This window comes from Ranitomeya variabilis, chromosome 4 (genome assembly GCF_051348905.1).
Source record: "Ranitomeya variabilis isolate aRanVar5 chromosome 4, aRanVar5.hap1, whole genome shotgun sequence".
NCBI classification, from domain to species: domain Eukaryota; kingdom Metazoa; phylum Chordata; class Amphibia; order Anura; family Dendrobatidae; genus Ranitomeya; species Ranitomeya variabilis.
Window position 1 is genome coordinate 398,330,415 of NC_135235.1, and position 211,563 is coordinate 398,541,977.

The 211,563-nt window shown below is 46.0% G+C and overlaps 2 protein-coding genes and 1 pseudogene across 2 annotated transcripts; 1 reads left to right on the forward strand and 2 right to left on the reverse strand.

The window, feature by feature from the left end:
• Nucleotides 1-18,891: 18,891 nt before the first annotated feature.
• LOC143768959 (bone marrow proteoglycan-like) lies at nucleotides 18,892-116,386 on the forward strand. The gene is made up of 5 exons (XM_077257564.1): nucleotides 18,892-18,995; nucleotides 21,998-22,212; nucleotides 77,576-77,710; nucleotides 115,770-115,875; nucleotides 116,144-116,386. The coding sequence occupies exons 1-5, from the start codon at nucleotides 18,941-18,943 to the stop codon at nucleotides 116,212-116,214; spliced, it is 582 nt and encodes a 193-aa protein (XP_077113679.1). The 5' UTR covers nucleotides 18,892-18,940; the 3' UTR covers nucleotides 116,215-116,386.
• Nucleotides 108,895-111,452, reverse strand: LOC143768958 (uncharacterized). The gene is made up of 2 exons (XM_077257563.1): nucleotides 110,785-111,452; nucleotides 108,895-110,673 (listed from the first exon to the last, which is right to left on the reverse strand). The coding sequence occupies exons 1-2, from the start codon at nucleotides 110,877-110,879 to the stop codon at nucleotides 109,656-109,658; spliced, it is 1,113 nt and encodes a 370-aa protein (XP_077113678.1). The 5' UTR covers nucleotides 110,880-111,452; the 3' UTR covers nucleotides 108,895-109,655.
• A 34,567-nt stretch (nucleotides 116,387-150,953) lies between the features above and the next one.
• LOC143767892 (uncharacterized) lies at nucleotides 150,954-152,227 on the reverse strand (annotated as a pseudogene).
• Nucleotides 152,228-211,563: the final 59,336 nt, after the last annotated feature.

Sequence of the window (211,563 nt, forward strand, 5' to 3'; positions counted from 1 at the left end):
CGCTCCCGTAAACGCCGATCAATCTGGATAGCCAATTTCATGGCATCATTCAGACCTGTAGGCACAGGGAACCCCACCATGACATCCTTCACGGCATCAGAGAGACCTTCTCTGAAATTAGCTGCTAGAGCGCACTCATTCCATTTAGTAAGCACCGACCATTTACGAAATTCTTGGCAATATATCTCAGCTTCATCTTGCCCTTGGGAAAGAGCTATCAAGGCTTTCTCAGCCAAAATCTCTAAATTAGGTTCTTCATAAAGCAACCCCAAAGCCAGAAAAAACGCATCTACATTTAATAAAGCAGGATCCCCTGGCGACAATGCAAATGCCCAACTTTGTGGGTCACCCCGCAGTAGAGAAATAACAATTTTAACCTGTTGTGCAGGATCACCAGCAGAGTGAGATCTCAGAGACAAAAACAATTTACAATTCTCTCTGAAATTCAAAAAACGGGATCTGTCTCCGGTAAAAAATTCAGGCATAGGGATCTTAGGTTCAGACATTGGAGCACGTATAACAAAATCTTGTAAGTTCTGGACCTTTGTAGCCAGGTTATTCAGACCTGCAACCAAACTCTGTGGATCCATGATTCAAACAGGTGTAACCAAAGCCATTCAGAGATTAAGAGGAGAGGAAAAAAAAAAAAAAGGCTGAAGACTGCAGTTTAAGCAAGGAGTACAAATGAGCAAACTAGGGTACACTTTCCAAACACAGAGAAAAAAAAACCTTTTCACATCCTTTCCTGCTTTAGTGCATAGTTTTAACACATCTGGCCGGCCAAACTGTCATGATTACCCCAATGGCAGGGAAAATAAAAATAACAAAACGGACTAGCTCTCGGGTGATGGAAACTAAAGTTGACCGTGACCTGAACCTGACACAACACTGGAAGTAGCCAGGGGGTGTTCCTACGATGCCCTAGACACCACGCGCCAGCCGGAGATCTAACTACCCCTATCAGAGGAATATACAGGCCTGCCTTACCTCCAGATGACCCCCAAAAGGAGATAGCAGCCCCCCACAGATATTGATGGTGAGTTAAGAGGAAAAGACATACGTAGGATGAACAGCAGATTTAGCACAGTGAGGTCCGCTTTCTAGATAGCAGAAGGATAGGAAAGAGTTACTTCACGGTCAACTTCAAAACACTACTCAAAAACACCATCCTGAAATTACTTTAAAACTCCAGTGACAACTCATGCCACTGGAGTGGCAATTTCAGTCCCAAAGAGCTTCCAGCTACAGAGAGTCACATTGCAGCAAGCTGGACAAGAAATAGCATAAACTAGAAACAAAATTCAACTTAGCTGAACAGGAACTTGAGGCAGGAGAATGCAACAGAATGCTACTGATACATTGTTGGCCGGCATAGGACTAACAGCCAAGCAGCCTTAAATAGGAAACTCCCCTAATGGGTGGCGACAGGTGATCAGGGATAGAAGAAGGCACATAAGTGGCACTACCATAAAACACCACCGGGGGAGCCCACAAACAGAATTCACAACATGCCTCCCTCTGGGTATCCGAGTTCCACCAACGTCAGGTGGTCCTTGGTAGTGCTTTCAGGCACGGGTACCTCCTGCTTAGTAACCGGGTTCCAGTAACGTCAGCTGGTCCTCGGTAGTTCCATTGGCTCTTGGACCTTCGGCTACCCATCCGGGTTCCAGTACCGTCAGCTGGTTCTCGGCAGTGTCTTTTGCTCTTGTACCTTCTGCTCCCCATCCTGGTTCCAGTACCGTCAGCTGGTTCCGGGCAGAGCCTTTGGCTTAGGTGCCTCCCTCTGGGTATCCGAGTTCCACCAACGTCAGGTGGTCCTTGGTAGTGCTTTCAGGCACGGGTACCTCCTGCTTAGTAACCGGGTTCCAGTAACGTCAGCTGGTCCTGGTAGTTCCATTGGCTCTTGGACCTTCGGGTAGCCATCCGAGTTCCAGTTCCATCAGCTGTTTCTCGGCATTTTCTCAGCCTTCTTGTACCTTCTGCTACATTTCCAAGTTCAAGACCCTAAAGACGATGACCCGGAAGACCACCCCTAAGATGAAGACGACACCAGAGACGACAACCACTGAGATGACGACGACCCTGGAGACGATGACCCTGAAGACCACCCCGATGACGACGACCCCGGAGACGACGACCCTGGAGACGACGATGACCTGGAAGACCGAGAAGCAGAAGAACAAGAGGCTGCAGAACAAAGAGCAGAAGAACATTAAGCATAAGACTAAATATCAGAGCAAAAGATATTATCTAAATTATAAGCAGAAGAAGACTAAGCAGTGTATGGGGGTGAGTCCGTTCCTCCTCGTGGTGCCCCTGGATAAAGCCTGATGCTGCAGGCCAAACTGAACGCGGACAAATGTAACTCTTTTGTGACAGGCAGAACGGAAGGTGTAATCTTCAAACTTTTATAGATAACAACTACTGGAATGCCTGTCACAAATAAGAATATGATGAAGAAGTTGAATATGAAGAAGATAATAGTAAAATAAAAAGAATATGAACAATGTAACAAAAAAAATAATAGGTAGAAGATGAAGAAGAAGATGAATAAGGTGAAGAAGTTGATGTCAAAGAAGCTGATGATGAGGATAATGAAGAAGAAAGTGTGGGAGAAGTAAAAAAGAAGGTGAAGGGCGTGGAAGTAGTGAAACATCAATATCTGACAAAATAAAAAAAAAATTAACATAGTCAAAATCTTTCTAACTCCGAACGTCATAAAAAACAAAACAAAATCCTGCTATTCTATTAGATTGGGCTAAACCTCTGTGCCTTTAATGTCTCCGCCACCTCCCCCAATACATCCTACATTATTCTTAGTTGTTTTCCTTCATGTAGAATGAACCTACAAGTTAAGAAAGGGTTTATTTTAATTCCGATATTTTCGTCCCATTGACTTGCATTGGGATCGGGTATCGGTATCGGATTAGATCCGATACTTTGACGGTATTGGCCGATACTTTCCGATACCGATACTTTCCGATATCGGAAGGTATCGCTCAACACTAGTAAATAGTTAACTGTTCGTCTTTTTGTGTTTTTCTGCTGCTATAACCCGACCAGGGTTATCTCTTAAAGGGATCCCTTAGTTGACCCGGGATCCCTATTTTGCCTTTTTGTTTTGTTTACCACTGTTTTAAAGACTACCGAATCATGGACGGTGAATGGTTCACAAACTGCTCTGTAAATAGTTCGCACCCTCTTAAGGGCGCCCTCTACTGGTTTTACAAGGAAGAGAACTCTTTGCGAAGAAACTGTTCATGGAACAGCATCGGAGTTCCTGCCTTACACGGACTTGCAACATGAGTAGTTGCACTACCTCAAAGAGACTTGGTTCCCTCTTAAAGGGAATGTTCACCAGTTGCATTCAATGTATAAGGTTGCCTTAAAGAAGAGTAAATAGAAATAATGTTATATATTGAAAAGTTATATGTAGCCAGTTAGTTAATTATAGGAAATGTTTAATAATGTGCCAGAGAATGAGGACAGGAAAGTGAACCCGTAGGGGTTAGTGGGTGAGTCTTCCTAGGAGCCATAAAGAGATGGCTCATTGATCCTGTACTAAGAAAGAGGCAGTAGGCCTGGGCAGATAGACAGGCGGTCCTGCATAAGACAAATCAGAGAATAAAAAGGAAATATTGCACTTAGGAGAGAAAAATGAAGAAAAGATAATTTATATTTTAGGAGTTCTATCATAGGCCTTTAGTGGATTCAGCTTACACGTCCTTAGAGGCAAAGTTAAATTATTGTTCAGCATTTGCACTCAGTAGAATACCCGGTTGGGTAATAGAAGTTATGTATAGTGTGTTATTTAAGACATTTAACCATGTTTGTAACGTTCAAGAGTCCTCACCTCCCATAAAGGGAAGCACTGTTATTTCCATTTATTACTTGTTTATTGCATTTCAAAATTTGTATGTCTTTTACTGATATGTATTGTTGTTTTCTTCCCAGTCTGGGAGTACTGGATTTAACCGGGGGGGAGTGCAGCGCCCCAGAGTCCTGGTCGTTGCAGTACTGATGCTCCGCAGCTAAGGGGAGTGATGGTACGTCTGATGGCACTGAAGGAGTTCATCTGACCAGGTATCACAGACACCAATACACTTCATAGTCTGGCCTCCAGGGGGAGCAAAGGGCGCTATGTATTAGGCCACTCCTGTTATGATCTGGTGGCCTAGGAGCAGCATGGACGAGCTCTGGAGTAGGTGGCCTCTATACTGACCACAGACCCTGAACTTAACACCGCAACTATAAGTAGCCGTGGGATGTTCCTGTCACTCCCTCGACACCTCGTCACAGCCGGAGGACTAATTACCCCTAAAGAAAGAAACAGGAAAACTATCTTGCCTCAGATAAAATCCCCAAAGGAAAGACAGCCCCCCACAAATATTGACTGTGAGAGGAGAGGGAAATTACAAACGCAGACTGAAAACAGAATTTAGCAAAGGAGGCCACGCTACCTAGAAAGAAAAGACAGGACAGAGTACTGTGCGGTCAGTATTAAAATTCTACAAAAATCCACCACAGAGAATACAAAAATCTCCACACCTAACTAAAGGCATGGAAGGTAACTCTGCGACTCCAGAGCTTCCAGCTTGGCTGAATAAATCCTTACACAGACAAAGCTGGACAAGAAAAAACATAGCAATTCACTGAACTATAAAGTCCACCGCATGTGGACTGCAAAAACAAAGCCAGGACTTATTTTTGATGATTTGGACAATCCAGCAGGAGAAACCAAGCAGAGATGTGAATCCTCCAGAAAAACAATGGACAACTGGCACTCCCTAAAGGGTGAAGCCAGACTAAATAGCCCCGTCCAAAGTGGAAGCACCTGATGACTGCTGTGAAGGACAAACAGCAGCACTACAACTTATAACCACCGGAGGGAGCCCAAGAGCAGAACCCACAACAGAATTCACAACAACTCCTCACAATCTGGTAAAACTGGGGGTTAGATAGAAAGTGAGGGAGAAGCTGACTGGGTTGGAACCAGGCAACATCCTGTGGCAGAGGGTGTTGCAGGGGAAGATTCAGGGGGGTCCCTGTCAGGGGTGGGATCCTGACAGAGGCCTAGCGAACAGGAAAGAACGTTAAGGAACCGCGCCTGCACTACATCGCGGCGGTATCTCAAGAAAGGACAAGAAGAGAGGTTTATTGTGGAGAGTGAGAAACGAGATCAAAGCAAAAAGGAGATAACACCAGTAGGAGTCGTGCTGTAAGACCGAGGCAACATCCTACTGAGGCGCGTAGCCAGTGGCCGGAACGCCGAGGAAGTATTAGGCTCCAAGCAATACTTCAAACCAACGGCAGGACAGTTAATTATAGGTTGGCTGTCTCACCTAAATCACCTAAGCAGACATAGGGGGCAACAGTGGGAGAGGGGCGACACTAGGGTCCCGGAAGAACTCCAGGCCTACCCATCATACGGGTGCGTCCTATCCATATCATCTGGGGGACGGAGAAGAACATCAGAACAGACATAAGTTGTGGGAAGAACATCAGAGAAAGAACATCAGAAACAGACACAACAGTTGTGAGGACTATCCCATGGTGCTTAGCAGGGAAGTACTACAACACACAGGCGCTAGAAGGCAGGCACAGATTTCCACCTGCAAAGGGAACTCTGGAGGTGCCATCGGACCAGCCGGTCTCAGCCAGCCCTGTTAACCGTACTCTGGATTGCGGACCCTGAAGCCTTCAGTAAAGAGGTAAAGAGACTGCAACCCTGTGTCCTCGTTATTCACGAACTGCACCTCGCACCACCACCTACACCTTTCACTGGACGCCCCTTAGCAGGGTCACGGACCGGGTCTAGCCACCGTGACAACCCCAGAACTGAGACCGAGAGGCCCAGTACTGAGTACCCCGTGGCCCTGCGTCTGGGGGCGCTCCATATAGAATGATTGAATGTAGAGAGACAGAGTGTGGAATAAACATGGTTAGAGGGAATGATATAGAAAAAGTATGGAAGAAAGTGCGGTTGGATGGTATGACGAATAGGCAGAGTGAGATTGTGTGGCAGTCTTTGCATGGAGTGTTACCAGTTAGTGAATTTCAGAAGCATCGTGGGTTGGGGAGAAGTGATATGTGTCTGAGAGGTGGGTGTGGTGGAAGGGAAAGTGTAATACATGTGTTTTGGAATTGTCATTATGTTAAGGAGGTGATTGGAAGAATGGGACCGTTGTGTAAAGAATTGTGTGTTGTGAGCTTGTTATCGTTCGAGTTGTTCATGTTTGGCTTGGGAATGTGTGATTGAGTGAAGGAGAGAGTGTTGTGGTTAATGGTTGCATGTATAAAGGAAGTATTATGGGATGTGAGGAATGTGTATGTTTTTAAGAGGAAGGAAATTGTAGTAAAGAATAGTCTAAAAGTGATTTTGGGGAAGATGTATGTGTGTTTTCTATGGGATAAAAGGAGAAGAGGGAGGTGGATGCCGAAGAGATTTGGAAGGTGAAGAAGTGGAGATAACTTGTAAATATGTCTTGATTTGTTTTTTCTGATGTTGTATTAAACTGAAATTTTCCGACGATGATGGGAACAGCTTTTGTGTTTTGGTTTTGACGCAGCTGTTTGGGATTTTTCTTTGGTCTTGGATTTCTGGACCGTGGATTTTCCCATCTGAGGGAAGAAAAAAAAAAAAGAAACAGCTGTCTGTGGATGGATACCATGTTTTGGCATAGGTGGTTTTCCTTTATTGGATGCTGCCCTTCCCGTGGTTGTTCCTTCCCGGTGAAAGACCTGGCTATTCATTGCTTGCGTTGAGAAACACATGATGGTGTCTCCGCGGCTTTTCTACATGCATGACTTCGTTTCTCACCCGCTACAATACAATTCTCTTTGTGTCTTTCCTTAGGATGCTGCCACACGTGGGGCAGGCGCAGCTCCGTGACTTTCTGTCTAGGCCTCTGACAGGATCCCACCCCTGTCAGGGACCTCTCTGTCTGCAGATCTATGATGTTCCTCCTTCCCCTCTGTCTGCCTGACAGGATGCTGCCTGAGAGACGCCCAGTGAGCTTCTGTCTCGGTGTTGCTTGGGCGAAACCCAGCCAGCCTCTGACTAACTTTCTATCCAGCCCACCAGTTTTACCTAATTGTGAGGAGTGCCCTAGTAGATAGGAGCAAGGCTCCCCATGGTGGACTGGAGTGTGAAGTGTAGTGTATGGTTTGTGATACCTGGTAAGAAGATCGCCTTTATTACCCTCAGACGTAACATCACTCCCCCTGGTGGAAGAATAACATTACTGCAATGACCAGGAATCTGGGGCGCTGCATTGACAGTTGTCCCGGTAGCGAGGATCTAGGAGGGTGTACACCCAATAATCAGCCGTGTTGAGAATGTGGGCGATGCGGCGGTCGTTTCTCAGGCACTGCAGCATGAAATCAACTATGTGCTGCAGACTGCCAACTGGCCAAGAAACGTTGTCCCCTGCTTGAGGCGTGATCTCTGCCTGCTCTGCATCACCCCACCCTCGCTCTACATACTGACTACTGGAGATTTGTGTAACTCCTTCCTCTGGACAGATGTCTTCCTACTCCATTGACGACTCCTCATCCTCCTCACAAAGTTTCCTGTGCCTAGGCCTTTGTCAGGAAACACGTTGCGCAGACTGTCCAGAAGCAGATGGCGTTTGTGACTCCTCATCCTCCACCTCTTCCACAACCTCCTCCCTTAGCGCTTGCAGTGTTCTTTCAAGCAGGCAGATAAGGGGGATAGTCATGCTGACTAGTGCATCATCTGCACTCGCCATCCGCGTGGAATCATCGAAGGCACACAAAACCAGGCAGATGTCCTTCATAGTGGCCCACTCAGTGGTTGTGAAGTCTTAAAGGCGCGCAGTGCGACTTGTTTGCGCCTGATGCAGCTGGTACTCCATTACTGCTGGATGCTGTTCACACAACCGCTCCAACATATGTAACGTAGAATTCCACCTGGTGGGTAGGTCACATATGATGCGATGTTCCGAAAGGCGGAATCGGTGCTGCAGAGCTGCAATGCACGATCTTGCCATGCTGGAACGCCACAAGTGAGCAACACTCTAGGCAGACCTTGTGCAGCAGTGCTTCAAGATCCGGATAGTCCCTCAAAAAACTCTGCACGACCAAGTTGAGCACATGTGCCAGACATGGGATGTGAGTGAGGTTGCCTAGGGCCAGAGCTGCCACCAGATTTCGGCCATTGTCACACACTACCATGCCTGGCTGGAGATTCGCTGGCACAAACCACACGTCGCTCTCCTGCTTGATGGCATTCCAGAGCTCCTGCGCTGTGTGGCTTTGATTCCCCAAAGAAATTAATTTAAATATGGCCTGTTGATGTTTGGCCACAGCTGTGCTCATATCGGTCATAACAAGTAAGCGTTCACGGGTCCATGTGGAGGTGGACTGTGACGGCTCCTGCAGCGCTGATTCTGAGGAACTTGAGTATGAGGAGGAGTCAATGTGTACAGACTGGATTCCTGCAATCCTTGGAGTTGGCAGAACACGTACAGCGCCACTCGCACGATCTGTACCCAGCTCCACAACATTTACCCAATGGGCAGTGAGGGAAAGGTGTCATCCTTGTCCATGGTGACTGGTCCACGCATCTGTGGTGAGGTGGACCTTGCTACTGATGGCGTTCAGTAGCACGTGTTTTATGTTTCCCTCCACATGCTTTTGCAGGGCAGGGACGGCTTGCCTGCTGAAATAAAAGCGGCTGGGCACTTTGTATTGTGGGACTGCCAATGCCATCAAGTTACAGAAGGTGTCAGTCTCCACCAGCCTGAATGACAGCATTTCAAGGGACAGTAGTTTTGCAATGCCAGCATTCAGAACCTGTGCTCAGGGGTGGTTTGCCGAGAATGGCCGCCTTTTCTCCCATGCCTGTGCTACCAATGGCTGTAGACTGGGCTGGGAGTGTGAGGATGACTAGGAACGTGGTGCTGTGGGTGGAATTACACTGGGTCTCTGGACAACAGTGCCAGAGGTTCTTCCATGGCAATCCTGTGAGGAAGCCGAACCAGCTGTGTGTGAGCTGGAGGAAGAGGCTACAACACGAGCTGAAGAGGTGGTAGGTGCCCCTGGAGGTTGGCCTAGGTCTTCAGTGTGTTTTTGTAACTCCACCGCGTGCTTGGTCTGACTCCTCACATGTTTCCACATATTTGTGGTATTGAGGTTGCTGACACTTTTCCCTCTTTTGACTTTCTGATGACACACCTTGCATTTGAGTAAGCAAATGTCATCTGCAACTGCGTCAAAAAAGGACCAGGCACTGCAAGTCTTGGGAGCACCCGTTTTGGCTTTTGGAAGAGGCATGCTCCTAACGGGTGCCGAAGTGGAGGCTACAGGCAACGCAGTCTTCCCCCTCCCTCTCCCTCTTTGGGCCGTTCGGGGAATCTCTTCCTCAGAGCTGCTCCCACCACCTTCCTGTACCTCACGCCATGATGGGTCAAGGAACTCATCATCTACACTACCCTCTTCCGCCAACTGCTTCTACTGGGTAGTCTCGGCAGCACAGTACGCACCTGAAAGTGGCACCTGAGTCTCATCACCAGATGCGTACTGAGGTGTGCTGACCAGAGGCACTGGCCCACCCTTCTCTTCAGATTCAGAGAGACAAAGCTGTTGGGCGTCACTGCATACTGCCTCTTTTTCCATTTCTCCAATGCTGCTTGGCTAGCCCCCTCTTTCCAAGCCAAGAGATTCAGAGAACAGAAGAAGAGATGGCTCCTGTCCAGGGCTCTCTGACTGCCTGGGCAATTTGGCAGGTGGTGAAGAGACAGATGGGTGCTCTTCAGAGCTCTTTGCCTGAGAGGATGTGGCACTAATTGAAGTAGCTGTCATCCATCCGACAACGGCTTCAATTTGTTCGTACCGCAGCAGCGGGGTACGGCGAGCTCCAACAAAGCTGCGCATGAAGGACTGTTCCCTGATAAAACTGGGGGATGATGAGTCACCGGTGCCCGCAGCAGGCACAGAATCCCCACGTCCTCTCCCTGCTCCACCTCCACGCCCACGCCCACATGCCTTACTCCCTGTCTTCTTCATCTTGGTAGACTGATAAAGATAGGCAGAAAAGTACTAAGGGCTTAGTGTGCTTATTCCTGGACAGCTGCTAAGTGCTAACAGGTATAAGAAACACTAATTTTATCAAGTGTGGACTAGACTTTAATATGAGCTAATGTGGCCTCCACAACTGTAATGTGGAGTGTTTGGTGAACTTTATAAACTTTTTGTTTTTTTCCGCAGAACAGACTACAGAGTGAGCTGCACTCACACAGAGACCGTGCAGACAGCCGTGATCGGTGCTGCAAGGCCAAGAAAAGCTCCTCTATGTAATCCTATGTAGTGTTTTTCCACAATCTAGCAGGATAAGGATGGAAAGCGACTAATAGGATACATTTGAAAAAATGTGCAGCAGGCTGCACTATTTGAAAAACGGACAATGGAACGGTATGAGGCAGTGACGCACCCTGAGCTGACTACAACCAGCGGTGGCTGCAGACCAGGTTACAGAGTGAGCTGCACTCACACAGACACCTTGCAGACAACCGTGAACAGCACTGTAAGGCACAAAAAAGGTTCTCACACAACGGTTGCTATATTAGCCTGGGTAAAGCACAATGAAGCAAATCGCTATCTCAAAACTGGCCCTCAGTCAGAACACAGCGTCCTGTCCCTAACTGAATTCACAGCAGAGTGAACCCAAAATGGCGGCGGCGGCGACTTTTATACTGCATCATGACATCATTTCAGCAGCCAATCACAGCCATGCCAGTAGTTACATGCCTACCATGCAGAACAGGATGTGCCCACACTTCTAATGATTCCTCATTGGCTGAATTCTGGCTCTTTAAATTATGGGAACTTCCGATTCCGGTATCCGATATACTGAAAGTATCGGAACTTGGTATCGGAATTCCGATACCGCAAATATCGGCTGATACCCGATACTTGCGGTATCGGAATGCTCAACACTAGTTAGCAGGTAAAACATGCACATTTTCATCTTCAGCATCATCAGAATTACCCTTGGCATTTTCAGAAAAATGGTTATCAGGTAAATCATTAAACAGTAAAGCATTGTTGGGTAACACATGCAATTTCCCATCATTATCATCAGCATTAGATTGGGGAGGGGGGTCAGGGACATAATATGGAACCATCTTCCCCAAATCAGTCCCCAATAAAATGTCGGTGGGCAAGTTTTCGGTCAACCCCACTTTCTTCACCCCACTTCTGGCACCCCAAACTATAAACACCCGGGCCATCGGCAAGGGACAACGGATGCCCTCAATCCTGGTGACAGCCAGGGTTTTCCCCAGAATAATCTCTTCAGGGGCCATTAGTTCGGGTCGGATGAGGGTTCGTTCAGTTCAGTGTCCTTGAGGCCTGTAGCGACCTGGCCCTCCACGGTGACGTGCTGCATGTTGTCATAGACCCTCCCAACCGCCCCACCCATGAAAAGAACTGCTGCATTAGGCCGTGGGGCCTTGGCTGGGGGGTTCTTCTGCTTCTCTGGACAGTTGACGCTGATATGACCCGTCCTATTGCAGGCAAAACACTTGCGAAGGTCGGCGGCAGATCTGGTGCTGTTGGCAAAGGGGCAGGGCCTCCGGTGAGTCGTCTGGCAGGGGTACTGGCGCTCATTGCAAGCTTACCCCCTCTCCAGCTGGCGGTGACTGGCTTCCGCACTTCCGATCTATGGTTGGCCTCATAGGCGTCGGCAATCTGTGCTGCTTTATCCACGTCTTTGGGCTCTCTGTCCATCACAAGCTCTCACACCTCAGCTGAGCAAAGATGTAGGAACTGGTCTTTGATCATCAGGTCTCACAGCTGTGCAAAGGTGGTCACTGACAGTCCTTGGATCCACTGGTCAAAGTGGGTCCTGAGTCCATGCACCACATCACTATAACTGTGGGCCACGTTGCAGGTTCCGGAACTTTTTACGGTAAACCTCAGGAGTTAGTTGGTACTTCTTTATCGGACCTACTTGATGGCCTCATAGTCACCATCTTGCTCTTGAGGGAGAGCAGCAAACATCTCCAGGGCTTTGCCTTTGAGCCCTGGGGTTAGATATTGGGCACATTCGTCATCAGGCAGCCGATACTGTCTGCAGGCCTTCTCAAAGGCCCTCAGAAAAGTGTCCAAGTCCACGTTCCTTTTCCATCACAGGAAAGTGCTATGGCTGTGGTTTAGGGGACAAAGCGATGCTGGACTCACTGCTCCGCTTGGTAGATGTTACGGCTCTAAGTTCGGCCAGCCGCAGTTCATGGTTTCTCTGGGCCTCTCGCTCAGCTTGGGTCTTCTGCTGGTATTGCTGGATCAGCCTCAGACGTCCATCATGGTCATCGGCGGGGAGTTGTTCCAAGGCCACATGCAGGTGGGCGTCCTAACCGCCCCGGTTGAAATTAAGGCCAGCATTCAGCGGTTGGACCTTTGCTGCAGCACCATTTTCACTTGGGCTGGCTTCTGCACCCGCTGGGCTCTGAGCGATTTCCAGTTGCACCAGAGCCGTGACCAGTTGGCTTTTATTTTTGCCCATGGCATCAATCCGTCTCAACCCGCAAGGGGCAATAAGAGTGTCCTTGTTATGCTGCTTATACCAGTCTGCCAAATAAAAGATAGGATAGAAAAAGAAAAGAGAAAGGGAGGGGGTAATCGAAGTACACACGGTATCGTTTCAGGACTAGTAAACACTGAGCTCGTTCTCCTAAACTTTAAGTCCTCGCAAGAACTGTGCAAGGTTTTAAAGAGAGGAGTGATTGCTCAAAAAGATCACTAATGCTCTATTATCCCACCACTCTACAACCAATATGTCATGAACCGGGGTTGTTTGGCTGCCTCCGGTTCTTTTCTGAAGGGGATTTATTTATATCCCACTTCCCAGTTCTGGTCTGGAACTCCCAGCTCTCTGGTGCCCCCTTACCCTCAGGTCAGTCAGGGAAATGCACCTAGGATAATTAGTTGCCAGAAAGGCTGCCTGCTATATATTGGCTGTGGGGCACACACTGCAGTGAGGGGGATATAATTATTCGCAGCCGCAGCCGGGCAATACACTATAAAAACCCTGTTCTGTCACTCCCAGCTTTACCCACCAGCGCAGGACACTTCCGCTGTCACCAGCTCCTGTTCCTTAATTAATAATGGGTCAGGAGCCAACCCAATTAGTAGCGTAATTTACTTCAGAGGACGTGAAAATACGCTACAGAATAGAGAGAACTGAAACTAGCAATTTTATATATTTTACTCCAAAAGGTAGGCAGTGTTTACAAAAGTGTAAAAAGATATTATAAAATGAGACAATTATGTATATAAAGACAATTACAAAATAAATAGGGATTAAAGGAAAAAAATAGAGTTACAGTTCTCTCATATCATGGCTGTCCATGCGGCTGGGGGGAGGGGAGTGTGGCGCCCCAGGGTCCTGGTCGTCACAGTGGCATTGCTTTCCTCACGGGGAGAGTGATGTCACGCTTAGAGGCAAGGAAGGATAACTTTCACCAGGTAAACACAAACATGCAACATGTTCATACTCCAGGCCACAAGGGGGAGCTTTTGATTTTATTCCTATGTGACTCCCCTATATATATTGTGGTTTGGAGGGAAAGTTAGTTAGTTCCTGTCAGAGAGACAGAGGGAAGGAAGCAGAGGGGATGTGCAGCCACGAGAAAGTGCTGCTGCTCCTGGACAGAGATAACACTGAAAGCAGAACAGCTTGTAGCGAGCAGTGAGGAGAGAGAAGCACAGGCGAGGACACCAGGGGAGGACAGCAGCGAACAGACTGTCTCCCTGGCAAAGCGCAGACACCGGTAGCCGGAAGACTGAGGCTTTTGTGGGACTCTAAGACACATAGCAAAAACCGTCAGGACAGCCGGATTATATATCATGTGTTCGCCCTAACACCCAGGAGACACAGTGACACACAGAGCCCGGGTTGTGATAGAGACCCTGTAAAAAGGCTCGAGTCACCTGTCATATGGGTTTGTGTCCTAACTAGTGATGAGCGAATATACTCGTTACTCGAGATTTCCCGAGCACGCTCGGGTGACCTCCGAGTATTTTTTAGTGCTCGGAGATTTCGTTTTCATCGCCGCAGCTGAATGATTTACATCTGTTAGCCAGTATAAGTACATGTGGGGGTTGCCTGGTTGCTAGGGAATCCCCACATGTACTTATGCTGGGATGTAAATCATTCAGCTGCGGCAATGAAAACTAATTCTCCGAGCACTAAAAAATACTCGGACGTCACCCAAGCATGCTCGGGAAATCTCGAGTAACGAGTATATTTGCTCATCACTAGTCTTAACCTTTATGGGGGACAGAGAGAAGCCATTCTCCAGGACTACACAGCTGGGCGCGGGATGCGCCGCTATTCCACGGACGCTTCACAGAGCAGGTCAGCCCTACAGGCTGCTATTCACCCTACACAGGACCCCTCTATACATGACAGAGGAGCTGCTCACGGACCCATTTTAAGATCTCCCTACCTTGCTGCAGCTTACCCCTTACAGGACTCCCTGGCCTATTGTATAGGAGTGATTATTAGTCTCACAAGGTTAGACTTTAAAGGACCTTTGTCTTGCCTACCAACACTGCCACTCCTATGTATGAATAACAAAAGAGTGAAGTAACCCCATGAATAAGACCCGGGAGGGTCGAAACGTCGGGTTTCCTTACTACAAACCAATACAGTGGCAATTGTTGACCTTTTTTTTTTTTTGTGTTAATAAATCTGGCATTTACCTTTTTGCATCATATCAAATTTTGAGTGTGCGGTATTTTCTCTTCTACTATTGACTTGACCACACGGTCTGATCTACCAGCACCTCCTCAGCTTTCGACCAGAGTGCACACCATTCCTCTTTTTTATAGTGAATATCAGGGGTGGCGTCACAAACATAATCTTTATTCAATTTCCCTTTTACATGGGCGCCCAGGGCCATGGACCGGGTCGCCACCGTGACATTCCCCTGTGAACACCGGACTCGGTACCGGGTACTCCACGGCCCTGGTGGGTGACTCAGAAGAATATGTCCCAATGCATCACAGAGTGTCTCTCAGCTAGTTCCTTGGACAAAAGCTGCTGAAAAATGAGCTCCCACTCACTTATACCCACTGGTCGTGACATCACTGAGTGGGCTGAGTTATGGAATGCACGCATTCTTTCTCAGAGGGACTCAGAGTTACAGAACATTTATATCCGCCGTAGCTCCAGGATGCAACCTCGTATAGCGACGACGGAATTACTATTGATCTTGTTTTGAGATTAGCATTCTATTAAGACGAAACATGACCTGGCTATGCAACGCAGGTAAGCAGTAATTTGTTTCTCAGATGCCAATGGTACGGGAAATTTGAAAACGCACTGGGTGATGCCCTGGACGATGCAGAGGCCAAAAATGTATTTGTCCTGCTTCCAGACCTAAGCTGCGCGATTATATACCATAGTAACATAGTAACATAGTTAGTAAGGCCGAAAAAAGACATTTGTCCATCCAGTTCAGCCTATATTCCATCATAATAAATCCCCAGATCTACGTCCTTCTACAGAACCTAATAATTGTATGATACAATATTGTTCTTCTCCAGGAAGACATCCAGGCCTCTCTTGAACCCCTCGACTGAGTTCGCCATCACCACCTCCTCAGGCAAGCAATTCCAGATTCTCACTGCCCTAACAGTAAAGAATCCTCTTCTATGTTAGTGGAAAAACCTTCTCTCCTCCAGACAGAATGCCCCCTTGTGCCCGTCACCTTCCTTGGTATAAACAGATCCTCAGCGAGATATTTGTATTGTCCCCTTATATACTTATATATGGTTATTAGATCGCCCCTCAGTCGTCTTTTTTCTAGACTAAATAATCCTAATTTCGCTAATCAATCTGGGTATTGTAGTTCTCCCATCCCCTTTATTAATTTTGTTGCCCTCCTTTGTACTCTCTCTAGTTCCATTATATCCTTCCTGAGCACCGGTGCCCAAAACTGGACACAGTACTCCATGTGCGGTCTAACTAGGGATTTGTACAGAGGCAGTATAATGCTCTCATCATGTGTATCCAGACCTCTTTTAATGCACCCCATGATCCTGTTTGCCTTGGCAGCTGCTGCCTGGCACTGGCTGCTCCAGGTAAGTTTATCATTAACTAGGATCCCCAAGTCCTTCTCCCTGTCAGATTTACCCAGTGGTTTCCCGTTCAGTGTGTAATGGTGATATTGATTCCTTCTTCCCATGTGTATAACCTGACATTTATCATTGTTAAACCTCATCTGCCACCTTTCAGCCCAAGTTTCCAACTTATCCAGATCCATCTGTAGCAGAATACTATCTTCTCTTGTATTAACTGCTTTACATAGTTTTGTATCATCTGCAAATATCATTATTTTACTGTGTAAACCTTCTACCAGATCATTAATGAATATGTTGAAGAGAACAGGTCCCAATACTGACCCCTGCGGTACCCCACTGGTCACAGCGACCCAGTTAGAGACTATACCATTTATAACCACCCTCTGCTTTCTATCACTAAGCCAGTTACTAACCCATTTACACACATTTTCCCCCAGACCAAGCATTCTCATTTTGTGTACCAACCTCTTGTGCAGCACGGTATCAAACGCTTTGGAAAAATCGAGATATACCATGTCCAATGACTCACCGTGGTCCAGCCTATAGCTTACCTCTTCATAAAAACTGATTAGATTGGTTTGACAGGAGCGATTTCTCATAAACCCATGCTGATATGGAGTTAAACAGTTATTCTCATTGAAATAATCCAGAATAACATCCTTCAGAAACCCTTCAAATATTTTACCAACAGTAGAGGTTAGACTTACTGGCCTATAATTTCCAGGTTCACTTTTAGAGCCCTTTTTGAATATTGGCACCACATTTGCTATGCGCCAGTCCTGCGGAACAGACCCCGTCGCTATAGAGTCCCTAAAAATAAGAAATAATGGTTTATCTATTACATTACTTAGTTCTCTTAGTACTCGTGGGTGTATGCCATCCGGACCCGGAGATTTATCTATTTTAATCTTATTTAGCCGGTTTCGCACCTCTTCTTGGGTTAGATTGGTGACCCTTAATATAGGGTTTTCATTGTTTCTTGGGATTTCACCTAGCATTTCATTTTCCACCGTGAATACCGTGGAGAAGAAGGTGTTTAATATGTTAGCTTTTTTCTCGTCATCTACAACCATTCTTTCCTCACTATTTTTTAAGGGGCCTACATTTTCAGTTTTTATTCTTTTACTATTGATATAGTTGAAGAACAATTTGGGATTAGTTTTACTCTCCTTAGCAATGTGCTTCTCTGTTTCCTTTTTGGCAGCTTTAATTAGTTTTTTAGATAAAGTATTTTTCTCCCTATAGTTTTTTAGAGCTTCAATGGTGCCATCCTGCTTTAGTAGTGCAAATGCTTTCTTTTTACTGTTAATTGCCTGTCTTACTTCTTTGTTTAGCCACATTGGGTTTTTCCTATTTCTAGTCCTTTTATTCCCACAAGGTATAAACCTCTTACAGTGCCTATTTAGGATGTTCTTAAACATTTTCCATTTATTATCTGTATTCTTATTCCTGAGGATATTGTCCCAGTCTACCAGATTAAGGGCATCTCTAAGCTGGTCAAACTTTGCCTTCCTAAAGTTCAGTGTTTTTGTGACTCCCTGACAAGTCCCCCTAGTGAAAGACAGGTGAAACTGTACAATATTGTGGTCGCTATTTCCTAGATGCCCGACCAACTGCAGATTTGTTATTCTGTCAGGTCTATTAGATAGTATTAGGTCTCAAAGTGCTGCTCCTCTGGTTGGATTCTGCACCAATTTGGAAAGATAATTTTTCTTGGTTATTAGCAGAAACCTGTTGCCTTTATGGGTTTCACAGGTTTCTGTTTCCCAGTTAATATCCGGGTAGTTAAAGTCCCCCATAACCAGGACCTCATTATGGGTTGCAGCTTCATCTATCTGCTTTAGAAGTAGACTTTCCATGATTTCTGTTATATTTGGGGGTTTGTAACAGACCCCAATGAGAATTTTGTTACCATTTTCCCCTCCATGAATTTCGACCCATATGGACTCGACATCCTCATTCCCTTCGTTAATATCCTCCCTTAAAGTGGACTTTAGACAAGACTTTACATAGAGACAAACCCCTCCTCCTCTCCGATTTTTACGATCCTTTCTAAACAGACTGTAACCCTGTAAGTTAACTGCCCAGTCATAGCTTTCATCTAACCATGTCTTGGTTATTCCCACTATGTCAAAGTTACCTGTAGATATTTCTGCTTCTAGTTCTTCCATCTTGTTTGTCAGGCTTCCGGCGTTTGCGAGCATGCAGTTTAGAGGATTTTGTTTTGTTCCAATCTCCTCGCTGTGGATTGTTTTAGAAATGTCCTTACCTCCCTTCTTGAGTATGTTTTCCTGGTTCTTCTTTGTTCGAGTCTAATGTTTTTCTTCCCGTCCCCTCTTCTTCTAGTTTAACGCCCTCCAGTTTAAGAGAACAAAGGGAATGCCCCCCCAACCCCCCCCCCCCCCCCCCCCGTCCATGCTCTTCACATAAAGCTGAGTAGGCCTGCTCACAGCACACTGGTTTCACATTACAGCTGCATGCAGGGGGAGGGAGGAGGGAGCAGTGAAAAGAAGAGCTTTCTAGGCAGTGTGAAGAGGGGGGTTAGAAAGCCCACAACGTGTGTCTGAAAAGCCATGGAACCTTCTAGGTGTGTCCTCAAAATATGGCATATTTATATTATCGTGACACATAGCTGTTTAGAGAATTAAACTTAAGCAATCATTTCTGTCTCATTTTATCAGATTTTTACACCATTTTGCATTTTTCCTTATCAGCCTCATGGAGTAATGTATATTGGCTTTCAAGTTCCTCAATTCCAGTTATAAAAGAGAAGACCTAAAACATCAGAACAAACCTGCAGATCATCAGACTGTTGAGAAGATACGAAGACATGTGGAAGCTTTTACTGCTCCTTGTGGTGGGGACCACCTTAGCGCAAGAATCTGGTGAGTTATAGGGTGTCCACTCTGACAGAATATTGAAGGCTACAGCTGATCAGTGATCCCAAGATCAGGGTTCTGGAACACTGAGAATGAGGCTTTGTGTCCCCTCATGAATGGAGTGGAAATGCTCATGCTCAACCTCTCTCCATTCATTGTCTAGAGAAGTGCCTGAGAAACACAGAGGAGCCCAGAGGAGCATTGCGGCTTTAAGTCTCCTCATCTCAACATGCTTAGCATGTCAATCTCCGCAAGTAGAAACGATACTTCTTGGATATCAGTGGGACTCCTCTCACACAGCCAAACCAGATCTCCACTTTGCACTGACAAGGGGCAGTACTCTGAAACACAGTGTCTGCAAATTGAGATTCTGGTTTGGCTATTATCATGTGACAAGGCTCGTTAAAGGGTTGACATTGACTTGTAGGATTGCTACTTCCAATAGGTGGCACTAGAGTTCTAGTTCTCTTCCTCTCTGAAGAGACAATTTGCATAATGAGAAACACAAACAGGGTAATCTACTTTCTCTGGCAGCCCAATTAACAAGCAATGGAGCAGAGGTTGTGTATTCAGGATGGTGCTCCAAAGCCTGGCTCTCAGGGAGCCAGAGCTCCAATCTCGGGATCACTGAGGGTCCCAATGGTCGGTCCCCCAGCAATCAGCCAGTTATCTTCCATCCTATAAATAGAGGACAACTTGTATATTTTGGAGAATAACCCGTTAAAGGGAATATGTCATCAGGTTTTTACTACCCCATCTGAGTGCAGCATAATGTAGGGGCAGAGACCATGATTGCCTTCTGACATTTCGATAAAATCACTGTTTTATCTGCTCCAGATCTAGCAGTTCTCCAAATGCTTAGCTGTGTATAACCCACCCCCCACACTTACACCAATGATTGTCAGCTTTCTTCCCTATGTACAGTGTAAACAGAAAGCTGCCAATTCGTAGTGAGAGGGGCTATACAGAGCTCATGAATATGGAGGACGCTTACAGGTCCTCTAGTGATAATCTTCTGTTGATAAAACAGTTATTTTATCAAAACTACAGCACGCAGCTCAGTAAGTGACTTTACTGGAATCAGGGTCTCTGCCCCTACCAGGGACAGATTAAGAGTAGCCAGGTCCCTGGGAAGTTTAGAAGGTGTGGCCGCCCCCCAGGTACCCGATGTATCACGTGACATGTCACATGATCCCCTTTGATAGATCAAGTGATAGGTCATGTGAGTAACACACAGGTGATCTGGTGCGCATCTGCATTTGGAAAGTGACAGAGATAGCGGCATGTAACAGATTATACCCCATGAACAGGTGTGTACTTATCTTAATGGCAGCTTCATCCTACACGTTTCCCCCCTCTTTTTGTTATTCAGGGGTTCATCAGGGAATTCCTTCCATCAGGACAAGAAAAGGAGACCATAAGCCATACTGTACTGAGGATAACAGCTCACATGTCCAGGCAATATACACCCACGTAGCCCCCTACATACAATATGAACACCACACAGCCCATATATACAGTATGAGCCTACACACAGGTCCTACATATGGTATGAGTCAACACACACAGCCCCTACATACAATATGAACCCTCACACACAGTCCTAATATACAGTATGAGCCCCCACATAGCACCATAGATACAGTATGAGCCCCCATATAGCTGCCTATATACAGCATGAGCCTGCACATAGCCTTCTACATACAGTATGAGCCCCCACATAGCCTCCTATATACAGTATGAACACCACATAGCTCCCTATATACAGTTTGAACACCGACATAGCTGTTTATATACAGTATAAGCCCCCATATAGCTGCCTATATACAGTATGTGCAGCTATATAGATGCCTATATACAGTATGTGCAGCCATATATATGCCTATTTACAGTATAAGCCCCACATAGCTCGCTATATACAGTACGAAGCCCCATATAGCTGCCTATATATAGTATGAGTAGTATGGGCCTTCACATAGCTGCCTATATACCGTATGACCCCCACACAGCAACCTATATATAGTACAAGCCCTCACAGAGCGCATACATCCCATACACATATTGATTTAAAAAAACACCACCTTGCTCCCGTTCCCCTGGCACTCTGCTCCATTCCCTGAGGCTCCACTTGTACTTGTAGTGCGTACATGCTGGTGCACACCAGATGATGATGTTATTGCTCCGGCACGTCACAGCAGAGATGACGGGAGCTCCCCTGGAGCAGCGCTGCTATTCTGAATCGTCAGCAATGGAGGTCTACGAAAGCTGCCTACCGGGATATGTGCGCGCACAAGACATTACAATGAGGTCAATCTGGCCATGGGCCTCCCCGAGCCTGGTAGCCCAGATTGAACTCATTATAACCCGCCTATGATCATGCTGCCCTCAGATTAGGTAGCAAAAACCTGGTGACAGATTCCCTTTCAGAGTATAAATGCTGTTTTTCTCCATGCTAAATAAGGTGGAGGCTCCCCATGTAGCCATTCCTTTACCTCCAGCTCTATATACTTTTTAACATGGAGCTTAAAACTGTGCCTCACATTGAAGGAAAAAACATACACAGGACTTATGAAGGGGCAATATTATATTTATATCACATTTTTATTTCTTTTCATACACCATAAAATTCAATTTGCTTTTTCAGCATCTGATTGATATTGAGCACTGCTCCCAAGACGCCCCATCCTTGTTGTGTGGCTGTGGCCAGTTGTATTCTAATAATGATTACAAGAAGCACAATATTTTTACTATTGGTACAATTTCCAATGTATCTGGGATTTCTCATAAATTAAGTCAGATATGAGCGCCACCTTCTAAATTAACATATGACTTCTGAAAAATATATGTAGCCATTTTTATGCCATTCTAGACAGCATAGACCAACAGCAAACTTCTAGCAGAAGTGACTAGAGACTCCATCCAAACATGGACCTTAGGAGAGATAAAGCCTACAGAAGAAGATCAGCTCACGATATTTGTTTTTTGTTTTTTTGTCTTTTTTCTTTCAGGAGCTTATCCTCAGAAAGCCGATGATCAGCTACTTACAGTTGGAAACAATGAATTCCATGGTGAGAATGAGTTGGATGAAGAAGACTTGTCTCTAAATGAGGAAAGTGACCATATTAAGCCAGATTTTACTCGAAAAGCAGATGCTGCCTGTCCTAATACAGCAACATGCAGCTACCATGTTTTCTTCAATCCTAGGCGCTTCTACAGAGCCATGGTATGTTCATATAACTAATGACTTAACCCCTTCTCGCCAAGGCCAATTTCCATTTTTTGTTTAAGTTTATTCCTCCTTTTTATCCTAGAACTATGACTTTTTTGTGTGTTTCTGTCCACATAATTGTTTGCAGGAAGAGTTGTACCTTTGAGTGACACCATTCATTTTACCACATAACGTACTGCAAATAGGAAAAAAAAATCCGAGTGTGGAGAAACGGAAACAAAAACACAATTTTGACATTATTTTGGGACTTGTTTTTGCGGCGTTCATTGCGTGGTAAAAATAAACTGCCAGCATGATTCTCATCATCGGTATGATTACAGTGATAGCACATTTGTTTTCTTATTCTTTTAATGGTAAAAAAAAAAAAAAAAAAAAAATTTCTATTATGTCACCATTTTCCAAGACCCATACCATTTTCATGTTTCGGTCAGCGTAGCTGTGTGATAGCTTATTTTTTGCAAGGTGGGACAACAATTCATTGATACAATTTGGGATAGATGACGTTTTGATTGATTCTCAAAGCATAATTACAGCGACCCAAAAAAAACGTAATTTTGCCCTTTTTTAAATTTTTTTGCATTTATAGTGTTTACCAATGGGTTAATTATTTTTATATTTTCATAGATCAGACTTTTGTGGACACAGTGACAGCGGCATAGAGGAGCATCACGCAGGGAGGGGGCTCACTGCGCGCTTCCATCATGACAACGCGATGCGATCGCTTTGTCCTGATGATCTCCATGGAGACCTCAGGCTCCAAGATGGCCACGGGGTCCTTCCAGGTCCTGCATTTAAGGTGGCATGTGAGCGCCTGCTGAGAACAGGAACTGACATGCCTCCTTCCCTGCCTGTCAGATCCTGAGCTGATTCTCTGCGGTCCAGAGTGTCAGATCAGCAATCTGATGTAATATAGTAATTTAAAAAGTTAAAAATATATAAATATTAGAATGCGTAAAAATATTTTTTTAAATATCCCTAAATAAAGAAAAAAAATAAAATTATTATTTTACCAATAAATACTTTTATTTATGTAAATAAAAAACCAATAAAAGTACACATATTTGGTATTGCGGCGTCCGTAATGACCCGACATATAAAACTGTCCCACTAGTTAACCCCTTGAGTGAACACCGTAAAAAAAACGAGGCAAAAAACAATGCTTTATCATCATACCACCAAACAAAAAGTGCAATAAAATTCGATCAAAAAGACAGATGTGAATAAAAATGATACCGCTGAAAATGTCATCTTGTCCCGCAAAAACAAGCCACCATACAGCTCCATCAGCAGACAAATAACAAAGTTATAGCTCTCAGAATAAAGCAGTGCAAAAATAATTATTTTTTCTATTAAATAGTTTTTTTGTAAAAGCGCCAAAAAATTAAAAAACTATATAAATGAAGTATCGCTGTAACCGAAGAATAAAGCTGCTTTATCAATTTTACCACACACGGAATGGTATAAAAAAACAAACAAAAAGCAATTCCTGAATTGTAGGTTTTTGTTCATTCTGTCTCCCAAAAATCAGAATAGAAAGCGATCAAAAAATGCCATGTGCCCAAAAATGGTACCAATAAAAACATCAACTCGTCCTGCAAAAAACGAGACCTCACATGACTCTGTCGGCCAAAATATAAAAATATTATAGCTATCAAAATGTGGTGATGCAAAAACAAGTTTTCACAATAAAACGTGTCTTTTAGTGTGTGACAGCAGCCAACCATTGAAACCCAGTATTAATCTGGTATTGCTGCAATCGCACCGACCCGAAGAATAGAGTCGCCTAATCACTTATACCGCACAAGGAACAGAGTAAAAAATAAATAACACCAATTCTTCACATGCTGTTGATTTTTTCATTCTGCGTCCCAAAGATCACAGTAAGGCTCTGCACACATTTGTCCTACATTCTACACTGAGCGTTTACACCGGAGTTTCCATGTAAATCTCTGAAATACATGATTCCGACAGAACCCCCGGCGGAAGATTCCCTATAATGAGGGAGATAGCACTGTGGACGACATCTGACCTGTGATCCGGCGGTGTCCGTCTTTTTAGGACTGCATAAAAGTGCCATCGGCCAGTTTTGGGCACTTCTGAAAAGGACACCGCTGAACAGAGGACAGACGGAGTCCAGAGTAAATCTACTGCCTCGTTATAGTGAATGGATCCCTCAGGGGTTTCATTTGAATTACGTCACTCAGAGATTTAGATGGAAACCCCAAAGTAAGTGGTCAGCGTAGAGCACCGTATAAATGTGATGCCAAACGTCATGTAAAATGTTCCCAATAAAAGCTTCAACTCAATCCACAAAAAAGCAAGTCCCCACTCAGGTCTGTCATCTCTTAATGGAGATATAGGGGCTTCCACGTTATTGGTAGAACAAAGGCTCTGGAAAAGTTAAATGGCTCCTCGCTCCCCGAAAGAAATTCAGCAAATTCTCCGTTCCCAAATCCAAATGCCCTCCCTTCTGAGCCCCAATATGCCTAAACAACATTTAGCACCCACATGTTTGGCATTTCTGTAGTCATGAGAGCCAGCCCGCCTAATTTACAGGTGCGTGTCTCCAGAAGCACAGGCTGGGCATAATGTACTGGTGACTGCAACATACTGGTCACTATAGCATACTGCTCACTACAACGGCAGTTTGCAATTTTCTCTCAGCAACATCCACTGCTGCCTGTTTCTGGAAAACACCCATGGAGTCAAAATCATCACTGCATCTGTAGATAAATTCCCAAAGGGTTATAATTTCCAAAGTGTGGTCACTAGAGGGGGGATTCTGCTTTTCCAGCACTTAGGGGCTCTTTATATGGAATCTGCAAACTCTTCTAGGAAAATCTGTGCTCCAGGAGGCAAATAGCTCCCTCCCGGGTCTCTCTGTAAGGCAAAGTAGTACTGTACAGCCACATATGGGGTATTTCTACATTCAGCAGAAATTGTGGGGCAAATTCTGTTGCCCTGTTGCCATTTTTACCCATTTCCCAGTGTGAAAACGTAAAACTTGGGCCTAACACAAAATCTTGATGGTAAAAATGTTAATTATTTTTTCTTCACTGCCCAATGGTATAAAAGTCTGTGACACACCTGTGGTGTCTATATAATCACTGCACCCCTAGATGAACTCATTGAGAGGTTTAATTGGTAAAATGGGGTCACTTATGGGGGGTTCTGCTGTTCTGGGACCTCAGGGGCTCTGTCAATGTAACATGGCACCCTCAAACAAGTGCAGCAAAATCTGCAATGTAATATGGCGTTCCTTCCCTTCTGAGCTTTGCACTGTGGGAACACAGCTCTAGTAGGAATTAAAATTTAACCTTTAATCTATACAAGGTAAAAAAATATCATTAACAATAACAAATAATGTCACCCCAAAAAAAGAAGAACTATAATGGTATTAAATGATGTAACCTATAAGGTAAAGCATCACTTATGGGTGATACCAAGATCTAATATATAATTGCCTAGAATACTACTTCCTGCAATTTGTGCCAACTTCCTTGGCTTTGTCCGGAGCTAATGTCCGGAGCTAATGTCCGGAGCTAATGTCCGGAGATAAGTGACGTCACCAGTGTCCTACACCCAGGCAGAGCACAGGGGCCCCAGGCAGCATATGGGGCCCCAGGCAGAGCACAGTGGCCCCAGGCAGAGCACAGGGGCCCCAGGCAGCATATGGGGCCCCAGGCAGAGCACAGTGGTCCCAGGCAGAGCACAGGGGCCCCAGGCAGCCTATGGGGCCCCAGGCAGAGCACAGTGGCCCCAGGCAGAATATGGGGCCCCAGGCAGAGCACAGGGGCCCCAGGCAGCATATGGGGCCCCAGGCAGAGCACAGTGGCCCCAGGCAGAGCACAGGGGCCCCAGGCAGAACATGGGGCCCCAGGCAGAGCACAGGGGCCCCAGGCAGCATATGGGGCCCCAGGCAGAGCACAGGGGCCCCAGGCAGAGCACAGGGGCCCCAGGCAGCATATGGGGCCCCAGGCAGAGCACAGGGGCCCCAGGCAGAGCACAGTGGCCCCAGGCAGAGCACAGGGGCCCCAGGCAGAACATGGGGCCCCAGGCAGAGCACAGGGGCCCCAGGCAGAGCACAGGGGCCCCAGGCAGCATATGGGGCCCCAGGCAGAGCACAGGGGCCCCAGGCAGCATATGGGGCCCCAGGCAGAGCACAGTGGCCCCAGGCAGCATATGGGGCCCCAGGCAGAGCACAGTGGCCCCAGGCAGAGCACAGGGGCCCCAGGCAGCATATGAGGCCCCAGGCAGAGCACAGGGGCCCCAGGCAGAGCACAGGGGCCCCAGGCAGAGCACAGGGGCCCCAGGCAGCATATGGGGCCCCAGGCAGAGCACAGGGGCCCCAGGCAGAGCACAGGGGCCCCAGGCAGCATATGGGGCCCCAGGCAGAGCACAGGGGCCCCAGGCAGCATATGGGGCCCCAGGCAGAGCACAGTGGCCCCAGGCAGAGCACAGGGGCCCCAGGCAGAACATGGGGCCCCAGGCAGAGCACAGGGGCCCCAGGCAGAGCACAGGGGCCCCAGGCAGCATATGGGGCCCCAGGCAGAGCACAGGGGACCCAGGCAGCATATGGGGCCCCAGGCAGAGCACAGTGGCCCCAGGCAGCATATGGGGCCCCAGGCAGAGCACAGTGGCCCCAGGCAGAGCACAGGGGCCCCAGGCAGCATATGGGGCCCCAGGCAGAGCACAGTGGTCCCAGGCAGAGCACAGGGGCCCCAGGCAGCTTATGGGGCCCCAGGCAGAGCACAGTGGCCCCAGGCAGAACATGGGGCCCCAGGCAGAGCACAGGGGCCCCAGGCAGAACATGGGGCCCCAGGCAGAGCACAGGGGCCCCAGGCAGCATATGGGGCCCCAGGCAGAGCACAGGGGCCCCAGGCAGCATATGGGGCCCCAGGCAGAGCACAGTGGCCCCAGGCAGAGCACAGGGGCCCCAGGCAGCATATGGGGCCCCAGGCAGAGCACAGTGGTCCCAGGCAGAGTACAGGGGCCCCAGGCAGCCTATGGGGCCCCAGACAGAGCACAGTGGCCCCAGGCAGAACATGGGGCCCCAGGCAGAGCACAGGGGCCCCAGGCAGAGCACAGGGGCCCCAGGCAGCATATGGGGCCCCAGGCAGAGCACAGTGGTCCCAGGTAGAGCACAGGGGCCCCAGGCAGCCTATGGGGCCCCAGGCAGAGCACAGGGGCCCCAGGCAGCATATGGGGCCCCAGGCAGAGCACAGTGGCCCCAGGCAGAGCACAGGGGCCCCAGGCAGAACATGGGGCCCCAGGCAGAGCACAGGGGCCCCAGGCAGCATATGGGGCCCCAGGCAGGGCACAGGGGCCCCAGGCAGCATATGGGGCCCCAGGCAGAGCACAGCGATATTTTGGACCACTGTGCGGTGTTTCAGACCCCCTGTGTGATGTTTGGGGCCCTGTTCTTAAGTATATTAAAGATTAAAGTAACGTATATTAAAGTATATTATAGATCAAATTTGACACGTTTATGAGCACCATTGAGTGATATACTCAAGAATGACATAATTTTTCAACATTTTATGGTTTCAAACTGTAAACACTCAGAGTTTTTTTTACTTCAACCAGAAAACCTTAAAGGTTCATAAAAAACTTGACTGTTCAGGATATGATAAAAGTCATAGTATTCTGAATCTTTAACTTATAAAGATACCTTTACATGGGGTGATTATTGGTTCCAGAGAGGCTTTCGGCCGATAATCGTACACATGGCTGGTGACAGGACAATACAATATAAACGTTCAAAGGTAAACACTGATAACATTAAAATCTAATACATAATTGCCTAGAATACTACTTCCGGCAATTTGTGCCAACTTCCGTGGCTTTGTCCGGAGATAATGTCCGGAGATAAGTGACGTCACCAGCGTCCTACACCCGCTCAGGGTGGACAAAGATATATGCCTTCGTGGTGCGCGGCACTTTTCTGATTGGTTGCCGCCTGCCGCGAGCGACCAATCAGAAATGTGCCGTACTGTCAAGAATTGTCAAGAGCTGGTGAGTGCAGCCATTTTTTGTTCTTTCTTACTATTATTTATTAATTGTATTATTCTTACATTTGAATAAATAAAGTATATATGGATTCTAGACTCCCGATTCTTTAGAATCGGGCTGCCATCTAGTAGAGTATAAGTGAGAACAGTAGTAATGAATATACTGTCCCACATTCTCAAGATACCTCTGGTTAATAACACAAGCACATAGGTGCAAAATATGTTAAGTCAGGTAACCCTGTGTGTATGGGTATTGGCAGGTACCAGAAAAAACAATAATAAACGGGCAGGAGGGGGATAAGGCAATTGAGGTGAAAATCATATATAACGTAAATATTAAAACAAGAACGATCTCACCAAATGCTGTGGCTCAGGTAGGTGTAGCCCATAATTCGCAGAGTGGAAAAATCCATAAATCAGCGATGTAAGGAGACAATACCTAAGGAGCTCCTTAGTTTAATATGGAGGGTGGCAGGTTTCTTTGTCCTTCACTATAGCACTCATGCACTTTAGCTCCCAGGCAGGCAAGTCCCCTGATGATTCGGGACATTCTAATAGGGAGAGTGCAGGGCATGATATTGCTCAGGGGTAGCTGTGGACTGCCCTTGTAAGGGCGGGAGTTCGGGAACGCAGGTTTATGGTTAGTCCTCTCAGGGAGTGACAGGGTATTGTCTCCTTACATCGCTGATTTATGGATTTTTCCACTCTGCGAATTATGGGCTACACCTACCTGAGCCACGGCATTTGGTGAGATCGTTCTTGTTTTAATATTTACGTTATATATGATTTTCACCTCAATTGCCTTATCATCCTCCTGGCCGTTTATTATTGTTTTTTCTGGTACCTGCCAATACCCATACACACAGGGTTACCTGACTTAACATATTTTGCACCTATGTGCTTGTGTTATTAACCAGAGGTATCTTGAGAATGTGGGACAGTATATTCATTACTACTGTTCTCACTTATACTCTATCTTGGTATCACCCATAAGTGATGCTTTACCTTATAGGTTACATCATTTAATACCATTATAGTTCTTCTTTTTTTGGGGTGACATTATTTGTTATTGTTAATGATATTTTTTTACCTTGTATAGATTAAAGGTTAAGTTTTAATTCCTACTAGAGCTGTGTTCCCATTATATTGGTAGGATCTTGTTGGATATATCCAATTGGATTTATTTAGTATTGCTTTTTTCACAGAGCTTTGCACTGTGCCTCAAAAGTAGTTTTCGACCACATATGGGGTATCCGTGAACTCAGGAGAAATTTCACAACAAATTTTGCAGTTAATTTTCTCCTTTTGCCCTTATGAAAATGAAAAATATGGAGCGAGCTAAAAAAGATTTATTTGGGAAAAATGTGATTTTTTCATTTCCATGGCTCTACATTATAAACTTCTGTGTAGCACATGTGGGTTCAAGGTGCTCAATACACACTAGAAAAGGTTCCTAAGGGGTCTAGTTTCCAAAATGGTGTCACTTGATGGGGTTTCCACTGTTTAGACACATCAGTGGCTCTCCAAACATGACATTGCGTCCGCTAATTATGCCAGCATATTTTAGGTTCAAAAAGTGAAATGGCGCTCCTTCACTTCCGAGCTCTGCCGTGCACTCAAACAGTAGATTTCCCCCACATATGGGGTATCAGCATACTCAGGAGAAATTGTACAACAAAATACATTGTCCATTTTCTTCTGTTACCCTTGCAAAAGTTAAAAAAATAGGTCTAAAGGAAAAAAAATTTGATAGAAAAGTAAACTTATTGAATGTGGTTTTGAGTACCTTGAGGGGTGCAGTTTTTAGAATGGTGTCATTTTGGGGAATTTTCTGTCATTCTCATTACCGAGTGCCAGACAATTTTTCTCTACTGCTCACTGCCTTTTCAAGTCCTAATAGATGCGCCATTTTCCATTTGATGATTTTAAAAGGCAATGATTATTCACCCCAGGAATATGAATCAGAAGGAATTGAGTGTTTGTGTGGCTGAATTAACTCTCTGCATGAAAGGAGTTTGACAAAGGGGGTTCACTCCTTTTGTCGCTACATCGACTACTCTCAGTGTGATCGAGAGGATCCAATGGTTGCGCCAGCTGACTTACAGATTAATGATGACAAACTTGATAATGCTCTACACTATGAGTGGTGCGTGGTATTATCAATGTAAAAAAACCGACAGCATGTTCAAATCCACTTGTTGACTAATATTGAAAATAAAAATTTAAAGACACAGATCCTGTATCCTAGGACAATTTTACATATAGATATATATTGAAAAAAAAAAAGAAATCTTTTTTGGGTGAAAAAAAGAAAATTAACCGCTTAACCCCCAGGCCATTTTCTGCTTTTGCAGTTCAGTTTTTTGCTCCCCTTCTTCCCAGAGCCATAACTTTTTTTATTTTTCACTCAATAAAGCCATCCGAGGGCTTGTTTTTTGCGGGACAAGTTGTACTTTTGAACAACGCGATTGGTTTTAACATATTGTGTACTGGAAAACTGGAAAAAAATTCCAAGTGTGGTGAAAGTGCAATTCAACAGTTTTTTTTTGTTTTTTACCATGTTCACTAAATGCTAAGGTCATGTGCACACGTTGCGGTTTTTGCTGCGGATCCGCAGCGTTTTTGATGCTGCGGATCCGCAGCAGTTTTCCATGCGGTGTACAGTACCATGTTAACCTATGGAAAACAAAAACCGTTGTGCACATGCTGCGGAAAAAAACGCGCTGAAACGCTGCGGTTTATTTTCCGCAGCATGTCAATTCTTTGTGCGGAATCCGCAGCGGTTTGACACCTGCTCCATATTAAAAAAAACGCAGGTGTAAAACCGCAGTAGAATCCGCACAAAAACTGCGGTAAATCCGCAGGAAAATCGCGATAAATCCGCAGGAAAAACGCAGTGTTTTTGCCCTGCGGATTTATCAAAATCAGTGCGGAAAAATCCCCACACCAGTCCGCACATACCCTTAAACTGACCTGCCATTATGATTCTCCAGGTCATTACGAGTTCATAGATACCAAACATGTCTAGGTTCTTTTTTATTTAAGTGGTGAAAAAAAATCCAAACTTTGGTTAAATCAATGGTGCCATTTTTTGTGATTTGGGGCTGGGTGAGGGCTTATTTTTTGCATGTTGAGCCAAAGTTTTTTTTCATTATACAATTTTGGTGTAGTTTTTTTAATTTTTTTTTACTTTTTGCATGCTTCAATACTCTCCATGGGAGACTACACTATGTTCCAAATTATTATGCAAATGATATTTTTCTCGGATTTTCCTAAATGGTCAGTCCAAATGACAGTCAGTCTAATTAAAGTCATCACCTTTTAGAGTATACATCGAATTTTATTGAAAAAACCTCCCAATGATAACAGTATAAGCTCTAAAATGAATAAAACCTCAAAATGCACTGTTCCAAATTATTAGGCACAGTAGAATTTCTAGACATTTGATATGTTTTAAAGAACTGAAAATGCTCATTTGTGGAATTTGCAGCATTAAGAGGTCACATTCACTGAACAAAAAAGCTATTTAACTCCAAAACATCCTAACAGGCCAAGTTACATGTTAACATAGGAACCTTTCTTTGATATCACCTTCACAATTCTTGCATCCATTGAACTTGTGAGTTTTTGGAGAGTTTCTGCTTGTTTTTCTTTGCATGAAGTCAGAATAGCCTCCCAGAGCTGCTGTTTTGATGTGAACTGCCTCCCACCCTCATACATCTTTTGCTTGATGATACTCCAAAGGTTCTCTATAGGGTTGAGGTCAGGGGAAGATGGTGGCCACACCATGAGTTTATCTCCTTTTATGCCCATAGCAGCCAATGACTCAGAGGTATTCTTTGCAGCATGAGATGGTGCATTGTCAGCATGAAGATGATTTTGCTCCTCAAGGCACGTTTCTGGTTTTTATACCATGGAAGAAAGTTGTTAGTCAGAAACTCTATATACTTTGCAGAGATCATTTTCACATCTTCAGGAACTTTAAAGGGCCCTACCAGCTGTTTCCCCATGATTCCGTCCCAAAACATGATTCCTCCACATCCTTGCTGACGTTGCAGCCTTGTTGGGACATGGTGGCCATCCACCAATCATCCACTACTCCATCCATCTGGACCATCCAGGGTTGCTCGACACTCATTAGTAAACAAGACTGTTTGAAAATTAGTCTTCATGTATGTCTGGGCCCACTACAACCGTTTCTGCTTGTGAACACTGTTTAGGGGTGGCCGAATAGTAGGTTTATGAACCAAAGCAAGCCTTTGAAGGATCCTACACCTTGAGGTTCGAGGGACTCCAGAGGCATCAGCGGCTTCAAATATCTGTTTGCTGGTTTGTAATGGCTTTTTAGCAGCTGCTCTCTTTATACGATGAACTTGCCTGGCAGAAACCTTCCTCATTATGCCTTTATCAGCACGAACACGACTGTGCTCAGATTTAGCCACAAATCTCTTAACAGTACGATGATCAAGCTTAAATTTTCAAGAAATATCTAATGTTTTCATCCCTTGACCAAGGCATTGCACTATTTGATGCTTTTCGGCAGCAGAGAGATCCTTTTTCTTTCCCATGTTACTTGAAAGCTGTGGCCTGCTTAATAATGTGGAACATCATTTTTAAGTAGTTTTCCTTTAATTAGAATCACCTGGAAAACTAATTATCACATGTGTTTAGGATTGATTTCAGTGATCCATTGAGCCCTGAGACAGAATGCCATGCATGAGTTTATTTGAAAAACAAAACAATTAAATCGTTTTGACACTTAAAATTTGCATAATAACTTGGAACACAGTGTAGAAGCTGAAGTTGTTCAATCAGCTCTGCTACATACAGGTGATGATCAGATCTCCTGTATGTAGCAGAAATGCTCACTTGCTATGAGCGCCGATCACCGGGTGGTGCTCATAGCAATCCAGCTATGCCAACCATAGAGATTTGCTGAAGACTTCTGGTTGTCATGCCAACCCATAGGTGACCCGCAATCACGTGACGGGGTCACCCATTGGAGGGATTTCTGGCGTGCTTCCCGGAAGCGTGAGTTAAATGCTGCTGTCAAAGATTGACGGCAGCATTTAACAGGATAAAAGCCGTGGGTGGATCGCAATTCCACGTGTGGCTGTTAGAAGCACTTGTCAGCTGTTCAAAACGGGAAAGATGTGGGCTCGGCCCGGAGCCCAGATGAAAGGGAGGGATTCTGACATGGGCATACTATTAACCCCTTTCTGACATCGGACGTACTATCCCGTCGAGGTGGGGTGGGCCCGTATGACCACCGATCGGCTGCGCTCACGGGGGGAGCGCGGCCGATCGCGGCCGGGTGTCAGCTGACTATCGCAGCTGACATCTGGCACTATGTGCCAGGAGTGGTCACGGACCGCCCCCGGCACATTAACCCCCAGCACACTGCGATCAAACATGATCGCAGTGTTCCGGCGGTATAGGGAAGCATCGCGCAGGGAGGGGGCTCCCTGCATGCTTCCCTGAGACCCCCGGAGCAACGCGATGTGATCGCGTTGCTCCAAGGGTCTCTTACCTCCTCCTCCCTGCAGCAGGCCCAGATCCAAGATGGCCATGGCATCCGAGTCCTGCAGGGAGGTGGCTACACAGCGCCTCCTCAGAGCAAGCATCGGGAAGCCTGGAGGAGCTGAGCACGTCAGATCGCCGATCTGACAGAGTGCTGTGCAAACTGTCAGATCAGCGATCTTACACTATAACATGATGCCCCCCCCCCCCCCCCGGGGCAATGTTATAGTGTAAAAAAATATATATTCACATGTGTAAAAAACAATTTAAAAAAATCCCCCCCAAAATTAAAAAATATATATATATATGTATATTGTTCCTATAAATACATTTCTTTATCTAAATAAAAAAAAAACAATAAAAGTACACATATTTAGTATCGACGCGTCCGTAACGACCCGACCTATAAAACTATCCCACTAGTTAACCCCTTCAGTGAACACCGTAAAAAAAAAAAACCGAGGCAAAAAACAACGCTTTACTATCATACCACCAAACAAAAAGTGGAATAACACGCGATCAAGAAGACAGATATAAATAACCATGGTACCACCGAAAACGTCATCTTGTCCCGCAAAAAACGAGCCACCATACAGCATCATGAAAGAAAAAAGAAAAAAGTTATAGTCCTCAGAATAAAGCGATGCAAAAATAATTATTTTTTCTATAAAATCAGAATAAAAAGCGATCAAAAAATGTCACGTGCCCGAAAATGGTACCAATAAAAACGTCAACTTCTCCCACAAAAAACAAGACCTCACATGACTCTGTGGACCAAAATATGGAAAAATTATAGCTCTCAAAATGTGGTAACGCAAAAAATATCTTTTGCAATAAAAAGCGTCTTTCAGTGTGTGACGGCTGCCAATCATATAAATCTGCTAAAAAACCCAGCTATAAAAGTAAATTAAACCCCCCTTCATCACCCCCTTAGTTAGCGAAAAATTAAAAATTTAAAAAATGTATTTATTTCCATTTTCTCATTAGGGTTAAGGTTAGGGCTAGGGTTAGGGTTGGAGCTAGGTTTAAGGCTACAGTTAGGGTTGGGGCTAAAGTTAGGGTTGGGGCTAAAGTTAGGGTTTGGATTACATTTACGGTTGGGAATAGGGTTGGGATTAGGGTTAAGGGTGTGTCAGGGTTAGGGTTGTGTTTAGGGTTACCATTGGGATTAGGTTTAGGGATGTGTTTTGATTAGATTTTAAGTTATAATTGGGGGGTTTCCACTGCTTAGGCACATCAGGGGCTCTCCAAACGCGACATGGCGTCCGATCTCAATTCCAGCCAATTCAGCGTTGAAAAAGTAAAACAGTGCTCCTTCCCTTCCGAGCTCTCCCGTGCGCCCAAACAGGGGTTTACCCCAACATATCGGGTATCAGCATACTCAGGACACATTGAACAACAACTCTTGGAGTCCAATTTCTCCTATTACCCTTGGGAAAATACAAAACTGGGGGCTAAAAAATAACTTTCGTGTTTATTTTCACGGCTCTGCATTATAAACTGTAGTGAAACACTTGGGCGTTCAAAGTTCTCACAACACATCTAGATAAGTTCCTTAGAGGGTCTAGTTTCCAATATGGGGTCACTTGTGGGGGGTTTCTACTGTTTAGGTACATTAGGGGCTCTGCAAACGCAATGTGACCTCTGCAGACCAATCCATCTAAGTCTGCATTCCAAATGACGCTTCTTCCCTTCCGAGCTCTGCCATGCGCTCAAACGGTGGTTCCCCCCCACATATGGGGTATCAGCGTACTCAGGACAAATTGGACAACAACTTTTTGGGTCTAATTTCAACTGATACCCTTGAAAGAATACAAATCTGGGGGCTAAAATATAATTTTTGTGGAAAAAATAATAATTTTTATTTTCACGGCTCTGCGTTATAAACTGTAGTGAAACACTTGGGGGTTCAAAGGTCTCACAACACATCTAGATGAGTTCCTTAGGGGGTCTACTTTCCAAAATGGTGTCACTTGTGGGGGGTTTCAATGTTTAGGCACATCAGTGGCTCTCCAAACGCAACATGGCATCCCATCTCAATTCCTGTCAATTTTGCATTGAAAAGTCAAATGGCGCTCCTTCCCTTCCGAGCTCTCCCATGCGCCCAAACGGTGGTTAACCCCCACATATGGGGTATCAGCGTACTCAGGACAAATTGTACAACAACTTTTGTGGTCCAATTTCTTCTTTTACCTTTGGGAAAATAAAAAATTGGGGGCGAAAAGATCATTTTTGTGAAAAAATATGATTTTTTATTTTTACGGCTCTGCATTATAAACTTCTGTGAATAATTTAATGGTTCAAAGTGCTCACCACACATCCAGATAAGTTCCTTAGGGGGTCTACTTTCCAAAATGGTAAATCATATAGACCCCTCAAAATGACTTCAAATGAGATGTGGTCCCTAAAAAAAAATGGTGTTGTAAAAATGAGAAATTGCTGGTCAACTTTTAACCCTTATAACTCCCTAACAAAAAGAAATTTGGTTCCAAAATTGTGCTGATGTAAAGTAGACATGTGGGAAATGTTACATATTAAGTATTTTGTTTGACATATCTCTGTGATTTAATTGCATAAAAATTCAAATTTGGAAAATTTGCGAAATTTTCAAAATTTTCGCCAAATTTCTGTTTTTTTCACAAATAAACGCAGGAAAAAAATCAAAGAAATTTTACCAATATCATGAAGTACAATATGTCACGAGAAAACATTGCCAGAATCACCGGGATCCGTTGAAGTGTTCCAGAGTTATAACCTCATAAAGGGACAGTGGTCAGAATTGTAAAAATTGGCCTGGTCATTAACGTGCAAACCACCCTTGGGGGTAAAGGGGTTAAAAGGGGTTAAAAAACAAAATATTGTGTTTGAAAAAATATACATACCCTTAAATTAATACTTTGTAGAAGAACTCTTTGAATTTATGAAATCATTCACCTTCTTGGGTAGGAGTCTATCAGCATGGCAAATCTAGAATTAGCAATCTTTGCCCACTCTTCTTTTCAGTAGCTCCAAATCTGTTAGACTGCAAGGACATCTGCTGTGTACAGAGCCTTCTTCAGGTCTAACCAAATATTTTCAGTTAAATTCAGGTCTCAGTTCATTCTAATACTTTAATCTTCTTCTCACAACAAAACCATCCTTTTTTTAATTTGGAGGTATGCTTAAGGTCATTATTGTGCTGAAAGGTGAAGTTCCTCTTCATCTTCAGCTTTTTAGCAGAGGCCTGCCGGTTTTGTTCGAATATTGACTCACATTTGGAACTGTTCATAATACCCTCCATCATGACTAAAGCCTCAGTTCCAGCTGCTGAAAAACAGCTACAAAGTAAAATGCTGCCTCCACTATCCTTTATTGTGGGTATGACATTCTTTTGGTGATGGGCAGTGATGACATTTCACCAAACTTACCTTTTTGGAATTATGGCCAACAAGTTTAATATCAATCTCTTCAGATCATAACACATTTTCCCACATGCTTTTAGTAGACTTGAACTAGGATTTGGGAAAACATAGCCAAGCTTGGATGTTTTCCTTTGCAAGAAAAGTGTTTCAACATGTCATTCTACCCCACAGGCCAGACATGAAGAATACTGGAGATTGTGGTCACATGCAGTACACAACCAGTACTTTTATTTGAGCCTATGTGCTAAAAACTAAACCCAAATCAGTGAAAGAAGTAAACAGAATGGTATAATAAACTCATATATAGTGATGAGCGAGTATACTTGTTGCTCGGGTTTTCCCGAGCACGCTCGGGTGATCTCCGAGCAGTGGCGTAACTACAAAGTTATGGGCCCCGGTGCGAACTTCCAAATGGGGCCCCCCCGCCATCAAATTCAATGTAACCCCCATAGAATACAATGCAGCCCCCCTCATAGTATAATGCAGCCCCTCCATACAGAGGCAGTGAGAAAGACACGAGCAAATGGTGACGAGGGGGCAGGGGAGAGGGCACAAGGGGGCAAGGAAGACAGGCACAAGGGGACACATGGGGGCTAGGAGGCAGGGGAGAAGGTTACAAGGGGACTAGTGGGCAAGGGAGACTGACACAAGGGGACAATGGAGACTGACACAAGGGGCACACGGGGACAAGTGGGCAAGGGAGACTGACACAAAGGGCACACGGGGACTAGTGGACAAGGGAGACTGGCACACGGGGACACAGGGACTAGTGGGCAAGGGAGACTGACACACGGGGAATAGTGGGCAAGGGAGACTGATACAAGGGGACACATGGGGACAAGCACAAGGGGACAAGGGAGACAGGCACAAGGGGACACACAGGGACTAGTGGGCAAGAGACTGACACAAGGGGACAAGGGATACAAGCACAAGGGGACACACAGGGACAAGTGGGAAAGGGAGACTGACACACAGGGACTAGTGGGCAAAGGAGACTGACAAGCACAAGGGGACATAAGAGACAGGCACATGGGGACACACAGGGACTAATGGGCAAGGGAGACTGGCACATGGGGACACAAGCATAAGGGAGACAGGCTCAAGGGGACACACGGCCCCCTAACCTGCCAGAGCCGCTTGCAGCTGCGACCGTAGTAGTTACGCCGCTGCCTCACACACACACATACTACAGATATCACACACACATCATACTACAGATATCACACACACACACACATCAGTTATCACACACACACACACACTACAGATATCACACACACACACACACTACAGATATCACACACACACACACACACACTACAGATATCACACACACACATTACAGATATCACACACATACTAGTTATCACACACACAATACAGATATCACACACACACACACATACTACAGATATCACACACACACTACAGATAATCACACACACACACACACATCATATTACAGATATCACACACATACTAGTTATCACACACACACTACAGATATCACACACACACACATCATACTACAGATATCACACACACACATACTACAGTTATCACACACACACACACACACACACACACACACACACACTACAGATATCTCACACACACACACACACACACACACACCAGAGATACCAGCTCATATACACAACTCACAATCTCCTCTCTGGTACAGATGTAAGCCGGCTGCAGCTCCTCAGCTTCTCCTGACTAAAGCGGCTCTGTCCCGCACCTCCCCCCTGCTCTTGCCTTCTGTCCCGGGGGTTATTTTGGCTTTCTCTTAAATACGATCTCATTCAGACGTACATGAGATGTATGAGGGGGGAAAAATACAGACTGAGAAGCTGTCTCATCGTGATGACTGGAGCTGCTTCCTGTATCTCACGTGCCACGGCTGCCCCCTTCCCCTAGATACGCCTCGGACTGTTGCCGTGCAGGAGGAATCTCCTGCACTGCAACATGGTGTTGGGTGCCAGCACAGCCCGCACAGTGGTCTATCCAGCACAGCCCGCACAGTGGTCTATCCAGCACAGCCCGCACAGTGGTCTATCCAGCACAGCCCGCACAGTGGTCTATCCAGCACAGCCCGCACAGTGGTCTATCCAGCATAGCCCGCACAGTGGTCTATCCAGCACAGCCCGCACAGTGGTCTATCCAGCACAGCCCGCACAGTGGTCTATCCAGCACAGCCCGCACAGTGCTCTATCCAGCACAGCCCGCACAGTGGTCTATCCAGCACAGCCCGCACAGTGGTCTATCCAGCACAGCCCGCACAGTGGTCTATCCAGCACAGCACGCACAGTGGTATATCCAGCACAGCCCGCATCTCTCGCCCCCCCCCCCCCCCCCGAGAATGCCCCCACAGTCCAGGAAAAAAAAAAAAAACACTCTCCTTACCTTTCCTCTTGACAGCGTTGCTTCCTGCTCCGGTCTCAGGCTCGGCTGCAGTCTGCCCGGGACACAGCAGGTGCGCGATGATATGACGTCATCGCGCACCCGCAGTGTCAGAGGCAGAGCGGGGAATGATGGGAGAGGGAGCGTCTGTAGACGCTCTCTCCTCCGTCATTCCATTCAACTGTACCGGCGTCATAGACGCCGGTATAGTTGAATGCGACGGCAGGGGAGGTGAGTCGGCGGCGGCGGGGGGAGGCGGATCGAGCGGCCCATGACTGGCACCGGCTCTTCTGGCATTTGCCAGAAGTGCCCGATGGCCAGTCCGGCCCTGCTCTGACCTGCCGGCCCCCTGACCGCTGCAACCGCGGTAGTTACGCCCCTGTCCATACTGTACAATGGCCACACATAGTAGTGGTCCATACTGTACAATGGCCACACATAGTGGTCCATACTGTACAATGGCCACACATAGTGCTCCATACTGTACAATGGCCACACATGATATTGCCTACAGTATAATGGCCACACATAGTTACTCCTACACACGCGGCTGAGCTCCGTACACATTGCACATGCGGCTCCCCTCCGTACACCTCGTACACACCCGGCTCCGCTCCGTACACCTCGTACACACACGGCTACGCTCCGTACACCTCGTACACACACGGCTACGCTCCGTACACCTTGCACACACGGCTCCGCTCTGTACACCTCATACACACGCGGCTCCACTCCGTACACCTCGAACACACCCAGCTCCGCTCCGTACACCTCATACACACCCAGCTCCGCCTTGTACACCTCATACACACACGGCTCCGCTCCGTACACCTCATACACACACGGCTCCGCTCCGTACACCTCATACACACCTAGCTCCGCTCCGTACACCTCATACACACCCGGCTCCGCTCCATACACCTCATACACACACGGCTCCGCTCCGTACACCTCATACACACACGGCTCCGCTCCGTACACCTCATACACACCTAGCTCCGCTCCGTACACCTCATACACACCCGGCTCCGCTCCGTACACCTCGTACACACCCGGCTCCGCTCCGTACACCTCGTACACACCCGGCTCCGCTCCGTACGCCTCGTACACACCCGGCTCCGCTCCGTACGCCTCGTACACACCCGGCTCCGCTCCGTACGCCTCGTACACACACGGCTCCGCTCCGTACACCTCATACACACACGGCTCCGCTCTGTACACCTCATACACTTACTGCTCTGCTACATCCACACAAACCCCTCCTGACCTCACACAAAAGCTCTTACCCTCCTCCAGCACGATGACAACCAGCACTGCACTACTGTCCTGCACTACCCGGAAGCCCTTGATCATGTGACTCCGACTCCTCCCCTCCTGTGACCTCATCACAGGTCCTGTGCGCACAGAGCAGCTGCAGCCATAGTTGTGGTGTGCGGCTCTCTGCGGTGGAGGGGCTCTGCTGCGGGACAAGTGCAGTCCCACCCGTGATCGCGCATGCACTGAGAGAGTGCACGCGCACCAGGGCCTGTAAAGAAGATTTATTTAAAGGGCCGGCTGCCCATTTTGTAGCTCAGAGTTCTTAGGGGCCCGCCCAGTCTGCTGGACTGGGTGGGCCCCTAAGCACTGTGGGCCCCGTCGCAATTGCGACCCCTGCGACCGCGGTAGTTACGCCCCTGTCTCCGAGTATTTGTTAGGGTTAGAGATTACGTTTTTATCGCCGCAGCTGAATGAGTTACAGCTATTAGCCAGCCTGAGTGCATGTGGTGGTTGCCTGGTTGGGAATCGGAAAACCTGAGCAACGAGTATACTCGCTCATCACTACTCATATAGAATTTACTCCAATAAATTAAACAAAAAAACATAAATATATAATTTATTAATCATTTATTTATGATAATTAGAAAAGACATATAACAAAAATTAGATAAAAAACATTCTATAAAACCAGAAGGGAGGAGGTTGATGCAGACAGTGCCATACAATTAAAGGGGTTGTCCACTACTTTCAGTTAAACCCCCAATGTATCCCGCCGGGGCCCCTAATGAATTGTGTAAATACCTTCTGTTGCCGTTTTCGCCTGTGAGCGGCACTATGGCAGCGGCTGAGTCCGGGTCACGTGACCCCCAGGCTGCAGCCACCGCTAATATCCGACGACGTCACGTCAATTTCCAGACTCTGGAAATTGACGTGACGTCAGCAACAGGCGTGACCAAGGCTCCACAGGCAGCAGTCACTCAAGAGTGACTGGGCTGTGGGCGTGGCTGTGTGCTGCCTGTGGGGCTGTGCTGGGGACGGGCGGGGCTGTGCTGGGGGCGGGCGGGACTGTGCTTTGGTGGGCGGGGCTGTGCTGTTGTCTGTGCTGGGATCTGCTGGGTCATGTGCCGAGATGTGCGGCAGCGGTGGCCAGTGCTGTGGCGGCGGCCGGTGCGGCGGCCGGTGCTACGTGGGCGGCGGCCGGTGCCGTGGCAGCGACCGGTGCAACGGCGGGGGTCTGAGCGGTGAAGGTCTGTGCTGAAGGTGCTAGAGTGTGCGGTGGTCTGCGGGGCTGTGCGGTGGTGGTGGCGGCGGCTCTGTGTGCAGGCATCGTCCGATGGGACTACAAGTCCCATCGGGCTCTGCCTGCTACAGTGACAGTGAGTGACACATTAGCCAATGATGGGACAGTAGTAGTCCCATCATCCGGCTAATGTGTTGAATGTAAAAAAAAAAAACACATATACAATACATACATAGAAAACACATACAGAACATGCACCATGAGACATGCAACATGCAACGACATGTGACAACATGCAAGATGTGACGACATGCACCATGCAGCATGCGATGAGATGCAACATGTGACAGCATGCAGCATGCGACATGTACCATGCGACGACATGCAGCATGCGACATGTGACAACATGCACCATGCGACATGTGACAACATGCAACATGCACCATGCGACGACATGCGCTATGCAATGACAAGCACCATGCGACATGTGACATGCAGCATGCGACATGTGATGACATGCACCATGCAACATGCACCATGTGACAACATGCGACATGCGACGACATGCAGCATGCGACATGCGAAGACATGCGCCATGCAACGACATGCAACATGTGACATCATGCGACATGCACTATGTGACATGTGACAACATGCTACATGCACCATGCGACGACATGCCAAGCGGCGACATGCACCATGCAACATGTGCCATGCAGCATGCGACATGTGACAACATGCACCATGTGGCATGCGACAACATACACCATGCGACGACATGCACCATGCGGCATGCGCCATGCGACTGCATGCAACATGTGACATCATGCGACATGCACCATGCGACATGTGACAACATGCAACATGCACCATGCGACGACATGTGACATCCGCCATGCGACGACATGCAACATGTGACATCATGCGACATGCAACATGCGACGACATGCTGCATGCGCCATGAGACGACATGCGCCATGCGACAACATGCAACATGTGACATCATGCGACATGCAACATGCGACGACATGCAGCATGCGACATGTGATGACATGCACCATGCGATTACATGCAGCATGCGACATGCAACATGTGACATCATGTGAAATGCCACATACAGTACATACAAACAGAACATACATACAACATACATACAGAGAACAGTACATGTAACATAGATTACATACTCACCATCACTTGTCACTTTGTTCCCCGAAGCCAGTGTCACCTGTAAAAAATATAAAAATAATAAACAAACAATATACTCCCTGATCCGCAGAAATCCAATTAAAACGAGTGTCCCACGAGGATCTCCCGTGGAGAGCAGGAGCATCAGCTGATGCGACTGCTCTCCAGGGGCTCCAGGACTACAATGATGGAAGGTATCCTTCCACAATGTATTCCTCACAATGTATTCCTATGCCCCTGTGAAAAAATAGTCCCTAGTCTCACTTTTGGCATTGCTGTGTGAGAAGGTTCCCACGCAGCTTTTTGTCATAAAGTGAGACCAGTGAACTATAGTAACCTCTCAGTGATGCACTGCAGGAGCCATTGCCTCCTGTCAGTGTGTCACTGAAGGTCCTATAGAGCAGTGACATCACCCGATGTCACTGTTCTATAGGGGAGATGGTCGTGGGACACTCGTTATTAATTGGACTACGGCGGACAGGTAGTATACGGTTTATTATTTTACGTTTTTTGCAGGCGCTGAAGTATGGTAAGTATGGTTAAATGAAGAATATTAAAATACTTTTTTTCCTAATGTGTTTGTGTTTTATTAACCCTTTATTACTATTGGATTAATAACGGATAGGTGTCTTATTGACGCCTCTCCGTTATTAACCCGGCTTAATGTCACCTTACAATAGCAAGGTGACATTAACCCCTTATTACTCCATATCCCACCGCTACACGGGAGTGGGAAGAGAGAGGCTAAGTGCCGGAATTGAAACATATTGTTCATTAACCCCTTTCTGCCAGCTGACGGAATAGTACGTCAGCTGGCAGTATCCCCACGTTTTGAGGTGGGCGTCGGCGGTGAGCCCACTTCAAAGCCGCAACATGTCAGCTGTTTTCAATACAACAAAAAAAATATGTACATGATCGCTAAACGGCATAGCGAGAAAAAAAAATCAAAAGCCAAAATTATGTTTTTTTGCTCGCCGTGACATTGCATTAAAATGCAATAATGGGCGATCAAAAGAACGTATCTGCACAAAAGTGGTATCATTAAAAACGTCAGCTTGGCACACAAAAAATTAGCCCTCACCCGACCCGATATCTCAGGACATATAGACGCTACGGGTATCGGAAAATGGCGCAATTATTTTATTTCTTTTTAGCAAAGTTTTGAATTTTTTTTTACCACTTAGATAAAAAATAATCTAGACGTGTTTAGTGTCTATGAACTCATAATGACCTGGAGAATCATAATGGTAGGTCGGTTTTATGCTGTATACACACGTTGCAGATTTGGGTACAGAATTGTCTGCACAAAATCTTCATCTCCTTGCAGAAAACGCAGCTGCGTTTTGGATGCATTTTTTTCACGGTGTTTTCATGTTTTTGCGCAGGTTTTTTGTGTGGTTTTGATGCTGTTCTTGGTGCGGTTTTTGGTGTGGTTTTTGCGCGGTTTTGATTCAGTTTTTGCTGCGGTTTTTTGCGTGGTTTTGATTCAGGTTTTTGATGCTTTTTTATGCAGTTTTTGGTGAAGTTTTGATGCAGTATTTGGTGCGGTTTTAATGCAGTTTTTGGTGCGGTTATGATGCAGTTTTTGGTGCAGTTTTTGCGTGCTTTTGATGCATTTTTTAATTTTTTTGGTGCGGTTTTTGCGTGTTTTTTGTGCGTTTTTGAAAGCTAAATAAAGATGTATTATTGAACAAAAAAAAAAGATTTGTGATGTCATTTCTGTCCAACCTCTTTTACATTTTTCCAACCCACACTCAATTACATACAGATAGATAGACATATAGATGATAGATGAAATGGATAGACAGAGCTACATATAGATAGATCTATAGATGCATACATCTATCTATTCCTATATCTATCTATAGATATATCTGGATAGATATATCTATTGATAGATGAATGGATAGTGTAGGGTGTGTGTCCACTGTCCGGATTACATCCGAATTAGCTGCAGATTGGATGCTGCGTGCTTGTAGTCCCATTGGATGATCCCCGCACACACCCGAACAGTCCCACACACACCCGAACAGTCCCGCACACACCCGAACAGTCCCGCACACACCCGAACAGTCCCGCACACACCCAAACAGTCCCGCACAGCACTGCACACACCTGAACAGTCCCGCACACACCTGAACAGTCCCGCACACACCCAAACAGTCCCACACACACCCGAACAGTCCCGCACAGCGCCGCACACATCCAAACAGTCCCGCACACATCCGAACAGCCCGCAGACCCCGCACACACCTGAACAGTCCCGCACAGCGCCACACACATTCGAACAGCCCGCAGACCCCGCACACATCTGAACAGTCCCGCACAGCGCCGCACACATCCGAACAGCCCGCAGACCCCATCCGCACACACATGCAAGCACACCGTCACCGCCCACACACTTCCCTCCTCCTGAACTGCAGCGTTTCCCGGACCCACATCCACATCTAAACTGCAGATCTTTTTTACATCTGCAGTTTTGCTGCGGATGTGCCCAACTCAATGAAAGTCTATGGGTGCAGAAATGCTGCAGTTCCGCACAAAAGAAGTGACATGCTGCGGGAAAAAAATGCTGTGTTTCGGTGCGGCTTTTTCCGCAGCATGTGCACAACAAGTCTGCGGCTCCCATAGACTTAAATTGGTTGTGCACTACACTGCGGATTTGATACAATTCTGTGCAGCAAAAAACCCTGCGGATCTGCAATCAAATCCGCAACGTGTGCACACAGCCTTAGCATTTAGTGAACCTAGCAAAAAAGCCAAGCAAAAAACAAGTGTCGGATTGCACTTTTTTTGCAATTTCATCGCACTTTGACTTTTTTTCACATTTTCTGTTACACGACATGGTAGAACCAATGGTGTCGTTCAAAAGTAGAACTTGTCCCGCAGAAGATAAGCCCCCACATGGCCATATTGATGGAAAAATTATGGCTCTGGAAAGAAGGGGAGCGATAAACGAAAAAAGCTCCTGGGGTGAAGGGGTTTAGAAACATGGATATGGACATATCTATGGAAATAGACATAGATATATAGATATATCTGTATGTATCTATCTATCCATCTATCTATCTATCTATCTATCTATCCCATACAGTATCTATCTATCTATCTATCCAATATCTATCTGTCTATCGATCTATCTATCCATCAATCTGTGTGTAATGGAGTGTGGGTTGGACAAATATAAAAGAGGAGGTTGAACAGAAATGACATCACAAATCTTTTTGAAGCGAGAGGAGGGAGAGGAGGGAGGGGTTAGGGTGTGTTTTGGAGTGGGTGTGGTAGGTTCGTGCTTATGTAAGGAGGTTGCTTTCCCTGCTCCTTATCTGGAACCACTTAGTCAGACAGCTGGGTTGTCGGGGGAAGACTTTCTGCCCTGGACAGAAGGGACCATGTGACTGCAGGGGGAGAGAGGAAGAGAGGGGGGCGTGGTGAGAAAAGTGCGGGAGAGCAGAGCGCACCAGACAGAGGGGACAGAGAGAAAGCAGGCTGCAGCGCGGCGCTCCCCATGACAGAGTGCTCCCCGTGAGGGCACTAAGGCTGGAGTGAGAGTGGGGACTTGGAAGCCTCCATAATCAGAGACGACGTATCCCCTTACAGTGACCTGAGCGTGCAGCCCCAGTTACCGCACTGACAAGGCAGGACCCCTGAGTGTGACTAAGGAAACTTCTCAGTGTGTGTGTGTTCTTGCTGCAGAGAGAGAGAGACTGTCAGCCTGGTGTACAGGGACTCGCAGCAGAGTAACTGTGACACTTCCTGCTTGCAGCTTCACTGGGAGAAAAGTCTTAACCCCGGAGTTTCCAGTTCCTAGGAAACAGAGAAGAGACTTCGATCCCCTGGTCCCCGCAGTATCAGTACAGAGACTGTGATTCTTGGTGAGAGACTTAACAGTGCAGAGCCCCTGATTCCTGGCTGTGCTGTAAAAGCTAAAGACTGCATCTTGTGAGTACATGAAAGCGGACTCTGCTGGTGACTGTACCCACGCTGGAATTAGGACCCTCCAGTCAGGACCTCCCTAGACTGATAAGTTACAAGAACACTCGTTAACCCTTTTGTTTTCGCTTAACTGTTTACTGTTTGATTTACCTCTATTAACCCCCTGTTTACTCCCTGCGAGGAGAATCTTACTCCTGTTAATAAATTCCCCTCAACAGTTGGTCTGTCTGTTCCGTGGTGACATACTCAATCCTGCACCTTATTACACTTGGCGTAGTCGGCAGGATGTCACACGGTAGCACGGAAAGGGCAGACCAAGAAGTTGGGGGAGGCCCCAGGTCTAGCATCTCCCTGGGAGCCATGTTGGTTAACCTGCCAAAATTCTCGGGGAGCGATGTCATGTTGTGGAGTTGGACGGAGCGCATCCGAGGGATGATGCGGATGCATCCTATGACTCCAGCTCTGCAGGCGGAAATAGCTGTGATGGCCCTAGAGGGGGATGCACGGGACTCTGTTATGCTCAGACCCCCCCAGGCGAGAGATTCCCTTGACAAAGTATTATGTATACTTGTGGAGATGCATGGGGACCCCACTGATGTAGGGGAGCTGCGCATGCGACTGTTCCGCCAGGTGCAAAGAGACGGGGAGACCGTGATGCAATATATGAATGCACTGCAGGAGCTTCATACTGCCATTATGTGGAAGGACGGCATAGGTGTGGTGTCAATTGACGTTGTGCTGCGAGACCAACTGGTGACAGGCTTTCGAGATGTGTTGGTGAAACAGGCCCTGCGAGAGCGCATGCGCGTTAAGCAAGATATGACTTTCTGTGAGGTCGGGAGTGAGGCACGCACGCGCGAGCAAGAGCAAGGGGTTGTAGTGCCAGTGGGAAAGGTATGGAGCAGGGAGGTAACAGCCCCTCAATGGGTAGAAGACTTGAAGAAGGAGGTTAAGCGAGTCCGTGAGGAAGTAGCTGAATATAAGAAGACCCCTGCTGCAGAGTACAGCCCTCTGGTGCGAGAAAAAGAGACCGGCCCCCAAAGTAAGACTAGTGCCGCTCGGCGAAGAAGACTGCCTAGATGCTACAACTGCGGAGCACCCAGTCAAAATGAAGAGGAGGCGATGTGGACCCGAGATTCCCAGCTGAAGCTAAGAAGAATCTGGGAGGAGATTGAGAGTCTGGGGAAAGCCCTTACTGCCGTTTTGGGGACCAGCGGCATACCCCGAGGTAACGTGCGGAAGCCGCCAGAAAGAGATAGAGGAGAGGTGCGCAGCATGAAGAAGGCTTCGGTGGTGGCCCCAGAGTGTAACTCCGTATCCTGAGGTGAAGAGCAACCGCAGATGAGAGATGTCCCCCACCGAGGTCGACGATCCAGACTGAAGCGCCCTCCAGACAGACGCAGACGTGAGTGCTGGTCGTGCAGAAAGGTGGGACACATGTCCAGAAATTGCCCTACCCGAGAAGAGCGGTGGCAGAGATCCGCTCACCCCTCTGAGGTTCCTGCTAACTGGAGGGAACATCGCCCCTGGAGAGAATGGTACGGCAGGAAGAGAAGAGTTCCACCTAAGGCAAGACAGTACCACAATGTCGGACGCCAAGGAGAGGTGGAGAAAGTGTCAAGCATCTCTGGTGGAAAGACTGCGCTGTCCCGATGCGTAAAGGCGAGCCTGGTGGATCTCCAGCCTGGGTCTGAAGGTTTTGTTGGTGAGATTCAGCCCGGAGGAAAGAAAGGGACGTTCACTCGAGACCACCAAAGTGCTTTACTACCTTGCCCAGCACGAGTTCCCGAAGAAGGAGAGAAAGTGGCAAGTGTTCCTGCTACACTTGTTTTCAAGGTCCGAGCCGATGAGGAGGAACCACTGATGTCGTCCCCCTGAGGTGAAGAATGTGCTGGCTGTCAGCTCACCAGTTCCTGATCGGACAGGGGAAATGGAACAGCTGTGTGAGACAGGGCGTGTGGCTGAGAAGCCCTGGGAAGTGATGCCCACAGAGCCCGGCGCAGATGACAAAGAGTCCAGCCTGCATGGTCCTAATTCATCTGACTCAAGCTTCGACGAGAATGCTCCTGTCAAAGAGAGGGGGAGCTATGGAGAAGAACTGCTTGTACTAAGCCCCCAAACTGAGGAGCCCGAGCAAGAAGTTCCTAAAGCTTCCGATAACGACAAGGAAGAGGAAGAATCATCTACGCAGACATCTGCTAGCGGCAAAGCTAAGAAGAAGAAGAAAAAGAAGAAGAGGTCAGGAGTTGTCGATGAAGCGGAAAAGGCATATCTCAACCTGACCGATGAACAACTCCTAGACCATTTAGTTTGGCAGCATGTGAAAGAAGAAAGGCAGAAGGAGATGTGAGAATGGCAGTTATTGGACTCCCCTCAAAAGAACAAAAAAAGCACGAAGAGTCCTCGCCCGTGGAATGGCGAGATTCAAGAGAGGGGGAATGTAAGGAGGTTGCTTTCCTTGCTCCTTACCTGGAACCACTTAGTCAGACAGCTGGGTTGTTGGGGGAAGACTTTCTGCCCTGGACAGAAGGAACCATGTGACTGCAGGGGGAGAGAGGAAGAGAGGGGGGCGTGGTGAGAAAAGTGCGGGAGAGCAGAGCGCGCCAGACAGAGGGGACAGCATGTCAGAGAAAAAGCAGGCTGCAGCGCCGAGCTCCCCATGACGGAGTGCTCCCCGTGAGGGCACTAAGGCTGGAGTGAGAGTGGGGACTTGGAAGCCTCCATAATCAGAGACGACATATCCCCTTACAGTGACCTGAGCGCGCAGCCCCTGTGGCCGCACTGACAAGCCAGGACCCCTGAGTGTGACTAAGGAAACTGCTCAGTGTGTGTGTGTTCTTGCTGCAGAGAGAGAGAGACTGTCAGCCTGGTGTACAGAGACTCGCAGCCGAGTAGCTGTGAGACTTCCTGCTTGCAGCTTCACTGGGAGAAAAGTCTTAACCCCGGAGTTTCCAGTTCCTAGGAAACAGAGAAGAGACTTCGATCCCCTGGTCCCCGCAGTATCAGTACAGAGACTGTGATTCTTGGTGAGAGACTTAACAGTGTAGAGCCCCTGATTCCTGGCTGTGCTGTAAAAGCTAAAGACTGCATCTTGTGAGTACATGAAAGCGGATTCTGCTGGTGACTGTACCCACGCTGGAATTAGGACCCTCCAGTCAGGACCTCCCTGGACTGATAAGTTACAAGAACACTCATTATCCCTTTTGTTTTCACTTAACTGTTTACTGATTTACCTCTATTAACCCCCTGTTTACTCCCTGCGAGGAGAATCTTACTCCTGTTAATAAATTCCCCTCAACAGTTGGTCTGTCTGTTCCGTGGTGACATACTCAACCCTGCACCTTATTACACTTAGTGGCAGTGCAATGCATCATAGAACTTGTAGTATTAGAGCACAATAACTCAGGAGAAAGGAAGTTGTCGATTAACCCCATGAGAGCTGGATCCAGCACTGAAGATGTGCTGCTACAGCATGATAAAAGGTAATATTGCTAAAATAAAGACAGTGGATGTTTTCAGTGACACATAATAGCAAGATTTATGAAAAAAAAAAATTTTATTGTAGTGGACAACTTCCTTAAATAAAGTATTTTACCAATTGTAGTCACTAGATGGCAGAATGCATTCAAAGTAGTGGAATATTGGGTATGAGAGAAATAAGAAAAAATGATAGAGTAGTGCAATGAAATATACAAACTAAAATAAGTTAAGGAAATCTATTCAAACTTATAAATAAAGATAAATATATAGTACTAACCACTCATGATGAACAAAGAAATCACTATTTATCAAGTCCCACCTCAGACCCTGACATGTGTTTCGAGCTTACTTCTTCAACTGGGGGGTTACTACAGCTTGCCACCCCCCCCCCAAAAAAAAACAAATCTATGTTTAATAAAATAAATTATGGTTTCTTAAATGAGACAATGAATGGAAAAAAGAAAAATATATGGACTGAAGTTGTGATCAGCGGGTACAAGTGAATTGTGGAGGTTTCAACTGAAGCTTCAGTCGCTTCTCCGTCATCGCTAATGAAACAGGACTAGTGTTGAGCGATACCTTCCGATATCGGAAAGTATCGGTATCGGAAAGTATCGGCCGATACCGTCAAAGTATCGGATCTAATCCGATACCGATACCCGATCCCAATGCAAGTCAATGGGACGAAAATATCGGAATTAAAATAAACCCTTTCTTTCCTTGTAGGTTAATTCTACATGAAGGAAAACAACTAAGAATAATGTAGGATGTATTGGGGGAGGTGGCGGAGACATTAAAGGCACAGAGGTTTAGCCCAAACAAATAGAATAGCAGTTTTTTTTGGTTTTTTTTAGGACGTTCGGCGTTAGAAAGATTTTGACTATGTTTTTTTTTTTTTTTCAGATATTGATGTTTCACTACTTCCACGTCCTTCACCTTCTTTTTTACTTCTCCCACTTTCTTCTTCATTATCCTCATCATCAGCTTCTTTGACATCAACTATCTTCACCTTATTCATCTTCTTCTTCTTCTACCTATATATTTTTTTTTTTACATTGTTCATATTCTTTTTATTTAACTATCATCTTTTTCATATTCAACTTCTTCATCATATTCTTATTTGTGACAGGCATTCCCGTAGTTGTTATCTATAAAAGTTTGAAGATTACACCTTCCGTTCTGCCTGTCACAAAAGAGTTACATTTGTCCGCGTTCAGTTTGGCCTGCAGCATCAGGCTTTATCCAGGGGCACCACGAGGAGGAACGGACTCACCCCCATACACTGCTTAGTCTTCTTCTGCTTATAATTTAGATAATATCTTTTGCTCTGATATTTAGTCTTATGCTTAATGTTCTTCTGCTCTTTGTTCTGCAGCCTCTTGTTCTTCTGCTTCTCGGTCTTCCAGGTCATCGTCGTCTCCAGGGTCGTCGTCTCCGGGGTCGTCGTCATCGGGGTGGTCTTCAGGGTCATCGTCTCCAGGGTCGTCGTCATCTCAGTGGTCATCGTCTCTGGTGTCGTCGTCATCTTAGGGGTGGTCTTCCGGGTCGTCGTCTTTAAGGTCTTGAACTTGGAAATGTAGCAGAAGGTACAAGAAGGCTGAGAAAATGCCGAGAAACAGCTGATGGAACTGGAACTCGGATGGCTACCCGAAGGTCCAAGAGCCAATGGAACTACCGAGGACCAGCTGACGTTACTGGAACCCGGTTACTAAGCAGGAGGTACCCGTGCCTGAAAGCACTACCAAGGACCACCTGACGTTGGTGGAACTCGGATACCCAGAGGGAGGCACCTAAGCCAAAGGCTCTGCCCGGAACCAGCTGACGGTACTGGAACCAGGATGGGGAGCAGAAGGTACAAGAGCAAAAGACACTGCCGAGAACCAGCTGACGGTACTGGAACCCGGATGGGTAGCCGAAGGTCCAAGAGCCAATGGAACTACCGAGGACCAGCTGACGTTACTGGAACCCGGTTACTAAGCAGGAGGTACCCGTGCTGAAAGCACTACCAAGGACCACCTGACGTTGGTGGAACTCGGATACCCAGAAGGAGGCACCTAAGCCAAAGGCTCTGCCCGGAACCAGCTGACGGTGCTGGAACCAGGATGGGGACCTATTCAAGCTTGTCTTCCTAGAGCCCCAACTGGCGGTGTTAGAGCCCAGAGTCAGCAGGAGGAGGAGGGGGAGCAGAGTGTAGGCCGAAGCCTGCACTGGCGGCAGCTTTGGGTCTGTTGTGCCTGCGTGGCTGTTGCAGGACACGTTGCCGGCTACACAGCAGGGGAACAGCTGGCGGTGCTGAACCCCACTGACACATTGGCTGGTGTTTTTCTCTGTGCAGCTAGCAGTCCCGGGCCCCAACTGGCGGTGTTGGAGCCCGGGCTCTGCAGGGGGAGCAGAGTGTAGGCCGAAGCCTAATTGAACCAATTTCAAAGGTAACCTTTAACCCCCCCTCAGGTGTTACAAAGTAGAAGAGCCACAGCTTATGCAGCAGTAGTGCTGCACAAGTCAAAGGTTGCTCTTTTAATTTTTCTCCTTGCACACGCTGAATGAAACACGTATAACATTTAGCCCTTTATACAGTCAAACTGTGTTGGAGGCGCGAGTTCCCTTCGTAATGAGACGCAGCACAGATGTCAAGAATCCCACCTTGGTGCTGGGTGCAGCCTCCTGAGCGTTGTTATTTGCTGTACAGGAGTCTGCGCTGTCGTGTTATCCCCTGGCCTAGCGCTGTTAGCGCTGCCCATCTTCTGACATCATTTAATGTCGGCCGGTGCGGTTCGCGATGACCATGAATCCCAGCCCCGCAGTGTCTTAACATTGTTAAAACACTGCGGGGCTGTGATTCATTGCCTGGCGCAGCACATATGTTCGCCTCTCACACTCGGGTCCTTACACCCGCTTCAGACTGTGCGGCGTCAGCTGATCCCTTATTGCATGCCGCGGCCATGAAGCCGCACAGTCTGAGGAAGGCGGAAGGAGATGAGGGACAGGCGAACATATGCACTGCTCATGCCCATCAATCACACCCTCGCAGTCAAAATAAATAAGACACCGAGGGGCGTTGTGTCGGGCAGGGTGGCCGCAGAGGCGCAGGCAGCCAAACAATGATGCCAGAAGACGGGCAGCGCTACCAAGGGGGTTGCAGCGTGTCATTACAAAGGAAAGTCACACCTCCGGGACGGTTAAATGGTCACACAGAGGACACATTTTAGACGTGTTTTTAGTTCCACATGTGCGAGGAGAATACGTTTATGAGCCACCTTGCACACATGCAGCATTACCGCTGTACAAGGTGGCTTTAAAACGTACAAACGCCTGGGGGAGGGGGGACAGGTTCCCTTCAATTTCAGTTCTTGTGTCTGCGTGGCTTTTGCAGGACACGATGCCGGCTACACAGCAGGGGAACAGCTGGCGGTGCTGAACCCCACTGACACATTGGCTGGTGTTTTTCTCTGTGCAGCTAGCAGTACCGGGCCCCAACTGGTGGTGTTAGAGCCCAGTCAGCAGGAGGAGGAGAGGGAGCAGAGTGTAGGCCGAAGCCTGCACTGGCGGCAGCTTTGGGTCTGTTGTGCCTGCGTGGCTGTTGCAGGACACGTTGCCGGCTACACAGCAGGGGAACAGCTGGCGGTGCTGAACCCCACTGACACATTTGCTGGTGTTTTTCTCTGTGCAGCTAGCAGTCCCGGGCCCCAACTGGCGGTGTTGGAGCCCGGGCTCTGCAGGGGGAGCAGAGTGTAGACCGAAGCCTAATTGAACCAATTTCAAAGGTAACCTTTAACCCCCCCTCAGGTGTTACAAAGTAGAAGAGCCACAGCTTATGCAGCAGTAGTGCTGCACAAGTCAAAGGTTGCTCTTTTAATTTTTCTCCTTGCACACGCTGAATGAAACACGTATAACATTTAGCCCTTTATACAGTCAAACTGTGTTGGAGGCGCGAGTTCCCTTCGTAATGAGACGCAGCACAGATGTCAAGAATCCCACCTTGGTGCTGGGTGCAGCCTCCTGAGCGTTGTTATTTGCTGTACAGGAGTCTGCGCTGTCGTGTTATCCCCTGGCCTAGCGCTGTTAGCGCTGCCCATCTTCTGACATCATTTAATGTCGGCCGGTGCGGTTCACGATGACCATGAATCCCAGCCCCGCAGTGTCTTAACATTGTTAAAACACTGCGGGGCTGGGATTCATGGCCTGGCGCAGCACATATGTTCGCCTCTCACACTCGGGTCCTTACACCCGCTTCAGACTGTGCGGCGTCAGCTGATCCCTTATTGCATGCCGCGGCCATGAAGCCGCACAGTCTGAGGAAGGCAGAAGGAGATGAGGGACAGGCGAACATATGCACTGCTCATGCCCATCAATCACACCCTCGCAGTCAAAGTAAATAAGACACCGAGGGGCGTTGTGTCGGGCAGGGCAGCCGCAGAGGCGCAGGCAGCCAAACAATGATGCCAGAAGACGGGCAGCGCTACCAAGGGGGTTGCAGCGTGTCATTACAAAGGAAAGTCACACCTCCGGGACGGTTAAATGGTCACACAGAGGACACATTTTAGACGTGTTTTCAGTTCCACATGTGCGAGGAGAATACGTTTATGAGCCACCTTGCACACATGCAGCATTACCGCTGTACAAGGTGGCTTTAAAACGTACAAACGCCTGGGGGAGGGGGGACAGGTTCCCTTCAATTTCAGTTCTTGTGTCTGCGTGGCTTTTGCAGGACACGATGCCGGCTACACAGCAGGGGAACAGCTGGCGGTGCTGAACCCCACTGACACATTGGCTGGTGTTTTTCTCTGTGCAGCTAGCAGTAACGGGCCCCAACTGGCGGTGTTAGAGCCCAGAGTCAGCAGGAGGAGGAGAGGGAGCAGAGTGTAGGCCGAAGCCTGCACTGGCGGCAGCTTTGGGTCTGTTGTGCCTGCGTGGCTGTTGCAGGACACGTTGCCGGCTACACAGCAGGGGAACAGCTGGCGGTGCTGAACCCCACTGACACATTGGCTGGTGTTTTTCTCTGTGCAGCTAGCAGTCCCGGGCCCCAACTGGCGGTGTTGGAGCCCGGGCTCTGCAGGGGGAGCAGAGTGTAGGCCGAAGCCTAATTGAACCAATTTCAAAGGTAACCTTTAACCCCCCCTCAGGTGTTACAAAGTAGAAGAGCCACAGCTTATGCAGCAGTAGTGCTGCACAAGTCAAAGGTTGCTCTTTTAATTTTTCTCCTTGCACACGCTGAATGAAACACGTATAACATTTAGCCCTTTATACAGTCAAACTGTGTTGGAGGCGTGAGTTCCCTTCGTAAAGAGACGCAGTGCAGCTGGCAAAAATGCCACCTTGGTGCTTTGCGCAGCCTCCTGAGCATCGTTATTTGTTGCACAGGAGTCTGCGCTTTTGTGTTATCCCTTGGCCTTGCGCTGTTAGCGCTGGCCATCCTCTGACATTATGTAATGTCGGCCGTTGCGGTTTGCGATGACCATGAATCTAAGCCCCGCAGTGTCTTAACATTGTTAAAACACTGCGGGGCTGGGATTCATGGCCTGGTGCAGTACATATGTTCGCCTCTCGCTTGGGTTCTTACACCCGCTTCAGACTATGCGGCGTCAGCTGATCCCTTATCGCATGCCACGGCCATGAAGCCGCACACTCTGAAGAAGGCGGAAGGAGATGAGGGACAGGCGAACATATGCACTGCTCATGCCCATCAATCACACCCTCGCAGTCAAAATAAATAAGACACCGAGGGGCGTTGTGTGGGTCAGGGCGGCCGCAGAGGCGCAGGCAGCCAAACACTGATGCCAGAAGACGGGCAGCGCTACCAAGGAGCTTGTTGCGTGTCAATACAAAGGAAAATCACACCTGAGGGACGTTTTAATGGTCGCAGAGGACTCATTTTAGACGTGTTCAGTTCAACCTGGGCAAGGAGAATAAGTTTCTGAGCCACCTTGCACACATGCAGCATTACTGTCGTACAAGGTGGCTGTAAAACGCAGAAACGCCTGGGGGAGGGGGGACAGGTTTCCTTCAATTTCAGTTCTTGTGCCTGCGAGGCTTTTGCAGGACACGTTGCCGGCTACACAGCAGGGGAACAGCTGGCGGTGCTGAACCCCACTGACACATTGGCTGGTGTTTGGCTCTGTGCAGCCAGCACATCTGGGCCCCAACTGGCGGTGTTAGAGCCCAGGGTCAGCAGGAGGAGGAGAGGGATTACAGTGTAGGCCGCAGCCTGCACTGGAGCAAGTTGAAAGGGAAACTTTAACCCCCCCCCCAAGCGTTTGTAGCTGAAAGAGCCATCGTGTACAGCACTAATGCTGGAAAAGGTAAACTTAGCTCTTTTAATTATGGTCCTTGCACATGCTGCACCTAACACTTATGAAAAGTGTCCCCTCCTACTGTGATACCATCCGGTTGGTGGAACTGTCCTTTGTGATGTGACGCAGCACAGCCGTCATTCTTACCCCATTGGCGCCGTGCGCCGCCTCCTCAGCGTTGTTTGAATCAGTCCCGGAGCCTGCGCTGTTAGGTTAGCCCTTGGCCATGCACACATTTTGCGCTGCCCGTCTTCTGACATCATTTGGTGTCAGGCTGGCTGCGCCTGTGCGGCCGCGCTGGCCGAGAGCCCGCCTCGCAGTGTCGTCTAATGTAATCCCACCGCGGGCCTGGGATCCATGGCCATGCGCAGTTCATATCCTCGCCTCTCACTCCCCTCCCTACGGCTTCTTAAGACTGTGCGGTGTCACGGCCGTGGCATGCTATTAGGGACCATCTGACACCGCACAGTCTGAAGAAGCCGTAGGGAGATGAGTGAGAGGTGGAGGTTCAGATATGCACTGCGCATGTCCATGGATCTCAGGCCCCCAGTGGGATTAAATCAGAAGACACTGCGAAGCGGGCTCTCGGCCAGCGCGGCCGCACAGGCGCAGCCAGCCTGACACCAAATGATGTCAGAAGACGGGCAGCGCAAAATGTGTGCATGGCCAAGGGCTAACCTAACAGCGCAGGCTCCGGGACTGATTCAAACAACGCTGAGGAGGCGGCGCACGGCGCCAAGGGGGTAAGAATGACGGCTGTGCTGCGTCACATCACAAAGGACAGTTCCACCAACCGGACGGTATCACGGTAGGAGGGGACACTTTTCATAAGTGTTAGGTTCAGCATGTGCAAGGAGCACCACGAAAAGAGGCACTTTTTCCCTTTGCATCATTACTGCTGCACAAGGTGGCTCCTTCAGTAACAAACGCCTGGGGGGGGGGGGACAGGTTCCCTTACATTTAACTTGTTGTGCCTGCGTGGCGGTCGCAGTACATGTTGCCGTACACACAGCAGGGGAACAGCTGACGTTACTGAACCCCAATAACAGAGGAGGGACTGTTGGGACTGTGCGGACAGCACTTCTGGACAGCAACTAGCGGTGTTGGAGCCCAGGGACAGGTGGAGGAGGAGGAGGTAGGAGGAGGTAGGAGGAGGTAGGAGGGATTGCCACACACACAGCAGGGGAACAGCTGACGTTACTGAACCCCAATAACAGAGGAGGGACTGTTGGGACTGTGCGGACAGCACTTCTGGACGGCAACTAGCGGTGTTGGAGCCCAGGGTCAGGTGGAGGTGGAGGAGGTAGGAGGAGGTAGGAGGGATTGCCACACACACAGCAGGGGAACAGCTGACGTTACTGAACCCCAATAACAGAGGAGGGACTGTTGGGACTGTGCAGACAGCACTTCTGGACAGCAACTAGCGGTGTTGGAGCCCAGGGACAGGTGGAGGAGGAGGAGGTGGAGGAGGTAGGAGGAGGTAGGAGGGATTGCCACACACACAGCAGGGGAACAGCTGACGTTACTGAACCCCAATAACAGAGGAGGGACTGTTGGGACTGTGCGGACAGCACTTCTGGACGGCAACTAGCGGTGTTGGAGCCCAGGGACAGGTGGAGGTGGAGGAGGTAGGAGGAGGTAGGAGTGATTGCCACACACACAGCAGGGGAACAGCTGACGTTACTGAACCCCAATAACAGAGGAGGGACTGTTGGGACTGTGCGGACAGCACTTCTGGACGGCAACTAGCGGTGTTGGAGCCCAGGGACAGGTGGAGGAGGAGGAGGTGGAGGAGGTAGGAGGAGGTAGGAGGGATTGCCACACACACAGCAGGGGAACAGCTGACGTTACTGAACCCCAATAACAGAGGAGGGACTGTTGGGACTGTGCGGACAGCACTTCTGGACGGCAACTAGCGGTGTTGGAGCCCAGGGACAGGTGGAGGAGGAGGAGGTGGAGGAGGTAGGAGGAGGTAGGAGGGATTGCCACACACACAGCAGGGGAACAGCTGACGTTACTGAACCCCAATAACAGAGGAGGGACTGTTGGGACTGTGCGGACAGCACTTCTGGACGGCAACTAGCGGTGTTGGAGCCCAGGGACAGGTGGAGGAGGAGGAGGTAGGAGGAGGTAGGAGGGATTGCACACACACAGCAGGGGAACAGCTGACGTTACTGAACCCCAATAACAGAGGAGGGACTGTTGGGACTGTGCGGACAGCACTTCTGGATGGCAACTAGCGGTGTTGGAGCCCAGGGACAGGTGGAGGTGGAGGAGGTAGGAGGAGGTAGGAGGGATTGCCACACACACAGCAGGGGAACAGCTGACGTTACTGAACCCCAATAACAGAGGAGGGACTGTTGGGACTGTGCGGACAGCACTTCTGGACGGCAACTAGCGGTGTTGGAGCCCAGGGACAGGTGGAGGAGGAGGAGGTGGAGGAGGTAGGAGGAGGTAGGAGGGATTGCCACACACACAGCAGGGGAACAGCTGACGTTACTGAACCCCAATAACAGAGGAGCGACTGTTGGGACTGTGCGGACAGCACTTCTGGACGGCAACTAGCGGTGTTGGAGCCCAGGGACAGGTGGAAAAGCAGAGGAACACAATGTAGGCCGAAGCCTGATTGGAGAAAGTCGAAAGGGAACCTTTAACCCCCCCCCCAAGGCGTTTGTAGCTGAAAGAGCCAGCTTGTGCAGCACAAAAGATGCAAAAGGAAAAGGTGGCTCCTTGCAAACACAGAACTAAACACTTATAAAATGTGTCCCCTGAAACCGTGAGACCGTCCCGGAGGTGGGACTTTCCTTCGTAATATGACGCAGCACAGCCATCATTCCTACCCCCTTGGCGCCGTGCCCCGGCTCCTCAGCGTTGTTTGATTCCGTCCCGGAGCCTGCGCTGTTATGTTATCCCTTGGCCAGGCACACTTAGCGCTGCCCATCTTCTGACATCATTTGGTGTCAGGCTGGCTGCGCCTGTGCGGACGCGCTGGCCGAGAGCCCGCCTCGCAGTGTCGTCTAATGTAATCCCACCGCGGGCCTGGGATCCATGGCCATGCGCAGTGCATATCCTCGCCTCTCACTCCCCTCCCTACGGCTTCTTAAGACTGTGCGGTGTCACGGCCGTGGCATGCTATTAGGGACCAGCTGACACCGCACAGAAGAAGCCGTAGGGAGATGAGTGAGAGGTGGAGGTTCAGATATGAACTGCGCATGTCCATGGATCTCAGGCCCCCAGTGGGATTAAATCAGAAGACACTGCGAGGCGGGCTCTCGGCCAGCGCAGCCGCACAGGCGCAGCCATCCTGACACCAAATGATGTCAGAAGACGGGCAGCGCTAAGTGTGCCTGGCCACGGGATAACATAACAGCGCAGGCTCCGGGACGGAATCAAACAACGCTGAGGAGCCGGGGCACGGCGCCAAGGGGGTAGGAATGACGGCTGTGCTGCGTCATATTACGAAGGAAAGTCCCACCTCTGGGACGGTTTTACGGTATCAGTGGACACATTTTATAAGTGTTAAGTTCTGCGTGTGCAAGGAGCTAAACAAAAATAGCTACCTTTTCCTTGTGCAGCATTACTGCTGCACAAGGTGGCTCTTTCAGTAACAAACGCCTTGGGGGGGGGGGACAGATTCCCTTACATTTCAGTTGTTGTGTCAGCGTGGCGGTCGCAGGACACATTGCCGGCTACACAGCTGGGGATCAGCTGACGTTACTGAAACCCAATAACACTGGGTCGTATGTTTTGACTGTGCAGACGGCACTTCTGAGCCTCAACTGGCGGTGTTGGAGCCCAGGAATTTAAGCTCAGGTGGTAGAAAGATGAACACAACAGGAGACCTGGATAACGTAGACAGTGACCTAATTATTAATCAGGAAGAGTAGTGGCAAATTCCTGCGAGATCCAGGCCTTGTTCATTTTCAGGAAAGTAAGCCGGTCAATGTTATCGGAGGATAGTCGCATGCGACGGTCAGTTAGTACACCACCTGCAGCACTAAAGACACGTTCCGATAATACACTGGCCGCAGGGCAAGACAGCACCTCCAATGCATACTGGCTTAGCTCTGGCCATGTGACCAGCTTTGAGACCCAAAACTTGAAAGGTGAAGAGCCGTCTGGGAGTACAGCAAGAGGGCAAGACATGTAGTCTGTCACCATCTGACGGAACCGTTGCCTCCTGCTGACTGGAGCCGTCTGTGATGGTGTAGACTTTTGTGGCGGGCACAGAAAACTGTGCCACAGTTGGGCCATACTGGTCTTGCCTTGGGCAGAGGCACTGCTTCTGCTCCCTCTTTGTGCAGAGCCTCCACCACTGCCTGGACGCACTGAGCTGCTTTGGAATGCACTAGCAGCACTTCTCTCAGTTGGAATGGAGAAGATGATGGAATTCACCAGTGTGTCTTGGTACTCCCGCATTTTTCGCTCCCGGTTCAACGGTGTGATGAGGCTTTCTACGTTGTCCCGGTAGCGAGGATCGAGGAGGGTGAATGTTATGGTTACCCCAATGACCAGGGGAATAAAAATACAAAACGGACTAGCTCTCGGGTGATGGAAACTAAGGTCGACCGTGACCTGAACCTGACCCAACACTTACAGTAGCCGGGGGATGTACCTACGATGCCCTAGACACCACGCGCCAGCCGGAGATCTAACTACCCCTATAAGAGGAATATACAGGCCTGCCTTACCTCCAGATGAACCCCAAAAGGTGATAGTAGCCCCCCACAGATATTGACGGTGAGTTCAGAGGAAATGACATACGTAGGATGAACAGCAGATTTAGCACAGTGAGGTCCGCTTACTAGATAGCAGAAGGACAGGAAAGTGTTACTTCACGGTCAACCTAAAAACACTATTCAAAAACACCATCCAGAAACTACTTTAAACTCCAGTGACAACTCATGCCACTGGAGTAGTAATTTTCTGTCCACAAGAGCTTCCAGCACTGAAAGGTCACATTGCAGATAGCTGGACAAAAATAGCAAAACAAGAAACAAAATTCAACTTAGCTGAACTGGGACTTGAAGCAGGTGAATGCAACAGAATGCTACTAGCACATTGTTGGCCGGCATCTGACTAACAGCCAAGCAGCCTTAAATAGGAAACTCCCCAAGAGGGTGGCGACAGGTAATCAGAGATGGAAGAAGGCACATAAGAGACACTACCATAACAAACCACCGGGGGAGCCCACAAACCAATTCACAACAGTACCCCCCCCTTAAGGAGGGGGCACCGAACCCTCACCAGAACCACCAGGGCGATCTGGATGAGCACTATGAAATGCACGAACCAAATCGGGAGCATGAACATCGGATGCTGTCACCCAAGAATTATCCTCCTGGCCATAACCTTTCCACTTAACCAGATACTGAAGTTTCCGTCTGGAAACACGGGAGTCCAAGATCTTTTCCACCACATACTCCAATTCACCCTCAACCAACACAGGAGCAGGTGGATCAGCAGAAGGAACAACCGGTACCTCATACCTCCGCAATAATGACCGATGGAAAACATTATGGATATTAAAAGATGCTGGGAGGTCCAAACGAAAGGACACAGGATTAAGAACCTCCAGAATCCCATAAGGGCCGATAAACCGAGGCTTAAACTTAGGAGACGAGACCTTCATAGGAACAAATCGAGAAGACAGCCACACCAGGTCCCCAACACAAAGACGAGGACCAATACGCCGATGACGATTAGTGAACTGTTGAGTCTTCTCCTGGGACAACTTCAGATTGTCCACAACCTGTCCCCAAATCCGATGCATCCTATCAACCACAGCATCCACTCCAGGACAATCCGAAGACTCCAATTGACCGGACGAAAACCGAGGGTGAAACCCTGAATTACAAAAAAATGGAGAAACCAAAGTGGCAGAACTGGCCCGATTGTTAAGGGCAAACTCTGCCAACGGCAAAAAGTCAAGCCAATCATCCTGATCAGCGGACACAAAACACCTCAAGTAAGTCTCCAAGGTCTGATTAGTACGCTCAGTCTGGCCATTAGTCTGAGGATGGAATGCAGACGAAAAAGACAAATCGATACCCATCCTGGCACAGAACGTCCGCCAAAATCTAGACACAAACTGAGTACCCCTGTCAGACACTATATTCTCAGGAATACCATGCAAACGCACCACATTCTGAAAAAATAGAGGAACCAACTCAGAGGAGGAGGGCCAATTTGGGTAAAGGTACCAAATGAACCATCTTAGAAAAACGGTCACAAATCACCCAGATGACAGACATCCTACGAGAAACCGGAAGGTCAGAAATAAAGTCCATAGAGATGTGCGTCCAAGGCCTCTTAGGAATAGGCAAGGGCAACAACAACCCACTGGCCCTAGAACAGCAGGGCTTGGCCCGAGCACAAACATCACAAGACTGCACAAACATGCGCACATCTCGAGACAAAGAAGGCCACCAGAAGGACCTAGACACCAAATCCCTGGTGCCAAAAATTCCAGGATGACCTGTCAACGCGGAAGAATGAACCTCCGAGATAACTCTACTGGTCCAATCATCAGGGACAAACAGTCTACCAGGCGGACAGCGATCAGGCCTATCCACCTGAAACTCCTGCAAAGAACGCCGCAGGTCTGGGGAGACAGCTGACAATATCACCCCATCCTTCAGGATGCCGGTAGGTTCGGAATCACCAGGCGAGTCAGGCTCAAAACTCCTAGAGAGGGCATCCGCCTTCACATTCTTGGACCCAGGCAGATATGACACCACAAAGTTAAATCGGGAGAAAAACAACGACCAGCGCGCCTGTCTAGGATTCAGACGCCTGGCCGACTCAAGATAAATTAGATTCTTGTGGTCAGTGAGGACCACCACCTGGTGTCTAGCACCCTCAAGCCAATGACGCCACTCCTCAAACGCCCACTTCATGGCCAGAAGTTCCCGATTTCCCACATCATAATTTCGCTCAGCGGGCGAAAACTTTCGGGAGAAAAACGCACATGGTCTCATTACTGAGCAGTCAGGATCTTTCTGCGACAAAACTGCACCTGCTCCGATCTCCGAAGCATCCACCTCAACCTGGAACGGAAGTAACACATCAGGTTGGCGCAACACAGGAGCGGAAGAAAAGTGGCGCTTAAGCTCTTGAAAGGCCTCCACAGCCGCAGAGGACCAATTAGCAACATCAGCACCCTTTTTGGTCAAATCAGTCAAAGGTTTAGCAATGGCAGAAAAACCCGCTATAAATCGGCGATAGAAATTAGCAAAACCCAAGAACTTTTGCAGACTCTTCAAAGAAGTAGGTTGCATCCAATCACAAATAGCCTGGACCTTGACAGGGTCCATCTCCATAGATGAAGGGGAAAAAATATATCCCAAAAAGGAAATTCTCTGAACTCCAAAACTACACTTTGAGCCCTTTACAAAAAGAGAATTAGCTCGCAAAACCTGAAAAACTCTCCTGACCTGTTGAACGTGAGATTCCCAGTCCTCCGAAAAAACAAGAATATCATCCAAATACACAATCATAAACTTATCCAGATATTCACGGAAAATATCGTGCATAAAGGACTGAAAAACGGAAGGGGCATTTGCGAGACCGAAAGGCATTACCAAATACTCAAAATGGCCTTCAGGCGTATTAAATGCGGTCTTCCACTCATCCCCCTGCTTAATCCGCACCAAATTATACGCACCACGTAGATCGATCTTAGTGAACCACTTAGCCCCCTTTATGCGAGCAAACAGATCAGTCAGTAAAGGTAACGGGTACTGGTATTTAACTGTAATCTTATTCAAAAGTCGATAGTCGATACAAGGTCTCAATGAACCATCCTTTTTACCTACAAAGAAAAATCCTGCCCCTAGTGGAGACAACGAGGGGCGAATATGACCCTTTTCCAAGGATTCTCTGATATACTCCCGCATAGCAGTATGTTCGGGCACAGACAAATTAAACAAGCGACCCTTAGGAAACTTACTACCGGGGATCAATTCAATAGCGCAGTCACACTCTCTGTGGGGAGGGAGAGAATCAACTTTAGGCTCTTGAAAGACATCATAAAAATCTGACAGAAATGCTGGGATCTCAGAGGGAGTAGATGAAGAAATAGGAACCAAAGGTGCATCCCCATGAATACCCCGACATCCCCAGCTCAACACAGACATAGATTTCCAGTCCAAGACGGGATTATGAATCTGTAACCATGGTAATCCAAGCACTAAGACATCATGTAGGTTATATAATACAAGGAAACGAATAATCTCCTGATGGTCTGGGGTAAGACGCATAGTCACTTGTGTCCAATATTGTGGTTTATTGCTAGCCAAAGGTGTAGAATCAATACCCTTCAGGGGAATAGAAACTTCCAACGGCTCCAAATCAAACCCACAACGCTTGGCAAAGGACCAATCCATGAGACTCAGAGCGGCGCCAGAATCCACATAAGCATTCACAGTAACAGATGATAAGGTACAAATCAATGTCACGGACAAAAGAAATTTTGACTGCAAGGTACCTGTAGAAAAAGATTTATCAACCTTTTTATCAACCTTATTTATACGTTTAGAGCATGCTGATATAACATGAGCTGGATCACCACAGTAGAAGCACAATCCATTTTTGCGCCTGTAATTTTGACGTTCGCCTCTAGACAAAACACGATCGCATTGCATATGCTCTAATGCCTTTTCAGAGGTCACCGCCAAATGGTGCACAGGTCTTTGCTCAGAAGACACCGCCATATGGTGCACAGGTTTTTGCTCAGAAGATACCGCCATATGGTGCACAGATTTTTCTTCAGAAGACCCCGCCATATGGTGCACAGATTTGCGCTCCCGCAAACGCCGATCAATCTGGATAGCCAATTTCATGGCATCATTCAGACCTGTAGGCACAGGGAACCCCACCATGACATCCTTCACGGCATCAGAGAGACCTTCTCTGAAATTAGCTGCTAAAGCGCACTCATTCCATCTAGTAAGCACCGACCATTTACGGAATTTCTGGCAGTATATCTCAGCTTCATCTTGCCCTTGGGAAAGAGCTATCAAGGCTTTCTCAGCCAAAATCTCCAAATTAGGCTCTTCATAAAGCAACCCCAAAGCCTGAAAAAACGCATCTACATTTAACAACGCAGGTTCCCCTGGCGATAATGCAAATGCCCAACTTTGTGGGTCGCCGCGCAGTAGAGAGATAACAATTTTAACTTGTTGAGTATGATCACCAGCAGAGTGAGATCTCAGAGACAAAAACAATTTGCAATTTTCCCTGAAACTCAAAAACCGGGATCTGTCTCCGGTAAAGTATTCAGGCAGAGGAATCTTAGGTTCAGACCTTGGAGCACGTATAACAAAATCTTGTAGGTTCTGTACTTTTGTCGCAAGGTTATTCAAACCTGCAACTAAACTCTGTGAATCCATGATTCAAATGGGTGTAACCCAAGCATTCAGAGGTTAAGAGGAGAGGAGAAAAAAAAGGCTGAAGACTGCAGTTTAAGCAAGGAATACAAATGAGCAAACTAAGGTGCACTTTCAAACACAGAAAAAAAAAAAAAAAAAAAAAAAAAACCTTTTCTCCTCCTTCCTGCTTTAGTGCATATTTTAACACATAGATTTTTTACTGGCCGGCCAAACTGTTATGGTTACCCCAATGACCAGGGGAATAAAAATACAAAACGGACTAGCTCTCGGGTGATGGAAACTAAGGTCGACCGTGACCTGAACCTGACCCAACACTTACAGTAGCCGGGGGATGTACCTACGATGCCCTAGACACCACGCGCCAGCCGGAGATCTAACTACCCCTATAAGAGGAATATACAGGCCTGCCTTACCTCCAGATGAACCCCAAAAGGTGATAGTAGCCCCCCACAGATATTGACGGTGAGTTCAGAGGAAATGACATACGTAGGATGAACAGCAGATTTAGCACAGTGAGGTCCGCTTACTAGATAGCAGAAGGACAGGAAAGTGTTACTTCACGGTCAACCTAAAAACACTATTCAAAAACACCATCCAGAAACTACTTTAAACTCCAGTGACAACTCATGCCACTGGAGTAGTAATTTTCTGTCCACAAGAGCTTCCAGCACTGAAAGGTCACATTGCAGATAGCTGGACAAAAATAGCAAAACAAGAAACAAAATTCAACTTAGCTGAACTGGGACTTGAAGCAGGTGAATGCAACAGAATGCTACTAGCACATTGTTGGCCGGCATCTGACTAACAGCCAAGCAGCCTTAAATAGGAAACTCCCCAAGAGGGTGGCGACAGGTAATCAGAGATGGAAGAAGGCACATAAGAGACACTACCATAACAAACCACCGGGGGAGCCCACAAACCAATTCACAACAGGTGAACACCCAATAATCAGACATGTTGAGAATGTGGGCGATGCGGCGGTCGTTTCTCAGGCACTGCAGCATGTAATCCACCATGTGCTGCAGACTGCCAACTGCCCAAGAAACGCTGTCCCCTGCTGGAGGCGTGATCTCTGCCCGCTCGTCATCACCCCACCCTCGCTGTACACACTGAGTACTGGACAATTGTGTAACTCCCTCCTCTGGACGGATGTCTTCCTCCTCCATTGACTCCTCCTCATCCTCCTCACAAACTGTCCCCTGCCTACGCGTTTGTGAGGAACCACGTGGCGCTGACTGTCCAGAAGATGATGGAAATGCTGAATCCTCATCCTCCACCTCTTCCACAACATCATCCCTTAGCGCTTGCAGTGATTTTTCAAGCAGGCAGATAAGGGGGACAGTCATGCTGACTAGTGCATCATCTGCACTCGCCATCCGCGTGGAATAATCAAAGGGACGCAAAACCTGGCAGACGTCATTCATAGTGGCCCACTCTGTGGTTGTGAAGTCTGTACGGCGCTAAGTGCGACTTCTTTGCGCCTGAAGCAGCTGGTACTCCATTACAGCTTGCTGCTGCTCACACAACCGCTCCAACATATGTAACGTGGAATTCCACCTGGTAGGTAGGTCACATATGATGCGATGTTCCGGCAGGCGGTGTCGGCGCTGCAGAGCCGCAATGCGCGCTTTTGCCGTGCTGGAACGCCGCAAGTGAGCACACTCTAGGCGGACCTTGTGCAGCAGTGCATCAAGATCCGGATAGTCCCTCAAGAAACTCTGCACGACCAAATTGAGCACATGTGCCAGACATGGGATGTGAGTGAGGTTGCCGAGGCCCAGAGCTGCCACCAGATTTCGGCCATTATCACACACTACCATGCCTGGCTGGAGATTCGCTGGCACAAACCACACATCGCTCTCCTGCTTGATGGCATTCCAGAGCTCCTGCGCTGTGTGGCTTCGATTCCCCAAATAAATTAATTTCAAGACGGCCTGTTGACGTTTGGCCACGGCTGTGCTCATGTCGGTCGTAACAGGTAAACGTTCATCACGGGTCCATGTGGAGGTGGACTGTGACGGCTCCTGCAGCGATGATTCTGAGGAACTGGTGTAAGAGGAGGAGTCAATGCGTACAGAATGGATTCCTGCAATCCTTGGAGTGGGCAGGACACGTCCTGCGCCACTCGCACGATCTGTACCCGGCTCAACGACATTAACCCAATGGGCAGTGAGGGAAAGGTATCGCCCCTGTCCATGTTGACTGGTCCACGCATCGGTGGTGAGGTGGACCTTGCTACTGACGGCGTTCAGTAGCACGTGTTTTATGTGTCCCTCCACATGCTTGTGCAGGGCAGGGACGGCTTGCCTGCTGAAGTAAAAGCGGCTGGGCACATTGTACTGTGAGACTGCCAATGACATCAAGTCATGGAAGTTGTCAGTCTCCACCAGCCTGAATGACAGCATTTCCAGTGACAGAAGTTTGGCAATGCCTGCAGTCAGAGCCTGTGCTCGTGGGTGGTTTGACGAGAAAGGCCGCCTTTTCTCCCATGCCTGTACTACCGATGGCTGTAGACTGGGCTGGGAGTGTGTGGATGACTGGGAAAGTGGTGCTGCGGGTGGAATTACAGCGGGTCTCTGGACAACAGGGCCAGAGGTTCTTCCACGGCGATCCTGGGAGGAAGCCGAACCAGCTGCGTGTGAGCTGGAGGAAGAGGCAACACGAGCTGAAGAGGTGGTAGCTGCCGCTGTTGGTTGGCCTAGCTCTTCAGTGTGTTTTTCTAACTCCGCCGGGTGCCTGGTGCGCACATGTTTCCACATGTTGGAGGTATTGAGGTTGCTGACATTTTTCCCACTTTTGACTTTGTGATGACACACCTTGCATTTGACATAGCAAATGTCATCTGCAACTGTGTCAAAAAAGGACCAGGCACTGCAAGTCTTTGGAGCGCCCTTTTTGGCTTTTGGAAGAGACATGCTCCTAACGGCTGCCAAAGCGGAGGCTGCAGGATCCGCAGTCTTCCCCCTCCCTCTCCTTCTTTGGGCCGTACGGGGAATCTCTTCCTCAGAGCTGCTCCCACCACCTTCCTGTCCCTCACGCCAAGATGGGTCAAGGACCTCATCATCTACACTACCCTCTGCCCCCAACTGCTCCTCCTGGGTAGTCTCAGCAGCAGAGCACGCACCAGTAAGTGGCACCTGAGTGTCATCATCAGCTGATGCGGCCTGCGATGTGGTAAACGGAGCCACTGGCCCACCTGCCTCTTCAGAGGAAGAGAGAAAAAGCTGTTGGGCATCACTGCACCCTGCCTCTTCTTCCATTTCTCCAATGCTGCTTGGCTGGCCCCCTGTTTCCAAGCCAAGAGATTCAGAGAACAGAAGTACAGACGGCTCCTGTCCTGGGCTCTCTGTCTGCCTGGGCAATTTGGCAGGTGGTGAAGAGACAGATGGCTGCTCTCCAGTGCTCTGTGTCTGAGAGGATGTGGCACTAATTGAAGTTGATGCATTAGCTGCCATCCATCCGACAACGGCTTCAATTTGTTCTTCACGCAGCAGCGGTGTACGGCGCTCTGCGACAAAGCTGCGCATGAATGACTGTTCCCTTGTGAAAGTGGGTGCTGATGAGTCACCGGTGCCCGCAGCAGGCACAGAATCCCCACGTCCCCTCCCTGCACGCCCACATGCCTTACTCACTGCCTTCTTCATCTTGGTTGACTGATAAAGATAAGCAGAAAAGTACTAACGGCTTTGTGTGCTTATTCCTGAACAACTCCTCCTAACAGGTATAAGAAACACTAATTTTCTAAAGTGTGGACTAGACTTTAATATGAGCTAATGTGGCCTACACAAATGTAAAGTGGTGTCACTGGTGTGTTTGGTGAACTTTATTATTTATTTATTTTTTGGGGGGCTGAACTGACAACAGATAGAGCTGCAGTCACACGGAGACCGTGCAGACAGCCGTAAACGGCGCTGCAAGGCCCAAAAACCCTCCTCTACGTTATCCTATGTAGTGTTTTTCCACAAATTAGCTGGAGACGGGTGGAAAGACACTAATAGGAATTTTTTGAAAAAATGTGCAGCAGCCTGCACTACTTAAAACAAAATGAAAATTGATTTTGCGGTATGACGCAGTGAAGAACCCTGAGCTGGAGACAAGCAGGCTATGGCTGCTCACAGACTACAGGGCGAGCTGCAGTCACACGGAGACCGTGCAGACAGCTGTAAACGGCGCTGCAAGGCCCAAAAACCCTCCTCTACGTTATCCTATGTAGTGTTTTTCCACAAATTAGCTGGAGACGGGTGGAAAGACACTAATAGGAATTTTTTGAAAAAATGTGCAGCAGCCTGCACTACTTAAAACAAAATGAAAATTGATTTTGCGGTATGACGCAGTGAAGAACCCTGAGCTGGAGACAACCAGGCTATGGCTGTTCACAGACTACAGGGCGAGCTGCAGTCACACGGAGACCGTGCAGACAGCCGTAAACGGCGCTGCAAGGCCCAAAGACCCTCCTCTACGTTATCCTATGTAGTGTTTTTCCACAAATTAGCTGGAGACGAGTGGAAAGACACTAATAGGAATTTTTAAAAAAAATTAGCAGCAGACTACACTACTTGGAAAAAAAAAAAAAAAAGAACAGTATGAGGCAATGAACCACCCTCCCTGAACTGAATACAACCAGCTATGGATGGCCTATGTGTCTGCACTCAGACTAGAGAGTGGGCTGCACTCACACACACACACACACAGACCTTGCAGATCGCTGTGAAAACAGCGCTACAAGGCAAAAGCAAGGTGAATAGTAGGTGAACACAGCGGTTGCTAAATTAGCCTTTGGAAAGCACAAAGAAGCAAATCGCTATCTCTAAACTGTCCCTCAGTCAGCAAACAGCGTCCTGTCACTAACTGAATTCACAGCAGAGTGAGCGCAAAATGGCGCCAGCGACTTTTAAACTGCATCATGACATCATTTCAGCAGCCAATCACAGCCATGCCAGTAGTTTCATGCCCTCCATGCTGAACAGGATGTGCCCACACTTGGAATCATTCTCATTGGATGAATTTGTGCAGTTTGAATCTGTGAACTTCCGATTCCGGTATCCGATACGCGGCAAGTATCGGAATCCCGGTATCGGAATTCCGATACCGCAAGTATCGGCCGATACCCGATACTTGCGGTATCGGAATGCTCAACACTAAACAGGACATCTTCAGGATATAGCAGTGACAAAGCTGTTGTAAATGATCTCAGTGTTGGTCCCTGATGATGTCCTGTTCAGGCAGAGTGATAGAAGCCACGGGAAAGTGATTGCAGAGCTTTCCTCCTCTGATGTCCCGTTTCAGATTCCACCCAAATGAAGTTTCACAGGCAGAAAAGTAAAAGGGATTAGCTGTATAGTGAGAATGGTAGGGAGTCTTATAATGAAGCAAATTACAAAGGTGGTTAGGGGTTAAAGATAGATATTTATAAAGGGCATTATAGGTACTGGACCACCCATTTAAAGGGAATCTGTCAGCAGGTTTTTGAAATGTAATCTGAAGACAGCATGTGGGAGGGGATAAAACACAGATTTCAGCAATGGATCTTTTATCAATCTCTGTGGTTTTGTTTACTTGCAATGAAAGTTTTTGCATCAGGAGCTTATTATTGATGTGACACTGCCTCTAGGTCTGACTCCGCCCCCTCCTGTGATCAGCAGCTCATTGTCTATAGACATTGTATATACAGAGCCTGGTGTGGGCGGGGTTAGCATACTTAGCTCAGCTTCATTCTAAATCTAAAAGCTCTGATTGTGTCAGATGTTGTGAATTAGACTTTTTGGCTCCCTCTTGTGGTCACTAGTGATATGACTCTGGGATTGTCTTTCTTCAGTTTGGCACTCACCTGGGTCGTTAGTCCAGGGTTGTCGCTATATAAACTTCCTGGATCCTTAGTCCAGTGCCTGGCATCGTTGTAATCAGATCCTTCTGTTGCTCCTGTCTGCTGGTCCTGGTTCCTGCAAAATTAAGCTAAGTCTTGCTTCTTCGTTTTTTGGCTTATTTGCTTGCTTCTATTTTTGTCCAGCTTGTACTAAATGTGAGTTCTGACCTTGCTGGAAGCTCTAGGGGGCTGGTGTTCTCCCCCCGGCCATTAGTCGGTTCGGGGGTTCTTGAATATCCAGCGTGGATATTTTAATAGGGTTTTTGCTGACCATATAAGTCATCTTACTATATTCTGCTATTAGCTAGTGGGCCTCTCTTTGCTAAATACCTAGCTCATTCTTATGTTTGTCTTTTCCTCTTACCTCACCGTTATTATTTGTTGGGGGCTTGTATCCAACTTTTGGGGTCTTTTCTCTGGAGGCAAGAAAGGTCTTTCTTTTCCCTTCTAGGGTTAGTTAGTTCTCCGGCTGGCGCGAGACGTCTAGAACCAACGTAGGCACGTTCCCCGGCTACTGCTATTTGTGGTGCTAGGATTAGATATATGGTCAGCCCAGTTACCACTGCCATATGAGCTGGTTTTTTGTGTTTGCAGACTTGGTATTTATTCCTGAGACCCTCTGCCATTGGGGTCATAACAGTCAGAACAGCTACACCCACTAATCTAAGTGATACAGGGTTTGATTCAGGGTCTATCTTCCTACATTATGCTGCAGATAAGGCAGCAATAATCTGCTGACAGATTCTCTTTAAAGAGGATGGGTCACTTGCCATAAATATGTAATTTATTTTTTATCATACTGTAACTGTGGCTTTTCTCCATAATCTGGCATTGTTCTACTTTTGTTTTCATACCTCTCCATTAGTAAAATATGGGCACCTCTCCCCTGTATGTAAATCTGGTATTTATACTCAAGTGGGCGTGGTCATCAACTCTTCTTTATGGGCATCTTCATGACAATGATTCCAACCTGAATAAATAGAATTAGAATTCAATAAAAGGATGCATGGACCATATCTCAGGTTTGGAGAGGCACAGGAACAAAAGAAAAACAACACCAGGTTCAGGATGAGAATAGTGACATGTATACAAAAAAAGTACATGTCTATGTCAAGTGAAGGGTCCTCTTTAACCCCTTCACAACATCCGCCGTACATGTACAGCACAAGTCGGAAGCAGGTGTATGGAGCAGGCTCACAGAGTGAGCCCGCACCATACCAGGCAGATCACAGCTGTGTGTTACAGCCAGCACCTGCCTCTAACAATTGCAGCTATAGTCTCTGACAGCAGCATTTAACACGCACCTTATATTAAGCTTAATGTCTCCAGTAAAAGTGTTGCAAAATTTTAGAATATGTTTTTAAAAACAGTTATAGTGAGATAAAAAAATATATATATATATTTACAGTATATATATATATTTTAACAGGACCTGTCATCAGATTTATGCTGTCTAAACCATGGGCAACAAGAATCTGTCACTGGTTGTGTGATAGCAGCCAGGTACGATTTACTCTGAAACACTGTCTGTGACCAAATGTATACTTCCCGACTTAAGGTCAACATAAATTAGGCAGAAAGACTGTAACTGCAGTTGTATGACACTTACTTGGCTCCTTGCTGTAGTTTTGATAAAATATGTTCTGCAGCTCTGCTAGTCTTCTCAGTGAAATGCTCTGTCTAACACCACCAATGACATTGACTAACAGCTTTCTGAGTATACAGTGCATTAGCAGAAAGCTGTCAATCAGTGGTGGGAGGAGATGATAAATACCGAGGACTACAGAGCAGAAGGTCATCATTGAGAGGACTAGCTGCAGATATAACAGGGACTTTCTCAAAACTACAGTAAGAAGCCTAGTAGGAGACCCAATTTTAGAATCTGGGTTTCTGCTTCTACATTATTCTGCTCTCAGATGGGGAAGCAAAAACCCAGGTGACACTCTTCAAACTGTTAAAAACTCTTCAAAAACTTATTTTTTGATGACACATTCCCATCAAGTGTCTATACAAGTAGCAGAAGAGCTCTCGCCACCTCCTGTCGCCTCCAGCTCAAAAATATTTCCAGGATCCGTCCTTTCCTCAACCCTCACTCTGCCACAATGCTTGTGCATGCCCTAATCATCTCCCGCCTAGACTATGGCAACATCCTCCTCTGTGACCTACCTTCTAACACTCTCGCACCCCTCCAGTCCGTCCTTAAGGGTGCTTTCACACTAGCGTCGGTACGGGGCCATCGCGCTGCGTCGGCCCGACATACCGACACATACTGTGAAAAAAAAGCCCGATGTTGGCAGCGGAAGCAGTCTTAAGACGCTTCCGCTGCTTCATTGTAAGGAGGGGGCGGAGTTTCGGCTTCTCATGCGCACCAAGGACAACATCTGTGGCCTCCCTGCTAACACCCAGTCCATCCTTAACTCTGCTGCCCGACTAATTCATCTCTCTCCTCGCTACTCCTTCGCTTCCCCCTCTGCAAATCTCTTCACTGGCTCCCATTCCCTCAGCGTATCCAGTTCAAATTACTAATACTGACCTACAAAGCCATCCATAACCTGTCTCCTCCATATATCTCTGAACTAATCTCCCGATACCTTCCCTCACGTAATCTCCGGTCCTCCCAAGACCTCCGTCTTTCCTCCACGCTTATTCGCTCCTCACCCAATCGCTTCCAAGATTTCTCCTGAATATCCCCCATTCTCTGAAATTCTGTGCCCCAACACATCCGGTCAGCCACCACAGTTGGATCCTTAAGACGGAACCTGAAAACCCATCTCTTCAAAACAGCTTACAACCTGCAATGACAGCGCAGCCAACTCAACACCATCGGAGCTACTGCAACCCCAACCTACTGTCTCCTTCCCCATAATCCTGTAGAATGTAAGGGTAGGGTCCTCTTCCCTCTGTACCAGTCTGTCATTGTTAGTTTATTTTACTGTAAGTGATATTTGTATTTTGATGTAACCCCTTCTTCATGGAATCAATGGTGCTATATAAATAAATAATAATAATAATTCTTACACTCCATGTCATACACACACGTACACCATTAATAATTTGTAGCAGATCGTACTACCAATCAAAATAAGTAGGGACTAGCGTATCAAAATACAAAATAAAACTAATAAACTTTATTTGAATTATATAAAAAATATGACCAATAAAGTGCAAGTGCAAAGCCAAACAGAAATACTGGTGGTACTATACACCAATCTAAATAGCCTCCTAGAAACCCATAGGACAGTCAGTCCTTGTTGACATGATCGGGTACCTGTGCTATATAGCAAACCATTCTCAAATTAAGTTACTGTCCGCATGCTCTAACCAGACAATTGTATTGTAAGAGTATTGTGTATAGTCCACACAGACACCAAAGCATGAACCCAAACCACTGTGTAACTCCTGTCTGGTTTTAATTATCTGTCTAAATCATTTACAGTGTGTCATGTATTAGTGCCTTCAGAAGCCTTATGCAATATTTTCATAAGTGGTTAATCTACCACAGTCAACATTGCATGCCTTTAAATAGACTTAGTGATTATGCTGCCTGTCTCCAGCAGGTCCCTATTTGGTATCGCAGCCCCAATATTACCTGGTCATTATGCAGCTCATGGCAAAAACAATAGAGAGGAGAGTCATGGGACAGTGGTCAGTTATCAATAATATCTTATAGCAATTAAATGCCTTAATTTCTGCCAATCTACAGACCCTCTTTCCACTCTCTCATCAAAACCTTATAAGACCAATGCGACACTTTGAATATAAGGAACGGTCTCACCCGATTCTAATTACTCCTAACGAACAATGGTGGACTCCATTCTCTTGTAGTGTCCCCTCTCCTGATGCATTTCGTCATCACTCATCAGGGGAGTGTCCAGGGATATATGCGACCATGTCGCTGAGTCAAATTGCCATTGCTAGGAATGGTCGCATATATCCCTGGACACTCCTCTGATGAGTGGTGACGAAACACGTGGGGAGAGGGGAGACTACAAGAGAATGGAGTCCACAATCGTTCTTTAGAAGGGAATTAGCGGGTGCCCCTCAGAATCGGGTGAGACCATTCCTTATATTCAAAGTGTCGCATTAGTCTTATAAGGTTTTGATGACAGTGGAAAGAGGGTCTGTAGATTGGCAGAAATTAAGGCATTAAATTCCTATAAGATATTATTGATAACTGACCACTGTCCCAAGGCTCTCCTCTCTATTGTTTTTGCCATGAGCTGCATAATGACCAGGTAAAATTGGGGCTGCGATACCAAATAGGGACCTGCCGGAGACAGGCAGCCTAATCACTAAGGCTACGTTCACATTAGCGGCGGGCGCCGCAGCGTCGGGCGCCGCAGCGGCGCCGCATGCGTCATGCGCCCCTATATTTAACATGGGGGCGCATGGACATGCGTCGCACTTGCGTTTTGCGCCGCATGCGTCGCTGCGGCGCCCGCGTCCGGGCGCAGAGGACGCAGCAAGTTGCATTTTTGCTGCGTCCAAAATCCATTTAAAAAAGGACGCATGCGGCGCAAAACGCAGCGTTGTGCATGCGTTTTGCTGCGTTTTTGTTTGCGTTGTGCGCTGCGGCGCCGACGCTGCGGCGCACAACGCAAATGTGAACGTAGCCTTAGTCTATTTAAAAGTATGCAATGTTGACTGGGGTAGATTAACCATTTATGATAATATTGCATAAGGCTTTTGAAGGCACTAATACATGACACACTGTAAATGGTTTATTTAGACAAATAGTTAAAACCAGACAGGAGTTACGCAGTAGTTTGAGTTCATACTTTGGTGTCTGTGTGGACTATACACATTACTCTTACAATGCAAATGTCTGGTCAGAGCATAAGGACAGTAACTGTTAATTTGAGAATGGTTTGCTATATAGCACAGGTACCCAATCATGTCACCAAGGACTGAGTGTACTATGGGTTCCTAATAGGCTATTTAGATTGGTGTATAGTACCACCGGTATTTCTATTTGTCTTTGCACTTACACTTTATTGGTCATATTTTTAATGTAATTCAAATAAAGTTTATTAGTTTTATTTTGTATTCCAATACGCTAGTCCCCACACGTACACCATAATATAACTACAGGGTGGGCCATTTATATGGATATACCTGGGTGGGTCATGTATATGGATATACCTAAATAAAATGTGAATTGGTTGGTGATATCAACTTCCTGTTTGTGGCACATTAGTATAAGGGAGAGGGAAAACTTTTCAAGATGGGTGGTGACCGTGGTGGCCATTTTGAAGTCGGACATTTTTTAATGCAACTTTATAAATGGCCCACCCAGGTGTATCCATATAAATGCACACCCTATATATCAGTATGATAATACAAGATTAACCTTTTCTATTCATTTTTCTTTCATAGCGTGTCTGTCGTAACTGGAGAGGTGATCTGACCTCCATCCATTGCAGTGAAGTAAATTGTTATCTGAAAACATCCATCAAAGAAATTGTAAAAAAATTCTACTATGTTTGGATTGGTGTTTGGAAATCAGAAAGAGTAAGTACAGCAAATTTCTACACTTATGGCAATGAGTCGTGTTATTTCCTTGGGTTGCATAAAAATATTTAATATGGAACATCAATGGCCAAACTATAATAGGTGCAGGGGTTGCAGTCTCAATCAGGCATTGGGTTTAAGGGCCCAAATGGTCTCTTCAGGCAATAATAATAATAATAATAATAATAATCTCTATTTCTATATAGCGCTAACATATTCCGCAGCGCTTTACAGTTTGCACACATTATCATCGCTGTCCCTGATGGGGCTCACAATCTAGAATCCCTATCAGTATGTTTTTGAAATGTTGGAGGACACCAGAGAACCCGGAGGAAACCTACGCAAACACGAGGAGAACATACAAGCTCCTTGCAGATTATTATTATTTATTTATATAGCACCATTTATTCCATGGTGCTGTACATGAGAAGGAATTACATGCAAATTACAGATATAGCTTACAGTAAGTGTTGGGGCAAAGAATTCCAGAGGATGGGGGATATTCGGGAGAAGTCTTGGAGGCGATTGGATGAGGAGCGAATAAGTTGTGGAGGAGAGAAGGAGGTCTTAGGAGGACCGGAGATTACGTGAGGGAAGGTATCGGGAGATTAGTTCTGAGATATATGGAGGAGACAGGTTATGGATGGCTTTGTAGGTCAGTATTAGTCATTTGAACTGGATACGCTGAGGGAATGGGAGCCAGTGAAGAGATTTGCAGAGGGGGAAACGAAGGAGTAGCGAGGAGAGAGATGAATTAGTCGGGCAGCAGAGTTAAGGATGGACTGGGTGTTAGCAGGGAGGCCACAGATGTTGTCCTTGGTGGGATTTGAACCCAGGACGACCCCAGCGCTGCGAGGCTGCAGTGCTATCCACTGAGCCACTGTGCTGCCCCTGGTCAATATGAAAAAAACACTACTATTAAAGACCTGTGATAGTTGGGGCCACAAGCTTTGAAAGACACCACTGTGGGACATTATACTGGAGCTTTATAATGCCATCACATCCTACCAACATTTCCTATACTTATGGGACCTTCCAATGAATGCTCAGCAATATTGTGAAAATCGGATCACAACAGCGATGCTCTCAGGGTCACAGAATGAGTATAGCTAGGACAGTATCCCTTAAATAAAACGTAACTTTTACTATAATATTAAAATCAGGACAAAAACAAGACACAAATAAACCTGTGTATAAAGCGCTCGTGCATACCAATGTAAAAAAGTGGGAGAAGCCAGCGCTGCTTGTGGTCAGAAAGCAAAACATAAAGTGCACATGCACATATTGATTTCTAACTGAGTTTCAAAAATGAGACATTTAGCAAACAATTGATCAATTCTTTGAGCCACCCCACCACTTCACAACATTCTCATAATGGGGCAGTCCTACTCTACGTTTTTTATATTCGCTGTGCCATGACGGCCTCTAAAAAGCAAGACCACATTAAATGCAAGCTGTACCTGAAGCATTACTGAATCACTCCCATGGCACCAGAGAGGACAGCACAGATAAAGGTTGACCAGGTCTGGACATAGACATTTCAGGTCCAACCTCCACACTGCCTAACCAGCACCACAGATAAAAGGGTGAGACAGGCTTGGACACAGGTGCACAATCAAACAAAGCCTAGGGCAGGGCAGGGCTGCTGTGTGTGTGTACAGCAGCCTAGGTCAATCACGAAAACCCCCCAGAAAGAATGGCGTACATAACCCATAACCCTGCCCTAGGCTTTGTTTGTCAGTATTGGGCCCTCTTCTTTTTAACATATTTATTAATGACCTTGTAGTTGGCATATAGGGTAGAATTTCAATTTTTGCAGATGACACTAAACTGCAGAGTAATCAATACAGAGGAGGACAATTTAATATTACAGGAGGATTTATGTAAACTAGAAGCTAGGGCTGATGAATGGCAAATGAGCATTAATGGGGACAAATGTAAGGTCATGTACTTGGGCAGAAGAAATAAGATTTATAACTATGTGCTTAATTGCAAAATACTGGGCAAAACCGTCACTGAAAAAGACCTGGGGGTATGGGTGGACTCACATTTAGTGGCCAGTGTCAGGCCACTGTTGCAAAGGCAAATAAAATGGGATGCATTAAAAGGGGCGTAGACGCTCATGAGGAGAACATAATTTTACCTTTATACAACCCCTGTCAAAAATTATGGAATCACAGGCCTTGGAGGATGTTCATTCAGTTGTTTAATTTTGTAGAAAAAAAGCAGATCACAGACATGGCACAAAACGAAAGTCATTTCAAATGGCAACTTTCTGGCTTTAAGAAACACTAAAAGAAATCAAGAACAAAAAATGTGGTAGTCAGTAACGGTTACTTTTTTAGAACAAGCAGAGGGAAAAAATTATGGACTCACTCAATTATGTGGGGAAAAAATTATGGAATCATGAAAAACAAACAAACAAAAAAAAACACTTCAACACATCGCTAGTATTTTGTTGCACCATCTCTGGCTTTTATTACAGCTTGCAGTCTCTGAGACATGGACTTAATGAGTGTCAAACAGTACTCTTCATCAATCTGGTTCCAACTTTCTCTGATTGCTGTTGCCAGATCAGCTTTGCAGGTTGGAGCCTTGTAATGGACCATTTTCTCCAACTTTCACCAAAGATTTTCAATTGCATTGAGATAAGGACTATTTGCAGGCCATGACATTGACCTTATGTGTCTTTTTTTCAAGGAATGATTGCACAGTTTTTGCTCTATGGCAGGATGCATTATCATCTTGAAAAATTATTTCATCATCCCCAAACATCCTTTCAATTGATGGGATAACAAATGTGTCCAAAATATCAACATAAACTTGTGCATTTATTGAAGATGTAATGACAGCCATCTCCCCAGTGCCTTTACCTGACATGCATGTTCTCTTCAGGCAGTCATCTTAATAAATCTCATTGGAACGGCACCAAACAAAAGTTCCAGCATCATCACCTTGCCCAATGCAGATTTGTGATTCATCACGATTGCTTTTCCTTAGCCCATTGTAACCTTGTTTTTTTTCTGTTTAGGAGTTAATGATGGCTTTCGTTTAGCTTTTCTGTATGTAAATCCCATTTCCTTTAGGCGGCTTCTTACAGTTTGATCACAGACGTTGACTCCAGTTTCCACCCATTCGTTTCTCATTTGTTTTGTTGTGCATTTCCTGTTTTGGAGACATATTTCTTTAAGTTTCTGGTCTTGACACTTTGATGTCTTTCTTGGTCTACCAGTATGTTTGCCTTTAACAACCTTCCCATGTTGTTTGTATTTGGTCCAGATTTTAGACACAGCTGACTGTGAAGAACCAACATCTTTTGCAACATTGCATGATGAGTTACCCTCTTTTAAGAGTTTGATAATCCTCTCATTTGTTTCAATTGACATCTCTCGTGTTGGGGTCATGATTCATGTCAGTCCACTTGGTGCAACATCTCTCCAAGGTGTGATCACTCCTTTTTAGATGTAGATTAACGAGCAGATCTAATTTGATGCAGGTGTTAGTTTTGGGCATTGAAATTTAGAGGGTGATTCCATATTTTTTTCCCACATAATTGAGTGAGTCCATAATTTTTTCCCTCTGCTTGTTCTAAAAAAGTAACCGTTGCTGACTACCACATTTTTTGTTCTTGATTTCTTTTAGTGTTTATTAAAGCCAGAAAGTTGCCATTTGAAATGACTTTAGTTTTGTGCCATGTCTGTGATCTGCTTTTTTTCTACAAAATTAAACAACTGAATGAACATCCTCCAAGGCCGGTGATTACATAATTTTTGCCAGGGGTTGTACAAGTCCCTAGTGTGACCACACTTAGAATACTGTGTACAGTTCTGGTCTCTGGTGTATAAGAAAGACATAGCTGAACTAGAGCGGGTGCAGAGAAGAGCGACCAAGGTTATTAGAGGACTGGGGGGTCTGCAATGCCAAGATAGGTTATTACACTTAAATTTAAGAGGGGACTGGATGCCTTTCTTGAAAAGTATAATGTTACAGGTTATATATACTAGATTCCTTGATAGGGTGTTGATCCAGGGAACTAGTCTGATTGCCGTATGTGGAGTCGGGAAGGAATTTTAGGCTATGTGTTAGGCTATGGGTTGAACTAGATGGACTTAAAGTCTTCCTTCAACCTTAATAACTATGTTACTATGTTACACTTGGGGCTATTTAGATTGGAAAAACGAAGGCTAAGGGGTGATCTTATTTTAATGTATAAATATATGAGGGGACAGTACAAAGACCTTTCGGATGATCTTTTTAATCATAGACCTGAGACAGGGACAAGGGGGCATCCTCTACGTCTGGAGGAAAAAAGGTTTAAGCATAATAACAGATGCGGATTCTTTACTGTAAGAGCAGTGAGACTATGGAACTCTCTGCCGTATGATGTTGTAATGAGTGATTCATTACTTAAATTTAAGAGGGGACTGGATGCCTTTCATGAAAAGTATAATGTTACAGGGTATATACACTAGATTCCTTGATAGGGCATTGATCCAGGGAACTAGTCTGATTGCCATATGTGGAGTCGGGAAGGAATTTTTTCCCCAATATGGAGCTTACTGTTTGCCACATGAGGTTTTTTGCCTTCCTCTGGATCAACATGTAAGGGCATGTTAAGTTAGGATATGGGTTCAACTACTGTACATGGACATAAAGTCTTCCTTCAACCGTAAAAACTATGTTAACATGTTACTATGTTATTGAAGCAATTAAAAAGTATTAAAAATATTTAAAAAATATAACAGTGCAAATCACCCCTTTTGCCCAATTCAAAATAAAACCATAAAAAAAGTTCAAAAATACACACATTTGGTATAACTAAGTTCAGAAACACCTGATCTATGGAAATATAAAAATAATTAATCCAATCGGTAAACAGCATAGTGAGAAAATACTGACCCCTGTGGTATCCCACTGCTAACAGCGACCCAGTCCGAGTGTGCTCCATTAACAACCACCCTTTTTTTTTCCTATCCCTGAGCCAGCTCTTAACCCACTTACACATATTTTCCCCATTCCCATTGTTCTCATTTTATGTATGAACCTTTTGTGTGACACCGTATTAAAAGCTTTTGAAATGTCCATATACACTACGTCCACTGGGTTCCCTTGGTCAAGTCCGGAACTTACCTCTTCATAGAAATTGAACAGATTAGTCTGACAGGAACGGTCCCTAGTAAACCCATGTTGATATTGGGTCATGAGGTTATTCCTCTTCAGATGCCCCAGTATAGCATCCCTTAGAATGCCCTCCAGGATTTTACCCACAGTAGAGGTTAAGCTTACTGGCCTATAATTTCCAAGTTCAGTTTTTATCCCCTTTTTGAATAGTGGCACCACATTTGCTATACGCCAGTCCCGTGGTACAGACCCTGTTATTATGGAATCTTTAAAAATTAAAAATAATGGTCTATCAATGACTGTACTTAATTCCTGCAGTACTCGGGGGTGTATCCCATCCGGGCCCGGGGATTTGTCAATTTTAGTGATTTTTAGACGCCGCTGTACTTCCTGCTGGGTTAAGCAAGTGACATTTAATGGGGAATTTTTGCTATCACTAATCATGTTGTCTGCCATGGGATTTTCATGTGTAAATACTGTTGAAAAAAAGTCAGCATATTCGCTTTTTCCTTATCCTCATCCACCGTTTCACCAAGACTACTTTTAAGGGGGGCCAACACTTTCATTTTTTAGTTTCTTACTATTTATGTAGTTAAAGAATATTTTGGGATTATTTTTACTCTCTCTGGCAATGAGTCTCTCTGTCTCAATCTTTGCTGCCTTGATTTGCTTTTTACAGAATTTATTTAATTTTCTGTATTTATTTAATGCCTCATCACTGCCTACTTCCTTTAATTCTCTAAATGCTTTCTTTTTGTCCCTTATTGCGCCCCTTACAGCTCTATTTAGCCATATTGGTTTCCTCCTATTTCTAGTATGTTTATTCCCATACGGTATATACTGTGCACAGGTCCTATCCAGGATGCTAATAAACATCTCCCATTTTCTTTGTGTATTTTTATGTCTCAGGATATCGTCCCAGTTAATTGCACCAAGATCCTCTCTCATCCGTTGGAAATTTGCCCTCCTGAAGTTTAGTGACCGTGTAACCCCTCTATTACACATCTAATTGAAGGATACATGAAAACTTATCATTTTGTGATCACTATTCCCCAAGTGACCCCCAACCCTTATATTTGATATGCGGTCTGGCCTGTTGTTAATATTAGGTCTAGCAGTGCCCCCCTTGTTGTTGGGTCCTGAACCAGTTGTGAAAGGTAGTTGTCAAAAACCAATTACCTTTGCTGGAACTGCAGGTTTCTGTTCCCCAATCTATTTCAGGGTAGTTGAAGTCCCCCATAATAAGGACTTCTCCTTGAGTCGCAGCTTCATCTATTTGCTTTACCAGGATATTCTCTGTTGCTTCCATTATTTTTGGGGACTTATAACAAACCCCTATCAGTAATTTAGTATTTTTTCCCCTTCCCCTTATCTCCAACCACAGGGACTCTACATTTTCATTAGATTCACCTATATTATCACGCATGATGGGTTTTAAGGATGATTTTACATATAGACACACACCTCCCCCTCGCTTATTTATACGGTCATTTCTGAATAGACTATAGCCCTGTAAATTAACAGCCCAGTCATGGCTCTCATCCAGTCATGTTTCAGATATCCCCACCATGTCATAATAATCTTCCAACCAAATTAATTCTAATTCCTCCATTTTGTTGGCGAGGTTTCAGGCATTAGTATATATACACTTTATGTATCTCTCTGTACCTCTTTTCTTTCTTAAATTATTAACTGTTCTAACCCCACCTTCCATGCCACCCCCAATTTCTTTATTTGTGCCCAGGTCTCTATCTGCACTATCTTCCCCTCCTATAAATGAATACCCTCGCCCCATCCCTAGTTTAAACACTCCTCCAACTTTCTAGCCATTTTCTCCTCCAGCACAGCTGCACCCTCCCCATTGAGGTGCAGCCCATCTCTAGCGCAGAACCTGTAGCCAACTTAGAAGTCAGCCCAGTTCTCCAGGAACCCAAACCCCTCCTTCCTATACCAATTCCTGAGCCACTTATTAACCTCCCTAATCTTCCATTGCCTCTCTGGCGTGGCACATGGTACAGGCAGTATTTCGGAAAATACCACCTTGGAGGTCCTTGCTTTAAGATTTCAGCCTAATTCCCTGAAATCATTTTTAAGGACCTTCCACCTACCTCTAACTTTGTGATTTGTGCCAATGTGCACCATGACCGCTGGGTCCTCACCAGCCGCTCCCAGTAATCTGTCAATCCGATCAGCAATGTGTCAGACTCGAGCGCCAGGTAGGCAGCACACCGTTCTACCCCTGCACTGACATACCCTCATCTGCCAACTTAGCAAACTTATTGGGGTGAGCCAGATCAGGACTAGCCTCCCTGGTACTCTTCCTTCTACCCCACCTTCTAACTGTCACCCAGCTAGCTGCCTCACTTTCCTGCAGCTCCATACTACCATCCTCCCCCTCATCTATCCCATTGAGCATCTGCTCAGTGAGCCGCAAACTCCTTTCTATATTGTCTATGGATCTCAGTGTTGCCAGCTGCACATTTAGATCCAGAACCTGGGCTTCCAAATGCACAATGTGCTCACATGTCGCACAGCAGTATGCACCCTCGACCGGCTGATCAAGGACTGCATACATGTGGCAAGATGTACACTGGATGGCATTGTCATATATGGAGCTCATTTCCTAATGGGGATTGCACCAGACAGAAAAGTTAAGTAAATATAAATATAAAGTATTAATAAAATGCAAACAGCAATTCAATGATTCCTCCCTTGCAAATTCCCTGAATTCAAATTCACTGAATCACAAGTCACACACTTACTTCCGTTTGCACTTACGCTCCAGACACACTCGCTAAGAAAAAAGATTTAAAGAGATTTTTTTTTCTTCCCTTTAGCACTAACCCAACCAACAGCTCAATGCACTTCCAAATAGTCTCCTTAGTAGACCAGAAGCTGCGATCTACTGATCACTTCTGCTACATAGAGCAGGGCTGCATCCCTGCGATGTGCAGCAGAATTGATCATCTGTTAACCCTGCTGTAAGTAAACAGATAGTCAAAGTACATGTAATAAACCTAGGTTACTTAAACTTCCTTGACATAATTTTGATAAAAACAGTGTAAAAGCCATCCCACCATGACAAGATGTACCCAATTGGAATGGACCCTAACTCTTGTAGTTCACCTCACTATGTGTCAGCAGACGTCAAAATAGATGTGGGCAGAGCAGGACCCAGATCTGAATGTGTGACGCCCCAGGGTCCTGGTCGTCATAGTGGCAATGCTTTCCTCACGGGGAGAGTGATGTCATGCTTGGAAGCAAGGAAGGATATCTCTCACCAGGTAACCACAAAGCATACAACACATTCACACTCCAAGCCAGAAGGGGGAGCTCTGAACCCAGATTAAGGGGAGTTTCTCTATAAATACATTCTAGTTTGGAGGGAAAGTAGTTAGTTGGTGAGAGGAGACAGATGGTGCCAGACAGCAGACTGGAGCAGTCTGAGGCAGAGAACAGAGAATAGAGTTGGAGAAGGCCAGAGAAGAGCTAGTAGCTGAACATCAGCTAAGGCGGAGCTGGTACGACAGGAGAATAGCTGAGCAGATGTGGGGGTCTGCAGCTGCTGGCAGAAAGAGGAAAGGAGGAAGAGAGCAGTCCAGAGGACTGAAGGGGTCATGCAGCCAGAGATGTTGCAGCTCCTGGATAGAGATATAAAGAAAGAAGAACAGTGTTGAATGAGCGTGCAGGAGGACGAAGTGCAGGAGAGTGATATCAGGGGAGCACAGCAGCGTTTGGACTGTCTCCCCAGATTCCGGTGGCCGGAAGTCCATGGCTGTGTCTGACTCTTGGAGGCCCAGCTGAAACAGGCAGGACAGCTGGATTATACATCACCTGTCCGCCCTTATACCCAGGAGACATAGTGGCATATAGAGCCCGGGTCTTGATAGAGACCCTATAAAAAGGCTCGAGCCACCTGTCATACGGGTTTGTGTCCTAACCTTCATGGAGGACAGAGAGAACTGTGAGGACCTTATCAGAAGCCATAGGCAGTGAGGGACTACAATATCACCATGCTAAGAGGAAGGCTTATAACTCCACCTGGTAAAGGAGACTCCCAACTTGCTTCCAAGCTGGCCGGACCCGCCTGTACCCATGATCTGGTGCCCTGGACTGTGGTTGCCTGAAGCTACAGTAAACCAAGTAAAGAGACTTCACACCTGTGTCCTCCGTTTCTTTTTTTTTTTTTTAACATAATTTTTATTGGGTTTTTTTGTTTTTTAAAACAAATCAGCAAAATACATACTGCAAATGTTGTTTTAGATTGTTACACAACAAAACAATCATTACTCTTTGTAACACAAATACAATTAAGATATCCCCTAACTTCCACATCTATCCAGCTTCAATGATTGTAATCCGACAATCAACTCCAGAACATACATCTGATGCAATTATCATGTGACAAATAGTGTTGAGCATTCCGATACCGCAAGTATCGGGTATCGGCCGATACTTGCGGGTATCGGAATTCCGATACCGAGATCCGATACTTTTGTGGTATCGGGAATCGGTATTGGGATTAATATCAATGTGTAAAAGAAAGAATTAAAATAAAAAATAGGGATATACTCACCTCTCCGACGCAGCCTGGACTTTACCGCCGTAACCGGGAGCCGTTGTACCTAAAAATGCGTGCTTGAAGGGCCTTAGATGACGTCACGGCGCTCTGATTGGTCCGTAGCGGTCGCGTGACCACTACGCGACCAATCACAAAGCAGTGACTTCACCTAAGGTCTTTCAAGCGCTTGAAAGACCTTAGGTGACATCACTGCTTTGTGATTGGTCGCGTAGCGGTCACGCGACCGCTACGGACCAATCAGAGTGCCGTGACGTCATCTAAGGCCCTTCAAGCGCGCATTCTTAGGTACAACGGCTCCCGGTTACGGCGGTAAAGTCCAGGCTGCGTCGGAGGGTGAGTATATCCCTATTTTTTATTTTAATTCTTTCTTTTACACATTGATATGGATCCCAGGGCCTGAAGGAGAGTTTCCTCTCCTTCAGACCCTGGGAACCATACAGGATACCGTCCGATACTTGGTGTCCCATTGACTTGTATTGGTATCGGGTATCGGTATCGGATTAGATCCGATACTTTGCCGGTATCGGCCGATACTTTCCGATACCGATACTTTCAAGTATTGGACGGTATCGCTCAACACTAGTGACAAATTTTAATTTACCCAAACTACCACTTAAGTCTTCTAACAAATACCAATCTGAGTTAACAAAAGACCTCATTATCGCTTGAATTTCCCCAGTAGACAATAACGATTCCATGAACACTCTCCATTTTAAAAAAAAATCTTTTCGTCATCTGTCCTTCGTTTCTTATCGCACCATTCACCATCTTCACCTACATACCAGGAGCCCTGGGGACCTACTTCACCTGTGGGAAGTTATACCATCCAGCTGCCATACCATCACCCCAGAGGATCCCTTTAAGCAACGTCGGTCCCTACTGACCGAATACCACAGGTGGCGTTACAAACAAACTTTATTCCAAAAACCCCTTTAAAGACCTTTCCCTTTACTTGGGCGCCCTTGGCCATGGACCGGGTCACAGCCACCGTGACATCCCCTTTAAGTACCAGACCCAGTACCGAGTACCTCACGGCCCTGGCAGGCGACTCAAGTTGGCGTCACGAACAGGATGGACCGACCCAGTGAACTGGGTCTTGTGCACCTCAGAGACTGTGATTCATTGAGAGACAGTGCATTGTGAATTGCCGCCAAAACTGCCGCCATTATTGCACCACGAGGTGGATGAGGAACGAGGAGGATGTGTTGCCATGGGTGGAGTTCAAGAACCGGTGCGAAAGCTGGATCCACCCCCTACAGAGACTTTAATGCCACCAGAACAAGTCCGTCACCAGGACGGATCCGACCCCGGAGATGGCCTGCGGGAAAGAGAGACCGCCCACGAAATGGAGAAAAGAAGGAAGAAGACGCGGGAAAGCATGATCGCAGCATAGCTGCAAGCTACCCGGTAAATGTGATGGCGGCCAGCAGTGGAGAGCCGCCGGAACCTGCCGACACCACAGAGGATGTCCCTGGTCAGCAGCTGCAAGAAACCCCAGACCTGATGACCACCTTGGATCTGGAGCTCCTCGGCGCAGAGATGGAGGAGCTGGTCCAACGACTCCTGCAGACCCGGATGACAGCGGTGGCCGCATGGAAGGAGTCCCTGATCAAAAGGATGATGACCGCACAGCAACGGAACTTATCACCAGCGCTCACAACTCCAGCAGAGCCGGAAAGAGCGGCACAGCTGAAAAAGATGGCGGCGCCGATGAGAGACCTGGAAAACCCCATCAGAGTCGGAAAGTGAGACGCCGCTGAAAAAGACGACGAAACTGCAGCACCAGGCCCTGCAACCAGCATGTTAGGGCTGGAGGAACGCACCAAATAATTACAAGGATGGTATAAGGTGCTTTCGCAGCCCGGGGTCCACAGTGCAGAGATGATACCTGCTGCTCGGTAATGGCGGACAGTATATGGCAGTATAATGTGAACACACACGGGTTAGCTTCACCTGGTATGTAGGAAGAGAACACTGTTGCGTCACAGGGCCTCATTACCGCAGAGAGAATGCTAGTATTGGTTCACAGGACTCTGCTCCAAGGACACGGGGTTGTCCCCTCTAGACCACTAGTGCTCGGCACCGCAACTTTGGTTCCAGGGAAAACCTAAATAATGATTTACCGCACTGAGTGCGTACAGCGCCGCTCTGGTGGACCCCACTAACCATCCTAACTAGGGATAGGAAAGCGCACTATTTGCGCAAGGCACCGCCCTGGCGGACTCTGCTAATTGACGCTGTGTAGTCGTGCCTAGTGCTGGATGGCACAGTCTGGCGCTAAGTAGCTCAATCACCAAAGTACTTTCAACAACACTAGGGATGGGAATGATTTAGGAGCTTTCACCAGATTCAGTCATACATCCACACACATACGATTTCTGATTTATACTAGCGCATGTCCTTTTATAGTTGTAGCTCTCCGGGACCTTCCTAGTGGTCCAATCAGAGCCGCTACAGGACCTGGGTATGTGACCCCCAACCTCCAAGGAGAGGTCGTACCGTGGGCATGTTCAGTAGAAGAAAAGTAGGACTTAGTCCCTGGAACATCTGCGCGCCGCTGATCAGTGCTGGTTACAAAGGCTGAACCTGAAAAAGCAGCAGTAACCAAGCGCACAGTGTCTGCTTGAGCCAGACGCTGGGATCGACGTCTCTGCTGAGCAGGCTCCACTGCGGCTGGAGGAGAATGGGAGATCACAGCGGACATGGTTCGAGATTCCCCCTGTGAAGTGGTGGGAACTCAACACTTAACGTTACCCCCCCTCCTTGGGCCTCGCTACGCTCGAGAATTTAGCCGCTGGGCAGTCTGTAAATAACACCATATTCTTGTGGTCAGTGTAAACTTGGAAGGGAAAACGAGCCCCCTCCAGGAGGTGTATCCACTCTGAAAAGGCCAACTTCATTGCTAGCAACTCCCTGTCCCCGGTGGAATATAATTCCTCTCCGCCGGTGTGAAGGTCTTAGAGAAAAAGAAGCAAGGATGCTTCCGACCTTGAGCATCCTTTTGGAAAAGGACTGCTCCAGCACCAACGAACAAGGCATCCACCTCCATTATAAAAGGTTTATCTACATCGGGTCAATGAAGAATAGGAGCGCTAGCTAAGGCTACTTTCACACTAGCGACGTGCCGACACAACGACGCTAGCGTTGAAAGCGCCGCACAACGGGGGCAGCGGATGCATTTTTTCTACGCATCCGCTGCCCCATTGTGAGGTGCGGGGAGGAGGTGGCGGAGTTCCGGCCGCGCATGCGCGGTCGGAAATAGCGGACCGTCGGCACAAAAAAACGTTACATGTAGCGTTTTTTTGTGCCGACGGCCCACCAAAACACGACGCATCCGCCGCACGACAGATGCGATGTGTGGCAATCCGTCGCAATGCTTCGCTAATGTAAGTCAATGGAGAAAAAACGCATCCTGCAAGCACTTTTGCAGGATGCGTTTTTTCACCAAAACGACGCATTGCGACGGAGGCCAAACGACGCTAGTGTGAAAGTAGCCTAAGTGGGACTTGATAGAAAGGAAGGCCTTGGAGACCTCCTCCGACCACAATTTGGGATTTGCTCCCTTCTTGGTGAGGGCTACCAAGGGAGCTACTAAAGTTGAGATGTGGGGAATGAACTGGCGATAATAGTTAATGAACCCCATAAAGCGCTGCACCGCTTTGAGAGAATGGGGTTCCTGCCAGTCCATCACAACCTGTAGCCAGGGGTGAACCTAGCCTCTGTGCAGCCTGAGGCGAAGTGCAGAACGGCGCCCCCCCATAGTAAATTTGTTTAAATCGGTAGGAATAAATCTGGTTCATACAGATTTATATCTATATTGTAAATATGAGGACAATAGTGGACATTTTAATTTAGAGAAATAGAAAAAAGATGTCCAAACAGATCACGCCTCCTTCTCCCGAAACGCTTAGCCAATCACAAGCGCCGCACACGGGGCTGTCCGGAGCTAATAGCAGGGGCCTTCCTATTGGGTTGAGTAAGGGATGTGAGAGTGGGAAGGGTAGCGAGCACAACCAATGCTCAAGAAAAATATGGCTGAATGCCTGTATGTACCGAGGGGCAGCATTGGACATGGTGTGTAAGTTATGGGCCATCAGTCCTCCAGCAGAGACGTATGTGAAAGGGACAATGCATCCTGCACCAGGGCATACAAAAAGATCATGGGCCCCAAACCACAAGCTCTTATTGCTCCCCCATCCCCCCCCCCCCTCCAAAAAAAATAATTTGTCTGGATCACATAGGTACATATCTCACAACTTTGCTGCCATTACAAAGTAATTTTCCTCCTATTGAAGCCCCCAGATTCCTCTTTCATTGCCCCATAAAGTATGATGCCAACAAAGGTGCCCCGCAAACACTATGATCCCCCACAATGATTCCTCCACACACACAGTATGATGGCCTTACTGTACCCCCTCAACTATCCCACCACAGTATGATCCCCAGCTGTGACCCCCATGCAGCCCTCCATAATGTATAAAAGAACTACATACAGTATAATGGCCCTCCATAAAGTATAAAGGCTTCCTCATAGCCCTTCAAGTATTATCATGCCCCCCACAGAGCCCTCCAAATATTATAATTACTTCCATATGGTATAATTGGCTTCATATAGTCCTCCATATAGTATATTGCCAGTGTGTGAGATTGTATCAAAGGCAAGGATACAACCTTTGACGTATATGAACGTCAAAGGTGGTGAAGGGGTTAAATTTCATTATATACAGCACACATGTACTGGACAACACATGTTCATTACATACACATCATACAGTCACAGACACACACATCATACATGTCCTTAGTACACACATGCTATATAACAGATGCACAGCAGCCAGTACACATCATATTCACAGAACATGCATGCAGGACAAGTGTATATACATACACACCTCAGTATTCTCACAAGATATCTAAACACACAAACATACCCCCCCCACACACACACACACAGATACAACACACACGCAGACACAACCCACAGTCAACACAGAGACACAACCCACACTGATACCCAACAGACACACCACATAGACAGACACAACCCACACACCATAGAGAGACACAATCAACACACATAACCCACAAACAGAAACAACCCACACACCAGAGAGATACAAACTACACACACACAGACACACACAACCCACACACACGCAGACACAACCCACACACCACACAGAAAGTCAGAGACAACCCACACAGACACGCAGCCCACACACAGACACGCAACCTACACACCACACAGAAAGACACAACCTACACACAAACAACCCACACAGACACGCAACCCACACAAGCAGACACACAACGACGCAACCCATAAACAGACAAGCAACCCACAGATAAGCAAGCCACACAGACCACACACATAGACACGACCTACACACAGACATGCAACCCACACAGACACACGCAGACACGCAACCCACACACAGACACATAGAGACTCACAAGCAGACACACAGACACGCAACCCACAGACAAACCATACACAGACACACACATAGACACAACCCACACAGAAAGACACAACCCACACACAGACACGCAACCCACACAGACATACACACAAGCAGACACACACACAACCCACACAGACACACACAAGCAGACACACACACAGACAGACACGCAACCCACACACAAGCAGACACGCAACCCACACACAGACACATACACAGAGACACACAAGCAGACACAGACACGCAACCCACAGACAGACCATACACAGACACACACATAGACACAACCCACAGAAAGACACAACCCACACACAGACACGCAACCTACACAGACATACACACAAGCAGACACACACAACCCACACAGACACACACAAGCAGACACACACACAGACACGCAACCCACACACAAGCAGACAGACACGCAACCCACACACAAGCAGACAGACACGTAACCCACACACAGACACGCAACCCACACACAGACACGCAACCCACACACAGACACGCAACCCGCACACAGACACGCAACCCGGAGAGAGACCATACAGACACACACAGACACAAGTCAAATATAAAAGAGGGACAGCACCCCAGCAGTTGTGAAAAAGAGAAAATCACGTTTTATTCCACCTCCTGCAACACACAGACACAACTCACACACCACACAGAAAGACACAATGACAGAGAGACAACCCACACACAACACCCCCCACACACACAAATACACACACTCACTTCTGTGCTAAGGGGTGGGGGCTGGTGTACATGTGCAGCTTCCCCTGAAAACAGCAGCTGAGCCCCACACCCACTCTCTGTGGGGGGATTGACCAGCAGGGGATCTGTCACCTTGTGGATTGGAGCTGCTTCTCCTGCATCTTCCAGTACAGTTGGCTCCTCTCTGATCTTATTTTCTGGCTCTTGCTTCTTCCCTTCAAAGAGGCGCAATGCAGGAGGACAGGAGCACCGGCCAATCAGCTCTTCTGTCAGTGATGTGAGAGCGTTCATTGGCCAGTGTCCTTCTCCTGCAGGACATCTCCCCTCTCTGAGTTGCTGAACCTGGAGAGGAAAAGCCACCGCACACCAGTAATCAGAGTGCATATTTTACAGTATGTGCGGCGGCACAGCAGGAGATAACAGGATGTCAGGGAGACAAGAGCGGCCAAACACAGGCACAAGTCGGCAACTGAAAGAACGCTCCCCGCAGATGCCGCCCCCTTTTTATCAGCAGGTGACGCCGCCTGAAGCAGCTGACTCAAGTGGCCTCATGATAGCGACGCCCCTGCCTGTAGCTTGGCAGGATCCATGGCCAATCCCCGGGCAGAGATGATGTAGCCCTGGAAAGGCAATGACTCCTGCTCAAACACACACTTCTCCAACTTGTCATAGAGGGAGTTTGCCCGTAGGAGGTCGAAGACTTTGCAAACATCTCTCCGGTGGGAATCTATATCTGGAGAGTAGATGAGAACATTATCCAGATAGACTACAACCAAGGTGGAGAGCATATCCCGGAAGATATCATTCACAAAGTCTTGGAAAATGGCTGTGGCATTACAGAGCCCGAAGGGCATCACCAGGTATTCATAGTGCCTGTCCCTGGTGTTGAAAGCTGTCTTCCATTCGTCCCCCTCATGGATGCGAATCAGGTTGTAACCACCCCGCAGATCAAGCTTAGTAAATACCCTCGCTCCCCGTAACCTATCGAAGAGCTCAGATGTCAGGGGCAGAGGGTACTTGTTCTTAACGGTGATGGCTTTAAAACCCCTGTAATCTATGCATGGACAAAGTTCTCCGTTCTTCTTCTGCATGAAGAAGAACCCCACCCCTGCAGATAACATTGACTTCCTAATGAATCCTCTTGCCAAATTCTCATGGAAGTATTGGGTCATTGCCTCCATCTCCGGTAGGGACAGGAGAAAGACTCAACCCCGGGGAGGCTCTCCACCAGGCAAGAGGTCAATAGGACAGTCATAGGGGCGGTGAGGTGGAAGAGTCTCCACAGCCCTCTTGGAGAACACATCCGCATAGGGCCAATAGTGCTTGGGGAGAGAGGAAACATCTGTGGGTACCTCTGTAGAGGCAACCTGAATGGACTCCCTCAAACATCTATCCTCACAAGATTCACTCCATCCCCAAATTCTCCCTGAGGACCACTCTATATGTGGGGAGTGGTAACGTAACCAGGGTATCCCTAACAGGATCTCGTCTATTCCCTCGGGAATGACAAGTAGTAAGATAATCTCCTGATGAGATGGAGACATGGATAAAGTAAATGGGATGGTCTGGTGTGTTACCTGTGAGGGCAGTGTCGACCCATTCACCACTTGTACAGTCACAGGTTTGGCGAGCAACACCATGGGTATTGCGTGCCGTTGGGCAAAGGTAGAAGACATAAAATTTCCCTCCGCCCCAGAATCCACACAAAGCTCTACCGTAAGAATGGAAGTGCCTAAGGTAATTGTCCCCTTGAAGGACAGTTTGTAGGAAAACGCCACTGTGTCTAGTGAACCTCCTCCTACGGTTACTAGACGCGGTCATTTCCCGACCGCTGAGGACATTTCTTGGAATAATGTCCTGACTGCTGGCAGACATTACAGACCATGGGTATTCGAGAGGCCTGGGACTTAGGTCCCGCTTGAGAAACCTCCATGGCCACATGTGGCTTGGATGCCTGAACAGGAGATTCCAGAGGCCTGGCAAAGGTGGGAGCCAGCCGGAACCTCTGCTTACTGTGGGCTCGCTCCAACCTTCGTTCGTTAAAACGAAGATCGATGTGGGTAGATATTGCTGTTAGCAATGTGGCGGGAATCTTACTAGTGGCCAAGGCGTCCTTCACATGGTCATCCAGTCCCTTCCAAAATACTGGGATAAGGACTTTATCCGACCACTCCAGCTCAGATGCCAAAGCCCGGAAGTGGACAGCAAAATGACTGACCATGGACGAACCCTGTTTCAATGCCAGCAGTTGGAGCGCCGTATCATGGGTGACACAAGGTCCCAAAAAGACCTGTTTCAGAGTGTCCAAGACCCCCGGGGATCACTCTGCACCACATGATCATCGCGCTCCCACAGCGGCATTGCCCACTCCAACGCCAACGCCCTGCCCGACAGAAGGGATATAATAAATCCGACCTTAGCCTGCTCCATGGGAAAACGTGCAGCCAGAAGCTCAAGATGTATAGCACACTGGCTCACGAATCCCTGACACAGGTTACTGTCACCAGCAAACTTATCTGGCAACGGCAGACGGGATAATGTCAGAGCAGGGGTGGCAGTGGACAAACTGGCTGCAGCTACGCTAGCAGCCTGAACAGCAACTGTGGTAACATACACAGCTGAGGTTGTGCGCTAAAGAGCCGCCAACCTACCCTCCAGCTGCGGGATGTACCGCTGTAGTTGCTGATTGTCCGCCATTACTAGCCAGACCCTGGCGCTAGTATAATGTTTGGGCTGGTGGAACGCACCAAATAATTACAAGGATGGTACAAGGTTTGTTCGCAGCCTGGGGTCCACCGAGCAGAGATGACACCTGCTGCTCAGTAATGGCAGACAGTATATGGCAGTATAATGTGAATACACACAGGTTAGCTTCACCCAGTATGTAGGCAGCGAACCCTGTTGCATCACAGAGCCGCAATACTGCAGAGAAAACGCTAGTGTTGGGTCACAGGACTCTGCCCCAAGGACACCGTGTATGAGTCCCTCTAGACCACTAGTGCTTGGCGCCCCAACTGCGGTGCCAGGGAAAACCTAAATAATGATTTACCGCACTGAGTGCATACAGCACCGCTCTGGAAGATGCCACTAACCACCCTAACTAGGGCCATGAAAGCGCACTAGTTGTGCAAGGCGCCGCACTGGCGGTCGCTGCTAATTGATGCTGTGTAGTTGTGCCTAGTGTTGGATGGCACAGTCTGGCGCTAAGTAGCTCAATCACCAAAGTACTTTCAACAAGACTAGGGATGGGAATGATTTAGGAGCTTTCACCAGATTCAGTCATACATCCACACACATACGATTTCTGATTTATACTAGCGCTTGGCCGAGCGGCCATGCAAACCTTTTACTGTTGTAGCTCTCCAGGACCTTCCTAGTGGTCCATTCGGAGCTGCTACAGGACCTGGGCATGTGACCCCTGACCTCCAATGAGAGGTCGTTCCGTGAGCATGCTCAGTAGAAGAAAAGCAGGACTTAGTCCCTGGAACGTCTGCTCACCGCTGACCAGTGCTGGTTACAAAAGCTAAGCCTAGAAAGACAGCAGTAACCAAGTGCACAGTATCTCCTTGAGCCAGATGCTGGGATCGATGTCTCTGCTGAACAGGCTCCACTGCGGCTGGAGGAGAATGGGAGACCGCAGCGGACATGGTTCGAGATTCCCCCTGTGCAGCAGCGGGAACTCGACACCTAACACAGCGCACCTGACCCCAGTGGAGGCAGAGAAGAATACCAGCACCGGAGAGACAGATACTCAAACTGTCTCGGTAGCTGAAGAGACCCTGGTGGGACCCCTAGCAACCCCGCCAACCTTAACACCTGGCCAGGTAGTTTCCACTACAGTAACGGGATCGCATGACAGACCAAGGGGATAAGTTTACTGACCCAATAGTACCTGAATCCTCCCCCCTGAAGGCGTGCAGGCCAAAAGAAGCCATACTCTGGAAGCACCCTAAAACTGACCTAATGGGATTCCCAGTAGAGGCCCACACAGCAGCTAACTGTGTAAAAATAATAGCAAAAGAGGAATACTTCAGACAGCAAATATTAAAACTGGTAGCAGAGGACAATGTGTGCAGAGCTAAATGGGAGCAAATGGAGCAGCGCAATATGTCAGCTAAAGCCCAATCCTACAAAGCTGAACCTGCAAATTGAGGGCAAATGAGATCAGTAACTGATGTGTCATTTAACCTGGACAGAGGATGGGGCTTCATAAAGGAACATGGTAAAACTACAGAACTGTTTGTGGACCGCAGAGATGTAGAGTTACTCCTCTTAAAGGGACACCCTGACCTTTACCCAGGAGATAAAGTGACTTTTACCAGGCATCATGGTGAAAGGGCATATTATTCCCTACATGTTAAAAGGTGCCCAGGACAATGTGCTAATACCGGTGTAGCCACTAAGAGTGGAGTGCATACCCAGGCTACACAAACCACTGTTGAAGGACTGTTTCCTATTGAGTCACTAGTTGTGACATCTGCCAAAGAGCTTCCCAAGTCAGGAAGCAGTGGACATCAGGAACTACCCTGGAAAAGGGAATAAAGACACAGTTATCTACTTTGAAAATGTTATGATTGTGTTTTGATATTTTGTGCAGTTTAAAGAGACAGTAGGGTAATGAACAGTGAAGCCCTGAGAACTTTCTTGTAAATAGTTAGCACCTCTTTAGGTGCCCCTTACTGGTTTTACCTCACGCTGGCAGCGTGAGTGGAACCCTGTTTACCTTGTTCACAGACCAGAAGAACAAAACCGTCTGGCACAGCTGAAGATCAGGTCTGATTATGCATTGTAGCCTGCCCAAACCTACGTTGGGGGTTCATGACGGGTCCCCCGCTTCATTGCTGGTGTTGGTGCATAAGGACACCTCATATTAAACTGTGTCACGCTCACGCCCTGACTGGTGGGCATGAGCCAGGGGGTTTGTGGCCCCACTGTGCCACAAACCAGACTACCCTGGAAGGGGCGTGACTAGGACAGTGGCCTTGGTCTTCTCTGGAGCCTCTGATGGTGAGGTCAGACTTGTGCGGCAGGCAGCTGCCAGGTGCTACTCCAGGGTGGTGTCTGGCTGTGGCTGCTGATCCCACTTAGAGAACAGGAACACTAGGAAAGGTGTGGGCATCAGGCAGGACTGTTCACACAGGAGGCGCAGGTACAGATACAAGCAGAAAGGCATGAGGTGTGAAGGAACAAGTTGGGACCTGTTCACACAGGTGATGCAAGTACGGAAACAAACAGGAAGGAATGAAGTGTGAAGGAACAGGTTGGGACCGGTTCACACAGGAAAAGAACCGCAAGGCTGCAGATAAGAGCGGTAGAGCAGCAAGAGTTATTGCAGCAACAGAAGCTAAGCAGAATGGAACCGCAAGTAATGCTGAGAGGAGCTGCAGCAAGAGATTTATGCAGCAGCAGGAGCAGAGCAGAGCAGAGAAGAACGGAGCAGAACCGCAGGAGTGTGGAGCAGAGGTAAAGCTGCAAGAGAGCGGAGCACAGGCAAAGTCACAAGGGTACTGAGCAGGCAGAGCCGCAAGAGAGCGGAGCATAAGCAAATGGAGAGGACACAAGGAAAGACAGAGCAGGGAACAAAGCCACAGAAAGGAGACAGGGAGACAGAGGTAGGACAAAGTTCAGACAAGGTAATGGAACGAGATAAGGTACAAGAACAAAGACACAGGGACAAGGATATTCTGCCTCCTGAAGGGCGGACAAACAAGATCAAGGCAAGGCTAGACTAAAGACACTAAAGGTACCGTCACACTCAGCAACTTTGCAACGAGAACGACAACGATCCGTGACGTTGCAGCATCCTGGATAGCAATCTCGTTGTGTTTGACATGCAGCAGCGATCTGGATCCTGCTGTGATATCGCTGGTCGGAGCTAGAAGCCCAGAACTTTATTTCGTCGTCAGGTCGGTGTGTATCGTCATGTTTGACATCAAAAGCAATGATGTCAGCAATGTTTTACAGGGAGCTAACAACCAGCGAGAACGATAAGTGAGTCGCCGTTACGTCACTGGATCGCTCCTGCATCGTTCTGGAGCTGCTGTGTTTGACGTCTCTACAGCGACCTAAACAGCGACGCTCCAGCGATTGGCTCGTTGTCTATATCGCTGCAGCGTCACTGAGTGTGACGGTACCTTAAGAGCAGGATATACAGCCTCCTGGAGGGCAGACAAACAAGATCAAGGCAAGGCAAAGAGAAAAGCCTCCAGAGAAGGCAAAACACAGAGCAAGGCCTGGCAGCTCAGAAGCAAAACACTGAGTTTAGACATTGCACAGGCAAGTTCCACAGGGTGGTGCTGCCCTAAATACTAGAGGCCTCTTGATAATTGGCCAGGGACACATTAGACAGGTGCATCCTGATTGCATAAGAACCAGAGAGATCTGGCTTCGCCCCTATGCACACTGCCATGAACCATGCAGAGAGCAGGCAGAAAGCAAGAGACACAGATCATGGAGCCGGCAGCAGATAGAGACCTCAACATGACCTGGAGCAGTGGGTAAGATGGTGTGTGAGGGATGGGAGGCCATGCAGTGATGCTGGCAGAGTTGTTACAAACTGCACTTTTCACCTGTGTGCACTTATGTAAATATGTTCATGCAACGTTCAAGAAACAGCACCTCCCATAATGGGAAGCCTAGTTAACCTGTTTAATCTGTTGTATGCATACCAAAAATGTTTTTGTATGTCTTTGTATAACCTGTGTCAACTGTTGTTTTCTTTTCCCAGTCCGGGAGTATTGGATTTAAAGGGGGGAGTGTGACGTCCCAGGGTCCTGGTCGTCACAGTGGCATTGCTTTCCTCACAGGAAGAGTGATGTCACGCTTGGAAGCAAGGAAGGATATCTTTCACCAGGTAACCACAAAGCACACAACACATTCACACTTCAGGCCAGAAGGCAGAGCTCTGAACCTAGATTAAGAGGAGTTTCCCTATAAATACATTCTGGTTTGGAGGGAAAGTAGTTAGTTGGTGAGAGGAGACAGATGGTGCCAGACAGCAGACTGGAGCAGTCTGAGACAGCGAACAGAGAATAGAGTTGGAGAAAGCCAGAGAGGAGCTAGGCGCGGTACTTCAGCAGATGCGGAGCTGGTACGACAGGAGAATAGCTGAGCAGACGTGGCGGTCTGCAGCTCCTGACAGAAAGAGATAAGAAGGAAGAGAGCAGTCGGAGGACTGAAGGGGCTATGCAGCCAGACAGAAGACAGAATAACAGTGTTGAGTGAGCGTGCAGGAGGACAAAATGCAGGAGAGTGATACCAGGGGAGCACAGCAGCGTTTGGACTGTCTCCCTGGCTGAGTTCAGATTCCAGTGGCCGGAAGACCAAGGCTTCTCTGACCCTTGGAGGCACAGAAGAAACCAGCAGGACAACTGGATTATACATCACCTGTCCACCCTAATACCCAGGAGACACAGTGGCATATAGAGCCCGGGTCATGATAGAGACCCTATAAAAAGGCTCGAGCCATCTGTCATACGGGATTGTGTCCTAACCTTTATGGAGGACAGAGAGAACTGTGAGGACTTTTCCAGAAGCCATAGGCAGTGAGAAACTACAACATCTCCATGCTAAGAGGAAGGCTTCTCACTCCACCTGGTAAAGGAGACTCCCAACTTGCTTCCAAGCTGGCCGGACCCTGCCTGTACCCGTGATCTGGTGCACTGGACTACGGATGCCTGAAGCTACAGTAAACCAGGTAAAGAGACTGCACACCTGTGTCCTCCATTTCTTATCCCACCATTCACCATCTTCACCTACATTCCGGGAGCCCTGGGGACCTACTTCACCTGTGGGAAGTTATACCATCCAGCTGCCATACATCACCCCAGAGGACCCCTTTAAGCAGCGTCGGTCCCTACTGACCGAATACCACAGGTGACGTCATGAACAAACTTTATTCCCAAAACCCCTTTAAAGACCTTCCCTTTACTTGGGCACCCAGGGGCATGGACCTGGTCACAGCCACCGTGACATCCCCTTTAACCCCCAAGGGTGGTTTGTACGTTAATGACCGGGCCAATTTTTACAATTCTGACCACTGTCCATTTATGAGGTTATAACTCTGAAACGCTTCAAAGTATCCTGATGATTCTGAGACTGTTTTTTCGAGACATATTGGACTTCATGACAGTGGTTAAATTTCTTTGATATTACCTGCGATTATTTATGAAAAAATTGAAAATTTAGAAAATTTCGCAATTTTCCAACTTTGAATTTTTATTCCCTTAAATCACAGAGATAAGTCGCACAAAATACTTAATAAGTAACATTTCCCACATGTCTACTTTACATCAGCACAATTTTGGAGCCAAATTTTTTTTTGTTAGGGAGTTATAAGGGTTAAAAATTGACCAGAAATTTCTCATTTTTACAACACCATATTTTTTAGGGACTACATCACATTTGAAGCCACTTTGAGGGGTCTATATGATAGAAAATACCCAAGTGTGACACCATTCTAAAAACTGCACCCCTCAAGGTGCTCAAAACCACATTCAAGAAGTTTATAAAACCCTTCAGGTATTTCACAGGAATTTTTGGAATGTTTAAAAAAAATAAACATTTAACCTTTTTTCACAAAAAATTTATTTCAGCTCCAATTTGTTTTATTTTACCAAGGGTAACAGAAGAAATTGGACCCCAAAAGTTGTTGTGCAATTTGTCCTCAGTATGCTGATACCCCATATGTGGGGGTAAACCACTGTTTGGGCGCATGGCAGAGCTCGGAAGGGAAGGAGCGCCGTTTGACTGTTCAAAGTAAAATTGGATGGAATTGAGATGGGACGCCATGTCGCGTTTTGAGAGCCCCCGATGTGCCTAAACATTGAAACCCCCCACAAGTGACACCATCTGGGAAAATAGACCCCCCAAGGAACTTGTCTAGATGTGTTGTGAGAACTTTGAACCCCCAAGTGTTTCACTACAGTTTATAACGCAGAGCCGTGAAAATAAAAAAAATCATTTTTTTCCCCACAAAAATGATTTTTTAGCCTCCCAAATTTTTATTTTCCCAAGGGTAACCAGAGAAATTGGACCCCAAAAGTGGCTGTAAAATTTCTCCTGAGTACGCTGATACCCCATATGTTGGGGTAAACCCATGTTTTGGTGCACGGGAGAGCTCGGAAGGGAAGGAACACTGATTTACTTTTTCAATGCAGAATTGGCTGGAATTGAGATCGGAAACCATGTTGCATTTGGAGAGCCCCTGATGTGCCTAAACAGTGGAAACCCCCCAATTCTAAATGAAACCCTAACTCAAACACACCCCTAACCCTAATCCCAACCCTAACCATAACCCTAACCACACCCCTAACCCAAACATGCCCCTAACCCTAATCCCAACCACCTAACTTTAGCCCCAACCCTAACTTTAGCCCCAACCCTAACCCTAACTTTAGCACCAACCCTAACTCTAGCTTTAGCCCCAAACCTAACCCTAACTGTAGCCCCAACCCTAACTGTAGCCCCAACCCTAGTTGTAGCCCTAACCCTAACTTTAGCACCAACCCTAATCCTAACTTTAGCCCCAACCCTAACCTTAACTTTAGCCCCAATCCTAACCCTAACTTTAGCCCCAACCCTAACCCTAATGGGAAAATGGAAATAAATACATTTTTTTAATTTTATTATTTTTCCTTAACTAAGGGGGTGATGAAGGGGGGTTTGATTTACTTTTATAGTGGTGTTTTTAGCGGATTTTTATGATTGGCAGCTGTCACACACTTAAAGATGCTTTTTATTGAAAAAATAGTTTTTGCGTCTCCACATTTTGAGAGATATAATTTTTCCATATTTTGGTCCACAGAGTCATGTGAGGTATTTTTTTTTGCGGGACGAGTTGACGCTTTTATTGGTACCATTGTTGGGCACGTGACATTTTTTGATCGCTTTTTATTCCGATTTTTATGAGGCAGAATTACTTAAAACCAGCTATTCATGAATTTCTTTTGGGGGGGGGCGTTTATTCCATTCCACGTTTGATAAAATTGATAAAGCAGTTTTATTCTTCGGGTCAGTACAATTACAGCGATACCTCATTTATATCATTTTTTTATGTTTTGACGTTTTTATACGATAAAAACTATTTTATATAAAAAATAATTATTTTTGCATCGCTTTATTCTGAGGACTATAACTTTTTTATTTTTTTGCTGATGATGCTGTATGGCAGCTCGTTTTTTGCAGGACAAGATGACATTTTCAGCAGTACCATGGTTATTTATATCCATCTTTTTGATCACGTGTTATTCCACTTTTTGTTCGGTGGTATGATAATAAAGCGTTGTTTTTTGCCTCTTTTTATTTTTATGGTGTTCACTGAAGGGGTTAACTAGTGGGACAGTTTTATAGGTTGGGTCATTACGGACGCGGCGATACTAAATATGTGTACTTTTATTGTTTTTTTTATTTAGATAAAGAAATGTATTTACAGTTATATGAAAAAGTTTGGGCACCCCTATTAATCTTAAGCTTAATGTTTTATAAAAATTGTTTTTTTTGCAACAGCTATTTCAGTTTCATATATCTAATAACTGTTGGATACAGTAATGTTTCTGCCTTGAAATGAGGTTTATTGTACTAACGGAAAATGTGCAATCTGCATTCAAACAAAATTTGACAGGTGCATAAGTATGGGCACCCTTATCATTTTCTTGTTTTAAATACTCCTACCTACTTTTTACTGACTTACTAAAGCACTCTCTTTGGTTTTGTAACCTCATTGAGCTTTGAACTTCATAGCCAAATGTATGCAATCATGAGAAAAGCTACTTAAAGTGGCCACTTGCAAGTTGTTCTCCTGTTTGAATCTCCTCTGAAGAGTGGCATCATGGGCTCCTCAAAACAACTGTCAAATGATCTGAAAACAAAGATTATTCAACATAGTTGTTCAGGGGAAGGATACAAAAAGCTGTCTCAGAGATTTAACCTGTCAATTTCCACTGTGAGGAACATAGTAAGGAAATGGAAGAACACAGGTACAGTTCTTGTTAAGGCCAGAAGTGGCAGGCCAAGAAAAACATCAGAAAGGCAGAGAAGAAGAATGGTGAGATCAGTCAAGGACAATCCTCAGACCACCTCCAGCGAGCTGCAGCATCAACTTGCTGCAGATGGTGTCACTGTGCATCGGTCAACTATTGTCATGCCCTCAGCCGCAGGTCCAGTCTCCGCTGTGCAGGGAGACCGGCGCCTATCACACAGCCTTACTCACTCTGTCCGTGGCTCCAGACGATCAGCGGCTTCTTTCTCTGCTAAGAACCAGCATCCTCTTGGCAGGTCTCCTGGAAATGCTCTTAGTAGCCGCGCCCTGCTTCCTGCACATACTTGAAACAGCAGGACACCTGTTTGCTATTAGGGCTGTCTGTGTTGTGATGCTCTGTGCATAAAAAGCACCCTCCCCTTAAGGGAGGTGCCTGGGCAATGTGTTCATTCCATTGTTCGTGGCCTTCTGCTCTGGCCACACTCTGCTGTGCTCTGCTCTGCAAAGTGTAGTTTATTACTTTTGGTTTACTAATCCCTCTGTCTCCTCAGTATCCTCCGCTGGCAGTTCTCTATTCTGGATCCTCTTGGACTCTCCGGTTTCCACTCCAGGCTGGCTAAGCTGCTCCTCACTGAACCATCCAGATTTGGCCGCCGGCTGGATCAGCCTTTCCGAAACTTCACAGAGCTTCCAGGATTCTCTTCATTGATAGAGCCTGAGTTCCACCATCTTGTTTATACGGTCTGCACGGGTCGTCCCTCTGGTCCGGGTACTGCGGTATTTAGGCCATCTGGTGTTGTGACGGGGGAATCCCTGTATAGGGGTACACCTTGCCCGGTGCTCCACTACATGGTTCAGTGTTGTGGTCCGAAGGGTTCTTCTCTCAGGCACCTCTTTCTGTTTGTTTTTCATTTAAATAAATACCTTTGCTTTTTGGAAGCACATTCTCCTGTCTCTTGTGTACCGGGTATACAGCTACCACTGCTCCATCAGTGGTCTAGTGAGTCCACTATATTTCCTCACGCCCTGTGGGCATTACAACTATACAACGCACTTTGCACAAGGAGAAGCTGTACGGGAGAGTGATGCAAAAGAAGCCGTTTCTTCAAGCACGCCACAAACAGTGTCGGCTGAGGTATGCAAAAGCACATTTGGAGAAGCCAATTTCTTTTTGGAAGAAGGTCCTGTGGACTGATGAAACCAAGATTGAGTTGTTTGGTCATACAAAAAGGCGTTATGCATGGCGGCAAAAAAACACAGCATTCCAAGAAAAACACTTGCTACCCACAGTAAAATTTGTTGGAGGTTCCATCATGCTTTGGGGCTGTGTGGCCAATGCCGGCACCGGGAATCTTGTTAAAGTTGAGGGACGCATGGATTCCTCTCAGTATCAGCAGATTTTTTACAATAATGTTCATGAATCAGTGACAAAGTTGAAGTTACGCAGGGGATGGATCTTTCAGCAAGACCATGATCCAAAACACCGCTCCAAATCTACTCAGGCATTCATGCAGAGGAACAATTACACTGTTCTGGAATTGCCATCCCAGTCCCCAGACCTGAATATCATTGAACATCTGTGGGATCATTTGAAGAGGGCTGTCCATGCTCGGTGACCATCAAACTTAACTGGAATTGTTTTGTAAAGAGCAATGGTCAAAAATACCTTCATCTAGGATCCAGGAACTCATTAAAAGCTACAGGAAGCGACTAGAGGCTGTTATTTTTGCAAAAGGAGGATCTACAAAATATTAATGTCACTTTTCTGTTGAGGTGCCCATACTTATGCACCTGTCAAATTTTGTTTGAATGCAGATTGCACATTTTCTGTTAGAACAATAAACCTCATTTCAAGGCAGAAACATTACTGTGTCCAACAGTTATTAGATATATGAAACTGAAATAGCTGTTGCAAAAAAAACAATTTTTATAAAACATTAAGCTTAAGATTAATAGGGGTGCCCAAACTTTTTCATATAACTGTATTGGAACAATATTTTTTTTTCATTATTTAGGTTTTTTTATTTATTTTACACTTGTAAATTTATTTTTTTTACTTTGTCCCAGTGTGGGATATCACAGTATAGTGTCAGATTGCTGATCTGACACTTTGCAAAGCACTGTGTTAGATGAGAGATCTGACAGGCAGTGCTCCAGGCTTGCCGGCACCTGCAGATGCTTGCAAGCCACCTCCCTGCAGGACCCAGAACGACCCCCGCGGCCATTTTGGATCCGGGGCCTGCAGGGGGAGGACGAAGGAGACCCTCTGAACAACGTGATCACATTGCGTTGTTCCGAGGTTCTCAGGGAAGCACGCAGGGAGACCCCTCCCTGAACGATGCTTCCCTATGCCGCCGGAACGCTACGATCATGTTTGATCGCAGTGTTCCATGGGTTAATGTGCCAGGAGCGGTCTGTGACCGCTCCTGGCACATAGTGTCAGATGTCAACTGTAATAATCAGCTGACACCCGGCGGTGATCGGCCGCGATCCCCCCGTGAGCATGACCGATCGCCTATGACGTACTATCCCTTCCCTGGGAGTTAAGTCCCAGGTCACCTCGACTGGATAGTACATCATATGGGATTATGGGGTTGAGTACCGGACCCGATACCGAGTACCCCATGGCCCTGGCGGGCGACTCAACTGTTTTGCACCTGCCCATGAAAAGCAGGATACACTTAGGCTAGTTTCACACTAGCGTTAACTGCATTACGTCGCAAATCCGTTTTTTTGCCGAAAAAACGGATGCGTCAAAAAAGTGAAAAACGGTGACAAACGTATGCCACGCATCCAGCATTTCGACGGATCCGTCGCAAATCCGCTAAACGTTTCCGTCGAAAATACTGGATGCGTTGCATACGTTGCATACGTTTTACCATCCGTTGTATCCGTTTTTCCGACGGATCCGTTTTTAAAAGGGGAGGCTCCCAAAATTTGATTGGCTACTGGAAAATTTGAAAAACTATATAGTACTGTATTTACAGCCCATCTTTGTGGGTTTTAGTTTTGTGGCAGCGATGGAAGGTGTTCTTGTGAGGATTGCTAGTTTGGTTACCGACGTTATCTTTGAGACAAATCGCCTGGATATCATAGTGCGGGAGAAGGAGGCGGCAGCGGAAAGGCGTAGGATGCTTCTGCAGCAACGGAGACGGAGACGACTGTGGATTCATCCGATTAATCAACTACGGATGACCCGGGGTGTCCAGTCCACTCTGTACCTGGAGTTGCGGCACAATCCACACAAATTCCACAACTACGTGCGGATGAGGATTGAACATTTCGATTTTTTGCTTGCAAAACTGGAGGATGTCATCCGAAGACAGGATACAAGCGGCTGATGGTGACCCTGCGGTAAGCCTCTTTTTTTTATTTCATTGCTGATATTGGATGTTATATTACACGCTGCAGACAATACTGCGCTGCCATATTGCGCACTATTTTCTGCAGCATGTAGTTTTGGTTTTCTTGGCGGACATTCCACTGCTTTATTTAAATGTCATTGCTGATATTGAATGTTAGATAACAGACTGCAGAAAATACTGCGCTGAAATATTGCGTTGCATTTTCTGCATTTTTTTTGTTTTTTGGGTTTGATGACTTGCAACTGCTTTTTTTCTCTCATTGCTGATATTGGATGTTATATTACACGCTGCAGACAATACTGCGCTGCCATATTGCGCACTATTTTCTGCAGCATGTAATTTGGGTTTTCTTTGCGGACATTCCACTGTTTTTTTACACCGGTTTCATGCTGGTTTTATTAGGTGTCCCGTCCTTTAAAAAAAAATAACAGTGCCATATTAAAACTTGTTGGTCTGTGCAATTTTTTCTAACTTTTTTTTTTTTTTTTTTTAAAGTTTCCTAGCTACGGGTGAATCTATGACTTCGCTCCATTATCAGTTCAGGCTGGGCATTTCAACTATCTCTGGAATAGTGAAGGACACGTCGGGCTGTTTGGACCACTTTGCAACCAGAGTATATCCCCCAACCATCCATGGAAATCTGGTTGCGAAGTGCTGAAGAGTTTCTGCAAATTTGCAATTTCCCTAATTGTGTAGGTGCAGTTGACGGGAAACATATAAGGATTGCGAAACCGGCAGGAACAGGATCGGAGTATTATAATTATAAGAAGTATTTCTCCATCGTCCTTATGGCTATTGCAGACGCCAACTGCAGGTTCCTTGCCGTGGACATCGGAGCATATGGACGGTCCAACGATTCGCAAGTTCTTAAAAACTCTCCGATGGGTCGTTGCCTTTATGGAGAGAGCTACGATTTACCGTCAGCCAGACCACTGCCAGGAACAAATGACCCAGCCCTGGAATATGTTTTTGTAGGTGATGAAGCCTTTCAACTGTCGCCGCACCTACTGAAACCGTACAGTAGCCGGAACTTAAACCATACCAAGCGGGTCTTTAATTACCGGCTTACTAGAGCACGAAGAGTAGTGGAGTGTTCCTTTGGCATATTGACGGCGAAGTGGCGAGTTCTGCTGACGGCTATCAAACTGAAAACCACAACTATAGATGAGGTAGTTAAAGCCTGTGTGGTGCGCCACAACTTTGTCCTGTCAAAGGAGCCCGTTTCTTTGGATGATGAAGAGTTGGAGACCACCTTGTGGGACTACCGCAGCATCTCGGTTCGCTCTACAAGTTCAGTTACAAGGATGAGGGACCAGTTTGCCGATTATTTTGTCTCACCTGTCGGGCGGATCCCGTGGCAAGACATGATTGTGTAACCTGTTTCCCATGTGTAACCTGTTTCCCATGTGTTTTGTTTATGTAAAAAAAAGTGTTTCAGCCCCCCCCAAAAAAAGGCCCAAAAGCGTGGTTTTCTTGCTAGTAAAACCATTATGTTATACCTTTTACATGTCTGGTGTTTGTTTTTATTAAACCTTTTTTTATTATATTACCTTATTAAATCCACACACACACACAAAGAGTAGAATTGTAATCAGAAATTTATTTTATCTCTTTTTTTTTTTTTTGTTTTGCAAAAAAATTATATTTTTATTTTCCAACTTTTTTTTTGAAAAATTTGAACATTTTTTATAATATTATTTACATTAATAACACTTTACAAATTTTCAAAGTGTTGGGTGGAGATATGAGAGGAGGAGGGGCAGGAAGGTTGGACCACGTCGATAGGTGGGGAAACCCTACTTGTTTGGGGTGCAGTGGAAGGGGGGGTTAAACCAAGAGGCTGACCAGAGGGGGGTGGTGTTGGGGTAGGGGGAAGAGAAAAGTTGAGTAAGGAAAACATTGGGGAAGTAATTTGGTCTGGGGGCCGGGATTGTTGTGGGGACTGGGTCGGGTATTGTGACTGGGTAGGGTAGTGGGACTGGCGTGGGGTTTGGTAATGGTGCTGGTGTGGGGATTGGAGCTGGGTTTGGTAATGGTGCTGGTGTGGGTATTGGGGCTGGGTTTGGTAATGGGGGGTATGGTGTGGAAATGGGGCCTGGGGTGGAATTGGAGTGGAGGTGTGGGGAGGTGTGTGGGTCGATTCATTAATGGCCTGCAGTGCAGCATTATGGCAGGTATTCATTACCCGCATCTGTTGCTCAAAAGAAAGCTTCTCCATGCTCATGAGCATGGATTGGAAAAAAAGATTGGCCGGATCGGGACTTACAGCTGAATGCAGCCTATCCAAGCGACTGCTGGTTTCACGGCTTGTTTCACTGATGCGTGACTGCACCATGTTGAAACCAGCAGTCACTTGCTCTCCCAAAATTTTGAAAGAGCCTTGGAAGGATGCATTCAGGTGTAAGAACTCAGGAGCATAGCTCCTTTCCTGACCCCTCTGTCGCTGCCGCCACGAACCTAATGGTGGTGTCGAGGTGGCAGGATCAGAGGGGTGGGGTAAAGGGAACGCTAACTGTTCAGCATCAGATGCGAGCAATGAAGCCTGCAATAATGCTCCACTGCTTGGGGCGGATGAAGTGGAGGGGACAGAGGGGTCAGAGGAGGGGACAGAGGGGTCAGAGGAGGGGACAGAGGTGTGGGGCCTACCGACGTGGCCCTCAGTGGCGGACTCAGGAGGGATCGCTCCAGAGGGCGCAGAGGAAGATGCAGGCGCCCGGTGGCTGGAGAAGGTGCTGTGAAAGACAAAACAAAAGAAATTAATACATTGGAATGAAAAAGCCCTGACTGAAAGCAAACTAAGTAGACAGGTTAACATGGTTATTAGTGGGCTGTAGAATACTTACACTCTGCTTAGCATGGTTCGCCTCAGGAAGGAGAGGGCCTGGCCATATTTATATTTGCTCCTCTTCCTTCCTGCAGAGCCACTCGGGGCCTTCATCTCATCGTTGAATTCCCTCTTAAAGCGATCCCTCAGTGACCGTCACCGCTTCCTAATCTTTCCAACTGTGAAGACAAGAATCAAAAGAAAAAACAAAAAAAAAAATCGGTAAATGCAATACATTACAGTCAGCTCAAAAAATCACTGGAAAGTGAATACTTACCTAGTTTGCTCTGCTGCTGAGGATGAAGGCTCTCCCGCCTTGGAAACAGGTTGCGACACACTTCGTCCCAGAGCCGACGGGTGACACCAGTATCAGCATGCCTGCGGTCAGCCATGTTCCACAGCGGCTCCCGCTCGCGAACCTCCTCAATTAGATCATCAATGTCGATGTCATCGTCTTCATCGTCATCTACTGCGGGAGCACGCTGTGAAGCCTGTGCCAAAAAAAAGGAAGAAGAAAAACAAACAAATTAGTACACTGAAACACTAAGTACCAATAGAATCCCCCTCCCAAAAAAAAAACAAAAAAAAAACTCACTGATGGCCGACCACGGCGACGAGTCCGCCGACTCTGGGATTGTCTGGGAGAACCTTCAGCGGCAGCAGCAGGAGCAGCAGCAGCAGCAGCCTGAAATAAAGGAAACAAATTCTCAGTAATGTAGGCATATATTTTCTGTGTTTAGTTATGTATGAAAATCTGTTTTGTGTATGGTGCAGTGTGATGTGCGAAACAACTGTTTCACCACTACTTACACTTGGTTCCTCCTCCACTAGCATCTCTCCACCCGTCTCGCCCCCTTCTGACAGCTCCTCATCTGATTCAGCTTCCTGTTGAAACATAATTTATGCATGTGGTTAGACATCAAAATGTAATTTTAAAAAACCCCAAAAAAATACACCCATTTTTTGCGTTAACTTACCGATACACGCTGTTGCTGTGGAGGAGGGCTGTCAGAAGAGGACATTGTTTTGTGGTCCTGGTGGGCAGCGGCTGTGGTCCTGGTGGGCAGCGGCTGTGGTCCTGGTGGGCAGCGGCTGTGGTTCTGGTGGGCAGCGGCTGTGGTCCTGGTGTTTCTGTAAGTTAAAGAGACACTTGCAATCTGCTCGACACATTGAAGTAGCAGATTGTGGGTCTTCAAAACTTACTTCTAAACACTTAGCTGTGGTCCTGGTGGGCAGCGGCTGCGGTCCTGGTGGGCAGCGGCTGCGGTCCTGGTGGGCAGCGGCTGTGGTCCTGGTGTTTCTGTAAGTTAAAGAGACACTTGCAATCTGCTCGACACATTGAAGTAGCAGATTGTGGGTCTTCAAAACTTACTTCTAAACACTTAGCTGTGGTCCTGGTGGGCAGCGGCTGTGGTCCTGGTGGGCTGGTCAGTGGCTGCGGTCCTGGTTTATCTGTTAATATGTATAATGGATCTATAGTTAGACCACCCCCTGAACTAGGTAATGTTCAATGATAAACACCCTACTGAAATGATGTCAGAAATGTTCATACAGGTGAACAACAAAAACCCCCAAAAAGTTGCACGTTATACCATTCATTTCCATGTCCCAAAAAATAAAATTTTAAAATGTTAACACTATGAAAAAATATATTTGACACATTTTATTTTAAAAAAATAACATCCCCCCCCCCCCTCCTCCTCCTCTCAAAAAAAAAAAAAAAAACTTTACAGGTTAACCTTTATTTAAAAAATGAGCCCTCAACCAACCCTGTATTGCATGTGTAACCATTGGTACATACACCAGTTTTAAATTTACCTTTATGAAATAATACTACGGACAATTTTTTAATAAACATTTTATTATTTATTTTTTTTTCTATCTTTTTTTAAAAATCACAATTAGGAGCTGACATGCTCTTTATTTTAAATACAAGTACTTCAACTGCTAATGGTTATAACAGTAATTAAAATAAAATCAACACTTTTATTAAATAGAAAAACCCCACACTCACACATTCAAACCACAAGCTGCAGACCGCTAGACTTTTTTAAAAAACACATCAGATTTAAAAAAAAAAAAAAAAAAAAAAAAAACACATTTAAACCACATGCTGCACAGACCACTATACAGTCAATACATCAGAAAAAGGCAAATAACCAATTACAGCATGGACAAATGCACATGCAATCAACAAGACGTACACAAAAAAACATGCATGGTATGTTTCCACATTCCGGATTGCATCAGAATTTGGTCAGGATTTCCCATCAGTATTTGTAAGCCAAAACCAGGAGTGTAAAAATTAGGTAAAGTATAATAGGAAAACAGGCACACTTTTGATTTTATCACCCACTCCTGGTTTTGGCGTACAAATACTGATGGAAAATCCTGACCACATCCTGATGCAATCCTGCACATGGACACATACCCTCCCACATGAACAGGCATAAAATTGGCAAAGGCATAATATGGTGCAGGCACATGATACAAAAGCACACAGCCGTACAAAAATACACACATACACATGCACGCACATAGCTTTATGCAAATACACATATGTACAACAAAGGCAGAAAGGTGAACCCAATCAGAAGATGCATACACACACACACACATACAAAAGGCTGACAATCCTTTGGCTGAAGCAGCAGGTCTTCACAGTGGCTGGAATCAGGCTGCATCTGGACTCTAGCATGGCACTGGCTGGTGCAGGACGATGGCAGGCCTCAGGTTCTCTTCAGGTTTTAAGCTCTTGCTGTAGTCAGTACCTCATATACACACACAAATGCACAGGCACACAGATGCACACAAAAATTGCAATACTCACACTGGCTCTATGGTGGCTGGCTCCTGTGGCTGGAGTCCTGTGGCTGGCTCGGGTCTTGTGGCTGGCTGGGGTCCTGTGTCTGTCTCCTGTGGCTGGCTCTATGGTGGCTGGCTCCTGTGGCTGGCTGGGGTCTTGTGGCTGGCTGGGGTCCTGTTGCTGGCTGGGCTCTTGCTGGCAGTCTTCTCTCTGGCTCTTGCTGGCAGTCTTCTCTCTGGATCTTGCTGGCATATGTGGGGTTGAAGGCCCAGGCCAGGTTTATATAGATTTGGGGGTGTCTGACCAATTGGCAACAAAATACTTCTTCTGAGCATGCTCAGTGTAAAAAAAACGTATTGCAGCGCTGTATTGCGTCGTACGACGCGTCCCGACGCATCCGTCGCTCATAGGCTTCCATTGCAGCCAACGACGTATGCCGCAGGATGCGTCGCGACACGTTTTTTAGGCGGAGACAAAAAACGTTACAATCTACGTTTTTTTGAGACGACGTGTCGCCAAATTTCGACACATCCGTCGTAAAACGTACACGACGTATGCCAATCCGTCGCCATACGTCGCCAATACAAGTCTATGGGAAAAAAACGCATCCAGCAAAAAGTTTTGCTGGATGCGTTTTTTCAGAAAAAAGACGTTTTGAAACGTAATGCAGTTAACGCTAGTGTGAAAGTAGCCTTAGACTTTAAGGCTTAGAGGTAGACTTGCAGCTTTGGGCTTTGGCAGTATGGCATCGCTTACATCATTATGGCGCCCACAGTGGAAGCATATCATATTTCTCTGTGGGGCCTGTGGTTCCATTTTATTTATACAGAGTTTTATAGTCTTACCTGCCTGCAGTCACCACTTAGAGATGGGTAATATGTATGTGGAGCGCCCCCAGTAGGGCTATGGGGTACTCGGTACCAGGTCCTTTGGTTCTCGGTGGGGATGTCATGGTGACTGACCCGGTCTGTGGCCCTAGGGACGTCCGTTGTAAATGGGGGAAAGGTCTTTAAAGTTATAATATTCGTGATGCCACCTGTGGTATTCTGTCAGGGTGACCAACGCTGCTTAGGAGTCTGCTGGGGTGATGTAATGGCAGCTAGATGGTATACCTTCCCACAGGTGAAGTATATCCCCAGGGCTTCCCAGAGTGTAGATGGTGAATGGTGTGGGGCGCAGGGAAGAACGAGGACACAAGGTTGCAGTCTCTTTACCTTTACTGAAGGCTTCAGCATCTACAGTCCAGGGTACCGACCACAGGGTAGGCAGAGTCTGGCCGGTGTGAAGGCAAATCCAGAGTCCCCTTATCCAGGTGGAAATCAGTAGCCTTCCTCTAGCGCCTGGGTGCTGTAGTACCTCCCTGCTGAGCTTCTCAGTAAGTTCCTCACAACTGATGTTGGTGTTCTAGATGTTATTTCTCTTTCTCTCTGTCCCCCTGATGGTATGGATAGGACAAACCCATATAACTGGTGGCCTGAGGCTTTTTACAGGGACTCTATCACGCCCCAGCCCCCACAAGTTGCCACCGTGCCTCCTGGGTATAGGTCGGGCAGGTAACGTGGAATTATCTGTCCTGCCAGTCTCTGAAGTAAAGCGTAGAGATCCTTACTCCCTCGGTATGCTGGCTATCGGATTCTGCGCCTCAGAGGGAAGCAGCTTGCTCCTGGCTGATCTCCCTCTGATATTCCTCTCCTGTGCTCTGCTTTCCTGCACACTCTCTGCAATATGTTCACTTTAGTGTCTTCTTCCAGGAGCTGCAGCGCTTCAGGCTCCAGGACTCCTTCCTCTCCCTCTGTCTTCCTGACAGGAACTGAACTCTGAACTCCTTTTCCCTCCAGATCAGGATGTTTTATAGGGAAGCTCACCTAAAACAGGCTTAGAGCTCCCTCTTCTGGTCTGGAGTGTGAACATGTTGCATGCATTGTTACCTGACAAAGAGATCTCCTTTATTGTCTTCAGAGGTAACATCACTCCCCCCTAGAGGAGAATAACATTACTGCAACAACCAGGACTCTGGGGCGCTGCACTTTTAGATTCCTTCAGCTTCCATTAATTTCAAAACTGATTAGGAAATAAGAAAGTTTCATTCTATCTGGTAAGAAGCCCCTGACCCCCTGGGCCCAGATGATTGTGAATGAGTCTCTAACTCCCAGATACATTGGAAGCATTTGGAAGTAATAACATCACTTTGTTTCTAGTATGACGCATACCAGAATATTGATGAAACCATATTGAGTTATACCAACTTCGACGATAACCAACGCAAATCCAGCGGACAATGGTGTGTGGCCATGAATATAAACTGTAAGTACAGTAAAAAAATTACTGTGACCATACTTTATCATTAGATTTATTTCTCTATGGTTATTCTATACCTTTCTGTTTTGAGTATGGGAAGTTCTACTCGGTCACTGTGCTTTGACTACATTAGATATTGAATGCAATGTTAGATGATGTACAGGGAGGCTAATTTCTCTTAATTTGGGGAATGCAGACTTTCATGGAAAAACCTAGACAATCCCTTTAACAAGATGAGACAATCACTTTCATCTAATTTTTTTTTATCTTTCAGCTGGCAAGTGGTACTCTCTAAACTGCGAAACCGAATTGCCATTTGTCTGTGCTATTGGAAAACTTAAGTAATCTTCGGAAGCATCTGAATATGTGCTGAAAAATGGTTTACCATGCTTAGGTGTTGGATTAGTCGCAGAGTCTTGGGACACAAAAGTCCCGAGTTTTCCCCAATTATTCCATATGTGCTTCCTCCTCTTTTGCTACGTAGCTTCTAATAAAAGTAGAATACATTTTGGTGCAATTTGATGTCCTGTGATTTTCTTTATTATTGTCTACTATATAATTGTCTAAGGGTCACTTCCGTCTTTCTGTCTGTCCTTCTTTCTGTTCTTCTTTCTGTCACAGATATTCATTCGCTGATTGGTCTCGCCAGCTGCCTGTCATGGCTGCCGCGACCAATCAGCGACGGCCACTGTCCGATTAGTCCCTCCCTACTCCCCTGCAGTCAGTGCCTGCTCCATACTCACCGCTCACACAGGGTTAATGCCAGCGGTAACGGACCACGTTATGCCGTGGGTAACTCACTCCGTTACCGCCGCTATTAACCCTGTGTGACCAAGTTTTTACTATTGACGCTGCCTATGCAGCATCAATAGTAAAAGGATCTAATGTTAAAAATAATGAAAAAAGATAAAAAATCATTATATACTCACCTTTCCCGCTCCTCGCGACCCTCCGGTAACCGCTCCGTGCAAGCGGCAGGTTCCGGTATCAAGGATCGTATGGGAGAAGGACCTGCCGTGACGTCACGGTCATGTAACCGCGACGTCATCACAGGCCCTGCGCACCTGCGCGAGAAGGACCTGCCGTGACGTCACGGTCATGTGACCGCGACGTCATCACACCCTGGGACCGGAAGCTGCCGCCTGTACCGCACACAGGCGACAGAACTACAAGTATGGTGAGTATGTTAGAACTACAAGGGGCCCTCGGATCAGAAGGTGAGTATATGTTTATTTTTTTATTTTTTAACCTGTGACATACGTGGCTGGGCAATATACTACGTAGCTGGGCAATATAATACATGGCTCTGTGCTGTATACTACGTCACTGGGCAATATAGTACATCACTGGGCAATATACTACGTGGCTGGGCAATATACTACGTGGCTCTGTGCTGTATACTACTTCCCTGGGCAATATACTACGTCACTGGGCAATATACTATGTGGCTGGGCAATATACTACGTCGCTGTGCAATATACTATGTGGCTCTGTGCTGTATACTATGTCACTGGGCAATATACTACGTCACTGGGCAATATACTACGTCGCTGGGCAATATACTACGTGGCTGGGCAATATGCTACGTGGCTGGGCAATATACTATGTCGCTGGGCAATATACTTCGTGTCTGGCCAATATACTACGTGGCTGGGCAATATACTACGTGTCTGGCCAATATACTACGTGGCTGGGCAATATACTACGTGGGCTGTGCAATATACTACGTGGACATGCATATTCTAGAATACCCGATGCGTTAGAATCGGGCCACCATCTAGTATAACATAAATGGCCGACATTAAAGACAATTTTTCTTGGTTTGAAGACACCATGAACAAGAATGGCAGCCATAATTTATCTTCATCGGTTATCTTGACTGACTTTTGAGATGAACCAACTGTCTAAAACCATCAATTACTCCATACAGATTAAGAAATTAGTATCTTCAACAAATTTTAGTCTGGTGGGTGCTGTAAGAGACCTCCAGCTCCTAGGGATGATTTTACTGGTCGCCATTAATAATATTCCAAATAAGCTTTTTTTAATAGATTAAATTGAATTTGGGAATATAGAGAGCAAATCTGCTCCAGGCATGTGATAGAAAGAAGAACAATAGAGCATGAAATATGGCTCCCCATAACTTGGTAATTCAAGGAAAAGACCACCAAATATGAATCATGGTATCCTCACACCTCTAACATTTGTCCGATGTTTCCAAAAACGTGATGGATTCGGTCAGGGGTTTTATAGCACCTAGATAGGGTGACTTCGTGGCCATTACATAAACGTTCAAATTCAATTAGGGGTCTCATCCAAACCTCCAGAGAGGGGGTCAAACTCATCCAGGCTTGTCCATATGTATGAGAAATAAGGCTCTCAATAGGTCTCAAGCTTGAGGTAATTGTGTAACGAGTCTGGTCTATTAGACTGGGGCATCTAGGGATCCCAGGAACTGAAATTAGTAGAGTCATGTGGATTTAGCTAAAAAGGGAACACGGGATCCTGGAATTGAAGATAAACAATATTTAGTCATTGACGAGTCCCAGATGGATAGTATGGTGTGGAACAAGGAGATGGAAGAGATACCCTAGACCGTACCACATGTCAAGATCAGAGGTGGATAATAGGAGAAGTAGGGTTGATGGATTCCTCAACTTCAGTCTATATCTTGCTAGAAGGGTCTTGAATAATGTTTACAATACAGCTAAGGATTTACAAAACATCAAAACGTCAAGTACACCTGAACCGCCAATATGATTTGGACCATGTTGGGATTGAATGGGACAGTCTAGGTCTTGATATGCCCCAGATAAATTTTCAGGATAGGGATTTTAGTTTATGAAAAAATGATTTGGGGAGGTTATAAGCTAAGGTGTCCATCTTCAGATTATTAATGTCATCAAACCTAGAAACTGATAATGTGGTCAAATCCAGTAAATTCTTTTCGCTATTCCGAACCAAAGGTTGAAAGTTGAGAGAGTATATCTGGGCTGTATCTGGTGGGATATTCTCTTTTTCACTTAAAGGGGAATGAAGATCTGAGATGTAAAGCCTATGCTCCGGAATATTTACATTAAGCATCTTTGATTTTTATAGGTTTACTTTAAAATTAGAGAAAAAGGAAAAACGCTGGAACTCTGCTAGCATAACCAAAAGGGATATTGTACTGGATGTAACATATAGTAATAAATTATCAGTAAAGATGGACGTCTTGCATAGTTTATCACCTATTCATAAGTATGATATGGAATGAATAGCTCTATTAGCATTAACCAGAGCTTCCATCTATCTATATAATCGTCTAAGGGTCACTTCCGTCTGTTTGTCTGTCACGGAAATCAAGCGTTGCTGATTGGTCGCGGCCAGCCGACCGCGATCAAGCAGCGACGGGCACAGTCGCCCCTCCCTACTTCCCTCCAGTCAGTACCCCCTCCCTACTCCCCTCCAGTCAGTGCCCCATAGCGTTTTAGCAGTCCGTTAAACTGACTGCGTTACACGGTGGCATAATGCGGTGTAACGCAGTCCGTTAACGCTGCTATTAACCCTGTGTGACCAACTTTTTACTATTGATGCTGCCTATGTGGCTGTGTTATATAGTACGTGGGCTGTGTTATATGCTACGAGACTGTGCTATATGACACGTGGGCTGTGCTATATGCTACGTGGGCTGTGTTATATACTGCGTGGCCTGTGTTATATGCTACGTGGCTATGCTATTGCAGCGCCCCAGAGTCCTGGTCGTTGCAGTAGTGTCGCTCTTCCACCAGGGGGAGTGATGTTACGTCTGATGGCACTAAAGGAGTTCACCTGACCAGGTATCACAGTCACACACTACACTTCACACTCCAGTCCACCAGGGGGAGCAAAGGTGCTATTTACTAGGCCACTCCTCACACATGGGTAAAACTGGTGGGTTGGATGGGAAGTCAGGCAGAACGCTACTGGGTTTGACCCAGGGAAGACCTGTCAGGCAGACGGGGGAGAAAGGAGGAACATCTGAGCTGCAGACTGAGGTCCCTGTCAGGGGTGGGATCCTGACAGAGACAGAGCGAGAGTTAGAACGTTACGGAGCTGCGCCTGCACTACATTGCGGCAGCATCCTAAGAAAGGACAAGAAGTGAAGTATATTGTGGAGAGTGAGAAACGAGATCACAGCACAAGGAGATAACACTAGGAGGAGGGTCTGCCCCTAGATCGGCGGCCTCCTTCTGAGGCGCGTAGCAAGTGGCCGGAACACCGAGGGAGTAATTGGCTCTACGCATTACTTTGAACTACGGCAGGACAGTTAATTCCAAGTTGGCTGCCCAACCTTTAAACCTAATGAAGACAACGGAGGCAAATTGTGGGAGAGGGGCATCACTAGGGTCCCTATAAAATAGCTCCAGGCCTACCCCGTCATACGGGTCATCCTATCCATACCATCTGGGGGACGGAGAGAGAATATCAGAAACATACACGACAGTTGTGAGGACTATCCCGTGGTGCTCAGCAGGGAAGTACTACAACACACAGGCGCTAGTAGGAAGGCTACTGATTTCCACCTGCAAAGGGAACTCTGGATGTGCCTTCGGACCGGCCGGATTCAGCCAGCCCTGTGAACAGTGCTCTGGACTGTGGACGCTGAAGTCTACAGTGAAAGGTAAAGAGACTGCAACCTTGTGTCCTCGTTATTTACTGTGACCTACACCATCACCATCTACCTTACTGGGAAGCCCTGGGGACATACTTCACCTGTGGGAAGGTATACGATCTAGCTGCGATTCCATCATCCCAGCGGACCCCTAAGCAGCATCGGTCATCCTGACCGAATATCACAGGTGGCGTCACAAACACCGTACAAACTTCTACAACAACAACACTACACCTTTAATTAGACGCCCCTCAGAAGGGCCACGGACCGGGTCGGGCCACGGTGACATCCCCCGAACCGAGAGAGATAGACCCGGTACCAAGTACCCCATTGCCCTTACGCGTGGGGGCTCACCACTATATGCTACGGGGGCTGTGATATATGCTACGTGGCTGTGCTATATTTCTCTGTTGTATCTGTGCATCATGAATCGTGGTATATGTTAAAGAGGGGGGCCCACTGAGACTCTTTCGCCCGGGGCCCACAAAAACCTGGAGCAGGCCCTGGCTTCACTGATTGGTCATGCCCAGCCGGCCGCAAACAATTAGCGACAGACGCAGTCCGGCCGCGAATTGGTGCGGAATTTGAACCACGCTTCGCTAATTGGTCGCACCCGGCTGGCCGAATCCTGTGTATTCATTGCATTATTCTGAAAGCTTCATAAATAAACTACATACATATTCTAGAATACCCGATGCAATAGAATTGGGCCAGCATCTAGTTATTAATATTTAGCAAAGAGCTTTTATAAAGGACAGTGAGTGCAGATGATGTGTGCTGACACTTGGTCTCTGACTCTGTGATGCAGACACTCCTGACAAAAGGCGCCGCCACACATCACATTATAGTCAGGTTCAGGAGGTTTAAAAAAATGGGCCAATCACATCCACAAAGTGCGTACATCATGGGCCAAGGGTTTGTTTAGAATATGCGTTTTCATTCAATTTTTCCAGCACTCCAGTCACATACGAAACACCAATCTTAATGAATCAGGATTCAGGACCTATGTCAAGCAAACTTTAGCTATTTTGGGGTACATAAAAGTAGAAAACAGAAAGATAAACATCCAAAATGTTCTCAGAAATCAGAAGACTTCATTCATCTTATGTGGAGATATCCCAAATGCCACATCTATCTTCAAGACATAGTGGATGGCCTTACTGTAGCGTATTAGAGATACGATATTGGGGCCTTACATATGCCTTGTGGGAATATATGGGGTTAAAAATAAAATCTGTTAGAGGGGCAGTAGAAGAACACTGCTGGAGGAAATAATCTAATACTTAGTATATGGCTTTCAGATAAAGTTCCTACTTATCTGATTTGTAGTCAAAATATGACTAGCAGCTTTACCCTTCTGGGAATCGATTTGTCAGATTTTGCTAAAGGAACGGAGGAACATTAGCTCCTATGATCAAAAGCGAATTTCACATATACAGTTCAGATACCAAAAGGCAGCGGCAGCAGTTAATCATAAATTACATTACTAAAAGATACTGAAGTGAGTCGTGCTTGTTATTGCACATCTCAATAAGGTGAACTGATTATCCCATGAAATTCATGATCTTCATTTATATTTTAAGGTAAGGATATCTTTATATAATTAGCTGCTCTAATATCTCCCATACACAGCCCAGAGAAAAAGGAGACACTACACTTCTATCCTCTGTAGCACACCTTTTGAATAGCAGTAAGGCTGGAAATTATAATCCAGTAATGAGCAGTGTAGCTGTGAATCCAGCAATGGTGTGAAATAGAAAACAGCACCGTCTCTGCATTTCTCTCTGCCTCTGTCTTCCTCTAGCACTTCCTCCCTCCTTCTCCCCTCGCCATAATCTCCTATGGGCTGCTGTCAACCTATCTGTTTATGCAAATATTGATTGTAATAGATATTTAAAGTGAGTGTTCAGTGTACATGGTTGGCTGGGATGGAAACAAGTAACTGCAAAGTGCAGAAAAGTCTTTTTTTTCTAACAAGTTTTGACAAATTTCCTTTTCTTTGCTATTAATTTATGAAAAATGTAGTTACTCTTCCAGCATCGCAGTGGAAATTGCAGAAAGTGTTAGAAATGTTCTTGTTTAATGTTTCTGAAAACAGTTAATATTTATAACTGACAACTAGTGTTGAGCGATACCTTCCGATATCGGGAAATATCGGATCGGATTGGATCGGACCGATACCCAAAAAATATCGGATATCGCCGATTCCGATACCGGAAACCAATGCAAGTCAATGGGACACAAATATCAGAATGAAAATAATCCCTTTCTTTCCTTGTAGGTCTGTGCGGGCCTGCCAGGGGTCTGTGCGGGCCTAATGGGGGTCTGTGCGAGCTGCCGGGGGTCTGTGTGGGCCTGCTGGGGGTCTGTGCGGGCCTGCCGGGGGTCTGTGCAGGCCTGCCGGGGGTCTGTGTGGGCTGCCGGGGGTCTGTGCAGGCCTGCCGGGGGTCTGTGCGGGCTGCCGGGGGTCTGTGCGGGCCTGTCGGGGGTCTGTACGGGCCTTTCTGGGGTCTTTGTGTGTGTGTGCTGGCATCGTCCGATGGGACTACAAGTCCCATTGGGCTATGCCTGCTACAATGACAGTGATTGACACATTAGCCAATGATGGGACAGTAGTAGTCCCATCATCCAGCTAATGTGTTGAATGTAAAAAAAAAAAAAACACAAACATACATACTACATACTACATACAACATACTACATACATACAACATACATACTACATACAACATACTATATACTACAAACATACTACATTCATACATACAACATACTATATACATACTACATACATACAGTTGGAACACCCCCAGACGCAGGGCCGTGGGGTATTCGTTACCGGGCCTCTCTGTCTCGGTTTTGGGATTGTCACGGTGGCTAGACCCGGTCCGTAACCCTGCTAAGGGGCGTCCAATGAAGGGGGTGATGATGGTGCGTGGTGCAAGGCGCGATGAATAATGAGGACACAGGGTTGCAGTCTCTTTACCTCTTTACTGAAGGCTTCGGGATCTGCAATCCAGAGCACTGCTAACAGGGCTGGCTGAGACCGGCCGGTCCGAAGGCACATCCAGAGTTCCCTTTGCAGGTGGAAATCAGTGCCTATCTGCTAGCGCCTGTGTGTTGTAGTACTTCCCTGCTAAGCACCACGGGATAGTCCTCACAACTGTTGTGTCTGTGTCTGATGTTCTTTCTCTCTCCGTCCCCCAGATGATATGGCTAGGATGCACCCGTATGACGGGGTAGGCCTGGAGTTATTTTATAGGGACCCTAGAGACGCCCCTCTCCCACAATTGCCTCCGTTGTCTGCTTAGGTGAATTAGGTGAAAAGAAAAAAACACAAGGCGCCCCCAATGTGTCACACTGTATATAAATAAATACAGACTTGGTAGGGAATATGCTCACCTATTGCAGTTGTGAAAATGGGTCACAACTCCCATGCGGGTGTAACCGTAGCAGCAGGTCTCCACAGAAATCCAGGAGGATGTTGGGAGTAGTAGTCTTAGGCAGAATGAAGACCGCGCTCACGGGATATATTTAAAATGGTTTATTTAGCCTACGCGTTTCAAGAGCGTTCCTGCTCTCTTCCTCAGGGCATGTAATACATAACACAATATGGAGTATATTTATAGAAAAGAAAGGAAGGGGAGGGGCGACCATGCCCCTATATTATAGTACTTGAACAGGTTAAAAACATATATATATGGTAATACAAAGGCAATACACATTAATATCAATAACCTAAAACGAAAATTTATTAAAAAAAAAAACAAACAAACAGAAACATGAAAAAATGAAAAAAATTATTAAAATGAATAAAAAATAAACTGGGAGCTGAGTATAAAAAGGCAGGGATCTCAGGTAGCACAACAAGTATTCGAACCGGGGACCCTTGTATGGTAATTCTATTATTTAAGCTCCTCAAGTCATTGTGCCACCGGTTCCTGATAGGTTCTTCAGTTCAAGATTTTGTTAGGTTAGAGGATATCTGCTATTACTTTTAGCCCTTCAGGTTCAAGGGAATTCAAGGTATATATCCAAAAAATTTCTTTCCTATTAAGTGACTGTGTACGATTAGAAACATGTGCAGGAACGTGATCAATGGGGTAAACACGAAATAATAAAGGATTACAATTATGTGACATTTCAATATCGCACATAATTGTAATCCTTTATTATTTCGTGTTCACCCCATTGATCACGTTCCTGCACATGTTTCTAATCGTACACAGTCACTTAATAGGAAATAAATTTTTTGGATATATACCTTGAATTCCCTTGAACCTGAAGGGCTAAATGTAATAGCAGATATCCTCTAACCTAACAAAATCTTGAACTGAGGAACCTATCAGGAACCGGTGGCACAATGACTTGAGGAGCTTAAATAATAGAATTACCATACAAGGGTCCCCGGTTCGAATACTTGTTGTGCTACCTGAGATCCCTGCCTTTTTATACTCAGCTCCCAGTTTATTTTTTATTCATTTTAATAATTTTTTTCATTTTTTCATGTTTCTGTTTGTTTGTTTTTTTTTTTTAATAAATTTTCGTTTTAGGTTATTGATATTAATGTGTATTGCCTTTGTATTACCATATATATATGTTTTTAACCTGTTCAAGTACTATAATATAGGGGCATGGTCGCCCCTCCCCTTCCTTTCTTTTCTATAAATATACTCCATATTGTGTTATGTATTACATGCCCTGAGGAAGAGAGCAGGAACGCTCTTGAAACGCGTAGGCTAAATAAACCATTTTAAATATATCCCGTGAGCGCGGTCTTCATTCTGCCTAAGACTACTAGGTGAATTAGGTGAGACAGCCAACCTATAATTAACTGTCCTGCCGCTGTTTGAAGTAATGCTTGGAGCCCAATACTTCCTCGGTGTTCCGGCAACCGGCTTCGCGTGTTGTGAACTGTGTTTCTGGGCTCCCTCTGGTGGTCACTAACGGTATTGTGTTAGGTATGTCTTGTTGCAGGCCTGAGCTCCAGCTGTGTCGTTAAGCAGCGGGTGTTTCCTATTTGAGCCTCCTCTGGACTCAGTCTCTTGCCTGGCATCGTTGTATCCAGACCTATTTGGTCTCCTCCGGATTCCTTTCAGTCTGCCTCATGCAAGAAAAGCTAAGTCTGTTTTGTACAATTTGGATTGTTTGCATTATTCAGTGTTTTTGTCCAGCTTGCTTTACATTTGATTTTTGACTCGCTGGAAGCTCTAGGGGGCTGATATTCTCCCTCCACACCGTCAGTCGGTGTGGGGCTTCTTGAATGTTCAGCGTGGATGTTTTGTAGGGTTTTCTGCTAACCGCATAGTCCACTATCTATTTTCTGCTATCTAGACTATTGGGCCTCACTTTGCTGAATCTAGTTCATCTCTACGTTTGTGTTTTCCTCTTGCCTCACCGTTATTATTTGTTGGGGGCTTTCTATATCTTTGGGGTTCAATTTCTCTGGAGGCAAGCGAGGTCTTATTTTTTCCCTTTAGGGGTAGTCAGTTCTCTGGCTGGCTCGAGACGTCTAGAACCAACGTAGGCACGTTCACCGGCTACTTTTAGTTGTTTGTGTCAGGATCAGGTATGCGATTAGCCCAGTTTCCACCTCCCTAGAGCAGTATTTATATTTTTGCTATCTTGCCGGAATATCAGAGATCCTCTGCCATTGGGATCATAACAGAATGCCAGGCCAAAAGAAAATGTTTAATGCATCGCAGAAGCGGGATTAAAAAGAAGTTCTGGGTTTTTTTTTTGCTGCAGTTTTGCTAGCTTCTTCCATCCCCTTTTTCTCTGAGTGGCTGAAACTCTGCTGCAGATATGAATGTCCAGACTCTGACTTCTAGTGTGGATCAGCTTGCTGCTAGGGTGCAAAGCATTCAGGATTTTGTTATCCATAGCCCTATGTCTGAACCAAAAATACCTATTCCTGAGCCGTTTTTTGGAGATAGATCTAAATTCCTGAATTTTAGGAATAATTGTAAATTGTTTCTGTCTCTGAAACCTCGTTCCTCTGGTGATTCCGCTCAGCAAGTTAAGATTGTTATTTCCTTCTTGCGCAGCGACCCTCAGGATTGGGCCTTCTCTCTGGCGCCAGGAGATCCTGCATTGGTGAATGTTGATGCGTTTTTTCTGGCACTTGGTTTGCTTTATGAGGAGCCTAATCTTGAAAATCAGGCTGAAAAAATGTTGCTGGTTATCTCTCAGGGTCAGGACGAAGCTGAGGTATATTGCCAAAAATTTCGGAAATGGTCCGTGCTTACTCAATGGAATGAGTGTGCACTGGCCGCAAATTTCAGAAATGGTCTTTCTGAAGCCATTAAAGATGTGATGGTGGGGTTTCCTATCCCTACAGGTCTAAATGATTCAATGGCTCTAGCCATTCAAATTGATCGACGTTTGCGGGAGCGCAAATCTGATAATCCTTTGGCGGTGCTGTCTGAACGGTCACCTGATTCTATGCAATGTGACAGAATTCTGACCAGAGCCGAGCGACAAAATCATAGACGTCAAAATGGGTTGTGTTTCTACTGTGGTGATTCAACACATGTTATCTCAGCATGCTCTAAACGTTTAAAGAAAAAAGTTAATCCTGTCGCCATTGGTACTTTTCAGCCTAAGTTTATTTTGTCTGTGACTTTAATTTGTTCATTATCTTCTTACTCAGTTATGGCTTTTGTGGATTCTGGTGCTGCTTTAAGTCTGATGGATTTGTCGTTTGCCAAGCGCTGCGGTTTTGTCCTGGAGCCTTTGGAAAATCCTATTCCTCTTAGAGGAATTGATTCTACGCCATTGGCAGAGAATAAACCTCAGTATTGGACGCAGGTGACCATGTGCATGACTCCTGTACATCAGGAGGTGATTCGTTTTTTGGTACTGCATAAAATGCATGATGTTGTCGTTTTGGGTCTGCCATGGTTACAGGCCCATAATCCAGTTTTAGATTGGAAAGCTATGACTGTGTCTAGTTGGGGGTGTCAGGGGATTCATGGCGATTCTCCATTGGTGTCTATTGCTTCTTCTACTCCTTCTGAGATCCCTGAGTTTTTGTCAGACTTTCAGGATGTATTTAATGAGGCCAGGTCCAGTGCCCTTCCTCCTCATAGGGACTGTGATTGTGCTATAGATTTGATTCCTGGTAGTAAGTTTCCTAAGGGACGACTCTTTAATTTATCTGTGCCAGAGCATGCCGCGATGCGGAGTTATATAAAGGAGTCTTTGGAGAAGGGACATATTCGCCCATCCTCGTCCCCTCTTGGTGCAGGATTCTTTTTTGTGGGCAAGAAAGACGGGTCTCTGAGACCTTGTATTGATTATCGTCTTCTGAATAAGATCACTGTTAAATTTCAGTATCCTTTGCCATTGTTGTCTGATTTGTTTGCTCAGATTAAGGGATCCAGTTGGTTCACCAAGATAGATCTTTGTGGTGCGTATAACCTTGTGCGCATAAAGCAGGGAGATGAATGGAAAACGGCATTTAATACGCCTGAGGGTCATTTTGAGTACCTGGTGATGCCTTTCGGATTATCTAATGCTCCTTCTGTGTTTCAGTCCTTCATGCATGACATATTCCGGAAATATCTGGATAAATTTATGATTATTTATCTGGACGATATTTTGTTTTTTTCTGATGATTGGGAGTCCCATGTGAACCAGGTCAGGATGGTGTTTCAGGTTTTGCGGGAGAATGCTCTATTTGTGAAGGGCTCAAAATGTATCTTTGGGGTACAGAAGGTTTCTTTTTTGGGCTTTATTTTTTCCCCTTCTACTGTGGAGATGGACCCAGTTAAGGTCCGTGCCATTCATGACTGGACTCAGCCCATGTCTGTTAAGAGCCTGCAGAAGTTCTTGGGCTTTGCTAATTTTTACCGTCGTTTTATCGCTAATTTCTCCAGCGTGGTTAAACCTTTGACGGATATGACCAAGAAGGGTTCTGATGTTGCGAATTGGTCTCCTGCGGCCGTGGAGGCCTTTCGGGAGCTGAAGCGTCGGTTTACTTCAGCGCCAGTCTTGTGCCAGCCGGATGTCTCTCTTCCCTTCCAGGTTGAAGTTGATGCTTCTGAAATTGGTGCAGTCGCAAAAAAGTTCTGATGGCTCCGTGATGAAGCCATGCGCCTTCTTTTCAAGGAAATTTTCGCCTGCTGAGCGGAACTACGATGTTGGTAATCGGGAGTTGTTGGCCATGAAGTGGGCATTTGAGGAGTGGCGACATTGGCTCGAGGGAGCTAGACATCGTGTGGTGGTCTTGACTGATCATAAAAATCTGATTTACCTCGAGTCTGCCAAGCGCCTGAATCCTAGACAGGCCCGTTGGTCGTTGTTTTTCTCCCGTTTTGACTTTGTGGTCTCGTACCTGCCTGGTTCGAAGAACGTGAAGGCTGATGCACTTTCTAGGAGTTTTGTGCCTGATTCTCCGGGAGTCTCTGAGCCGGCTGGTATTCTCAGAGAGGGAGTAATTTTGTCTGCCATTTCCCCAGATTTGCGACAAGGGCTGCAAAAATTTCAGGCTGATAGGCCTGATCGTTGTCCACCGGAGAGATTGTTTGTCCCTGATGGATGGACCAACAGAGTTATTTCTGAGGTTCATTCTTCGGTGTTGGCGGGACATCCTGGGATTTTCGGTACCAGAGATTTGGTGGCCAGGTCCTTTTGGTGGCCTTCCTTGTCGCGGGATGTGCGTTCTTTTGTGCAGTCCTGTGGGATTTGTGCTCGGGCTAAGCCTTGCTGTTCTCGTGCCAGCGGGTTGCTTTTGCCCTTGCCTATCCCAAAGAGGCCTTGGACGCACATTTCCATGGATTTCATTTCGGATCTTCCGGTGTCTCGGAAGATGTCTGTCATCTGGGTGGTGTGCGATCGTTTTTCTAAAATGGTCCATTTGGTGCCCTTGCCTAAGTTGCCTTCCTCCTCTGATTTGGTTCCTTTGTTCTTTCAGAATGTGGTTCGTTTGCATGGCATCCCTGAGAATATTGTATCTGACAGAGGATCCCAGTTTGTGTCCAGATTCTGGCGATCCTTTTGTGCTAAGATGGGTATTGATTTGTCTTTTTCGTCGGCTTTTCATCCTCAGACTAATGGCCAGACCGAGCGAACTAATCAGATGTTAGAGACTTATTTGAGATGTTTTGTTTCTGCTGATCAGGACGACTGGGTTACCTTTTTGCCACTGGCCGAGTTTGCCCTTAATAATCGGGCTAGTTCTGCCACCTTGGTTTCACCCTTTTTCTGCGACTCTGGTTTTCATCCTCGTTTCTCCTCAGGTCAGGTTGAACCTTCTGACTGTCCTGGGGTTGATTCTGTGGTGGATAGGTTGCAGCGGATTTGGAACCATGTGGTGGACAATTTGAAATTGTCACAAGACAGGGCCCAGCGGTTTGCCAACCGCCGCCGCGGTGTGGGTCCCCGACTTCGTGTTGGGGATTTGGTTTGGTTGTCTTCTCGGCATGTTCCTTTGAAAGTCTCCTCTCCTAAGTTCAAGCCTCGCTTTATCGGTCCTTATAAGATTTTGGAAATCCTTAACCCGGTGTCTTTTCGCTTGGACCTTCCAGCGTCTTTTGCTATTCATAATGTGTTCCATAGGTCCTTGTTGCGGCGGTACGTGGTGCCTATGGTTCCTGCTGTTGAGCCTCCTGCCCCGGTTTTGGTTGAGGGCCAGTTGGAGTACGTGGTGGAGAAGATTCTGGATTCTCGTATCTCTAGACGGAAACTCCAGTATTTAGTTAAGTGGAAAGGCTATGGTCAGGAGGATAATTCCTGGGTTGTCGCCTCTGATGTTCATGCGGCTGATTTGGTTCATGCCTTTCACGCTGCTCATCCTAATCGCCCTGGGGGTCTTGGTGAGGGTTCGGTGACCCCTCCTCAAGGGGGGGTACTGTTGTGAACTGTGTTTCTGGGCTCCCTCTGGTGGTCACTAACGGTATTGTGTTAGGTATGTCTTGTTGCAGGCCTGAGCTCCAGCTGTGTCGTTAAGCAGCGGGTGTTTCCTATTTGAGCCTCCTCTGGACTCAGTCTCTTGCCTGGCATCGTTGTATCCAGACCTATTTGGTCTCCTCCGGATTCCTTTCAGTCTGCCTCATGCAAGAAAAGCTAAGTCTGTTTTGTACAATTTGGATTGTTTGCATTATTCAGTGTTTTTGTCCAGCTTGCTTTACATTTGATTTTTGACTCGCTGGAAGCTCGGTGTGGGGGTTCTTGAATGTTCAGCGTGGATGTTTTGTAGGGTTTTCTGCTAACCGCATAGTCCACTATCTATTTTCTGCTATCTAGACTATTGGGCCTCACTTTGCTGAATCTAGTTCATCTCTACGTTTGTGTTTTCCTCTTGCCTCACCGTTATTATTTGTTGGGGGCTTTCTACATCTTTGGGGTTCAATTTCTCTGGAGGCAAGCGAGGTCTTATTTTTTCCCTTTAGGGGTAGTCAGTTCTCCGGCTGGCTCGAGACGTCTAGAACCAACGTAGGCACGTTCACCGGCTACTTTTAGTTGTTTGTGTCAGGATCAGGTATGCGGTTAGCCCAGTTTCCACCTCCCTAGAGCAGTATTTATATTTTTGCTATCTTGCCGGAATATCAGAGATCCTCTGCCATTGGGATCATAACATTCGCGCCTCAGTAGGATGTTGCCACGATCTTAAGGCACGACTCCTACTGGTTCTATTCTCCTTTGTGCTTTGATCTCGTTTCTCACTTCTCCACAATAAACCTCGCTTCGTGTCCTTTCTTAAGATGCCGCCGCAACGGGTGCAGGCGCGGCTCCGTAACAATCTGTCCTTTTCGCTAGGCCACTGTCAGGATCCCACCCCTGACAGAGACCCCCCTGGATCTTCCCAGTAACTCCCTCTCTCACAGGATGTTGCCTGGGCAAAACCCAGTCAACTTCTCCCTGACTTCCTATCTAACCCCCATTTTTACAAGAGTGTGAGGAGAGGCCTAATACATAGAAACCTTTGCTCCCCCTGGTGGCCAGAGTGTGAAGTGTAATGTGTGACTGTGATACCTGGTCAGGTGAACTCCTTTAGTGCAATCAGACGTAACATCACTCCCCTTAGTGGCAGAGCAACATTACTGCAATGACCAGGACTCTGGGGCGCTGCACATACAGACATACAACATACATACAACATACTGCATACATACAACATACATACAACATAAATACTACATACATACTACATACATACATACAACATACAGTACAGACCAAAAGTTTGGACACACCTTATTTAAAGATTTCTGTATTTTCATGACTATGAAAATTGTACATTCACACTGAAGGCAACAAAACTATGAATTAACACGTGGAATTATATACTTAACAAAAAAGAATGAAACAACTAAAATTATGTCTTATATTCTAGGTTCTTCAAAGTAGCCACCTTTTGCTTTGATGAATGCTTTGTACACTCTTGGCATTCTCTTGATGAGCTTCAAGAAGTAGTCACCGGGAATGGTCTTCCAACAATCTTAAAGGAGTTCCCAGAGATGCTTAGCACTTGTTGGCCCTTTTGCCTTCACTCTACGGTCCAGCTCAGCCCAAACCATCTAGATTGGGTTCAGGTCTGGTGACTGTGGAGGCCAGGTCATCTGGCTTAGCACCCCATCACTCTCCTTCTTGGTCAAATAGCCCTTACACAGCCTGGAGGTGTGTTTGGGGTCATTGTCCTGTTGAAAAATAAATGATGGTCCAACTAAACGCAAAGTGGATGGAATAGCATGCCGCTGCAAGATGCTGTGGTAGCCATGCTGGTTCAGTATGCCTTCAATTTTGAATAAATCCCCAACAGTGTCACCAGCAAAGCACCCCCACACCATCAAACCTCCTCCTCCATGCTTCACGGTGGGAACCAGGCATGTAGAGTCCATCCAATCACCTTTTCTGCGTCTTACAAAGACACGGTGGTTGGAACCAAAGATCTCAAATTTGGACTCATCAGACCAAAGCACAGATTTCCACTGGTCTAATGTCCATTCCTTGTGTTCTTTAGCCCAAACAAGTCTCTTCTGCTTGTTGCCTGTCCTTAGCAGTGGTTTCCTAGCAGCTATTTTGCCATGAAGGCCTGCTGCACAAAGTCTCCGCTTAACAGTTGTTGTAGAGATGTGTCTGCTGCTAGAACTCTATGTGGCATTGACCTGGTCTCTAATCTGAGCTGCTGTTAACCTGCGATTCCTGAGGCTGGTGACTCGGATAAACTTATCCTCAGAAGCAGAGGTGACTCTTGGTCTTCCTTTCCTGGTGGGGTCCTGAAGTGAGCCAGTTTCTTGGTAGCGCTTGATGGTTTTTGCCACTGCACTTGGGGACAGTTTCAAAGTTTTCCCAATTTTTTGGACTGACTGACCTTAATTTCTTAAAGAAATGATGGCCACTCGTTTTTCTTTACTTAGCTGCTTTTTTCTTGCCATAATACAAATTCTAACAGTCTATTCAGTAGGACTACCAGCTGTGTATCCACCAGACTTCTGCACAACACAACTGATGGTCCCAACCCCATTTGTAAGGCAAGAAATCCCACTTATTAAATCTGACAGGGCACACCTGTGAAGTGAAAACCATTTCCAGTGACTACTTCTTGAAGCTCATCAAGAGAATGCCAAGAGTGTGCAAAGCAGTCATCAAAGCAAAAGGTGGCTACTTTGAAGAGCCTAAAATATAAGACATATTTTCAGTTGTTTCACACTTTTTTGTTTAGTATATAATTCCACATATGTTAATTCATAGTTTTGATGCCTCCAGTGTGAATGTACAATTTTCATAGTCATGAAAATGTAGAAAAATCTTTAAATGAGAAGCTGTGTCCAAACTTTTGGTCTGTACTGTACATACTACATACATACATACATACAACATCCTACATACATACTACATACATACATACAACATACATTCAACATACTACATACATACTACATACATACAACATACATACTACATACATACAAGATACATACTACATACAGCATACTACATACATACTACATACATACAACATACTACATACATATTACATACATACTACATACAATACATTCAAACATTACATACAATACATACATATAGACATACAGTACATATAACATAGAGTACATACTCACCATCACTTGTCACTTTGTCACCCGAAGCCAGTGTCACCTGTAAAAAATATTAAAATAACAAACAAACAATATTCTCCCTGATCCGCAGAAATCAACGAGTGTCCCACGACGATCTCCCGTGGAGAGCAGCAGCATCAGCTGATGTGACTGCTCTCTAGGGGCTCCAGGAATACAATGACAGGAGGGAGGTATCCTTCCGCACTGTATTCCTCCGCCACTGTAAAAAATAGTCCCTAGTCTCACTTTTGGCACTGCTGCGTGAGAAAGTTCCCACGCAGCAATTGCCATAAAGTGAGAACAGTGAACTACAGTAACCTCTCAGTGATGCACTGCAGGAGCCATTGTCTCCTGTCAGTGTGTCACTGGAGGTCCTATAGATCAGTGACATCACCCGATGTCACTGTTCTATAGGGGAGATCGTTGTGGGACACTCGTTATTAATTGGACTGCGTCAGACAGGGAGTATACGGTTTATTATTTTACATTTTTTGCAGGCACTGAAGTATGGTAAGTATGGTTAAATTAAGAATATTAAAATACTTTTTTCTGGCTGTGTCTTTATTTTGTTTTTAACTCTTTCACTACTCTAGGATTAATAATGGATAGGCGTCTTATTGACGCCTCTCCATTATTAACCCGGCTTAATGTCACCTTACAATAGCAAGGTGACATTAACCCCTTATTACCCCAGATGCTTACAGATGCGCCATTTCTGGGGCAGCTGTGGACTGGTATTTGTAGCCAGGGGGGGCCAATATGCATGGCCCCTCTCTAGGCTATGAATATCAGCCCAACGCTGTCTGCGTAGCCTTTCTGGCTATAAAATATAGGGGACCCCAGGTCATTTTTTGGGGGGTCCCCCTATTTTAATAGCCAGTAAAGGCTATGCAGACAGCTGCGGGCTGATATTCATAGCCTGGAAGGGGCCATGGTAATTACCCCCTTCCCAGGCTACAAATATTGGCCCCCGGCAGTCGGCTTCCCCCTCTGGTGCAGAAAATTGCACGGGAGCCCACACCATTTTTTTTCCCATTTTTTTCTTTGTGTTCATCATTACTCAACATCGGCCTATCTATGGATATATCTTATCTATAGATATATCTATAGATACATAGATGTTTCTATCCATATATCTATCTGGCTAATTTCACACATCAGGTTTTTGCCGTCAGGCACAATCCGGCGAGTTTTGAAAAAAAGATCCATTTTTTTCTACTGGATCAATTTTTTCTCATAGAGTTGTATTAGCACCGGATTGCGCCTGATGGCCACATGTTTCATCCATTTTTTGCCGGATCTGTCAAAAAAGCTGTTACTGCCGGACGGAAAACACATACAAAGGAACGGTTTTTCTGTCCGGCGAAAAATACGCACAAGGATCCGGGGAAAAATGTATGAAACTGAGATGAGAAATGATGAATCCGGCCTACGAATCCATTTTTTCATGCATGTTTCCATTCAAATCATGCCCATTTTCCGCTTATTTATTTATTTCCAAAAACTGCATCAAAACCGCGCAAAATCCACACCACAAACTGCAGCAAAACTGCAGCAAAACTGCAGCAAAACTGCACCAAAAACTTCATCAAAGCTGCACCAAAACCTGCATCATAACTGCACCAAAACTGCATCAAAAATGGCACCAAAAACTGTATCAAAAACTGCACCAAAAACTGCATCAAAGCTGCACCAAAAACTGCATCAAAACTGCACCAAAAGCCACACCAAAACTGCATCAAAAACTGCACCAAAACTGCATAAAAACTGCTTCAAAAACTGCATCATAACTGGACCAAAAACTGCAACAAAAACTGCATCAAAAACCGCACCAAAAACTGCATCAAAGCTGCACCAAAACCTGCACCAAAACTGCACCAAAAAGTGCATCATAACTGCTCCAAAACTGCATCAAAAATGGCACCAAAAACTGTATCAAAAACTGCACCAAAAACTGCATCAAAGCTGCACCAAAAACTGCATCAAAACTGCACCAAAAGCCACACCAAAACTGCATCAAAAACTGCACCAAAACTGCATAAAAACTGCTTCAAAAACTGCATCATAACTGGACCAAAAACTGCAACAAAAACTGCATCAAAAACCGCACCAAAAACTGCATCAAAGCTGCACCAAAACCTGCACCAAAACTGCATAAAAAAAGCATCAAAATGGCACCAAAAACTGCATCAAAATCTGCATCAAAAACTGGTGAAGTTTTAATGCGGTTTTTATGCAGTTTTTGATGCATTTTTGGTGCTGTTTTTGATGCAGTTTTTGGTGCAGTTATGATGCAGTTTTGATGCAGTTTTGATGTGGGTTTTGGTGCAGTTTTTGGTGTGGTTTTTTATGCAGTTTTGGTGCAGTTTTGATGCAGACTTTGTTGCAGTTATGATGCAGTTTTTGGTGCGGTTTTGGTGCAGTTTTTCATGCGGTTTTTGATGCATTTTTGGTGCGGTTTTGGTGAAGTTTTTGATGTGGTTTTGGTGCAGTTCTGACGCAGTTTTTTGTTTTTTAATGCGGGTTTTGATGCAGGTTTTGGTGCAGTTTTTAGGTGCCTTTTTTATGTGTTTTTGATTCAGTCTTTGGTGCCTTTTTGATGCGTTTAGGCCTGTCCCACACATCCAGATAATTCCGGTACCGGAAAAATCGGTACCGGAGTTGTCCGTGAGCTCACGTGGCACATCAGTGTGGCACACGTGCGGCAGCCGTGTGCCGCCCGTGTGCCGACTGGGTACCACACGGACCGTGCAGGAGACAGCGCTACAGTAAGCGCTGTCCCCTGCTTTGGGTGCTGAAGCCGCCATTCATTTCTTCTCTCCAGCAGCGTTCGCTGGAGAGAAGAAATGAAAAATCATTGTTTTTTTTGTTTTTTTGCGGTTGAAATAAAGATCTTTGTCACCAAACCCCCTTCCAACCCCCTGTGCGCCCGCCCGCTGGAAATAAAATACTCACCCAGCTCCACCTCCCTATGGGAGGTGGAGCCGCATATTCATCACTGTAATGGGCGGCACCACGTGACCGCTCATACAGGAGAAGCTGCGGTGCGGAGAGGACGCATCGAGGGAGCTGGGTGAGTATTTCATTTCAAGCGGGCGGGCGCACAGGGGGTGGAAGGGGGGTGGTGACAAAAATCTTTATTTCAAAACAAAACAATGATTTTTCATTTCTGCTCTCCAGCGAACGCTGCTGAAGAGAAGAAATGAATGGCGGATTCAGCACAAGCTGGGGGGACAGCGCTTACTGTAGCGCTGTCTCCTGCACGGCACATGGACGGCACACGGACGGCACACGAACAGCATCCGTGTGCGGTACGTGTTTTAAAGTCATTGACATTAAAGTCAATGGGTCCGTGTGATCCGTGCGCTCCCACGAACACTGACATGTCTCTGTTTTTCAAACGGACACACGGTCCGTGAAAACACGCTGACATGTGCAGAGACGCATTGATTTTTAATGTGTCTACGTGTGTCAGTGTCTCCGGTACGTGAGAAAACTGACACCACACATACCGGAGCCACTGACGTGTGAAACCTGCCTTAGGTGCAGTTTTTGATTCGTTTTTGGTGCGGTTTTTTATGCAGTTTTTGGTGCAGTTTCGATGCAGTTTTTGGTGCAGTTATGATGCAGTTTTTGATGCAGTTTTGGTGCGGTTTTGATGCAGGTTTTGGTGCAGATTTTGGTGCAGTTTTGGTGCGTTTTTGATGCAGTTTGTGGTGCGTTTTTGATGCAGTTTTTGATGCGGTTTTGGTGCAGTTTTTGGTGTGATTTTGGTGCAGATTTTAGTGCAGTCTTGATGCAGTTTTTGGTGCAGTTTTGATGCGTTTTTGATGCAGTTTTGTTGCAGTTTTGATGCAGTTTTGGTGCAGTTTTTGAACAATTTTGATGCAGTTTTTGGAAATAAATAAATAAACAGAAAATGTGCATGATTTGAATGGAAACATGCATGAAAAAACAGATTTGGAGGCCGGATTCATCATTTCACATCTCAGTTTCATACTTTTTTTGCCGGATCCGTCGCTGTGAGTTTTTTCGCCATACAGAAAAAACGTTCCTCTGTATGTGTTTTCCGTCCGGCGGAAACAGCTTTTTTAACGGATCCGGATAAAACGTATGAAATGTGTGGCCATCAGGTGCAATCCAGCGCTAATACAACTCTAGGAGAAAAACGGATCCAGCAGAAAAAAAAACTGATCTTTTTTTTCAAAACTCGCCGGATTGTGCCTGACGGCAAAAACCTGATGTGTGAAATTAGAGAGATAGAAACATCTATGTATCTATAGATATATCTATAGATAGATATATCCATAGATAGGCCAATTTTGATCAACCCCTTTCTGCCATTGGATGTACTATTCTGTCCATGTGGGGTTGGCCCTACTTCCCAAGGACGGAATAGTACGTCCGTCCAGCGCGATCAGCCGCGCTCATGGGGGGAGCACGTCCGATTGCGGCCGGGTGTCAGCTGACTATCGCAGCTGACATCCGGCACTATGTGCCAGGAGCGGTCACGGACCGCCCCCGGCACATTAACCCCGGCACACTGCGATCAAACATGATCGCAGTGTTCTGGCGGTACAGGGAAGCATCGCGCAGGGAGGGGGCTCCCTGCATGCTTCCCTGAGACCCGAGGGTTGCTCCGAGGGTCTCCTACCTTCCTCCCTGCAGCAGGCCCAGATCCAAAATGGCCGCGGGGCTGCATCCGGGTTCTACAGGGAGGTGGCTGCTAACAAGCGCCTGCTCAGAGCAGGTGCCTGTAAGCCTGGAGCTGTGCACGTCAGATCGCTGATCTGACACAGTGCACAGCAAAGTGTCAGATCAGCTATCTGTCACTTTACTGTTATGTCCCCCCTGGAGCAAAGTAAAAAGTAAAAAAATTACATGTGTAAAAAAAAATAACAAAATTCCAAAATGGCCGTGGGGCTACTTCCGGGTCCTGCAGGGAGGTGGCTTGCAAGCGCCTGCTCAGAGCAGGCGCCGGCAAGCCTCCTACAATGCCTGTCAGATCGCTGATCTGACTCAGTGCGTTGCAAAGTGTCAGATCAGCGATCTGATTATATATAATGATGTCCCACCCTGGGACAAAGTAAAAAAGTAAAAAAAAAATATTTACATTGTGTAAAAAAACAAAACAAAATCCTAAATAAATAAAAATATATATATATTGTTCCAATAAATACATTCCTTTATCTAAATAAAAAAAAACAATAAAAGTACACATATTTATTATCGCTGTGTCCGTAACGACCCAACCTATAAAACTGTCCCACTATTTAACCCCTTCAGTGAACACCGTAAAAAAAAAAAAAAAAAAGCGAGGAAAAAAACAACGCTTTATTATCATACCGCCAAACGAAAAGTGGAATAACACGTGATCAAAAAGACGGATATAAATAACCATGGTACCGCTGAAAAAGTCATCTTGTCCTGCAAAAAACGAGCCGCCAAACAGCATCATCAGCGAAAAAATAAAAAAGTTATAGTCCTCAGAATAAAGGGATGTAAAAACAATTATTTTTTCTATAAAATAGTTTTTATCGTATAAAAGCGCCAAAACATAAAAAATGATATAAATGAGGTATCACTGTAATCGTACTGACCCGAAGACGCCCCCACCCCCAAAAGAAATTCATGAATAGCTGGTTTTTGGTCATTCTGCCTCACAAAAATCGGAATAAAAAGCGATCAAAAAATGTCACGTGCCTGAAAATGATAGCAATAAAAACGTCAACTCGTCCCGCAAAAAACAAGACCTCACACAACTCTGTGGACCAAAATATGGAAAAATTATAGCTCTCAAAATGTGGTAACGCAAAAAATATTTTTTTGCAATAGAAAGCATCTTTTAGTGTGTGACAGCTGCCAATCATAAAAATCCGCTAGAAAACCCGCTATAAATAGGAAATCAAACCCCCCTTCATCACCCCCTTAGTTAGGGAAAAATTAAAAATTAAAAAAATGTATTTATTTCCATTTTCCCGTTAGGGCTAGGGTTAGAGTTAGGGTCAGGGTTAGGCTTAGGGTTAGGGCTAGGGTTAGGGCTAGGGTTAGTGTTAGGGTTGGGGCTAGGGTTAGGGCTACAGTTAGGGTTGGGGCTAAAGTTAGGGTTAGGGTTGGGGCTAACGTTAGGGTTGGGGCTAAAGGTACGGTTAGGGTTTGGATTACATCTACGGTTGGGAATAGGGTTCGGATTAGGTTTAGGGGTGTGTCAGGGTTAGGGGTATGGTTATGGTTACCATTGATATTAGGGTTAGGGTTGTGTTTGGATTAGTTTTTTAGTTATAATTGAGGGGTTTCCACTGTTTAGGCACATCAGGGGCTCTCCAAATGCGACATGGCGTCCGATCTCAATTCCAGCCAATTCTGCGTTGAAAAGTGCTCCTTCCCTTCTGAGCTCTCCCGTGAGCCCAAACAAGGGGTTTACCCCAACATATGGGGTATCAGCGTACTCAGGAAACATTGGACAACTACTTTTGGGGTCCAATTTCTCCTGTTACCCTTGGGAAAATACAAAACTGGGGGCTAAAAAATAATTTTTGTGGGAAAAAAGATTTTTTATTTTCACGGCTCTGCGTTATAAACTGTAGTGAAACACTTGGGGGTTCAAAGTTCTTACAACACATCTACATAAGTTCCTTGGGCGGTCTAGTTTCCAATATGGGGTCACTTGTGGGGGGTTTCTACTGTTTAGTTACATCAGGGGCTCTGAAAATGCAACGTGACGCCTGCAGACCAATCCATCTAAGTCTGCATTCCAAATGGCGCTCCTTCCCTTCCGAGCTCTGCCATGTGCCCAAACAGTGGTTCCCCCCCACATATTGGGTATCAGCGTACTCAGGACAAATTGGAAAACAACTTTTGGGGTTCAATTTCAACTGTTACCCTTGGAAAAATACAAAACTGCAAAACTGGGGGCTAAAAAATAATTTTTGTGGAAAAAAAAGGATTTTTTATTTTCATGGCTCTGCGTTATAAACTGTAGTGAAACACTTGGGGGTTCAAAGTTCTCACAACACATCTAGATAAGTTCCTTGGGGGGTCTAGTTTCCAATATGGGGGTCACTTATGGGGGGTTTCTACTATTTAGGTACATTAGGGGCTCTGCAAATGCAATGTGATGCCTGCAGACCATTCCATCTAAGTCTGCATTCCAAATAGCGCTCCTTCCCTTCCGAGCTCTCACATGCGCCCAAACGGTGGTTTCCCCCCACATTTGGGGTATCAGCATACTCGGGACAAATTGGACAACAACTTTTGGGGTCCAATTTCTCCTGTTACCCTTGGGAAAATACAAAACTGGGGGCTTAAAAATAATTTTTGTGGTAATCCGGGACTTTACAAAACACAAAAAATGTATCTAAGCACTAAAAGGCAGGTAATTGCAGCTTACCTGCCTGTTGTGTCCGATGCCATTTTTCTCCAGCACAGAGTTGTTACATACCCTCCCGCTGGAGATTCAGAAGCCTCTGCTGACATGACATCCACAGAGCGGAGGATTCTTTTCCAGTCCACACTGTCAACAGAGCAGGCCTTCTGAGGTCTTTCTGATTGACAGCCGATCCCTGATGCCTAACTGGGGAAGCTGGCTGTCAATCAGAATATCCACGGAAGTCCCGCCCTGTCGCATCAGCAGATACAGCGGAATCTCTGACAGGAGCGTACTGTAACCGCTCTAAACCGTGGAAGAACGGCGCCATGCACAACAGGCAGGGAAGTTGCAATTATCTACCTGTTAGTGCTTAGATATATTTTTTGTATAAAGTCCCGGATATCCCCTTTAAGATCATACAAGGTTTTTGAGGAGGTTTTTCATAGAAATTTGATATAGTTTTTTAAACATTTTTTCTAAAAAAACATTTTACACCTTTTGCCATCAAATGTCGAGTATGGTGCGGATTCTTTTTTTTCTCCATCGGGAAAAACTCCTTCCATGAAAAAGTGTGGATTTCATAATTAAAATGAACAGGAAGTGTATGGAATAAATATTTTAAAGCAGTGTTTGCTGTGGATTTTGAAGTGTTTTAAAATCCTTGTTAGAAAAAAAAAAAACAATCTGTAATGTATGTGCAAAAATGGATTTGATACTAAATTACTGTTATTGTGATTTGTCCAGACATTTTAAGTTACTGGGCTGCTTGCTGTAGTTTTTATGAAATCAGTTCTATCAGCAGGAGATTTTCACTAGAGTACTAGTAAACCTGCTGCCAGGTAGTCCCTCCATATTTATAAGCTCTATATAACCCCACACCCAGTATTGATTGGCAGCTTTCTGCGTAGGCACAGTGTACACAGAAAGCTGACAATTAGAGATCTGGGCGCAGTTACATACACACGTGGTCAAAATTGTTGGTACCCCTCATTTAATGACAGAAAAGCCCACAATGGTCACAGAAATAACTAGAATCTGACAAAAGTAATAATAAATAAAAGATCTATGAAAATGAACAAATGAAAGTCAGACATTGCTTTTCAACCATGCTTCCACAGAAGTGTAAAAAAAAAAATAAAACTCATGAAATAGGCCTGGACAGAAATAATGGTACCCCTGAAAATAATGTGACAAAAGGGACATGTTAAATCGCGGTGTGTCCACTAACTAGCATCACAGGTGTCTACGATCTTGGAATCAGTGAGTGGGCCTGTATATAGGGCTACAGATACTCACTGTGCTGTTTGGTGACATGGTGTGTATCACACTCAACATGGACCAGAGGAAGTGTAGGAAAGAGTTGTCTCAGGAGATTAGAAAGAAAATGATAGACAAACATGTTAAAGGCAAAAGTTATAACACCATCTCCAAGCAGCTTGATGTTCCTGGAACCATTGTTGCATATATTCAGAAATGTAAGATCCATGAGACTGTAGCCAACCTCCCTGGACTTGGCCGCAGGAGGAAAATTGATGACAAATCAAAGAGACGGATAATACAAATGGTAACAAAAGACCTCAGAAAAACTTCTAAACAGATTAAAGGTGAACTTCAAGTTCAAGGAACATCAGTGTCAGATCGCACCATCTGTTGTTGTATGAGCTAAAGTTGACTTCATGGGAGACGACCAAGGAGGACACCATTGTTGAAAAAAATCATAAAAAAGCCAGACTGAAATTTGCCAAACTACATGTTGACAAGCCACAAAGCTTCTGGGAGAATGTCCTATGAACAGATGAGACAAAAATGGAACGTTTTGGCAAGGCACATCAGCTCTATGTTCACAGACGGAAAAATGAAGCATATCAAGAAACGAACACTGTCCCTACTGTGAAACATGGAGGAGGTTCTGTTATGTTCTGGGGCTGCTTTGCTGCATCTGGCACACGGTGTATAGAATCTGTCCAAGGTACAATGAAATCTCAAGACTATCAACGGATTCTAGAGAGAAATGTGCTGCCCAGTGTCAGAAAGCTTGGTCTCCGTTGCAGGTCATGGGTCTTGCAACAGGATAATGACCCAAAACACACAGCTAAAAACACTCAAGAATGGCTAAGAGGAAAACATTGGACTATTCTGAAGTGGCCTTCTATGAGCCCTGACCTAAATCCTATTGAGCATCTTTAGAAAGAGCTGAAACATGCCGTCTGGAAAAGGTAACCTTCAAACACAAAACAACTGGAGCAGTTTCCTCTTGAGGAGTGGGCCAAAATACATGTCGAGAGGTGCAGAAGTCTCATTGACATTTCCAGGAATCATTTGATTGCCTAAAAAGGTTGTGCAACAAAATATTAAGGGTAACATTCATTTCTGTCCTGGCCTATTTAACCCCTTCCTGACATCGGACGTACTATCCCGTCGAGGTGGGGTGGGCCCGTATGACCACCGATGGGATAGTACGTCATCACCGATCAGCGGCGCTCACGGGGGGAGCGCGGCCGATCGCGGCCGGGTGTCAGCTGCATATCGCAGCTGACATCCGGCACTATGTGCCAGGAGCGGTCACGGACCGCCCCCGGCACATTAACCCCCGGCACACCGCGATCAAACATGATCGCAGTGTACCGGCGGTATAGGGAAGCATCGCGCAGGGAGGGGGCTCCCTGCGGGCTTCCCTGAGACCCCCGGAGCAACGCGATGTGATCGCGTTGCTGCGAGGGTCTCCTACCTCCTTCCTGGCTGCAGGTCCCGGATCCAAGATGGCCGCGGCATCCGGGTCCTGCAGGGAAGGAGGTGGCTTACGAGTGTCTGCTCAGAGCAGACACTTGGTAAGCCTGCAGCCCTGCACAGCAGATCGCAGATCTGGCAGAGTGCTGTGCACACTGCCAGATCAATGATCTGTGATGTCCCCCCCTGGGACAAAGTAAAAAAGTAAAAAAAAATTTTTTCCACATGTGTAAAAAAAATAAAAAAAAATTCCTAAATAAATAATAAAAAAAAATATATATATTATTCCCATAAATACATTTCTTTATCTAAATAAAAAAAACAAAACAATAAAAGTACACATATTTAGTATCGCCGCATCCGTAACGACCCAACCTATAAAACTGTCCCACTAGTTAACCCCTTCAGTAAACACCGTAAGAAAAAAAAAAAACGAGGCAAAAAACAACGCTTTATTACCATACCGCTGAACAAAAAGTGGAATAACACGCGATCAAAAAGATTGATATAAATATCCATGGTACCGCTGAAAACGTCATCTTGTCCCGCAAAAAACAAGCCGCAACACAGCATCATCAGCAAAAAAATAAAAAAGTTATAGTCCTGAGAATAAAGCGATACCAAAATAATTATTTTTTCTATAAAATAGTTTTTATCGTATAAAAGCGCCAAAACATTAAAAAATGATATAAATGAGATATCGTAATATATGTAATCGTACTGACCCGTCAAATAAAACTGCTTTATCAATTTTACCAAACGCGGAACGGTATAAACGCCTCTCCCAAAAGAAATTCATGAATAGCAGGTTTTTGGTCATTCTGCCTCACAAAAATCGGAATAAAAAGTGATCAAAAACAGTCACGTGTCCGAAAATGTTACCAATAAAAACGTCAACTCGTCCCGCAAAAAACAAGACCTCACATGACTCTGTAGACCAAAATGTGGAAAAATTCTAGGTCTCAAAATGTGGAGACGCAAAAACTTTTTTGCTATAAAAAGCGTCGCTGGTTTCACACTTGCGTTTTTGTCTGCAGCGTTTTTTGCACAAAAAACCGCATGCGTTTTTTCCCTATATTTAACATTGAAAACGCATGCGTTTTTTTGTACGGGTTTGGTCGCGTTTTCAAACGCATGCGTTTTTTTTCTGCATGCGTTCATTTTCAGAAATACAACCTGCAGTATTTTCTTGCGTTTTTAAGCACATGCGTTTGCGTTAAAAACGCATGCGTTTGCGTTAAAAACGCATGCGTTTTTATCGAAAAAAAACAGAAAACACACTGAAAAGCCACCCACCACCATCAAGGTGATAAAGAGATCCAAACCCTAACCCTAACTCTACCCCTAACCTCACCCCTAACCGTTTAATGAACATTTTCTGACAGTCATAGTGCCACGTATTTCAGTGCCACGTATTTCAGTGCCACGTATTTCAGTGCCACGTATCACGTATTTCAGTGCCAAGTGTTTCAGTGCCACGTATTTAAGTGCCACGTATCACGTATTTCAGTGCCACATATTTTAGTGCCACGTATTTAAGTACCACGTATTTCAGTTGCACGTATTTCAGTTGCACGTATTTCAGTTGCACGTATTTCAGTTGCACATATTTCAGTTGCACGTATTTCAGTGCCACGTATTTCAGTGCCACGTATTTCAGTGCCACGTATCACGTATTTCAGTGCCACGTATTTCAGTGCCACGTATTTAAGTGCCACGTATCACGTATTTCAGTGCCACGTGTTTCAGTGCCACGTGTTTAAGTGCCACGTATCACGTATTTCAGTGCCACGTATCACGTATTTCAGTACCACGTATCACGTATTTCAGTGCCACATATTTAAGTGCCACGTATTTCAGTGCCACGTATTTCAGTGCCACGTATCACGTATTTCAGTGCCACGTGTTTCAGTGCCACGTACTTAAGTGCCACGTATCACGTATTTCAGTGCCACGTATTTCAGTGCCACGTATTTCAGTGCCACGTATTTCAGTGCCACGTATTTAAGTGCCACGTATTTCAGTCACGTTTAGGGGTAGGGGTAGGGTTAAGGCTAGGGTTGGAGGTAAAGTTAGGGTTAGGGTTGGGGCTAAAGTTATGGTTGGGGCTAAAGTTAGGGTTTGGATTACATTTACGGTTTGGATTAGGGTTGGGATTAGAATTATGGGTGTGTCAGGGCTAGGGGTGTGGTTAGGGTTACCGTTGGGATTAGGGTTAGGGGTGTGTTTGGGTTAGGGTTTCAGGTAGAATTGGGGAGTTTCCACTGTCCAGGCACATCAGGGGCTCTCCAAGCGCGACATGGCGTCCAATCTCAATTCCAGCCAATTCTGCGTTGAAAAAGTAAAACAGTGCTCCTTCCCTTCCGAGCTCTCCCGTGCGCCCAAAAAGGGGTTTACCCCAACATATGTGTTATCAGCGTACTCGGGACAAATTGAACAACAACTTCGGGGGTCCAAGTTCTCTTGTTATCCTTAGGAAAATAAAAATTTGGGGGGCTAAAAATCATTTTTGTGGGAAAAAAAAGATGTTTTATTTTCACGGCTCTGCGTTATAAACTGTAGTGAAACACTTGGGGGTTCAAAGTTCTCACAACACATCTAGATAAGTACCTTGGGAGGTCTAGTTTCCAATATGGGGTCACTTGTGGGGGGTTTGTACTGTTTGGGTACATCAGGGGCTCTGCAAATGCAACGTGACGCCTGCAGACCAATCCATTTAAGGCTGCATTCCAAATGGCGCTCCTTCCCTTCCGAGCTCTGTCATGCACCCAAACAGAGGTTCCCCCCACATATGGGGTATCAGCGTACTCAGGACAAATTGGACAACAACTTTTGGGGTCTAATTTATCCTGTTACCCTTGTGAAAATACAAAACTGGGGGCTAAAAAATAATTTTTGTGAAAAAAAAAAAGAATTTTTATTTTCACGGCTTTGCGCTATAAACTTTAGTGAAACACTTGGGGGTTCAAAGTTCTCAAAACACATCTAGATAAGTTCCTTGGGAGGTCTAGTTTCCAATATGGGGTCACTTGTGGGGGGTTTGTACTGTTTGGGTACATCAGGGGCTCTGCAAATGCAACGTGACGCCTGCAGACCAATCCATTTAAGGCTGCATTCCAAATGGCGCTCCTTCCCTTCCGAGCTCTGTCATGCACCCAAACAGTGGTTCCCCCCACATATGGGGTATCAGCGTACTCAGGACAAATTGGACAACAACTTTTGGGGTCTAATTTATCCTGTTACCCTTGTGAAAATACAAAACTGGGGGCTAAAAAATCATTTTTGTGAAAAAAAAAAGAATTTTTATTTTCACGGCTTTGCGCTATAAACTTTAGTGAAACACTTGGGGGTTCAAAGTTCTCAAAACACATCTAGATAAGTTCCTTGGGAGGTCTAGTTTCCAATATGGGGTCACTTGTGGGGGGTTTGTACTGTTTGGGTACATCAGGGGCTCTGCAAATGCAACGTGACGGCTGCTGACCAATCCATTTAAGTCTGCATTCCAAATGGCGCTCCTTCCATTCCGAGCTCTGTCATGCGCCCAAACAGTGGTTCCCCCCCACATATGGGGTATCAGCGTACTCAGGACAAATTGGAAAACAAATTTTGGGGTCCAATTTATTCTGTTACTGTTGTAAAAATACAAAGCTGGGGGCTAAAAAATCATTTTTGAGAAAAAAAAAAAAATTATTTTCACGGCTCTGCGTTATAATCTGTAGTGAAACACTTGGGGGTTCAAAGCTCTCAAAACACATCTAGATAAGTTCCTTAGGGGGTCTACTTTCCAAAATGGTGTCACTTGTGGGGGGTTTCAATGTTTAGGCACATCAGGGGCTCTCCAAACGCAACATGGCGTCCCATCTCAATTCCAGTCAATTTTGCATTGAAAAGTCAAATGGCGCTCCTTCCCTTCCAAGCTCTGCCATGCGCCCAAACAATGGTTTACACCCACATATGGGGTATCAGCGTACTCAGGACAAATTGCACAACATTTTTTGGGGTCCAATTTCTTCTCTTACCCTTGGGAAAATAAAAAATTGGGGGCGAAAAGATCATTTTTGTGAAAAAATATGATTTTTTATTTTTACGGCTCTGCATTATAAACTTCTGTGAAGCACTTGGTGGGTCAAAGTGCTCACCACACATCTAGATAAGTTCCTTAGGGGGTCTACTTTCCAAAATGGTGTCACTTGTAGGGAGTTTCAATGTTTAGGCATATCAGGGGCTCTCCAAACGCAACATGGTGTCCCATCTCAATTCCAGTCAATTTTGCATTGAAAAGTCAAATGGCGCTCCTTCCCTTCCAAGCTCTGCCATGCGCCCAAACAATGGTTTACACCCACATATGGGGTATCAGCGTACTCAGGACAAATTGCACAACATTTTTTGGGGTCCAATTTCTTCTCTTACCCTTGGGAAAATAAAAAATTGGGGGTGAAAAGATCATTTTTGTGAAAAAATATGATTTTTTATTTTTACGGCTCTGCATTATAAACTTCTGTGAAGCACTTGGTGGGTCAAAGTGCTCACCACACATCTAGATAAGTTCCTTAGGGGGTCTACTTTCCAAAATGGTGTCACTTGTAGGGGGTTTCAATGTTTAGGCACATCAGGGGCTCTCCAAACGCAACATGGCGTCCCATCTCAATTCCAGTCAATTTTGCATTGAAAAGTCAAATGGCGCTCCTTCCCTTCCAAGCTCTGCCATGCGCCCAAACAATGGTTTACACCCACATATGGGGTATCAGCGTACTCAGGACAAATTGCACAACATTTTTTGGGGTCCAATTTCTTCTCTTACCCTTGGGAAAATAAAAAATTGGGGGCAAAAAGATCATTTTTGTGAAAAAATATGATTTTTTTTTTTTACGGCTCTGCATTATAAACTTCTGTGAAGCACTTGGTGGGTCAAAGTGCTCACCACACATCAAGATAAGTTCCTTAGGGGGTCTACTTTCCAAAATGGTGTCACTTGTAGGGGGTTTCAGTGTTTAGGCACATCAGGGGCTCTCCAAACGCAACATGGCGTCCCATCTCAATTCCAGTCAATTTTGCATTGAAAAGTCAAATGGCGCTCCTTTCCTTCCGAGCTCTGCCATGCGCCCAAACAGTGGTTTACCCCCACATATGGGGTATCAGCGTACTCAGGACAAATTGTACAACAACTTTGGTGGTCCATTTTCTCCTTTTACCCTTGGTAAAATAAAACAAATTGGAGCTGAAATAAATTTTGTGTGAAAAAAAGTTAAATGTTCATTTTTATTTAAACATTCCAAAAATTCCTGTGAAACACCTGAAGGGTTAATAAACTTCTTGAATGTGGTTTTGAGCACCTTGAGGGGTGCAGTTTTTAGAATGGTGTCACACTTGGGTATTTTCTATCATATAGACCCCTCAAAATGACTTCAAATGAGATGTGGTCCCTAAAAAAAAATGGTGTTGTAAAAATGAGAAATTGCTGGTCAACTTTTAACCCTTATAACTCCGTCACAAAAAAAAATTTTGTTTCCAAAATTGTACTCATGTAAAGTAGACATGTGGGAAATGTTACTTATTAAGTATTTTGCGTGACATATGTCTGTGATTTAAGGGCATAAAAATTCAAAGTTGGAAAATTGCGAAATTTTCAAAATTTTCGCCAAATTTCCATTTTTTTCACAAATAAATGCAAGTTATATCGAATAAATTTTACCACTAACATGAAGTACAATATGTCACGAGAAAACAATGTCAGAATCGCCAAGATCCGTCAAAGCGTTCCAGAGTTATAGCCTCATAAAGGGACAGTGGTCAGAATTGTAAAAATTGGCCCGGTCATTAACGTGCAAACCACCCTTGGGGGTGAAGGGGTTAATGAGTTTTATTTTTTTCTTAAATTCTGTGGAAGCATGGTTGAAAAGCAATGTCTGACTTTCATTTGTTCATTTTCATAGATCTTTTATTTATTGTTACTTTTGTCATATTCAAGTTATTTCTGTGACCATTGTGGGTTTTTCTGTCATTAAACGAGGGGTACCAACAATTTGTGTAGGTCTCAACTGAGCACGCCTAGATCTGCAGCAGAGAAAAGTTATTGTATGAAAATAACAGCAAGCAATCCGCTAAGTGACATATCACTGGAATCAGAGTCTCTGTCCTTACATCATGATGCTCTCAAATAGAGTAGCAAAAAACAGGTGACAGATGCCCTTTAAAGTTGTTTTCCATGTTACACTAAATGGCTGCATAGCTGCCTGAAATAATAACATAACCTAAATATTCATATACCATGTCTTAGATGGAGAATGTCCTATTTTTTTTTTTATTCCACTCTATGGAACATATTTTTTTTTTTGTTCCTTTAATTTTGTAGACTATTCTTTTTTTTTTTTAAATGTCACCGGAGCAGTCATATGGGGGACACACATTTTCTTTATGTACCATCTGTCTACAGATTGACATGTGTACATTATGAGAGCTGAAATAAATAGGAGATGATTGACAGAGAAAAGTCAATAGATTATTACAGTTTCAAGAAAATGGAGTACATCACTATTTCTTCAAAATTCAGTAAGGAATCCCCTATCCAATGCATAGGAGACAACTTAAAAATGTGATACAAACTATTTAAATGCTGTCTTCTGCTGAGTCTGCCCCAGGCTACACAGCAAAGCCAAAAAAAGCTGCAGAAAACATTAAATTATCAGCTTGCATGTGCCTAAGATTTTCTTATATCCCCTTTAATATTTGCCATGTCCCCTGCCCCTTCATGGTCTCATGTGGCACTCTGGACAGAAGATGCAGCATTGTTGCATGGTACAAGTAAAAATGTGGAACTGGGTGAGAACAGACGGCGGCTGTAAGGGAATAACGGATCTTTGAAAAGGCAAGCTTGTTACTGTTTTAGACAGCTTTTTAGCAATTTAGGAGATGAATTGATAAATTATCCATTTAGATTAGTTTGTGACCAGAAATACTGTTTAGTGAAGGTCATATGAAGGCAGGACAAATGGACCTATTTACGAAATCTGGTCCAATAAATACTAAAAATCTTGTCCAGCTATCATGTTTGCTGCCATCACTATCATTAGGAAAGCGGAGCTCAAACGTCATGCTTTGCTAAATGCCGAGTTAAATAGTGCTTCAACACAAACGTTTCCCACACTTCGGCCACTTATAAGCTTTATTGCCTATATTATTATTATTATTATTTATTATTATAGCGCCATTTATTCCATGGCGCTTTACATGTGAGGAGGGGTATACATAATAAAAACAAGTACAATAATCTTGAACAATACAAGTCACAACTGGTACAGGAGGAGAGAGGACCCTGCCCGCGAGGGCTCACAATCTACAAGGGATGGGTGAGGATACTGTAGGTAAGGATAGAGCTGGTCGTGCAGTGGTTTGGTCGATCGGTGATTACTGTAGGTTGTAGGCTTGCCGGAAGAGGTAGGTCTTCAGGTTCTTTTATATGAAGTTTCTTATATGAAGTTTCCGATGTGTAACAAAGCCTGAATGGTCTGCAAAACATTTTTCACATTCTGAACATGAAAATGGCTTCTCCCCTGTATGCATCCTCTGGTGGGCAATAACAGCTGATCGTCCCCTAAAACATTTTCCACACACTTTACAGGAAAATAGTTTTTCCCCTGTGTGGATTCTATGATGTGCTACCAAGACTGTTTTGGAATTAAAACATTTTCCACATTCTGAGCAAGAGAATGGTTTCTCCCCGTGTGAATTTTTTCATGTCGTATCAGATGAGACCGACTAGGGAAAAACTTCCCACACCATGCACAAGTATTAGGCTGGATACCAGTGTGTATCCTCTTATGAACAGAAAAACAGGAGCGGTCAGAAAAACATTTCCCACAATCCATGCAGCAATTTGGCTTCTCTCCAATGTGAATTCTCTGGTGTGTCAGAAGGTTTGCATTGCAAGCAAAACTTTTCCCACATTCCGTACATGCAAAATGTTTTTCTTGAGAGTGTGTTTTCAGATGTGTGGACAACATAGAGCTGCTAATAAAACTCTTCTTGCATTCAGAACAAGGGAACGGAGTTTCTCCTGTATGAAACCTTTGATGTGTGATGAGATGTGATCGAGTAGGGAAGTCCTTGCCACAGTCAGAACACAAAAATGGCTTTTCATGAGTGTGGACTCTTTTATGGGTGTAAAAGTCCTGAACTATCGGTATAACACTTCCCACTGTCTGGACAAGCAAAGGGTTTCTATCCTGTGTGGATTCTCTCATGAGAGTTAAGATTTGAGCAGCTGCCAAACCTTTTCCAACAGACAGAGCAAGAAAATGGTTTCTCTCCTGTGTAAATTCGGAGATGGGCAGTTAATTCAGATTTTTGGATAAAGCATTTTCCACACTCATTACATGAGAAAGGTCTCTCTCCTGTGTGAATCCTAAGATGTACTTTAAAATGAGTTATACGGCTATAAGATTTGCCACAGTAGGAGCATATGAAAAGTTTCATGGATTTAGAGTGGTTCTCAAAGCTTTTTAAACCAATAGGGGTCTGTAAACTCTTTGAATGAGTTACATTTTCATCACTATGAATTTCCATGTGTTTAAAGGGAACCTGTTACCCCCAAAATCGAAGGTAAGCTAAGCCCACCGGCATCAGGGGCTTATCTACAGCATTCTGTAATGCTGTAGATAAGCCCCTGATGTATCCTGAAAGATGAGAAAAAGAGGTTAGATTATACTCACCTGGGGGGGCGGTCCGATCTGATGGGCGTCACCGTCCGGTCCGGGGCCTCCCATCTTCATAGGATGACGTCCTCTTCTTGTCTTCACGCTGCGATTCCGGTGCAGGCGTACTTTGTCTGCTTTGTTGAGGGCAGAGCAAAGTACTGCAGTGCGCAGGCGCCGGGCCTCTCTGACCAGAGCCGCAGCGTGAAGACAAGAAGAGGACGTCATCGTAAGAAGATGGAAGGCACTGGACCGCGACGCCCATCGGACCGGACCGCAGCGGGACCGCCCCTGGGTGAGTATAATCTAACCTCTTTTTCTCATCTTTCAGGTAACATCAGGGGCTTTTCTACAGCATTACAGAATGCTGTAGATAAGCCCCTGATGCCGGTGGGCTTAGCTCACCTTCGATTTTGGGGGTGACAGGTTCCCTTTAAGAAAATCCTCTCGACATGAAAGTTCATTGTGACATAACGAGCAGACAAGGTCTCTCTCTCTGTGTGTTGGTTGCAGTTTGATCAGACTTCATAGCATTGTCTTTGGAGATTTGAATAGCAGTAATGGATTCAGAGAGGTGATCATTTTGTATAGTAAAAGTTTCAATGTCTTCATCAGATGCCTCCTCCTCTCCAACCTGTAGAGTCTTACATATAATATGAAAATGAGGGTCTCTTATTTGCTCTCCATCACCCAAATCCTGTTCCTTCTTTACAAATACAGATGCCTCCATGATATTCTCTTTTTTAAGTATTCCTCCTTAGCACAAGCAGAAATATTACAGAGATTGCCAGTAAGTGTACCTACTGGAAAGCATGGACATTGCTCCTCCTGTTCCATGGATTCACTACTTTGCAAGATGCTTTGTATTTTACATAAACCAGCATCTATGCTTCTCTGTTCCTTGGACCACTGTCTTGGTCATCATCATAAAAGTAAACAATGTCATCTGTATATTCGGTTTCGTCTTCTGTAGGAGTGTGACATCCAGCAAGCACCTTACTGTTTTCAGCAATACCTAGTTAAAATAATAAGAAAGCACACTGAAAATGTTGAAATAATCAAGTAAATAAAAAAACTACAAAAGACTTTTCTCAACAATTAAATATTGTAAAGTTCCATCAGTCTGCTAAAGAAACAAACATTATACTGGACGTCATAGGCTATATGCACACGTTGCAGATTTAGATGCAGATCACCAGCATTTTTGGCCGCACGGATTCACATCAAATCCGCAGTGTAGTGCACAGCCAATGTTACTCTATGGGAAATGGAGATTTGTTGTGCACATGCTGCGGAAATATCAGCGCAGAAACACAGAATTTTTTTTCATAGCATGTTAATTCTTTTTGCGGATCTGCAGCGTTTCTGCACCCAATGACTTCTTTTGAGTCATGCACATCCGCAGCAAAACTGCAGATGTAAAAATGATATGCGGATTTGCTGCGGATGTGGGTACCAGAAATGCTGCAGATCGGGAGGAGGGAAGTGTGTGGGCAGTGTGTGGGTGGAGACTGTGTGTATGTGTGTGCGGGGATCTGTGGGTATGTGTGTGTACCGGTGTCTGTGTGAATCTGGATCTGTGTGCGGGTCTGTATGTGTGTGCGTGTCTGTGTGTAGGCAGGCATCGTCCGATGGGACTACTAATCCCATCCGGCTATGCCTGCTACAGTGACACCATTAGCCAATGATGGGAAAGTAGTCCCAGTATGCGGCTAATGTGTTGAATGTTAAAAAAAAAACACATACAGTACACATATAGTGCATACTTACCATATACACCTAATCCCGGAAGCCATCGATCATCTGCAAATAAAATTAAAATAATGAACAAACAATATTCTCCCTGTGTCCGCCGTAATCCAATTAATAACGATTGTCCCTTGACGATCTCCCGTGGAGAGCTGTCATGTCAGCAGATGTGACCGCTCTCCAGGGGTTCCGGTGATACAATGACTGAGATAATCCTCCGCACTGTATCACTCCGCTGCCGACAGGCCACCTGAGTTCACCTGTCACTTGTGGCACTACAGCGTGAGAATGTTCTCACGGCTGTAGTGCCATAAAGTGAACTCTGATGATACATTGCGGGAGGTGTTGTGAATTCAGTTTGTGGGCTCCCCCGGTGGTCAGTTATGGTAGTGCCTCTTTTTGCCTTCCTCTATCCCTGATCACCTGTCGCCACCCATCAGGGGAGTTTCCTATTTAAGGCTGCTTGGCTGTTAGTCATATGCCGGTCAACAATGTATCAGTAGCATTCTGTTGCATTCTCCTGCCTCAAGTTCCAGTTCAGCTAAGTTGAATTTTGTTTTCTAGTTTATGCTATTTTGTCCAGCTATCTGCAATGTGACTCTTCAGAGCTGGAATGCTCTTGTGGGCGGAAATTACCACTCCAGTGGCATGAGTTGTCACTGGAGTTTAAAGTAATTTCTGGATGGTGTTTTTTGAGTAGTGTTTTTGAAGTTGACCGTGAAGTAACTCTTTCCTGTCCTTCTGCTATTTAGTAAGCGGACCTCACTGTGCTAAATCTGCTGTTCATCCTACGTATGTCATTTCCTCTTAACTCACCGTCAATATCTGTGGGGGGCCTGCTATCTACTTTGGGGTTCATCTCTGGAGGTAAGGCAGGCCTGTATATTTCTCTTATAGGGGTAGTTAGATCTCCGGCTGGCGCGTGGTGTCTAGGGCATCGTAGGTACACCCCCTGGCTACTTCCAGTGTTGTGTCAGGTTCAGGTCACGGTCAACTTTAGTTTCCATCACCCGAGAGCTAGTCCGTTTGTTGTTTTTGTCCCCCTGCCATTGGGGTGATCATTACAGTTTGACCGGCCAACAAAAATCTATGTGTTAAACCATGCACTAAAGCAGGAAGGAGGAGAAAAGGTTTTTTTTTTTTTTCTGTGTTTGAAAGTGCATCCTGATTGCTCATTTGTATTCCTTGCTTAAACTGCAGTCTTCAGCCTTTTTTTTTTTTTCTCCTTCCTCTTTACCTCTGAATGGCTTGGGTTACACCCATTTGAATCATGGATCCGCAGAGTTTAGTTGCAGGTTTGAATAACCTTGCGACAAAGGTACAGAATTTACAAGATTTTGTTATACGTGCTCCAATGTCTGAACCTAAGATTCCTCTGCCTGAATACTTTACCGGAGACAGATCACGGTTTTTGAGTTTCAGAGAAAATTGTAAATTGTTTTTGTCTCTGAGATCTCACTCTGTTGGTGATCAGGCTCAACAGGTTAAAATTGTTATTTCTCTGTTGCGCGGTGACCCACAAAGTTGGGCATTTGCATTACCGCCAGGGGATCCTGCGTTGTTAAATGTAGATGCGTTTTTTCAGGCTTTGGGGTTGCTTTATGAAGAACCTAATTTAGAGATTCTGGCTGAGAAAGCCTTGATAGCTCTTTCCCAAGGGCAAGATGAAGCCGAGATATACTGTCAGAAATTCCGTAAATGGTCGGTGCTTACTAAATGGAATGAGTGCGCTCTGGCAGCTAATTTCAGAGAAGGTCTCTCTGATGCCGTGAAGGATGTCATGGTGGGGTTCCCTGTGCCTACAGGTCTGAATGATGCCATGAAATTGGCTATCCAGATTGATCGGCGTTTACGGGAGCGCAAATCTGTGCACCATATGGCGGTATCCTCTGAGAAAAAAACTGTGCACCATTTGGCGGTATCTTCTGAGCAAAAGCCTGTGCACCATATGGCGGTGTCTTCTGAGCAAAGACCTGTGCACCATTTGGCGGTGACCTCTGAAGAGGCACTAGAGCATATGCAATGCGATCGTGTTTTGTCTAGAGGCGAACGTCAGAATTACAGGCGCAAAAATGGGTTGTGCTTCTACTGTGGAGATCCAGCTCATGTTATATCAGCATGCTCTAAACGCATAAATAAGGTTGATAAAAAGGTTGATAAATCTTTTTCTACAGGTACCTTGCAGTCCAAATTTCTTCTGTCCGTGACATTAATTTGTACTTTATCATCTGTTACTGTGGATGCTTATGTGGATTCTGGCGCCGCTCTGAGTCTCATGGATTGGTCCTTTGCCAAGCGTTGTGGGTTTGATTTGGAGCCGTTGGAAGTTTCTATTCCCCTAAAGGGTATTGACTCTACACCTTTGGCTAGCAATAAACCACAATATTGGACACAAGTGACTATGCGTCTTACTCCAGACCATCAGGAGATTATTCGTTTTCTTGTGTTACACAATCTACATGATGTCTTACTGCTTGGATTACCATGGTTACAGATTCATAATCCCGTCTTGGACTGGAGATCTATGTCTGTGTTGAGTTGGGGATGTCGGGGTATTCATGAGGATGCTCCTTTGGTCCCTATTTCTTCATCTACTCCCTCTGAGATTCCAGCATTTCTGTCAGATTTTTATGATGTCTTTCAAGAGCCTAAAATTGATTCTCTCCCTCCTCACAGAGAGTGTGACTGCGCTATTGAATTGATCCCCGGTAGTAAATATCCTAAGGGTCGCTTGTTTAATTTGTCTGTACCTGAACATACTGCTATGCGGGAGTATATCAGAGAATCTTTGGAAAAGGGTCATATTCGCCCCTCGTTGTCTCCACTAGGGGCAGGGTTTTTCTTTGTAGGTAAAAAGGATGGTTCATTGAGACCTTGTATTGACTATCGACTTCTGAATAAGATTACAGTTAAATACCAGTACCCGTTACCTTTGCTGACTGATCTGTTTGCTCGCATAAAGGGAGCTAAGTGGTTCACTAAGATCGATCTACGTGGTGCGTATAATTTGGTGCGGATTAAGCAGGGGGATGAGTGGAAGACCGCATTTAATACGCCTGAAGGCCATTTCGAGTATTTGGTAATGCCTTTCGGTCTCGCGAATGCCCCTTCCGTTTTTCAGTCCTTTATGCACGATATTTTCCGTGAATATCTGGATAAGTTTATGATTGTGTATTTGGATGATATTCTTATTTTTTCGGAGGACTGGGAATCTCATGTTCAACAGGTCAGGAGAGTTTTTCAGGTTTTGCGAGCTAATTCTCTTTTTGTAAAGGGCTCAAAGTGTAGCTTTGGAGTTCAGAGAATTTCCTTTTTGGGATATATTTTTTCCCCTTCATCTATGGAGATGGACCCTGTCAAGGTTCAGGCTATTTGTGATTGGATACAGCCTACTTCTTTGAAGAGTCTGCAGAAGTTCTTGGGATTTGCTTATTTCTATCGCCGATTTATAGCGGGTTTTTCTGCCATTGCTAAACCTTTGACTGATTTGACCAAGAAGGGTGCTGATGTTGCTAATTGGTCCTCTGCGGCTGTGGAGGCCTTTCAGGAGCTTAAGCGCCGCTTTTCTTCCGCTCCTGTGTTGCGCCAGCCTGATGTTTTGCTTCCGTTCCAGGTTGAGGTAGATGCTTCGGAGATCGGAGCAGGTGCAGTTTTGTCGCAGAAAGATCCTGACAACTCAGTGATGAGACCATGTGCGTTTTTCTCTCGAAAGTTTTCGCCCGCTGAGCGAAATTATGATGTGGGAAATCGGGAACTTCTGGCCATGAAGTGGGCGTTTGAGGAGTGGCGTCATTGGCTTGAGGGTGCTAGACACCAGGTGGTGGTCCTGACTGATCACAAGAATCTAATTTATCTTGAGTCAGCCAGGCGTCTGAATCCTAGACAGGCGCGCTGGTCGTTGTTTTTCTCCCGATTTAACTTTGTGGTTTCATATCTGCCTGGGTCTAAGAATGTGAGGGCGGATGCCCTCTCTAGGAGTTTTGAGCCTGAATCGCCTGGTGATTCCGAACCTACCAGCATCCTGAAGGATGGGGTGATATTGTCAGCTGTCTCCCCAGACCTGCGGCGTTCTTTGCAGGAGTTTCAGGTGGACAGGCCTGATCGCTGCCCGCCTGGTAGACTGTTTGTCCCTGATGACTGGACTAGTAGAGTTATCTCGGAGGTTCATTCTTCCGCGTTGACAGGTCATCCTGGAATTTTTGGCACCAGGGATTTGGTGTCTAGGTCCTTCTGGTGGCCTTCTTTGTCTCGAGATGTGCGCATGTTTGTGCAGTCTTGTGATGTTTGTGCTCGGGCCAAGTCCTGCTGTTCTCGGGCCAGTGGGTTGTTGTTGCCCTTGCCTATTCCTAAGAGGCCTTGGACGCACATCTCTATGGACTTTATTTCTGACCTTCCGGTTTCTCATAGGATGTCTGTCATCTGGGTGATTTGTGACCGTTTTTCCAAGATGGTTCATCTGGTACCTTTGCCCAAATTGCCCTCCTCCTCTGAGCTGGTCCCTCTATTTTTTCAGAATGTGGTGCGTTTGCATGGTATTCCTGAGAATATAGTGTCTGACAGGGGTACTCAGTTTGTGTCTAGATTTTGGCGAACGTTCTGTGCCAGGTTGGGCATCGACTTGTCTTTTTCGTCTGCATTCCATCCTCAGACTAATGGCCAGACTGAGCGTACTAATCAGACCTTGGAGACTTACTTGAGGTGTTTTGTGTCCGCTGATCAGGATGATTGGCTTGACTTTCTGCCATTGGCAGAGTTTGCCCTTAACAATCGGGCCAGTTCTGCCACTTTGGTTTCTCCATTTTTTTGTAATTCAGGGTTTCACCCTCGGTTCTCGTCCGGTCAATTGGAGTCTTCGGATTGTCCTGGAGTGGATGCTGTGGTTGATAGGATGCATCGGATTTGGGGACAGGTTGTGGACAATCTGAGGTTGTCCCAGGAGAAAACTCAACAGTTCACTAATCGTCATCGGCGTATTGGTCCTCGTCTTTGTGTTGGGGACCTGGTGTGGCTGTCTTCTCGATTTGTTCCTATGAAGGTCTCGTCCCCTAAGTTTAAACCTCGGTTTATCGGCCCTTATAGGATTCTGGAGGTTCTTAATCCTGTGTCCTTTCGTTTGGACCTCCCAGCATCTTTTACTATCCATAATGTTTTCCATCGGTCATTGTTGCGGAGGTATGAGGTACCGGTTGTTCCTTCTGCTGATCCACCTGCTCCTGTGTTGGTTGAGGGTGAATTGGAGTATGTGGTGGAAAAGATCTTGGACTCCCGTGTTTCCAGACGGAAACTTCAGTATCTGGTTAAGTGGAAAGGTTATGGCCAGGAGGATAATTCTTGGGTGACAGCATCCGATGTTCATGCTCCCGATTTGGTTCGTGCATTTCATAGTGCTCATCCAGATCGTCCTGGTGGTTCTGGTGAGGGTTCGGTGCCCCCTCCTTAAGGGGGGGGTACTGTTGTGAATTCAGTTTGTGGGCTCCCCCGGTGGTCAGTTATGGTAGTGCCTCTTTTTGCCTTCCTCTATCCCTGATCACCTGTCGCCACCCATCAGGGGAGTTTCCTATTTAAGGCTGCTTGGCTGTTAGTCATATGCCGGTCAACAATGTATCAGTAGCATTCTGTTGCATTCTCCTGCCTCAAGTTCCAGTTCAGCTAAGTTGAATTTTGTTTTCTAGTTTATGCTATTTTGTCCAGCTATCTGCAATGTGACTCTTCAGAGCTGGAATGCTCTTGTGGGCGGAAATTACCACTCCAGTGGCATGAGTTGTCACTGGAGTTTAAAGTAATTTCTGGATGGTGTTTTTTGAGTAGTGTTTTTGAAGTTGACCGTGAAGTAACTCTTTCCTGTCCTTCTGCTATTTAGTAAGCGGACCTCACTGTGCTAAATCTGCTGTTCATCCTACGTATGTCATTTCCTCTTAACTCACCGTCAATATCTGTGGGGGGCCTGCTATCTACTTTGGGGTTCATCTCTGGAGGTAAGGCAGGCCTGTATATTTCTCTTATAGGGGTAGTTAGATCTCCGGCTGGCGCGTGGTGTCTAGGGCATCGTAGGTACACCCCCTGGCTACTTCCAGTGTTGTGTCAGGTTCAGGTCACGGTCAACTTTAGTTTCCATCACCCGAGAGCTAGTCCGTTTGTTGTTTTTATCCCCCTGCCATTGGGGTGATCATTACAGGGAGGGTTATCTCCGGTCAGTGTGTCATCGGAGGCCCTATAGAGTGGATGCTGATGCTACCACTCTATAGGGGAGATCGTCGTGGGACACGCGTTATTAAAGAGAGACTACGTTGGAACAGGGAGTATTTGTGTTTGTTTTTTAAAACTTTTGCAGGTGATCGATGGCTTAGATTGGATTAGGCGTGGAATAAAAATTATGAAAAAATGTATAGTGCTTTATTTCATTAAAACACTTTTTTTTCTGGCTGTGTCTTTTTTTAGCCCATTAATAACTATAGGATTAATAATGGATAGGCGTCTTATTGACATCTCTCCCTTATTAACCAGGCTTAATGTCACTTTACAATCAACGGTGACATTAACCCCTTATTACCCCATATGCCACCGCTACACGGCAGTGGTAAGAGAGAGGTTAAGTGCCAGAATTGGCGCATCGTACAGATGCGCCAATTCTGGGGTGGCTGGGTGATGTTATTTTTAGCCAGGGAGGTGGGCAATATCCATGGCCCCTTTCTAGGCTATGAATATCAGCCCGCCTTTCTGGCTATAAATTATAGGGGGACCCCACTTCATTTTTTTGGGGGTCCCCCTATTTTAATAGTCAGTAAACGCTAATTACACAGCTGCGGGCTGAGATTTATAGCCTGGGAAGCTCCATGGGTATTAACCTCTTCCCAGGCTAGAAATATTGGCCCCCAGCCATCGGTTTTCCCTCTCTGGTACAGAAAGTTGCGTGGGAGCCCACACCATTTTTTTATTTAAATTAAAGAAATTGCGTGCTGATTTTGTGTGTGTGTGTCCTTAACTATTTCTGCACCATTTTTTCTATCTGTCTATCTATTTATCTATCTATGTCTATCTATATCTGTCTATCTATCTGTCTGTGTGTGTGTGTAAACACTATTCTTCCATGGAGTATGTAAAATAAGAGGTTGGACAAAGAAATGATATCACATTTTTTTTTTTTTTAAATAATAGATCTTTATTTAGGTTACAAAAACGCATACAAATCCGCATGAAAAAACACAACAAACCCACATCAAAAATGTGCAGATTTTTACCCGTGTTTTCTGCCAAGAGGTGCACATTCTGTGCAGAAATTTCTGCAGGAAAATCTGCAACATGTGCACATACCCATACAATTACATATATGACTATGGAAACTAATTGTACTCTACATTTAATTCTCCATAAAAGTCAATAAACGTATCATAAAAACTTCTTTATTAGACTTTGTCCGGTAAGTATCAAGTTCATCTCGAGGAATGACAATCTCAATATCGGGTTTTTCACTGTGTAAAGGCTGGCTTTACTCTTGGCTTCTTTCCCTCCAGTGTGGCGGTGAAACGGTAGAATAAAACTGATCCTAAATGGATTCTATCATTTGCTACAGAATCGCTCACATTTGCCCAGTGCATCAGTTGTTTGTGCCAAACCCTTCATGGAGTAACTTCAGAAAAAGCTACATGTTGCATTTTTCAATCATGCTCACCAATTTCCACTTCAAAATGCCTTATTACAACAGATGCCATCGATATCACCTAAAGCCAATTAAATTGAACCGGATGATCACACGAAAATGAAGCGTGCGTGAAATAAAAGTTGGAGTTATGAATGAGCTAACATTTTTCAGAGTTGTCCCATGAAAAAAAACATGGGACAACAAGAAAACAGATTTTTCCATTCCTAATTGTATTTTTCTTTAGAATTGCTCTACCTATAACTTTATTACAGTGATTGATAAAAACCTACCGGTCTCTTGGAGAATGTTGCCTTAGCCATTACTACCTGGCAGAGAGAAGACACTATTCAAGGTACAATTTAAGGTGAAAGAGTCCTACTACATATAATGATTAAAGCGCCACTCAAACGCTTATTTTACAGCTGGAGTGGTGTCACTAATCTAAGTTAGGCCCCTTTCATACATCAGTTTTATGTCGTCAGTCACAATCCGTTAGCTCGACGGATCGATGGATCCATCGCAGATTGTGAAAACCTGATGTGACGGATCCGTTTTTCGGACGGATCCGACTAGCGGATCTGGCTAATTCGATCGTAGCATGCTCAGTTAAAAAAACAGAATCCGTCGCCGGATTCCATCATTTGACAGATCCGGCAGCATAGGCTTCCACTCCACCAAAGAATGGACGGCAACGGATCCATCGCTGTCTGTTTTTTCGATGTACACAAAAAAACTTTACTTTGTCCATTATCTTCGGCCGCCGTACAATTTACGACGGATCCGGCGAACGACAGATAAAATGTGAGGCAATCAGTCGCTAATACAAGTCTATAAGAAAAAAACGGATCCGGCGGCATCAGTTGCCGGATCCGTTTTTTTCAAAATTCGATGGATTGCGACTGATGGCAAAAAACTGATGTGTGAAAGGGGCCTTACCTGCTCTTAGTATTAAACTTACCAGACGCCGTCTCCAACTTTTATCAGCACTGCTCCAGCCGGTCTTTTACAGGTTGTGACCTGCCACATCACTACACTGTTTCCTGAGCCCTGTGTGTGCGCTTACAAAGTGTACGGAGTGGAGCCCTGTGTGTGTGTGCTTACAAAGTGTACGGAGCGGAGCCCTGTGTGCTTACAAAGTGCATGGAGTGGAGCCCTGTGTGTGCACTTACAAAGTGTACAGAGCGGAGCCCTGTGTGTGCGCTTACAAAGTGTACAGAGCGGAGCCCTGTGTGTGTGCTTTCAAAGTGTACGGAGTGGACCTATCCATTAAAGTAAATGTCTACTCACTCTCCCCAGTCCCACAACCTCACTGCCTCGGGGTAATCCTTGACTCTGATCTCTCCATCAAACCACATATCCAAGCCCTTTCCACTTCCTGCCGACTTCAACTCAAAAATATTTCACGGATCCGTACATTCCTAAACCGAGAATCTGCAAATACCCTAGTCCATGCATTCATCATCTCCTGCCTTGACTACTTCAACCTCCTGCTCTGTGGCCTCCCCTTTAACACTCTCGCACCCCTCCAATCTATTCTAAACTCTGCTGCCTGACCAGAGGCATAGCTAGGGTTTTGGTTCAGGGGGCGAAACTTCTGAGTGGGCCCCTAACCAGGTAACCTTGATTACAACTGGGTGACGCACCCTAATAGTGAAGGAAATCCTCAGCAGATGACGGCACTGTTGCTGAAAATAATCTCTATATAAAGACCAATATTTATATTACCGCCATATGGTCAGTGGTAGATACCAGTCCTACAGAACATATAAGAGATCACAGCACAGTTACAGATAATGACTTACCGCTAACGTTCTTTCTGATGGAATCGTTCACTTTTCCCATCTGACCCAGACCGACATGGCAACTTCTTCCAGCCAGGACTCGGCTGCAGAGAATACAACAGACACATTTCACTTCTCACATTTTCAGCACTGCCCCCAGTGGGACTATTCCCAACCTGCACAAACTCCTCAACCTGCCGATACCCCAATGCTGAGCCCTTGCTGCCGTATGTATCCCTATTACTGCACCTGCTGTGTGGTTCACTGTGCCCTCTAAATTCTAAAGCAACTCTCTATAATATAGTAATGCTGGGCTCAAGTGCACTAGAAAACAGTGCCCACATTTTGTCCCCTAAAAAGTAATATTGCCCTGTGTGTGCCCCTTTGATAGTCAAAGTAACCTGAGTTCCCCTATAACAATAAGTGCCCACTTTACATTTAATAATGTCCAAGTCTCCCCCATTTAAAGCTCCCCTATACACAGTATGATGCTCTCATACAGTCTAATGCCCCTCACTACATATATACTGTATACTGACCCCTTAGTATCCCCCAAACTGTATCACAGCTCTAACACTAATCTTCACACTGTACAGTATGATGGCCCCCTAGATAGCCTCTGTATAGCATAGCGCACCAGACAATCCTCAATATACAGTAGTATAATGCACTCCCCATAGGCCTCCATATAGTATAATTCACTCCCCATAGGCAGACTCTATAGTATAATGCACTTCCAATAGACAAACTTTATAGTATAATGCAGCCCTAATATAATGAACCCTCATAGGCAGGCTCTATAGTATAATGTACTTCCCATAAGCAGTCTCTATAGTGTAATGCAGCCCCTAATATAGTGCACCCCCATAGGCAGCCTCTATAGTGTAATACAGCCTCTAATATAATGCACCCCCATAGGAAGCCTCTATAGTATAATGTAGCCCCTAATATAATGCACCCCCATAGGCAGCCTCTATAGTGTAATGCACCCCATAGGCAGCCTTTATAGTATAATGCACCCCCATAGGTAGCCTGTATAGTATAATGCACCCCCATATGCAACCTGCATAGTTTATTGCACCCCCATATGCAGCCTGTATATTATATTGCATCCCCATAGGCAACCTCTACAGTATAATACACCCCCATAGGCAGACTCTATAACATGATGCACCCCCCCAAAAAATATAACCAATACTCCCCTCTTCTTCCTGCTTCCTCCGCTGCTCCGAGCTACCGCTCATCTCCTGACAGCGGGCGCCGGGTAGTGATGTCATTGCGCCCTCTGTCAGTGTCTGAGTCAGTGACATCAGACGCCGACAGAAGGATGATGGGAGGAGCGTAACGCTCCCTCTCTCATCAATGCAGTCAGCTGTATCGGCTAGATGCTGGTACAGTTGAACCTGCGATGACAGGCAGGGGGCCACTGCTGGCACCGCCCTCCCGCCTGCTCAGGGGCCCATAGCGGCCAGGCGGCAGTGCAGGGAGATCTATTCTCCCTGCCCTGCTGGAGAATGTAACTGTATCGGCGCTCTGCGAGCGCCAATGCAGTTACAATAGCGTAGCTCCGGGTGGGCCCCCTTTGAGCACTGGGCCCTGGGGCCACAGCCCTCTCTGCCTTCCCTGGTAGCTACACTACTGCGCCTGACTAATCCACCTGTCCCCCCGCTATTCCCGGCCTCTGCCCTCTGTCAATCCCTTCACTGGCTCCCCATTACCCAAAGACTCCAGTTCAAAACCCTAACCATGGCATACAAAGCCATCCACAACCTGTCTCCTCGATACATCTGTGACCTCATTTCTTGGTACTTACCTGCACGCAACCTTCGATCCTCACAAGATCTCCTTCTATACTCCCCTCTTATCTCCTCTTTCCACGATGGCATACAAGATTTCTCCCGCGCATCACCCCTACTCTGGAACTCTCTACCACAACATATCAGACTCTCACCTACCATGGAAACCTTCAAAAAGAACCTGAAGACGTACCTCTTTCGGCAAGCCTACAACCTGGCAGTAACCACCTGTGACGGGGTGTACGGCAGAGCAGGAAGGGACAACAGGCCGAGGGACGATCCAACGAGATTTATTAAAGCAGGGAGCATACAATATCAAATATCCATAATGTCCTTCAAGTCCACGAGAAGTCCACAATAAGTCCAAGTAAAGAAACAGATCTGGAGGTGCTTTCCAGTAATCCCGCACCCGATAAACGAAACAATAGTCCTTCCACGAGTCCCACAGAACAGATACGGGGGCACCTCCAATTAATCCTCGATAATCCATCAGAAGATTGTAGACTGGGCGGCTCCGTAGTATGTACATTTGACTAGCCACGTGCTGTGAGGAAGAATGGCTATTCCTTCACTAGTGATGATGACAAAGCTTAATTACATTATAGCTTAGGGCTGCAAGTATTGGGGGAAGGAGACATTGTTACAGGTGAACTCCCAGCACAATAAAATACATAAATTACAGCTAATAGAAACCAGAGAACAGTTACATACATCAAATGGCATATTATTAGGGTTGAGCGACTTTTATTTTTATAGGATTGGGTCGGGTTTCACGAAACCCGACTTTCTCAAAAGTCGAGTCGAGTGAAATCGGCCGATCCTATAAAAAAGTCGGGGTCGGCCGAAACACGAAACCCAATGCAGTGCAATGGGATACTATGGTTCCCAGGGTCTGAAGGAGAGGAAACTCTCCTTCAGGCCCTGGGATCCATATTAATGTGTAAAATAAAGAGTTAAAATAAAAAATATTGATATACTCACCTCTCCGACGCAGCCTGGACCTTACCGCTGGTAACCGGCAGCCTTCTTTGCTTAAAATGAGCGCGTTCAGGGCCTTCCATGACGTCACGGCTTCTGATTGGTCGCGGCCGCCCATGTGACCGCCACGCGACCAATCACAAGCCGTGACGTAATTCTCAGGTCCTAAATTCCTAATTCTAGGAATTTAGGACCTGAGAATTACGTCACGGCTTGTGATTGGTCGCGTGGCGGTCACATGGGCGGCCGCGACCAATCACAAGCCGTGACGTCATCTAAGGCCCTGAACGCGCTCATTCTTAGGAAGGAAGGCTGCCGGAAAGAAGCCGAGGGTGAGTATATTCCTATTAGGTATATACTCACCCTCGGACGCGCCCTGCTTCTTTCCGGCAGCCTTCCTTCTTAAGAATGAGCGCATTCAGGGCCTTAGATGACGTCACGGCTTGTGATTGGTTGCGGCCGCCCATGTGACTGCCACGCGACCAATCACAAGCCGTGACGTAATTCTCAGGTCCTAAATTCCTAGAATTAGGAATTTAGGACCTGAGAATTACGTCACGGCTTGTGATTGGTCGCGTGGCGGTCACATGGGCGGCCGCGACCAATCAGAAGCCGTGACGTCATGGAAGGCCCTGAACGCGCTCATTTTAAGCAAGGAAGGCTGCCGGTTACCAGCGGTAAGGTCCAGGCTGCGTCGGAGAGGTGAGTATATCAATATTTTTTATTTTAATTCTTTATTTTACACTTAAATGTGGATTCCGATACCGATTTCCGATATCGCAAACATATCGGAACTCGGTATCGGAATTCCGATACCAGATTCAGAAGATCGCCGACCTCATGGCCGACCCCACACAGGGGTCGGGTCGGGTTTCATGAAACCCGACTTTGCCAAAAGTCGGCGACTTCTGAAAATGACCGACCCGTTTCGCTCAACCCTACATATTATTCAAATACAGGACAGGGCAAAAGTACATATCATGACAATCCCTTCCCCTCCCAATTTGTGTACGTACTAGGGACCTCTGCAGGTCACTGGTTAAGTACATACAGGCATGGCTGACCAGACTCAGGGCTCCTCTTGCCTGGACAGTCCATCTGCATTTTGGTGTTGGCTGCCTCTTCTATACTGTATGGTAAAGTTATAGGGCTGCAGAGCCAGGCTCCATCGTAGTAAGCGTCCATTGTCCCCAGAGACTCTGTTCAGCCAGATGAGGGGATTGTGATCAGTAACCACAGTGGATTCTCGTCCATACAGATACGGTCTTAGTTTCCTGAGGGCCCACACTACAGCCAGACATTCTTTTTCAACAGTTGCATAGGCCACTTCTCGGTCCAGCAATTTCCGGCTGAGGTAGGCAATGGGGTGCTCATCCCCAGCTGCATTCACCTGGCTGAGTACAGCTCCCAGTCCATAAGCAGAGGCATCCGTCTGCACAATGAATCTCCTCTTGTAGTCTGGAGCAGCCAGAACAGGGTCGCAGACCAGAGTGTCCTTCAGCCGGTTAAAAGCCTCATCACAGGCTGGAGTCCAGACCACCAGCCGGGGCATCGTTTTCTTGGTCAGGTCGGTAAGAGGCTTGGCCACCGTGCTGAAATGAGAAACAAATTTTCGGTAATAACTGGCAGTGCCCAAAAAAGCCATAACTTGTTTCTTAGTTTGGGGTACAGGCCAGTCTCTAATAGCTTGGATTTTGGCGGTTCAGGACGGAGCTTCCCTCCTCCCATTCTATGCCCTAGGTACTGAACTTCACCCATCCCCAATTGGCATTTATCTGGTCGAATGGTTAGGCCTGCTGCAAGAAGCAGGTCAAGAATAATGGCTACTTGGTTCAGATGTTCCTCCCACGTCTGGCTGAAGATTGCGATATCATCCAAGTAGGCGCAAGCAAAGTCACCACATCCCCGGAGGATCTGGTCCACCATTCTCTGGAAGGTTGCAGGGGCATTCTTCATTCCAAAGGGCATGTTTAGAAATTCATACAGACCAAAGGGGGTTATAAAAGCGGACCGTTCTCTCCCTTCCTCCGTCAGAGGGATTTGCCAGTATCCCTTACTGAGATCCAAGGTAGTGACATATCGGGACCCAGCCAGGCGGTCTAGAAGTTCGTCAATATGGGGCATTGGGTACGGATCACTGACAATATGGTCGTTTAGTCGTCGATAGTCCACACAAAACCGAGTACTCCCATCCTTCTTGGGTACTAACACCACAGGAGAGGCCCAAGGGCTATGGGAGGCCTGGATTACCCCAAGCTGTAACATCTCCTCCAGTTCATGCTGCATGGTGTGTCGAACTGATTCAGGTACCCGGTAAGGAGCCTGTTGTATGGGACGGATACCCTGAGTGTCCACATGATGTTGGGTGATGGTGGTTCGACCTGGTTGGGATGAGAAAGCAGCCCGTCTCTGTTGAAGCACTCCCAGCATCTGTTTTTTCTGTAAGGAATCCAGGTGATCTCCCAGTGGAACCTGTTCCACAGTGGATGGGGCTCTCGCTGCTTCCACAAGATCAGGTAGGGAGTCCTCATCCTCTTGACCGTGTTCTGAAGCCAGCCGGCAGCTTGCTATCATTGGAATGTTCCGGTCATGGTACTCCTTAATCATATTCACATGGACAGTCTTTTGTCTTAGCCCCTGATCATCTAAAGCAAGAAGATAATTGGTGTCATTTAGTTTTCTGAGAACACGGAAGGGACCCTCCCATGTGGTCTGCAGTTTATTCTGCCGATGGGGAACAATCATTAAGACCTGTTGTCCTTCTACAAACTCCCGATAGTGTGCTTTACGGTCATACCATGTCTTCTGTCTGGTTTGAGCCATCCGCACATGACTCTGGGCAAAACTAGCAAGTTGAGCCAGGGTTTCTCGCAGCTTTAGGACATAAGGGACAACAGGGGCTCCTGTATCCTCAACTTGCCCCTCCCAGTATTTCTTGAGTAGGGTTAAGGGTCCCCGGACCTTTCTTCCATAAAGTAGTTCAAAGGGGGAAAACCCAGTGGACTCCTGGGGAACTTCCCGATAGGCAAACAAGAGATGGGGTAGGTACTTCTCCCAGTCTGAATCTCTGTGAGTGAAGGCCCTTAGCATATTCTTCAGAGTGCCATTGAATCGTTCACAAAGTCCATTTGTTTGGGGATGATACGGGGTCGTTCGGATCGCTTGTACTCCACAAGTGCGCCACAGGCACTGGACCAGCTCTGACATGAACTGGGAGCCTTGGTCTGACAAGATCTCACTGGGGAATCCTACTCGGGTAAAAATGGTAACCAAGGCCTCGGCCACCTTGGCTGCAGAAATACTTGACAAGGCCACAGCTTCTGGATATCGGGTGGCATAGTCCACGACAGTGAGAATGTACTGCTTTCCAGATTTACTTGGTTTAGCCAGAGGTCCAATGATATCGACAGCTACTCTTTGAAAGGGTTCTTCTATTATAGGGAGTGGTTGCAGGGGTGCCTTTGGGTGATCTCCGGGCCGTCCTCTACGCTGACATATGTCACAAGTTCGGCAGAAATGCGCTACGGCTTGGGAAATCCCCGGCCAATAGAAAGTTTGAGTCAATCGTCTCACCGTGTGAGTTTTGCCTTGATGGCCAGCCGTAGGAATGTCATGAGCAAGGTGTAATAGGGGAATTCTGTACTTCTGAGGAACAATCAGCTGTTTGCTATAAGTTCAGGGCTTATCTAGGGAGTCGGCATTGGTAACCCGATATAGAAGTCCATTTTCTCTGATAATTCTTTCCCCGTTCTCCCCTAGCTGCCCTATCTCAGCTCGAGCTCTAAAACTAGCAAGGGTGGGGTCAGTCTCTACCTCTTGTCTAAACTGAACTTTATCCCAAGTAACATTCATATTATCCCCACAAGAAGAATCACTCACCGGCTGTGATGGCAGATCTGGTGGCCTCATTTCCATGGATGGGTTGTACACGTCCACATCCGCTGCTCTCTTGGCTTGACTTCTGGTTACCGCACCGACAAAGTGGCAATGAAGATTTCCCACATCATTTCCTAGAAGAACATCTGCAGGGAGGCCGCTCATCACACCGACCATGCATTGTTTGGCCCCAAAGCCATAATCCAGGGTCACACTCGCTCTTGGAATATATCTCTGGGTGCCTCCAGCCAATTTAATGGCAATTCCTGGTCCCTTTTGAATTGCTTCTGGTTGAATTACTCGGGGATCGGCTATGGTGAGGAAAGCCCCAGTGTCACGGAAGCCAACAACTTTTTGGCCATCCAGCACGACCTCCTGTAGATGTTTGTGCTGAAGCTCAGAAGAACAGGTGGCTGGGGCTCGCACCCCATAGACTCCTGGTAGGGGAGCCAGGGTATCAGAGTCACTTGGCAAGTCATCAGGGACTATATCCAGCTCTTCTCCTGGTGAGGGGGTCTGTAGATAATGAACAGGCAAAGGCGGTCTGTAGCTGTTCTGCCTCCGAACACCTGGACATTGGAATTGCAGATGCCCAGGCTGCCCACATCCATAACATCTGCGCTCTGGGATTCCTCCTCCATGTCGTATTCCCAAAGGTGGAGCAGGAGTAGTGCGAGGCACAGTCACACAAAGGTCACCATGAGTTGGTGGTCTAGTGGGATGGTAAATATTGGAGGCAGAAGGACCAGGGGCCGCCAGCATTGGGGGGCTGGTAGGTTTTTTTTCACTGAGTAGTAGTTTTTTCCACTGAGGCTTGATGGTGAGAACCTCATCAGCTAGAGAGGCAGCTTCCTCCACAGTGGCTGGTCTCTCTCACGCACCCATTCCCGGATCTCAGCAGGGCACTTGAAGTAAAACTGCTCTTTTAGGATAACCTGGAGGAAGGTCTCCCAGGTTAAGGCCTCCTCTGCCTCCAGCCAGCGATGACATATTTGTTTGAGTCTGTGGGCATACATCTTGAAAGACACTTCCTCATCGCAGGCTAAAGTACGGAACTGAGTCCTGTAAGTGTCTGGGGTAACAGCATAATGTTCTAGAATAGTCAGTTTAATCTCCGCATACTCACAGTTCTCCCGAGGGTCCATAGCTCTATAGGCTGCGGCAGCTCCACCCTCTAAGAGCCCCACCAGATGTCGGACTCGCTCCCTTTCCGGGACTTCCATTAATCGACACTGATGCTCAAAGTCCTGGAAGAAGCCCTCAATGTCGCCTGCAGCCTCATTAAACGGCTTGAAGTCTTTGCGGGACACTCTGGGGAGTTCCCTCATGGTGGGTGCTGGGGTTACAGTCTGTCTGGAGCTTCTAGCTGCTTCCAAAGTGATCTGCCTCTCCAGCAATGCCATCTCCTGAGCTCTGTCCTCGGCTCTGTGAATGGCCTCCCTCTCCCTCTCCTGAGCTCTGTGAATGGCCTTCCTCTCCTCGGCTCTGTGAATAGCCTCCCTCTCCTGAGCTCTGTGAATGGCCTCCCTCTTATCGTCTACGGTGGCCTCCTCTCCCAGCAATGCCAACTCCTCCTCGTACCACACAACCCATTGCCTTTTTTGTGTATTTACCTCCGGCTGCCGTCTTTCCTCCGTTTGCTGTGGGGATCCTTCCTCAGCGTAATCTTGCAGGCGAACTCCTTCCAAAGCCTCAATTAGCTGCTCCTTGGAGAGCCCCTTGTAGCTGACTCCCAGTTCACGGGCCTTTGTTTGTAAGTTCACCACAGTCCAGTTCTTGTACTCTGCGGTGCTGGTTCCCGATGTTGGGCCGTTGTTCTCCATTCCTTCTGCTCTGATCCCACTGCTTGCCACCAGTTTGTGATGGGGTGTACGGCAGAGCAGGAAGGGACAACAGGCCGAGGGACGATCCAACGAGATTTATTAAAGCAGGGAGCATACAACATCAAATATCCATAATGTCCTTCAAGTCCACGAGAAGTCCACAATAAGTCCAAGTAAAGAAACAGATCTGGAGGTGCTTTCCAGTAATCCCGCACCCGATAAACGAAACAATAGTCCTTCCACGAGTCCCACAGAACAGATACGGGGGCACCTCCCGATAATCCTTGTGCCAGCTAACAAAGCAATAGTCCACACGAGTCCAAGGGATCCCAAAACAATCTCACGAATGACGAGATATGTCCTCAGCTCAAGTCTCGCCTCGTTCGCTTCCGCAGTCACAGATGGACGTGGGGTCTTGCCTCAGCTAAGAATCCCCACTCCTTCTCCTTTTAGGATCAACTCACATCTGATCTCAAAATAAGAATGGATTGTCTGAGCTCCTGGGATCCGCCCATGAAGGGGGGTAGGGGTCACACCTTCTATTCAATGGTTGGGTCCATCAGAAGATTGTAGACTGGGCGGCTCCGTAGTATGTACATTTGACTAGCCACCTGCTGTGAGGAAGAATGGCTATTCTTTCACTAGTGATGATGACAAAGCTTAATTACATTATAGCTTAGGGCTGCAAGTATTGGGGGAAGGAGACATTGTTACGGGTGAACTCCCAGCACAAGAAAATACATAAATTACAGCTAATAGAAACCAGAGAACAGTTACATACATCAAATGGCATATTATTCAAATACAGGACAGGGCAGGGCAAAAGTACATATCATGACAATCCCTTCCCCTCCCAATTTGTGTACGTACTAGGGACCTCTGCAGGTCACTGGTTAAGTACACACAGGCATGGCTGACCGGACTCAGGGCTCCTCTTGCCTGGACAGTCCATCTGCATTTTGGTGTTGGCTGCCTCTTCTATACTGTATGGGGTCAACAGTGGACGGCGTGGTGACTGCGTGCACAATCGGGTATGTGTTTTTACTACCGGTTTATGAAATAATAATTTTTTGCCTCATCTTGATGGTCACCGGGGTATCTAACCATGGCTATTCATTTGTTAATGGCTGTGCGGTGCACTAGCCGTGATATAACTACTTTTGAGAGAACGTTTCTGTATATTTGATGAACGCTTTGTCCACTGTTTTCATTGGGCACTTTTTGTGTCGCATTGTTCTATGTTTCCCCTTGTTTCCCTTGTACCTGTTGAATAATTTTATGATAATAAAGTATTTTTTGTTATTTTGGATACAAAGACTGTTGTTTGTGCTTTTGGTTTTTTCTTAGTGAATTTTGCAGTTTGTCCTGCTACAGTCCATATGTATGGTGGGGATCACTTTTTGGCTCTATTTTTGGGCCTGTATTTTTGCTATCTATTACCCGTACGTACATGATGTCATTTATTGTGTATCTACTATAAATTACAGCTAATAGAAACCAGAGAACAGTTACATACATCAAATGGCATATTATTCAAATACAGGACAGGGCAAAAGTACATATCATGACACCACCGATCGACCAAACCGCTGCATGACCAACTCTACCCTCGCCTACTATATCCACACCCATCCCTTGTAGATTGTGAGCCTTCGAGGGCAGGGTCCTCTCTCCTCCTGTACCAGTCGTGACTTGTTTAAGATTACTGTACTTGTTTTTATTATGTATACCCCTCCTCACATGTAAAGCACCATGGAATAAATGGCGCTATAATAATAAATAATAATAATGGCAGCTCAGCGATACACTGCGGGAGCGATTACCTCCTGTCAGTGTACCGCAGGTGGCCGGGTAGAGCGGTCACATCTCCCGATGTGACTATTCTACATGTGAGATTTCTGTGGGACACTCGGGATTACGTTATCAGTGACAGCAGACGAAGCCCAATGGGAGCAGTAGTCTCATTAGCCCACGTGGGTTACAGTCACACCTGCGGGGTCACGCTGACATCTGCCAGAGTCACCCGGCAGCGCTCTGACTGACAGTCTGCTATAGCGTTACCACGGGTGACAGTCACAATTGCGGGGTCACGCTTACATCTGACAGTGTGACCCCGCAGCATTCTGACGGTCTTGGTCTTATCAGCGGTTGCGTTACCGCCGATATGAACCTCGCGCCGGTGTTTCCCACGCTGTCACACAGATGACAGCACGGGACACTGTTATGATCTGGTGGCCTAAGAGCAGCATGAGACGTACTCTGGAGAAGGTGGTGCCTGTACTGACCGCAGACCCTGAACCTAACACCGCAACTAGAAGTAGCCGTGGAATGTACCTAGCGCTCCCTAGACATCTCGACACAGCCGGAGGACTAATTACCCCTAGAGATAGAAAAGGGAAAACTATCTTGCCTCAGAGAAAATCCCCAAAGGATAGGCAGCCCCCCACAAATATTGACTGTGAGAGGAGAGGGAAAAAACATACACAGACTGAAATGAGAATTTAGCAAAGGAGGCCACTTCTAGCTAAATAGAAAGGATAGGACAGAGTACTATGCGGTCAGTATTAAAACACTAGAAAATATCCACCACAGGAAATACAACATCTCCACAGCTAACTAAAGATATGGAGGGTATATCTGCATCTCCAGAGATACCAGCTTGGCTAAAAAAATCCTTATACAGACCAAGCTGGACAAAGACAAAACATAGAAAAGAACTGAACAATAAGACCACAGCATGTGGACAGCAAAATCAAGGCCAGAACGTATCTTTGTTGAAAAGAACTGCAAAGCAGAAGAGACCAGGCAGGGATGTGAATCCTCCAGGAACAATGGACAACTGGCACTAACTAAAGGGTGAAGCAAGACTAAATAGCCCAGTCCAAATTGCAAAAAGTGAACACACCTGATAAATACTGTGATTCAGAGACAGCAGCGCTACCACTTACAACCACCGGAGGGAGCCCAAGAGCAGAATTCACAACAGTACCCCCCCCTTGAGGAGGGGTCAACGAACCCTCACCAGAGCCCCCAGGCCAATCCGGACGAGCCAAATGAAAGGCACGAACCAAATCATCAGCATGAACATCGGAGGCAACAACCCAAGAATTATCCTCCTGGCCATAACCCTTCCATTTGACAAGATACTGAAGCCTCCGCCTCGAAAAACGAAAATCCAAAATCTTCTCAACCACATACTCCAACTCCCCATCAATCAACACCGGGGCAGGAGGATCAACAGAGGGAACAATGGGCACCACATATTTCCGCAACAAAGATCTATGAAAAACATTATGGATGGAAAAAGAGGCTGGAAGGGCCAAACGAAAAGACACTGGATTGATAATCTCAGAAATCCTATAAGGGCCAATAAACCGAGGCTTAAACTTAGGGGAAGAAACCTTCATAGGGACATGACGGGAAGACAACCAGACCAAATCCCCAACCTGAAGCCGGGTACCAACACAGCGAAGACGGTTAGCAAAACGCTGAGCCCCCTCCTGAGACAACACCAAATTGTCAACAACATGAGCAAAATTTGCTGCAACCTGTCAACCACAGAGTCCACCCCAGGACAATCAGAAGGCTCAACCTGCCCTGAAGAAAAACGAGGATGAAAACCAGAGTTACAAAAGAAGGGTGAAACCAAGGTAGCAGAACTAGCCCGATTATTAAGGGCAAACTCGGCTAATGGCAAGAAAGCCACCCAATCATCCTGATCAGCAGACACAAAGCATCTCAAATAAGTTTCCAAAGTCTGATTAGTTCGCTCGGTTTGGCCATTTGTCTGAGGATGAAATGCGGAAGAAAAAGACATATCAATGCCCAGCCTAGCACAAAAGGCCCGCCAAAACCTAGAAACAAACTGGGAACCTCTATCGGACACAATGTTCTCCGGAATGCCATGCAAACGAACCACATGCTGAAAAAACAACGGAACCAAATCAGAAGAGGAAGGCAACTTAGGCAAAGGTACCAAATGAACCATCTTAGAAAACCGGTCACAAACCACCCAGATAACTGACATCCTCTGGGAAACCGGAAGATCCGAAATAAAATCCATAGAAATATGCGTCCAAGGCCTCTCAGGGACCGGCAAAGGCAAAAGCAACCCACTAGCGCGGGAACAGCAAGGCTTGGCCCGCGCACAAGTCCCACAGGACTGCACAAAAGAATGCACATCCCGTGACAAAGAAGGCCACCAAAGGGACCTACCAACCAAATCTCTGGTACCAAAAATCCCAGGATGATCGGGTAACTCAGAACAATGAACCTCCGAAATCACTTTACTAGTCCATCTGTCAGGAACAAACAATTTCCCCACTGGACAGCGGTCAGGTTTATCAGCCTGAAATTTCTGAAGAACCCGTCGTAAATCAGGGGAGATGGCAGAAAGAATCACCCCTTCCTTCAGAATACCGACCGGCTCAAGGACCCCAGGAGAATCAGGCAAAAAGCTCCTAGAGAGGGCATCAGCCTTAACATTCTTAGAACCCGGAAGATACGAGACCACAAAATCAAAACGGGAGAAAAACAGGGCCTGTCTAGGATTCAGCCGTTTGGCAGACTCGAGATAAATCAGATTCTTATGATCGGTCAAGACCACAATACGGTGCTTGGTCCCCTCAAGCCAATGTCGCCACTCCTCAAATGCCCACTTCATAGCCAACAACTCACGATTGCCGACATCATAATTGCGTTCCGCAGGCGAAAACTTTCGAGAAAAGAAGGCACACGGTTTCATCAAGGAACCATCAGAATTCCTCTGAGACAAAACGGCCCCTGCCCCAATCTCAGAAGCGTCAACCTCAACCTGAAAAGGAAGAGAAACATCCGGCTGACGCAACACAGGGGCAGAAGTAAATCGGTGTTTAAGCTCCTGAAAGGCAGAAACAGCCGCAGAGGACCAATTCGTAACATCAGCTCCTTTCTTCGTCAAATCGGTCAGGGGTTTAACCACACTGGAGAAGTTGGCAATGAAACGGCGATAAAAATTAGCAAAGCCCAAAACTTTCTGAAGGCTCTTCACGGATGTGGGCTGGATCCAATCATGAATGGCCTGAACCTTAACCGGATCCATTTCTATAGATGAGGGAGAAAAAATGAAGCACAAAAAAGAAATCTTCTGTACTCCAAAGAGGCACTTAGACCCCCTTCACAAACAAGGCATTATCACGAAGGATCTGAAATAGCATCCTGACTTGTTTCACATGAGACTCCCAATCATCTGAAAAAAATCAAAATATCATCCAAATATACAATCATGAATTTATCAAGATAATTCCGAAATATATCATGCATGAAGGACTGAAACACAGATGGAGCATTAGAGAGTCCGAATGGCATCACAAGGTATTCAAAATGGCCTTCGGGCGTCCATTCGTCACCCTGCTTAATACGAACCAGATTATATGCCCCTCGAAGGTCAATCTTAGTAAACCAACTAGCCCCCCTAATCCTAGCAAACAGATCAGAAAGCAAGGGCAAAGGGTATTGGAATTTGACCGTGATCTTATTCAAGAGGCGATAATCAATACAGGGTCTCAAGGAGCCATCTTTTTTGGCAACAAAAAAAAAAACCTGCTCCCAATGGTGAAGAAGATGGCCGAATATGCCCCTTCTCCAAGGACTCCTTAACATAGCTCCACATGGCGGTATGTTCTGGCACAGACAGGTTGAAAAGTCGGCCCTTAGGGAACATACAGCCTGGAATCAAGTCAATAGCACAATCACAGTCCCTATGCGGTGGAAGGGAACTGAACTTGGGCTCATTGAATACATCCTGGAAATCTGACAAAAACTCAGGAATTTCAGAAGAGGGGGAGGAGGCAATTGACATCACAGGAACGTCACCATGAACCCCCTGACAACCGCAACTAGTCACAGACATAGATTTCCAATTTAATACCGGATTATGCACCTGTAACCATGGGAAACCCAGCACAATAGCATCATGCAAATTATGCAACACCAGAAAACGACAATCTTCCTGATGGGCTGGCGCCATGCACATGGTCAGCTGTGTCCAAAACTGAGGTTTATTTTTAGCCAACGGTGTAGCATCAATGCCCCTCAAAGGAATAGGACTCTGCAAAGGCTGCAAGGGGAAACCACAACGTCTGGCAAATTCTAAGTCCATTAAATTTAGAGCGGCTCCTGAATCCACAAATGCCATGACAGAAAATGACGATAATGAGCAGATTAGGGTCACAGATAACAGAAATTTAGGTTGTACAGTACTGATGGTAACAGAACTAGCGATTCTCTTGGTACGCTTAGGGCAATCAGAAATAACATGAGCAGAATTGCCGCAGTAAAAACACAACCTATTCTGACGTCTGAATCCTTGTCGTTCAGCTCTAGACACAATCCTATCACACTGCATAGGCTCAGGACTCCGCTCGGAAGACAATGCCATAGTGTGCACAACTCTGCGCTCGCGCAAGCGCCGATCAATCTGAATGGCCAGAGACATAGAATCACTCAGACCAGCAGGCGTGGGGAACCCCACCATATCATCTTTAACGGATTCAGAAAGACCCTTTCTGAAGATTGCCGCCAAGGCATCCTCATTCCATTTAGTCAGTACAGACCATTTTCTAAACTTCTGGCAATATGATTCTGCCGCTTCTTGACCCTGAGACAGGACCAACAAGGTCTTCTCAGCATGATCCACTGAATTAGGTTCGTCATACAATAACCCAAGCGCCTGAAAAAAGGTGTCTACATTAAGCAATGCCGGATTCCCAGGTTCCTGGGCAAATGCCCAATCCTGGGGGTCACCATGCAGCAGAGATATAATAATTTTAACCTGCTGGATGGGATCACCAGAGGAACGGGGTTTCAGAGCAAAAAACAGTTTACAGTTATTTTTAAAGCTCAGAAATTTGGAGCTATCCCCAAAAAACAAATCAGGAGTTGGAATTCTAGGGTCTAAAACTGGAGTCTGAACGATATAATCGGAAATACCCTGTACTCTAGCAGCAAGTTGATCCACACGAGAAGCCAATCCCTGAACATCCATACCAGCGCCGAACTCCTGAGCCACCCAGAAGCAAAGAGGGAAGAGAAAAAAACACACAACAGACTACAGAAAAAAAAATGGCTCAGCACTTTCCTTCCCTTCTTCTGAGATGCGGTTAACTCATTGTTGGCCAGTTGTACTGTTATGATCTGGTGGCCTAAGAGCAGCATGAGACGTACTCTGGAGAAGGTGGTACCTGTACTGACTGCAGACCCTGAACCTAACATCGCAACTAGAAGTAGCCGTGGAATGTACCTAGCGCTCCCTAGACATCTCGACACAGCCGGAGGACTAATTACCCCTAGAGATAGAAAAGGGAAAACTATCTTGCCTCAGAGAAAATCCCCAAAGGATAGGCAGCCCCCCACAAATATTGACTGTGCGAGGAGAGGGAAAAAACATACACAGACTGAAATGAGAATTTAGCAAAGGAGGCCACTTCTAGCTAAATAGAAAGGATAGGACAGAGTACTATGCGGTCAGTATTAAAACACTAGAAAATATCCACCACAGAAAATACAACATCTCCACAGCTAACTAAAGATATGGAGGGTATATCTGCATCTCCAGAGATACCAGCTTGGCTAAAAAAATCCTTATACAGACCAAGCTGGACAAGACAAAACATAGAAAAGAACTGAACAATAAGACCACAGCATGTGGACAGCAAAATCAAGGCCAGAACTTATCTTTGTTGAAAAGAACTGCAAAGCAGAAGAGACCAGGCAGGGATGTGAATCCTCCAGGAACAATGGACAACTGGCGCTGACTAAAGGGTGAAGCAAGACTAAATAGCCCAGTCCAAATTGCAAAAAGTGAACACACCTGATAAATGCTGTGATTCAGAGACAGCAGCGCTACCACTTACAACCACCGGAGGGAGCCCAAGAGCAGAATTCACAACAGGACACACAAGAGGAAGTATGTGAAAACACAAAAACTCAGCAAATCCGCAAACAATTTTACACCTGCGTTTTTGCTGAGGATTTAACTGACTCGAATGAAGTCAATTGGTGCAGAAACGCTGCAGATCTGCAAAAAGAATTGACATGCTGTGGAAAATAAACACACTGAAAATGCGCAAAGGAAATTTACTGATCATGTGCACAACACTTCAGGATTGTCATTGAATTAGCTTGCATATGGATTCTATAGCGCTGTTAGCCCATTTCCGTGCTGAAAAACGCACTGTGTGCACACAGCCTAAAGGTACAGCACAGGGTAAAAAATATATCAAGCAGATAGAAACCAATGGTGATATTATAATAAAACTGTGGTGAATATTGATGGTAGGGGTTTTACATTGGGTCAGATCATCAATCTTCTTGGTGTTATTCATATCTAGGACATGTTCTCTAATTCTTGAGTTTTCTTGACGTCAATCCTACATATATTAATTTACAGGGGCAGGTGGCAACATAGATGACAACCACAGTCTCCCACATTATGTGATGAATAATATCAAATTTCACATTACCATCACTCTCCTTTCTAGGTTTGGTCATGCAATGCATTGAATCTCCATTTAGTATCTCTAGAGCCAAAAGCATTTGGTGTCTTATCCCGCTCATAATGGCTTCTCACCAGGTTATCCTTCAGACTCCTTGATCTTCTGTAGGTTATTGATGATCTCACCCAATTATAACCCCTACTGGGACACTTTAAGACAAAACACAATTGTGATTCCAGTCTGCTATGGGTTTCGGGTATTGATAGGGTCTTAAGGTACCTTCACACTAAACAACTTTACAACGAGAACGACAATGATCCGTGACGTTGCAGCGTCCTGGATAGCGATCTCGTTGTGTTTGACACGCAGCAGCGATCTGGATCCCTCTGTTATATCGCTGGTCGGAGCTAGAAGTCCAGAACTTTATTTGGTCGTCAGGTCGGCGTGTATCGTCGTGTTTGACAGCAAAAGCAACGATGTAAGCAATGTTAAACATGGAGCTAACGACCTGTGAGAACGATAAATGAGTCACCGCTACGTCACAGGATCGCTCCTGCATCGTTGTGGAGCTGCTGTGTTTGACATCTCTACAGCGACCTAAACAGCGACGCTGCAGCGATCGGCTCGTTGTCTATATCGCTGCAGCGTCGCTGAGTGTGACGGTACCTTAAATCACCAACAGAGGAGGTGACTGGAAGAGGATCCTGTCACAAATGGAAACCAAATGGATCTAGCAACTAAATACCCTGCGCCCAAATGAGTTAAACAAAGTTCTTAGTTTCTCCTCATTCCTATACAGTGTTTGGTAGAATTCGTATTTTTTTAATAACTGCTTTTATCACGTTTTTAACCCCTTAATGACCACCGATAACGCCTTTGAACGGCGGCAGTTAAGGGTACTTATTCTTCAGAGCCGCTTTTTAACAGTGCTGAGAAATAAGTGTATAGCGCCCCCAATATTGGAATTTCTATGGGGTCTAGGCTGCCCGCCGAGACCCCAGAGAACATGATTCGGGTCAGTTTTTACTGACCCCACTGTTGGGATCACCGTTATTAACGGTATAACGGCGACCGCAAAATTAAAAGTCCCACTTCCCATTTAATTTATCTCTCCTCTGATGCGATCGCAAATTGGCTGTCACGAAGGGGTTAATGGAAAGAATTTTATACAGTATGTGTTTTTATTTCTATAAAGTAAGAATATTTTAGATTTTCCTCCCCATACACACTATCTACACACAAGTTAAATCACATTTCCATGTTCAATAATGTTGAATAACTCCCCCTCAGCAAATACCACCACCTGTCCTTGTGTTACTGGTATACACTTTTTCCATATACTTCCATTTTTTTACTTTTATTTTCACACATTTTGGAGCACACTGCACTTTATCACTTGTTTTGTCACCTTGGTGTTCCTCACATTTGTTGACACATCAATATTCACCACAGTTTTATTATAGTATCACCACTGGGTTCTATCTACATTATATATACTTTTTTATCCCGTGCGGTTCCTTTAGCAATTTTTAATCCTGAACCTGCCGTTTCGTCCTGGTATGCTGTACGCTCACGTGGTGTCTGTCCATCTGATCTCCTTGGCGACGCATCTCTCCAGCGCCATCCTGGCCGCTCCCCTTCTGAGACACCATCTAATTGAAGGCGCCCGGTGCGGAGCTACCTGGGATGATCTGTGACTCTGCTACCGGGTCATCGCACGTGTCACACCGTATTTGAATGTCGCCTTAGCAACTACCCAAGTGGGATGTATTCCCTCCTTGTTTGCACTTTATAGCCTTCACTAACTAGTATTCTACTTACCGTGTCTTCCATGAATACGGTGTACTGGTTGTCTTGTGTATATATATTTAGATTATATTGAAACTCTAGAGCCTATTTTGGGATATCCCCTTTCTTAGCATGCCATTTCTCTCCACAACCACCAGGTGGAACCTTAGCATCTGATATATATGCCTTTCCAGTAACTGTGGTATTTATCCATTTTGAATAGGAATTTATATTTGCTTTTTTTGCTCTGTCTTTTCATTGAATACACAACACATTGATACTAACCACCAGTTGCACAGCATTCATTGAACACTCTATTTAGCACTAATTTGCACTTTCTACTCTTCATTACTTATTATTTTACTTACATTGTCTTTCATGAATTTAGTGTACTGGTTGTTGTGAATATACTGTATATCTAGATTATATTGATCCACTAGGGCTCATTTTGGAATCTCTCTTTAATAGCATACTATTGTTCTCTATAACCACTAGGTGGAGCCCTAGCATAAGATACATGTGCTTGATTATTTACCCGATTATTAGTCCACTAGATGGTGGCCCGATTGAAACGCTTCGGGTATTCTAGAATATGTATGTAGGGTATAACACAGCCCATGTAGTATATAACACAACCCACGTAGTATAAAACACAGCCACGTAGTTTATTGCCCAGCCACGTAATATATTGCACAGCCATGTAGTATATAGCACAGCCCAAGTAGTATATAGCACAGAGACGTAGTATATAACACAGCCCACACAGTATATAACACAGCCCATGCAGTATATAACACAGCCCACGTAGTATCTAACACAGCCCACGTAGTATATAGCAATGTGGGCACCATATCCCTGTTAAAAAAAGAATTAAAATAGAATTAAAGAATTAAAATAGAAAATAGTTATATACTCACCTTCCGGTGGCCCCCGGATCCAGGCCAGGCATTTAGCAATGTTCCTCGCGACGCTCCGGTCCCAAGAATGCATTGCGGCAATAACACGCGATGATGTAGCGGTCTCGCGAGACCGCGGCATAACGCGGTGTAACGCGGTCCATTAACACTGCCATTAACCCTGTGTGAGCGCTGACTTGAGGGGAGTATGGAGGGGGCACTGACTGGAGGAGTAGGAAGGGGCGAATTTGCGGCTGGACTGTGCCCGTCGCTGATTGGTCGCATTGGTCGGTTGGCAAAGGGCCATATCAGACCGTCTTCATCCTCCACTGCACCTAGGCTTTTCTTTGTCAAGAAAAAAGACCGGGGTACGCACTCCCTTGAATAGAATTTTGCAAACTGAATAGGATCACTGTTTGGGATCCATATCTTGTCGACTTTTATCCCGAATCTCTTTAATCAGATCGTAAAAGCCAAATGGTTTTCTACACTAGACCTCAGGGGGCATATAATCTCATTCGCATTAAGGAGGTGGAAGAGTAGAAGACAGCCTTCATAAACACCTGAGGGTCACTATGAAAACTTTGTGAATCAATTTGGGTTGACAACTGCTCCCACCATCTTTCAGCACTTTATTAATGACATTTTTAGTCACTTGGCAGGTAGATTTGTTGTGATTTAACTTAATGACATATTGATTTATTCCCCTGGCCTCGAGTCTCATCAGATACATGTCAGGCAGATCTTACAGATACTCAGACAATAAGTTATTTGACAAACCTGAGAAATGTATGTTCTCTGTTCAGGAGATTCCTTTTCTGGGTTATTTCTTATAGTCTACCAGCTTTGACATGGATTGAAATTCTAGGCGATATTGGATTGGGATTATCCTGAGTACTTAAAGGGAACCCGTCATGTCCTTTATTGCTATTGTAATGCTTCCAATGTCTTGTTAGTGATACACATTGCATCACTAACATGTTTTTTCTCTAGAAAAACATCCCAATATTTATTGCAAATAAATCACTTTTTATACTTTGCTTGCCCCACGTACCTTCTGTTTCAGTCATAGGAGTGGGGATCTCTAGCTTTACATTCACGGTTAGTCAAATGCCTTTTTTCAAATTCTCCATGCCCATCACATTATAATTTCTTCCCTTTACTGCTCCCTACATCACAGCAATCTCCGAGCAGATTCTGCACTTGTTCAATGACTCTCAGCTTTTTGGGCATGTGCACTAAATCTGAGTGAACATCCCAGCTTCATATCCTATGTGAGCATGCTTCCGAGCTGTTGAGAGTCAGGGACCATATAATAGTTTGAGCACGCCACTGTCTTCCTGCTCGCCACGCTCTTGGCGGCGATAAATACTGGGACGTTTTGCTTAAGAAAAACCATGTTGTGATGCAATGTGCATCGCTAACAATACATTGGGGGGCAGTTTAATAGCAAAAAAAAAAGAATGTGACAGGTTGCCTTTAAAGGCATTACAAAGGTTTTTGGGTTTCGACAACTACTACCGTAGGTTCATCAAAAACTTTTTGGTAGTGGCCAAATCTCTTACAGATATGACTAGAAAAGGGACAGACTTTTCCAAATGGTCTAGAGTCCAGGCAGGGATGCTTTAGACACCTTAAAGTACTGTTTTGCATTTGCAATGATTCTTATACAGGCTGACATCACTCATTCATTTATTGTAGAAGTTGACGAGTCTGAGGTACAGGTGAGGGATATATTGTCGAAGGATGCATCTCCTAGTAAATGGCATCCATGTGCATATTTTCTAAGAAATTGTCATACACTGAGAAACTATGACACATTGGTGACAGGTAACTCTTAGCAATTAAGTGGGCTTTTGAAGAGTGGTGACATTTTCTGGAGGGGGCAGATCATCTGATCATAGTAATCACTGATTATAAACTTTTATATTTAGAATCTGCTAAGTGTCTGATGCTTAGACAGGCAAGATGATCGTTGTTCTTCACCAGATTCAACTTTTTGTGACGTATAGGCTGGGAATTTAGAAAATTAAGGCGGATGCCTTATCCTGTTTTCCTGGCAGTGGAGATAATTGTGAACCAGTTCCTATACTACAGAAAGGGGTAGTTATTGGTTGTATAGGTTATAGGGAGGTTGGTGATGCTCAGGGGGATGTCCCGCTAGACAAACTGTTTAGTCAGTCTCTTCAGCGTTGGGTTCACTGGAAGGGTTATGGTCCTGAAAAGTGAATGTGGGTACCAGCATCTGATGTTCATACGGTCAGGTTGATCCCGTCTTTTCATGCAGTACACAGATAGACTCAGCCTTCAGGTCTCTCTTAGAAGGAGGGGTACTGCGACAGAGACCAAAAGACCACAGTGTCTGATTCCACATACGCCTGCACTGATTAGACGCACTTCACCATCATATTAAACTGTGCAGATTTCTACTAGAAGTGCAGGGGTTAAATCTGTTCAGTTGACAATCAGAATTTCCAGTGCTAGTTTTCTACTGCCTGGTGTGGATGTGGAGGCGTTTGGAGTGTTGATCTATAGACTGTTGCTTGGTGTTTTGTCTGTGTACATATCCTCATCCTCTCCTGTTTGGTTGTTCCTTCCTTTACTTCCCCCTGTTCTGCTCTGTTGTGTTTGAGTGCATATTGATTGGTATTTTAATTTATCCCTGTATGTCTTCCCTTGTTAGTCTGGTTTGTGTTCTCTTATATACAAATACTACCCACTTCCCTGGGTGGGGAAGGGCACAGAATAGGGCTGATTCAGGAGCTCCGCAAGGTATGTGGTCCCAGCATCGTCACCATTAGAAGTAATCCGAGGAGCAGAGATAGCTAGGGGGCCTCGAGCTTTAGGGATGGGGAAGGAGCTACTAGTTCTGGGATATCAAACTACAGCCACGTGACACTATCAATTCAATATCTATCCATCCTGTAGGTGTTTTACTCACTTGGGTGAGACGGGAGGAAAAGAGGAGGCTTGTTCCTTTAAAAGTGAATGTGTACATGTGGGTTTATTGCTTCATAAACCCAGAAGCACAATAGAAAACAAACAGCCTTTAGATCAGGCAAAGAAAATACACATGTCCATAGCAGGGCTCTTCTCTACCAGGCCTGTGGGCACACAGGTTGGGGTAGTATCTACTCAGGATTGGTCTGGAGCCACACACAGGAGGCCTTCTCCCTCCCAACATGCAGACAATGTACCAAACAACAGCCTCCATTATATAGGCTGTTAACCACACCCAGAGGTGAGGTATGTGGGTAGCTAGACCTGCCCATCTCTCACAGCTACCCGAAACCTAACTTGGTCTCAGGTAGAACAAACGGACCACTTAATGCTCATGCACTAAAGAAAATTCTCAGAGTTACATCACAGAGAGCAGCCATCTCTGTGACACATACCTCCCATCAACTATACGACCATTAGCCACACTACAATACATACAATATCTATCCAATATGTGTCTATCCATTTATCTATTTATACAATATCTACAGGAGGGCTGACAGGAGCCGGACTTTGCCTCTCCACCACTGCCGCCGACTAATGAGTCCTGTTCTGTGAGCATATCCCCTGGGGTTACTTGTTCATTGAGACACTACATGCTAACACCTGTGGGTAAGGGATACTTCTGGTCAGTCATGTTTTATATAGTGCCCTTCTGAAAAACTAATATGAGGCATTTTGTATTGGGTACCAAACATTGTATTCCCATTACTTGTGCTTTGTATAATAGAGAATGAGTAAGGTGATTGCTCCAGCGTCCCCTGTTGTTTTTTTATTTTGAATTCTATTATTGCAATGCCTTTATGACTAACTAGCAGGAAGATGTTCTGTATTGTGTGGCAACCATTAAGCCTATACCATTTGTGCATTGTATCAGTGACTCAGGTATTAACTTTGATACTAGGTATATTTGGCAACAATATTTGTATATACGCTACTTTCAGGTGCCAGTTGGCAGACAGGAGTTCCTACCCTTAAAGGGCACAAATCATTTGTACTTAGGGTTTTTAAATGTTTTCATTATTAATGTGTGGTTTTTGTATAGACGAATTAAAATTTGCAATTTTTTATGATGATCCTTGCTCTTGTGCATGTCTCTTTATTCTTGTTTATTCATTGCTTGGTCTTCATGACATGCTGCGGGTTGATCCCATTAATTATGAGTATGATGGTGCCCTCCTTTTCTGGATTAATGACTATACTGTGCTGCTGTGGCAGGGTCTCTGGAGGGGGCTGTGTACGTATGAGTATGAGTGGTTTGTGTATAAGAAAGAGACAGTCTCTCTGATGAGTAACATGTTTGTGCTTCGGGGCGGCCTGTGGGCAGGTCTTCCCTTGGTTTATCTGACCTAGAGCACCATAAGACTCTGCCTACAGTTCCCGATCAGAGCGTGAGAAGCTCATTAACTGAAAACTTTTAACACTGATTACACAAGAATCAAAAGATGGATTTTTTTCACCCCAGGTTTCATTTTAATCAGTGTAAGCATTTCTTCTGAAGACTCTTCCTTGAAGGCCATATTTTTGCAGGTGTCTCCGAACAGTAGAACAATGTAGCACAACTCCACAGTCTACTAAATCTTTCTGAAGTTCTTTTGCAGTCAAGGGGGGGTTCTAATTTGAAGGTTAGAGGAGGCTGGGTTTTCAAGAAGCTGGGAAATTTGCATCACTTGGCCCTTCTTAATGATAGTGAACAGAGCTGCAGCGATCTGACTTCCTCTTCATGTTCAAAATGTCCCAAGGTAAGGACAGTGGCGCTGACTTGGAGCCGGGCTCACGTGTCATACAACCGTATATGAGCCCCGGGATCTCAAGTGCTGACACTGTTGGAACAGTATCGGCACGAGAGGTGAGCATAAAGTTTTTTATCTTATAAGGGCCAAACATTTAGATCACGAAGGGGTTGTCCTAGTATTGGACCCATTTAATGGAGACCAAGAGCCCTTTGATGAATTTTGACTCAAAAGAAGATTTTCAAAGTGATATTATGAATCTTCAGGTAAACCAATTCATTATTAATTTAATTAGAATATTGATATACATGTCAAGTGATCAGCCAGCCATTATTTTTAACACTACGTCTTGTCTCAAATCCAAGAGAGAATTTTTGAATATGATTTAGATCAACAAGTGGAAACAAATAATCCTCTATCGCTTCAAATACATCTGCAAGTTCACCTGAAATTATTCTCAGAAAAGAAAATAATAACAGTCTTGTGGATGAGGAGAGTACAATTTTAATTTGTAAGTTTCACAATCTGAAAGTTAAAGAGCATTTGTCAGCAGGTTTTTGCAACCTCACCTGACAGCAATATAATGTAGGGACTGAGTCTGAATCCAATGATATATCAGTTACCGTATTTTTCCGACTATAAGATGCACTTTTTCCCAAAAAAAATTGTGAGGAAAATGGGGGGTGCGTCTTATAGTTGGAATGCAGACTTACCGGCAGTGTGGCGGCAGCAGAGGTGTGGGGATGATGAGGCGCGGTGAGCGGTATGGCGTGAGCAGGCTCCCTTCCACAGGTGAGGTGACGCCGTGGCCCGGTATCCAAAGAGAGCAGCAGAGCTGGGTGAGTCACGGCTTTCTCGGTGGCTGCGGCCATCTTCCTGAGGCCGCGCGTGCGCAGATTGAGTTTTCTGCTTCCTGGGGCTTCAGGAAAATGGCCGCGGGAGGCCGCGAGCAGATTGAGATCGTGGCAGCCATTTTCCTGAAGCCGAGTTAGCAGATTGAGATCTCGGCTTCAGGAAAATGGCCGCCGCGATCTCCATTAGCGCACGCGCGGCCTCCCGCGGCCATTTTCCTGAAGCCCTGGGAAGCAGAGTACTCAATCTGCACACGCGCGGCCTCAGGAAGATGGCCGCTGCCACCGAGAAACTGGTGATTAACACAGCTCTGCTGCTCACCTTGGAAACCAGGCCGCGGCGTCACCTCACGTGAGGAAGTGACCGCACATCTGCCGCCGCCACAGCACTGCCGCAACCCCTCCATGGACACCAGGCCATGGCGTCGCCCACCTAAGCAGGAAGGGACCCTGCTCAGGTGCACGCATCACCGCACCTCTGCTGACACCATGCCTCCTGTAACCCTGCTCTGCCACCGCCTGCCCTCAGGTAAGATATCTTAAATTTGGACAATAAGATGGACCTCCATCTTATAAAAAATCTTTTTTTCTGCAATTTTCACCCCAAATTTGGGGTGCGTCTTCTGGTACGATGCGTCTTATAGTCTGAAAAATACAGTAGCTTACTGGGTGCAGCAGTTCTGACACAATCAGAGTTCTTAGTCTTAGAATGAAGCAGAGCTGAGAAAGATTCCTTTGCCCACACATGCTCTCTATGTTCATTGTCTATCGACATTGAGCTCCTTATCACAGGAGGGGGTGTTGCCAGACCAGAATGTTATGGTGTAGCTGTGGGATATCAAACATCCTGTTTCTGAGGATGGGGGACCCTAGGATATCGCTGTCCCCAGGATTACCCTTAATGGAGGGGACGCCAGGGTTTCGTTCCTCGCTATGCTTCTAATCTGATTCCTTCCCATGAATGTATGGCAGAAATGTATGTGAAAACATAAAATAGACAGTGAAAAACAGAAGCACAGTAAAACAGTGCTCTGACGGAAATAAACACTAAGGTACACAAAGTCTAACGCCAATGAGACAGAGAAGTAACATAATACCGAAAGGAGAGGCTACATCAAAAACCACTTGCAACAAACTTATCAAACCTAGAGTAAGCCTGGTTATGCCCCCCCACTCCAAACCAGAATAAACAAACTAAAGTGTAAAAGCTGTAAAGTGTATTTTTTATAACTACAAGTCATAATTCAGAAGCGAAACGTGACAAAGAAGCGAAACGTGCGTTGGGGTGGTGGGGACACCATACAAAGTACACACTCATGTGTCTCTTATATTTTGCTTTGCCTTGTATGTAGTGCAATTTGGAACACTATATCCTTTAATTCATATCTACACTACTGGTTCCACTTTATACAGGTCTTACATGCACTTTACTTTTGTGATAATATATGCGATGCAGTCCCTGCTTCATTAGCAGCTCACCTTGTTCATATTTATTCAATGTTATATTTATAATGACTTAATAAACATGTAATTGGTTTTTACTGGCAATTTATACTGTTGGTATCTTTGTTGTGTGAAAAGTATCATTTTCATTGATCTTTTATCAAACAACATAGTAATTGTTAAAGAGGACCTTTTAGATGGATATTTGACCACTAATTACAAGTGTGGGTAAAAAAAAATCTGTAATTCCTCAAGCCTTTGCCAGGCAATTTTTTCCCTGTGTAGGCCTTGTTATTGCCCAGGTTTGTTTAATCAGAATCGGCCTCGTATGCACACTGAGCTCCAGTTGATCTTGCATGTCTTTATAAGCTCACTTTACAGGCGGCGTTTGTGACGCTAGTAACTACTCACGGACCTGACAGGACACGGAGAGAAGAGTCACTCATTAATCTGCGACCCATATTAGTTGTTAAAGTACAACAGAGCTGCTGAGTGAATTGCCTGTAACACTGCACTTTAGAAGAACAGATTTATAAAAAAGTTTGTAAGAAAAGAAAATTCAACTAGCAAAGTACGAAAGTAACAAACATTAAAAGTTACTTTATACTCATATCTTTCAGTTTGCGGTACATTATCCCTTTAAACGTCCCTCTTTTATTAAATAAACATTGACAAAATAAAAATATATAAATTATTTTAATTTACAATATTCTAATTAGATGCAGATCCTCAACCAGCAATTGAATGAAAAGTATGGTATGAATAACAGCCAAGAATGTTTCCCCACAAACCCTGTGGTTGATGAAAATTACATTGATTTTGAAAAGGGAATGGAAGACGACAGAATTTGGAATGTTGTCTGATGCCGATGTGCGAATTGTGTATCAATGTGTTTTGATGTAGAAAATGCTGAACCATACATGGAAGGTCTTACCTGTGTTACTGAACATGAATTTTTCCCAATTTTCTACAACTGCCAGGACACCTTAGATGTACTGTACTTAAGAGTCATAGGACAATTGCAACAACCACCAAGCCGTAGAAACAAAAACAACTACATGCTCTTTGGTCTCCCAAAACTCAGTATTTCACATTCACTATTATAAAAAATAGCTGTTCCATTATTACATTTCAATTTATATTTGTAAATATTTGGAAATATGGTTTACTTTCCACATTATCAAGGTCATTGTGTAATTTTTTTTAACCCCTTCACCCCGAAGCCTGCTTTCACCTAAGTGACAGGGCCAATTTTTACAATTCTGACCACTGTCACTTTATAAGGTCATAACTCTGAAACGCTTCAACGGATCCTGGTGATTCTGAGAATGTTTTCTCGTGACATATTGTACTTTATGATAGTGGTAAAACTTCTTCGATATGACTTGCATTTATTTGTGAAAAAAAACAGAAACTTGACGAAACTTGTGAAAATTTAGCAACTTTCAAACTTTTAGTTTTTATGCCCTTAAATTAGAGAGTTATATCACATAATATAGTTAATAAACAACATTTCCCACATGTCTGCTTTACATCAACACAATTTTGGAAACATCATTTTTTTTTGTTAGGGAGTTATAAGGGTTAAAAGCTGACCAGCGATTTCTCATTTTTGCAACAAAATTTGCAAAACCATTTTTTTTTAGGGACCACCTCACACTTGAAGTGACTTTGAGGGGTCTATATGACAGAAAATGCCCAAAAGTGACACCATTCTAAAAACTGCACCCCTCAAGGTACTCAAAACCACATTCAAAAAGTTTATTAACCCTTCAGGTGCTTTTTTCACAAAATTTTTACTTCAGATCCAATTTGTTTTATTTTACCAAGGGTAACAGGAGAAATTGGACCACAAAAGTCGTTGTAAAATTTGTCCTGAGTACGCCGATACCCCACATGTTGGGGTAAACCATTGTTTGGGCACATGGCAGAGCTCGGAAGGGAAGGAGCGCCCTTTGACTTTTCAATGCAAAATTTGCTGGAATTGAGATTGGACACCATGTTGCGTTTGGAGACCCCCTGATGTGCCTAAACAGTGGAAACCCCCCACAAGTGACACCATTTTGGAAAGTAGACCTCTAAGGAACTAATCTAGATGTGTAGTGAGCACTTTGAACCTCCAAGTGCTTCACAGAAGTTTATAATGTAGAGCTGTAAAAAAAAAAAATCATTTTTTTCACAAAAAATGATCTTTTCGCCCCCAATTTTTTATTTTCCCAAGGGTAACAGGATAAATTGGACCCCAAAAGTTGTTGTGCAATTTGTCATGAGTACGCTGATACTTCATATATGGGGATAAACCACTGTTTAAGCGCATGGCAGAGCTCGGAAGGGAAGGAGCGCCGTTTGACTTTTCAATGCAAAATTGGCTGGAATTGAGATCAGAACCCATGTCGCGTTTGGAGAGCCCCTGACGTGCCTAAACAGTGGAAACCCCCCACAAGTGACCCCATTTTGGAAAGAATACCCCCTAAGGAACTTATCTAGATGTGTGGTGAGCACTTTTAACCCCCAATTGTTTCACTAAAGTTTAGAATGTAGAGCCGTGAAAATTAAAAAATCATTTTTTCTTTCCACAAAATGATGTTTTAGCCCGCAATTTTTTTTCCCCAAGGGTAACAGGAGAAATTGGACCACAAAAGTTGTTGTCCAATTTGTCCTGAGTACGCTGATACCCCATATATGGGGGGAACCACTGTTTGGGCGCACGGGAGAGCTCGGAAGGAGCGCCGTTTGAAATGCAGACTTAGATGGATTGGTCTGCAGGCGTCATGTTGCAATTGCAGAGCCCCTGATGTACCTAAACAGTAGAAACCCCCCACAAGTGACCACATATTGGAAACTAGACCCCCCAAGGAACTTATCTAGATGTGTTGTGAGAACTTTGAACCAACAAGTGTTTCACTACAGTTTATAACGCAGAGCCGTGAAAATAAAAAATATATTTTTTTCCATGAAAATGATATTTTAGCACCCAAATTTTTATTTTCCCAAGGGTAACAGGACAAATTGGACCCCAAAAGTTGTTGTCCAATTTGTCCTGAGTACGCTGATACCCCATATATAGGGGGGAACCACTGTTTGGGCGCACGGGAGAGCTCGGAAGGAGCGCCGTTTGAAATGCAGACTTAGATGGATTGGTCTGCAGGCGTCATGTTGTAATTGCAGAGCCCCTGATGTACCTAAACAGTAGAAACCCCCCACAAGTGACCCCATATTGGAAACTAGACCCCCCAAGGAACTTATCTAGATATGTTGTGAGAACTTTGAACCAACAAGTGTTTCACTACAGTTTATAACGCAGAGCTGTGACAAGAAAAATATATATTTTTCCATGAAAATGATATTTTAGCCCCCAAATTTTTATTTTCCCAAGGGTAACAGGACAAATTGGACCCCAAAAGTTGTTGTCCAATTTGTCCTGAGAACGCTGATACCCCATGTGTGGGGGGGAACCACTGTTTGGGCGCACGGGAGAACTCGGAAGGGAAGGAGCACTGTTTTAGTTTTTCAACGCAGAATTGGCTGGAATTGAGATCGGACGCCATGTCGCGTTTGGAGAGCCCCTGATGTGCCTAAACAGTGGAAACCCCCCAATTCTAACTGAAACCCTAACCCCAACCCCAGCCCTAACCCTAATGGGAAAATGGAAATAAATACATTTTTTAAAATTGTATTATTTTTCCCTAACTAAGGGGGTGATGAAGGGGGGTTTGATTTACTTTTATAGCGTTTTTTTGGCAGATTTTTATGATTGGCAGCCGTCACACACTAAAAGACGCCTTTTATTGCAAAAAATTGTTTTTGCATCACCACATTTTGAGAGCTATAATTTATCCATATTTTGGCCCACAGAGTCATATGAGATCTTGTTTTTTGCGGGACGAGTTGACGTTTTTATTGGTACCATTTTCGGGCACATGACATTTTTTGATCGCTTTTTATTCCGATTCTTGGGAGGCGGAATGAACAAAAACCAGCAATTCCTGAAATTCTTTTAGGGGGGCGTTTATACCATTCCACGTGTGGTAAAATTGATAAAGCAGATTTATTCTTCAGGTCAGTACGATTACAGCGATACCTCATTTATATAATTTTTTTATGTTTTGGCGCTTTTACACAATAAAAACTATTTTATATAAAAAATAATTGTTTTTGCATCGCTTTATTCTGAGAGCTATAACATTTTTATTTTTCTGCTGATGACGCTGTACGGCGGCTTTTTTTTTGCGGGACAAGATGACGTTTTCAGCGGTACCATTTTTATTTATATCCGTCTTTTTGATCGCCTGTATGATAATTAAGCGTTGCTTTTTGCCTTGTTTTTTTTTTTTTTTTTTGCGGTGTTCACTGAAGGGGTGAAGCGTTGCTCCGGTGGGAGAGCGCAGGGAGCCCCCGTCCCTGCGCGATCCCCCTCTATGCCGCTGTCACTCAGCGCGAGACCGCAGTGATCGGTGCGCCGTACTAGTACTGCGGCTGGCACAAATGCAATGCCCGCAGCGCAGTACTAGTACGGCGCATGTCACGAAGGGGTTAATGATTAGGGTTATTACTAGAAAATATTTATGTACAAATTAGAAAATAAAAACATATTTCTTTTCATATAGGCATCTAAGAACAGCATATTGATCTTTTATGGCCTGGGTGCATGGTTATCTGGGCATCGGGAATAGGAGGCCCATTCCATCCTGTGCTGTTCATTTGGTACAAAATACCTTCCCAGAGCCTCTGAAGTCTTACATGGGCTTTAAATTCACTAAGAACCAACCAGATGAATTCATGGCTTTTGACTGGATATTAACAATTTTGTTTTACTAGCAATGGTTAATAGTTTAAGTGTTTACAATTTTCATTGAATTGTATTATTTTATTTACATTTTAGTGACCAAGCTAATTTTGACCTTCATGACCAGGCGATTTTATTTTTTTTTTAAATCTGACTTTTGTCACTTTATGTGGTGTAAGAGTCATGTCGGTCTGGTAGTCGGGGGCAGGTATATCTCGCCCAGGTATTTGTCCTATGTGAATTAGGCCGCTCAGTATCTTCAGGATACCGAGGGGTTAATAAGTGCAGGAATAAAGGCTGACCAGCTGGAGGTTTCAGGTGTCAGCCTGGGGCACACAGAATGCCTGTCTGTGTGAGACAAACGTGAGTGAGAGCTGTGCTCATGATCTGTGTAATGTTAGCTGGGAGGGAGAAGCCCCCCCAGTTGTTAGATAGCAACGTATTTGTTTCGTTAGCGCCGGACAGGCTAGGATTTATTTTTATGTTTTGTTTTCTGTATTTGCTTTCACTTTAATAAACCTGACCTGAGGTCAGTCAACTTGGAAACCTGCTGTCGTCTCAGAGTTCAATGCACAAATCACGTGACCTTTGACCCCAGCAAAGGCGATCCCGGAGTGTTTTGTCACATTGTGGTGGAGAACGCGGGCATCGCGTGGCACAGGCGACAGTATGGAAGACGTGGTGAAAGCCCTAGTACAGTCCACTGCCGTACAACAGCAGGCCACTGCCACACAGCATGAAGCTAATCGCTTGATGGCCGCACAGCTGAAGGAGTTAATGGACATGACGGCTGCAGACCGCCACCTTCTCCAACAGGTGGCGCAGCACCTGGTGAGCATGCCTGAGGTGGACCCGGAAGCAGAGTCCAGAAGGATCCATGTGAGTCGATACTGGCAAAAGTTGACCGCGGAAGATGACGTCGAGGCGTACCTGACAACGTTTGAGCGGACGGCGTTGAGGGAGAAGTGGCCGAAGGCATGATGGGCCGATTTGATTGCTCCGTTTCTCTCCGGCGAGGCCCAAAAAGCTTACCATGACTTAGACCCGGAAGTCGCACAGGACTTTGAGAAGCTGAAAGTTGAGATCCTGGCCCGGCTAGGTGTGACGACGGCTGTCCGTGCACAGAGGGTACATCAGTGGACATACCAGCCAGATAAACCGCCGCGGTCTCAGATGTTCGACCTGATCTACTTGACAAAGAAATGGCTGCAACCCGAGGTACTGACAACTCCGGAGATAATCCAGCGGGTTGTCCTGGATAAGTATCTGAGAGTGCTACCTCCAGCGCTGAAAAGGTGGGTAAGCCAAGGAAATCCCACGACAGCGGATCAACTTGTGGAGTCGGTCGAGCGTTATTCCGTGGCAGAAGGACTTCCCGACGAAACCGCTAGCACCCGGTCTGTGCCTTCTCCTCGTGGAACCGGTAAGACTGTTCCAGCGACTACGGGTGAAGGAAAATCGCCAAAAACTGTGGGGGAGGAACCCGGGACTGCTCGCACTCCGAGACCGAGAGTATGGGACGGTGGTCTCAGTAGGGGGCCTGTTAGGTGTTTCCGCTGCCGTGAGAAGGGCCATGTTTCTGCGAACTGTCCTGTTACCACTGAACCCATGCAGTGCGATGTTATAGACTCTAAGAAACGCATGTCTTTGGTTACACGGCTGGTGAATGTGAATGCGGGTCAAAGTGATATAGCAAAACACCTGTGTGAATTATCTGTTGATGGGAAAAGTGTTGTGGCGTTACTAGACTCTGGAAGCGTGGTGACTCTGGTGAAAGCTAGTCTGGTGGCACTTCCGTCTGGTTCGTCTGACAAATTTTCTGTAACGTGTGTGCATGGTGACACCTGCTCGTACCTAACAGCGGTCATATCGATTTCCACTCCCTATGGGTCTGTGCAACACAAAGTGGGACTCGTCCCCGCATTGTTACAGGATGTAATCCTGGGCAGGGATTTTCCCCATTTCTGGCAGTTGTGGGAGAATCAGTTGCTCCTTCACGGTAGCTGTGAATCTTTTCCCATGCCATCTGGAAGTCACGAACTCTTAGAGGAGGTCCCACAGGAAGACGTTGCTGGGGAGGTTATTGAGTCTAACCTTCAGTACCCCTTCTCAGTTCTGGCGGGGGAAACTGAAGAAACTGAGGAAACTCAGCGAGAGGCGGAAGCAGACAGCCATCCCGCACCCTGCCTACCAGATTTGGGAGTCCAGTTGGATGACTTCCACAGCGAACAAATGAAAGATCCTACCCTGACTCAGGCTAGGAAAAATGTAAAAATGATAGATAGCGTACCCGTAGAACCTGACACTAGGCTAGCGTACCCGTACATGGTTCTTGAAAATGATTTACTCTACCAGGTAGAAAAAAAAGGGGAAGACACTGTGCAGCAGTTAGTGGTACCCAAACCTTATCGGCGGAAGGTACTGGACCTGGCCCACGGACATATAATGGGGGGACATCTGGGGGTACAAAAACCACAGAAAGAATATTGCATTGTTTTGTGTGGCCTGGAATACACAATGATGTGCGTAACTATTGTGAGTCCTGTCCAGAGTGCCAAATCTCGGCACCTAAACCTCGGTACTGTAGCCCTTTGGTACCCCTCCCTATCATTGGGGTCCCTTTTGAGAGAATTGGGATGGATTTGGTTGGGCCCCTTCCCCGGTCCGCACGTGGGCACCAACATATCCTCGTCATCATGGACTATGCCACTCGCTACCCGGAAGCCATCCCTTTGCGTAACACTGCTACCAAAACGATCGCCAAAGAATTGGTGCAAGTGTTTAGTCGGGTAGGAATTCCAAAACAGATACTCACCGACCAGGGGACTCCCTTTATGTCGAGGGTAATGAAGGAGCTCTGCAGACTCTTACAAATAGATCCGTTGCGTACATCTGTCTATCACCCTCAAACAGATGGGTTGGTTGAGCGGTTCAATAAAACCTTAAAACAGATGCTCCGGAAGGCGATAGACAAAGATGGGAAGAACTGGGATTACTTGTTACCCTATTTGCTGTTTGCCATTAGGGAAGTTCCCCAGTCTTCCACAGGGTTCTCGCCTTTCGAGCTATTATACGCCCGTCGTCCTCGTGGACTGTTGGACGTCGCAAAAGAAACCTGGGAAGGTCAAGTCACTCCCTTTAAAACGGTGATAGACCATGTAACGCAAATGCAGGACCGTATTGCTGCTGTCATGCCCATTGTTAGGGAAGATATGTTACAGGCCCAGGGAGCCCAGAGGCTAAGTTATGATAGAGGCGCCAAGGTCCGTACGTTTGCACCCGGGGGTAGGGTGTTGATCCTAATCCCTACGGTGGATAGTAAATTTCTAGCGAAATGGCAGGGCCCCTTTGAGGTCATGGAACGAGTTGGAGAAGTGAACTATAAAGTGCACCAGCCTGGTAAGAGAAAACCAGAACAGATTTATCATGTGAATCTGATAAAACCCTGGAAAGACCGCGCTGCCCTAACAGCGGATCTGCCCCGTGCGGTTTGCTCACCTACCGTACCGGAGGTGCAGATTGCCGAGGCTCTCTCTGAACGACAAAAATCTGAGGTTAAGCAGTTTTTGTTACAGAACCAACAGTTTTTCTCGGAAAAACCTGGCCAGACTAGGCTAGTGAAACATGAGATTGTCACAGAGCCTGGTGTCACAGTTCATGTGAAGCCATACCGGATTCCGGAAGCACGCCGTGAAGCCGTCTCCCGGGAGGTGAAGGCAATGTTGGACTTAGGAGTCATTGAAGAGTCGCACAGCGCCTGGTCCAGTCCAATCGTGTTGATACCTAAGCCGGATGGCTCTATACGGTTTTGCAATGACTTTAGGAAACTGAATGCGGTTTCTAAATTTGATGCCTACCCTATGCCCCGGGTCGATGAGTTGATCGATCGGCTGGGTAAAACCCGATACATTACGACCCTGGATCTAACAAAGGGGTACTGGCAGATCCCTCTGGCCGAGGCGGCCAGAGAGAAGACGGCATTTGCTACATCGGAAGGGCTGTTCCAGTATATCTACATGCCGTTTGGACTTCACGGAGCCCCAGCAACGTTCCAGAGATTGATGGATCGAGTCTTGAGGCCCCACAGGCAGTACGCTTCTGCCTACCTAGACGACATCATAATTTACAGCGTGGACTTAGAAGCTCACCTACGGAAGGTACAGGCGGTGATTGATGACCTGAGAGACGCAGGCTTAACGGCGAATCCCAAGAAATGTCACATCGGCCTTGAAGAAGCCCGTTACTTGGGCTACGTGATTGGCAGAGGGGTGGTTAAACCCCAGATCGACAAAATACAGGCAATTCAGGGCTGGCCGCAACCAGTGAACAAGAAACAAGTTCAAGCTTTCCTGGGCATTGTCGGCTATTATCGCCGGTTCATACCCAACTTTGCGGCCATGGCTACCCCCTTGACGGATCTTACCAAAAGGAGGGATTCCGTCATGGTAAAATGGACCTCAGCAGCTGAAGAGGCCTTCCACAGTCTGAAACGGGCTTTGTGCTCTCAGCCCGTACTAGTGACTCCTGATTTCAGCAGCGAGTTTGTGGTGCAAACTGATGCTTCTGATACTGGTGTCGGAGCTGTACTTTCCCAGGTAAGGGACGGAGTCGAACACCCGGTCCTCTACCTCAGTCGGAAACTGAATGTACATGAGCAGAGGTATGCCGTGATTGAAAAAGAGTGCCTAGCCATCAAATGGGCTCTCGACTCCCTCAAATATTACCTGGCAGGTAGGAAGTTTAGGCTGGTCACGGACCATGCCCCTCTCAAGTGGATGCATCTCCACAAGGACCGTAATAGTCAGGTAACCCGGTGGTTCCTTGCCCTGCAGGCTTACTCTTTCACGGTGGAGCACCGCCCCGGGGTGCAGACGGGGAACGCTGATGCCCTGTCCCGAGTACACTGTTTCGAAAGTATTCTTGCTCGACCTGAGTGGTCTGAGCAGGGGGGGAGGATATGTAAGAGTCATGTCGGTCTGGTAGTCGGGGGCAGGTATATCTCGCCCAGGTATTTGTCCTATGTGAATTAGGCCGCTCAGTATCTTCAGGATACCGAGGGGTTAATAAGTGCAGGAATAAAGGCTGACCAGCTGGAGGTTTCAGGTGTCAGCCTGGGGCACACAGAATGCCTGTCTGTGTGAGACAAACGTGAGTGAGAGCTGTGCTCATGATCTGTGTAATGTTAGCTGGGAGGGAGAAGCCCCCCCCAGTTGTTAGATAGCAACGTATTTGTTTCGTTAGCGCCGGACAGGCTAGGATTTATTTTTATGTTTTGTTTTCTGTATTTGCTTTCACTTTAATAAACCTGACCTGAGGTCAGTCAACTTGGAAACCTGCTGTCGCCTCAGAGTTCAATGCACAAACCACGTGACCTTTGACCCCAGCAAAGGCGATCCCGGAGTGTTTTGTCACAGTGGTAAAAAGTCAATCAGCACCCCTCAAAACCATATTCAAGAATTGTATTAACCCTTCTAGTGCTTCACAGGAACTAAAGCAACGTGGAAGGAAAAAAAATGAACATTTTACTTTTTTTTTTTTTCCTTCACAAAAAAGTAACTTTAGCCCCAAACTTTTTATTTTCACAGGGGTAACGGAAGAAAATGGATCCCAAAATTTGCTGTGCAATTTCTCCTGATTATGTCAATACCCCGTATGTAGGGAGGAACTACTGTTTGGGCACATGGAAGGGATGCAGCTCCATCTGACATTTGGCTGGAATCTAGAGCGGACTCTGTCCCATTTGCAGAGCCCCTGATGTGCCTAAACAGTGGAAGCATCCCCCAAGTGATCCCATTTTGGAAACTACATTACTCAAGGATTTTATCCAAGGGTGTAGTGAGCATTTTGAACCTACATGTACTACTGAGAATTTGATAACATTAGGTAGATATATTTTATTTTTATTCTGAAAATGTTGTTTTGGCCCCAAATTTGTAATTTTCACAATGGATGATATTATTATTATTATTTTTATTATACATTTTTATAGCGCCATTTATTCCACGGCGCTTTACATGTGAAATACGGGGCAAATATAGACAAATACTTTAAACATGAGCAAAAAACAAGGCATATGGGTACATAAGGAGGGAGGACCCTGCCCGCGAGGGCTCACAGTCTGGAGGGGGTGATGATACACTAGGAGAGGGTAGAGCTGGTTGTGCGGCGGTTCAGTAGGTTCAGGATCACTGCAGGCTGTAGGCTTGTCGGAAGAGGTGAGTCTTCAGGTTCTTTTTGAAGGTTTCTATGGTAGGCGAGAGTCTGATGTGCTGGGGTAGAGAGTTCCAGAGTATGGGGGAAGCACGGGAGAAGTCTTGGATGCGGTTGTGGAAAGAAGAGATAAGAGGGGAGTAGAGAAGGAGGTCTTGAGAGGATCGGAGGTTGCGTGTTGGTAGGTACCGGGAGATCATGTCACAGATGTATGGAGGAGATATGTTGTGGATGGCTTTGTAGGTCATTGTGAGGGTTTTGAACTGGAGTCTCTGGGCGATAGGAAGCCAGTGAAGGGCTTAGCATAGGGGAGAGGCTGGAGAATAGCGGGGAGACAGGTAGATTAGTCGGGCAGCAGAGTGTAGGATGGATTGGAGTGGTGCTAGAGGGGAGTCCAGAGAGTAGGAGGTTGCAGTAGTCGAGGCGGGAGATGATAAGGGTATGCACTAATGTTTTTTGCGGTGTCGCGGTCAAGGAATGCGCTGATCCGGGAAATGTTTTTGAGTTTGAGGTGGCAGGAGGAGGCAAGGGCTTGGATATGTGGCTTGAAAGAGAGGGCAGAGTCGAGGATCACCCCGAGGCACCGGGCGTGTGGGACTGGGGAAAGTGAGCAGTCATTGACATTGATGGATAGGTCTGGTGGAGGGGTAGAGTGAGATGGGGGAAAGATGATGAATTCTGTTTTGTCCATGTTCAGTTGTAGAAAGCGAGCAGAAAAGAAGGCTGAAATAGCAGACAGTGTGGGATTTTGGTAAGTAAGGAGGTGAGGTCAGGTCCGGATAGGTAGATCTGCGTGTCGTCAGCATAGAGATGGTACTGCATACCGTGGGATTCTATGAGCTGTCCCAGACCGAAGGTGTAGATGGAGAAGAGTAGGGGTCCTAGAACAGAGCCTTGAGGAACACCAACTGACAAGGGGCGAGGTGAGGAGGTGGTGTGGGGGAGGGAGACACTGAATGTCCGGTCTGTCAGATATGACGAGATCCAGGAAAGGGCCAAGTCTGTGATGCCAAGAGATGAGAGGATTTGTAGCAGAAGGGAGTGGTCCACAGTGTCAAAGGCAGAAGACAGGTCCAGGAGGAGGACAGAGTAGTGTTGCTTGCTCTTGGCGGTTAGTAGGTCATTGGTGACTTTAGTTAGGGCAGTTTCAGTTGAGTGATGGGAACGGAAGCCAGATTGTAACCGATCAAAGAGGGAGCAGGAGGAGAGGTGGGAGGACAGTTCAAGATGGACATGTTGCTCCAGCAATTTGGAGGCATAAGGGAGAAGAGATATCGGGCGATAGCTAGACACAGAGGATGGGTCGAGGGAGTGCTTTTTGAGGATGGGTGTGATCTTGGCATGTTTGAAGGATGAGGGGAAGACACCTGTTGTGAGTGAGAGGTTGAAGAGGTGCGTTAGGGTTGGGATGAAGACCGTGGAAAGGTTAGGGATGAGGTGGGACGGGAGCAGGTCGAGCGTGCATGTGGTGAGGTGTGATCTTGACAGGAGGGTGGAGAGCTGATCTTCTGTCATGGTGGAGAAGCTGGTTTTGGAGGAGCAGGGGTGAGCAGCTAAGAGGGGCAGTGGGCGCTGTGGGCCAACGCTTTCTCTGATCGTATTGATCTTCTGTTTAAAGAGGCGAAGTCTTCAGCAGAAATGAGAGGGGAGGGAGGGGGTGCAGGGGGACGGAGTAGAGAATTGAAAGTGTTGAAAAGCTGTTTAGGGTTGTGAGACAGGGAGGATATGAGAGATGAGAAGTAAGTTTGTTTTGCGGCAGTGAGCGCGGACTTGAAGCTGGCGAGGGACTGCTTGTATGCAGTGAAGTGGTTGGCAGAGTGGGATCGCTTCCATCTCCGCTCAGCGATCCTAGAAGCCCATCTCAATTCTTTGGTCAGGCTGGTCAGCCAAGGCTGCCTGTTAATTGTACGAGTTTTGCTATGCATGAGCGGGGTGGCCGAATTGAGTGTTGCTGTTATTGTGGTGTTATAAAAAGCAGCAGCAGCATCTGTGTCATGAAGGGAGGCTATGTCGGTAAGAGGGAGAAGGGACTCAGAGTGATTGTAAGTTGAGATGTTTGAGATTTCTGCGAGGGAGTTTGTGGAGTGGGGGTTGCACACTAGGAGAGGAGAGGGAAGAGAATGTCAGTAGGTTGTGGTCAGACAGGGGGAGGGGTGAATTAGTGAGATTAGTAAGGGAGCAGAGGCGGGTGAAGATGAGGTCCAGCATGTGGCCATCTTTGTGAGTGGCCTCAGAGGACCATTGAGTGAGGCCAAAGGAGGCAGTCAGTGATAAAAGTTTAGAGGCAGCTGAGGTGGAAGTGTCAATGGGGATGTTGAAATCACCCATGATGATAGTGGGGATGTCAACAGAGGAAATGAAGTAGCCAGTGGTGAAGTGGTCGAGAAAGGTGGAGATGGCTAGTTCTGGGGGGCGGTAGATGACAGCCAGCTGGAGGGGGAATAGATGCGGATGGAGTGCACCTCAAATGAGGGAAGAGTAGCGGGGGGTGGTAACGGGATTGGAGTGAAGGAGCAGTTGTCGGACAGGAGCAAGCCAACCCCTCCACGTTTTTTGGTGGAGCGAGAGGTGTGAGAGAGGTGGAGACCGCCGTAGGAAAGCGCAGCTGGAGAGGCCGAGTCAGAGGGGGTGAGCCAGGTTTCCGTGATGCCAAGGAAGGAGAGTTTGTTGGTGATGAAGAGGTCATGGATAAATGGCAGTTTGTTGCAGACGGAGCGTGCGTTCCATAGTGCTCCAGGTAAGGGGACCGGGGGAGTGGGGGCTGGATGAATGGGTATGAGGTTGTCATGGTTGGGAAAACGTGCAGAGGATCGAGGTAGGGGGTTAGAAATGAGTGTGGGGATGTGTTGAGGAGGGCCAGGATTTGGGGATACATCACCAGCAATGAGGAGTAGCAGACAGAGTGTTAGAAGGTGGGTGCAGGATAGGACATGATGCTGCCGTGTGTGTCTGGAGAAAAAGGATTGTATGTGGAGGAACAGTTCTGAGGAGAAGGTGAGATGGCTGGGGAGGATGGAGGAAGAAATGACTAGTTCCTTACTAGGTGGAGGGATTGCAGGAGATTGTAAGGAGGGAAGTAGTATGGGGGTGAAGGAGCAAAGAAACCGAAACATTGTAGTGGTTTGGTATTCTGTTACCTTCCAGTCAATTCCAGTCCAATTCAGTCTAATTCAAAGTCATAATTAAAAAGATGTAATTTAAAAGATGGAAGTTAAAAGATGAAATGTAGCAGACGCCTGCATGTGAATATATCCCCAGTTAAGGGCAATCAGGTGTAAATGAGGAGGTGGCTGGGTATGGGAGACCAGATGCACAGAGTTAGGCAGAGGTCATAAAGAGAGGGAGGGGTTGGAGTGACCACTCAGAGAGATGCCAGAAAAACACAATGAAGATACATGAAACAGGTCATGGAAACAGACTGATAGGTAAGAAAGCATACTAAAAAGGATTATATGTGCTGCACCAAGACACTCAGATCCAGGGAAGGCATAGAAAAATCAATGCAATATACAGAGACATTCAGGAGCCAGGGAGAGCTGGGGAAAGTCAATGCATACCATGGAAAATCAATGCAATATACAGAGACATTCAGGAGCCAGGGAGAGCTGGGGAAAGTCAATGCATACCATGGAAAATCAATGCAATATACAGAGACATTCAGGATTTGTGTTTTTTTTTTCCTTTTTTACATATTTTATTTTACTCTTTCACTTTAGTCCCACTATGGGACATATATAATTTTTATTTTGATTACTAGTCTCATACACTGCAGTACTCATGTACTGCAGTACAAGAGACTGTCAGTGAGTCACTGACTTAGCCTGTGAGACACAGCTTATAGCTGGATCTCACAGGCCACCGTACAATGGGGTCATTTGATGACCATCTGCACCCTTGATTCTAATCACTGGGTCCGATGGTTACAAAGAGGGTCTTTTAACCCTTTTTAATCAATTAAATAAAGTCAAGATTCACATCGGTATTTAAGGGGTTAAATCAGTAGCAATCAGTTACAAAACCGATTGGGGCAGATACGCGTGGCACAATACAATTATTCCTCAACGCCATTAAAAAGAGGCGCGGAGGAGTAAGACCGCTTAATGGCCACCATTAAAAGGTGTATCGGTGGTCATTAAGGGGTTAAACGTACAATAAAAAATTTTTGGATGTTGACATGATAATGATTATCATGATCATTTTTTTGGGAAACGTCACTCTGTCCCTTCCGGGCCCTGACATGTGCCCAAACAGTAGTTTTCTCCCACATATGGGGTATCAGCGTAGTCATGAGAAATTGCACCAAAAATTATGGGGTCCATTTTCTCCTATTACCCTTGTGAAAAAAAAATTGTGGCTAAAAGATTAATTTTTGTTGAGAAATGGTTTGGGTTTTTTGTATTTATTTTGACGACTCAACGTTATTAACTTCTGTGAAGTACCTGGGGATCAAGTTGCTCACCACACATCTAGATAAGTTCCTTGAGGGGTCTAGTTTCCAAAATGGGGATAGTTGTTGTGGGGTTTGCACTGTTTAGGCACATCAGGGGCTCTGCAAGCACGACAAGGCGTCCGATTTCTATTCCAGACAATTTTGCGTTCAAAATGTCAGCACTCCCTTACTACTGAGCATGCACATAAAAGTGCAGCACAGATTCATCTCAACTAAAAGCCTAGATCCTTAGATCAGGAAAAGAACAGACATTTATAGGTCATTTAATAACTGTCCCAAATTCTGAAAATATTTACAGCACGTACTGCATTGCACTACTGCACCCAATTTATTATTTACTTTCGGAGTCTGAGTCAGTCCATGTTATACCAACTGCACCAAAATGGACAGCAACTCAGACTACACAGTCCTGAGTCAAACTGTGCACCTTCCCCTCTGAGCCCAACCGTTCATCCAAACAGTAGTTTTCCACTACTTTTAATAAACTACTACTTTCCACTAGTTTTAATAAACTTCTTCATTGTGGTTTTGAGCACTTTGAGGGGTGTAGTTTTTAGAATGGTATACCTTTTGGGTATTTTCTGACTTATATACCCCTCAAAGCCACTTTAAATGTGATGTGGTCCCTAAAAAATGGTTTTGTTCATTTTGTTGGAAAAATGAGAAATTGCTGGTCAACTTTTAACATAAAAATTATGTTTCAAATACTGTGCTTTAAGGGCAAAAAAAATAAAACTTTGAAAATTGTGAAATTTTCACATTTTTTTCCAAATTTCTGATTTTTTTTCACAAATAAACGCCTTGTTATGAAGGTGAAAACAGGCTTGGAGTGGGAAGGGTGTTGTGAATTTGGATTCTGGGCTCCCCCGGTGGCTACTGGTGGAATTGAACTTGTGTCATCATCTTCTCTGTTCACCTGTTCCCATCAAGATGTGGGAGTCGCTATATAACCCTGCTTCTCTGTTAGTTGCTTGCCGGTCAACAATGTTATCAGAAGCCTCTCTGTGCTTGTTCCTGCTCCTAGACAACAACTAGATAAGTTGGACTTTGTCCATGTTTGTTTTTGCATTTTTGTTCCAGTTCACAGCTGTTGTTTCGTTACTGTGTCTGGAAAGCTCTTGTGATCAGGAATTGCCACTCTGGTATTATGAGTTAATGCCAGAGTCTTAAAGTAATTTCTGGATGGTGTTTTGATAGGGTTTTCAGCTGACCATGAAAGTGTTCTTTCTGTCTTCTGCTATCTAGTAAGTGGACCTCAAATTTGCTAAACCTATTTTCCTGCTGCGTTTGTTATTTCATCTTAAATCACCGCCAATACATGTGGGGGGCCTCTGTCTCCTTTCGGGGTATTTCTCTAGAGGTGAGCTAGGACTAATATTTCCCTCTGCTAGCATTATTTAGTCCTCCGGCTGGCGCTGGGCATCTAGGGATAAAAAGTAGGAATGCTACCTGGCCACTTCTAGTTGTGCGGTAGGTTTAGTTCATGGTCAGTTCAGTTCCCATCTTCCAAGAGCTTGTTCCTATATATGCTGATGCTATGTTCTCTTGCCATTGAGAACATGACAGTTTGACCGGCCCACTAAAGGGTTAAAATCCTTGGCTGAGAAAGGAGAGAAATAAGAAGTCTGCTGAGATTTTTTTTTTTTTTTTTTCCTCTAGTTTGGAGTGTGCTCTTAATTGGACCTCTTGCCAGTCTGTCTATGCTGCAGCCTTTTTTTTTTTTTTCTTTCTCTCCTTCTAATCTTTGAATGGCTCTGTGTTCACCTGTTTGTAATGGATCTTCAGAGTGTAACTGCAGGTTTGAATAATCTCGCCACGAAGGTACAAAATTTGCAAGATTTTGTTGTTCATGCACCTGTATCTGAGCCGAGAATTCCTTTGCCGGAATTTTTCTCGGGGAATAGATCTGGTTTTCAGAATTTTAGAAATAATTGCAAATTATTTTTGTCCCTGAAATCTCGCTCTGCCGGAGACCCTGCACAGCAGGTCAGGATTGTGATTTCCTTGCTCCGGGGCGACCCTCAAGACTGGGCTTTTTCATTGACACCAGGGGATCCTGCGTTGCTCAATGTGGATGCGTTTTTTCTGGCCTTGGGGTTGCTTTATGAGGAACCTCATTTGGAGCTTCAGGCAGAAAAAACTTTGATGTCCCTATCTCAGGGGCAAGATGAAGCTGAAATTTACTGCCAAAGATTCCGTAAATGGTCTGTGCTTACTCAGTGGAATGAGTGCGCCCTGGCGGCGACTTTCAGAGAGGGTCTCTCTGATGCCATTAAGGATGTTATGGTGGGGTTCCCTGTGCCTGCGGGTCTGAATGAGTCCATGACAATGGCTATTCAGATCGATAGGCGTCTGCGGGAGCGCAAACCAGTGCACCATCTGGCGGTGTCCACTGAGAAGACGCCAGAAAGTATGCAGTGTGATAGAATTCTGTCCAGAAGCGAGCGGCAGAATTTTAGACGGAAAAATGGGTTGTGTTTCTATTGTGGTGATTCTACTCATGTTATATCAGCATGCTCTAAGCGCACTAAAAAACTTGATAAATCTGTTTCCATTGGCACTTTACAGTCTAAGTTTATTCTATCTGTGACCCTGATTTGCTCTTTGTCATCCATTACCACGGACGCCTATATCGACTCTGGCGCCGCTTTGAGTCTTATGGATTGGTCCTTTGCCAAACGCTGTGGGTATGATTTAGAGCCTTTGGAGACTCCTATTCCTCTGAAGGGGATTGACTCCACCCCATTGGCTAATAATAAACCACAATACTGGACACAAGTAACTATGCGTATTAATCCGGATCACCAGGAGATTATTCGCTTTCTGGTGCTGTATAATCTACATGATGTTTTGGTGCTAGGATTGCCATGGCTGCAATCTCACAACCCAGTCCTCGACTGGAGAGCTATGTCTGTGTTGAGCTGGGGATGTAAGGGGACTCATGGGGACGTACCTTTGGTTTCCATTTCATCATCTATTCCCTCTGAAATTCCTGAGTTCCTGTCTGACTATCATGACGTCTTTGAAGAACCCAAGCTTGGTTCGCTACCTCCGCACCGAGAGTGCGATTGTGCCATAGATTTAATCCCGGGTAGTAAATACCCAAAGGGTCGTTTATTTAATCTGTCTGTGCCTGAACATGCTGCTATGCGAGAATATATAAAGGAGTCCTTGGAAAAGGGACATATTCGTCCATCATCATCTCCCTTAGGAGCCGGTTTTTTCTTTGTGTCAAAAAAAGACGGCTCTTTGAGACCATGTATTGATTATCGGCTTTTGAATAAAATCACGGTTAAATATCAATACCCATTGCCGTTGCTGACTGATTTGTTTGCTCGCATAAAGGGGGCCAAGTGGTTCTCTAAGATTGATCTCCGTGGGGCGTATAATTTGGTGCGAATCAGGCAGGGGGATGAGTGGAAAACCGCATTTAATACGCCCGAGGGCCACTTTGAGTATTTGGTGATGCCTTTTGGTCTTTCAAATGCCCCTTCAGTCTTCCAGTCCTTTATGCATGACATTTTCCGCGATTATTTGGACAAATTTATGATTGTGTATCTGGATGATATTCTGATTTTTTCGGATGACTGGGACTCTCATGTCCAGCAAGTCAGGAGGGTTTTTCAGGTTTTGCGGTCTAATTCTTTGTGTGTGAAGGGTTCTAAGTGCGTTTTTGGGGTTCAGAGGATTTCCTTTTTGGGATATATTTTTTCTCCCTCTTCCATTGAGATGGATCCTGTCAAGGTTCAAGCTATTTGTGATTGGACGCAGCCCTCTTCTCTTAAGAGTCTTCAGAAATTTTTGGGCTTTGCTAACTTTTATCGTCGATTTATTGCTGGTTTTTCGGATGTCGTTAAACCATTGACCGATTTGACTAAGCAGGGTGCTGATGTTGCCGATTGGTCCCCTGATGCTGTGGAGGCCTTTCGGGAGCTTAAGCGCCGTTTTTCTTCTGCCCCTGTGTTGCGTCAGCCTGATGTTGCTCTTCCTTTTCAGGTTGAGGTCGACGCTTCTGAGATCGGAGCTGGGGCAGTGTTGTCGCAGAAAAGTTCCGACTGCTCCGTGATGAGGCCTTGTGCCTTCTTTTCCCGTAAATTTTCGCCCGCTGAGCGGAATTATGATGTTGGGAATCGGGAGCTTTTGGCCATGAAGTGGGCTTTTGAGGAGTGGCGCCACTGGCTTGAGGGGGCCAGACATCAGGTGGTGGTATTGACTGACCACAAAAATTTGATTTATCTTGAGACCGCCAGGCGCCTGAATCCTAGACAGGCGCGCTGGTCATTATTTTTCTCTCGGTTTAATTTTGTGGTGTCATACCTACCGGGTTCTAAGAATATTAAGGCGGATGCCCTTTCTAGGAGTTTTGAGCCGGACTCGCCTGGTAACTCTGAGCCCACAGGTATCCTTAAGGATGGAGTGATATTGTCAGCCGTTTCTCCAGACCTGCGGCGGGCCTTGCAGGAGTTTCAGGCGGATAGACCGGATCGTTGCCCACCTGATAGACTGTTTGTTCCTGATGATTGGACCAGTAGAGTCATCTCTGAGGTTCATTCTTCTGCGTTGGCAGGTCATCCTGGAATTTTTGGTACCAGGGATTTGGTGGCAAGGTCCTTCTGGTGGCCTTCCCTGTCACGAGATGTGCGAGGCTTTGTGCAGTCTTGTGACGTTTGTGCTCGGGCCAAGCCTTGTTGTTCTCGGGCTAGTGGATTGTTGTTGCCCTTGCCTATTCCTAAGAGGCCTTGGACGCACATCTCGATGGATTTTATTTCAGATCTGCCTGTTTCTCAGAAGATGTCTGTCATCTGGGTGGTGTGTGACCGTTTCTCTAAGATGGTCCATTTGGTTCCCCTGCCCAAGTTGCCTTCTTCTTCCGAGTTGGTTCCTCTGTTTTTTCAAAATGTTGTTCGTTTGCATGGTATTCCTGAGAATATCGTTTCTGACAGAGGAACCCAATTTGTGTCTAGATTTTGGCGGGCATTCTGTGCTAGGATGGGCATAGATTTATCTTTTTCGTCTGCTTTCCATCCTCAGACTAATGGCCAGACCGAGCGGACTAATCAGACCCTGGAGACATATCTGAGGTGTTTTGTGTCTGCTGACCAGGATGATTGGGTTGCTTTTTTGCCATTGGCGGAGTTCGCCCTCAATAATCGGGCCAGCTCTGCCACCTTGGTGTCCCCGTTTTTCTGTAATTCGGGGTTTCATCCTCGATTTTCCTCTGGTCAGGTGGAATCTTCGGATTGTCCTGGAGTGGATGCTGTGGTGGAGAGATTGCATCACATCTGGGGGCAGGTGGTGGACAATTTGAAGTTGTCCCAGGAGAAGACTCAGCTTTTTGCCAACCGCCGCCGTCGTGTTGGTCCTCGGCTTTGTGTTGGGGATTTGGTGTGGTTGTCTTCTCGTTTTGTCCCTATGAGGGTCTCTTCTCCTAAGTTTAAGCCTCGGTTCATCGGCCCGTATAAGATATTGGAGATTCTTAACCCTGTTTCCTTCCGTTTGGACCTCCCTGCATCCTTTTCTATTCATAACGTTTTTCATCGGTCATTATTGCGCAGGTATGAGGTACCGGTTGTGCCTTCCGTTGAGCCTCCTGCTCCGGTGTTGGTTGAGGGTGAGTTGGAGTACGTTGTGGAGAAAATCTTAGACTCCCGTGTTTCCAGACGGAGACTCCAGTATCTGGTCAAGTGGAAGGGATATGGCCAGGAGGATAATTCTTGGGTGACTGCATCTGATGTTCATGCCTCCGATCTGGTTCGTGCCTTTCATAGGGCCCATCCTGATCGCCCTGGTGGTTCTGGTGAGGGTTCGGTGCCCCCTCCTTGAGGGGGGGGGTACTGTTGTGAATTTGGATTCTGGGCTCCCCCGGTGGCTACTGGTGGAATTGAACTTGTGTCATCATCTTCTCTGTTCACCTGTTCCCATCAAGATGTGGGAG

Coding starts and splice junctions, on each gene's coding strand:
- LOC143768959 (XM_077257564.1), top strand. CDS start 18,941: ATGTGGAAGCTTTTACTGCTCCTTGTGGTGGGGACCACCTTAGCGCAA. Junction 18,996..21,997: donor CACCTTAGCGCAAGAATCTG/GTGAGTTATAGG, acceptor TTTTTCTTTCAG/GAGCTTATCCTCAGAAAGCC. Junction 77,711..115,769: donor GTGTTTGGAAATCAGAAAGA/GTAAGTACAGCA, acceptor CTTTGTTTCTAG/TATGACGCATACCAGAATAT.
- LOC143768958 (XM_077257563.1), bottom strand. CDS start 110,879: ATGAAGGCCCCGAGTGGCTCTGCAGGAAGGAAGAGGAGCAAATATAAA. Junction 110,674..110,784: donor CGAACCATGCTAAGCAGAGT/GTAAGTATTCTA, acceptor TGTCTTTCACAG/CACCTTCTCCAGCCACCGGG.